Below are 238,746 nucleotides of genomic sequence, written 5' to 3' on the forward strand. Positions count from 1 at the left end.
TCGACGTGCATGTTTTGAGATACTTTTCTGTTCAGCATAGCTGTAAAGAGTGATTATTTGAGAAGCCTTCCTGCCAGTTTAACCCAGCATGGGTTTTCTCCTTTGACCTCGCTAAATCATGGAGATTCTTTTTATTTTTATCGTTTTTGTCGTGGATGGAAAATCCTAGGAGATTATAATTTTTTCCAAGCCACTAAAATCAGGCTCGACCTGCATCCGCTTGATTGAATGCATACACAGTAATCGTCTGATTGGATAATTACATGAATAATTGCATGACGTGTACAGGTGTTCCTTCTTTTGCTAAAACTGCTAACTGGTGTATATTCTTTCTTCTTTTTTCCCCCTCGATCTATGCCTCAACGTCTGCTCAACCCGTTTCCTGTTTTCTGTGCGATGCCAATTCTGCAGCTGCTCTCCTGGGCTTTTTTCAAACTGTGTGAAATTAATCCTGCAGCCCACTGCTTATAGCTCGCAAGCAGCATCGCTCAGCTCTGTCCCTTTTTTTTAAAGGAAAAGAAGAAAAAAAAACTCTTGCTGGCAGCCGACCGAGAGTCCGAAGTGAACGTGATACGTGACGAACAAATGAATGAAAGTGTTCATTAGTGAAGCATGGAGATGAAATGTAACATGAACAGGCAGAGTGTGTGTGTGTGTGTGTGTGTGTGTGTGTGTAGATTTCAGCTGAGTCAGGGCTTTTTCGATAGCTTTGCTTCCATGGAAGAAGAGGCACTGAGAGAAAATAATTAAGTAATAAGATGAGAGGAAAGGATAGAGATGAGAGGCATTAGGAGAGAAGGAGTAGATGAGAACATGCTGTGTTTGATATGAATATTATCGAGGCCTGTATTACGTGGCACTAGCAGCAGCGGGCATTAATACTGAGGTAATAACTCTTGACCTTATAAAGCACTTCAGGGTGAAAGAGAGAGAGAAAGTCAAAGAGATAGAGACAGAGATAGTGATTCGAACACATCTGGGAGGTGCTTTCTCTCTCCATCCCCTCAAACACACACACAGTGACATTCAGTTAAAACACCTGCAGAGTATCAGGAATTCCCAGAGCTTTTCTCCTGTCAGCCACTGTCACTACGACAGATCACACCGCCGACGGGCATTCAGAGATAAAAAGTTCCGAAGGACAAGTTAAACTCTCCATGTCTACACGGCCCCAGGGGCGAGATTTCAAACTGCAAGACATGAAACTGTGTTTTAGGTTTCACAGAGCTTCCGTCTTCCATGTGCACATTATAACCCCTTACATTCACAACTTAATTTTCAGATATTCACACAGAATAAAACTGGTAGAGTGGGAGGTAACGATGCAGCAGTGCTATGGTCATGTAGTCTGCTCATGTCTTTAATTTCCTCATCTGCAATGGTGGGAAAAGTTCACAAAAAAAAGACACCTTAGGAAAAAAAGACACCTTAGGAAAAAGAGACACCTTAGGAAAAATATTCCTTAAGTAAAAGCAAAAGCCCTCCATTTAAGTTTGTACAGTACAAGCCCAAAAAGAGATACCTTTAAATGTACTTCATCATCAACAGTAGTGAGCTTGTATTGGCTTATAGTATTTCTCTCTGTTTCTGTGTTTCTTGTTTTGTCGAAACCATCTCTTATTTTAAATACCTGCTGGATGATTATGCATTTTACAAAGGGAAGGCAAATCATGTACAATAGTCATAGAGGGGGGTATTACATCTTCAACTGCTACTCACCGATGATAAGTAAAGCAATGAGAGACACAAATGTAGTGGAGTAGAAAGTACAGATATTTGTTGTAGGATATAGTGGAGTAGAAATAAAAAATATCCTGTAATAAAACTACTCAAGTAAACACTTACATTAACAAAGTAAATGTACTTATTCACCTTTTACCTCTGCTCTTTTGTACAATTTGTCCAAATCCAAATATATGGATGAGGTTCTCCCAGGTTGACTTTCAAGCTTGTAATTCTGTCAAGACCATAAGCGCATTCTGGAACCTTGAGACTTTGTTGCCTCTGCTGCCTCCACTATGCCGAAATTTCTCATTAATATGATGTTGACTGGAAAACGCAGCCTTTTTGCTTTAAAAAACATAACATTGCTTTCCAGACAATCTACTGTAACCTCTCCATAGTGAAAATACAGCACCAACCAAAAATTTACAGTAGCACAAGAATCAAATAACCAGTGTTGAGGGACGTTACTTTTTAAAGTAACTAATTACATTACAAAATTACTGTCTTTAAAAAGTAATCAGTCACATTCCAGCGTTACTTTCTGATAGACGTAACTAGTTCGAGTACTTTTCCACTGTAGAAAATGAAAACTCCTTTGTGATTCCTCATGCATGTTGTTTAAGTCAAGACCTTTATAATTATTCTACCATCATCACTCAGCGAAGTTTGGCCCATAATCTGTTAACTACTAATACCCCTAATACCGCGTAGGTTTCATGCGGTGGCCGTTAGTATGGTTCATCATGCTTCACAGCAAGTTGGCGCTATGATTAGGTTTTCATCTCACCGCGCGTCAGTCCTTGCATAGTCAAACCGCATAGGTGAGATAGGGGTATAACAGCAGGAGTACCAGAGGGGGGCGTGTTATCGGGGGCGAGGCGAGGCTTATGGGACGACTTTCACACACACACTAACGGATTAGAAATGACAGCTGCCTGGCTCCCTGGTTACATAAATTGCCTGAATAACGGATTAAATTTTTTTTTTAAACAAAATAACTGAGTAATTAAGTGGCGGACCTAACGTGTTAGATTACTCGTTACATCAAAAAAGTAATCCAAGTACTCTACTGTGTTACTTTTTAACCCTTTATAGCCAACACTGCAAATAAAACATCACAAATAGTTCTGTTTTACTGTGTGTGAACTAGACTCTCAAAAACTACCGTACCATAATCCTACACCATCTCTTAGCTATGTGTAGGACCATGTGATGGTGCACAAATCCCATGCCTCATTTCCCTTAGCCTCATTCTTTCATCTCTTCCTAACCTTCTTCACCATGCTCTATTATCTTCATATTAGCACTGAGCCTGCTGATCAGGTTCATACCAAGCACCACGCAGACCAAAGCCCTGGCCTTTCTCTGAGCTAATTTAGGTTGTGCCTGTTCTAATTAAGCTCACACATGTTCTTCCCTGGAGAGCTTGAGCCTCACTGAGGAACACAGGTCAGTCTACCTGATTAGCTGTGTGCCTGTTGTTGTTTGGCGCAGTTATATCTCCTAATGGCTCCCTCAGCGCAGTCATTTTCTCCGTTCACTCCAGACTCTCTACCTCTAACTTGTGTGTGTGTGTGTGTGTGTGTGTGTGTAAGAGAGAGAGAGAGAGAGAGAGAGAAAATGGGCAATATAAAAAATATATATTTTTTAGAAATGCCTGAAAGTTAATTTTCAATAGTGTGAGCACATCTTCTTCACCGTTTGGGTCCAAATTCTGCTTGGACCTTACACAATTGGTTACTTTGGCTTTTTATATCTACACACATACACACATCTTCAGATTGAAATGGTTGTGAAGTGTTTCATGATCCCAGGTCTGATTTTGTTGGTTGGTTGGTTGGTTGGCACTGTATTATTGTTATTCATATGAGAAATTGCAAAAAAAAAAAAAAAAAGGAGCACCTAAATCATAAATTCTAAATCAACAGCAAACAAAGTCTTTACTTTTTTCACAAGTTAGGTTGTATACACAAGTATATGCCATAGATCAATCAACATATAAACATACTGTACTAGCTTAGTTCTGCAACTCTACAGTGACTACACAGTTTTCACTGTTTTATAGTGTTAAGTTCACACCTGGCACTAACATCTGTCCTGAGACTAACATCTGTCCTGTGCCAAATACAGGTGGAAACCAGGTCAAATGCGTCTCAATGTATTGTAATATGATCGCTCAAACCTTTTACGAGGCCCCACATTTGTAATGTGAATGTGAATGTAAATGCGTCTTAATGCATCCTAGACATTGCCGAAGGACGAACTTATTGCCTACATCATTGCTCTAGCTTAAAAATACATAATCATTGTTAGACAGTTTGGAAATCATGCCAAACAATAGAGCTCTTCAGGAAGGTGCCGTAACAGGAGAGAAGACAGCAGATTACTTCTTGTTCAATTCTAATTTTAGTTAGTGAACACACAAATCCTGAACTTGTGGAAAGTAGAGATAAGCCTAAATCACATATTTCTCAAGTAAAGTCCTCCATTCACATGTCAACTTGAGCAAAAGTACTCACTTTCGAACTTACTTAAGTATCAACCTTACTGAACTTGTATTATCTCATAGTTGCCTTTATGTCATAGTAAAAAACTCCTCTTTCTCCTTCCTGGTTGTGGCTGCGCTCTTTTCTTCACTGTCTGTTACCAGCTCCCCTTCTGTTTCCAAACACTTGTAACTTTACTACACACCACTGTGGTTATTTAACATAACCCTATGTAGAAATTCACTGAAGTAAAAGTATAGATATTTCCTGCATGTTGTAGTAGAGTAAAAGAAAAAAGGAAATTTTAATAGAACTACTTAAGTAAGGTACAGAAGTGTGAAATATTTATGAGAAACAAAGTAAATTTACTTTGGAAGGTAATATTTACTTAGTTACCTTCCACTTCTGTTTGTGGGATATTAGTGCATTTAAAAAAAAATAAAAACAGCAGAAGACTGAAGCAATAAATGTGCATGTCAGGTTTCCTGCAGAGTAGGAACAATGTGGGAAATCAGGTGTATAGAGGGCAACAGCTATCTGCCTAGACTGTAGTCAAATGTGGAGTTGCTGTGGGGTTTTCAAAATCTCTTTGTAATTTAAACTAATTGAAGTTGGAAGTGACATAATTCCGATTTCTCAGTTCTGCTGTATGTCAAATGCAGCATAGATCCCACTGCCTCCACTACCTATTAACTGGTAGTTAAATGACATTGTGGGCAATGTAGATGAACATCAATAATGTTTAAATCTAACAGTCAAGTTATAATTAAGATTACTGTTAATTATAAGTATAAATACCCAAGTTGCTCAGGGTGATATTTTCTTTGACTGATTTGAGTTTGAATTTTATCTTAATTTCCCCTATGTCACAGGTTTAAGTGGCTGTAGAAAAGTTATTATTTCACTAATACTTTATATACTTTTTTGTTTCTTAAAACCCTTATTGGAGCTTTAAAGTTAAAAAATACTAAACATCGACCAGCTTGAACAGCATGACACATAATTTAGTTTATTCACTATTGTTTTTCAAAGCCAGTGACAAATTCCTAGGGACCTCATGTGCTGAAACCCTATTAATTCCGCTTACTTCAGCTAATTAGTTTCGAATGCATCACAGGGCGCTCCAGGAAAACAAAATATGACTGTGCTGCTAATGTCCTCATTTCTGCAGCTGCAGCAACTTAAAAGTTTGCTTAAATGTGTCCCTGAAAGTGGTTAAAAATAGACTGTTCTGTTCCCTTCAAACCTTCAAAGCCTTCTAAAAACTGATGACGGCATCCAGGTGGAAACAGCCATGCTGGACCTGAGCTAACTGACCAAAACTATTTAAAGCCGATTAAAACTCTTTTCCCCTGGCTTCTCAGCTGAAATTCAAACCCCGATAGGAAATGCACAGACAAGCAGGAACGCTGTAGTGCTCTTTCACCTGGGGTCCTTAGGTGAAAAACAAGCAGCTGTAATATATCAATACATGTCAGAAATCAATGACAAAGAAATTGGGACTGGAGAAAGTTGGAAAGTGGCTCTTTATAATAATACCAACTCGTAAATCACTGCCAATATAAATAATACAGGTCAGGAAATGTAGCATTCACACAATAATTTTTAATCAATGAATCCTAGAATTGCGTTTATAAAGAAGAGGATAAAGTAGAACGACAAGCTAACACCGAACACTGAGCTGACAAACACTCAAAGCTAACTTAAAACACATCTGAAAATATTGACTACTGTTACTGAACTGGCCTGGGTTTATAAACCTAGACCGCTTGCAATAGAACTGGGTTTATTGATAGCACTAGTTTGCATTAAATGAGGACCATACAAGTTTGTTCTTTACAAAATGGAAAAATACAAAAGCTCATCCCTAAGATAAAATATTATTTTCATAAAACACAAGAAAAGCTAAGAGCCTAAATTAATAAACACAGTAAAAAAAAACAACACTAGAAAACAAAACCAGTATATCCAAATGGTTTAATGGGGATCCTGTAGTGGGTGTGTGTTTGATAAAGACTGATGCTGGGTTTCTGAATTTCTGGTCATCAATATGCGGTAGCTAATAAATGTTACTAGTATGATTTTTATAGACACAAGAGCTAATGGTTTTATTCCCTAGCCTATTTTTTTTAGGACTGGTAGTGCACTAATTACAAATTTCACCATTATAAATGTTTTTTTTTTTTTTTTTTTTTAAGATGGCTAAAAAGGACATTCCTTAAACCTTCTTCTTTGTAAAAAAAAAATAAAATAAAAAGAATGCAACAAGGCTTTCAATTCAGATTAAAGGTTTGGCTTAGCAAATCGTACTAGCTAAATGTTTAGATTTCTGCTGAGCTGGCTATATTTTTTGTTTCCTGTTTCACCAGCTATATGTTTAGCTTTCTGTTAAACCAACTATGCTTAGCTTTCTATTAGGTTAGCTTTATCTTTAGTTTCCTGTTTAGCTAGATATATTTTCAGTTTTGTTTTTATTCAGTTTCAGTTTATGTTTAGTTTTCTTTTAGCCAACTATATGCTTAGCCTTGTGTTGAGCTACATACATGTTTAGCTTTCTTTTTAGCTAGCTACTGTATTTGTTTAGTTTTCTGTTGAGCTAGCTTTATCTTTAACTGGCTTATCTGGCTTTATTGTTAAACCAGTTATATTTTTTGTTTTCCGTATTGTTAGCTATATACATGTTTAGCTTTCTGTTACACCAGCTATATGCTAAAGGTTTAGCTTTTTTTGTTTAGTTCTCCAAACAGACAAATTTTGCAACACTAAGTCCTGGTTTAACGTTAACATCCCTTATACATGAATATATCTCTAAAGTCAAATCAGGACTTTTTTGTGAGCAGAATATGATTATGAATTGATAAGTGGCAAAATACCTAGTGTTAAATTAAACACCCTACAGGTTTTATACAGGTCCAGTTGAAACATTCTGAATCAACACTGGGGATCCAACTGTAAATAAAAATGTAACCATAACTTCAAGTTAACCTGGAAAATTTTAATTTCTCATTAATAAAGGCATAAAACTGATAGACATTTACTCAAGACTTCAAGCACTGTACAGTCATGAGACTCTTAGCTGCAGTAAGACATTTGAATGGTTTAAATGTTTTTTAAAAAGCTGTAGTTCCATGAATGATGTGTACAGCAGAGGTGGCTCGGTACCCACTGCACTCGTTCCTGTGAACACCCAGTAAGTGGAACGCCTGATCCTTGAAAACCAATGGATAACTTTTAACCAACTTGCAGAAGAGACACATTTGTCTGTACGAACTGTACACTAAACCATATTAATTTACCAACACCACTTACACATTACAGGAACTCAGCTGGGAGTTATTGTCACATCCCTGCACAGTCCTGAAACCAAACCATTTGCACATGTTTGGGCCGCAAAAGGAGATCTTGGGAGGCCAGCATTTCAGACGTGGAGCAATCAGTCCGATCATGGCTCTGGCGTACTGGGAAACTTTCTACCTTGATAGTTTCCATGCACTAGTAAAACGCTGGGATAAGTGCAATAGTGTAGCAGGAGATTATTTGAGAAATAAAGGAGTTGTTACTCACAAACAAATACTATTCAAAATTCCCAGTTTGACTTGATTATGACTTACAGTATATATAAAACACTTTGAGTGTGTTGATAACTAACTGAATATCTTGTGTTGTCTTACATTGCTTATTAATTTCTTGGAAAACAACACTTACAGCTACAACACACACGTTGGAGCCTGCTAGTTAGCTACAATAGATATATAGGTATGATTTGGAAATATGGATTTTAAATTGTTGACTTATTAATAACTATCATAATAAAATGTTAGGTAAATAGAAAGTAAGGGTTACTTATCTATTTATTAAAGCCTTTAGTGTGTTTATTGTACACCTATTGTATTATTATTTATACTCAATACTGAAAAACATTGTACGTGATTTAAAGCAAACAGGCTGCTATTAAATTTCAAGCTGCTGGCATGGTATCGATACTGAATTCGACTGCATTGTGGGCTGCAAGATGACTAAATAGGATATAAAGCTTGTGGCGTATTACGTAAATCCACCTACACGCCAACATGTGGAATATAAGATTAAAATGTTATAGCATTAGTAATATAAAAGGACAATGCAAAACGATTATATCACCATAAAACCCAATGTGTTTTATGTGATGTGCAGATATAATTAAGATCCCCTCTGGGCATGAGCATAAAAACAAAGGCGTGTGGGTTAGAACACACACCCAACACACAAGCATTTTTCTTTCAGTTGATATCCTCAGTTCATATCCTGCTTCCTCAAAACAACAGCATTATTAGATAGCATCTATCCAGACAAATGCAGAGCATGTTTAATGCAGAAGGAGCGTGGAGGCTCTGAAGGCTATAAATGCTCAGAAATAGGATTGAGAGTGGAGAAAAATAAGGCATCGATCACATCTCCGCCTTCCACATTATTCATTTATTTATTCATAATTCGCTCTATGCTGAAAAACTTAAGCTGTGACCTAACTCACAGACTTCACTTGTGCACATTCACTCTGTCTGATTTGTTAGGCAGAACGGAAGTACAGAGCAATTTCTCACAAACAGATCACGGATGAAATCTGTCAGCATTTCCCTGTAAAAGGCAGAGCGAGCCTTTCATCTGACACACACAAGTACACAATTCACTGTAGCATCTGCTACACACATTTCACACACACACACACAATTGACTGTACCATCTGCTGTGAAGACAGCAAAAGCTGCACTTGGCGCTCCAGAATGCAGTACAGCTACACGTCACAGTCTCTGCTCTGCTAGTTAACGATGTATGAGATGATGAGCATGATGGAGGTGAGTGAGATAAAGGGCAGACTAAATGAATAAAGTGCTGTCGCATGGCACTCTTTAGGTAAACATGAGGCATTGTGGGTGATGTAGGAATCATGTCATGATAAACACCTTCTCACTCCATACGCATCATCACTTCATGCAAACACCCTGGCTTCATGCACACACATACTGTACTTCTTTCACACATCTGTAATACACACACACTTTATATACGCATCCTCGGTTCATACACACATACATCCTCATGTCATACATACACCATAGCTCCATACACACACCCACAGTTTATAAAAACACCCACACTTCATTCACAGATCTTCAATTTATACAGACATCCTCAATTCATACTCAAATCCTCACTCCATACATTCCTTCTCATCACACACACACATCTTCACTTCATACACACATCCTCGCTTCCTACACACCGTCACATCATACACACATCCATACTTAGCTTAATGATACATACCACGTACATGCATGCTTCATTCACACCCTCATATCAAAGACACATCCTCACATCATGGACACACACATCCTAACTTCATACACACATCCACACTTCTCTCTCACGCACACGCACACACCCTAGCTTCAAACACCCACACATCTTTTACAAATCTTCACTTTATCCATATTTGCTTCATACATATGCTCGCATGTCTCTCCCTCTCCCTTTTACACACACACACACACACACACACACACACTCACTTCATACACACATCCTCATTAGGACTTTGTACAGGCTAAAAGTGTCATTTGATCCACACTCTGTTTTCCGTGAATGGGGTAGAGAAAAGCGCGTGAATGTTTTTTATTTTTTTATTTTCGTGAATGGCGGTTTGGAGGCGCGCGCGGGCGCGTGCACAGATACAGCCAGCCGCCCACGGGATTCCCTCGCGGCCGCGGAGAGAAAGAGAGAGAGAGAGAGAGAGAGAAGAAGAAGACGGGTTTCTCCTGCAATAGTGCTGCATCTTTCCGCCTTTTCTGAACCATTTTCTCAGAGGTTTACGGATGGCATTGTAAATAAATAAATTAATAAATTAATTAATAAATAAATTGCGCTGCGTCAAGCTATCACACCAGAGTAAAAGAGGCTGATTCACAGGTGTGAGTCATTAAGCTAATTGCGTAACCAGGTGCAGCCAATAAATTCCCCGCTTACTGATTGGTTTAAAAAAACAGGAAAAAATAAACAGCAATCAACTATAACGGAGGTCAGATATAATTAATAACAATAATAAAGTAGCTCTATCCAGTAAAGTTATTACAAATCAAGTTACAATTAGTTCATTTTAGAGTGCACTCTAAAACAGGCTAACGCTAGGCAACTATTAATGTTTTTTATTATTATTCTTATTTATTCTTACTTATCTCAAAAACCGATTAACTGATTTACAGCTATCAAAGAGTGCACTAACAAACTTCAGCAGGACAGTGGGAGATTTATGACACACACACACACACACACACACAGAAAGTGAATCGGCGATGCATGCTCACCCCCAACACACAGAAGTGACATCTCTTCCCAGAGTCTGTGTTTTTGCTGTCCTCCGCTGTCCTCTATCAGGACGGGGCAGCCTGGACGTGGCGTGTTTCGGTGATGCCCGGTGTATACACACACACGCACGCATGCACGCACACCCCGTGTTCAGCTCGCGCGCGCACGCGCCCACGCACACACACGCACACACACGCACACCTGTCCCGACGCCCTTAGTGTCCAAAAAAAAATCTGAGTTTTTTCCAACTTCAATTCTTCTCAACCGCGTTCTCCTCTCGGTCGTTCGGATGTTTCCGGGACGTTTTCTTGTGCAGGCTCCGGTGTAATCAGTCCTGCTCCGCTCGCACGCGCACAGCCATCTTGTTTTCAGCACCAGCGCGGCGGGGACAGCTCATGCCGCTGTGACGTCACGGCGCGAGACGATGGGCACCGGGGAGCGGAGCTTTCTCGCGCTCGCTCGCTCACGCTCCCTCTCCCGCCCACAGCCAGGGGCTCCCGGAAGCACGCATGAGCTGAATCACAATGAAGAGACTGAAGTGAAAGGAAATCTCACGCCGATTACATTTAAGGGGAAAACAATAAAACAAACAAACAAATAACTTAATGTATTATTATTATTATTATTATTATTATATTGCACTCTCCATATCATATACTGGCATTTCATTCATTCATCCATTCATTCATTTATTCATCTTCTGAGATTATAAAATATCCCACATACAAGCCTTTCATATATAAATGCATACATGACAATTATATGGTTATCAATTATGGAATCTGGAATTTTCTTCTGGATCAATAAAATATCTATCTATCTATCTATCTATCTATCTATCTATCTATCTATCTATCTATCTATCTATCTGAGTTATTTAGATAAACACTAAATAAATCCAGAAAAGATAATTAAAGGCAATGTATTCTACTGTAGCAGCTCCTGATGAAGTAATTAAATATAATGGGGAAAACTCAGATTTTACCCAGGTTCTAAACATTAAACAAGAAATACAATAAGTGAACTATTATCGAAGAGCATTTCTTTCTGTGCTGTAGCGAACAAAGAGCAGCTGCTGCAGTGTTTGCAGTAAGTGATGCAGTCCGGATGTTTCCCTTTACTCCTGAAGGCGGCAGTAAAACTATCCTAATAAAAAAAAAAAATAAATAAAAAATAACAGCTGAGCCAGAGGGCAGTATTGCCAGGTCCGCGCAAATCCTGTGATTAGGATTATATTGTACTGTATAACGAAATTAAGTGCATCAACAGACATAAGATACTGTAACTGCAGCAAAAGCGGCACTGTAGCATAGTGGTTAGCACTGTGGCCTCGTACCTCCAGGGATGAGGGTTCGATTAAGGTCAGTGTGTGTGAAGTTTGCATGCTCTCCCAGTGCCTGGTGGGTTTCCTCCAGGGCTTATGGTTTTCTCCCAAAGTCCTACATTAACATTAAAACCAGCTGCCAGTCTCTCTTGTTCCACCAAAATTAGTTCTGATCTATCAAGAAATACCTCTGAGTGTGTCCTTGGGTATCTGAGACCAAGACAACAACAGATCAAGACAATCAACCGATCCTTTAAGTCCTGTAATTAGCAACGTTGGTTCCATGTTAAGTGAATGTGTAATTCCTTATCAGATTAAGATCTGGAGAATTTTGTAGGCCATGTCAACACATTGAAAGCCAAGATAGAATGTTTCTAAGCAGAACATTATATCACACACAGAGCAGTACACTGCCTCTGCTGGATTGCCTTCTTCTCTCACTGCCTCTTGGTGCCATCTCTTCCTCAGGTAAGCAATGCATAGCACCTGGCCATATACATTCATCAGACCAGGTCACCTTTTCCCATTTCTCCATGGTCCACTTCTGATAAAGAGAGAGTCAGCATGTGCACTCTGACTGGTCTGCACCTACATGATGATGGACTGTGGGTTCTAACAGCTTTCTATCATAACCGGCCTTAACTTGTTCAGCAATAATTTGTTCTGAAGTAGCTTTTCTGGAAGTTCAAACCAGACAGGCTAGCTTTCCCTCCTCATACGCATCAATAAGCCTTGGGTGCTCAGGGCCCTGATGCTGGTCCATCATTTGTACCACCCTGGATCACTTTTGGTAGGATAGTGCACTGCATACCAGAAATAGGATTGAAGACTTAGTGTTTTATGGTTCCTCTTTTGCAGTTGTCTACCCATAACTACCCATAGCTAGAGATTTTTGCTTGCATTTCCACAGTGCCTACTCATTGAGAGTTACAATGCTATTCTGTATTAAAAACAAAGCAAGATATTCAGGAGCCTACAAAGGGGTATTCACATACATGCTAGGGGGTGCTATCATTATCTTAGGGGTAGCTACAGCACCCCCAAGGCCCTTCCATGTGCCAACCATGATCAGCTTTCAGAATTGACTGTTCATTGGCTGACTAATACATCACACCCACTGATAGATGCCAGTGCACAGAGATGATAAACAGAGTTTAATGTTATTGCTCATCAGTGTTTCTCAGAATTTTATTAAGAAACCTACATCCTGAATTACAAAAATAACCATGAATGTGGCAAGATAGGCCAGGTTCACCTCTCCACATTTATGATGTTTTTTGAGCTGTATATACAACACTGTTTAATAACATTAAAACATTTATTTGGCAGAGACAGTAAATATTATCATATAAATCTGGTTATCTATTAACAATGTATTTTGGGTATCATTGTGTATAAATGTTGTTGTTTGAAAAAATATTATCATTATTATAATTACGCGGCATGGTGGCTTAGTGGTTAGGACTGTGACCTCGCATTTCCAAGGTCTGAGGGTTCGATTTCCGCCTCAGGTCTGTGTGCATGGAGTTTGCATATTTTCCCTGTGCTTGGTGGGTTTCCTCCCGGTACTCTGATTTCCTCCCACAGTCCAAACGGGTGCAGAATAAGCTAATTGGTGTTCCCAAATTGCCTGTAGTTTGTGTGTGTGTGCATGTGTGCCCTGCGGATGGATTGGCACCCTGTCTAGTGCCCAAATATTCCTGGGATAGGCTCCATGCGGCCCTGTCCAGGCTGACCGATACAGAAAATTAATACATTTATTATTATTATTATTATTATTATTATTATATAAAAATATATTATCATGACAATACATTTACCAAGTCAATTTATTAACTGCTAATCTATTTATTGTTTTATGTTAAACCATATTGATAAATAGTGCTTTGTGTGACCTCATACCCTTTCCCCCAGCTGTATTCCGACAAGTCCCGCCTCCTGCGCTAGAATTGGCTCATGCCATTCCGTCTCCTGCTCTGTGATTCGCTAATAATATACCAGCGAACGGTACATTCGGTGACCCTCCTGCCAATAAAATGACTAGCCAATCATCGACTTGTGAGAATACGGGTGGTGTAAAAAAAAACTTGTTTACCTTATCAGACCTAGAAGGGAGAAGTTGAAGTCCAAGATGGCTTCTGGAGACAACGGCGGTCGGGCCCCGTGTTTAAATTTTGCCTCTCCGGGTCCGCTGGGTAACAGTCAACCGAGCAACAGTAGTTACACTTTAGCGGCAAGCAACGGAGGATCCATCGGGGCGAGCGGAAGCTCACAGAGCGCGACGAGACGCTCAAATCCCCAGCCGGGGCCTAACGGCTCCGAAAGCAGCGGTGTCGCCGCCGGGCTTCCGCCGAACATGCGCAACTCTCTCCCGCAGGCCGTGGCGCAGGGCTCGGTCATAGCGGGAGCGGTCGGGGGTTCGATGGCGGCCGCGGTGGCGTCGAACATGACCGGACAAGCGTCAAATTCAGGGCCTGTCCCTACACCCCACTCCTCACTTTCTGCCCCTCCGGCTGCAGCAGCGGTGCTGGTTTACCGAGAGCCCGTGTATAACTGGCAAGCGACGAAAAGTACTGTGAAGGAAAGATTTGCGTTTCTCTTCAATAACGAGGTGCTCAGCGACGTTCACTTTCTGGTGGGTAAAGGGATGGGAGTGCAGCGCATACCTGCTCACAGGTAACTCTTTATTGTCCAGCATTGTTTTTAATGTGAAATTACTTCAAAGTTATTTGTATTTGCTTTTATTTCAATGGAATCTATTGTTCAATATATCGCATGGAGTTTATTATCGACGATCCTTAAGGAATAACCAGTAATGCAATACAAAGGAATGCACCTGTCTCTGCCATGGTGCGATATCTACTATACGATAACAGCTTAATAACAGCACATTTGGCTTTTTTTTTTAATCCTCAGCAGCATGCTTGCCAAAACAAAAGCAAAAAAATCTCCATTTCATAAGGGTTATTGACCTGCATCAAGCAAAGAAAGCAATTATGGAAATCTTTAATTACTGGAACTGTGTTAAGAACCCTTTAACACATGATCAAAACCAGGAAGGATAGTGCTGAACCTCAGCTTTGTTAAAGATATGCGATCAAATCATGACTAGAGATGAGGTAAACATATTAAGTTTAATAATGAAAGAAAAAGCATTTTCATACACACACGGTGTGATAAGAACTCGCAAGGTTCTTAGTGAAACTAATCAGAAAAAAAGGCCTTCAATTTGTTAGCAAGTGTAAAGAAATGGGGGGGAGGGGGATTTCTTGCAGTCTAATGAGTTCAGATTGACCCTATTCCAGAGTCATAGGCACGTCAGGATAAGAAGGAAAGCGCATGGAGTGATGCATCCATCATGCATAGTGGCCACTGTACAAGCTCCCGGAGGTAGTGTTATAATCTGGGGTTGCGTCAGTTGGTCAGGTCTAGACTTAGCAACTTATTTGGCAATAAACCTGAATGTACTTAAAGACCAAATTATCGCACAAATGGAGTGTTCCTTCCCTGATGGCACAGTTGTACATTTGTATTACCATGTCTAAGTTAATAAGAAAATATTTTTGTCAAACCAAAACACAACAGAAGATCTCTGTTTTAAATATAGCTGTGAAAAACACTGATACACTGAAATTCATGGAAAAAAAACACCTTGCAGAAAATGTTTCACATAATTGTCCTTGTGCATGCAGTTACCATAGAAATGATAACATATTCAAGAAAGGAAATAAAAATGCAGAATAGAGAATTCAACAACACTGTGTTGCAATAAGTTATAGCCTATACCTAAAAATTGTCCTAAAAACTTTACAGATAAATATATCTAAATAAACCAAATATCGTGTCGTATATCATGATGTATTGTGTAACTAATATTGTTCATTGAGTCATTATCATGTGTGTTATATTTCAGCTGCATAACCAAGACCTGATATATTAATATATAAACGTGCACAAGTTGTATATAGTTGTGTAATCAGACCATCTTTATGTTTTCAGGTTTGTTTTGGCAGTTGGCAGTGCTGTGTTCGATGCCATGTTTAACGGAGGCATGGCCACCACCTCCACAGAGATCGAGCTGCCGGATGTAGAGCCTGCTGCTTTCCTGGCCCTGCTCAAGTAAGAGTTAGACTATTTGAAATATTTGGTAGTAATCACTGGCATTTCCATCAGCCTTGCTTGAATGTGTCTGGTTATAAAATATGTCCCACTAGGTTTCTGTACTCTGACGAGGTTCAGATCGGACCCGAGACTGTAATGACCACTCTGTACACGGCAAAGAAATACGCAGTCCCGGCGCTGGAGGCTCACTGCGTGGAGTTCCTGAAGAAAAACCTGCGGGCTGACAACGCCTTCATGCTTCTCACACAGGCACGGTTCTGCAAACCTGCAGAAATTGTTATGTTATAAATGTTATAGGCTACCATTTCAAAATGGTCTAGTCAAGTATTCAATTCAATTCAATTTTATTTGTATAGCGCTATTAACAATTGCCATTGTCCCAAAGCAGCTTTACACAATCAAAAGAATTATTTAAGTTTGTATGGAATTTGAATGTGTATGAATCAAAATGGTCAGATAGTTCTTGATGAGCAAGCCGAGGGCGACAGTGGCAAGGAAAAACTCCCTGAGGTGGTAGTAGGAAGAAACCTTGAGAGGAACCAGACTCAACAGGGAACCCATCCTCATCTGGGTGAAACAGAAAGCAGGAATTGATCTGCATTCATACTGTGTGTTAGGTGGCAGGCAGTTCAGCATAACAGTTGATGTTAATTGATGTTAATATGGAGTCCAGTTAGTTATTGAAAACTCAGGTAGACTTGTATAAACTATCGAACTGTCAAGTCCTCAGAGAAACAGCTGCCAACACCAGTCGAAGCCAGAACCGTCTTCTAGGTAGCGAGAACCATCCCCAGACACGAGACGCATCCCAAAGAGACACACGGGGGATCCATGCGACGAGATCTCCAACCAGGAGCGGGGCACCAGGATGGGTCAGACAGGTCGGGAGGGCAAAGGGAGTCTGGATCACTGGCAGCTCAGAAACGACATGTGTAGCTCGACAGAGAGAGGGGGAGAGAGGGAATAGAAGGAACGAGAGAGAGAGCAGAAGATGAGAGAAAACAGTTAGAGATGTGTATGTAAAACGCTTTTTGTCATTTTTAACAACCCTAAAAAAGCTGAACATTGTCCTAAATGAAAAAGGAGGTGGAGTATATAATTTAATTATTGTAAGTAATTGTAATAATAGTTTTGTCACAATCTTGTTCAGTGTCGTTTTTTTTTTTTTCCTTTCCATTTTTTTTTTTTTTAGGCCAGGCTCTTTGATGAACCTCAGCTGGCCAGTCTGTGCCTTGAGAATATTGACAAGAATACAGGAGATGCTCTGGCTGCAGAAGGATTCACAGATATAGATCTGGGTACGTATGTAAGAACCAGTTTCGTTTTTCACTGATGTTTGTAGGGCTGGGCGACATGGCAAAACCAAAAAAATATCTCATCATAAAGTGTTTATTGTGTTCATTCAAAGGAGGTAGTTAGAACGAGGCAGCTGCGGATAAAAAGTTAGTTTTTAACAGCCTGCCAATAATTATCCAATATTATTATTTTAGAGTGGAATTCTTAAGAACGAGCGCTAGAATAATTGTTAGGTCAATTTGGGATTATCATTGCAGTGAGCAGATTAGATTAGATTTTGCAGTTGATCATCCATGTTTGTGGTAATGTCATCATGTATCATATAATTCAGATAAACCAATAAAAATCTGTCTTTGATTTTCTCAGACACCCTCGTGGCTGTGCTGGAGCGGGACACGCTCGGGGTGCGGGAGGTCCGGTTGTTTGGAGCGGCGGTGCGTTGGGCCGAGGCAGAGGCTCACAGGCAGCAGCTGCAGCCCACACCTGAGAATAAGAGACGCGTATTGGGGAAAGCTCTTACCCTGATCCGCTTCCCTCTAATGACCATAGAAGAGTTTGCAGCAGGTATGTCACAGCGTACACTCTTACACCCCGCACTCGTCATGATGGGATTAACGGTTATCTAAGTAGGTGTTAAACACTAAGCTTTGGGGCCTAAGAAAATCTTCCTATCTTTGTGGTGTTTGATAATGTCACTGTGTGCAGGTCCTGCTCAGTCAGGCATTCTGACAGACAGGGAGGTGGTCAGTCTGTTCCTCCACTTCACAGTGAACCCCAAACCGCGAGTGGAGTTCATCGACCGGCCCCGCTGCTGTCTGCGCGGGAAGGAGTGCAGCATCACGCGCTTCGCCCAGGTGGAGAGTCGCTGGGGATACAGTGGGACCAGTGATCGCATCAGGTCAGAGCAAACACACTCGCACACTCTCTCATTTATAAAATTTTATCTAAAGATGTTGGACAGCGCTTATAATACTTTTTGTCTGGCAGTAAAAAAAACACAGTACATATTTTTAATATGACATTAACAATTTACAAACGTAGCAAACTGTTCCACCGCAACGGCTTTACACCGATCATGAAAAGGTTTTAAATGGATACTGCAGTGTTGTCTGGTCTGTGATGAGAGATCATGCACCACTCTGATGAGCTGATGTACAACCCTACCACAGCATCTGAGACCAGCGCAGACACGCTGCTTGTGCATCACACAATGTTTGTCTTTATTGTTCTCCAAATTCTTTAATTTCTCTCTGTCTCTCGTTCTCTTCTACGGCAGGTTCTGTGTAAACCGAAGGATATTTGTTGTGGGTTTTGGACTGTACGGGTCTATACACGGACCCACAGACTATCAGGTCAACATCCAGGTAGAGTTCTTTGAATCATTTTTTTCATTTTTAAGTAATAATGCAAATTGTGGATTAATTTATAATGATGTGTTTTATTGTTTTCGTCGATCTTGTTGCCAGATCATTCACACAGACAGTAACACAGTCCTTGGTCAGAATGACACAGGTTTCAGTTGCGACGGGTCATCGAGCACCTTCAGGGTCATGTTCAAAGAGCCGGTGGAGGTTTTGCCCAATGTAAACTACACAGCCTGCGCCACTCTTAAGGTACGACTTATCACGCACCGTACTCCAACCTTTCCAGGTTTATAAAGCAGACCTCACACATTTTTTCGCCAGTACACAAAAATATACGATCAATAACAAAAACCTCAGATAAAGTTTAGAATGACTGTTATTCAAGTGTTCTGGAAGGTCTGTCTCCTTCCTTCATCTAACTTTAGTAATTTTTGATTACATTGATTTGGTTTCTTTAAAAGATTGGCTAAGTGTAAGTGTTTTGAATTTATTAGTGTGAGATAAAGTCTGCTAATTTATTTTTAGCTATTGTAACATTAGATAAGTATGTACTGTAGATGACTACACTCACCGTCCACTTCATTCGGTATATGGGGAAGAAATTTAAGTGATTTTAAACATGGCATGGGTTTTGGTGCCAGACAGACGGGTGTGTTTTTTACACCCAATCGTCTCTAGGTTTACAAAGAATGGTCTGAGAAAGAGAAAATATCCAGTGAGTATCAGTTCTCTGGGCGAAAAGACCTTGTGACCTTAAAATCTAAACTATCAATAGAAATTAAAATAAATTAAGGAAGGGAAAAAAGAATAATATATAGAAACCTTCTTTCTAAAATATAGAAAAACTGCAGAGAAAAAGAACAGAATATAAAATAAGGGATAAAAAATATATTTTTAAAAACTTAGCTGTACAAAATATACACAATAATGTCTGTACAAATGTGCAAAATATGGAAAATGTGCAAAAGTGTGCAAAATGATATTAATTATAAATGTCTAGAAATGTCTAGAATAAGTGCAAATGTGCATGAATGTACAAATATGTAATGTCCATGAATAGACTATAATTTCAGATGTGAGGAATTTCCATAAAGTGCAGTGTGAAAGGATGTTTTTAGTCCTGTGTGAAGGCAAAACAGGTCCAACCCAGTACTAGCAAGGTGTGCCTAATGAAGTCGCCAGTGAATGTGTATTCATTAGATAAATGAATACAAAAGTTCAAGAATTCAATTCAATTCTATTTTTATTTGTGACTTAAATCATGTTACAGTGAATAAGGATTGAGTGCGTGTTTTTTCTTGCCTTTTCCAGGGTCCAGACTCCCACTACGGCACCAAAGGCATGCGGAAGGTTACCCATGAATCTTCAGGATCTGGCACTAAAACCTGCTTTACCTTCTGCTACGCCGCCGGCAACAACAATGGCACTTCCGTCGAGGACGGGCAGATCCCCGAGGTCATCTTCTACACATAATGACCATTGAGTTCTTCCATGTTAAGGAGTTTTGGGCAGTGTTACAAACCGCTCACTAATTGCCTTCCAGTTTTATTAACAAATCCATAAGTGGAAGAGCTGAACTTGGTGGGTAATGTAGTGGACAGCGGAGATGTTTAGAGTCCTACACTTTCACCTGCACTTTCTAAAAAGCTGCACAGAGTTAATCTGCGTGTTTGCTGATTTGAGAAGGAGTCTACGTTCATGTTGATTATTATAGAACCCATAGGCTGTGAACTATTCACCAGCAGACTGACCTTGATGCTGTCTAACTGGATTGAAGAACTGTTAATGCGTTTCCTGTCTTTAACAGCTCGTTCAGCATCTCTTAATTAGGGAAAACTTGAGGAAAAGGTTTTCTTTAGGTAATCTGGATTAGTCTATTTTATGCCAGCAGGGGGTATGTGAGATCAGGATCTTGAAGCCTTTCTACGAGAATGCAGGGGAATTCTGGGTGCTCATTGGGTCCCTTATATTTTGTGCCAAAACCTTGCACTTAGAGAATACGTCCTTTACAGACAGTTAACTAATGGTCAGTGATGTTTAACAGTAACAGAATCAACATTAAGCCAAGCATACAGCTCTGTAGATCACCTTAGGCTGTTGTGTAAATTGGGTCCTTCAAGGACGGAGCATCGGCCCTCTGCTTTTGTCAGATCTAATGTATTAAATCTTCAACTCTGTGCTTCTCACTCACTTACCATATAATCCAGTGAGTTCTCATAGGCCACTCTCACATAATCAGCTGTTAAAATTTCTGCTCGTGTGGTGAAATTTCGCATATGTGAAAGTAAGAGCAACAAATTTTTTTGTCTGTTGAAAAAAAAAAAGTAAATGATTTGACTTGCCTGGTTCATAATGTAAACGTGAGACTCTATTTATACTGGATCCATGGAGTTTTTGGGCATTCTTTATTCATGTCAGTAGCGAGTGGTTCTTTCATTAATGTTTTAAAAATATTTAAAAACTGGATTTAATTTGTCTCCCCCCCCCCGTCTTTGTTACTGACACGAGTATAGAATGACTAAATTTTGTTTAACCGGTCACCTCCTAGACCAAGCCTCTCTTTACACATCTGTAAGATACTCTGTCCGTCCAATAACCTTTGTGCGATTATTGAAACAAACTGACGGGTACCCGAATACCACACAACACAGATGGCGTGCAAAGGACTGTTGCAAAGCACTTATCGTTAATGTAGCTCGACTGGTTCAGAACTGTTACTTTTTTTTTTTTTTTTTTTTTTTGCCTTGTCTGGTGAGATTAAACCAAGGTTTGTTTTTTTTCTGTTTCTGTGTAACCAGCATCAACCCGTAAAGTACTGACGTCTCACCTCATGTGTGTGTACAATGCTATTAAATAAAAAGGTTGTTCAATGCAAGTGTTTAAATTTTCTTGGACAGTTAACGTCTTGTAGGGTGATCTAGGGACACAATGAACACAAACTGCACAGGAAAAGGTTTTTTTTTTTTTTTTTTCTTTGTAAAAACTTTAATTTCCTGGGTGAAGATAAATGTTTAGTTTGGCTGAAAGCAGCATTATAAATAAAGCTGGTCTGTATTTAAGAAGCGTGTCTGTTTGAGATGTTTGAGCTTCCTGTCTAACTCAGGACACACATGAACTCTTAAAATTAGCTTATTGATATTCATAGACTGTTTTTAGATAAGAACATAAAGACGAGATTAACGGCAGAATGATTTACTCTCCCTTTCACACATTCTCTATGGCGGGGTACGCCGTGGACAGGGTGGTAGTGCGTCACAGGGCAAACACACATACACTGGGCAATTTGGGAAAAACCTGTTAGCTTAATCTGCATGTCTTTGGTCTGTGGGAGGAAACTGAAGTACCTGGAGGAAACCCACCAAGCACAGGAAGAACATGCAAACTTCAGGCGGAAACCTGGGAAGCGAACCCTGACCCTGGAGGTTTGAGGCAAGAACTTATAAGCAATCTTTGTCAAACAAGGTTGGTTTGTAGTTACAAAAATAATATCTAAAAGCAAATCATCTTGACAGTTGCCACACAACATAAGATAATGTTTTAGATTGATCATTTTAATTTCCATCAATGTGGCATCATTTTTGTTCCTAACGCATAACCCAGTCCATATCAGTGTAGAAATCCAGCATGAGCTTTTTTCCCCCATGAGGATGTATTTTCAAAGTGAGTGTTTAAATTTTTATTTTTTTTTGCTGAATAGAAAAACGTTGTGGCTTTGTTGGTCTCAGAGATTGTGGTTGGGTTTATACATCATCTCATCAGAGTGGTGCATGATTTCTCCTCATGGACCTGCCAACGTGACTAAGAAACACTTACGCGGGGTTCGAACCCGCACTGTTGTGTCTTTACTGTGTCGTTCCACCGCTTTAACCTCGTGTACCAGATGAGCGAACATCGACCGTACGAGGATTTCCACATCACATAACGACATTTACTAGCGTCTTAAATTTTGTCACACGAACCAGTTTTTAACATTTGTTAAATTCAAATTCAATTAATTGTTAACTTTTAACACCTGTTTAATTAACTAGTTCTACATTTTGTTTACGCTTGTTCTTACGTTTTGCTGTTATAGTCAGTGTCCACCAGGTGGCGCTGTATAAAACGTGCCCGGCTTTTGTTTTGTTCCAAATGACACAGTATAATTTTAAATAAAAGAAATATTTTGTCAAAATATTTGTGAAAATCATTTATTACTATTTATTAATTATTTATTAATATTACAGTGTTATATTACTTTAATTTGCAATGTTGTTTATTGATTTTGTGGTGTAAATCTTTTTTCTTTGGAAACAAAACCTGAACATCGGAACGCTATATTTCACACGTTCAACCCGAGGCGTATTAACAAACGGACCTTACGCAAGGTTTTTGATTCACAACCGCTTGCGTAAATTTTGTAACTGATTCTTGACTAGCTGTCGCTTCTGTTCTAACGTAGCGCTCTGTTCTTTGTAGCTGGGTGGGATTTTATCGTTGAGCTGCAGCCTGGGTGGTGTGGTGAGTGTCACGATTGTTATCAGTGATGACATTTAACATTTACCTAAATGTTTTAGTTTAAGAAGTAAAAACGAGAGAATTTTTCTTAAAATAGATAAAATATCCAGAGCTTAAAATGTCAAATTTGCTGGTTACATTTAGGCGGAAGGAATTGACACGGCTGTTCATTGTTGCGTCCCTGAATCAGCCGGAGAGATTGCAGTAACCAATAGCAACGTCAGGGTCCCATAGTTCTATTTATTAATATTATTGTTGTTCTTCTTTAGCTGTTAATTACTCTGCAGACATGGCGAAACGCAGAATAACACAGGAGACGTTTGACTCGGCGGTGAGGGAGAACATCGAGGAGTTCGACATGGAGGAGAGTGAAGCTCTGAAGGAAGCAATCGAGCAGTTTGAGTCTCAGGGTAATGTTACCAGCTTGTGTATAAAAACCTCGCTGAGTGATGATTGATGGTTTTAACGCCTCTTTATTGATTTAAAGGTGTGGACCTGAGTAATATTGTCAAAGCAGTACCGAAAGGATCTTCTGAAGAGCCAACAGATGATCAAACTCATGAAGTCCTCCAGGTACAAAGATGATAATGATCTGCTTGATCTTTATAATTTGTGTGTGTGTGTGTATACACAAAACACATTATATATCTAAGTTTTTACTTGTAACTTTTATTTACTTCTAAGTTGTTTTCATGTTGTCAGTTTATTTAAGCATGAAAACACTTTTCTTATTTATTTTGTTTAGGCATGAAAATCAGTTAAAAATAAAAAGATGTATCTATATTGTTTGTACCTATTGAACTTTATGATGTTAAAAGTTAGAGCTCAGGTTAGGTTAATACGCAGCACTATATGCACTATATGCAGTGCCATATCTTTTTCAGTTGCTTGAACGTATTTTGAAATTTTGACACTTGAATTCATGTTGCTTTAACGTTGGAGTTGCTTTGGTGTAAGCAACTGATTGCAGTGAAACAGTGGCATTGTTTTTCACTAGGTTTGATTGTATTTTGTTTCAGTGAATATTAAGTTTAAGAACGCTGATTTAGAGTTACCAGCCTCAAAAGTCACCTATTAACAGCACCTCAGTTTAGAGCTGTTATGAAGTCTTAACATCTCAGTATCAGCTGTTCAAAGGAGATTAGAGCGTGTTTTCTAAGTAGAAAGGAATAATCAGGAAAGACAATGGAATTGGAAGGTGCGTCCAAATTTTTCATTAATGTGTTTCATTAAACATTTTAACCAAAAACTACTATAATGAGAGGATAACGATCAGTGAGAGCAAATGTTTATTGTAATCACAAGAAATTTTCTCCTTAGAGAAAGGGAAAACACTAAGCAGAGGGTACTCCGGGACAAGGGATGGGAATATACCTCTGTATCAACTGTTTGGCTTTTTCCAAGTTCTTATAAACTTTAATTAACTTGTTAATTAACACTAATTTTCATTAATACTTATTTTCTACAATTTAAAATTTCCCTTAAGGATAAATAAAGTTATCTATCTATCTATCTATCTATCTATCTATCTATCTATCTATCTATCTATCTATCTATCAGTTTATAGTCAGGAATATAATAATTAAGGTTAACTTCTTGTTATGTGAATCTATGAAAGAAGGTTACAGGAACACATTCCCAGAATGTTAGTTTGTGTTAAAAACAAAAAACCTAAATGCAATATCATTAAAGCACAATGTCAGTTGGCTCATAACTCATAAAAAGTGTTTCTTTCCAGAACTTTTCCAATAAACAATGCTGCTTTGTATTATTAAAAATGTAATGTTGCAGGATTTAAGTGACTGGGAATCAAGGCCTGGAGTCTTTGCTCAAATTGGCCAAGAGAAAGTACGTTAGAAACTGCCGAAGCAGCATCTTTCCTGTCTTTTTGTCAGTGGCAACGTCTCCCAACTGTACAACATTTCTGGTCTCACTACCGTCCTGTAAACCTTCCCTGTCAGGATTTCTGATACTGTTTTGTCAGAGATCACCCCTTCTCCAACCTCCAAGCTACTCTTCTCCAATCATTCCACTCTGCCTGCAATCTTTTCTTAACTTCTCTACCACAAGTCCCATTGCTTTGGACAGTTGATTCTAAATATTTAAACACCTTATCCTTTCTTACCTCTACACCCTGCAATGTACATGTACTCCATCTTGCTCCTCCTGATTTTCATGCCTCTTCTCACTAGTGCATTCCTCCACCTCTCTAGACTCAGCTCAACCTGCTCCCTACTCTCACTACAGATCACAATATCATCCGCAAACATGATAGTCCATGGGGTCTCTTGTCTAACCTCATCCATCAACCTGTCCAAAACCACTGCAAACAGGAAGGGACTCAGAGCCAATCCCTGGTGCAACCCCACCTCCACGTTAAACCAGTCAGTCGTACCAGTCAGCAGTACCATAGTTCATCTCTGGGCAGCCTGTCATACAGTTTCTCTAGATCTACAAACTTACAATCTAACTCTTTCTGACCTTTCTTTATATTTCTCCATCAGCATTTTCAAAGAAAACATGGCATCTGTGGTGCGCTTTCTTACTATGAAACTGTACCACTGCTCACAGATTGTCACCTCTCTTCTCAACCTGGAATGTCATTTGGACCAAGTACCTTTCCACTCTTCATCCTCTCCTTAGCAGTAACAAATATCAACAGTCAATTATCTTGGACAGGATACACTACATAGACAGACAGTAACCCAAACTCAGTGTCTAACCCTGGAGCTGGGGCTGTTTATCAACGCTTACAACTAATGCAAAATAATAGAACAAATGTAACGCTGATGTTAGTATAATAATTAATTTGCTGATTTAACGTAATAATGCCCACTTATTTTCCCCCAGGCTCTGCAGTCTCTCACAAGTGCATTAGAGTCCTTGTCTTCGCCTACGTCCATGTTAGAGAGTTTAAAGCTCTTTACAGAGCAGTGCTCCCTAGGCTTTGCTCACCGATACCTGGCAGCCCAGAAAGACGCCTATCCAACGCTTCTGTCCTGCTGCCAGGCTGCTGGTGACGACAATGAAGTGCTGTCTGCGGCTCTAACTGCTCTTTCTGCGCTCACTGATGGTCAGCCCGATCTTTTGGACTCTGACGGTCGGCACTTTTTGATGGACACCTTACGCAGCCACCTGGAGGATCCGTCACTGACCTGCGTCGGGGTCCGGACGGTGCGTCACTGCTGCCTGAAGCACGAGCAGAACAGACAGGACCTGGTGAAAGCCGGGGTGCTTAACTTACTCACCAGAGCCATATTGCGTCATGTTGAGCGGCCCGAGGTGGTGAAAGAGGCCTGCGTCGCTCTTAGAGTTATGACCTTCGATGACGACGTGCGGGTTCCTTTTGGCCATGCGCACGAGCACGCCAAGATGATCGTGTTGGAGCACAATGGACTGAAGGTCATCGTAGAAGCTGCTACAGGTGAGGTTTGGATTCGTAATTACTTTAATTCTTACAGTTATTCTACATGAGTATACATGTTGGACAGTAGGTCCACTTGTATTAAAGCATTTTTTTATTCTCAAATATATTGTTATTGCTTCACATCACATCATGACATCTCAATTTTCCTACGACATCATGATGTCTTTTTACTTAATAGTGAAGTGTAAATGTTGATGGTGTTTCCCCAGCGCATCCTAAGAACATTCCGGTCCTTAGCGAGCTGTGTGCCACCCTGTCCCGCCTGGCCGTGAGGAATGAGTTCTGCCAAGACATTGTGGATTTGGGAGGACTAAAGTTTATGATGTCTCTGCTAGCGGACAGCTTGGACTGTCAGGTGAGTGGCCAGTTTGTTGTATCTGTCTAAGCTAAACATCTTAGATGAGAACCTATATAAGATTAATTTTATCTGATATTGTTCAAACTGCTAAATCTGTTATGTTTGCTTCCAGGACCTTGTAAAGCAAGTGTTGAGTGCGCTAAGGGCGATTGCTGGAAACGATGACGTCAAGGACGCCATCGTGAACGCGGGAGGGACGGAGCTTATTGTCATTGCGATAAACCGGCACTTAAGTAATGCACAGGTGATTAACGAACGGAGCTAAAACGAAAGCTGATAAAAGTCACTTTGGTTGTCATAATATGGTTTGAAGCAGATCAGATTTTGATAACATTGATGAGTGTTGTCTCAGGTGTGTGAACAGGGCTGTGCTGCTCTCTGTGTCCTCGCTCTGCGCAAACCCAATAACTGCAAAGTCATCATGGAGAGTGGAGGAGCTCTGGCGGCCCTGCAGGCCATGAAGACACATCCGGAGGAAGTTAACGTCCAGGTAATCACAACACCACACCATGACAAGGTGCCTTCTCGATAGCAAAACCTGACAGGGTAAAAGTATGTGTGTTCCAGGTCAAAAAGTTGAAAAATTTCTGTACTCTGTTGCAGAAACAATCATGCATGCTGCTCAGAAACCTAGTGTCACGAAGCCGCGATTACACCCAGCCCATTTTGGAGATGGGGGCCGAGGAGCTGATCGGTCACGCCCTGACGTCGCACAGGGACTGTGGTGACGTGGCGAAAGCTGCTCTCAGAGACCTGGGCTGTCAGGTGGAGCTGAGAGAACTGTGGACTGGCAAGAAAGGAAGCCTGACTAATTAAAAGACCAAAACCTGTGGAAGAGAGACTGGTCAATAATGATTTTGCTACTGGGTATTAAACACGTGTTCTACTGTGTGTGTGTTGAATCCAAATCTGAAGTCAGATTTCCTCCATAACGTCAAGATTTTAAGTTATACACAAAGCATATTTAAGTTAAATACAAAGCATATGTATTATATTACATTACATAATAACATTCATTGCATTCGTTCGTAAGTCTCTTTCATGCCTACTGCTAAACTGAAAGAAGAAGGAATTTTTATTCCGCCAAAAAAACTCAACCCATTGCTGCTTGGGATGCATTTGTTTTAAATAGTGAATCCTACAAACTTGGCTGTGTAATGTCAGGTTCAAGACCAAACCTGGGCGATATAAGTGATAAACATGGAGAGAAATTCCATCAAGAGAACAATATATCAAGGTCACTTTAACACCAACATGATGGGTGACAATTGCGGGTTACTGCAGGTGGTAGCTATAGCCACTTACAAGCACTAAAGCAAGTGCTTAAAATCACTTTTGACCAGATATACATTTACCTTCAGGTGACTAAAACGATTAAATTTTTTTTCTTATTAATTAAAATACTATCACGCACTTTGGAAGCAGAAAGCAATTTCGCACAATTTAGTTTTACATTTTGCGGGTGCATAACTTAAAATCCTGACATAATAGATAAAATTAAATTTCAGATTTGGATTCCTCCTACCAGAATTGGTGGAAAACACTTGAACTTTGTCCAGTAGCACATTTTTTTATTGTTACTTGTCTGTAATAATAAACGCGTTTCAGAGTGTTTCAGAAATATAGAATTCCGCTTCCATTCTTCATACGTGAATTTATATATATATATATATATATATATATATAAATATTAGACATAATCCTGGATTTGTTTTCCCAAGACAAATATAAAGCTGTTGAATTGTTCATATGCACAGTTTTTTTTTGTCATACCAATTTGCTAAAGCCTGTGAATAAAATAAATGCCATGTTATAGCTACTTTAAAGATTAAACATGATGAGCCTTGCATTTCGTTATGTTAAGGAGACTCAGTAAGCAGACTTAGCAGTCTGTTACAAAGACTAAACTACATCTAGTAGTTTAGTTACATTAGTTATTTATACAGAAATCTAAAGAAAACAAAAATGAAAAAAACGAAGTCAGTCGCACAATGTTGATGAATAATTTCGTTTCATTTTATCTAATCGTTCGATTGTCATTGATAAAGATAGTCTCATAATTTGTCTGTCATAATGTGCATTGCTATCCAGTTCGGGTTTAAAATGATTGTTAAGCGATTAGTAAATCCAAAATCCTAATATGTTCCTCGAAAAGAATGTTTCTCGTTTTTTTTTTTTTGCTAAAGCACTGTTTACTTGAAATGGATTACTTGAAATGTTATGGTGTACATATTTGTTTTTATTGTTGTGTTTTTATTTATCAGGTTTACTAATCTGTATTTGAAGGAATACTCCTTTAATTTTAACCTTTAATTCTCCACTGACTCCACAGTAAGTTCATTTTATTGACTACCAAGGACAATAGCTTTAACATTTCCCTGTACTGAGATTAAAAAGAAAAAACTAAAAACTTTACTTTTAACGTAAGTCTAAATGCAATTCTTTACATTAATCCTGGGCATAAGTGTGCATTGCTAAGAAAGGGCTTTCTTTGTGTGGCAGTGTACAACAGGATCTGAGGTTTGTCACATGATGTGACATAAAAACAACTGTAGTTTTCCACTGTTAATGTATTTAATTAGCATGAGAAAAGGTAAACAATAATATTCCTGACAGTAAGAAGTCGATGTTCATGAGCTGAAATGTAGAATACAAGACTCAACATCATGATCTCAGCTGACAATTAAATAAATATACAGTACCTCTGTGTCAACTGTTTGGTTTTTCCACGTACAGATTTTCTACAATTTACAATTTCGCTTTAGGATTAATAAATCTATCTATCTATCTATCTATCTATCTATCTATCTATCTATCTATCTATCTATCGTCTTATGCAAAAATTTATGCACCCCTTGATAAATAACAGATCTTTGTGATTATTATTATTATTTTTTAAAGATGTTGACAGTCTCTCTTGAAATTGGAAAAAAATGCACAATGTTTTCAGCAAACATTGATGCATAGTTACGTAGTTATGTTATAAATTGAACTTAGTACCACCTCTTCTGGCAAATATCACAGCTTGCAAATGCTTATTATAGCCAGCTAAAAGTCTTTCAATTCTTGTACTTGGGATTTTCTCCCATTCTTTGGTTGTCTTGCATGCACAGCGTTTTAAAGATCTACCCACAAATTTTCAGTGATGTTTCGATCAGGGGCCTGTGATGGCCATTCTGAAATCCCCATGCTTAATAGTTGGCAAGGTGTTCTTTTCATGAAACGCTGCAAGCATCACTCCTGAGTCTGCTAAATCTTCCTGCAGGTTTTTTGCAGTCAAAAGGGGGTTTTGATTTGTCTTCCTGACCAGCATACGAGCAGTTCTCTCTGGGAGTTTTCTTGGTCTTCCAGATCTCGTCTGGACCTCCACAGTTCCCCTGAACTGCCATCTCTTGATTACATTTCTCACTGTGAAAACTGCAAGCTGACAAAGTTTTGCTATCTACTTGTAGCCTTCTCCTGCATTGTGGGCATCAATAACTTTCATTTTCAGAGTCTTCCACAGCTGATTAGAGGAACCCATGGTTGTCGAGTGTCCACGAGTGTGTGCACAACATTTAAAGAGTCAAAGTATTTGTAAAGCTTTGAAACTGGCTTTTACTGATGACAGCTGTTTTCATGCATCAGATCTAACGAGCAATTAAGGTCTGAATCCTTGTAAAAATAATCTGAGACTCTGGAACTCTTAGGGTGCCCAAACTTTTGCTGATTGTCATAATAATGTTTTAATTTTTTTTATTTTTGTTCATTTTTATGGCATAAGAAGTAACTATGTATCAATGTTTGCTGAAACTATTGTGCATTTTTTCCATTTCCATGAGAGACAGTGTTAACATCTTCACCAAAAAAAAATCACCAAATCTTCTGTTATTCATCAAGGGGTGCTTCAACTTTTGCACAAGAATCTATCTATCTATCTATCTATCTATCTATCTATATATATATATATATATATAGTCAGAAATAGAATACATTTTTGTTATGAGTCTATGAAAGAAGGTTACAGGTACACATTCCCAGAATGTTAGTTTGTGTTAAAAACAAACAAGCAAAAACCTAAATGCAATATCATTAAAGCACAATGTCCGTTGTCTCATAACTTACAAAAATTTTATCTTTTTAGGACTTTTTCATCGATTAATGTTGCTTTTTATTTATTAAAAATGTAATGTTGAGGCACGAATATACAGTAATTAATTATATTGGTTCCAAACATACAACAATAACCAAAGATTTGAGTAATGGAGTGTAGTGCTAGGGTATGCTGTGTTTAAGTAGTATCTAACACTAACCATACGTCTACATTTAAACATTGCAGTAATAAAGTGAAACAACAGCTGCATGTTATTGTATTTATTACTGTTGGTACAACTGACATTCACATTAATAATAATAATATTAATAACAATAATAATGTATTGTTATAAGAGCTATTTGCTGACACTGAAGCCTTAAAAAAGGTCAGGTGAGGCCATCTTGGTGGTCATTACTGATTACATCTAAGGCTGTGCTGTTCCTTGTCTTGGTCTTGTTCAGCCCCACTGCAGAAAAGACTCTTTCTGCATCTGCACCTGTAAAGAATGACACAAATACAACAACACACACAGGTTCTAATGTCATTTATTCTGAATTTTGAAGGTGGTCCATTTCGAAAAAAAAATCTTATTCTTATTTTTTTCTGGTAGCCATTTCACCCCAAAAGCTATCCATCTCAACCTCGTCTTGGCCTGGAGGTATTTGCATGGTAACTCCTCACTCAGCAGGTAATGTCGCTGTCACCTACGGTAAGGGAGCAGGTAGGGCAAGCTACTTAAAGAAAGCACAGTTACAAAGTTCATCACATTATCACATTTCAAAAGGGATGTTGCTGTACAGTTAAGCTGAACGACTAATTTATTTTGAGTTTTAGTTTCTTAGTATGTAATTCGTATGTAATTATGCATTACAAGCAAAAACTTATATAAAGAATTATAATGCAAGCCTAACCTTTCAACAAAGGAAAGGGGATCTTCAATACCATCTGTGGTATAATCTGTGGCTCTTGAATGGGGAGATGTTTTTATAGCATACTCCAAAGCTGTGCTCCAAAATGCAACAGCAACTTTATGGAAGTGCAAAAGACAATATTTAACTTTCTTTCTGTTGAAGATACAATAAATATACAGCCTGTGTAGCCTTAACAAACAACCAATCAAACCAAAATATCACATGGTTTTTCCCTTATAATAATAATAATAATAATTGTTATTATTATTATTATTGTTTTTATTATTACTGTTGGTGTTCAGTATATCTCTTTACATTAAATTAATTAGCCAAACACTTACCTCGCAGTTGGTTTGCCTTATTATTTAAGGGGATGCTGTAGGGGTCTTTGTAGAGCTGTAGTGCTGTTGGCACCATATGTGCCAGGATGAATCCAAGCATTGTTAACAGAGAGACCAACGTATTTCTTCCCTGAAACAGTTTTCTCTTCCAAAGTGGCATTCATTTTGGCAAAGATAACTTCTCTTCTCTGCCCTTCTTGTATGTGAAAAAAGTAATTAATATATATGGAAAAGTAACTTCATAGGTCTTCCATATGTTTGGCTATTTAGTCCAGTCTACCTTAGCTTCTTGGTCACTCATTCCCCCAAAAGAGGCCACGTTCGAAAATATGTCTAATTAAACTGGCAGATTTCAGTACCAGTTCTTTGTCCTGGTGGCCCTTGCTTTTATGTGGCATACAACGTCTGCTACACCTTGGTGGATACCCACCCAACATACAGTACAGAACACCAGTAGTATGCGTCAATAGTTCCTTTAGTAATGAGCAAAGAGTTGGCAGCTTTGCTAGATGAATAGGGAAGAATGAGTAATGTGCTGGCAGTAACGCAACATTCTGGAAGCCAACCACCATGAAACAAGAAAAAGATAACTGGTGTTCACTTTATGTGTCTCTATACCATTACATGTTCCATCATAATGTGACATTGATGCAATGAATCTGTGTTAGTAGGGATTGGTTTAGGAAAAGAAAAGTCGTCCAGTAAGTCGGTTTGGAAAAAGAACAGATGGAGAAACAGAGGAAAAACTCTCTATTTAATAAGAATATATTTCTTAATAAAAGGAATATGTGTTGCATTAGCTAACATCAAGTTCCAGCACTGATATTAACACAGTTTAGTTAAGTGAACCTAATGTCTAATGTCAATAAAGCCTCTGGTTGTGTTCAGAGCAGATGCACGACATGTGTTAAAGCATGTTGTTTGTTTTCTTTTGGATTTTATGAATGAATCATGATCCTGTGACTACATGGTGCTTTATTCTGATCATGTTTACTTTTGATTTATCTGGTAACAGAATCTCCAGGCTGTTTTTTACTGTACGGTTGCCATAGTGATTCTGAACATTTAATTCTACTGCCTTTGTTCTTAGTTAGCTAATACACTTAACCCTTCTTTTAGTCGGCCTCTGCCACTGTCTGGCTCTCATTATTATTTATCTCCATACTCATAACACAACCTCATTGTGTTGGAATTAAATACTTGTGCACAATTTGACGATAGGATAGAGTCGCTAATTATTTTGAAGAGAGAATTGACGAGAAAGACGAATATAAATCTTGATAAAAGTTAGCCATTTCTTTTGCTATTAATTGTGTATCTGAACACTCTACCCCATCAATGATTCAGGTTTTAATAGAGTTCCTGCCTTTACAGTTGTTTCTATGTTTCCTACAGAAATAAGCTGAGTGTTTCTCTTCTTATTCCATCCATTTAACTTTTGATCTAATTTATGCCCCTTTGGCATTTCTCATATAGATTTCATTTAATTGTGACTGCAAAAAGAACAACCTTGATTTATCACCTTCTGTTAGAATATTCAGTTATTTCTTTAATAATAGAGGTCTGTTTTATCATATGATTTTTATGTAACTGTTTACTATGAGAAATATAACTGATAAAGTTTATACGGAAAAAAAATCCCATTTACTTGTCCAGGAGACCAAATTATCATCATTGACAATACTTGAGATTGTATCTCTAACCAATTTTGTATACTCATTCTTTCAGAGAAGTTTAGAATTCAATTTCTAATGACTCTTATTACAAAAATGCTTGTTTTTATGATTTAATGTCAACTCAGTTAAACAGTAGTCTGTAAGGCAAGCTGCCGATAAACTGGATATTGTATAAAAAATTATGAAAATTGAAACAAAAATCAATCAAGGTTTGTTCACATGAGGAATCTATTAAACGTATTTATTACAAAAGTGTAGTAGTAATGAATTATGATGTATATCATATTTAGTTGGTGATCTATCTAGCCACTCATCCTACACCACCAATATCACCACCAAGTATAACAAATCATACTCATAGCATATTTTGTTTTAATTTCTCCTAATTACAATGACATTTCTGTAATTAAAAGGTTGATTGAATACATTGTTATAACCATATATGTTACAAACATACACATTAAGATAATGTAACAGTTATCAATTATTTTTTAAATACATACGTCATGGACGTCATTGTAAATGCAGGAGGAACGGAGCTTATTGTCATAGCGATAAACCAGCACATGAGTAATGAAACTAACTTGCGTTGTCATAATATTTAATAGTATTGATGGTGGGGTTTATTTAACTTCTGAATGTGCTGTCTCAGGTGTGTGAACAGGGCTGTGCTGGGCTCTGTGTCCAAACTCAATAACTGCAAAGCCATCACGGAGAGTGGAGGAGCACTAAAGTTAAGTTAACATCCAGGTAATCACAACACAACGATAAGACGGCTTCTCGATAGCAGATCCTGAGGGAAAAAGTATGTGTGTACCAGGTCGATAGGAGTTCAGGGTAACTGTCTGTACTCTGTTGCAGATACAGTCGTCGTGCATGCTGCTCAGAAACCTAGTGTCACAAAGCCGTGATTACACCCAGCCCATTTTGGAGATGGGGGCCGAGGAGCTGATTGGTTACACCCTGACGTCGCACAGGGACTGTAGTGATGTGGCGAAAGCTGCTCTCAGAGACCTGGGCTGTCAGGTGGAGCTGTCTCTAAAGATGTTGGTAGTCACCATCAGAAGGGAGTTGTTACTTAGTTACATATGTGTTATTTCATAGCTTTGGGGAAAAAAAATCAAGTATTATTCGGGAATTTATCAAAATAAATTACTTTATAAAAACATCCTAAAAAAGTTTACATTTTCCCAATCTTTGTTATATTTTTTCCATACTTGGACGTATTTGTTGATGGCATTCTTAAGAATTATTAAGAGATTAAGCTTGGACGATGTAAATTTTCTCCTGTGGAATCTCTGTGCAGGTCCACATGGGTGTATGGGTGTGTGTGTTTGTGTGTGTGAGGGTGTGTAGACAGTGTCAAACAATACATTTATAGAAAATGAGAGCATAAATGTAAAAAAAAAAAAAAACAAAGAACGAAGATTTGAGAAATGAGAACATAAAAAAACCGATTGATTTCTGTCAAGCAAACATATTTTTTAAAACAACCCTAAAAACGTGACGCAGAATATTTTAAAGCAACTTCAGAGAAAAGGAAGCCAAAAGTCGAAAAATAATAAAAACATCCACAGAAACAGTGTTGGTGGCACGGTGGTGTAGTGCTTAGCACCGTCCCCTTGCACCTCCAGGGTTCGATTCCCGGCCAGTAGGTTGTAGGTTAACCCAGTAGTAGGTTTCCTCTGGGTGCCCCGGGGTTCTTCCCACAGTCTAAAGATATGCAGGTTATGCTAATTGGCATTCCCAAATTGTGTGTATGTGTGTGTGCCCTGCGATGGATTGGCACCCTGTCCAGGGCATACCCTGCCTCGTGCCCTCCATCCCCCCGGAGACCCTGAATACAGGATAAAGCGGTATAGAAGATGATTTAGTGATTGAGAAACAGTGTTGACTTCACGTCGCACAGTTTATTATGACACTTGGGATTGCTGTTTTTTAGTATTGACGGAAGACTACGTGCCTCTTGCCACCTACTGTATCCAGTTGTGTAAATGCTCAAATACTGTATGTGATTGGGGGAATGCCCCTAGTGGACATTTATCATTACTACAACGCAGAGGTCGTCCTGTCGGTTTCCTGTTTTCTGATGTGAGTAGTGTGCCATCCAGTGGACATTTATCAATACTACAGCGAAGCGTTTGTGCACTTGGTTTATAAATGTTTTAAAAATAAATCTATCAATATAACCACTGAAAGACTGGAGGAGCACTAAAGATGTTTAGTCTGTTACCAAGTTATTTATTATTTTTTATTTAAAATTGTATTTATTCATTTGACTAAACAGAAGGACACATTAACAAAACCGAACCATCAAGATTGGAAGTGTTGATACTTTATCAATAATTCCAGGCTTAGCTTTCTGAAACTTTCAAGACGCAAAACAGGTCATCTATAAACTGGAACCGAAATAAACCAAGATGCTCGTGTTGTGGAAAGTTGCGTGTTTGCCACACATGGTAGTAGGGGGAACGCTTTGTGCTTCTGGTCCTTTTTTCCTACACCACCAATGACTTCAGGTCATGTTTTATCCTGACTTCCCTGCTCTAAGCGTGCCCCGACCTGACGTCCTGTTACGCCCTTGAAACTAACCTATCCAGACGAGAGTCTCTGTGCGCGCACTTCATTTCCCACAATGCAACATGATTCGCCCGGGTCCTAAAAGGCGTCCTGTTCTCACACAGTTCGGCGCAAAACTCCGGCCGTCCTCATACACTATCTAGCTGACTACACGGCGATTCGGGAGTGGTGCAGGAGCGTCGAGAGCTGCAGACGAAAACAGCATGGACGGTGCACAGTAACGCGACTCCGTTACAGACAGCAAGCCAGAGACTTTAGCGTATTTGGATCCTCACTGCTTCGGCTGGCGTGATCTCAGAATGCGTGGTGCGCGTGACGGGACGTCGGCTGCGTGAAGCGGCGCGCGTGACGCCTGTTGTTAAGGTGTTAATGCTAGCAGGCTAACTTCAAGGGGAGTGTCCGTCCAGTTCCAGTGAATAAAGACTGCTAAAGATTTACTGCATCGTTTTAAGGTATTATATTGCACAGGTGAGTATTTATTTTTTATTTCACAAATGTACAGTGTTATTCTGTAGCCGTGTGAGGTGAGTTTGTTTTTAATATTAGTTTGAAGTCAATGACAGTTAAAACGTGTCATACCAATAGTCAGGGTTTATTTTATTTTATTTATTAGTTATCAAACAGTAGTGGAATATTACCAGCACAGATACACACACTGGTGGTATTTAAAATGGCGAAACACCAGATGTTTGTTTTTTGTGCAACTTTTCAGTTTGATCCAACGTTACGTGTGACGTCATCAGAACCTCTTTAAAAAAAGTAGTGACGACATAGCCGAAGCCGTTTAAAATGATATGATAGTGAGGTTAACAGGTTTCATTTTTGTATGTCGCTATGTAAGCTATTATTTACAAAAAGGACATATGGACAAACAGACGAGCAACTCGTTATTTAAACCGAAAGGTAGGTCAGTATATATTTATTGATAATAAAAAGAATAAGTAAAGTCCCAGCTCTAACGTTAACGTTACTCAGTCCTGATTTTATTTAAGCCAAGCTGAACTTTTCCTCATGTTTAATGGTAATGAACTTGTTCAGGACTGATGCTAGCAAAGCATGCTGTTTGTTTTCTTTTTGGTTTCATAATCAGTGAATCAGGATCCTGTGACTGTGTGGTGCTTTATTCTGGTCAACATTTAACCCTAATGCCTTTGATCCAGGTTAATACTTATAAGGTTAACCCTCCATTCAGTCATACCCTCTCACACTGTCGTGAGTTATTATTTATTTCAAGTTCATGCACCTCACACAACCTTGGTCTGCAAGAATAAAGTAAATGCTGGTTTATTTCTTTCTTTCTTTCTTTGCTTCTTATTCCCTAAAATGAATAGCCGGATAAGTAAACAGTGATAAATAATTTTTTAGTTAAAACTATTTGTCAAATCATCATAAATGAGGTAATTGGGACAAAACAAGATATTTGTTATTATTATTATTATTTTAAACATGCCAGTTTCTTCACAAGTTAAGTATTTAGTGTATCAAAATGAAATCAAATGTATTTTTAAAGCACATTTAACACAACACAATTGACTTAGGTGCTGTACAATCCTAAAATAGCTTTAGACATATAAACTCTCTAAAAGCAGACATTATTTAGAAAAAAAAAAATGAAATAAATTTCAAATACAACAAAATCTAAAACAGTAAATGAAGACAATTACTATCTAGTGCTCATGATACTATTTAATGTTGAACTGTTTGACATAGAGTTGAAAAGAAAGAGACACAAACCTTGCAATCTTCTCTTTATGCACTTTACATGCATTTGCATGAATATGTTTCTAGCCATACAGTACTTAATTCCTGTGGTAACATTTATATGTCTGTGTTTTTGATTTTCTTTATTACATTTACACATACAAAACAATATCTTATTTCATGAATACACTAACAAAGACTAAATAATAACCCGGATAAGTCATTATCTTTAAGTCATAGGTCCAAGAGTACACTTCATTTGACTTTGGTGCCTCATTGCTTCAATGTGTGATGATCAGTAGTTACAAGTTAAGTTAGTGGCTTTCCAGTATTAACTTGCTGACTCAGTGTGTTAAGTGACAGTCACGGTTATTTTAGAATAAGCACCAAGTCACCTCTGTGGCTCTGTATGAAGGCCATTGTCACGTCCCGATTATAGTTTTACCTTAAATTCTTGCACTTGAGGCTGTTCAAATGTCCAAAAGCAGCCAGAATCAGACACCGTAGCTTCAGTAGTTAACTTTCCTGTGCTTGTTTTTTTTTTTACTTACTTAAAATTGACAAACTATAAATAAAGTTTTCTATTAAGAGTAATGTTGTGATATTTATTTACTTCAATTAATCATGGTATTGATTGCTAATTCTTAAACCATGTTTGTTTAATTAACTTATCCTGTGTACCCAACCAGTTCATTTGTAGGTCATTACATCATAAACGGATAAGATTTTGATTTGTTTTGATCACGGACATTGTTACTCTAAAGCCTTAAAGGTGATTCTTTATTATTGTAGAAGGTGATTATTTGTTTTGGAACAGCAGCCGGTTTGTGTTGGAAAGTTGTGTTGTAGAAGAGAGCTTAATCCTGTTTGCAACGAGACCCTTTTCAAAAGCAGACTAAAGTCTGAAAGCTTGGCAGGATAAGTGTAAGTTGATCCACAAGGAAAAATTGTGGACAGGGAGAGCGAGATTGACCTGGGCTAGATGATACGACTGACAGTGTGAGAAATTGTTTGGAGTGTATGTAAGGCAGAGCAAGAAAGCTGTTTGTATTTACAAGCCTGGGGAAATGCATGGAGTATTTAGAATAACAGATGTCCTGGTTAATAGTGACTTAGCGTCCAAGTGACATCTGATACGGCTCATATTTTATAAGCTGCGACTAAGAGTTGACAATTAACAGACCTCCATGTACTTTCCAATTTGTTTTATAAACTACAAAGCAAAGCTGCTCTAAACAGATGATCTTACATTTGCCTTAGTACTCAATGGGTGTGGTTTCTGGATTTCTGGGTTTGCTTATATAGCCATTATTGTTATGCTGTACAGTTAGATTTGGTTCTATTATGATAGACAACCTTTCACCCAGAAAACCCGCTGCACACAAGAGCGCCGGCTGATATACGAACGCGGTGTAGCCGTCGTGTTTGGTGACTGAGAATAGCGCGTGAATGTGGGCCAGCTGGGTGAAGACAGGTTTTCTTAGCAACACCGCGAAGCTGTGTGTTTTTTTTCTGGTGGGGGCGGGTTCTGACACGACCTCCTACAACACACAACACAACACATCGAGTTTGTCTCTCAAAGGGACACTTGTTCTTACTCAAACTCTGATCAGATCGTTCTAATGAGTGAGTGGATCCTATTGTCCATGTCTCTGTTCTCTGTGCACTGATTTCGTCATCCTGGAGTGACATTTTGCACTTAAAGTAAGTTTGTTGAACACTTTAGGGCGTTAAGATTATTAATCGTCACAGTGTATGTCGTATCCTAATCATGTCCAGATCTTGCCCAGATAGAGAGACTATGTAATAACCTTTCCCTCTGTCCTACTAAGTAAATTTTTATTGTTATTGTTCATCAATTTGTGCTGCTTTGTTGTGCTGTTTTTGTCCTTCAGACAGTTCTTCAGCAACTGTATTTATGCAACCAGCAAACCCTGGAATGGGGAATGGAGTACAGGAACATCGGGGGGCGCTCACACAGGGCGAGGTGCTACAACGCTCCTCCTCCAGCCAGTCAGAGGTAATTAAAGGACAGCCGAAACAGCTGAAAGATTTTATTGGCTTACGAATGTGGAGTTGCATGTGGGACATGTGACTCATCAGTTATTATTATTATTATTATTATTTTATTTTTTTACATAACTTTCAAACAAATTTATGATTCTATGAAGAACCCAATGTCCTTCGTTGTTAAATTAAGTAGAGTGTGGTAATCATTTTATTTTGTTAAAACTGAAATCGGTTATTATAAAAAAAAAAAAATGAAGTGAGTCATAAAATTAACAAAATTAGCAATCATGACAAACACACGCCTTACAATGTTTATTTTTTTTAAACGAGTCATGATGCACCTGCATAATTGCCCAATTAACCTGGAAAACCAGCCATACTTGATTTTAAAGATCTTTTATTTCCCCTGTTCCTTGAGAGGATGATAACTTCTAGATCCGTTGATCTGTACGTAGTGTAGCGTTGTAAAAGTACTCTGTGTGTAGACATGCAACAAGAAGTGTGTACATCCAAACACAGCGTAAGGTATCGGTCCTAGCTGTAAGAGCCTTGACAGGGTTAAGTCTTTCTGCGTTTCAAAGATAAAAAGGCGGCACCTTGTTTTTTTTTCTTTCTTGCCATGCATATCAGATCGTTTGCTGTTAACATGCGTTTTAAGGCGGATTGTTTGTGAGTTCTGTGGAACGAAGCGCAACAGCACCACCTGTGGTCATAGAAGGAAATGCACAGAAGTGAGATGGATTATAACCCAGATTGTACTGTACTTTTATACAGACTGTGAGTGACAGTCAAGTTATGTGATTACACAGAATGAAATTGGACTGTGATGCAGTCTTGTTTTACACGTCCATAACATGTTATCAGCAGAGGTGAATTAAGTACTTTTGTCATAATTTCCCCCTCAAAATATGTTTGAATCCCACACTCAAAATAGATAAACGTGCTTTGTGAATGATACAGAGACAGGAACTACTAGGGTGAGTCAAAAAATATCCGCACTCTCTTATGTCCAAGACTCTGTCTTATTTCCGCTTTCTGTTTAAGGCTACTGTCTCCCCAGTCAACATGTTACTTCAGTTTATTTGTAAATGCAATGAAAAATGGACGCCCCATTTGTGATTTGTAGGAAAAAAGAGCAATCTGCAGTGATTTTTTGTTTTGTTTTGTTGTTGTTGTTGCTGTCTGAGGGTGTAGAACAAACGGAAAAGCATAAACAGAAGTGTTTGGATATCTGCAAACAAAATTGGAACAGTACTTTAAGGTAGTCATTTGTGGTGACGAGACATGGATTCATCATTACAGGTGTGAGAATAAACAGCAGAGTATGGAATGGAAACATCCTTAATTGCCGACCGAGAAAAAGTTCAAAAGTCGACCATCACCTGGAAAATTGATGCTTACAGGATCTGTACTGGAAAAGGGGCCAACAATCGACAGTGCTTGTTACAGTGAGATGGCTATTGAAGAGCTGTAGCCGAAACGTCTGATCAAGTGCAAGGACGTTTTGAAATTGCATGACAATGCACGTTTGCACACTTCTGCGCACACTTTGGATACTTTGCAAAAACTTTGTTTTGAGGTGTTCAAGCGTCCTCTCTATAGTCCCAATCTTGCTCCATCTGACTGCAGGTCCCCAGAAAGCAGCTCTATAAAGATTCAGTTCTGAAGAAGTGAAGACAGCGGTGCATTTGTGGCTCGCAGCTTAGCGTAAAACTTTTTTCTTAAGTGAGGGAATAAGGAAGCTGAACATTGTTGACAGATGAACAAAGTTTATTGAAAAGCAAGGAGATTATGTTGAAAATTTATGCATTTGCCTCTTGTAAAAGTTTATTAAAATAAATTCAAACAATTTTAGAGTGTGGATAAGTTTTGACTCACCTCATATATTTAGCCCCTGGTTTCTTTACCAAGCGAGAACAAGGAACACAATGACTCATTTCAGGCATGATGCAGAACTTCTCCTGCGTAGTCTTGTTAGCACTTTGTCCCTCACACAAATGTGTCCTTATTGTCCTGTTACACTGCAGTGTTGGACTTTGTAACCTGGATGATCAAGCAAGGTCATCAGCGTGGGACGCTAACTCAAATAGCTACCAGGATAGTGGAGTGTGTTTAAAAAATTATTTTATTTTGGTCTTGCACCCAGAGTATAAAGAATGGTAAAAACATATTTCTGTAATTATACATGATTGTTATCATCAAAATGTGGGTGTGTCATGATCCCATCTTAAATTAACTGCTCTCTAAATAGTTTAGACTCTCACCCACCACTCCTGAATTCTTGCTTCTTGCATAAGCATGGCTTAATCATTTACAGGATCTCAAACAAGCACAGTACTAGAACTTTAATTTTACACACACATACACAAAAACATACTGGTCAGTGTGTGTCATTACATGCTGGTATTGATACCACATTTTTTCATGTGGTGCACATTTTTTTTATGAAAAAAAAAAAAAAAAAGTGAAGCCAGGCTTAATTTTTTTTTTTTTTTTAAATAAAATTTTATAATACTGCAAGGTCTTAAGTGTCATAGGCATGATCAGACTCATTGATTTCCTGTGTCAGCATATCAGTCATATTTATGGTATGGATAAAAATGTTTGCTTGGGAAAAGTGCCTCCAGTGCCATGGAGGCTTTCGTCCCTGGGGATTTTGCATCACAATTGGTGTTTGTGTGTGTGCAGGGTTTTAAGCAGGGCCGGTCTGTGCTGAACTCGTTGCTCTCTGGGGCCTTCGCAGGAGCTGTGGCTAAAACAGCAGTAGCGCCGCTGGACAGGACCAAGATCATGTTCCAAGGCAAGACATATTCAGATAAACAAACAGCATCTGTATGAGAAGGCAGAAGGAAGCCTTACTAGTTTTTAATTAAATATAAGGAAGATAAAATTTTTTTTATTTTAATTCAATATTTTCTTTTTTGTAATTTATTTTCTACATTTTAGAACTGTACTGGATCTTTTTCAAAAGTATAAAATAACACATACAGTCTTTAAGGAATTAAGTACAACAATCAGCTGTTAGTTTAAACCATGAAGGTCAGCTGTTCTGGAACAGTTCTTAAAAAGAACATATCGTCTAGTGCATCTGCAAAACACATCAAGCACCGTGGAAAGCAAGACCAAAACTTACCTCTGCTGCAGAGGAGAAGTTCATTTAGTTACCAGTCTCAAAAATCACCAATTAACAAACAGCACCTCAGTTTAGAGCAGTTATGAAGGCTTCGCAGATATGTAGCAGACACATTTCAATTTTATCAACAGTTAAAAAAAACATGGAATTAGAAGGGGGTGCCCAAACTTTTAACTGGTACTGTATATAAATGAGAAATTTGGCAGTATGACAGTAAACGTCTATTCTTTCCTCATGCTCTCTGCTCTCAGGATAATATAAATATCCTTATATTTATAAGGTTTATGCACAAGATTATGAAGCTGAGGAGTGTCCATAAAATGTCTGTTTTAACCCCTGTTTTAGATAAAACATGAAGAATATACTGCTTCCATATTGATTTTGTGCTTTCAATCATTGTAGGAGTGTTTGTATTTAAGTGTCCTGTTTAAAAAGGATGAATTTATGAAGGACTTGAATGTAGAAAAAAATAAAGAGACGTCTTTGCCACAGCTCAGTTTGAAATCTGAAATCAAAAATTTTTGGTAAACACACAAGACTAAGATAAATGATAAAAAGAATAATGTGCAAGTTAAATCCGGTTGTTTTTGTCTGATTAATTGTTTACATGATTAAAAAGTATATATTTTGTGGTATTTTTATACATGTTTAAACAAACTAAAAACTTTTCTTTAATTGTTATAAATGGTCATGTGTGTCCCACCTGCAGTACCTTTAGGTCTCATTAAGTGGGGACAGTGAGGACACACTTTGGCATGCACTGATCTAGTAAATTTTTTTTCTGGCCATGTTATGGAAAAAAAAAACAGGATATTGCCCAAATTATTAATCAGTCATTACAATTTTAAATAAATATTGTAACATTTTCTTCTTCTGTTTTTAGTGTCTTCAAACAGATTTTCTGCCAAGGTGAGTATGTATTTCTGGTGCTGGGAATCAGTACTAGGGGTGTGAGTAACTGTTTAGATGTATTGCGGTATAATTTTCTTTATAAATAGATTTTGAGGAGCACATCCTAATATGTTCAAAGTGGCACTCATTCAAAAATAAAGCCAAACCTGTACCGGTGACTCTCTGTGTCTTTGTGGTGAACAGGAGGCTTACCGGTTGATTTATCGCACCTATCTGAAGGAAGGCTTCCTGAGCTTATGGAGGGGCAACTCGGCTACCATGGTGCGGGTCATCCCCTACGCCGCCATCCAGTTCTGTGCCCACGAACAATACAAGAGGCTTCTAGGGGGTTATTATGGCTTTCAGGGAAAGTGAGTACCTTCCATACAGTAGTTTTCTGAACAGCTTGTGCTGTGTTTTAGGATTATTAAGCTAAAATTTGTAAATCTTTATAAATGTTAAATAGTCTGAGAAGATAGTCAATAATATTGCCTTGTATGAACCATGGCATTTAAACAACATGAATCTACACAGCAACTATTTTAAAATACTTAAAAACCTGTAGAAGTTGGGGCTTGAGAGAAAAAAACAGAAGACAAACATCAGTGCCATTAAATCAAATGAAATTGAAAATTGCACTGCCCAATAATCTAATTGAATTGACATTCTACATATGATTTCCTCTTTAGTAACTGCCTGGTAACGGTCACAATGGTGTAAATTAGGATTATTTGGGGGGGAAATCGGGCTGCCTAAAATTAGATAGAAAATGCTACTGGCGGGTAAAAATAAAATTAAGAGTTTTTTGGTCCTGCATACATTTTTATGAACTTGTTACCGAGGTCGCCCACTTTGGGTTTAGATACAGATATGGATCGTAACAGATTAGAAAAAGTGTACAGGTGTGATTGTGTAAATCACCATGAGTGATTGACATTATAATTCATAAGCAATTCATGCTAAATTGCATTCTCAAATGTGCTGTTTTTGATTTAGCAGTCTCAAAAAAGTATATATATTTAAAAAAATATATATATTTTGTTCCTCTTCTGTCTGTTGAAGGGCTCTGCCTCCTGTGCCGAGACTCCTGGCCGGCTCACTGGCTGGCACCACAGCCGCCATGCTCACGTACCCGCTCGACATGGTGCGCGCCCGCATGGCCGTCACGCCGAAAGAAATGTAAGAGACCGTGCTCTTTAAAAGACATCGCCTTCAGAAGGGATTTTAAAGCATTTTTACAGTGTGTATGTCCTTGACGTTTGTTCCCCAGGTACAGCAATATAATGCACGTGTTTGGGCGGATCTCCCGCGAGGAAGGGCTGAAGACGCTCTACAGAGGATTCACTCCAACCATACTGGGTGTGATTCCCTACGCAGGCCTCAGCTTCTTCACCTACGAGACTCTTAAGAAACTCCATGCAGGTATATTTCACTGTGTGAACGTGTAGGAAAGAGCAAGAAAATGTTTAAGTTGGCTACCTTTGCATTTATTATTTAAGTGTTGAGCTATTTTTGCGTGGAAACAATGGGAATGCTTTTTACATTTGAAGGAACAGTAAAAGCTTTGAAATTCCATTGATACCAGCAGCGCTGTAACCGATCCACACATACTGGCTTTTCTAGTTTTTCTTTCTTAAATGTAAATTTCTGTAGAAGAAAGTTTCAAGTGAGAAAACCTTTTGTGAGAAACCTTTTGAGGGTTGATATTTTAAACGTTAAAAAGCCACTCTCAGTAAGCGTATGTGTGTCTTTGGAACATTAGAAACTAGGAAATGAAAGTATTTATTCTTATTTTTTTTAAATAAAAGAGTTTTTGTGTTTGTTTGTTTTTTCTTTTCTCCCCTGTATTTCAGAGAAAACCGGACGAGCTCAGCCTTATTCTTATGAGCGGCTGGCGTTCGGCGCGTGCGCCGGCCTCGTCGGTCAGTCGTCCTCTTATCCACTGGACGTCGTGCGGCGCCGCATGCAGACGGCAGGGGTGACGGGCCATACGTACAGCACCATCCTGGGCACCATGCAGCAGATCGTGTCGGAAGAGGGCGTCATTCGCGGCCTGTACAAAGGACTGAGCATGAACTGGGTCAAAGGGCCTATCGCTGTGGGCATCAGCTTCATGACCTTTGACCTCACACAGATTCTGCTGAGGAAAATGAGCGCATGATGGCGCAGCACGCGGGGAGACGGTATCCCTGACGCCTGCCCGTGTCTCTGTATGGGACGCCTGGAAAGGGTCTTGTGTCAGACTCAGGAAGGAGGAGGAGGAGGATGAGTGGAAACCAGCAGACGTGCTGCCAGAGGAAGTGAAGGTTTATCGACAGACGCACAAGAACAGAGACGGGGAATTTGGGGTTTCTACGTTTTGCAGGAATGTGAAGTGACTTTTTAAGTTTAGTGATTTTTTATTTTTTTTGTTTTCTAAGTTTGAGAATCTCTTGGTACACACTATGTGTGTGTTTGAGCGCGCGAAATAGGACATAGAGTTACAGAGGGAGACAAAGCGAATGTACGTAGTGTATGATCTCTTCCTTTATACTGCTGTCTCACGAGTGTCCACACAGGATCTCCTGTAACAGTGCAATATGTTCTTTCTCGAGCTGGGCGCTTATACGCATTTTTATTTTTTATGTCAGTGTTATGTGTATGACGCACACATACAGTACATGCAAGTTTATGAAAACTTCACATGCGTTTTTCAAACGAAACCCCTTCATTCAGCCGATCAGGAGATTTTTTAGATTGTGGGTAAGATTGGTTAAATATGGCAACCAATAAAAATACAGATGGGGCGGAGTTTAGGGCGTTGGGCTCAAGTGTCAAGTTTTCAAAAATGAATTAAAAAAGCCGACAGGTGCTGCTGATGAATATACAAGCGCATACTTGAACAAAATTATCCCATCGTATATTGTGATCGCTCAGCTCTGCTTTATGAACATAAATCACTCCTTTATTTCTAGAGATACTTCCTGTATATGTCTTTTCTGCCTTGATCACCATACGCACCCAAACGAGCGTTTAATTCCTCTCAGTTGTGTGAATTTAAGACTTCATAACTGAGAAGGTGTTACAGAAAACAGCAGTAAGGATGTAACGGAGCAGAACGAGAGGAAGTTCTGGGAAAGTTTTGAGCATCTCGCTGCTCTCGATCTCCGTTGATGAATGAAGTCCATTGATTCTATCTTTATCCTGTGTGTGTGTGTGTGTGTGTGTGTGTGTGGTTTGTGTGTGTGTGGAGACGTTCGCACCACAGAGGGCTGAGAGCAGGTGTGTGAGAGGGAGAAAGAAAGAGCTGACCAGCTGTGAGCTGGCTTATAGTGTGTGTGTGTGTGTGTGTGTGTGTGTTGGTGGGGGTTGTTGTTTCTCTATTACACATCTGTGCTTTAGTAGGTATGCCACGGTGCATATTAAGGTGTGCGTGTGTGTGTTAATTGTGTATCAGATGTATAGTAGCTGTTGATAAGGAGGATATACTAAGTGCCTACAGAGAAAGAGTAGAATAAAACACATCTTTTGTACCTTTATTATGGATCTTTAGCTTTTTTAAAAATATGGATTTAGTGCAGCTTTCATTTTTAAATTAATTGACATGCACAACTTGCCTGATTCAAAGTAAAGCTTTGAATAAGACTACACGCCTTTATAGATACATAGTGATGGTACAAAGTGTGTATGAGTGAGGATCCCACTTGAGAGACGAGGATCGAGTCTTTTTGACGCAGGTATACATGCGTCTCCTCTGTTTTAATCCTGTGCTGATAACAGTGCAATAGGCAAGAGCTCTTTCTGTGTAACCGTGTGATATATAATTTTAAACATGTTATTTTGTTTTAATTGTCCCGGTTTTGACATTTTTGCCGTTCTGTGGGTGTTTAATTACTTCTGAGGAGACGTAAAGGAATACTCTGGCACTTTGGTGGGGATGTAGGTGTACATGTGATTTACTCTAAACTGGAATTTCAACCACTTTATCTGGAAATGAAAGAACACAACAAAAAAAGGTTATGCAGAAGACTTGAACAAAATCGTGACTGATCTTTAAGTGAACAGTTTGCTCATATTAAAGGCCTAAAACCGACTAACTTTTAAAGCGTTTCACAAGAACAGCTTCTGTCGTGTCTTCCTCGTCTTAGCACCGTTATTGTTAAACTTGTGTTTTGCCGGTTGTGTTCACTTTGCCTTAGATTCGAATTCTGCGTGAGTTTTAACCGAACAGTTTTTCTGTTCTTTTTATTTTGTCAAAGACAAAAAAAAACATTTTACACCGTTTCTGTTCTGTAGTAGCCCTTTTTTCCGCCGAGGTGGTTCTGGAGCTGCTTCAGAGGCCATGAGACGGAGAAAGCCGGTTCCATAGCGGCGACAACACTTTGCTGGGCTTGAACAAAGAACTGTTTATGTCAGGACCTGGTGGCTTTAGTCATGACCAACTAAACGTTTGTGACCCCATCTATAAAATTTTTTTACTCACTATGAATTATTATTTTAATGAATTGCTTGCAAAACCATGTTGAAGTTCGCTTTTGCTGATGATGTGCTTTTTTTTTTTTTTGCTAGCATCGCCGCTAGATTTGCTGGGAAAGTAGAGACGTACACAGATTTGTACAGTGACCTAATTATGTGATTCACTAGCCCATGGAAAGCCATTTCTTAGAAGCTTTGCAATTGAACCAGGTCTGAACTGTCACCAGACATAAACTGGCACCTGGTTCACCTTGGTGGAAAAGGGTAGTGATTATGTTTGTTTAAAAATGCTCTGATGAAAAAAATCCAATGTGACTCGGGTTTAGTGTGTGTTCTTGCTGATTCGTGTATGATGTAACCGGAGCAGTGGTGGTTCAGATAGTTAAGGCTTTGAGTTACTGATCGGAAGGTCAGTGGTTCGAGCCCCAGCACCACCAAACTGCCACTGCTGAGCCCTTGAACAAGGTCCTAAACCCTTTTTGCTCCAGGGGGCGTTGTATTCTGGCGGACCGTGTGCCCTTCCTCGAGCTTCCTAACTGGCATACGTATGTGTGGAAAAAAATCATGTCACAGTTCTGTAACAAATAAATCATAGAATGTTAATAAAGCATATTTAATATGTAGAGAGAGAGAGAGAGAGAGAGAGAGACTCAGGCTTAGAGGCTACGGTTTGCTCTTCACACTCTGTATTAAAGATTCTGTTAAAATTTTATAAATATAAATTCCAGCACGAGGAGCTCGTTGCTAGCGGCAACCATCGCAAATGGAGCACATCAAATCTTCCATAATGTCATAAAGTACAGTAGGTTAGACATGTGGGTGTGTGTTGTACGCCGTCTTGCCTTGGATGAATCTCTGTTCTGTGGTAAAAGCACATTTGCTACAATTTGCAACGAATCTAGACTGACTTTTAAAAGCGGTTAAGTATTCCTTTAATAGTATTGATTATCGTCAAAGCTTTCTGACTGAGTGACGTGTTCAGTGTTAATCCCTGCATTTACTGCCTGAAGTCTGACACTCAGACTGTTGTTCAGTGCTGGTGAGTGTTTTGATGTGTCGTGTGTTGCTGTATGTGCCGTGATCGTTTCCTTATTCACACAAATAACGTCAAGACAAGGTCATATGGAATGTTTTTTTTAATTTTTTTTTTTTAAAGCGAACAACATTAAATAAAAAAAAAATGGTTATGTTCTCTCTCTCTCTCTCTCTCTCTCTCTCTATATATATATACTTCTCTTTTACAAACCTTATCTCTTTAAATTAAGAGTTTACTAACAGACAATCACTTGATGCCAAAGTACAGTTTGTGTGTTAATCTGTTTGCTTTGACATTTTATGATTACTGATTTTTTTTTTTTTAAACTTGCAGTTTAACGAGACCTAGTAACACTTTTAAAAAAAAAAAAACTGTCATTTTTAAAAAAATCCAATCCAATCATCCATGTGCTTTCTTTATCCCTTAACAGCAGGTACTCTGAACTCAAACACGTCTTGTTAACTTTAAACTAACTGGACTTGAGTGTAAACCTTTTATAAGCTGTAAGTGAAATGTAACCTTGTAGAATAAACTCACTCGATGATGTTCATCAGTGTGCTGGAAGGCCTGTGTCCAGCGTCATTAATTTTTATCAGTGTGGAAAGGTTGAATCACATTAAAACGCCTCATTTTGTGGCCTCTAACCTCAAGGACTAAGGGTTTATTTCGACTATTGTGTATGAACATGGATTAATAGTCGGTCTGTGTAGTTTTTGCTCAGTTAATAAAACTAAGGTGCACTGCTTTAGTACTTAACAAAGAACCGTTTGCAACAAGACATTTAGTGTGTCGGATTTTACGTGTTTATTGTCAAAAGTAAATATACTCTACATGGTGAAAAAACGTTTAAACATTAGGATCATGTCTTCCTTTCTGCATCCTTTCTAAACCGATTCAAATAATTGCAATGAGTATCCCTAATCTTCAACATTTACAGTAATTTCACATTTCTGTCATGTCCCAACATGGGCATTAATCTGACAATACTATTAAACCAAAGAATCTTACAGTTGTAACAGAAAAAACACAGAAGTAGGTTTAGGATGTTTTTTTTTCTTCAGATGCCCAAAAGTGACTCTTATACACTGCTGGGGTTTAAACTATCTAATTCCATTCATCGCCCTGAAATAGGGTCAGTCTGAACTCATTGGACCACATGATCTTTTTCCATTGCTCCAAAGTCCAATTTATATGCTTCATGGCAACCTGAAGCTTTTCCTCTTATGAGCCTCAATGCTTCTTGGCACAAAAAGCTCTGGAAATGTTCTCACACACGCGCTATTAAACATAGCTGCGACTTCTACTGGATCTTTTTATGACGCAACTTCAGTTTTTAAGTGATCTTAATATTTTTTTTTCCTGACCGCAATGTTCTCTTTTACAGTTTAACTTTATTTTTCCCTTTGATCAATACAACTGTAACTTCTGTAACTGTCCACTAGATGGCACCATATGATAAGTTCCTTTTGATAATCTTTAAACTGACGTTATCTTATAAGATCTATGTTGGAGTGAATTATGAATTATAATGGATGTAATTATCTAAAATCACGTATTTAAATTTTAAAAAGATGAACTAATTTTGAGCCTTGTGCGTTAAATTGATAAAAAAAAGTATTTTGGAGAAATATTTTTTTTCTGTGTAGGTTTGTTCCTTCCAGTAACTCCAAATCACTATATCTCTGTCCAAACTTCTAAATAATTTATTATAATTATTATTATTATTATTATTATTATTGTTTCTGTTCCTTGGTCTCTAAAATACCATGAATGTTAGCCTTATGTTTCGTTTTTTTCCCCTTTTCCATACTTTAGCATCTTCATATTATTTTGTGCAGTTCCTTCATTTGCCACAAGATGGCAGCAAATAACTAAATCACAGAAAGACCCTCGTTTCTGCCTGTGACCCGAACTTGACCTTCACGTAGCGACACTTTCACTGGGAATTGAATTGTTTTCCATGTTTTGGAACTTGTAGCTCGTAAAATCCGGAAAAAGTGCTGATAATGTCAATAGATTAAAAAAAAACTGTATAAACAATATCTATCCATCCATCCGTCTCTCTATCACTAATACACCTTATTAACATCACTTTAAAATAGACGTGACAGATTTACAGCAGGGTGGCTTCTATCTGTTTCTCTGCTCCTCATTTATTCCACTACTGTGAAGAACACAATGTGCTTCTCACTTTTGACATCACTTGACCTAATATTACTCCAAAAACAATTGTTGTTTTAATAATAATAATAATAATAATAATAATAATAATAATATATAACATCTCCAAAATGTATTTTCTTTCCCTTTTCCCGCCAATGAACTCTGATTGTATTTGTAATTGAACAGGCGTTTTTTTTTATTATTATTATTTATAAATAAAATTCAGAGAATGAACAAAGAAGCTGTAAACACGAGATGATGCTGTTGTGCAGAGGGCGGGGCAATGTGGGCGGGGCTTGGGGATGCGGTTTCCATAGGTACGTGGCACTGTGCCTGATTTATTTGCATGTATTCAAATAGATCATGAATAATTCAAGACTGCATCGCGGCACTGCGGACAGAGGACGCTGTGTCTACACACACACACACACACACACCTCCATCTTGGCCACTCCCAAACGAACCATGCAAGGAATCAAGCCAAATGTATGTCTCTATTATTATTATTATTATTATTATTATACATTTAGTTGATGTACTGTATAATACATAACTATTTTTAACGTCTTTAACATTGCAATTATAGTCTCATTACATTTATTATTTATATGATGAAGAAATTCAAATATGCTGACATTATTAATTATCTGTAGGCTATAGTTACAATAATTGAAAGATATTTTGCAAGCTTTAAAAAGAAAAGCCAGAGTTGGGATTATACCATTAATGGTTCAGGGGGGATTTCGACACTTCCAGACGTGTGAGCTGTAATCTGACACCTGAAATACACCTGAGTCTGGAGGAGCTTCACATGATGCTGTTTACTGACTCCAGTCTTCATCTGGAATAAATAAGAGGCGAATCTGCACTTCATTCATCCTTCAGCAACATCTGAGCTTTCTTTATTCTGGCTCATTCTACTGCACAGGAAGTGATGTCATCGTGAGACAAGCTGAACAATCCTTTCAAGTTATTATTATTATTATTATTATTATTATTATTTGATGCATATTTATATTTTAGTAGCCGTAAAGAAAAATAAATAAGGCAGCAATTTAATGGGTCTAGAAGCCAGATATAATATTACGATAAATATTGATGAAAATAAAGCTATTTTAGTAAATAAATACATTTTACATTTAGATTGTATCGACTCAGAATGACTGAATGCTAAATTTACCAATTTATCATGTTTATAGATTTATTTTCTGTTGTTTGAGAAAGAAAAAGAACGACATATTTCAGGAAAAGAATCACCTCTAGGTTTGTGGAAGTCGTGTAAATACTTGTCTTCCGTAGATTTTTATTTGGTCATTTTGTTCGTCAAATGTCGCGTTCAGGAACTCATACACACACACACACACGCGCGCGCACACACACACACACACACACACACATTTTCCCACAAGCTTTATTCTTTCTTTATTTCTCCGCAAATTACACGAAATGTCTTCACTTCAGAATTAGGAGATTTGTTGTTCATATTTAAATAAATTAAAAATAATACAAGTTATAGTATTATATATGCGCGCGCACACACACACACACACACACACACACACATGCTGTACATAGATTCCTTGTTAAAATGCACAAGAATAAATTCTGTGTTAATTACATTTCCGGTGTCTTACTAAATAAACCGTGTTTTTTTTGTTTTGTTTTTTTAGAATGTTATCACTTATAAATTCTTTAAAGTGTGTGTGTGTGTGTGTGTGTGTGTGTGTGTAATAAGGAAGGTCTACCATCAGTGATCTGTGGTCATTCAGTCTGTAACTAAGGCCATTAGTGTGTAAGGAGATTAACCAGAGAGAGAGAGAGAATGTGTGTGTGTGTGTGTGTGTGTGTGCAGGAGTCCACATGCAGGCTCTCACCCCACTCCACCAGTTCGATGCACTTTAAGGCCACCCAAGAGGAGAACCGTGAGACTGAACTAGTGCTAATCAAAGCATATGCACATCTCTCTCTCTCTCTCTCTCTCTTTCTCTTTCTTTTTCTTCCCCACTCACTTGGGCTGGAATAATCCTAATCATACTGCACTAACCTTTATGATGTTCATCATTTTGTTAAGACTAATTTATTATGAAATAAAGAGACACTGTGACACATGATAGAATAATAATAATAATAATAAAAAACCTTTATTGAAAATGGCATGAGATTAGCATCATGATAGAAAAAAATCTTTGTTCATTTTGGCATGCAAAAAACAAAAACATAGAAGTGTATAGATAGTGTATAGAAGTACACACATCATCATTTATTCATTCAGTGTACTCTTAATCCAAGTGGAGATGTTGTACATGTATAATCTTTAATTTTGACTATGCACACACATTTTATATATAATAATATAATGATGCATATCACTTACCACTTTTAATCCACTTACCTCTTGTAGCCAGCAAAGTCTTCTGAAATAACCCGCAGAACAAAAAACGCAATGATGAAATGTCCATGTTATTAATCAAAAGCAGCCCGAGAGCGAGGGTAAAATCAGCAGAAACTCATTTTGTACTTCACAAAAAAAAATCTCTTGAGTCCTACGGTGATTTTCAGATCTGTGTTTTTCTCTCACTGTGTTCGAGCAGAATGAGAGCAGAAGATCAGAGCTGCCTGTTGGGACAGTCTTCTCCGGTCCTTGTCTCTATCTCTGGGTAAACCATCTGTGTGTAAAGAGCAAAACAATCCAGTGAGAAAGACAACATCAATATCATTATCGTGTATATATGTATGTGTGTGTGTGTTTGTGTGTTTGTGTGTGTGTGTGTAAATTTAGAAATACAGACTGACTAATCATTTAATATAAACACATATATTTTTCTATTTAATTTCTTAAATAATTTACTCCCAATACACTTTGATTGTTAGTGTGTTATTCAAACCTTACAGTACCTCTTCTAACGCCCTGCAATAAGTACTGCAATATTGTCTCATATTTATTTTACATTACCTGCTAAATTTCGAAATGACAAAAAAATAAACTGCTAAAAAAATAAAATGATGAAAGAGAAAAATGCCTCTGTAGCACTCGCTCATTCCTTCTAATTTGAAATAATATACATAAACTATACATATTACAATAATAGCCTGCATACAACCCAGACCTCCATTTTGTAAGTGCCTTTTTTTCCCTTTTAGCGACATAAAAATGCACATAATAAAAGAACAAAAACTCAATTGAATAAGAGAATTCTGACGGTCTTGTGAAAACAGGCCGTCGTTAATTTGCTCCAAAATATAACCGAAATACATTATAATTTCAGTCTATTGCATTTTTGTTTGTTGTGTGATGAATAGTTACACTAAGGTTACATCATGTTAGAAATCATTAAGGATTTAATTAGATAGTGCTTTATTGGGTGTTGAACTGGAGGCATTATTCACGTTTATAAAAACGCTTCAAAGCGCTGCGACTAAATTGCACTGAATCGTAAACACCATCATTAAACTGGTGAATTTGGGTTTCAGAGGAAACGTTAGTGCTTTTACTGAGCGAAACGAGTCTCTCTGGTGTTTCAAACACTGCTGTGTACAGGAGGACTGGAGAGGAAGCGCCCGAGGATATGTCCCAAAAAATATCAAGTCTGAGCTCTTTACACACACACACACACACACACACACATATACACGCAGACGATGGTGACCTTTGAACCTGTCCATAGACACAGGTCACCACCCAGACAGTCTGGTATCATACACACACACACACACACACACACATGCTGTCTGGATCCTGAATGTGATCTCTGGTTTTAGGAAGTGTGTGTGTGTGTGTGTGTGTGTGTGTGTGTGTGTTGGAGATGAAAGGAAGTCCTGTGGGAGTTAAAATAACATGGCCTCTGGGACACCGAGAGCACACACACACACACACACACACACACACACACACACAGAGTTGATTTCCCTTTTTTTATTGTGCTTGTGTTATGTAAAGATGAATGTATATATGACTTAAGCCATGTGATCAGATGAAGACTTTCAAATGTTGACCCTGATGGTCAAACTCTGGAACACACACAATGTTGGCTGGAATAATCACACTATTTACGTTTACATTTGAACATTTTATACTGTGTCTTATTTTTGATGGCTCAGTGGTATTAACCTCGCCCGGGTTCAAGTCCCACCCAATGCCCAAACCCCAAGCTTCATGATCCATGCCAGTCCCGAGCCTGGATATAAAAGGAGGGTCGCCACATTTAGGGCATCTGACATAAAAATCTGTGTCAAGTTGCGTTTGGATCGGGCAGTCCACTGTGGCGACCCCTGGACGGGAGTAGCTGAAGGACCACCAACAACAACAACAGCAACGAACTACAATGTAAGTACCTTTATATAAATTTTTTATCCTTCAAACACATTTTTTGCTGCTTGAGTGCTAACCAATTGCTTCCTGACATTGACAGAAGAAAAACAATATGCTTTTTTGGATTCTGTGAAATGAATGCAAATGACTTGAGTGCCTTCATTTGTCTTAGCATGCAGTGTGTTTACGTGGGTGTTAAATAATGCTGTATTATTACCCCCCCCACTACTCTAACACACACATAAAAGTTGCTTGTGGATTGTGTAATGATGTTCGCGCAATGTCAAACTGTTTCTTGTGAAAATCGTAGGGAGTAAAACCAAACCAGATCAAAGTGAATGCAATCAAAAGTACAAGATCATGTGCATTGTGCGTGTACAGTGTAAAATAATAAACTATTATCCAGCCAGCCATCCATTCATCTATTATCTATACCGCTTATATTCTGTAGGGTCGCAGGAGGCCTGGAGCGAATCCCGGAGAACTCAGGGATGTATGGTACACATTGGATGGGGTGCCAACCTACTGCAGGGCTCAAACGCACACATTCACACTCAATCACACACGCCAATCAGAATACGCTGCCTGTCTTTGAACTTTGGGAGAACACGCAAACTCCACACGCGGCCCTTACGTGAGATTCAAACCCCCAACCCTGGAGGTACGTTACTGTGTTGTCCCTGTTTAATACATAATGAACGTATTTTAAAAACTTTACGTGACAATAGGCTTTGCAATATAAGATTTTCAATAAAGAGGGGTGTGTGTGTGAGTGTGTGTGTGTCTGTCTGCTAGGAGGGGTAAGGGGTGTCTAGTCGAATAAGATAGGAGACAGGGGGGTGTCTGGTTAAGAACCTGTGTGTGTGTGTGTGTGTGCATGTTAAGGGGGGAGACATTGGATGGAGCAGAAATATCAGGGTGTCTCAGTCCAAGTGGGAGAATCAAATTTGAATGAGTGATGGGGGAGGAAGGATGTCTGGGTGCACTGGTTTAATTATGTGTGTGAGGGTTAGACAGACATGTCTGCCAATGGTGGTGTGTGTTTGTGTGTGTGTGTGTGTGTGTGTGTGTGTGTGTGTTTGTGTGAGGTAAAGAGGGGTGTTTTTAGGGTGAAGATTTGGAGATGAATGGCTAGACTGAATTTAGCCTGCGTCTGCACTAAACGCTGTGTGAATGGCGATGCGAACACTAAGCAGCTCTCAACAGCCTGATGAGTGCTCCGTGTTTAACGCTCCACACGATACTGATTGGTTTATAAATACACAAACGTTCAGCAAAAAGAACATTCTCCGTATTTTGTGTTAGCGTGCATGTTCAAAGGCAACTGCAACAAGGCCTAGATTTCTGATGACATTATCATGCTAAGTGAGGGGAAGCACAGAAATACAGAAAGTGGAGAGAATTTGACTGTGGGCTTTTTTTTTTTTTTTCTATTCTGGGATTGTGTGATTTTTTTTCCCTCTAGTTTTCCAGTCACAGCCAACAGATGAAGCCAAGAGAGAAAAAAGTGTTAAAAAAAGGAGGACAAAGTGAGAAAGTTCAGTGTATGTAGGAGGGTGTTAGTCTGCGGTCCCGTTCCTCTCCTGAACCCCCTCCTCCGCCTGGATATTGTGTGTTTCCAACAAAGACGTAGGCTCTCATTAAAAATCCATGTCATTGGATCACGCCTCGGCTGAATCGGGAGATTGTGGGCAGCTTTAAGAGGCCGTGACTGAGCTGTGAATGGGTGCCAGAGGACAGAAATGGCGGCCAGGCCTATGGGAAGCAGGAACCCGTGGAGGGCCGGGGCTAAGGGTCACTGCCTGTCTGTTACACCCCAGAAATCTTTTCTTCCCAAAACTTTACACAAAGAAAGTTAACACTCGCTGGAAAGGATTTGGGACGGTGCTTGAAAAAGCCAGGCTAAGGCATGACGTCAGGATGTAGTCTGACACGTTTGATTAATTTGCTTAGCTATATTTCTGTAGAGATAAATGTGTATCAAGAAACTGGAATAGAAATGAGTCTAGTTTGAGGTTTGTTTAATTATTGTTGTTTTTATTCATAGTATTTGGGGTTAAAGCTACAACCTCTTAAGTGGGAAGGTTTTACAGAGATACATTCCCACTAGCTGGTAATGTTATGCTTTGCTAGCTATGGTACCAAGATGTTTGAAAAATGTTTGTTATGGATAAAAATCGTTTTTCATTTGCATTGAAAAGAATTTTTAAAACGGCCAGGTTTGCTCTCTTGGAGTCTTGGCCACAGACGGTTGTACCAATTGTCAGGACTGAAACTCAGAATCTTGGGACAATTTCCCATTTTATAACTCCTACAGCCTTATAATATTTTTAGTGCATTTGTAAAAATGAAGGTGCTGGAAAGATTCTTTAGAATGACACCGAAGAGGAACCATATTAAGTTCCCGAAAAGAGCTGTTTTGATTTTTATTTATTTTTTGCAGTGTGGCACCAAGAAAACAGTATATTGTTTTTTCAATTAAGCCTATTTTTCTCACACTTACTTTTTTTACACAAATCTTATTCCATTATTTTAACAAAACTGCATATTAATGTAATGCAACAACTGTAAAACACCAACACTTTAGAAATAGTTAAAAAAAATAATAATAAAAGAATTGACAAAATAGCACACTAGCACATTCCTATTCTCCTAATGTATCTCATTTATATCTCCCTACCGCATAAAAAACCTTGCAGTCTGTGTCTGCACTCTGCACCTGGCCGGGAGCTTTTCTAAATTCAGAACTGGACCGTACAGTAGGTGTGAAGTGGGCCGGTGGGATTCTGCTGACGGTGGCCATCTTAGTGAGCCAGCTAGCCGAGCCCCAGCAGGCCGATGTAAAACCCCAGAGATGGAGGAAAGAGGCCACGCTCTCAACTCTTCGCTTCGTCCTCTTTCTCGTACGCCTATAATAAGCCCTCGGTCTGATCTGAAGTGCAGCTTTAATAGAACGTTTTTCTCACGCCTTTTCATTATCTTTTTTCTAAGCCATGAAATGAGACCCACAGGGCAAATATAAGAGATGGCACAATGGTGCAGTGCATAGTGTGTGTGAGTGTGTGTGTGTAAGTGAGAGAGAAAGAGAGAGAGAGAGAGAGAGTAGTGGTGAGAACACACTAGCAGGTGATTCTAAACATCCACTCTATAGATATATGCTTGTGTTCTTGTACTGGTCTAAGCACAGTACAGGAAGTCACTCTGTCTCCTCCCACTCCTGAAATTAGGACCCCTGGGTCGCTTTCCATGGATGGAATCCAGTGTGCATACCTAACAGATAAGACAGGTCGCACAGACGCGCTGTTCCTCACCTGGCTACCCTCTGCTTCCCAAAATAAGTAAATGATGAGGGAGCAAACCTCTGGACCTTATTATTCATCAGATCTTAACCAAGCAGAACTGTACTGGAACTTTCCCGTTAGGAGGCAAATGCTAAATTTGGGCTAAAAATCATAATCACAGTGAAACTACTAACTGCGTGGATTGTGCTTTTTTCATGCTCTATACATCGACACTTGAGCACAAGTACAGCTAGTCGGAGTTATGATTGTTCACACCAAAATAAATGTTAAGCCGCGCAGAGGCTTGGGTTAGCATTGTTTTCCTACCTTATTAACTATGGATTATTTATTTTATGTTAGTGACAAGGAGTTTACTGACAAAATGCCTTACGGTTTTAAATTTTAAACCGAGGTTGACAATAATACAGCAAAAATAAAGTTACACAGTTAAGACTTAATTAACAGCTAAAATAGCCAGTTATTAGGCAAAATATTATTATCATTATCAATAAACTTTGTTGTATAAATAAAACTAAAAGTTATTTGTTTAGGTATATAAAGTTGACACAAACAGTAACAACCCACCAGACTTAGTCCTCCTAGCTCTCTCAATCTCTCTGATGTACTGTAGTAGTTACAGTAGTAGAGGGTTTAACCTAAAACATGAAAGCGTACTCCCAGTGGGACAAACTGAAGAAGGCACAACAGTGCTAGATGCCAGTGGTGTTGCTAGCTTCACCCCTGAGGAGCAGGGCTACATAATGGTAATATTTTATAGACTATTAGCAAAAATATTTGATGTAGCACCCTAAAGGGTCCTTCAGGGTGTCCTGAGTGAGCAAAAAGAAAAGTGTTCACTCTGGCGCCTTCAAATCGCAGGTTTGAATGCTGATGATGGCTAATTAGTGCTGCTTGTTAAATAGGAATTGGAAAAACCTTATAAAGAACCTCAGCAGACAGTTTCCTTTTTCAGAAGTTGAACTACTTTAGAAAGTCTTGAGGTTTGTGCAATTCGGGAAAAAAAGGACGGCTTTAACTTTCAGGTGCTAAAATCCTGCCAGATGACAGTTTTTTTTTTTTGTTTTTTTTAAAGCAAAAGAACATATTAAATTGAGCCCTGGACAAGGGAGTATTTTTACCGTTATGTTATTTTGTCACAGTATAAACTCGCGTTTTATTGCTGTACTCCGGTGACGTTTTGGGAAATGTTTGGAGTAGTGCTAAAGAACATAAAACCTCTGAAGACGGGGAATAGAAAGAAAGCAAGAGATGGAGCGAGCAACTGAGTGACAGGAGGTAGGAGGTTAAACCATGCCTGCTTTTGTGGCACCCCAGCTGAGCGGACATTTTGTTGACATGGGATAAGGTTTTAAGCAGTGGGTGGGAGAAAAGGTGAAGTAGGGGGAGAAGTTTGAGGAGGGGGAGAAAGTGAGAGGCCCACAAAAGTGTCATTACTAAGCTTGATTTCACTGAGCGCTGAGATGATTAAACGTGCAGCGAGAGGGAGAACGACGGGGTGTGTGGTGCTGGTGGTGGAGGGGAGGGATAGGAGAAAGGGGGTTTGATGCAGCGACAGGTCTATTGAAGCGGTGTTGGTGGAGGAGGGATCTTTTTTCTGCTGAGTAAATGAAGCTTAAAGTGGTGGGTATAAAGGAATCTAAGCCAGCAAGTTCAAGCGGACCACTCGCCCCATTCATGCTCATCCTTCCTCAGCCGGCGTTCGGTGAGGTAATGGCCTCTCCTCTTAAAGGGGTAATGGCAGCCATGCTGTTTAATATCAAGTGCAGTTACAGTTAAGGGTCTTCTTATGTTTCAATAGCAGTGAGGATTATTTTTAGACAGCCATTAATTTGGTATCCCACTTGGGCTTGTATTTCTTTGTTGTAAGTGGACTAACCATCTTGTTTAAATTCACTCCAGACAAACTACAGAAATAAGTATTAATATCAATTTTGTTTAAATATTTGCCATCAGTTGATTTATTAATATCTAAGACAACCCCACAGAGACTGAGCTTAACTGAAGTAGAATTTAACATCAGGATCTCAAGGGTGCGCAAAGTAGCTCTGCGCTCGTTTGGAGGGTCCTATCAAAAATGACTGTTACTTTCATATCTGAGCTGAAAGGACTACAGGGACAGTGGGCTGTCAAAAAGTTGCTGAAAGGGACAGTTCAATAGCTAAAGAATAAGCGCTGGAGAATCTCAGCCTGCTTAAAATATCACACCACATGGTGCAGTGAAATCGCTGCTGCGCATCCCATAGTTTGTGAATAAATACCCATTGTTTTTGGTCCATGGAAATTTCGGTCTCAATCATGAGCAATGTTAGTGATTCTGTTTCATGTTTGTGTCCTCGTTCTCCTCGTTATGACATTACAAGACTCTTCACAGAAATAATAGTGGCGCTAAAGCCAGACACAAAAGAGAGCAAGAGTGTCAATCAGACTACCTTTATAAGTAGGCAAAGACAAGAAGACCAGCCAACAAATTATGGAAGCCAGTAATCATGGGAAATGTTTGCACTTTGAGCTGAGCATAGATTAAATGTCGTGTTTTCACAATATTATACCTTTGTGATATTTCTGTGCTCTGTCTGCCTGAGAGCAACATCATAAAAGAAGCGGGAACTTAAGCAAATACTGGCTCAGACTGATTATTAAACAGTCAGGCTCATTTACATTTGCTCCCAGACAGGCAGAGTCTAGGCCAGCCGTGCAGACAAGGAGACTAGCAGACAAGCGCCCCCCCCCCCCCCTCCTTTGACCTTGACCTTTGGGGTCGTTCTTCACCTGCTGCAGAGGCATTCAGGCCAATATAGACTGCCCCTGCACTTTTCATGCGTTCCCACGGCTACAAAGCGCTCGTGAAGAATGAGAATGTGCGTGGACTTAATATTTATGTTTGCTTTGGTCTATGGTCTAGCCCACTTTCATTTTAATCTGAACCAGAATCAGAATCGGAATCGGGTTTTATCCGCCAAGTATGTTGACACAAATAGGGAATTTGATCCCGGTTGTTTGTGGCTCTCAAAGCACAGACCAAAATAAAACACTATATTTGTTATAGACATTTGTTACAGACAAGACAGTTGGAATTCACATTCTCAACACCAGTGAACTTGTTTATGACTGCTTCATGGACCGTTAATGTCTGCAACAAAAAGGACGGCAAGAGATCAGTGCCGGAAACAGTTCCTTAATTTTAAGATGCGTGGAAGAAAACAAGACATGTGTCATCTAGATTTTATCATCATAATACATATCAAAAGTCTAGCTTTTTCAGTCTGATTGAAAGGAGTACTGATATAAACCATCACTAAATATATACTAGGAGTGTTGTTCGATTTCTGGGCTTAAAGAGATTGAAAATACTTGGAGGAAAATCATACAGAGCTGATGTGTGGATATCTGCATCTCTATTGCAGGGCCAGAAGATATTTTTTATGAAGTTTCCAAGTGAATTATTTCAGCATGAAGAAATATATGCGAGAAACCATCTGAGTTTAATAATTTCATAAATCCCATCTTCTGAAATTTGTTTCAGCATTTTTTATTAATAATAATAATAATAATAATCACATTTTTGAGAACTGATGAGTTAAACTCGTAAATTTTTCAGAAAATGCATGTGCTGCTGTATGTTCTTCTCAATGTCCTCAGCATTCAGTAGACAAATAAATCCTGGCACATAAAGGGTCAAGGCTGCCGCTCTATTCCTTGACTTCCTGTTCTTATTCGGAGATGATTGGCTCTGGGCAGATCCTCGCTTCTCTTATTGTGCAACCCCCAGTGGCTTTGTGTCACCTTATTCTCCAACTGAGCGTCTAAGAAACTGATCCCTGTTCGTTTCTAAGATAGAAACCCCTTAGAATTGAAAGGGGCGCCAATATTGGCATGATAGATCAAGTTTATTCAGTAGTGGTATTATTTGAGGTGGGAGGGGAGCCGTGTCAACATGTCTTCGCATCTGTTTAGGCTGGATGACATATGTGCAGTCAGGCTAGGCTGCATATGTAAATCACTTTCTCACACAGACGTATACGCGTAGCCAGACACTATTCATTCGTTTTAACCCCACCCTAAATAAACGCACACCCAGACACGATTCTTTTGGCACTACACACGAAATAATGGGTTCCCTTCTGTCCGAGACAGACAGACCTCTCTGAGCACCCCCATCCCCCAAAAGACGAACCCCAAAATCCCCCATGTTCAAGTGCAAACCCAGCACACATTCACTGTAGACCTCCCCCCCCCACCCCCCCCCCCCCATTCTACTGCCACCAACATGCTCAGAGGAGAGCAGACGAGCAATGCGGGAGCTCCATTTTATCACGGTTGTGTGTCTTTGCTTTGCCCCTGCAACCCAGGCAGACCCTGTCTAGTCTGCTCATTGTCGCCGCCATGTCAACCCGAAACAAAGGTAGTTTGTCTGTCTGTGTGAGTGTACTTAATGACTGGTGCTCATTTGAATAAAAGGAGCTAAAACGCAGTTATATCAACCATCTTCAGTCTAAGCTGTCGGATATCTGCTGTGGCAGACCACACGTAGAAAAAGACAGCAGGCTGACAGGACTGAGGTTTAGAAGAAGTTTGCTTTAATCTTATGTAACGATTGATATCCAAGGGAGGTGCCATCTCCATTTTTCGAATACAGAATTCAGAACTAAAGCTGTATTTTTGGGTAGGCTAAAAACGAGCAGAGATGATGTCCCAGATTTCTGACAGCTCTTGATCTAAAAATAGGGCTTTCATGTCAGAATTAGACACCATTTTCAAAGTGGAGAAAATGAGTTTGCCACCTGGAATAACAGTCTTGACTGTAGTGTTGGTAAAAGAACTCACAACGAATGCATTTACACCTCGGCGCGGGAAGTGTTTTGACGCTGATAGTCATGTTCATACACACACTAGTGTAGACAATACAGAGTGCTACTGACTGGTCAAAGCATAACACAGGTGTGTGTGTGTGTGTGTGTGTGTGTGTGTGTGTGTGTTGTAATCAGAATTAAAAATATATGTTAAGTATGAAGCATTTAGTCATGCATGACAAACCTGATCTGAGTGTGAGATCTTTCCAAAAGACTAAAGCGGCAGATGATCGCTTACTGTATATGAGCTTTACCAATTATGGCAGATGCCAATGCTGGCATCAAAGGCGTTATAAATTATTTATAGTGCCCACATGATGGTACTGATCTGTCCTAACAATAGGAGGTCTGAAGCGAAACAAACCCTTTGCCGCATGGCACATGTTCCCCACAATGGGCACGCCACTCACACAGATGGGTCTGACGACACACTCGCTGAGCAAATCTAGTGAACTGTGTGCATAACGATGAGGTAATTATGGTCTGTCTGCCCTCCTCGGCTCTCCTCTTGTCTTTACAGTGAGTGATTTGCATATGGGGGGGGGGGTAGTTGTCGGTTGTCGGTGGGGACATCCAGTTCCCATTTGGGAGCATTAGTGCAGCACCCTCATAACAATCCTGACAGCTATAAAATATGGCTAATACAGGGTATAAGATTAGAGGAAAGAAAGCAGGAAACATGAGAGATCGACCGATTGATAGAGGGAGGGAGAAAATGTGGGTAATACAGCATTCTTCTTCTCCCCAATGTGTTCCCATCCAGTGATTTTTATGCTTAGCCTTCATGCTCGCAAACGATTAGCTGCGTTTTCAAGCCCCGCCAACTAAATGAAGGATATGCAAATGCAATTAGAACGGATTTGCATATGGCTAACGGTCACACAGATGGCGAACTGTAAAAAAAAAAAGAAGAAGAAAAAAATGCCGCCATCTTTTTGGAGGGAAACAGCCAGTCGGCAGCGGTGGCGGCCATTTTGTCTGTGGCTGTGCCAGCCAGATGCTCCTGGCGCCAGGAGTATGACAGAAGTGGGGCAGATTGGCATCGCCGCCCCATAACGCTCTCTTAAATTAACAAAGGCACTAACGCAAGGTTCAGCAGACAGCAGTACAAAATACCCGAGACTGAGTCAGGCAAGACGAATGAATCAAAGCATTTGTATATGAGCGGTTTCTTTAATTAAATGCTTCATAAGCATATAATGTACTGTACCTGGAATTATATTAAAATTATTACTGAGTTATTAATCTTTCTTTTACAAAACCTATAAAAAATTTTAACTGTGGTTTGTTATTAAAGTGATAGTGACTATTTTTTTAAATCATTTTTAAACACAATTCTGATCTCTAAGTACTAACTAATCTGATATTAATAAAAAAAAACGTGGTGTGTTTTAGCGCATGGCCATGAGAAATGCTTTAATTAAACACGTTAATTCCTTATGTTAAAGAACATTATTCACACTTCCATACCAATCATGTAACCTTGACAATAACATAAATAATGGTTTAAGCTAAACCTAAATAAAAACTAGAAAAATACTTGATGCATGTTGACATCAAAATCTTACTCTATCTAGGCATCCAACACAGATCCTGAATTACCCCCTATCTTGTAAATGTTTGTGTTTGTAATTGGCAAAGTAACAACCCTTTTTGGGTCAAAGTCTGTGTGTTAGAGCTGCAGTATAACTAACATGCTATGCTACCCCTCTACAGTAGTACTGTATGTGAATATGTACAGTATGTACATGATACCCTTTGCCAGAGTGACCCATCCAGAGTCTATTTCCTTCTTGCACCCAGTGATACCTGACCAGGATAAAACACTTACTAAAGATGAATAAATGAATTTAGATAGGTGTCATCTCCAACTTGCGTACAAGAACTTGGTAATAAGAGTCATCACCTAATCAATGGAGCTACTAAAAATAATAAAATACTGCACTGTGTCAGATTGGAAAATGTGTTAAAAATAATATGTTAATGTCAGTAATTTAAGTTTATTGATATTGTTTACAGTGAAGTTATCGAATAGACTCACCTTGGCTGAAGTATGACTTCACTTTTTGAGCAGTCAGCACTGTTCATCTAGACGCTCCTCAGTCTCTTACTTTAAAGTCCATGCCATGTTCGGGACACAGAATGTCTTCGTTTTGCTGACTATCTTGTGAGCTGGTTGTTTGTGAATGCAGTGGCTATTACAGCAGAGGCAGAGTGACTTTCTGGTGCAGAGTTGTTGAGCACAGCAGGAAGTGATCTAGCTGCTTTCCTCTGTCAAGTCTTGCCCCTGAATAGACAATGACTTGCTCGGGGGAGGAAGTCCATCCTTGTAGATGTTTGATATGCTTGAATGTTTTTTTGTCTTGCCACACAGAGGTGGAAGGTGACATAGACGGACACAAGTAAAGTGGGGGAAACACAAAGCGAGGACCTTTGCCATCTTCAGTAAAAAATAATTGAGGCCGGTTTGGATTGTAGAAGTTGCTCCAAAATAACATGGCCTTAAGGAAAACCAGACACACAAACACATGCGTGTGTAGGTGTATGCTAGTCATGAGTGTGCGGAAGATACAGTAGCATAGCTGTATGTCAGTATGTATTTGTATGTGTGTCAGCGCGTATGACCGTGTGTGTGGGGGAGGTCATCTGGCCTGCAGGCTCAGGGCTAGGTTGGGTGATCCAACATCAGTCTCTCTTTCCCTATATTGATTTCTCTCTGAGCTCTGAGCTCTAAGCTCCAGAGGTGCTGTTGACCGAGCGGGGTTCAGGATGCTTCTCAAGCCCATGACGCCTCACCCTGGCTGGCCTCGGTGCACTCCCACCCTTCCTTGCAATGGAGAGATGGACTTGCAGAGGAGGAAGAGAGCCGATGGCGATGTTGGACTTCATCTCTGCCTCCCACTCTCTTTTTTTCTTCTTATCCTCTCTACTGGAAAAAAAAGAAAAACAAAGAAGATAAGAATTAGAAATCAGCATTTTGCCTCAAAAGGCTTCAAAATGTATTCATAGTTAAGTCTATAATCACCTATAATGTACACACTTCAATCTAAACGCTTTTATCATACTTAGGGCTTGCAGGTTGTGTGTAAAAGTGTGACTTTGCGGTCAGACTATGGGACTATGCAGCAGTATGAAGCTGGAGGGGTGGAGGGGTATTGTGGGGTAACCTTGGACTTTCAGACACAGTAACTCTATTCATGGGGCACAGACATGGGTGTTAACTCCCTTTCCCACTCCTTACTTCCTCGCCCCATTGTTAAGCCTCAGTTATTGTATTTAGAGTGGATGGATGAGTAGATGGATGAAGAGATGGAAGCTCTGAAGTAAAAAGACATAGTAGGAGAAAGAGGGGGCATTTATGAGTTACATTTCAGTCAAAAGCATGTAGGTACATAAAAGCAAGAGATAAAAGGTTTTGATTTGATATTTTGGTTTGAGAACTACAGAAGTCTATTTACAGCATGCTTAAAAACAAGAACTTTTAGGTTTCAGGTAAAACACAGTGATGCTAGTTATAATATTAAGCTTAAACAGGTACTAAAGACCACACAACTGGAAAAATTAGTACTTTAGGATGTCAGTGGTTAAACTGACACATCGACTAACAGTGTGTTTCACAACCTGGGCTATGATAATAGGACCTCTGATGTTGTTACGGGGTGCACTATTGAGACATCTGCATGAGCCAATACACAATAAGAAGCACAGAGAAAGAGGTTGAGACTGAAGAAATGACAGGAGAGAGAGAGAGAATGCGAGCAGTTTCAGACACAAGGATGGGGTGTGAATCATAGGAGTCCTGCTGGGCCTTTGGCTTTCTGTTTCATCTGGAACTGAAATGAAATGAGTGACTAGTGCGAGACATCTATCTCTGATAGCATCTAGAGAATACACCGAGAGCTGAGCATGAGCGAGAGACAAAGGTGGGGAGCAGAGGGAGAGGGGGGTGGGGGGGATAGTAACAGGAGATCACAGTATACATGATAACGGAAAAAAAGAAAACCCTAAGGGTTCAAGAGTTTAAGCAAATCAAATGGAAAGCTTCGTGCCACAAAACAGTGCTCCTGACACTGCGAGTACATTAACATTTCAGCATCTTCTTTGACTCAACTGAGATGAACAACACGAGCATCCCAGAGGTTGCCGAATCGGTCCCTGTGCACAGACTCTCTCTCTCTCTCTCTCTCTCTCTCTCTTATTCACACACGAACATGCACACACCACTCTTCGCTCTAACTGCTCTTTATTTGTTTCCCCTATGGTTAACTCTGACAATTTGTCACCATAGCAACCTCCCCTCCTCTTCTCTGCATCCCTCATACCAGGCCCGGGGTAAAACTCACCTCAGGGGGCGAGTGAGCGAGAGAGTGAGGGAGAGAGCAAAGATAAAGAGGAAGACGGAAATGAATGGACAAAGCCAAAGATGGTGAGTGTGTGTGTATGTGTGTGTGTGTGTGTGTGTGTGTGTATGTGTTTGTGCATGTGTGTGTGTGTGTTAAGTGTTTTATCTCAGCATATTTCATAGCGCTTGCTGATGATGCAGGTGTGGAATATACAAAAAATAAATTAGTAAATCAAGTACCTGTAAGCAGAAAGTAAAACCGCACAATTTTTATAATAATTATAAAAAAAAATTAACATGTTCTCCCGGTTCCTAAAAATCCACAGAACTCAATTTGTATAAAAAGAATTATTTTCAAATAAAGAATAATCCATATAGTTATAGGGATGTGATGGTCGGTTGATTGAGCATTTAAACACGGAAATTTAAACAAATCAAGGAAAAATACATCAATTATAACTGGAAATAAATTAAGCAATAATAAAGATAAAGGCAGATAACTTGTGTGTAAATATAATTAATATTTTTTTAACTGCTGGGTAATAACATTATAAGCAGATTTGCCTGTAACTATGATACTTTTAAAGCAGCCCTTTCTACATCATCATCATGCTCATTACTTCTATAGCAGATCGCTGGTATCATCAAATATGTGCAAGCCTAAGATGAACTCCTGGGCATAATAATGCAATATATAGTAACATCCTGATTTACTAATTCTGGTATTAGAGCTTCTATACCTGCGCTGTTAAAACAAGTATCAAGTAGCTGCACTGTTAAGGACAAGTTACTGATTGGAACTTTTCCTCTCACATCAAATTTCACTTATCAAAAATTATACTTTATATATTACATAACAATCTTTGAAATTGGTTATTTGTAACAAAGCTCCATATGTATATTGATGCATCATAAGGAGTTCCACAAAAAAGCTAATTATATTGATGTTATGTATTATCAAGATATCTTCAATTACAGTGTTATGCTGTTTTTTCTATTTTGTTGATTCCAACTCTTTGATCTGTTTATTTACTACAACTTTTTAGCTTTACACTATTTTACTTTTTTTTCTTTACAAAAAAATACAATATTCTCAGAATTAGATATAGTAATAAACTTGATGGAAAAACAGATGACTCAGGGCCAATCAATCCTATGTGTCTCTGTTCTCGACAGCACTGATCTGGCAGACTGAAATGCAGAGCTTCACCACACACACTATTGATCAGAAGAGCTCGTCTACAGCTGAGTGTTTAGAGCCGGCAGCAGCAGCAGCGTTCTCTGCTCGTCCTGGAAACGGGCTGACGCTTCACGCTTGCAACATTACAGCCCGATCAGAGACGCGCAGCTCCTCTGAGAGAACAGGTACCTCGATGTTTTAGAGAGGCCAAGAAGAACCAATAAATCCAAAAAGAACCGAATCGTTTGTTTCAAAAACAAGTTGAATTTAACTGCATGTTATTTTGTGTGATAATTTATGTTGAAAGTCTGAGTTGTGAATTAACAAGTACCACTTTGATGCATTTGATTTCTGGATTTTAAATGTTGGAATTACATGTGAGCTTTTTTTTTTTTTACTGTAGTAACATTTGCTCAAATATCCGCCTTGGTGGTTACAGTGATGGTGTATTAATTTGCACATCATAACACTTTTCACTTACAATCATGAACACCAGAAAATTTTTGGCGTATCTGATCTTTGTAGCTCCTACAGTTAGTTGAGTCCTGTCATAAAATTACTAAACAGACTCATCAAATTACACATTATAGATTAAACCCGATGTCCTGAAACCGTAAATATCAATGTGTTTACAGATTTCAGCTACCAATTTAAATGAAAGGAAGTTGCCACAATAAAATCGAAACAGGTATCCTGTTTGTTGAGCTGCTTCACAATACAGTTTAGAAGCTTGTTCTACGGTGTAGTTCTCTGTAGTTTTCCCAGCACTAGTCTTTGCACTATCCTCAAAAACAAACATGTTAATATATGCTGCTGCTTTGTTTATCTAGCTCTGTATAGACAAAAGCTTCTAGAGCATGGGAATCACCTGCGCCTGTGAAATCGTTACCAGTATCCCCTCTTCGCCTCATTTTCTCTCAAAAGCCTAGAGAGAAGGGCTATTCAACCTGGAGGCTTTAACATTCTATACATTCCCACACAAAACATGCACTGATTCACACTAAGCATCCTCGCATTGAACTAATTAGAGGGAGTCCTCCTGTCCTTCATTTCCATTTGAATTTGGGAAGAAAAGCTTAGAGAGAAGGCGGGGTGAGGCAGACGCAACACGCTGGCTCGTATTAACTCAAAGGACGGGCTTGTGTCTTTGAGTTTTCCAGGAACATAAAGAAGGGTAAACAAGGCATGGGGGAGCTAATTGAGCGTGACACGGCTATGAGCGCATTCTACAGGGCGAACTGTGGAGAAAAGCTCTGAGCGTGAACGCTGCCCGAAGCCTTGCTTTAACGCTAATGACGACTGCATTATGCTAATACGGAAGCGTCAGTGAATCAAAAAGGACAGAGAAGCTTTTTAAGCTTTCAGCAACACGTTTACAAGGCACCCTTGATAGAATGCATCAGTGGATGTACTTCTAATTCAGCAGGTTGACAGTACGAAGCAATAAAAGTGCCAGATAAAGACTGAGAGGAAGTTACTGATGTTTTTTCACAGGTTCCCGATGGACACGGAGGCGAAGATGATCTAGTAATGTTGGGACTCAGCACAAATCTCCTTAGAACCTCGTATAATATTGTGCTTGGAGTTTCACGTTGTGTTGTTCTAGATCGGAATGTTACTTAGGACAAATACTTGGCTTACAGAATGAACTTCATGTTAGCTCGTAACATTTACTTTACACCATATTGTGCTTATTTGACTCAAAGGAAAAACTCTCCACTGACTAGAACCTATGTTTATTTAGTTTTAGCAAAAGTCACACATTATGACGTCATGAAATTACAAACTGAAAAAAAAAACCACTTTTAAATATTGGTGATTTATGTCCCAATTGACTATTTCTAGGAGTAGATGTTTCATTCCCTGCATAACTCTTCATGTTTTGCATAAATAAATGTATTAATAGCAATCCTACCTGCTTCCTAAACATGGGTTTTCAAAAGTAAATGTTTTATTTTAGGCAAGGATATAAAACAAAATCAGCTCCAGTTTCTATGAATTATTGAAATTATTTCTTAATAAATAATGTATAGTATAAAGGCAAATTTTTGAAATGGTTTATAAAGCTCTGCAACAAAGATTTCTTATTAGTCTTATCTACTATATTTATAATATATGTGCAGTACACATCTTCACACCCTGATCTTCTTCCCAACAACTAGTCCTCCTCAGTTTTAACCGATTTTAAATTCCCACGTCGGATTGAAAGAGCTCATTAATCTAAGCGCATGGTCACACTGTCGGTCTTATATCTCATTCACATTAAACGATGGCTACGTTCAAATTTTCAACAAAAAGATTTGTAAACTATGACCCCCATCTCAGTCTTTCACATGTGCACACACCCAACATTGGCCCACAGATTATGGACATAGATAACAGATCTTATTCAGTGTTCCTCAGAAAGACATTCCAGCTAAGTTGCTATGTGCTCCACTAACAGAGCCAGTCCCCTTGTGCTAGTTTTCTGTCTCACTAGATCAGTCTGTCTCAACCCTCCATCCCCCAGGACACACATACAGGCCATGTACAAGGCCAAGTTTAACTGCAGACCTGACCAGTGAGAAGAGCATGCAGTAATTTGTTAACAGATTTTTTTTTCCTCCTGTCAGTAAGCATATATAATATCCAGTATATGAATTATTTCATCACATATAATCAGTTTTATACTTAAGACCTTGTAGCGTCTGACTGAGGCAGGTGTCTGTCACTAACTGTGGTTTCTGTCTCACTCTTCGTACCTCAGACAGCTCGTTAATTTGCACAGCTTCAATATTCTCTTTTGCTCCATGTATATATTAGAATTGTGATGTGACCCTTACAGGCTGTGCGACTGTTTCGCGTCTCGCTGGGCGTGGGAAAAAGGGCTCCACTCTTTTCACAGCTGCTTCTCCCTCTGCACCCCACCAGCAGAGGCCCAAATGCACCCTCGCCCCCCGTCTCCCGTCTTCCCCCATCCTTCACCCCCGTCTTTTCCATTCAGCCTGCAGTCTGCTCCCTTTCAAAAAGCCCCCCTTCCTCCTTCGCTCATCGTCCTTCATAAATACATCTCATTATTCAAGCTCTAGTTTGCATAGAAATGTTAAAGAGGCCAGCCTCCTCCAGCTAAGCCTGCCGCTGCTAAACAACACTGCACGTTAAATAGACTACTTTACTTTTTCTATTTTTTTTTTTTACTTACACTCCAGACACTTTTATTTTGTTTTCAATTTCAGCTTTGTTTTCTACCCGGAATGTCACTTTCAAAACTTCATTTTTACTCTGTGTGCTTTTTCATGCACTTGGAAAAAAAAGTGCGAAATTACTAAGGGATAAACAAAAAATAAATTGTAGCATCTTTTCCCCAGAGGAAAGTGGGTGTGAGGTGAAATTAGCCCTCTTCTGTTCCACAGTAGGCACCCTGCTGTACGTCCTCCCACACCGGCACTTCCCCATTCACCAAATTCATTTCGAGAGATTTATTTCCTCTCACACCTCATAATGTAGAGGGCATAATTTAAATCAACTTATGAGAGCAGAGCTGCAGAGCATCATATGCATACAAAGCTTGGGGGAAGAAAAACCTCTCGACCAGTCAGACAGCTTCCTCTGCCTTTTCAAATTATATACTTCACAGTTGTAAAATATGACCATGCTTTAGAGCCAGATTTGGCGTTTATATTCAGCATATCCAGCTCTAAAATAGACCCACTGTATTTTTATAAGCCATTAATTCAAAACCAGCTAAAACTTTATGGATATTGTGTGGTCTGTTGAATGCCTGTTTGTAAACTGAATTTATTGAGTGCCTTGAAGCTTGTTAAACTCTCTGTTTCACTACAAAATATTTTATTACTGCTAAACTCTGGTACTACAGTAGATCATAAAGGGAGGTAATCATGGGTGTAGTTATAAAAAATGAACAGTTTGCTCCTTCACAGGTTTAACAGCTACAGTGTGTTTATGCTTAACATCATATTGTATTTAAGAGGTGGTTGAATTGTACAGTAATATACAAACATTGACCATATCCATATACTTAGCTTTAACTTTAGTTATCTTCCGTATGTTGGTTTGTATGTTGGCTCATTACATAATCATCCCTAGATCACTATTTCTTGAAGAAAAAATAAACATCTTTTTAATAAGGCAATTTGAAATTGGTTAAAGAACTGTAACTGCTTTGGACTGGTATTTTTTTAGAGAATAGAAATGTTGTGTACTTTTGAGGTTTTGAGTGTGGTTCAAAAACTGAAAAAAAGTATATTTTGCAGTCTGGAATGTAAAAAAGAACACATTGTGGTCTAGAAAATTTCATCAGAGCTTCATCAAAGGTTCATCACATTAATGAAGTGTGCAAGATTTACATGAGATCTTGCAAAATTCATAGGAAGTTACAATGTCACACATTGCTGAAAAAATACAGTTCAGGTCATGTGACTGGGAGAGGGAGAGTTCATTGTGATGCTTATTCCAGCCTATAATAATAATAATCTTGGTGCTGAGATTCCCTTAAAGTTAGTATTAAACATAACCATTGTAGAAATCTGCAAATGTCAGAACTAGTGGAACCAGAGTTCTGAGGCCCAGGGCTTGAAAATGTTTAGACCCTGCAAATTTCAAACAACTTTCAGACAACATTCATGCTGAAGAACTGCTTGATAATGAAAGAGAGAGAGAGAGAGAGAAAAAGAGAGAGAAAGAGAGAAAGAGAGAGAGAGAGAGAGAAATAAAATAAAGTAAATTTTCCCCAAGGCTGTTGGCAGAACAAATAATTCTCTTATCTTTCTAGCTGTTGTGGTTGTAACACCTTTTAAAACCTGGGCTCATACAAAGAATTGAAGCAGTATGAACATGATTTAAGGAATAAACAAAAGGAGTACAAACCATAAGTAAAGCTACTTATCAATTTTGATTGTGCAACCTAAGATAAAAAAAAAGCATGTGATGGATATTCAAGCCTCTACAGTATAAATGGTAAGAGAACATCAAGTTTTTTGCATATTTTATAATTACTTTTGCAAGTAAGTAAAGCACATAATGTGCCATGTTACATTTTTATCACTATTAAGATTTTTTTTCAACTTTGACTAACAAATCTCTTACAAAGTTTCCAAATTTTCCAAATGAGTGATGTCATTCCTAATTACAACTTGTATCTGACTATAATATGGACGTCCTCTGAAACGGTATGCATGTGCACATTGATAAGTCTTTGGTCGTTCCATGTCGGTTAAAACACACTATATTTTTTGGACTGCTTATTCATTTAAAACAATGGATGCGATTTTAACACAAATTAAGCTTGGTATTTCTGAGAATTGGTGACGTAGTGGTAGGTTACTCATTTACCATGCAGAAGGCCTGGATTCGATTCCCAGCCAATGCTTAAGCCTCAGCCATTTGATACAGTGTTGGTCCCAAGCCCTAATAAAATATGAAAGGAACTGTGCCAAGTTGTATGCAGTTCAGATGGTCTGCTGTGGTGACCGCTTGGTGGGAGCAGTCAAAAGACCTGAACAACATGCTTGGGGTTTTGCTCTAGAGAATAGCAAAGAAGTTAGTTGGCTGCATTTTTTAGGTCCAGATGAAGGAAAAAAGCCAAATGCCTGGCTTTAGCTTTTTTTTTAGCCGCTACTGCTAGCACTGCAATGAAAACCCTACACTGCTAGTACTGACTGATGATGTCAGCAAAAAGTCACATGAATTCTGATCTGAGTAACACAACTGCGCATCAGAAATATATGAAAGTGACTCAGATCGGATCTGTGTCAGATTAGGGTAAAAAATCCTTTTTATCAGGCAGGTAATGTGAACATAGCCATAGCGAATGATGTAGACATGGAGATAGTGTGAATTTTATTAACAAAATCATAAACACATTTAAACATGCCAGAATAAAAGGACTAATGACTAAAACATTCCTTTCCCTAATAAAATAAATTTACCACTGGAGGTCGGGTATAGTGCTAATGAAACAGAACAATCATTTTATCCAAAGTTATCCAGTGTTTATGATGTAGATGAGTATTACCTTTTATGTAAGATTAAGCCCAGTTGAGCAGCTGATGAATGATCTTCTTGACTTGGCAACGAAACTAAAATCACAGAAAGAATAAACACATTAATATAGATAGAATGCAATTGGAGTTCATCTGTATGGTTTGAACAATGTTTTTGTAAAACTTTTGCTTTTAAATAGTGAAATATCCTGCATGTTCCTTTTTCAAAAAGTATTTCTAGGTTTTCCTAAATAGTACATAATAATCCATACTTCATCCTATATATAAAATGCCAAAATGGATATTTAATGTATTTTAAGGAAGGCAAAGAGTGCATGAGTTCTGCATTGATTTTACACACACCCACATGCAGTTCATGTTATGCCTTCACGAGAACACACAAAAATACACATACAGTATACTGTAAGTGACCCTCCATAAAAGGTTTCAAAGTGCATGAACAAGTTGGTATTTTTGCATTTCCGGACTACAGTATATGGTTGCATTAAACGCTATGAAATCCATAAACAATTAAACACTATCACACAAAAACCTACACTTAGCATTACATTTATAATTGCAATCATTACAGGTTTCCAATATGCTCTTAATGCCGTTCAAAGAAATTAATTCTGCTATTATAAATCTTACTTAATGTAGTTGGCTGTACACAATCACTGCTTCACAATTTTTTATATTCACATAACAAGCCAACTGTTAAAGATACCTAAAGATACCTAAAAATAGCTAAAGATACCCCATATAATTTACACAGCACTGTGACACTGCTTTTGTGTAGCTTCTTTGATTAACCTATAAGAGACAGGTTACCATGGGCAATGAGGGAGGATGTCTGGACTACTAGAGTGTTGAGTATGAGAGCACTAGCCAGGAAGATGGCCTCGCAAAGAATTTTACATTCATACATGTAATGTATAGACTGTAAACCATGATGCTGGGCTAAATGAGAATGATGTCATGTAGCCCTGAAAATTGACAGACCTCATAAAAAACATGCTATTTTCTCACAACTATGTTGTCTATACATTCTACAAATGAGAACCATTAGATATAATTCATTTGCCAAACTACTTCCTGTATACATTAATTATGTTTGTAGTTATCATGTGCTAATAAAGAGAAACAATGAGGGAAGATTGCAATGTACCCAACAGCAGAGTCCGGGTATTTGCAGGAGGCTACAGAGCTAGGTGTTGTATAGGTGTAGCTGGATAAAATCATGCAGCTGAGTGCATCTTTAAATGTATTCCCAAGTTTTCCCTTTAAGAAATTTCCTTATTTCTTATATCAAATTTAACAACTTTGTTAGAAAAAGCTACGAGTAAGAATTTGATTCTCAATTAAAAATCCTAGGTTTCCCCCTACTGTATATTTTATATTTTCCAATTAGTTAAAAAGATTTATTAACTTGAATAATATGGAGAATTATCTTGATGTCACAGAATGAATATATACTGTTTCTTGTTTGATTCTTTAAAATAATTACTATTCAGGATAATACTGTGCAGAAATAATTACAACCACTAATAAGAACGACCCAAAATGAGTCTCATGGAAGCATTAAAATGTATTAAAAATAATCGGAAATCTAATGGATGTCGCTGTCCATTCAGCACTTCACACCTAATGAGACACCGCCTCGTGGGCATATCCCTTCTCCCTCCGCTCACGGTCAGGTTCATGTCTGATCATCAACAACACGCCGAACAAACGCGCTGCTCTCCGAAACCCACGTGACTCCCAGGAGCGGACCAATCCGGCGACGCCGTGCGCCTCGCGACCATCTCACTACGTAACGGAGTCAACACCAGGCATAAAATAACGACCATTAAAGAAAACGACATAAAATACAGCAGAACAAAACAAACCATGCTTTGTGGTGGGATAATCGACTGTCCTGCATAAGTGCGCGTGATTTAACTGAGCAGCATCAAGCACCATTGCAGACACCGAGGCACCGTTTTCACACACATGCCTTCTTCCTTCCTGCTCAGGTTGTCCATTTTAGCAAAAAACAAAAACGCAGTCACAGATTTAACAACGCAAACCTGCTCACACACATGGCTAACATCAAAATTCACTTCTCCAGCGAGCACCTTAACGAGCACGGACGAAGCTCGCGCAGCATGTCGGCGCCCCGCTCCCCCTTTCCCCCCCGCGCCCCCAGTAAATCTCCACGGTTTGTGCGCGGCCCCTCCATCGGCAGATCTTGAAGTAGGTGGAATTAGTTTCTACATTCGGTTCTCTAGCTTTATGATATTACATAAACTCATACAGCTAGATAACCAAAGAGAAAAACTAATCCGTGCGTCTTAAAGGGGCCGCCGCGCTTCCGAGGCCGCCTGTGCCGTGGTCACATGGTGCCATTGCACTCGACGTGTGTAAGTGTGTGTGTGTGTGTGCGCAAGTATAGGTGAGGAAGGGGTTCTACACACACACTCACACTGAGGAGCTATAATAAGGATCCAGTCTTTTATAATATAATTAAATTTTATAACTGCACACCTGGACTACAAAACTTAATTTTTTTTATTAAGATAGTGCTAGAAGCATGACACACACACCCTCAAGCACACTCCCAGACTTGTATTATAACACATGCAAGTCGAGCTAAGCACAAATTAACATAGTAAATAGTAAATTGTTCAATGGTATTTTTTGTTTTTGTTTAATAAACCCTTACATAAATGTGAACATAAATGAATCATGAACTAATCATGTGAATTGAGTATTTAAAGGCTGCATGAGGCACACACCATAATCTCCTCTCGCACTAGCAAGGGGAGACCTGAGAAGCCTGTGTTCAGACAATTTAACTGAACACTTTCATCATGTCAAACTTGCTCCAGGATCAGGTCTGAATCAATCTAAAATGTTACACGACACCAAAAAAGTCGTGCTCTAATTTAAACATGAAGCCAATCCTACACACACACACACACACACACACACACACACACGCACACAAAGTTGGTAAAGCTGCAGCTACTATCATCCACCAGTATGTACAATCCATATCATACTATAAATAATAAAACAATTCAGGAGGATGAATGAAACCACCTGCACTGCATTCATCCACCAATAAGTCAGACTTTACTAACGCAAATTGTACGATCGCTCCCATTACTTACATCCCGCATTTTTCGTTTGCGCCTCATGCGCAAAATCCGCGTTATCCTCGTCCACAAGCCGGCAAACGCAGCATGCCGCTGTATTCGCTCTTGGCTCACTAACAAATGATGCCGATAGCGTGAGAAAGAAAACACACACACACACACACACACACACACACACACACACACACACACACACAGCAAGAGAGAGAGCGAGCGAGAGAGGAAGAGCCTATCGAGATCGAGTGGAGGAAGCAGAGAGAGTGCTCTTACCACTGCTGTCCTTGGTCCCTGTGTCCCCGCCTCTCTCTCTCTTCCTCTCTCTCTCTCCCTCTCTCTCTCTCTTTCTCTCTCTCTCAAGCTCCCCCCCACACACACACACACTTACATTTAACAAAGCACATAATTTACCCTGACACTAAATTGAAGGTGTACCTCTTTCTACAATACTTGAATCCAGTAGACCTTCACGTAAATACAAGAAAATAAAGACGTACATACGATAGTCACTGATTTTCGGTCTGTAGGCTCACAAAAAAAAAAAAAAAAAAAAATCAACCTGAATTATCATGACAATAAAATGACTACAAGCGAGTCAGGTTTGGATATAACACTGAGCGTGGGTTGAACGTCCTGGACACACAGTAACGCTATAAACTCAAACCATTACTGTTCAAACAGATTCCGTACCGAATCAGTCCAAACGACAATGTAAGAGTCAAATCCTTATTCAAAATTTCCCACTGACTTGCTTTAATTGTTTCCTCACATCTAATATCATGCTATAACCTATAGACAACCTGTCTAGATGTTTTTCCTTGATTGTCACACTGAAAAGTCGAACAATCTAAAGCCCAGTTTCTCTTTAAATCTGTAGCTCTACTTTATCTCCCACGAGCACTTACACAGTACGGATGCTTGTCTATGTATACTGGCATTCTCCATAGCTGCATGCCTATAATTTACAGTATGGAGTGTACCACAGGACACGAAAACCAGGGGTGTTACGCAGCAGCACATATACAAATTCCCCGCGTTGAATTAGCGCGTTCTTCACGTTGTTTGAATACTCCAGGAGGAGATTCAGAAGTGTTAAATGTTTAGGAAACGCGAAATACAGTCCCGAGTCATCCATCAGTCTTGACGGGCTTCAGATAAAAACATTGCTCAGGCCTTGGTTAACATTTCTGGTATAAATAGATTAATATCGTTTAAATATACATTCACATTTTGTATGTTGCGAAGCGTGTTTTTTTTAAGTAAAAAATATTGCTAAAATATTACCGACCTAAAGTAGCGAGTTTTGTACGAAAACGAAATCGATCTTTCTATACAATCTTCTTTCTTTCTTTTTTTTCTTTCTGTACACATATGCTCTACAATCTCAAGGTTAAAAATATTTAAATTGTAAATTTTGTGAGATTTTTCTTGTGACGATATAAACAGGGTATGAACTTGCTTTATATTTAAGTGTGTGTGTGTGTGTGTTTGTAAGTGTGTGCGTGTGTGTGTGTGTATGTGTGTGTAATATACACAATTACACAATGAACCGCTTAATAAACTTGGTGTTTAGATTGGATTTTTAATACACGGTTGCATCTTAAATCAATAAATCTTTTTCCCTTAGTGACATATTTTCACCATTTTTTTTTTGTTTTATCTTCAATTAATTCAAAAGAAGAGACAAGCAGTACACTATTTCTATACACCACTGTATTGTGGGCCTCCACATTTTAAATATTCAGAGAGATTTTTTTTGTAAATGTATATATACATTTTAAATAAATAAATAAATAAATATAAATCTGCAAAAATATCTAAATCCTTAAAATGTGGAATAGGATATACTAAAAAGGTATATATTCCCAATTTAAAAAATATCTAACGTGTTAACCTGTTAAAAATTAGGCAAAAGGCGTTGTCTGCTGTTGAAAAAAAGGAGAGCAGTCTGTCTGTCTATCTGTCCTCCTCTCTCTCTGTCCTCGGTCCTGAAACTCTCTTTTCCTTTCTCAGTGTGTGTGTGCGTGTGTGTGTGTGTGTGTGTATTAAATACTTATAGGCTATGTTAGTTTCTTATGTAAATATTTTTTTACTAGTGCTTTCCATATTCATTTTTACTCATATAAGTAAAATGTAATTTAATACTTAAAATTTAAAGGCAATACATGAAAAAATGTAATAAAGTAAAAATACATGTAAATAAAATAAAAAGACAGTTATTACAGCACTTGTTCAGTTTATACCCTTTAAAAGGTCTAAGCACTTTTTAAAAAGTGGAAATGCAGCATTAATAACCTAATACAGTAGAGGTCAAGTTCAAGTTTTCAACTTAAAAATAATACAAACATCAATTGCCAATTAGATATTCTTTTACATACAACGCATAAGAGTGCATTCAGTAACAAAATGTGGCGAACATCATATAACTAAGAAAAAATGTAATTATTCTAGAACCTTTTAATTTTTTAACATCTTCCTCATTAAGCCATAAAAGAGACTCCTTAAAATCGCTGCACAGTCTGAATTAATTTTCCCCTTTTAAAAAAAACTTTCCCTAAAAAAGGTCTGAGAAAAAAAAATCTTCCCACAAACAAGTGACTGAGAAAAAAAAACATTAACCCCCGCAAAGAAAGAAGTCAACATCAAGTTCAACAGCGCGCGCTGCTCCTCATTAGCATATGAATACTGTCTGCGCGAGAGAGTCTGGCCCCGCCCCATTTTCCCAGGCCCGCGCGCTCCTCAGCGCCTATTAAAGCCTGGAAAGGCTATTTACATTGTGCATCACTCATTTGTCCTATAGAACTGAGACAAATAGGACTGCATGCCAAATGCTTCTCTCCATGCCCCCCCCCCCCGCTTTATCTGTGTATAATAATAATAATAAAAATAATGTTTAAATGTTAAAAAAAAAAACAGACCTTTCGTTTTTTTCCACATCAGAACTTAATAATTCAGCTTTTTTGCTTTCCCCAAATTCCTTCTTCTTAGATGGCTCAAATAATACAAAAAATAAATTCTATTATATGTTTAAAATTTATCAGTATTTCCTGAACAGTGTGGTGTGTACATCTATACACAATATGGAACCATCTGAAGCACACACTTTTTGGATTAACCCGTGTTGTAGATATTCAATAGACCTAGTAACAGGTAAAAACAAACAAACAAACAAACAAAAAAAAACATTTAGCCTTCGAATTACAGCTACTGTAATACAAGACAAAGTATACGGTGTCGAAACAAACACAATAAGATGTTATAGCAGGCCGTAGGTTTTAATTTTTACCAGAAGAACACTGAAGAGCGTTATAAGAATAGCTAAAAACACGACACTGCAGCATTTACCAGGGCAGTAAGATATCATATTAACATTTTTAACGCTGTGAAAGAGAGAAAAATGCTCACCGTGACCTCGAGTGAAAAAAGAGAGAGAGAGAGAGAGAGAGAGAGAGAAGTTAGCTGGGTCCATCCGACGTATTCAGAGTCTACAAACCCTGATAGTTCAAAAAAATCTCACTAGTCTTTTTTTTTTTATACAAATTAGTACAGCCACGTGAGGATACATATCAATGGCGAACCGTTTTCTTTAATACCTTAAAAGAATTTCGTTGTTAATTAGAACGTATCTATTTCTCTTTCTGTTTTTGTTTTCTCCTAAAGGAAAATAAATACAGGAACCGAAGGCAACGAGCAAGAGTTGCGCGTGAGGGTGAGCGCGAGAGAGGAGAGAAGGAGGGAGCGCGAGAGAATGACGTAGGAGCGCGCGAGCTGTGGATGCGCGTGTCTGTGAGAGACAGAGCGAGAGAACGAGAGAGAGAGAGAGAGAGAGAAAGAGAGCGAGCGAGATGTGAGTGAAGTGGGGGTGGGGACAAAATGTTCGTTAAATGTTCAGTTTTCATTCGGGAGGACAAAATAGAGATAATTAATTGAATCTAATTACCAATAACGAAGCTTTTAACGAATCCAACGAGCCTTAATGCACGATAATCTTGACCCAGATTTCATTCGTTTGCATTTTAATTCATTAAATCTATAAAATATATCGACAGTATACCCAATAACCCTACATTTGATATGGCAAATAAACAAGTGAAATGACAATGGGCAAACCAGGCCCCGTCATCAATCCACGTTCCCAAGCACGTGCAAAATCTCGTGCTGTTGTGTCGTAAAACGTGTGGTGGTGAACTAACACCCAAACCATGGAGGATTAGTGTGTATGTGTGTGTTCCTTTAGTCAGTAAATCATATGAAAGCATACTGGATTCTACAGTGTTTCCGTAAGAACAGATGCACTGCAGTAGTCAGTGTTCAAACCCTTTGCATTAGAGGACACAAAGCGCATGCACATTGTAGACTACATTGCATGTTTTTTTAAAGGAATAAAGAACAGTATACTGTAGGATTTCGGACAGTGCAAAGCCACGACCAAATCTAAATGAATAGACAGTATAGGTTTCGGGCGTACTTTTGATTTGGGAGACGAATAAATAATCATGCTTTTTTGACATTTAGTATAGGCTAGCACAGTATACAGTATTCACCAAATTTTGCAAAACCTGATGCTACGTTCAAACATATAGTTTAGTGCAAATTGTACCGCACATAAAAATATTATGTTAATTGGTTTATGTAATTCCCAAACCCATGTTTTTATCTACCATAATTTTTAACATAAGATGGTACATATTCAGGAAAGGACTTTATGCTCACTTTGTTTTTCTCTATTTGCTATACGAGAAATAAATAAATAAATAAATAAATAAATATTTTTTTGTTTAGGTTTAACAACATTTAAGAACATTTAAAGCAAATGAACAAAGTCTATTAGAGTTAACTGCATTTTTCTCATTTTTGATGACATTCTTTTGCTAATTTCCTGTCCAGAATAAATTATGTCATCTGCTATTGTTATTCATACAATAACTACTGTAAAGAAATCTCACTTTTACTGTATAAGGAAATCGCACGTTGCATGTAATATATACATTACAGTCTATAAATGTGCAAACCGATATGAAATAGCTTTTTTTTCTGCCACCGTTTTTGTTTTGTTTCGCAAATTTGACTAGTTTTTATATTTTCACATCAATCGCACATTATAAAATGCGACTGAAATTTTAACATTTTAAATGAGGATCAGTAATCGTTGAGTACGAGTACAGGGAGCCGACGTAGCCATTTACTGCGTAAATGCAATTAGTTAGTTATTTTTAATAAGTACGAATATAATAAAATTCAAATGCACACGGAGAGAGAGAGAGAGAGAGAGAGAGAGAGTCTACAAGAACTAACATTACCATTCCTGAGGATGAACGCATGCTAGCATAGCTTGCAAATATTGTTCAATGTGATGTTTTCTTAAACATTCTACAAAATCATTCTTGATTTGTTCCTCTGGGAGAACTATAAAGGTTATATACAGAACCCTCACATAAGGGAACCCCCTTTTAGGAACCCTTAATTATCCAATGAACAGTTACAAAAAAAAAAAAAAAAAAACTTGTATAAAAGATTTAAAGCTATGAAATATTTACCCTCATTATATTTGAGATTATAATACATTTAACTACTAATCAGTTTTAAAATGCATATATTAAGAGTACACTTTTTGATTATTAGTCTCAATCCAAACTAAATAAGGACAATTTACATAGCTATTGCATTTCTATGCATGACAATTATGTTATGAGTTTCTAAAGGAATTGTACACTTTAAACACTTTTCTTCGACCATTATTAGTTTTGTGAGCTTAAAAAAGTGTTTATACTTTTATTATTTAAGAATTCTGTAAAAAGTAGATTAAGCAACAAAACAAAAATGTTTTAATTGATACTAGAGTTTGTGTGCAGGTAGACTAAAATAAAATAAGTCAGTTCACAAATTCGTCCAATTTTAAAAAGCTGACTTGATTAAATATTATACAAAAGAATGCACGAAAAACATGAAATAAATCTAGAGTTATGTTTTGCTGCACTTTTCTGTGCTACAATGTGGATAAGAAATTAAACCTAAGGCTATTGTGTCTGTTTTTCAATAAGGCACAAGAGAAGGGAGATTACAATAAGTATACTGTAAATTTATTTACATCAAAGACTTTTACTGTATAAAAGGCTAGGTCTGAAACTCTTTATTTTTCTGCATGGCTGTTATCATTTTTAATTTATAACCTTGATCTCTAACCTTGTTCAGTATTCACTCATCTTTTGACAATGACGCACAAGTTAAACCACAAATTAATTTAGGGGAATGTACAAAGTTCTTATTTCATTCAAATTCCATTTATAATAAGCAAATACATGAAGCAATAGTTATGTTCAGCTGATTAGAGTGTGCTCATATTCATCTCACATGAATTTACTAAAATGCACATAAATAAACCATAAACAATAATTATATATGAAATAGTTAAATCAGGGTTAAGCCATACTTAAAAACATGTGCACTTATGTATTGTTTAAACATTCAATGTTATTTCAGTTTAATATCATTTTATTAAAGTTTTTTGCAGTGCGCAAGAAGGCAAATATATATTGAATTTATTACACTGCTACGTATATAATGATAATGGTGTATTTATTTTACGATATTTATATACGAAACATAAATGTATTTATAAATTAATTATTATATTATTACATCAGTATAGTATTATTATAAGTATCAGTGTGAAAAAGATTTTTTTTGCCAGCTGTGTCATTTTTAACATGGATAAATAGTTATATAAATAATATGTAACATGATACAATATAGTATAACAACATAGTATATTGTAGTATATTATAGTATAGACTAAACAGGAACATATACTCTTGCCATTTCTTTTTTATGTAATAACTTAAAAATAACATGGAAAAAAAATAAATAAACGAAATGCATCATTTTACTCTGCTTAAAAAAATGCTTCTCATTAAGTCGTTTAAAACATTTGTCCAAGATCAATTAAATTAACCATAACCTATACAATACAATAATATATTCAACCTGTTTATTTTTATTTTTATATTTTCTCAGCACAAAAAATATTTAATATATATTATTTTTTACATAAATAAAAATGTCTTTAAAGTATTATTATATATATAATTGTATATTTCCTTATTAAAATCTCCATTGATTTAAGAATTTCATTTATGAGTTCATTTGAGTCCAGCTTAACCTATATAAAAATGGTGGTAAGTCAACACTCTGGATGTTGCTCTATGTAGTTTAATTTATGTATAATTTAAAAAAATGACTTAAACACTTGGATGTTTTGTACCATATATACTCTTAGGGGAAAATGTTTACCTTGTTATTGGTCTGGCATCCTTATGTTTGACATTAATACATTACATTTTTGTACTTGTGAGGAGTAGTATTAGTCTTTTACCTGAATGAGTGTGGTGGTTTAAAGCTTTACTCTACAAAATCCATTTATGTAATGCAAATATTTTTTAGGACAATCTGTGTTTTCATGTAAAAGATACTGTTATTATATACTTGAATTGACTACCCTTGCAAAAATGTACATGCTAATACTATCTTTTGGAGATAACCAATTTTATATATAATTTTCCTGTACCTGTGGTGCTGCCCTCTGTGTGATTTCTTTACCACATTGTTTCATGAATACACAAATTAATCATGTAAAAAATAAGCTTACGCCCAACAGAGCACCTGCACACACATGTTGTATTTAGTATACGGTCATAGTGTAGATTTTTCTCTTGTTTAGCTGATGATTCGGGCCTCCATTCTGTATGCTCTGCAGCTGTGTGCATTGCATTTACTAACATTAGGTAATTAGTTAAAAACACCACTAATGCCCCACTGTGCATTGGGCCCTTGCTGAATGTATGCTTGTTCATGAGCTATTACATAGTAATAACTGTGTAATCATAATGCATTGGCTATGCATTGGTTACCATAATGCAACCAAATACCTATGTAATCATAATGTAACTATAATGAATATTGTTTGACTTTAATATATAAATATACTTTCAATTATAAATTGCACAAGATTTAAAGTCTAGTATACGCAATGTAGACGAATTACACACAGATAGTTGTGTTTGTGTTAAAAACATGTTGATGTAAATTGCTGCTGTTAGATAAATCACAGCTTGTATTACATGTAATAAAATTCTGAATTTGTTACATTAGTTTAAGTCAATTTCTGCAACTAGTAATCTAAACAACTCATGAGCAATAAGTATTGTATTATGAGAAACAATTATTTGTCCATCACACCTTGTTATTACAAAATTGTAAACAGTTAAGGATTCATTTGACTTTGTGTGATCTCTTTGTTTTATGTGATCTATAATTATACTAAAACAAAATGAGAGGAAAATAGTTTGAACACAAATTATGTCAATAAATGTCAAGTTGGATTCTTTATCTGGTTAAAGAATACCTAAAGGATATCTTCAGGAATTCCTAGATGGTTAAAAGATATCCTGAATGACTACAAGGTCTTCTATATGACTAAAGCATATCCCAGATAATTAAATCATATCTTAAAATATATAAAATATATCTTAAACTAGTAGAGGACATCCTAGAAGACTAAATTATATTCTAGAGATGACAAAATTATGTTCTAGATAACTAGGATTTTTAAAATGACTAAATTATATTCTAGCCTACTTAAGGACATTCTAGATGACTAAATGGTGTTCTAGATTACTAAAGGATGTCCAAAATGACTAAAGGTTATCCTAGATGAGTAAAGGGTGTCCTAAATTACTAAATGATATTCTAACTGACTCAGGGATGTTGAAGATGGCTAAAGGATATCTCAAATGACTAAAGGACATCCTGAATTAATAAAAGATCTCCAAGATTTATAAAGGATGTCCTAGATGACTAAATGATATTCTTTGGGACCAAATGATTTCCTAGGTGACTAAAGGAGTTGCATGCAAATGTGCATCTACATGATTGCTATACATGGGATCCAATCATGCTATTATACATTTTAAATAATATTACATATCCAAAGTCTTTATATTATCCAAAATTGCTGTATTTTATAGAGTAAACATTATACAAAGAATGAGATTATCTAAAATCATAAGCATTTTGTAAAAGGATAGTTTGCCTGGGCAAGACCAACAGAATTATGAAAGTGAATACCAATTTAACATAAAGATCTCAAAAAGAGCTACTTCTTTGCAAAATATATCTAATTCCACCCTGCACAATTCAGCTAATGAGCTAATGAAAAACCTAATTAGCTGAATCAGCTGTTACATTTCAACTGCAGAAAAGTCTTTTAGGAGGGAAAATGCCTGGGTTATACTCACACTGCCATAAGCAATGTTTGATGGGTTTCTCATATATATTTTGATGAGTTTCTCATATATGTAATGCTTAAAAAACAAACATAACCTTATTAATGTCCACAAGCCAGATTGAGTATAGATAATGCTCTGCCTATTTCATTTCACTTGATATGAAGTGAAAATTTCACTTATATGGCTAAATCGAGGGTTATTTAAATACCACGTGACGTAGTGCTCAGCAAGCCTGTCACATGCACCATCTCTTTCATGCCAAGCATCAAAGCCCACACACTTAACTGCTAATAAGGACTTACTCAAAAAATGTACAGTGTGTTTTCTTTTGCACAAATCTATAGAACAATTAACGGAATAAAGTAAATATATTCGAATTCAAAGTGACATTTAAATAGAATTTGTTAATGTAAAAATCAATTAATTAATCAAACAAACAAACATGCAAATGATTAAAAAACAGATTCACAAAAAATATTCTACAAAACAATTGCAAATTAATTTTAAATTGCTTATACAAAAAGAGAAGAGGTAAATTTTCGGTTCGTATTTGATTTCAGTTTGAATTATTATTTTAAAAAGTTCAATTAATTTGTCCAATTGCAAGTGATTTTCTAGTGAAACTCGGCAGTAATTAAAGTGAGAGTGAAAGACACTTACGCAGCGGAGTTGGCAGTAATCTTCGGGCCTTTGGGGGAAAAAGAGAAAGTTTCCCTCCTCTCCCGCTTTTTAACTGAAGCCAGGCGGGAGTTTATGCAAATAAGTGGCGACCCTAAGTGGCGCGCGTGAATAGCGGCGGGTGGTGGGGGGCGACGCTCGCGCCTCCGTTCCCACGCGCACGCAAAGCCCGACGGTCAAGTTCAAGCTCGCGCCCCGAACACGCCCCAGAGCGGCGGCCCCCATTCAGCGCGAGACTGTGCTGAAGTCTGAAGCTGAAATCACTCACTGTGCTGTAGGATGATTTAATGGCCTCAAGAAAAGAAGAAAAAAAGAAAGAAAACTATTATTGCAACCGTTTGCTATTTAGAGCTAACCCCCCTCCCCCACAAAGTAACATGTGATATGTAGCATTAAATTTGTAAACTATAAACATCACTAATTTCAATTTTAATTTTTTTTATTAAATAATATATTACTTTTGTCCATGCAGAAATATTGTGCATGAAGAACTGGATTTTAATTAAATAGTTTACACTGACAGTAAACACTGTTTAGCATACTTACACTGACTATAATGATAATAATTTAAAAAAATAATAAAAGAATTAATTATTCTAAATAAAATCAGTATTATTGTGCATACTGAAACATATACAAATTCAACACATTTTGCATTAAATATTTTTATTTATTTACAATGCATATTTGCTCATTTATTTACTTGTTTGTTCATTGCTTGCTTATAACCTCAATGGATAAAGCTGTTATTTGTTTACATTACTATTAACTGCTTTACAAATGCAGACACTGGTCCAGTTTCAACATGGGCATAATGCTCTGACAGAAGCTTAATACTCAACTTTAACTTTATTTTTTCTTTTTCATTTATTTATTGTGTTTATATTATGTATAAATAATTTAACTCATATATATTTTCCATTTAAATTTCATACAAACAGGTATTGTATATGTAAATAGTTTTAAAACATTTTGTTGGTCACAGCATATACATACAAGAAACAGCATACACATCCAAGGTACTGTATATGTGTGTAAGCTAAAGGGTGTGTGTACATTTCTACAATGTGTTTGAGTCAGCCATTAATGAACTGTAAACGTATTTTAACTGTAACAACCCTGCTACTGGTGCTAATGATGCAAAATGTAGCTGCGAAAGATCTATAACAATATGTATGGAAATCGTATGGTGGAAATATTTTAAACATTTTCTTAAAAACATGATTTATCAAATTATTTTTGTTTAGATGTTCACATTTATGTCAGATAAACAATTTAAGTCCATTTTAGATGGCAAATTAAATTTGCAATCAATGCAATTAATAGCTTTATACCTCATTTTCTTCCATGCTAATTTCTTCTGTGACGTATAGCATAGTGTTGCTTTCCTTACATTTACTGTATGTTTACAATAGTATTCTTAAGGATAAAGTTACATCCAATCTAACATCTAAAATCCCATCAGCAGAATGATTTTGTATATACATTTTGAAATGTTTTAGTCTTGAGATTCCTAAGCTTAACATGTGGCCTTTTATCCATCATCTAAAAAATTTAACCGAAAGCATGTTTTGTGGAAGTCAGTCACATTATATAGTATTGAACATTCTTTGATATTATTTTGTTTTATAGCTGTGTATAACTAAAGCAGGTTTGAATAAGGTTGCCCATCTGGTACTAATCTCCACACTACCTCACAATTACACCTATGAACGTTAATGGATTTTTGCTAATTAATGTCTAGAATAAGAACCGCACCCACAGTCTCACTTTGCCTGTGAGAACGTCTGGGTTTACGTTTCTCTCTCCAGCCCCTCGTATATATTCCTGTGGTATGTGCTTGATTTGTGTTAGTGTGTCTGAAGGGGGTGAGATTTTTATGCATGTATGTGTGTGTGTGTGCGGGGGGGGGGGGATTCTTTCACACACTCTCAGGCTCATTTGCATATATTAAAATGTGGGATAAAGAATGAACATGCACACGTCAGACAGATGACTGGCCCGCACTGAGGGTGTTTTTCAGACATGTCTGTCCATGAGAGAAGTATGTTTAAGAGAGAGAGAGAGAGAGAGAGAGAGAGAGAGAGAGCAGACTATATAAAATGATTAGTGCTTGTAATTAGTTGATTATTTTAGTGACAATATAAACTCTGATTGATATTTTGCAATTACTGTATTTGATTACAAAATCTTCATGAAGTCACAAATAAAAGTAGGAAATAACTCAAGCACTTGATTCTTATCACAAATATTTTTGTTGTCACACAGCATTAACTGATACCCAGATATCCTGTAATACTTTGGGAAATCCCGGTTTAAATCTGGCTCAGGCGTGGGAGAGAGACATAACACACATATGTCAGAGCTCTTGTCTAGCCAGTCTGTAATTGGCGTGTTCAGACCGCCCCCCCCCCCTTTTCTCTGTCTTCTCCTCCAGCCTGATCCCTCTCCAAATGGTGTCTGGCTCCGTGACCTTACTACCTTTCACTGCATATGTTTAATTAGCTGGACAATATATGGGAACATAAAAAAGAACTTTGTGTTGTTCTCTGAGTTAAAATGGCATCTTAGAGCCTATAGCTAAAATTTGTAAAACTAGTGTCAGGATCTAAAACAATACAGTTAGAATGAACTTTTATATACAGGTCTGGAAAAAATAAGAGACCACTGCAAATAAATCTGAAAGTACAAAATCTATGAATATTAATACTAAAACTAAAACAAATAAAAATTCAGGATTTATATCCAAACCCCGAAAAACAGAGTTGTAAACCTGACAATTTCAAAAAAAAAAAAAAATTTATGCTAGTAAAGTAGTCGGTTCAAATTAAAGATTGATATTTGCCAATTACAAGAAATCTTGCTTTCTAACCTCCTAAATAGTAGGTAGCAAAAAGTGAAGCTTATGTTTCTCCCGTGCACGTCTAAACACATTCTATTCATAACTCTAGAGAGTACCAAACTGTCGACAATCAGATGACATAAATCAAAAAAATCAACTTTAGAGTTTCCAGATTATAGCATCATGCAAAGACAGACCAATCCACCATCTTGATCAAAACAATTTAACATGGGCAGTTTACATGTGCATTGATGATGTCACAAAATAGACACAAAATCGCTGGACTGAAATATTTTAAGTTAGTGGAACTTTAAGAAGACAGTTACAGTGGCTTAAAATATCAAAGTGTTGAAAAGTGTCATTTCTACAAACTTATAAATACCAAAAAGTTCTAAATACTCATCAAGGTCTATTGATTTGAACTAATTGTAATTATTTATTATATAACAGGACTTAATATGTTTAATTACTTTGAGCATTAGGGTTTACAATGTAAATAACAATAGTTATATTTTGGAGAAATATTGTTAGCAATTCACAAAAATAAAACAAAACTGTTCATCTCACCAATAAATGCACCTGTAAGAATTTTTTTTCCCAGAGCTGTATATTCTAAAGAAGTACAACTGCTAACCAAGACTATAAGCATAATAACATTCTTATGAAATGTTCTTTACGTAGGGATAGGGTTCTGGTATGGTCTGCTTCTGCTTTATATGACTTTAGTCATATAATATTTAAATAATTTCATCCACCTCATTTTACTTATTTAAATTTATGAATTTAAATATATTTTTCAGATTTCATTTGTAAGTGTGAGGTTTAAAGAACTTGATAAGGAATTTACAGATTACTGTAGCGTAAGGGGAAAGAAATCACTTATCAAACATTTAGGTTCGTAACACCATCACATCACCCTACTGGTGAGAATTTTTCTGTAACAGCATGCTCTGCCATGTTTTAATGTAGGGTGACTATATTTCAAATGACTAATGGTTGCGCTGTTGCACCAGGTACCGAAGTACTGTACAATCATAGACACCTTTCCTTTTTTTTTCTTTCTATTCAAACTTTGTGGGGTTTGAATCCCATTCAAACCACACAACCACCAAGTTGCCACTGTTGGGCCCTTGAGCTAGGCCCTAACTGCTCAAATGCCTAAATGTAAATGTAAATGTATACTGCTTATCCTATACAGGATCACAGGAGGCTATCCAAGGGGACTCCCTGGACAGGGTGCATCCACTGCAGGGCACAAATACATTATGGGCATTATGGGCCATTTGGAAAACACCTGTTTCTATATACTTTAAATACCATCAGTACTGTAAATGTATATAGTTTAAGTATATATCTACACATCCACTAATAATAACTACATGTAATTACCATTTGCCTATTAAATAATAGACACTTTCTTTACTGAAGTGCTTATAAATTAAGTAATCATCTTTCAAAGTTTAACATTCAATATCAGATTACTTGCTTGATGCAGGTTTACGACTTAGCTTACAAGTGTCTCATTGTCACTGGACCATGCCCCTGCTGTTCGAGCACTTAAAGTTGTAAAGCTGAAAATCTCTGACTTTAAAGCACTTTCACTCTGGGCTGGTTCGAGCCTGTAGAGGCTTAATGAAGTTGTCTTTATAGACTTGGCATGCGGAAAAAGTGCTTAGTCATGTCTCATTAGTGAAGTGACCGAGGGAAGTGTGACCAAAGAAAAGCTTTTCACCAGGAATCACCGGCTCCTTATGGGAGGGTCAGATGAACTTTGAACTCATGGGGTCAGGACCTGTGCTTATTGATGAACTCTTGGCTAAAGTGTAGGACGGTCTTCTATGAGAGGTGAATGCACTTGAGGAATTCAAGATCAGAAAAAGGCCAATATTATTAGATTGCAATGAGGTGTTTTAGAAAAAGGAACCCTTTATAAATGGACTTCTATGTATGTATTTTTTGTTCGATAGATTTAATATATATTTATATTTTAACATTTCGAATATATTTATAAAAAAAAGTTTGTGAAAGATGCATGAAGGTTTTAAGTTTTTGTAAAGGTGTATTTTGCTGTCTGTACTTTGTTAACATGGGCATTTAGACAATTTTTAATCTTGGTTGCTTATTGGTTTCATATTAAAGATAATTGAAGATTTTGGGAAACATCTTTTCTAATGGTTTTAACCAATTAGATGTCTTACAAAAACAAATAAATACAAAATAGCAAAATCTATGAAATTACATAATATATTATTAAAAGTCTGAATTTGAGAAAATAAAAATGGATAAAACAATGGTGCAGCATGAAGCATCCCTGCATCACATTTATCATCTGCATACTCCAATAGTTTTCTTCAGGTTCTCTTGGTTTCCTCCCACCACCCAAAATCATGTATAGATATGATTGATTGGCTACATTAAATTTCCTCTATGAATGTGTGCTAAGGGGACACTTAAATAAAACATAAATGCAAAAAACATACCCAAAAAACCTTTCCATATGCATTTTTAAGTATTTGTTTCTGTCTACTGTATATCCTGTATATGATGAATGTGTGTGTGTGTTTGTGTGTGTGTGTGTGTGTGTGTGTGTGTGAGAGAGAGAGAGAGAGAGAGAGAGAGAGAGATAATAATATAATTATTATGAGGCAGGGTGTTGCAATGGGAATATAAGTGTGTGTGTGTGTGTGTGTGTGTGTGTGTGTGTGTGTGTGTGTGTGTGTGTGTGTGTGTGTCTGTACTTTAGGCACCAGACTTAGGCTCTGTCCCCAGGGAGGTGCCCAGACAGTCATCCCCTCAACCGGCCCATTTTTTTTTTTCTAGTCTGGGGGGCACAAGCGACAGTAGAGGAGCTACAACACAGCCAAGTTGGACGCTGCACCTTGAAAAATTACCAAAAAGATCATTATTAGAGGTTTATACATTATTATAACATTTATACTTTTTGTTTTTAAGGAAATTGAATATACATAATCCAACCAAGATAGGTATGTATCAATATTAAATAAAGATATACTGTATGATATATAGGCAGCACGGTGGTGTAGTGGTTAGCACTGTCGCCTTCAGGGTCCGGCGTTGATTCCCTGCCAGGCTCGATTCCCAACTCTGTGTGCGTGAAGTTTGCATGTTCTTCCCATGCTTGGTGAGTTTCCTCTTTGGACTGTAGGAAGACGTCAGTTTCCTCCTACAGTCCAAAGACTTGCAGATTAGGCTTATTGGTGTTCCCAAACTGCCCGTTGTGTGTGAATGTGAGTGTGTATATGTGTGTGTGCCCTGCGATGGATTGGCACCCTGTCCGGGGTGTACCCTGCCTCGTGCCCTTAGTCTTCTGTGAAGGGCTCCAGTCCCCCGGGACCCAATACAGGATAAAGTGGTACAGACGATGAGCCATGCCATGGTAAAAACAGACATAACAAATTACGTAAACTTATTTTCCCTTAGTCACCCTTTTCACAAATGATTACATATGAAACGACATGATGAGGAAAGTAACATAAAATATACAATTGTGTATAAAAAAAAAAAAAAAACAAGAGAGAAAAGAGTGAACGCCAAACGAATACAAACGCTACCTAGCTTACGGCTAAAGTGATAGCTATTGTGGCACTGCACAGGTAATAGGAAGCTGCACGTGTAGTTCCACGTGTTGCCTATTGTTTTTATCTTTTAATTTCGAACCGTGGCTGGACCAGAGAAACTGGGTAAATGTAGTGAAGCATTAAAGAGCAACTCTAGTGGCCTCTAGTGGTGATAATATGTAACTCCTGTTTTCACGTAGAATGAATTGTTAAAAAAAGAATCTTAATAAACACGTTTTATGCATTATTATATTATTCCTACACAATTATTATATCTCTTAGTCAATAAATATAAAAACGTATTTAGCTTTCATATTTTATTTAGGAATTTACTGAATTAAATAGACCAGTATTAGAATAACTTTTGATTTGACCCATTAATTTACTTCTCTTATAATTAAGTTTACTTATCTATTTTTTAAAAAACAAAATGCATAGTTTTAAATCGATGATGACGATGATTTTGGCAAATTTGTACTTTTTAAACTTATGTGGTCATTTTGCATATTTACAGTGTACTTTATTTTCTGTTTAGTTTAACATCTAATCAAGCTAACAAGTTCATCAAGAAGAATTGCTCCAGTTTCTCAGTAAATTTCTGATGCTACACAATGTAGTTAGTGTAATGGCTATCCATGTGTGTTAGAATATAGATTAGTCCCCAGACTGGTGAAGTATTTGGGAATGAGCATCCCTCGCCCTACCTCGGTGAAAAGATTCAAAATGCTAGGGTAAGCAAACCCTGGTATCAATTTGCATTTAAAGAAGGTATAAACTTCAGCTAATTGGAGGTAAGTTTAGCTAATCACCCATCATTCTTTGACTACATATATACGTAACTCAGTTTTCTTTGCTAATGCAGATTAGACAAGCAATGATTCCAGGAGCTAACAGGAATGGATGTAAATGAAATGTTCTATCTGTATTATTTAAATGATGTTTTAATTTAATAACATTAGTTAAAAGAATTAACTTTTAAAAATTTTTAAACACTTGAGTATATTTAAAAGTGACAACATTTTGACCTTTTACTGCTATTTTTTGTCTTGATGCTTTTAAATGAGTAAGATTTATTGCCTTGTACTACAACATGTCAAGGACATTTTTTCAAATTCAAGGACATTTTCTGCACCTGCGTAACAATTGGTATGAAAAAATGGTGTTCAAGACTGTCCATTTTCCCAAATGATTGGGATTTCCCAACTTCCTTGCTGTTGTATTATGTTCTTAAAATAACTGGTCTCCAGTGCAGCATTAGTATGTTATCCCAAACCTTTTCTTTCTACCAAGAGTTACCAGCTGGCAAGTCATCTACCATTTCAATCAGCTTAGCCTTTAGGCAGCTGCTAGCAAGATTTTTCAGCAGCAATCTTATCTCTATGGAATGGAATGAAATACAACTATATCACTCATGTTTCATAGAGAGGGAGTGATTCATTATTATCCAAAGATTGCAGTTGTGAGAGGACCTCATTCACACACAACGGACAATTTGGGAACACCATGCAAACTCCATGCACACAGAACACGAGGCAGGAATCAAACCTGGACCCTGAGGTGCAAAGCGACAGTGAGACTTTAAAGGTCTCCATAAAAAGGTAAAGAGATACAAGGACACACTTGTATTGTTAATGTTTCATACTTGCAGACTAAATTGTCCAAAATTGCAGTGCAGCTAAATTGTTTATTAAATGTGATTAAAAGTCTGACTTTTCATTATTTGTTACCAGCCATAAAATCATGACAATTCCATTAATATTATTATTATTATTATTATTATTATTATTATTATGTAAAACATGTATAATATTATATTTGTAAAGACCTTGGCTTTCTTGTTGAAACTCAACATTGACTTTGCCTGTTACAGGGAATACTCGTTGTGATGTAATTCTAGCAACCACCTGAAGATGGAGACACATACTCTTTTGTTATACCCATTAATTTATTTCTTTTTTCTTTTTTTTCTTTTCTTTTTCTTCTTTTCCTTTGCATTCTTTTCTTCTCTTCTTGGTCTTTTTTCTTTCTTCCTCTCATCACTTTCCACTTCTTTTCTCTTCTCATCTCTTCCTTTGCATTCATATACCACTTTATCCTGGGTACAGGGTTGTGTGGGCCTGAACCCTATCCCAGGAGACTTAGGTCACAAGGCGGGGTACACCCTGGACAGGGTGCAAATCCATCGCAGGGCACACACACATACATACACTTACATACTCATTCACACACTACAGGCAATTTGGGAACGCCAAATAGTCTAATTTGCATGTCTTTGGATTGTGGAAACCGGAGCATCGAGAGGAAACCCACCATACTGTACATAAGGAGGACATGCAAACTCCATGCACACTGACCCTGACGCAGGAATCAAACCCTAGAGGTGCAAGGAGACAGTGCTAACTACGAGGTCACTGTGTTGCCCCGTTTATAACTTAATATTATTCAAATTTCAAATTAAAATTGTATTACTGTACATATAGCAAAAATAGAATTAAATTGCAATTTAAAAAATGTATACTACAACAAACAATTTAACTTAAGATAAAATAAAAATAAAATAGAATTTAAATAGACATTTAAACTAAACAGAAACAGAATTTACAAAATGAAAGTGCAAAATGTGAGATGCATAAAATGTTAATATAAAAGTCTAAACGTTTACATTAAAATAAAAAGCAAACTAATACAAAGTAGAATGACACCAAAAAGACACATCAAAGAGATGCAGGAAAGCAGAAACACTGTAGAAATATATATATATATATATATATATATTTTAAATGTTAACCATATCTCATCCATCAATCAAAGTCAGAAAACATTGGATGTATTTAGAAAATATTTTTATATACTATATATACTGTATATTTTTATATACTGTATATATACTGTCCAAATTCCCAAATTTACAATCCCAATTGTGATATGTTACGGTTTATCATTCAAACATTTTCAAATTCGAATTTCAGTTTCAAATTAACAAACACTTCTAAACTAACAAACTTTTAAAATTCACAAACATATTTTCCCAGGTCCCAGAACATGCCATCCCAAATTGTCAAACAGGTCATTAAAATGACTTTAAGCATTAGTGAATGCATTTCTTAATGCCTGCTTGATTGCTTCCTAAAGATGTACAGTTTCTTGGCTGCTCCTGCCTTCTTCATCATTGTCCAAAAGTATTGGGTTTAGCTCTGGGGATGACCCATGCCATGGCTCCAAAGCTGAATTCCACTGTCATATAGCCAGCAAGTTTGTTTGTACAACTCTTCAACTAGAATAATTAGTGACATCACCTTTTTTGTGCACAAGGAGAGCTAATTCATGGTATATGTATATTGTCTTAATACTTTTTGCCACCTCTATATATTCTTGTAAGATCCTCATATAGGGACTGTGGGTATTACTCTTTTGTCAAACTTCTATGTATGGAATTTTTAAAATGTTGGATGGTCAATTCTTAATTCACAAATTCCATTTGGGGTTAAAGTGCATGACATGCAAGAGAAAGCACCTGGGTGAGGCAAACAGAAACCAGCACATTCTTATGGTAGAATCCTGCAGATGTCAGCGTTGCTCTGTTGAATGAAGCAGAACTGTCAGTCTAAGCTTTATCAGAACAACAAACAATTGGATACAAATCTAATAATAAGAGAGATACTTTATAATATAATACTTCAATAGAAGGTTAGGTGAATATTTATTTCATGCATTAATATACGTACATATTTAAACATATTTATACATAGAAAAGGAGAAGAAAGTGTAATAAACAAGCAGGAAAACATCATCCTCATTCAAAAAGGATTCTACCTGAGCATCTCAGTAATAAATGGATGGGTAATTTATGCATTCACAGCACTCGGTTTGTGGTAATTTTTTCTTTTTCTGTCTTTGTCTTTAAACAAAGTTTTTTTTTTATCTTGCATGTGCATTCTTTTTTTTTTTTAAGAAAGGGTTTCAATAATCAGGGATGATTTCCTTTCAAGTGAGGCTCTATTTCTGCAAAATCCATCTATACCATTATGTTCAGATTTGTTTTCTTCTTTGCAAATTTTAACGCTGTTACTGGAGCTCAGAGAACACCTGTCCACCTGCACAATGGCTGATGGTAATGCTGAATAGTCAATTTAGTCAGGAACATTATAGCAACTCTGAACAGAAAAACACCTCAGAATGCATTGCTGATTAAAAAAAAACAAATTTTTCCTTTACCTGCTGGGAAAAAAAACTGTGAACTACATTTAAACATGACCTTAAGCAAACATAAAGGAGACTGAGACTATTTCGTTTTCATAAGATATGAATCAGAAGGACCGCAAAGCAAACCACACTGAGACAAGGGCTAGAGGTGATCTGATTGTGGTTTGCTTGTGGGCTTTTGAGTTCTCACCCCACGTCTTATATAACGCATTTGATAATAAAAAAAGTCCCTTTTTTTCCAGTATGAGCAGTTACTTGGCATCTAATTTCATCACATTTCAAGTTAACAGATTTCCATCAAAACAGTTAGCACATTCATCAAAACAAAATGCTCATATCTAAAAACAGACATGTCACGTTTATCAAGGAAAAAATAATCAAGCTGCAAGAAGTTAAGCTCCAAAATATTTATTTATTTGATGAAATTTTTAATTTTCTGTTCTGTCTGATAAATTAGAGGTGATCAGTGGAGATCACTACAGTGCGGCTAATTATTTACACCAAACTGTAGAAGCGTGATTAACAGCACTATGCAACAGCTAAATTACACCACTTAGCTCATTCCTTATGCCTTTTAGACAAAGTAAACAAAAAAAGGCAAAATAAATGTACTGCATGCGTAGAGTTTACCTTCCTATTATGCCTAACGCATTACTTATAATGAACTGTCTCATTAAATATGGCATTGTGGAAATATTTTTTACAGTGTTGTAGCAGTGTTGAAGCTTTGGGCAAGGTGGATGATATTTATTAGGAAACCATTTCATTCAGTGATATTTAAGCCAATTACATGGTTTTGCTTATTTAAAGTTATTCATTTCACAGCAATCCAACAGTCTACTCGGCAGAAGTGTCAGGGATGCTTTTCTATTATAAACGTTGAGGCCAATGATTTAAAAGAAATGAGGCAGAATTAGACAAGCCAAAAAGCCCATAATTAGATAAATGGTCATTAAATGAGTTAGTAACCTTGCTGGCTTTGCTGTTATTTAGTCATGGTTGCTTTGCCATTATTTGTACGTAATGCTGAAGATTTAACTCAGGAAGAAGTGCCAAAATAGTGTGGTTGCAAATGGCATCTGAATCTTTTGTAAATCATAATCATAAAAGGATTTGCAGTGAGTAAAACCTTGATGTAAAATTACAGCAAAAATTCTTTTTGATGCAGTTTTATATTAAATACCAAGAATATGATACAATGCGAACCTTTGGCAGAAGAAAAAAATGGTTAAGACACTCTTTGTGGCTTTTTGCAAAGTTTGGTGCCCTTCATTTTAGCTACACTTAACCTTTTGACTCTAACCCTCCTTAAAGAGCAGTTCACGTATATGGTACTAAAATTGTGTGAAGTATATGGACAATATCTGAAAATATTTTTGGTATTCTTTTGGTTGTGCCTTTTTTTTCATCCTTGGCAATTTTACTTTTATAGTGTTAGAGTGGAACACTGTTTAGCATTTCCATCTCACAACTACAGGGTACCTGTATGAAGTTTCCTGGTTTGTTTAACCAATCAAATTTATTTTAAAAGCTGAACTGTTATGGCCCATGCATAAGGCCAAGGTATACCCCCAAGCCCAGCCAATAAGCCAGGTAAGGCAACTTTAGTGTCAGTCCAACCCCATATAAATATGATAAGAGTTGTGGCCAGAAGGGCACCCAGAATAGAAACTTGTGCCAAATCAACTAGTTTGCTTACAGAAGCAATAGACAAACTACAATGACAGTTATCAACATCAGAACTCTATTTTCATAGTATTTACCTGCGTAAAAGAGAGATAGAAGAAAAAGAGGACGTCACACCTACTGCTTTTCATTTCATAATATTTTTTCGTTTTCTTGCTGGATTAACTGACACCAAACATATTTGCAAAGTGAGCCATCCTTGTTCACTGAAGCATTTATTGAGAATTTGTTGCACAGTTGTTTCACCTGTCATTGGAAAAAAAAAAAATCTGATCTGCACAACAGCAAGTGATTACACACTGTATTAACTTCACAACATTCCTGCATGTGTAAATTACATATTGATGTCCTGGCTTCTACAAGACAGTGCTCTATCATTAACTAGCACCAGGCAACATTTCATTACCATCAGCAAACACAATGCATCTTCTGCTTCAGTTAATTAGAGCATCCCTCAGGTCTCTGCCCTTGGACCTTTTCTTTTCACAGTCTACAAGCTTCCTCTTGGTCATATTTACCAGCATCATGGCCTTACACTTTTTGTTACGAACATGACGCACAACTTAATTAGAACTAGATAGGACTAGCTTTTCCAGTTTGTTTATCAGCTTTCATTATAGAAGTAGTGGTAGCAGTCATCATAATCACAATTATAATAACCATAATAATCATGATTGTCATATAACACTTTGCTACTAATGTTTTTACAGAAAACCCAACTGAGTGGTTTAATCCTAAAATATTATAAACAGGGTGCATAAAAAAAACTGTTTAGCATAACAGCTCTGGGAAGTTCATTGTTTATATCATTTAATTCATATTTTATTTACATAAACTTTCCAGTGACAGTTTAAATCAGCTTACATTTTGAGTAATATAATTTTTTTATTTAAAACATGAAAGCAAGTCAAATGAAAAGAAAAGGAGGAGGTAAAGCAATGTCCACTAAAAACAATGTAAGCTAGTTATCCTGCTACATGATGTGAGTTTACATGGCAAAAAATAACCGAAGTGATAGTTAATCAATTTAGATGTTGGTATTTGGGTGTATTTTGGTCAGTCGGTCAGACAACTAAAATATAAAAAGCATGGTCCCTCACCCAATACCATCAATTTTTTGTTACAACAAACCTTGCTTTTAATGAACACACAGATATGTACTGATCAGCGAAACTGTAAAAATATTAAAAGTGTACTTGTATAACAAAAAATTTAACATGACATCCTCTTTGTTGTGGTTAGTACTATTCAATAATGGAGACCAGCTGTTCGCATCAAGCTCTGTCTGAAAATAGAGCCTTTAGATAGCACTTTGATATACAAACTTTGCTATGGGTAGTCCCGACTTACGAATGAGTTCCATTCCGAGAGCAAGTTTGTACGTCCGATTTGTTCTGAGAAGCCTGAAAAAGTCATATACGCCTTTGACATGAATATACAATGTAAAGCATACCAATCCATTTGGCTAAATTTGTCCCCTTTTCCCACACTGCCATCATTTGGCCAAAAAAACCATAAGGAAATGTACCAGTGTTATTGCTGCGCCTTTAAATCGCGAGGAGAATCCCGGATGCAATTTGGTCTCAGAGCTGTTTTCCACTGTATTGGACTGTGATCTCTGTTTTGTTGGGGCTTTTCTAAAGTTAAGATTATTCAGCATCAGGACAGCTTTATAGAACAGCCATTTTCTATCATCGTGCTTGAGGCCAACTCATTTCCCCAACACACATATACAATGTACCGGCTTTTTTATACATTCAATTACACACAGAAACTATTTATTATTATACAACCATATTTAAGTTTATTAAGCCTATTTATTAAACATATTTTACTTACTCTCTCTTTATAGTGCTTTACACATACAGGGTCACAGGATGTTTCAAGCCTATCCCTGGAAACTCGATGCACAAGGCAGGACACATCCTGGATTTCATGCCAGGCCATCACATGGCATACAAGCACAGTCAAGCACTCAGTCTCACACTATGACCAATTACCCTACCCTGCACATTCTTGGAAAACGTGAGGAAACCCACCATTTATAGACAGAAGATGCAAACAAGCCCAAGGCAGGAATCAAACCCTTGAACCTGGAGGTACAAGGCCAACAGTGATGCTAACCACTACACCATCCACCCACCCACCTCAGATGTTACTACCAGCACTGCCAATGTTACTACCCTAATGTAATTATCTGCCATCAAAACAAGACATTTTTGCTTGAAAAAAAGTAGAACTTGTCTAATAGGTGAGAGAATGTTTTATTTGGTTTATTTTATCGATTTTATCGGATCGATTTGAGATATTTGTACTTGATGTCATTTTTTGCAGCTTCTTCTGGATCTAAATAAACCAAAACTTGTGCATATTTTGTTTTACACTTATTACAATTATTTGATATGAACTTCTTGTTTATACCCTACTGTATGAAACCAAAATCATGTTGACAATCTTGTGCTTCAATATTAGCATGGTTGTGATTCTACATGACACTCAGCCTGCAGCCTGCAACTGACATTTACTATTTTTATTTTTTGAGGGAATTGAATTTTTTCTTCTTCTGGAGATTGAAAAATCTACCTTTGCTCTTTTGAATGCGGAAGGACTGATATGTTCTTAGAGATCATGTTTCTATCCTGGAGATAGCTCCTAGCTTTGTAGTCGATCAGTTTCTAATGCAAGTCCCTATTTTTGTGCTTCCTGATTTGCTTGTTTGGCTGGTGATTATGTATTTGATGGTGTGTTTGTGTTGGAACTCAGCGCTTATGAGCAACCACTTCTGAATCATGACTGTGAATATGAAGAAATGTGTGTTTTTTTTCTTCCCTCCTAAATTTTGTCACTGCCAATCCCACGCATAGCTAACACATGGGCCACATTCATGTGTTTCTCCCAAACACACGATTCCTGCCACTGTGTATTTTTGAACTGTTGCTTGGAGGCCACTCTAACTGCCCTTCTCCATATACATGAGCTTACAGACGCCCACGATTGGCTCTGCCTGCATTGTTTTTAGTTTGTATAGACAGTATAGATTGTATGGACTCAGTGAAAAGAACATTTAGTTGTGCAACCTTTTCCCCTGAATGCTGAATAACCTTCAGAACCTGCAGAAGACACAGTATGCCTGGAAAGGACTGTATGTGTTTGGGTATATTTTAAAGGGACAAGAAGTGCAAAGACGAGTAGCATAATCTTTACATCACCTGCATATTGGCTACATTGGCTAGATATGTTCTTGTAACAGTTGTGCTGTTTTACAGGGGACATGCACACGCAGGTTGGGATTTTTTTTTTTTAACTGATAATAAAATACTAATAAAAGCAAATGCCCTTGAGACTTCTACGTTCTTTTTCTCTTTCACAGACACACGAAGGATAAAGGTGAACAATACTTTCAATAGTTCGTGTATCCCACTGAGCAGTCTGGTAAAGCGTGCACACACACACACACACACACACACACACACACACACACCTGCACGCGCACACACACAGAAATAGGAATGCAATTAACTAATTGTGACTGTTATCTAAGCCTGGAAATACTGATGCAGCTTTTATCCAACCTTCTCTTATAGCCCTTGTAAGTTAATACAGACAAGCAAGTGTATGTGTGAATGTGCATGTGTGTATATGTGTTCGCTGTAATTCAATTGAAATATTGCATGTGAAGGTTTCATATAATTAAATTTCAGGATCCAATCAAAATAAATCCACCAAAGAAAGAATCCTGCCAAAAGTCTACTCTGCAGGGGACAAATGCTCTTATCAGCAGGAAAGGGCAACCTCCGATTCTGGAAAATGAGACCAAGTGCCAAAACGTACAGTTCCTTAACTGTCCACTGGGGGCCTAGCTATTTACTTATAGGCATTTGGCAGATGACCTTATCCAGAGCAACTTACATTTTTATCTCATTATACATCTGTGCAGTTGAGGGTTAAGGGCCTTGCTCAAGGGCCCAACAGGGACAACCTGAGCTGTGTTCCATTTCGAAGTGTACTTCACAGGGTGCTCCGTAGTCTTTGCTCCGTTTGCAGGGAATGATGGCGAAGGGAACTTTCCTTGACAAAACTCCACCATTCGGTACACCCTGCAACGTCACCAGGGCAGACGTCATGTCCTCCATACGTTACCATGGTAACATAAGCACCTCGGATACCTTCGCTGCTGCCTTGAAAAGTTCACACTACGGACATTAAATATTAAATACTTATTGAAACAAATCTGATACCATTATAAAACATACTATTGAAACCTGTTTAACTTGTAAATAAATTATTGATTAATAAAAATTATTGATAAAAAAATGTACGGAGAACTATTTTTATTATTTTTTTTTACAGATTATTCACCAATACTAAGGATTACTTGATTAAATTAAAATGTACATTTTTGTGTCCTTTTAATATGATGTCATCCTCGATATTAGTGATAATAAATAAATAAATCCTTTTACGAGCTCCATTTTTTTTTACGCTCCAGCGAGATGCAATGACTTGCATCATTTTTCATTTCCTTTTCCAGTGAAGTGATGTTGTTGACTCGTTCCCTTTGAACTGAACATTTTCAGTCCCTGCAGTTTGGAATCAACTTAACATGCCTGAACACCAGGCAGGCCAATCAGAACACACCTTTGGTGGTCATGGGATTTGAACCTGGTACAGTTTCTGAACTGTACTCCCATGCCTTAACCACTAAGCTTTCCGTGAACACTTAACAAAAAAATTATAATAAATAAATAAATAAATAAAAAAGCCACATAGACGGCCACAAACAACAACAACAACAACAAAAAAAAACAAGTCAAGCTCCATAGACAGCCATGTCTAAAATGCGAATCCTTAGAACAGAAAAAAAAACATTGTTCACAGCCTGGTACAAAAATGGTTTTGGTCTCAATAGCTAGATTTCCCATTCATGTAAATTTTTAAGTAACTCATCAATTAGAATTATGATAAACCATAGAATTATGCATAAATAGAAACATGGTCAAATAAAGTGACCGTTGCATTGCATCATTTTAGCTAATCAGATCAAGCTAACTGAAACCACTGTTTAACCACAAGTAATGTCAGAGGATGACATGTAGGGTATGGATGAAATAGTTCAATCAAATGCATTAGCCATAACATTATGATGACCTGCCTAATCATTAGTAGGTCCCCCCTTTTTCCACCATAACAGTGATGCATATATAATCACCTCAATATAATCTACAGCAGCTCTTCTACTGGATCGGACTACACGGATCGGACTTCACTCTCCATGTGCACCAGCGAGCCTTGGCCGCCCATGACCCTGTCACCAGGAACATCCCCAGTTTTGGACTTGCTCTGACCCAGTTGTCTAGTCATCACAATTTGCCCCTTGTCAAACTCACTCAAAACTTTTCGCTTGCCCATTTTTTCTGCTTCCTCGACTTAAAAAAAAAAGGTTAACTTGCTGCTTAATATATCTCACCCACTTTTAGACACCATTGTAACGAGACAGTGAAACTGTAGCTACTGTAAGAAGTTTACTATTGGGTCAGAGCAACTCCAAAACTGCAGTTCTTGTGGGATGTTCTCAGGCTGCAATGGTTCGAACATACCAAAAGTGATCCAAAGAAGGAAAATGTATGAACCGGCGACAGGGTGGCCAAGGTTCACTGATGCACATGGGAAGTGAAGGCTGGCCTGTGTAGTCCGATTCAGTAGAAGAGCTTCTGTAGCTCAAGCTGAGGAAAAGGTTAATGTTGGTTCCAGTATGCAGGCGTCCAAAAACACAGAGCTTTACTGTTTTGGTAGCAATCGGCGGACCAACTCAATATTTGATAGGTGGTCATAATGTTATGGCTGATCAGTGTAAATTAATGTGAGCTTCTACTTCTTTGTCTTTCGGATGTTCCCTTTCAGGGGTTGCCACAGCGAGTCATCTGCCTCCATCCAACCCTATCCTCTGCATCCTCACGCCAACTAACTTCATGTTCTCTCTTACTGCATCCATAAATCTTATCTTTGGTCTACCATTGCATTTTAGCAAAGCTTAAGCTAAGTTGGCTAGCTTGTGGGTGGTACCTGAATTAGCTAAGAGGGTTAAAAACAACAGCCAGATGTAGTTTGTTCCACACATTTTCAAGTTTTGGAGGAGTCAGCTCCTGGCAAAATGAGACATCCATATTAATAACAACTCATCGATGCACACAAATCATATGCCATATCGCAGAAATAAAACCTTTAAAAGCAAGAGTGAAAGCAAGAGAGAGTGTTTGTGCCAAGTGAACCAGTTGCTTTTCTTAGTGGACGTACCTTTACATTCAAAATTCCCCAAAGTGTGTGAATGACAATCGGATGTCAAGCTGGCAACCTGACCCATTAAGCAACAGCCACTGAAACAATGGATCTCCAGGGTTGGGAGTGTCTGTCGCCCCCGATGTGCTGGATGGCACACGGATGGGCCAAAATACCAAAACAATTAATAAATTATATATATTACATTCATATTTGCATGAAATTACATAAAAACTGGAATAGTTGTTTTCAATTGTAGACCCAATTATTCATGAAGTCTTTTATCAGATGACTTGTTTAGTTTTACTTGCATAATTTCATTTATTTATTTATATATATTTATAATTATTAGTATTAATTCAGTACTACAGTAGTATTCATATGTCCTGTCAGTGTCTTTTGCAACAACAACAAAAAAATTAATTAATGAAATAGTTAATTATGATAAACAAACATTCCTTTAATCCATCAATAAATTAATTTTATTGCATGCCCTGGCCACCGTAATGTTTATTCTGTGATGATCCGTGTTTTAGTATTCCGTTTGATTCAAATGAATGCACTGTGTCATGTTTTACAAAAGATGGGTGCAGAGTTTGTAATGACTTGGACTTTGAGGGATGCACTTCTAGCTCTTGTAAAGGAAAATATGTTATTTTCTTTCTGAAGAATAGTGTGGAAGTGTGCAATACAAAGCTCTTTATTACAGCTCTTAGCGCTGCAGCTTGGAAATAATTTTCTAATCATGTTTATTTATTTTTTTGTTTGTTCAGCTGTAAGATATTTATGCTGTGTTTTATATCAGCAGAAAAACAGACCACATTTACAGACTATTCTTGCTTCTTTGCTTTCCGTTAGAGCGTCACAATCTGGGCGGTTGCACTCCTCCATAAATCACACCGCTACTGCATACTAATGATGCCACATGTCCCATGAAACATTTGAGTCTACACCATCTGTTTTCCTGGAATATAAAGCTCTGTTTTGTGACTATTCATTGCCTTCATAAACAGGATTGACATAGTGCACTTGTGGTCCTAATGGTTCTTCTATTTTTTCCCCCCAATCTTCCCTTGATGCTTCAGATGTACATCGTAGGCCAGACACTCAAATACGCTTTCACAGAAAAGTTCTTCTTTCTTTTTAAATTTTCCCTTAATGCCAATCTCTTCTTCATATCGTTTCCTTGAAACGGGAGGCATGCTTGCACATTCCAAGGGGCCCTGAGGGGCAGCGCAGACTCTGAATGCTCTGTGATTGGCATTCTTTTGTCAAATCCCGCTTTCAATCTAGCGCTATTGTCCAAATTGCTGTTTGCATAGCTGGCGGGGGGTCGGATGATCTGAAAGGAAGAGGATGACACTTCGAAGCCAACACACATTAATGTTATACATCCTACCTAAGTGTTGCTTGGGCAATAGAAAACCCAAGAGTGATGACTGCTGACATGTGTGAATAGCTTGCTTATGTCATAATTCTGATAAAGAAAATAAAAATCCATTGGGCCAATTTTCAAGATCTCTTTAAACGCATGCTGTACTGTTGGGGTAGGTTTAATTTTGTAGTCCAGTGGAAGACAATAGAGATGTGTGTGGTGTCAATCATTTCTCATTCATGCTGGGTCTCTAGCAGAGATCTGCATATGGCGTTTAACTAAACCAGTCGGAACTTAGAGGTAAAACATATCGCTTAGATTTACTCATCCACACCTACATGCGACGAAAAAGTGGCCAGATGTGACCAGATCAGTTAGGTTCTGCTTTTGTGCTTTTTTTCCCTGCCGTTTGAGCAAAAGCGAAACAATTAGTCGCTGCAAGCCTTTTCCCAACTAAAAGGAGAGCAACTTTCTCTCCTGGTTTTTTATGGCCTATAAACAAAAGCTGTTAAAGGGTTTTCTTTCTTTAATGGTTCAGTACTCTTTGACTTCAGCAGCACTCAAGGGAGTGTATTAGCTCATTTTCCCCCAAAAAACAACATCTATTAATGTAAGCTTCCAGGTACTGTATAGTAATTAGCACAAAGCCTTAGCCTATAGTGACTTTCAGAAGTTGTAAGCATTTTACTGTGAAAGGTTGTGTACGTGACAAATAGAATTTGAATTTAAATCGTTTAAAATTCTTAAATTTCTCACTCACACACCGTTGGGGCCGGCGTAACACACTCGGAGGACAGTGCTATCTGCTTCTTGCGCTTGCGTGAACTCCCTGATTGGCTGTAGAGCCGTGATTAATGTGGGACAACTAAGTACCTCTCATTCCTCACCTCTAAACAAGCTCGGCCAATCTCAATCATCTCTCTCTAGACCTTCGCTGCGGGATGTTACAGCATCACACTGGGAATCGAACTCGCGATCTCCAGATGATAGGGCGAGCACTTTATCACCGCGCCCATCTTCATCTGGGTGACATTAGATATCGTGGTTATAAATACAATCACTCCTGTATACTCATTAGGTACATCTTGCTAGTACTGTGTTGGACACCTTTTGCCTTCAGAACTGTCTTAATTTTTCATCGTGCTGGAAACATTGCTTAGAGATTTTGGTCCATATTGACATGACAGCATCACGCAGTTGGGCCAGGTTTGTTGCTTACGCATCCCTGATGTGAATCTCCCATTCCAACACATCCCAAAGGTGCTACTGGATTGGGATCTGGTGACTGTGGAGGCCATTTGAGTAGAGTGACCTTAGTGTCATGGTCAAGAAACCAGTTTGAGATGATTTTGGTTTTGTGACGTGCGTTGTCCAGTGGTCATAAAGGGATGGACATGGGCAGCAACAATACTCAGGTAGACTGAGCCATTTTTTAAACTACGCTCAACTGCCCAAAGTGTGTCAAGAAAATATTCCCCACACCATTACTGTACATTACCACCACCAGCACCACCCGCAGCCTGAGCTGTTGATACAAGGCAGGATGGATTCATTTTTTCATGGTACTGTATTTACAGCAAATTCTGACCCTAACACTTGAATGTCGCAGCAGTAATTAAGACTCATCAAACTAGGCAAAGCTTTTTCAATCTACTGTTGTCTGATTCTGTTGAGGCCATGTGAATAGTAGCTTCAGATTTCTGTTCTTACTGTAGCTGACAGGAGTGCCACTATTTTCTCTTTTTCAGACCATTTTCTGTAAAACCCCAGAGATGGTTGAGTGTGAAAATCCAGTAGATCAGCAGTTTCAGCATTACTCAGACATCCTCGTCTGGCACCAACAACCATGCTACATTCAAAGTCATTTAAATCAGCAGATCATCTCGACCATGTCTGCATGCCTAAATGCATCGAGTTTCTGTTAAGTGATTGTCTGATTTGAAAGGTTCAGGTTTACCTACAGTACAGTATGAAGTGGCTGTTGAGTGTATGGTGCAATTGTGTAACCAGGAATGTATAAGCTTCTACAGTATAATTCTGCTCTTAAAGTGTTCTCCTATTAACTGTTTTAACTGATATTGTCAAGTGCATTTGCAAAATTCATCAAGTACCATGATGTACTGTAACTGGCTCTTAGGAAGAAAATCCAAATAAAAAAAGCACAACTAAAACTTACCTCTGCTACAGAAGAGAAGTTCATTTAGATTTACCAGCCTTAAACATCACCAATTAACAAACAGCACCTCAGATTAGAGCCGTTATGAAGGCTTTACACATAAGTAGCACACACATCTCAATATCAACTGTGGCATATTTTGGATGCTTCAGCATTGTTTAACAGTGTAGAAAAAAAAAAAAATCAGGACCATGGAATTAGAAGATGTTTGCAAACTTTTGACATGCTTCTAAGTTTGCATTTTATGAACTGAACATTGAATCACTTCATATTCTTCTTAATTGTATTCAGTAGATTGCAGAAAGAAAAGAACTGATCTTGCTGTTCCATTACTTCCGGTGGGGACCGTAAAATAACTATAAATATGCGCTCTAAACTATAAATATTGCATAATTAAAATAATTGTAATTATATAGTAGCATAATTATATAGTCATTTACTGCTGTCATCAGTGAAATGCTGTGTTTTTGTGTGGGATGTAAAACCATCTGATGTGTATAGGACGCAGATGCTAGGCATCTGGAATTTTTCCCTCTTATGTTTTTAATATGACAGATGTACTTTAAAATATGAATGTACACAAGACACCCATGTACACAGCCATATCACTGGAGCAAATTTTATAGCAAAATATTTTCAATGTACTACACAAAGGTTATGAAATGTATTTCCAACAGAAAGTTGAAATAGCGGTGCTTTACCGTGGGTGGTAAATAAAGTTCCTTTGTAATTAAACTTGCACCTGCAGACTGACAGGCGTAGGAACCATACAGCGAGCTCGTTTTGAAACGTTTCTCTACAATATCGTATGCAGATGATGCTGTCACAAGCCAGGAGTGTATTCAAACAGAAGTCATGACATCATGCTTTCGAGAGCGGCCAAGAAACAAAATGTTGTAAAATAGAGAAAATCGAGACCAGGGAGATGAAAGGGATCAAACAAGCATTAATTGGCCTCTTAACCAGTGCGAGGCTGCCTGCTTTTTAGCACATTGTCAAGCTCAACCAAGGTTTTTAATCAAAGGTGTTTTGTTTGTTAGCCTTTGCCATTCTGTCTGCGCTCCTTCAGACATGGAGAAGTGGAGTTTCCCACAGAATGGAGCGATGAGCTCATACTTTCATACTCCTGCTGAAGGAAAGGTGATGCAACACGACAGAAACTTCAGTTATGATGAGCATCACACACATACCTGGGATAATATAAACACAGGCACACATACACACACGCACATACACACACACACACACACACACACACACACACATTGCAGCATATTTGCAGTATTTTTCACAAAGTGGAAATGTATGAAAAAGAATTTGAGGGCAAAAGCGCTTTGCCTCATGAAAAAAAAAGTAGAGAAAAAAACACCCAGACATAGACATACATCAATATGTTATTGAATGTGTAATCTAAATCTCCCAAATGTAAATAAACCGTATTGTCTAAGAAGATAGCAAACTACATTATGGACCGTAGCGATGTCTTCATAGCAACCCCAGCAAAACACTGAAGCTGACAAGCATCAAACTGCTACGATTGAAAAGACATAAACCTATAAAAGTCTGTTATGTTTTTACATATTTGCAAGTCTACACATTTAATCTAAAAGTTTTTTAGCTTACTACTGTATGTATCTAGTACAAATTTAAGACTTTCTTAAATAGAACATTTGTACTGCAAAACATATTTTCCCATAAGAAATTATGTAAGTGCAGATAATCCGTTCCAGCCATCCAAAAATATTACCAATATCACCAATTTCCAGCACTTATAATTATATTTTTGCATATGAAAACAATTATAACATTTAGAAAAGGCATGTTTATAAAGTAAATATGAAATAAATAGACATTAAACCTCACTTAAACTTAATTTATGATTTCTAGTGGCACTGGCTGCTTTAACAACAAAACTGAAAGCTTCTTGCTTCCGTCCTTTCTTAACATTCTTGGCGCACATGTTGCTGTGTTTTCACTAAATCTTGAACAAAATGCAAGAAAAAATCCCACCGAAAAATATCTCCCTTTGCTTGGCTTTTCACTGACACATCAAGTTTTAAAAGTATTCCGGACGTACACGCAACTTTGTTTCCTCATTTCTTGCTAAATTTCATTTCTTAAGGTGAAAATTCTTAAGGTGGGGCGTTCGTATGCCAGGGTACTACTGTAAATTAGCTGGCTAACTAGCTACTGAATTTGGCAAAATTATCTAGCAGGCTAACGTTGCCTTCCTTTAAACAGCGTGGCCCAAAATACCAGGATCTATATTCAAAAATTGTAATTAAAATAAATTTATGAAATAATATGTTATGCTATTTGAAAATACAGTTTAACCTCGGCATACAAACACTCATCCTTACAAATTTTTCAACTTAAGAATAAAAAATTTGCAAGAAATTTGCATCGGCATACGAACACACAAATGAACCGAACTGAATGCCGGCTAAGTTGACCGTAGGTCCGGGAGCCGTTCAAAACTTGGTGGAAAGCCAAGTGAAGCGAGTTTACAAAAGAGTCAACCCACGATACCAACGTTGTATTCAGCATGCATTCAAAAGATTTTTTCACATACTTTTTTTGTGATATTGGTATCGGTTATCTGCATTTACATTATTTCTTATGGGAAAATTTGTATCGCAACTCGTCTCCAGAAAGAGTTAATTTCATATGGTGAGGTTCCACTCTAATCAGTATTGATGTGGTAAGAGTAAGTTAGCGGTGGGGTTTCTATGCCACAGCGCTAAATCTCTTCACCACTGTGTGTGTGTTTTAAATAATAATGAATGGCACAGCATCTTATTGGAGTTAGAGCTAATAGTTGATGAACAACAGTTACGTTCACTGAAATGAGACTTCAGAGGAGACGGTACAGTAATACTGAACCAAAGTAGGATGATGTTTTTTTCTCGTTTTGGCCGCTGTTCATTCAACATTTGACTCAGTTAAAAAATGGAGGCTTAAAAAAAAAAGGCAACTAGGTTGGATCAATCAAGGTTGTTGTGTCTGCTGTGACCTATAGTTACTGTACATCACTGTGGAAGTGCACCTCAGGCTAAGATGTAGGGTATCTACAGTACGCTTGGTGCAGAAACATAAATCAGCCTTAACTCTCTTTTACACTGAGTCACTTGCAACTGCAATTATTTTCCTACAACACCTCAGCCCATGTGCTTTATTTCTTACCTAACACTAGGTATTTTTAGTAACTGCACTGGTTGTCTGCACTACAGTGTTGGCCACAAGTATTAAAACAACACATGTTATGTATTGTAGTTCTCCCTGTGCACAAAACAGGTCATTTCTAACTAATTAGCTAATTAGTTCAAGCCTATCTGGCTTAAGAATCATGCTAATTAAATGAAAAAAAATAATAATATAGTGGTGAAAAGCTGGCTATGTGACAATGCATAGTATTCAGGTTTTGGAGCCAAGGCCTGGGTCATCTTCAGATCTAAACTTAATAGAAAACTGTTGGTTAGACACTGGTGAAGAATGCAGTAGCAGTCAAGAAACCATCTCCTGTACATGATCTTTAGAAAGCAATCACGCAAGCATGGATTGTGCAAGTGACACCGGAGTACTGCAGGCGTCTTTTTGACTCTATGCCCAGCTGGATCTAGCAAGTTCAATACTTTGCCTAGCACTTTATATATATATATATATATATATATATATATATATATATATATATATATATATACACACTATATGGGCAAAATGTATTTGGCCAAACCTGTTATTTATTGAATTCAGGTGTTCCAATCAATCAGACCCCTTATCCCCAGTGAAGGGCAATCTTAATGTATCAGGATACAGTCCCAAAGCACTTGTCCAATGCTGTCCAACTTTTTGGAAACAGTTTAAGGTGTTTTTTTATTCCAACATTACTGTCCTCCAGTGCACAAAGCAATGACTATAAAGACATGGTTTAACGAGTTTGGTGTGGAAGAACTCGACTGGCCCTAACATAGAGCCCTGAACTCGACCCCGTCAAGCACCTTCGGGATGATCTGGAATGGGGATTGCAAGCCAGGACTTCTCGTTCAACATCAGTGCCTGACCTCATGAATGCTTTACAGAATAAATGGGCAAAGATTCCCACACAAACATTTAAATCTTTTGCACAGTCTTCCAAAAAGAGTGGAAGCTATTATAGCTGCAAATTGGGGACCAACTCCATATTAAAGCATATGTTATTGGATACAATGTCATTACAGGTTTGGACAAGTACTTATGTTCACACAGTATCTGCTGTTATAATGTCCTTATATGTTTACAAACAGAAAAGCCTAGTCATTGATCTTTATTAGTAGTCCACAGAATGTCTAATCTAGGATAGGCTAAAATCTTCCTAGATTACAGAAATATTACAAATATGTACTTCCATACAGCAGAAATAAGAAATAAGTATTGCCTTTAGTGTCGCCTCTCTGAGTCACTTTGACTCAGCTGCTTTGAAGAAACTGAGTCCCTCTTCATATTATTCTTTAACTTTAATATTGCTATGGCTTTGAGAATCGCTGTATGGACTTAAGCATTGATTCCTCCTCTATCAATTCCTTAGCCAGTAAAGTCTGGGTTACTACAACGCTCTCCCACACTCATACTTCTCCTCAAACTTGTCAGTTATAGCCCAACAGGAATGTAGACTTCTCCGCCATGCATTAAGCATTTAAGCTCTCAGTATGTCTCTCCATCCGGCATTTTTTCCCACCATGGAGTTCGTGTGCGAACATAAGCAGCCACTTGTGTATCACCACGGCAGAGGCAGTCCCAGATGATGATGGGTATTACAACTGTACAAAGATAGGTCACGCATCAAAGGGCCCAGCTGCCATCGAGGGGTACTTCACACACACGGTGACTCAACTGAAGCGTACTCTCGCAAGGGCTGCTCATGATGTGAATACTAAACACCCCTATACCTCAGAGCCTAATTGGGGGGTTTGGTGCGTGCTGTGTAAAGTGTAAGCATGTGTGTGTGGGGGTGTAATTTCATTACGCCTCTGCCTCTAAAGCACACACAAACACACATACACACCAAAGTCAGTGGTATCAGATCATACAGATTCATCATTTTAAATATATATATACATATCAAAACATACAATAGATGAAAGGATTTTAATATAGAGTTACACATTATAATGCCAAAATATTGCCTTCACATGCATCTGAAACTGAGTAACAATAAATTCTTAATCCATATGTTTTATTATTATTATTGTTATGGATTAAGAATAATATATATATATATATATATATATATATATATATATATACTGTAATATTAATTTATATACATAGTGAGGTCAATAAGTGTTTGATCTCCCAGTGATTTTGCAAGTTCTCTTACTTAGAAATCATGGAGGGGTTTACAATTTTTAGCACAGGTGCATTTCCACTATGAGGGACAGAATCTAAAGAAAAATCTGGAAATCACATTGTATGATTTTTGAACAATTTATTTGTGAATTACTGTGTCAAATAAGTATTTGATCAATTGCTTATCAGATTTCTGACCCTCAAGTACCTGTTATTTTTCTTTTAAATAGTCCAGCTAAACTCTGCTCATGATTCTAAATTAGTAGCACCTGTTTGAGGTCGTTAGCTGTCATAAAGACACCTGTGTACCCCACAATTAGCCAAAGTCTAAGTTGATACATTATATACATTATATATTACATAGATATAAACGCACCATGCATTTTAGGACCACAGTAAAAGATTTATTAAAGGCATATAGCAGATGATTTTAACCATGTTGCATAAAAATAAAACACAAGAAAAAAGTGATTAACAATGTGCTAATTAAGTGATCTTAACCCTAACTCTAACCCCTAATCCTGTATTTGCTAAATCTTAAAAAAAAAACAAAAAACGAAATATTTAACTTATTTATTAGCAAAACGTAGCCTTTATTTTTAGGAATCAACTTTTTAAAAAAATGTCTTGAATGGTTTAATATGATTTATTATATTCTATGCTGAAAACCACTTACAAATAAAAGCTTAATAAACACTAAATGACAGCTGGTTATGAAATCCGCCTAGTTACTACTTTTTTTTTTTTTTATTCAGTCAAAAAATAGATCTCAGTACTACAGTAGCAAACTACTGTACAGCATTACACTTTCCCACATTTGCGAATAGTTGCCTTCAGTTACAGGAGATACACGACTGTGCACTGGCAGTAAAACATAACCTTTTTTGTTGAAATGTGGCTTTTTTTTTCTAACTTTTTGAATAAACAAAAAGATAAGAAAATAAGACACAAGCGTAGCAAGAGTTACATTCGAATATCACAAAAACACCCAGACAAAACAATGCAAATACAATGCACTTACTGTATACAACTCTGGCACATTGATAAGCTTCAAATGGTTTTCAAAACAGCCTTGCTCTTTTCATTCAGTCATTTGAGATCCTTTCTTCTTTTGTAGTTTCTCACAGTAAAGCCATTTTCTCACAGCGAAAGCAGCAGCGCCGGGTTTTTCTTTCCCCTGAGCTATTACTCATGCAGGCCCACAACTCATGCAGATGAAGCTCAAATTAAAATCTAATTAACATTTGCCATTTGTTTAAGCCCCAGCCAGGATTGCATGCTGGAAAGCCCTGGTTCAAAGCCGTTGTCATTCGTCTCCTAAACGTTCTCACTGTTGCTGACAAACGAAGCGAGCGAAGTCGAACGAATCTGAAACGAGGTGGCGTAAACCAGACATTCGTTGTCGCTGTTGCTTTTGAGCTGCAGATGAAAAGACACAATGCGTAAATCCAGAAACTTGCTGGTTCATTCTTCGCAAACCCTTTAGATTTTTGGTTTGCGCGTCAGCTGCTATATCAACCATATTTTATGTTCCTGCTACTGTAGCTCGAAATAGTCCTGATATAGTAATATAGTCAAAGTAAGCTAATGAATGTAAGCTAATGTCGTAGTATGCTAATGAATGAACACTGCGAGGAATTGTAGCACTCATGCGCAAATATAGTTTAATCTGCTGGAAATATAGCAAATAGTAATTTGAGGTTAGGTTTGGCTTTTATTTGAAGTCTTGTTCATGTTCATTGAAGACATAGTTGTAGGTATCTACTAGATAATAATCTAGCGGTTAGACATAGTTGTAGGTATCTACTAGATAATAATCTAGCGGTTAGACATAGTTGTAGGTATCTACTAGATAATAATCTAGCGGTTATTATCAAGTCAACAAATTAAGGTTTAAACCTGAGCATAAACAGTGATGCTGGTAATAACATTACCACAGTTAATGTAATGGAGTAAAGGTACTACCATTTATATCCCCTATATGGATATGACAAGTCCACTAACATTATTTCTCTTGGTTCCCAATCTTTGAATCAAATTATGTTATATACATACTTACAAAAAAGCATATCCTACTAAGGTCGCACAGTGGGTACGTGGTGTTTTCATCCTCTCCGCGTGCTTGGTGGGTTTCCTGCCACAGTCCGAAGACATGCAGAGTAGGCTAACTAGCGTTCCCAGATAGATGGACGGATGGATCTTTATTAAATCTTGCCTGATAAGTAGTGTGCACTACGAACATGAGCATTCCGCACAATTCAAAGTCCTGGTTTGGCTTGAACACCCAAATATAGTTTAATCTGCTGGAAATATAGCAGAAAAACCTTTTCCTCAACTTTGAGGTTAGGTTTGGTTTCTTCTGCATTGATTGGTTACAAGAATTCAGTCTCATCTATGATTGATTAGATGCTTTACTAAGCATGAAATTGCGAGCCAATCAGTGCTCCTTTCTCAGCCAGAGACTCAGTGTGTGAAAAGAAAGACTGATGGGAAAGAGTTGTTCTTATGGAGTTTGCCAATCATGAACAGAAGAAAAATGTTCCTCCTGGAAACTTGTCAAATCCCATATCGTTACCCCACCATGATGCAAACATGCACAGAAAGAATATATTTATTCCAGCAAGAGATAAAAAATCAGATCCAGTGTTTTCATGACTGATATTAACCGGTTAAACAGATTATAAATGGTTTACGCGAACCCTCTCATCCCATTTGAAAAAGTCTTTATGATCAAAGGCGGAACAAGTCAGGGTGTTCTGACAAGTCGCACTGTATTCCAATCGGGCTATTATTCTGATTATTTGTGGAATATGAGGCTCCAGGGAAAACGTACCTAAAGGCTTGCCTACACCTCAGTACTGTATGTGTACTTGAAGCCGCACTTTCTATAGTCTGCCCTTATTGATCCTGTCAGTGCAAACTGGACACAAACTACAGGTTGTTGAATAATTAATGAATAAAACATTGCACGGATGCTCACCCTGGTGCTATTGAGGTATACAGTACAGCTGGGGTATGTATAGCATATTTAATCATTTACTGTGAACTCTGAATTAACGAACAGCCTCCCTCAGGGGTAACAGCTCCATTGTGCATCAGCAATCTGGAAAATTCTACAAGTATGTGATTTAACTAATGTAATACAGTAATTGCGAACTTGTACCGAATAGCTAATGTATAGCCTTGTGCACTATTTAAAAAATAATAATTATTATTTTACATTTACATTATAAACCCTTTTAGTGTTCAATATTTTAAGTGATTCATTCAGAGGCTATTTTCTGGCATTTGAGTTTAAATTCATTTTTCACCAGCTCTTTTCTCACAATCCATTGTTGCTCTTAGGTCAGCTGCGGGTGACCGGCTGCCTTCTCCAACTTATGGGTCCACTTACTATTGTTTCTGCCGTTGGAGATGGAGAGACTTTTTGACATTTTGAAAAGGTTGCGATTCACACAGGAGAATCACTGTGTGATGGACAAAAAAAAAAAAAAGCCAGAAAATGGGCTATTATTGGAACATACATAATATATACTGTAGTGTCTTGCATACATATTTACCCCCTTGAACTTTTCCTCATTTTGAATTGTTCGAATTTGAAACTGAAATGGACTTCACTGGGATTAAATACTAATTAAGTACTATAAACCCATACAAAATCGCCTGTAGTGTTGAACTTCATAAAAAAAATCGACATAGTCCGCAATTCTTTAAATAATAATAATAATAATAATAATAATAATAATAAATACAAATGTTATTATTAAAATATTATTTTTTACATTGTTATATAAAACTTAATTAGACGTGACACAGTGAGTTGACTGGAGTAGACCTGCGTATAATTTACATGACAAGTGACTTTTTTGTGGATGCAGCCTACTGTAGCTGAAGGCAAAACTTACTTGCTGACCCTTACTTACTGGATGGTTAATCTGACAGGATTAGGTCCTGTGGAACGGCCAGTCGTTTACGTCTACCCGATAAATAAACCAAGCATGTAGACTAACTGGGTCTGTACTGTCTTCCCCAAAAACCTATAACTTATCTGTTAAATTGTTGTATTTGAAGTCTTGTTCATGTTCATTTAAGACATAGTTGTAGGCATCTGAAGATTTATATGCCCTCAGTTTCTCTTTAGCCAAATGTTTCTTGTTTGGCTACTTTAGTTAGCAGTTGTTATGAAGATAATAAATTAAGCTACGCAATCTTATTCAACATAAAGGGAGCAAACGTATTACCATACATATCGGCATTTAGGCCCCTACACAGATACAGTATGAGAAAAAACAACTAACATTATTTCTCTTGGTTTCCAATTTTTTAATAAAATTAGGCTATATACATACTTACAAAAGAGCACACTTTATTATGGTTGGTACGGTGGCGTGGTGGTTAACACTGTCGTCTTGCATCGTCCGGGTTTGATTCCTGCCTCGGGGTCCTTGTGCTTGGTGGGTTTCTTCCGTGTACTTAGCTGTCCTCCCACAGTCCAAACACATTTAGATTAGGCTATGTGCGTGTGAATGTTAATCGGAGGTCCTACCATAGTTGTGAAAATGGTCACCGTTTTCCTCCACAGACCCTAATTGGACAACAGAGGTTCCTATACAGTATATAAGAAATATTCACTACAAACATGAGCATTCTGCACAATTAAAAGTTTTGACTTGAACACCTCTTATGCACATTTTTTTGTGTCTGGTAATCACTGTTATGTACTCATGTCTCAGATTTTAAAAAGAGTCAGTATAAATACACCATTAATTATTTATTAATAAACTGGTTAAGGAGAGAATTAATACAAAAATCAAGAAGTGGCCAAAGTTATATTGATGCTACCATCACCATGTTTCACTGTGAATAATGGGGTTCTCAGGATGATGAGCATATGATGGGGTGTTGTGTGTAGATTCATGACCTGTCATATGGGTTAATAAATACAGTACACAACTACTATGTTTAAGTAATAAATTATTATATAATGATGATAATCATAATGTATTAATATCATAGGGTATCTTATTATTGTTGTTGTTTATTAGCCTATTGATTCGTCTTTTGAAAAATAGCTATATTTGATAAATTCTGGCATTGCATTCTTACCCCCTAACCATCAAAAGAATTATTGATTGTACTATAGCAACCTCTCTGGATTATTGCTTCATACCTCGCAGCTAAACAGTTCGAGCCAAAACCCGATACTGACTTTTACTTCCATGCTGGTGAAATATGTAGTGTTGGGAGCAGGTAGCTTAGATAACAATAACAGTCCTCTGGCTGTAGGTGTGAGGAGATGAAATTATATGTGAGCTACAGCACCAATAAAAATCTATAAAATGAACTTTTGGGTCACCGGAGCACCATTTCAGTGGGCTGTCTGATGGAGAAAAACTAACCTCATGAGAAATTCCTGTAAATTCTAAACTAGTGATGGCCATGAGGTTAGATTTGGAATATTGCAATGTTAGGTTAAGATTTTGTGTTCTTTTGAAACGGGTGATTATCTGACTGGTGTGAAGTCATAGCCGCTGAGGGCTACAATTAAGAGAAAGTCAAATGTATTTTTATTTTCATCCAAACCGGAAAATTACAGTTTTTCTTCCTAGAAACATGACCCGTGCTGATCCCCCCTTCAGACGTTGTATGATTACTCCATCTTTCTCTCTGGTTCTTCTAAGCTACATCCAGATGCACTGTACATATTAATAACCAGCTGTTGGGATTCCATGAGAAAGACTAATAACATCAATTAACAGATTAATTAGTACACGGCCCACTTGCCTGAGGGATGATGGTGTGAATCGTACCTCCTCTGGTGTTTCACTGATGTGAAGGCTTCTCCCCATGACTTGTCTTCTGTATTGAATGATTTTCTGGATGGAGTATTATATAAAGGGTGTTCACGTCAAACCGGGACCTTTGATTGTGCAGAATACAGTTATGAGAGTAAAAAATTCATTTATTACTCTACAGTATATAATCCCCAAGCTAGTGCTTGAAGACCATTAAGGTAGAAACTTTTTTCAGTACACTGGATCCATAATTGAACTGCCTGCTTCAAGGTCAAAAACTCCTGGCCTCCCAGGAACTCCTTTAATGGCCCAAGTGCATGTAATGTACAATTGGTGTACAGAATAGGTTCCAAAGACAGATGTGTCTCTTTCATATGTTGAAGACAATTTATCCATCATTTTTCAAGGGTTGGATGCATAACTCGTTGAACGTTCACAGGAACCTGGGCCGGAATCGGCATACACGGACTTACGTCCTTCTTTAAAACGTTTGCGTCTTTTCAAAGTCTTTTGAAAATGTTAATCGATTTTTTTTTATGCCTCTATTCACAAGAAATTTCATTACAAGTTCCGGTTTGACTTGAACGCCCATCATATATCTCTAGCATAGAGTGTATGCAGTGTCATACAGTATATTAAAGTGGATTTTAGTGGCCAGATCTTATTTTACTGCCAACTGAGTCCAGGCTGTTAATGGAAGATGAATTGTTATTATTAAAACATATTGAGCTGTCAGTAAAGCAGCTGTCGCGGAAGCACTGTTTTTTTTTTGGGCTTAAAGCCATATTTAGAGATCAAGTAGGTAATGCGGAAATTGTAGATCATATTTAGAGTTTAGATTTAACTGTAGGTGTAAGCGCTGCTCAGAGATTTATGAAATACTTGGATACTTTAGTATTTTTTAGTAAAAAAAATAAAACATGCAAGAAAAGAAATAAGGATGATGTGTTGAACAAGTTCTCTCAGTGTACTGGATCCATGATCTAGCTTAATGTTTGAAACACTGGCCTTACAAGAACTCTCTTAATGGCCCATATATATATATATATATATATATATATATATATATATATAAAAAATCTCTAAAGCGAATTAGATTTTATGATCCCTGTGGACTATATAAAGCAAGTCAAATAAAAAACAAGATATGACCAAAAAATACGACCAGGTTCACTGTGGGTGGAACCCATGTTAAATCAAGTTTACTTACCTTTGATTGCTGTAATCACAACTAGGACTGTTGAAAAAAAAATGAGCTGCTATTAACTCTTTATTTGAATTATTTAAAACCGTAGATCAGTTTATTACTAGTCTCCCGCTTGCATGCTGCATCATATTGCAGATCATATTGCAGTTGAAAGCGAGAAGTCGGATCGATTGGCATTTTCGATCGGCCAGTTTAAAGAGGTGTTTGCTTTCATTAGTGGTCCATACGCTACTAAAAATCTTCTGCCAAGAAAACACTAAACAATGAATAAGCCGGCACGAACTATAGGCAGGTTATTTCAATAATCTACAAAGAAATTCAACTTACTGGAAATACAGAGAACCTACCTTGTGTAAATATCGATTTGCCGTTTTTTTGTTTTTTTTTTAGATATCCAAAAACCCTCCCTTCCCTCCCTCTCCATCCTTTCTGGGAGTGTGTGGATGTGTGTGTGTGTGCATGCATTGGGCAGCAGTGGGAGGATTGTGTTTTCAGTCTTGGAGCAGTCAGCAGTTCTTTACAGTACTTCAAGTTTTCTTGCAATAACTTCACCGATTTTATGATAAGCCTCAAAACAGGACCCAAGATTTTATTCCACTGTGGTAAAAACAACAACAACAACAACAACAACATAAAACGAACATTTCCTGTGAAAGTATTCAAGGAAAAGGAGTGTATATTTCAGTTAATATCTTCGTAGCTGGACACACACTCCAGGCAGGCTCAGTGTGAGATTATTGTTCCGAGCTACACACTGTGCTGGATATCAGGCTGAGAGAAGGATCGCAGTGGGAGTAAGCCATGGGACATCACTGCATTTCATCTTGAGTAGTTTTTATGGCATGTAATGTTGTTTCCAAAGAATGGCCTCGATGTATTTTATTGGGAGTTATTAAATAAACGCTAATACCACTCCAGACAAAGTGGTATATCTACTAAATTGGATGACACAAATCCAGTCATGCTCTCTACAAAAAAAGATGTATCGTGTTTACTCCTCCATGTACAAGCCGTGAGAAGTATCAGACATTGTCGGTGGGGGTTTTTAGAGTTCATTTAAAATTCCCTTTAAAATGATGTCGGGAAGTGTTAATCAGTCATTATTAATTGGCCTGTTCTAGTGTTTCCTGGTCGTTCTATAAGATTTATCTTGTGGGATTTCGCAACGGTGTAAACCCAAACAGGGCATAACACTCCAACGTGCTATCTGATCCTGCTAATTAATAAAATGAATAATTGAATGTTCTAGGATTGAACTCTTCCAACTCACCTGAATCATGCAGCACTTAGCGCTAAAATAATCAGACACGTAGAGCCGAATTAACGCAGGAACATCCTTCAGGCCACTAGGTTTTGATGCTGTTGCTTGGAGATATGTAGAGTCTTTCGGAAAAAGTTGAAACCATCTGGAGCGCGGAGTGCGAAATGCCTTCTGCAAGACATGAAACGCGTTCGGTTTAAATAACCCTCCTCATGGGTGCTCAGAGAGCTGCAGGCACACACCGGCTTTTAGTAATGCCTCTCCTATCATAAGCCTCATTTCCACTAAATTCGGAGGCCATTACCCCCATTACGCTTCTCATGACTGATGGATATATTCAGGCCCCTGAGATCCAGTTCTCAAGACCGGCTTGAAATATATTACAACATGTGCCAAATTCTTCTTTAATGAAAGCCTACATAAAAGCATCCGAACCATCTCTCCAGCCATTCATAGCAACACAAAAGTGAAATATGTATCAATCTATATCATCTATCTGTCTGTCTGCTGTCTGTCTGTCTGTCTGTCTGTCTGTCTGTCTGTCTTCTGGATTGTATTTTATGTGGAACCCTAATACAAAGTCATTCCCTTTCTAAAAAAAAAAAGCTATCTTTAAGCAAGCAGAATAATGCAGAAGCGACACTGGCCAATTTATTAGGTACACCTTCCTAGTACTGGATTGGTTCTCATTCTTCAAACCAATTTGAGATTATTTTAAGCCCAAATAAAGGGATGAACATGTTCAGCAATGTGTAAAACCATGCTCAGGGTACTAAAGTGTGCTAAGAAAATATCCCCCACACCCATACACCACCACCAGTACCGACCTGAAGCACGGATACAAGGCATGATGGATCCGTGCTTCATGTTGTTTATGCTAAATTCTGACCCCACCATCCGAATGTCTACCACACGACTCGAGACTCAAACCAGGCAGTGTTTTTCCAATCTTCTATTGTCCAATTCTGGTGAAGCCAGGTGAAACGTAACCTCTGTTCTTGACAGGAGCGCCTGCTGCTGTACCCCATCTGCTTCAATGTTTGACATGTTGTGCATTCAGAGATGCTCTGCAGAATACTTTAGCTCAGTTGTAATGAGATGGTTTTTAAGCTACTGTTGCCTTTCTATCAGCTCGAACCAGTCTGGCCATTCTCCTCTGACCTCTGGCATCAACAATGCATGTTTGCCCAGAGACTTGCTGCTCACTGGATATTTTCTCCATTTCAGACCATTCTCTGTAAACCCTGGAGATGGTTGTGTGTAAATCCCAGCGGATCAGTAGTTTCAGACATACTCAACCTGTCTGACACAAACTAACCAAAGTCACTTAAGTCAATTTTTGCCTAAACTCTGATGATTGGGTTAAAATTCAGCAGATCGTCTTGACCATGTCTAAATGCATTAGGCTGCTGGCATGTGATTGGCAGATTAGATATTTGTGTTAACAAGCAGTTAATAAAGTGTCCAGTGAGTGTATATAATAATAATAATAATTATTATTATTATTGTTTTCCTTGGACAACAAACATTCTTTTTCTTTTATGCAATTGCAATTTTCAAAATTGCAAAAATTCTAATTACATTTAAACCCAGTTTAAGCAGCTAATTCCCATCCATAGCATAAATATTACAGAGTGGTTCCTCTAAGCATCATATTACCACCAACCGCACCTTACCAAAGTGCTGTCCAAACTCTTCCACATGTCTAGTGTCGATGTGAGGGACATTGTCAGGATTTCACAGCAAATTTCTTTCTTCACCTTAAGGAAAGCAGCAGGAACTGGAAGGTTCTCCTTTTGAAGACCTTTTGGTCTGTGTGTCTCATTTCAACAACTCATCTTTTTAATATGTTTTTATATTCAATTAGTTTGAACAACCAGCAATCCCTGGATTTATTTTTATTATAGAAAGAAGAATTTATTTTATATTTTACAGAATGCATTTCATTAAACCTGTGATTCATCTTAGCTGCTCTTCTAGATGATGAATCAACACTTTCTGGCCAATTTAAGAATTCAATTTCAGCAGCGGAGTTGAAGAACCCTTAACTCTTCAAATAACCCTTGGAGAATCATTATGGTTGTGTGTGTTGTATAAAACAAAAGATAAGAGCAGAGACAGCATGTAAATTATTAATGTTAAAATAAAAAATAAGGAAAACTACAGAGACAGTAAACTGCCAGTAAAATGTTTTGGTGTAAAGCCTCTTCATGTGTGCATTCATCTCTTTCTGTTTTCAAAGCAAATGGTTGGAATACAAGATGTCAAAGGGCATTTCTTTCATCCTTTCCGTATGGTATTTCATCATTCATCTTTAGTGAGCATGCTTTCATGCAGAGGGTCAAGGTGAATCTGGAACATCTGCAACACTGGCAGTGAGATGCGAGCCTATGGCAGGACACCATGCACATACTGTACTGTACATATTCACACATATGTAATTTCGAGGTAACTAGAGAAATTCATGAAGACATAGGGAGAATGTAAACTTAGAGGGATTCAGGATCCAAAACCTGGACTTGTGAGGCAACATTGCTACAGTAACAACTGCACCACCATGAGGTTTTCCAAATGCAATGGTTTGCCAAGTTCTTTCTAGGTGGCCAGTACTAAATTAGGAACGAAATCTAAAATTGATCATTCAGGGAATCTAGCATTTCCTATACTGTAATGTGACAGCTTTTAACATTTTCATATTTCTTATTTCAAGCGTGAAATATTACTGTTTTGATAACAGATAGTTCTTATAATTGTATTTTTCTTACTTTTTTTTTCTTTTTTTTTTTTTAGAAAGAAGCTAAATTATCTGCCAAAAGGATAGAATCAGTTTATCTACAAACTGGCAGAATCACTTTCATAAATCATTGATTTCACTTAGAAATTATATGTTTTCAATTTCTAATAATCTCTTTATAAGAAATATTAGATACGTTTGCAGCACAGCATTTGTAGTGAAGAAGATTTTCATATCAAACACTTAATTTACAGCATTAAAATAATGGATAAATAAAATTTTAGAAATTGCATCTACTTACAGTAACTCTTTGGCCATCTGAAAAAATAAAGCTTTAATAAAGGCAAGACTTTCTGGATGATTATGATGATAATAATGCTTGTATTCAAGTCCTGTTTATGTGTGATGCATTGCTTTGAATTTAAATAATTCTGTGATGGTTTCGGGATCCTTGTGAAAGTTTTATCATTAGTCCCCTAGTTTAACGGAGGCATTAAGGACGAGGTCATTGTTCTTGCATCAAGTTACATCATCGGCATATTTGAAAAACTTGTCTGAACCTTTTTGACTGGGGAGTCCTTGAATTTCCATCTGTCCGCTATCTGTTTCTCCTTGGAGCATGAAACATGCAAGTTAGTGAGCTTTGTTTAAAAAGAAAACAAAATCAGGATTGATCTGGGAACGTGGGCGCAATACACAAAACGGACATTTGTAATTTTTGGAAATTTTCCCAAAATAAATATTTGATCAGTCGGTGCAATGAAATTCTCATACAGAGTGCAATAAAATTCTGGTGTGACAACATCAGCTGCTCTTCTCAAGCAAAAAGATGAATATATTATATTATATTATATTATATTATATTATATTATATTATATTATATTATATTATATTATATATATACTCACCTAAAGGATTATTAGGAACACCTGTTCAATTTCTCATTAATGCAATTATCTAATCAACCAATCACATGGCAATTGCTTCAATGCATTAAGGGGTGTGGTCCTGGTCAAGACAATCTCCTGAACTCCAAACTGAATGTCAGAATAGGAAAGAAAGGTGATTTAAGCAATTTTAAACATGGCATGGTTGTTGGTGCCAGACGGGGCGGTCTGAGTATTTCACAATCTGCTTAGTTACTGGGATTTTCACGCAGAATTATTTCTAGGGTTTACAAAGAATGGTGTGAAAAGGTAAAAACATCCAGTATGCGGCAGTCCTGTGGGCGAAAATGCCTTGTTGATGCTAGAGGTCAGAGGAGAATGGGCCGACTGATTCAAGCTGATAGAAAAGCAACTTTGACTAAAATAACCACCCGTTACAACCGAGGTATGCAGCAAAGCATTTGTGAAGCCACAACACGCACAACCTTGAGGCGGATGGGCTACAACAGCAGAAGACCTCACCGGGTACCACTCATCTTCACTACAAATAGGAAAAAGAGGCTACAATTTGCACGAGCTCACCAAAATTGGACAGTTGAAGACTGAAAAAATGTTGCCTGGTCCGGTTGTGGGGGTGTAATGGTGTGGAGGATGTTTTCTTGGCACACTTTAGGCCCCTTAGTGCCAATTGGGCATTGTTTAAATGCCACGGGCTACCTGAGCATTGTTTCTGACCAGCTCCATCCCTTTATGACCACCATGTTCCCATCCTCTGATGGCTACTTCCAGCAGGATCATGCACCATGTCACAAAGCTCGAATCATTTCAAATTAGTTTCTAGAACATGACAATGAGTTTACTGTACTAAAATGGCCCCCACAGTCACCAGATCTCAACCCAATAGAGCATCTTTGGGATGTGGTGGAACGGGAGCTTCGTGCCCTGGATCTGCATCCCACAAATCTCCATCAACTGCAAGATGTTATCCTATCAATATGGGCCAACACTTCTAAAGAATGCTTTCAGCACCTTGTTGAATCAATTCCACGTAGAATTAAGGCAGTTCCGAAGGCGAAAGGGGGTCAAATACCGTATTAGTATGGTGTTCCTAATAATCCTTTAGGTGAGTGTATGTGTGTGTGTGTGTGTGTGTGTGTGTGTGTGTGCTTATATGGAAGCCTTTAAATATATTCAAATTTAAATTCAAATTTTATTTGTTACATACACAGTCATACACAGTTCGATACGCAGTGAAATGTTTGTACGACCGCCAGTGACCTTAAAAAGAAAATAAAAACTATATATAAGGAATAAATATTAATAAAAAGAAATACGAACAAAAATAAATTTAACTAGTAAAATAAACAAATTGTACAAATAAGGGCAAAATAAAAATATTACAAAATATAGAAATATAGGAATATAGGGGGAAAGTATATATAAATATTTTAAAGTGGCAATGGCTGTGCAAATATGCTTGGAAAGTGACTTATAAAGGTGTCATGTGCAGTGGTACAGTATATGTGTATAAGGTATACAGTAGGTAAAGATATAATTACTTTCAATAATGTGTATATTTTACTGTTACTGGAAAATGTGAAAAATGTAAAACTCCCGAAATGAGTTAATTATATTTATCATCATGTTTTTTTTTTGTAATGTTTCATAAAAATAACCAAAAATAACAATAAAAAAACATGATCATGTGTAACTGTGCCTATGTGACCCTTTAAAATATTTGACTCAGTCCTGTTTGTATAGTTGGTTAAAATAAAATAAAATTCAGTTAATCATATATATCATATTCATCATATTCAACACTGTACTGAAATTTATGGTAAATTAAGATCCTTTTCTTACGCGAAACATTGCTGATTTGATCGCATTTAACCGAACAACATAACGTTTTAGTGATCACTCCGTCACTGAAAATGATACATGATGTTATAGAATGCAATTAAGGTTTATTACATCACATCTGCTTAGAGGATGTTATTGAATACTGCTAGCTTGGGGGCGTGGTCGTCGCTGTGTGGGCGTGGTTTGTGCGCCTGGGGGCGGGGTTAGAGCCTCCTGTCAGTAGCAGCACCTCTTTGTTTGAGCTCTGCGCCTCTAACGGTGGAGGAGCCCCGGCAATCTGCGCGCGCTCTCTGTCTCGCTCTCTCCCGGGTATCGGGACGGCATCCGAGTGTGTTCAGGCTGTCGGGAGACGTGTGTGTGTGTGTGTGTGTGTTTCGGGTTGTGTATTTTTTTTTAGGTCATTTCTTTAAGCTGAGTTATTTATATTGTGGTGAAGAGAAGCGTCCAGGCATCGCACAGCCTGAGGCAGCGGACCGGCGCACCTGCGCTCTAACGGCTTACCGGCGTTTAACGGCGGCGCATCAGAGACCCACTCGCACCCCGGGAACCTGCCTGTTTCTGCAAAAGGCAAGAAACTTAATTGCTTTAGAACAGAATTGTCGCACCAGCGATGACACACAATATCCAAGTGCGCGCGTGTGCATGGTTCAACTTATTACTGTCTTTACGCACTGACTTTTAACATGATGAACTGGACTGGAACTGGGAGAAAGATCCTTGTCTGTCCTTTCTGTCATATGTGTGATTTAGCAAAATTGTCGGTATTGATGTTTTTATAATAATAATAATAATAATTAAAATAATAATAATAATAATAATAATAATTATTATTATTATTATTATTATGTTCTTTATGAATGATGTCAGAAATAATAACTCACCTGACAGAGGTGGTGTTGAAAACTTGTATTTAAGTGTAATTTCATTTCCTTGATTTATTTGTGCACATTTCATGTGACACCATGTTGTTAAAGGGCTCACTGTGGCTGTTTATGGTTGATGGTAATGTCTGGATACTACTTAGGCTGGTTAACAGCAGGGAACTCCATCTGATGTCTTCCAAAGTCTCTGCCACCTACTTACTGCCGGCTGCGGCATTCACTCCTAATGAAAGAGTGTGTGTGACGGAGATTAGGCTGACCTCGAGGTGTTTAATGAATCGCCTTTCTCGCATTCGAAGTCCTGAAAAGACGCAGCCACTGGTCGAGGAGTTGCACTTTTTATTCTCGGGACCACAAAGCTTTTTTTTTTCTCATTTAATCTTCTCGGTCATCACCCTACTGCACTGCTTGTGTACGTGTGTGTTTATGTGTTAATATAGTGCAATATTGCACCAGATACAGTAAACACCTTTTACGCGATTATCGATCCACTCGTGCATGGCCTCCAACTCCTCAAATCCCCCCCCACCCCGCCTCACACCAGCAGACAGAAGGAAGATGTCTGTGCTGGCAAATCTCAGTAAGTGCCCTCGACAGGCAGCTGTGTCGAGAGCAGGCGCTAGGCTCGGCTCTCTTCTCCAATGGCAGCTGCTGTGAAGTTGAGAGCGATCGAAAAAACTCCCTGGCAGATGCAGTATGCATTATTTATGCCAGCACTTCATCATCGCCTTCCCAGGCATAAGAAGTTTCACCTGTTCTACAACGCATGCGAAATGAGCATCCCGGTGTTATTACATCATATATACTTTATATATTTAAGAGATAGATATGTACGTCCTGAAGGACTTACGCTTATAATATAGTGTTTATGCCGAAGACGTGATGTGCACAAGTAGATGACTAATGAAACATAAATGATTAATAAAAGATGTCTAGCAATATGAACCCAAGGTAGAGTTCTCTTCCTCACCTCCTTCTTAGGATTGTCTCTCGTCGGAATGAGAGATCCAAATGGAATTGGAATTGAGCCAATACCTTAACCTTTCGTCAAAGTACAGTGGATGTCAGTGATGAAGTTCTCAGTGCTTATGTTGACCCTATTTATCTGCCGTGTAAATCTCACAATGCACTTTATGGAGTACCGCATCGGCATAGCGTCGTACTATGAGCGCTGTAGCAAAAGTAATTAAAAAGTAGGCATAACTTTTTAAAAATTTACTTAAGTAGGTCGACTCCCACTGTGTGGTTTGTATTCTTTAAACTTCTTCAGCTTCTTACATCTATGTTGAGTAGTACCTTTGTATGTATGAAGGAAGAGTTACTCTACCAACATGTGCGATTTGAATGAACTGTGTCAGTTAATAAAAAGTTATGCCCTGTTCTGGGTTACTTTCAGTCCACAGCCGGTATATTTTAGTATACTGAGGGCATACTGTATGCAGCTGGTATATGTTGGTATATATGCATGCTTACAAATGAAGTTAACCACGCGAAAGGTTAGTGCCTAAAATTCTAACATAATAACATTGTCTTTGATAACAATATAGTTTTGCCTTCTCATGACTGGCTTGAGAAATTTTTACCTGTAATTTAGGTCTAATGAATTGAAAGTGTACTGTAGTGTTGTTGCTAAAGTCTGTTTTTTTGGCAGAATTAATACCAAATTTCCATTCAAATTATTTTAAATGAAATGTATTCAACCAGGCGGTTGGTGGGTTTCTTCTGGGTAATCTGGTTTCCTCCCACAGTTCAAACACATGCAGGTTAGGCTAATTGGCTAGTCTCCTGTGCTAGGCTTCAGGCCCCTGTATACAGGATAAAGTGCTATAGATGATAAGTGAGTGAGTATTTAACCAAGCACTTAGTTGTTTCCCTAAAGGGATAAAAACAAAAATCTGCTTCAGTGTATTGTGAAGCACACACATGGATCTGACTGCTTTTGTTTCATAATTGATTAAAGTTAATTTACAACGAGGTGTTAAGAGAAAACTGTGGGGTTTGTTCATTGTGTTAAAAGCTTGAGGCTGTACTCAAGGGTAAGTGGACAGGCGTTACAGTCACTCGGGGTTAGCATGTTTTGTTGAATTTTTTTTTTCGGTTCAAATCCATGGGAAAAGATTTAATGAGTAAAGTGTTTTACTGAGATGAAGATTGTGGTAAATGTTGTTAAAAAACAAAAAGGCAAATTTAACATTCAGATCTGTAGCTTTTAGAAAAGTGTGTTGATGCTATGACGATGGGACGATCGTCGATTATAGTCTATGATCAGTTGATTTCCTGTGTATTTCAAGTAAATGATTATGAAAAATGACAGTCGATTTGAATTAGGGCACGATTTGATAAAAAAAAAAAATGTGATTATTTTTACGCACATTGCGATAGTCATTTGAATTTAGTTTTAAAATGTATTTATCTATTCTATCTCTAAATAATTGGACAAATTGGGATATGCGCCAATATATATATATATAGCAATTAAAAAAACTAAACAAAGAAACGTTTAAATTATTGACTCTCATTTAAATTCTTAACTCTACATAATACAATACAATTTTCCTTTTTAATCAATTAAGTTCTCTATCTCTGAATTTATGACTATGTTTATGCCGGTTACCATATTAATGTCATAAGTTGCAGCACTTTGCATTTAAATAATTAAACAGATTCTTATTTTATACTGGCCAAATTTTGGGTGATTAATTGTGCAGCACCAAATTCTAAACTTAATCATTAAAAAATTTCCTACAACATGCCATGTTGCATGTTTTTTTTCTGAAACCCAGTCAACTGCAGTTTAGTGGAAACACGCATTAAGTATAATGCAGGTAACTGTACGTGCATGCAACACAGGTGCAAAATGCCGATTAGTGTACAGTATCTCAAGGCGACCTGTTAGGCAATTTTCCTGAAAAAAAAAAAGGTTCCTTTTGAATGGGGGCGTACTTTGGTTTTAGGAAAAATGGCAAAGTTTGTCAAGATACAAGGAGTATAGGTACTGTACAATGGTAAATACTAGTATTTCTACAGTGACAAGGTACTTCAGCTTTAACAGCTGTGACATGTTTAATATTTTCAGTAATTGATGCGAGTAATCCTATTTCATATATATGTATTGGGGTCAGTGGTGGCTCAGTAGATTAAGACTGTGGGTTCCTGATTGAAAGGTTGGGGGTTCGAGCCTCAGCACTGACAGGCTTCCACTATTGAGCCCTTGAGCAAGGTCCTTAACCTTATCTGTATCCTGGCTGACCTTGTGCTCTGACCTCAGTTTCCTACCTGGGATATGTATAAAAAAACCTTTTCACTGTGCTGTAAGGTTCATGTGACAAATAATTCATGTGTGATGTATTCTGGGTAGTGAATGGGGAATAGTGAATGGTGGTAAGATTGATTTTCCTAAAGGAAGTATGATAAGCTCTCCTTGTACTGTGCATTGCATTGTACCGGATTATTAATAAATCATCAATTGGTTTACTCCAACTAATGATTAATTATGGACTGGTTACAGACTCCCATCACTAGTTTGTACATAAGATTCATAAATAATTCACTATAGTAATTTGCTAACATATCAAAGTTAAGCTGATGGAAATGGAAAATGACGAGTAGGTTTACAATGGAGTTTGTTTAAATCAAACTGAAAGCCCCTCCTTGCGTCCCTCTTCAAATCAAGTGCCAGGCAGGGTGCTTGCCAGGGGTCAGAGGTGAGGGTCAGGTTTAGGAGAGCTTGCTGTTTGTTATAAAGGAGCTTGAACCTCTTTGTTCCTCCTCGGTGCATTGTCCAGCAGCAAACCTGCAGCTGCGAGCTTCTTTGTCCTCCTCAATGGACTCAAGGGTCTACCCAGAATGCATCACCTCACACCGTCTGAGGCTCTCGTCTGCCCGAAAAATCCACTTAACGCCAATCAGTCTTTCACATACGCATGTACAAAAGAGGGCTCGCACCAGTTAATGTCCATTTTCAAGAAAGACAAGAGGCTTCGGTGTGTGGCCGTGATCCAAATTTCCCTCATAAGCGTGTTCAATGTAGCGTCTCTTTGTTTGAAGGATAATACAGTGCAGAAGAAACAGCCCGTGGCTGGTGTGAAGGCTTGTTTTTATTTTATTCGTCCCCATCCAATTCCTGTGCAGCATTTTTTTTTTCTATTTAGGATTTTTTACAAATCGGTGCAGATGTGATTTTTTAATTTAAACTGAATAAACAAGCTGAATGTGTCGTGTTTGTTTTTTGTGATAACTGCGTTGAAAAAAAAGCACATAAATAGGCTCTGCACCATCGATTGTGCGATACTGCTGAGCATCTCAAAGCTTAGCTTTCTGCTGGGTAGTACAGCAGACAGATGGACAGATGGACAGGGGAAAAAAGGTAGACACACAGTGTGCTATGAAGCGGAATTTGTACACAGTTTACAAATCAGCGCCTCTTTTCCCCCTTTCCCACACTTTCAGCAAAGCAATTATCTCCAGACGTGTTCACACACACACACACACACACGAACACGCACCAGGAAGGTGGCCAAGTAGACTGCTCAAGGTTCTTTGGTGGCATGCATGCATATTTAATCGCGTCTAGATGTGTGGAGGTTCACAGGAGGGTCTCTGGCTCCGTGCCAGTCACATGACGGCTCTGTATTAGATCAGAAGCCTTTTTTTCTCTTCGATTCAGTGAAGGAGAAACCGGAGAAAGAGAAAAATAGAGAGAGATAAGCTCCAGACTGACCTTATGGGTGACATTAAAGGTGATGATCCTCTAGAGTCACTGGACTGGAGATAGAAGATGCGAGAAAGGAGATATAAAAGGTAAGCAAGGGCAGGGCTGGAATATATAGTTAATGTTCACTATAAGGCTGCTAGTTAATATTTTATTTTCGGAATGTATCTAGTTATTATTTTGGTGCACAGATAATTGACGAAGCAGATTCTACCTTATCTTTTCCTCACTGCCTCATATATACTGTACTGTATATGCTCCTCCTGTGCTGTTGGGCAAATCCCTTCCCAAACCCACCTTCTCTATTGTCCAGGTTTTCAGACCGGCAGAGTAATTTTAGTTATGGGGTTTGTCCAAGGTCCCAACAATGGCAACCCCGACTTGGGTGAGGCTCGAATCTCCAACCAGCAACCCAGAGCCTGAACTGCCTTCCCCAACATTATTAATATAACAATATGAGTAAACAGCCAGCTAGGATTTTATAACCTTTAAATGACCTTTATTTCATGACCTTTGTAGTTATCAATATGGAGATCTGCATATGTGTACAGACTTTATAAAGAGACTAATTATACCAGAACGTACAGTATACTGCCACTTGATAGTCACAATGATTTACTCTTTACTATCCAAAGAGCCCCAGAGGAACCTTTCTCAGAGGGTAGAGAAGATGGTTTTGTGTATTGTTGTATGAAGAGGTTTTCTTTGCTTTTTTAATACAATATGTTGGGAATTGTGTTGTAAGGTCTACGTTTGTTCGAATCTGCGATAAATTGTTCACTGGTTAAAAAATCATGGATAGAGATCACTTAAACTCTTAGGGAAGTTGCATCACTAAAATAATTGACAGGAGAAATCACAGCTATGTTTGATAGTGACAGTAAGAGCATATGTTACATTAGAGAAAAAAAGGCTTCAGTTTCCTAGGGAACATAAAGATTGGACTTTGAAGCAATGGAAAAAGGTTATGTGGTCTGATGAGTCCAGATTGATGGAGCACCTATTCTAGAGTGATGGGCTTTTTAGGGTAAAAAGGGCCACTGTACAAGGCTTTGGAGACAGTGTTATGATCTGGGGTTGTTTCAGTTGGTCAGGTCTAGGCTCATCAACATTATGTGGCAATAGAATGAAGTCAGCTGACGACCTGAATGTACAGGTTGTCACATCTATGGAGGTTTTATTTTACTTCTCTGATGGAACTGGTATGTTCCAGGACTCAAATTTTGTGAGAAAACCAAGAAATGGTTCTGGGAGCATAAGGAATCATTTTCACTCATCGTGTGCCAGAATGAAAAATGATAGGCAGTCAAATGGCTTTTTTTTTCTTTGGTCAGACTGTGTATTTTTAGTGAATGATATTAGACAAATGTTTCTAGAAAAGTTGTATGTGGTGGATCAAGAGTCCATGCTGGGAACACTGGTTGCAAGACAGGACTACACCCTAAATGGTAGACTAGTTCATCAATCATAGGGCACCATGCATGCACACATTCACTAGAGGCAATATAGCATCTCCAGTCGATCTGCTAGCATGTACTGTATACAGAAACAGTGAGAATGTCCAATTATACTACATGCTGCACAACATGCTCCGTACTGTACATATGGAACTTCCGTTTATTCACATTAATATTGTAAGCTACCTGCCTATTTTTCCTCCCTTAATGTGTTTAGCTGAACAGTGAGCATGTAGTTACAGCAATCAATCCATTTTCAGTGCCTCGCTGCTTGATGACGAAGACAGGATTAGTTTGTTTCTTTAGCCATGAATGTGGTTTAATTTGAATGAGAAGTGGCTTGATTAGGTAATTAAGGAAAAGTGTGTACTTCCTTTTTTTCCTCCCTAAAGCAAGGTGTGCTGATGATTTAGTTCATGTTAACAGGTTTGATTGTGTATAATTTGTTTGATTGTAGTAAAAGTAGGATTTCTTGCTCTTAAACCAGTGATTTTCAACAGCACAAAGCACTTTCGGGGTAATTAGTATTCCAAATATGTCTTATGCCGTGCCACAAATTTTTTTAAAAGGTGTGCAAGGTGTTCTGTAGTGTGGCACAGTTGGTACATCTGGGCTTTTTGTGTAACATTTTAAGATTAAGGAGTTCTGGGAAATTAACAGAAATTAATGGAAATTTATTTAAAATTCTAGGAGTAGATTTTTAAGCATGGTCTGTAAAAGTACTCTACTGTTACACCACCTTTGGGTACTCTGTGTGGCCTTTATGGATCAGACTTGTTTGTTTGGTGAATTCCATTGGTACTCAATGGATCTGGAGGTTTGGAGGCTTGTGGGTCTTTGCCTACTGGGCCCTATGGGTGGCAGGCTGTGGTGCACTGGGTGTTCTGGTGCCTTTCTGTTGTGGCCAGGTGATTTTTTTCGGGACCTTGGATGTTTTCTTTCGTATCTCGGAAACGGCCAATTCCGCTTGAAGAAAAACGACGTTGCCCGGGCATAGGCACTCCCCTCGGCCATTTTCGGCCTCCGTCGGCTGCCCATTGGGAAAAAATCCCAATTCGCCAATTTGTGCTGCATTGGCTTTTCTGTGGGATTAGACAAGATGGGCTGACTTTTGGTCCCCACAGGCATGGGTGAGCCTTGGGTGCCCATAATCCTTTCTCCAGCTTATATGTAAATGGTATATAATTGATAATGTTAATGTTAAGTGGTATAGACGACAATCCAAACCAGGTAGGTAAAAAGAACATACTAAAGACTTAAGCGTGGCTTGATTTTAAAGAGTCAATAAATAGATGATGAACAGAAACAACAAGGACTACTATTATTATGACAGGGCAGAGATATGATGAAAAACCAAAACAAAAGCTTACGTGCTTGTTGGATTGGAAAATGTTCTGTGGCCTAAGAGATCATTCATGGCCCTTTAAACATCCCAGTCCAGATTTGTTGCCTTTTTGCTGTTCTAATATGCTCCATTCTTCTGGAAAGGTTTTTCACTAGATATTAGATTGTAGCTAAGGGGATTTGTGCTACAAGATCATTAGTGAGATCCTGCACTGGTGTCATGCATGGAGGCCTATTGTGCATTTTAGTTTATCCAAAAGGTGTCCAGTGGCGTTGAGGTCAGAGCTCTGTGCAGGACCCTCGAGTTCTTCCATTCCAACCTTTCCAAGCAATGTCTTTATAGAGCTTGGTATGTTCACAGGAACATTATTATGCAGGCTAGAAACACCTGAGCACCATGTGAATAAAAATGTGCAATTTGTGACTATACATTTTGAGTTTTTTGAGTTTCTAAACGTAACCACTTCATCTCTTATAAGGAGGCATTCAGCACTGGACAGCTCCCATGTTCCTGCCATAGCCCTCTCACTTGCTGTTTGCTTCTGTCTGATTATTACGCATATGCATTATAACGTAGATGTGGCGTAATACATCGTGGAATAAAGCTGGTGTCATTTATACAGCTCAGCGTTGATACGAGGGCACAGGCCTTTATTTATCTTCTCTTCTCATGCTAAGGTAATCAGAAGAGCATTATGCCTGACATTGCGAGTACAAATGAGCTCATGGCACCTAATCAATCCTGTGCTTCACGCTGAATCGCGATTAGTGCTTTGGGAATTTATTTTTTATTCCAAAGTAGAGATAATTGAGTGCCAGCAGATCAAAGCTGACTGTTGGTGAGAAGGCCACCTTGTGTGTGTGTGTGTGTGTGTTGTGTATGTATTTGCGCAGCTGGGTATAGGTCACTTGTCCTTAGTCCAGTTGCATATATTTCCAAAAATTACCCAAAATCCTCCTGGGTGCACTTCTCCTTCCTTGATCATTTTGCTCCTCCTGAGATAATTTCCTCATTTTATCCATCGCCTTGCTTAGCTTTTTGCTGGCAGGTTTATGCTCGGAGCCGATCACAAGAGATATCGATAGTGAAATTATAAATGAGTTCCTCCAAAGCACAACTGATCCCTGATGTGTGTATTTACATTGGTGTAACTGGGTATTTGCTCTGCTGGGGACACTGTATATCTTTTAGTTCTTGTTTGCCTTTCCAAGAATTAGTCATGGTCCCCCGGCCTAACCCCCCACGCACATGCACACCACCCCCCGTCTGTTCTGTCTCTGCAGGCGACTCAAAGGAAACCAATATGAAAAAAAAAATAGAGCTCAAACAAAGGCTTGAGTCTGTTCTTTTGTCTTTGGCCAGGCTCCATCATCCATTTTGTTTTGCTGACAGCCTGAGGCTGATGCGGTAACACCTTTTCGGTTCCGTCATAGGAGCATGTGGGTGAGGTCTGGACTGTATTGCACATAAGGAAACATGCATAATTTAATGTTAATGAGAATTTTAATCATGGCAATCTAAGAATTATGAACGAGTTCGGTCTAAAATCATGTCTTGTAATAAAATATTTAAGCGTGATCATATTTGGCGTCTCATATTTAAATGTGAAAGGAAGAATGGAAACATCTGCGAGCAAACAAGTCTGGAATACAACTTAGAAAATGAAGTTTAGTACAGTATCATTATAAGACACTTCAGAAAAAAAAGAACAGTTTTAAAATGGCAACTTTGCAGGAAAAAAAATATGGCAATGCTATGAGCTGTTAATGTATTTTTCAAAACATTTTAAACATCAGATTTTCAAAATGCTAAATCCTGCAGTGGCTCATCAGTGTAAAATAAAGTAATAAACCAAAATTGCAACAGCAGATCAGGGAGATGATAGCAAATTTGGCAGCAAAAAAAAAAACAAAAAAACAGCAAATATGGTAACATAGCAGGAAATTGAGGAATGCAGAGGCATTTTCATTTGGTAATACATCGGCAAATTTAAAAACACAATGAAGTTTACAGGCACAACAGCAAGTTAAGAAGTACAACGGCAATTTTGGAAACCCAACAGTAAATTTTGTAAACAATAGCAAATTTGTAATCACAACAGTAAATTGAGCAACATGTAAACATTTTTAAACACAATTTGAAACAATTTGTAAACACACAAGCGAATTTGTAAACACACAAGCGAATTTGTAAATCACAACAGCAAATTACGAACACAAGCAAATCCGGACCGCAACAGCAAATTTGAGAACAAAAATAGAAAATTCTGAAACACAACAGCTAAGGTGGAAGAACAAAACAGCAAATTGATACACACGACCCGAAATCAAGGAACACAACAGGAAATTTAAAGTGTGTTTGCTTTTGATGCCTTTGTGCGGTTGGTCCATTACTTAAACAAATGTGAACATGGCCATCTGAACTTTGGTGTGCACCAAGCAAGAGAACCGAGGTTGGTCTTGCTTTACTGTACTTCCAAATAACTCTGGTTCTATTCGTTTGAAATGTGAACGCACCACGGACCAAAGAAATGTAAACAAACCAAGCATAGGATGAGTTTTAAAAGCTGGCAAGTTAAAAAAGGGAAAAATGAAATACCTAATATCTGTATAAATTTAAGACTGCCGGCTTAAATATTAAATTTAATGAGCATCCACAAACATTCGCTATCGACGAGTGCACAGAAGGGCTGCGTTCAATAACAGGAACGCTTGCAAAACATTAATGAACGTACAGTATGACAGAGGAACGGTCTGAGTCTATCAAAGGATTAAAGATTACTGCTTTTATTTTATTTTAATTTGTTATATATTTGAAATAAATGCTTTATTCACCACTGGCAACGGTCTGGTTAAAAGCTAATCACAAAATAAAAACATTAAGTGCACTAGTTCACCATCTGAAGCCATGACTGTGTCGTTCTTTGTGTATAATCTCTTCCTGACATTTCAGTTGGAAATGATACCAAATGTACATTCCTTCTGTTGTGTCTTTTGGAAAATGCCATTGTAAACAAACATTCAAAATAAAAAAAGGACTTTGTACTGGCGAACCAATACTCATGTATCATTTCATGCTTCGGTCCAAATCAAGAAAACTGAAGTGTGAAGACAACAGCAAATTCAAAAACACAACGCAAAACTAATCAACATAGTGTATTACTATTGTGTTTTCAATGTTGATTTGCTGTTGCATTTTTGGTTTGTCAAAAATGTCTAAAAGCAAGTGCTTTGATAAAAGTGTAACATTTTCAACCATACCTTAAACAACAGCACTGAACAAAAGTAAAACACAAGGCAGTGAAAGAGCTCGACATCATTCCCTATCAACCATGTCAGGGTATCCATGCTGTGCCGCATCTCGCGTCAACACCGGCTTACGATTCGAAAACGAAAGGAACAATGAGAGAGTCAATGATCTTTGCTATTCCTGTGTGCAAGTAAATGTCACTGTACCTGACTGTAATACAGTAATGGCAGTAGATTGTGTCTTATTGGCAGTGTAGAGATAGAGTTAGACAAGGCAGTTTGTGATGTGTCTTCGGCTCTGTGTTATTGTGTTATTATCTACGTGAGTAGATGTACTGTTTTGGAACAGTCTTTTACAGAAAGCCTAAAAAAAGGCAAGGAAACTTAAAAAGGTATACACTAAAGTAAAGTTCTAAACACAGCAGTGTCTCTGTATAAAGTACATCAGTGTGTGGCTGCTGCTTTGAAAGAGTCATTCAGATGGTTGTGTGTGTGTGTGTGTGTCTGTGTGTGTGTGTATCACTTTGTTGTAAAATTTGTTGTTCCAGAAAAAAGAAAAAGGTATTCTTGGGTTTAGATTGCAGAGTTTGATTTTGGCAAAGAAGTGATGAGTTTGTAAGCCACGGGAAGCTTGAACAGAATTCTAAAACTTTTTTGGTCTTAATACAGTTCTGTGCATGTCTTCACATTAAACGATGTAGGCTAAATTAAAGAAATACAGTATACTATAAAAAATATGGTTGTTTATGTACAACCTCAGCAGCGACCTCATTTCCCCTCTCGTTTGTTTTGTCCAGTTCATGTGTGAAAATGATTCCTCATGCTCAAAGAATCACTCTTTCACAATTAAAGTCCTGGAATATGTCTGTGCCATCAGGGAAGAAAACTCCATAGATGTGATACCTTGGTCATTCAGTACATTCAGGTCGTCACCTGACTGCATTGGACCATGGTTCGGAAGGTCCCAGGTTCAAATCCCACGACCACCAAGTTGTCCCTGGTGGGCCCTTAAGCAAGGCCCTTAACCCTCAACTGCTTCGATGTACATATAATACGATAAAAATGTAAGTCGTTCTGGATAAAGTCGTCTGCCGAATGCCTAATTGTAAATGTAACCCCGCCTCCAGAAGCTTGTACAGTGGACACTATGCATGATGGGTAGATCGCTTCATGTGCTAGCCTTCTTACCCTGACACACCCATCACTCTGAAATAGGGTCTGAACTCATCAGACCACATGGCCTTTTCCATCCAGTCTTTAAGCTCCCTAGCAAACTATAGCCTTTTTTTAATTAGTGTTTATTTAACAAGTGTTTTCTTTTTATGGACAATCCCCCCCCCCCCCAACGGCATTTCTTTCCACAAAGTTGACATTTCAGCGCTATCCTTCCAGGATCTGATTGAAGTTGTTGAAGTGCTCTTAACTCAGTTCCAGTCACTTCAAATCTCCTTAACTGTTTTCTTTGCTTGATGCAGCCCAATAATTTAACCCTTCTCAAAATAGCGACTTTATTTTTTGGCCAGGAAGTGCACAATTCTAGGAAGAAATTCAACCAATTGTTATAATATGTCTTTGTAATAAAGTTTTCCGTTCCACAGACATGAATAGACTGTGGAGCAAAAAAAAAAAAGACATTAAATACAATAAGAGAAACTCAGCGAGAAACGTATTAATTGAAAGGAATTCATTTCCAAGGCCGAGACGGCTCCACATTGCCATGCAGAGCGCAGTCAGATTAATTGGTTATTATTTATTTATGTAATATTCATTCATTTAGAATGATCTGATGTGGTGTTCCAGCAGTGCCGAATTATGCAGAGTCACTCAGCAGCATTGGAGTTCAGACTCAGCTTAAAGGCTTCTTAGGAAGAAAAATCCACCAGAGAACTCCTTTTTTTTATTTGATTTTATTCCAAATCCTGTTCCATATGAAGGATAAAACGATCAAAAACACTTATTTTAACTGCACAGTTCATTTCGCTACACAACCCTCTGTTCAAAAAGATATATAGTGTGTTAATGCCACATTGCAGAGGTGTTAACACACATTGAGGTGTTAGCATACGCTTAGCCTCGTTGTCTAAGGTGAGAAGAGAAACCCCTATCTAGAGAAGGAAAATTCGCTTGGATCGAGTCGCGCTGGCAGCAAAACCAGTGGCTACGGTGATCTACAATATTTGGAATCCTGCTACCTCAACTACATAGTTTCTGGGTGAACTACGGCGCCAATTTATTTATAGAAATAGAAATAGCACGGGTTAAAAATAAAATACAGACCTTGCCATGACCCGTGCATCTCCAGATCTAATTTGAAGAAGGGAGTGTTAGACTACCAGCAGAGTTCCAACAGTCAGGAAGAGAGAGTGAATTATACAACTAAGCTGATAACTTTGTTTTGATTAGATATGTGTATGGATACGGTCCTAAACTTTAGATATGTACAGTAGCTGCGATTGTGGAACTGTCAGAACCAGAACATGCTGACAGTGCTGCCATTTCTACTTCTGTTTTTTTTTTTTTCTCTCTCCAGATTTACCTTGGCGTGAAATAAAAAAAAAAAAAAAAAAACAGATATTTGGAGCACTAAACAGATGGTGTCATTCTGGGACAGTTAGTTTTGATGACAAAAAGAGAATCGGAGGCAATTTAATTAAAGGGGACGAAAGCACCGCTGTCTTCAATTCTACATCAGACATGAATCTTCATCCTCGTAACGTGGCTTTCTGGGACCAAACAGGTGAAAGTCTGATAATGTGAGATCAGGACTATCAGGAGGATGCTTTAGCACCTTAATATGAAGTGTCGACAGTGTGGGCAGAAGCGTTCAGTCCAATCACATTTTGTTTGATGATATCCAAACTCTTCTGTTTATGTTTTTCCACGAGTTGTTAAAAGCATCTGTGAATCTGAACACTCGACTGCATTGTTGCTATAAATTAAAGTCCTTGTCTTTTCAAATTCTGTCCTAAAGGTGCGCGAACGCCCGCATTCAACTGTGGCATCACGCTTCCCGGGGCACTTCACTTCTGTTAAACCTCTCACTCACTCATCCTCCAGGGTACTTATTAATTACTCGCACTCACAGACTGTTCATTCCATCCTTTGAGTGACTGGTATCATTAGATCAGCTTATGCAGGAGACTAGTGTTGGCAAACTGTTTGTGTTAAACGTCAACCTTGTCGTTCAGTGGATCAGTGTAACTTAGGTCTGTGCTTCTCTCCATCTGCACCGAATCGATGCGCATCCTGGTGTGTAATCAGCAAACTGTGTATGTGCAGTATCCACTTAAAATGGCCAATAATTCAATATAATATGGACCAATGGTGTTTCAGGGAGCTGGGCGCGTTATAATTTGGACAGACATGTATAAAAGCCGTGCTTCTTTCACAGATAAGGATAGACACAAGAGCCTCAGGTTGTAGGACAGACTGACGTAGAGAGTATACTTCTGGCAAACAACTGACAGACAGTAGAGCCATGATTCCTTTGTTAGACCTGACAGGCATGCTGCCCACACACAGTACTCCTTCACTTGGACTAGCACTCATAGAGACCTTAGCTGCTTTCACTGGCTAGGCTATATTCACCTTATTAGCCACACCTGACTCAAAACGGATTTTTTTTTTTTTTGAACGCACAAATCTTCAGATTTTTGTATGTGGTCCTATATACACACTACCGTTCAAAAGTTTAGGGTCACTTTCTAACTCCATGATCGTTCCTGATTTTTATTTCTTTCTACATTGTAAAGGAATGCTAAAGGCGTCCAAAAACTGCATTAATCTCCTTTGAACAGTTAATTGTGAGAGGTGTCTGCTACTTCTGCTCTGTAAAGACTTCATAACGCCTCTAATCTGAGCTGCTGTTAATTGGTCATTTTTCAGGCTGATAACTCTAAATGAACTTCTCGTCTGCGGCAGAGGTAGGTTTTGGTCTCGTCCTCCTGGGACGGGCTTTATGAGAGCCAGTTTCATTATGGTGCTTGACGGATTTTGCAAATGCACTTGACAATACTGTTCTTGCAAGAACTATTACAGAAAGGCTGACCTCTGTGTCTTAAAATAACAACTAACTGTTGTTGTCGTTGTTACGTAATTACCTAACTTACTAATTTTATAGTTTTGCAATCCCCAGTATTGTTGTAGAATGTAGAAAATAAATCACTGTGACCCAAACTTTTGAACGGTAGTGTATATATATATATATATATATATATATATATATATATATATATATATATATATATACACACTGGTATATACAGTAACCCAAAAATTTATACACACTTCAGAAATATTAATAGTATGATGTTTATTATATTAATATGAAATTATATACAGTATATATATATAAAACGTCTATCAATAAAAAAAAAAATTTTAATAAATGTTTTGGGCTGATGTGAATAAGAACAGTCAGATCGGAATTCACGCGGAATTCAGCAGCTGATTAAACAACTAAAGCGAGGCGCCTGGCTTCGTTCCTTCTTCTAGAGAGCAACGAATACAGAAGACTGGCTGCTTGCCGTCCAGAGCAAAATCTCAAGCATATTTTTGCTAAGTCCTGAGTGTTCACACAAATATGACTTGTTTTAACCCAGATCGCTCGAGCAAAGCCATATCGGTGTACGCATGCATGCTGTTTCGGAGGACAGACGCGTCCACATTAGAGTCAGAGACAATTATTAACATGTTGCAATTATAACCGTGAGCTGTCAGATCTGATCTGACCAAAAAAATAAAAATAAAAATTGGACAATGTGGCTTGTAATCTGAACAAGAGGTGTAGAGATGGTACCTCCATGATTACAGCTAACAGACATACTGTAGCATCCATGTCTGGCAGACTAAGACTTCATGCCACATCCACATTCGCATCTCACCTCCTCGTCTATACCGTATCTAACATGCAAAGAGGCCACGCCTCCTTCATCAAGACTGTCAAGTATCAAGGCCACACCTGCTTCAAGCATAGAAGCCATGTCTCTCCATCAAGGCCACGGCCAAGACCGTGTCTCCTTCAGTAGATCTGAGAAGCACAGATTCTGCGTCTCCTTCACGATGACTGATCACCAAAGAGTCCACACTTCCTCATATGTCCACACTTCTTTCCACGGCGGCTGCACCTCCTACTCTAGTAGCTCTGACAGATGAGGAGGCCGCACCAACTACATTTCTAAATAATGGAGCAGTAGTAATAATACAAAAAAAGAAAGGCGTGCAATATTGAATTTCACAGAAATACAGAGAAACGCCTGTATCGATTCTGTAATGCTATTTTCTCTCTGCTGGCTGTTGCACTCGTTGTGTGCTTGTTAATATAAATGCGACTTATAAGGCGAATATTGATGCCAAAGGATTCCTAGCACGCTTTTGTTTAAACCCGCAACAGGCGTACTTGGCTCTATATTGTATTTTGATTCAATAACCACGAAAAGCAGGTACAATATTTATAGCAGATTCCTACAATGTCAGCAGATATTGTCTTTAAGTTGATTTATATTTCAACAGAAAGATGAAGCAGAAGAAATAAAAACAACTTTGTAGCCAGCAATATGAAGCCAGGGCAAAAGGCTTAAGTATTTTTAGATGAGAAAGGATGGAAATGCAAATAGACATCCATGTTGGTTGTATAAATAAACATGCCTGGAATAATGAATGCCTGACTTCCGATACTGTCATCTCTTTCTCAAGGTTGCGCTGTGTTTCTGCTCTGATTGGATGCTGGTTAAACACACTGGTAGTGTGTGACCATATATTGGATGGGGGTTAGTGAGGGATGGGGGATACGAGTATCGGATTGGTCTGGCATAAACTGTCATGACTTCATTGTTTGTCCTTTGTGTTTTTTTTTACATTCGCCCTGATCTAACCATCTTTTACTGTATACTATGACTAATTTCAGCCGTCAGGAAATGCACAGGTTTATACTGTATTAATGCACTCAGTTAAATATGTTGGCATTTTAATAGAAATTTTGATTTAGTTATTCTGGCTCACATGGTTATCTATAACAAAACGTTTACTGTAAGAACTGCTACATAACCTTTTTTGGAAGCTTTAAACTTCCTCTTTTTAGGCTAAATGACGCTACGATACGTCATGTAGAACCGATCTCAACCCTTCTTTTTGCAACGAGATTAATGAAGCAACCTGTGAGTGAATTAAATGCATTTAGTAAATTTTTGGAGAATGTTAAAACCAAGAAAATGGATATTTTCAGTTATTGCCATTGCAGTTAGCAAAACAGTCATGAGCCACAGATATGTGTCACTTAATATCCACGATATGTTCATTTACATACTGTAGTACACTATGTGATTTAGATGTTGTGTAAACATCCAACACCTAATTAAACACTCTAACACTTTTTGCTGTGTTTGAAGAATGAAGGACTTGGTGAATTCTAATAATTGTTTATTCTTGCTTTTCACTGAATCAGCGACTATACACGCACTCTATACACGTCTCTCTCTCTCTCTCTCTCTCTTTAAATCGATACTTATTTTGCTGCACACTCCCGTTATCAGTAGGACTGGTTTTGCTGCATTTGGGAACCATGATGCACTTATGGGAACATTTTTGAGAGAAATTCAAGCAGAGGTACAAAAAGATACACTTTTCTCTATTGAGATTTCTGGATTTTACTTAAGTGATATCACACGAGGGGAACCGCAGTTGTGCTGATTATCAGCACGGCGGTGACGCAGTCGTAGGCATCACAGAAGTGCCGATATCCAGACCAACAGCACAACCTTGAGTGTGATATTGCTTTCATCCAAGAGTTCCACAAATATTATTATCAACAAATTATAATTTGTTTGCTTCTATAATTAGTTATTTTACTCCGCCAACACATATCCTTCTGCGCCTGGTGGAACTGACTTACTCCGACTGGTGGAGCCGCTGATCAAGAGTTAGTGTAATTAACGGGTGCAAGTAGATTAAAATATTTAATGATATAAATAAATATAATATAAATAAACCATGGAATAATTTTGTCTCGATAATTCCATTCCTGTATTTCTGCTTCAGATCCGTTAGTTTCCAGGTTCCAGGGTTAAATCCCAAATAGCATTAAAAGGGAAGCTAGTTCAACATCACTTGTTCAACACACCAGTAGTGCCCTTGATCAGAGTTTAGAGATTTGAGATTCAGCCTTGTGTTAGAAGCTATTTATCCTTTTACCTTTGCCTTAGGCATTAATGAAACAACACAGAGGCAATTCGAAACAAATGCTTAAAACCAATTATTAAGTAGACAAAGTGTTGTTTAAAATGGCATAATGTTATCAAATGTGTATTCTTGCTACTGTACAGTAAAAGTGCTTCCATGATGAGTTTTGAATGTGGGTTTTTATATGTAGCTGATCGCTTCTCATATGATACCAGCCTACTTTTTCTCATGCCGGTCACCGACAATTAGTGTAATTAACGACTGTAGAACACCTGGGAGTGATGCATATACTGCACCTAAACATTCCAGTGCTGTTACCATCCATTATCATCACTCATGGAACTCCTCTCGTCCAATCTGATTTCTCAACGGAACTAACTGTTGTGTAATATAACATTATAGAATCAAGGCACACACTCATTCACATGCTACAGACAATTTAGGAACTCCAGTTAGCCTAATCTGCATGTTTCTTCCAGGTACTCCAGAAACCGGGGTACCTGGAAGAAGCTCATCAAGCACTGGGAGAACATGCAAACTCTATGCGCACAGACCCGAGTCGGGATTCAAACCTGGTCCCTTGTGGTGCGAGACTAACCAGTGTAAACCACTAAGTCACTGTACTGCTGGGAAGGAGTCTCCAGTGTCAAAATGTTTTCCACTCAGGAACATGGTAAGAGTGGTAAGAGTAGCTCTACTTGCATTGCTCCACATCACACCAGTGCATCATTGATTTCTCTCTTTCCTATACCAGTGTTCTCTGTTGTGTTTTACACAATGATTGACTTTGCTTTAGACAAAGACACACACGCTGCATCTGAGTCAAGTGCCCAGGACAACATCTTCCATTATAAAAACCATGCAAAACACAGGCCTGGTTTATATTGATTATTATATTGGCTGTATTATATTGACCATATCGGCAATCAATCAGGCAATTAGATTATCTGATCAGTATTGATTCTTGACCTTTCACCTGACTTCACAGGACTTTGTGGAAGATTAATGACCCATTGAACCTAAACAAATGGGTAAAGAGTCAGAGCGCTACCGACACCGAAGCCAGACGCCAAGTCTTTTGTGCTAATCTGCCTCTTTGGGAGTTCTTTTGACTTGAAAATATATAGGTTTTCCTTTAATCTAAAGTCACAAAGCCTCTGAAGCGGGTAGCTGCCCTGAAGTGATACACAAGTGTCTTGGACAAAAGTGGAGAGTTTAAAAGGAATCCGAATGACCAAAGCTTTGTTGCATTAAACACTCGGATAGCGTCGTTGTTGCTCAGGAGTGTGTATTCACGGAGGTTGCTGTGTCTGCGGTAGAGATGTTTTAACTCTCACTGACACTACTGAACACAAAAGCAGCATGCAAAGCACCTCCAAATGCAGGGATTATACTTGAGATGTGCTAGAGTGGAGAGTCTCGGTTTGTCTTGGTTTGACATGTCTGAGCCTGTTTTGGGATAAATACAGTACGGTGGATTATGAAGGTGGACGTATGTGTATGTGTAAAGCTCTTGTTCTGTTTGCTTCATAGGCTTCTATGAAATGGGCTTAATTTGTAAATTGGTCATGATGCTCCGACTGTGGTGGACCTCAATTTCTGGTAATGAAAAGGCCGGTAACGTTAACACTCCGTAATGTGCTTGGGCACGGATCAGCATACTGTAATTGTGTCTGGTTGTAATTTTTTCAGTTCTGTGTGTAAACTATTTTACTGACTTCAGGAACATTATAGTTGGGGGTATGGGGTATGCGTTGACTACCCAGGGCCCCAGTGACCATAGGGCCCTTTCTAGTCAGAAAGAAAAAGTGAGAGATACTGTATGGATCAAGAAAGGAAGGGTTCCCCAATGGGACAGCTTATGTACAAGACAAGAACCCAGAATTCTGTGCCTCACCCCTACTTCCTACACGGAGCTGCTGGAGAGCATGTGGATGGTTTGACTGGTGAATACGGTATGCCCTATTTTATTTAATTTTTCTGGGGAGAGGTAAATATTTTAAATATCAGTTCTACCAACTGAAATAAATTCAGTCGCATGCATCTGTTCCTTTAGTTTAACACCACGGTGCTAAAATATGCAGAACCCGAGCCAAGCAGGGAAAGGTGTATGGTGAGTGTTGCATGGGTATGCGCAATGAGGCGTTGTGTGTGTGTGTGTGTGTGTGTGTGTGTGTGTATGTGTGTGTGTTTTATTCTTATTTTCAGAATCTTCAAGCTTTTCTGAAAAGTTGAAGATCTGAGCTCATCTATGAAAACTTATGTAGCTATAAACGTTAATGTAGCTATATGTTGGTTAACTATAATTATAGGCAGCTTGACCAACATATAGCTACATAAACGTTACACTATAGGGACAAAATATATTTGGCCAATGATATAGTATCCAAATGCATATACTTCATATATGGAGTTGGTCCCCTTTCTGCAGCTATTACAGCTTCCACTCTTGGAAGGCTGTCCACAAGATTTTGCGGTGTTTCTGTGGGAATTTGTACCCATTCATTCTGTAGAGCATTTATGAGGTCAGGCAGTAATATCGGTTTATCCCAAAGGTGCTTGTTGTGGTTGAGAACACAGGGCTCTGTGTTGGGGCCAGTCAAGTTCTTCCACACCGAACTTATCAAACGATGTTATTAGAGTCCTTGCTTTGTGCACTGGGGCACGGTCATGTTGGAATAGATAAGGGTCCTTCCCAAACTGTTGCCACAAAGTTGGAAGCAAAGCATTGTCCAAGATGTCTTGATATGCTGAAGCATTAAGACTGCCATTCACTGGAGTGGAGTGAAACACTTGAATTCAATAATCAACAGGTTTAGCCGAATACTTTTGTTCATATTGTGTATATTTTTACAGAGTATCTTATCTGACTGCATGTTTTTCTAGTTTACACGATAGATTAGATATATTTAGTACAATGTGCATGAGAGATGACAGCAATAATGAAACTGTGTGTGAGTAACTACTGTTATAGCCTATGCTATGATTACTTTACATGCTAGTTGCATCATGCAAAATGGTTAAGGTGGTGTCAAGAAATTTTTTGTATGATTGTATTTTTTAAATCCTGGTGCTGCGTTCTGAACTGACTGAGGTTGAGTGTGTAGCGTGACAGATATAAAACAAGCTAATTTAGTCTTGAGCTCACAGGACCTTGTGGATAAGCGATGTCCCCATGCAAAGTTAATGAAAAGCTTTGAAAGGCTTAAAGTTTGCATGGTGTAAACGTGGTGTTTAACATGCACGCTACAACTTGAGTTTCTTTATATGTCTATGTATCGACCTTTTCTAAAGCACCATCTGCCATGTGTATCTTAAATGGCTTTGAATTCTCTTCCTTGATAGAAGAGGTATCAAGAAATTCTCGTAATTTGATACATGTAAACATGTTGTTGTTGTTGTTGTTTTTTTGTTTTTTTTATACCATAAGTTTTCTGAAAATCTCCACAGTTCCAGTCCTACTAATACCAGCATAGCAGGCTAAACAACATGGTGTTTAACACCTGCTCGACTGTCTGACACCTAAAAAGGTCATTTAGTCTCAGGCCCATCTGTTACTCTTGCAGTGTGGACTCCGTGACATCTCAATATACATAGAGAATCTGTTTTTTTTTTGTTTTTTTTATCCCCTGTGCATTCCCCCAGCTTAGCATCAGACAATTAGTATTCAATACCTTCACACGGGCATGTTGTAGACTTTTCTTCAATAGTTACACTGTACGGAAGACAAGCAGTTCTGATTCACGGCTCCTGTTTGACTATTTGCAGAACACGAAGCAGCGTAATTATTAATACATCTGGGTTAAATTGGCAAATCTTTAAAGATTTGCGAGCGTAACTTTTTTTTTTAATGCTACATTAATTCATTAAAATCCATCCAGCCTAGATGAAATCATTTACTATGACAGCTTCTAATTGCTCTAATGAACACCTGAACAGAAAAGATGATGAGACAGAAAAGATAATTATTCTTCGAACTGCAACTTGTAAATTAGTTGCTTGTAACAACATGGCAATTAAACCTAACAGAACCATGATGCAACCATCCACACAGCCCTCAGGGCTTTTTTTTTCTGCAAGAACTAGCATGACTTATTCTTATAACTTTAGTGTGGTGCTCATTTCATTGTGCAAAATCCTTTTTTTTTACTTTGCAATGTTCAATGGTCAAAATCTATCAGAACAATTGGACTGTTAATGGGATCTGGAAATAAACAAACAAAGCCGGCCTCTTAGCTGTCTTAGCTTAGCAATGGGATACTAATGACTTAATAACCTTTAACAATAATGCTTCTATAAAAAAATATCAGTGACAGTGGTGTTTTTCAGAGTGAACACTTATAAAATCATAAAAAGTTACATTACGTAGCTTGTTATTTCGGTGGAACGGTGGTGTACTGGCTAGCATTGTCGCCTTGCACCTCCAGGGTCCGGGGTAGATTCCTGCTTCTGTGTGCATGAGGTTTGCATGTTTTTTCCGTGCTTGGTGAATTTCCTCCGGGTTCTCCGGTTTCCTCCCACAGTCATGCAAAGTAGGCTCATTGGCGTTCCCAAATTTCCCGTATTGGTATTTCTTTTACTCAAACATCCACGTGACATCTAATCATGTACAGTAAGTCCCCTATATACGAACAAGTTCCATTTTAAGTGCTTGTTCATAAGTCCAATTTGTTCGTAAGTCCAACAAACATTGTCTAGGTGCTAGGATACTAATACAAATTGGCTATTACTATGCAGTGTTCTTTAAAATCGTGCTGATGGTTCAATAATTCATTTAAAAAAAGAAAACGAGCAATGTCTGCCATCTTTACACCTCACTCCCTTCTCTCAATGATTTTCACTTTCTTCTCCATCGCTATTGCTTGGCGCTTCTTAGCAGTACTAGCTTCATCACCGCTGCTTTTATGCTTGCTTTTAGACATCCTGGACTTGCACCATACTTTCAGGGGATGCACGCTGCACGCATGTGACAATGCACAATGTACGCCGGACATAGAATCTTGTAAAGTTATGATACGAAAGTTTGTAACTCGAATGTTTGTATGTAGGGCTCATTGTACTAAATTTACAAAATATGTCAAGAAATGGGAGGAGTCTAATTTGAGGGTTTTCTTATGTGTTCATTCCTTACTATTAACTTCGGTGGTCATAAACGTACCAGTATTATAGTCCTGAATTGTACATACTTGTTCCTGATCTTCCACAAGAAGTCTCTTTCATGAGTCAAGTGCCCTTGGATTACCTTGCTCTGCCAACTTGTGACTGCAAGCTTTTTCATCCCCTCACTCGCACACTATGAGCAGCAGGAAGCTTCTGGATAAAGTGGCCAAATGGCTGCCATTTATGGGAGCCACACTAGCACGGACCAGTGTTGCTCCGACAGCATCAATGTCAAAAGGGTTTTACTTTGATGGCCGTAGAGAACAGGAAGTGGATTGGCACTGTGTTCAGTTACTGGCATTGAGAGACTTGGCATTGCAGGAAACCGTTAAAGAGAGGGAAAGAGGAGGTCTTGCCTCAGAGCCAGGTTAAGCTATTGCCAAGCCAAAATGCCCAGTGGAATTTGGATTTCCCAAACCTTCGTAAATGGCTGGAAAGGCTATTCAAGTCCCGAGTGGTATTCAAAGAGCATTAAGCCTTTTGTTTTGAAGGGGTTTTACAAAGTTGAAGACTTTGATTTTTTAAAAGGAGGATGTCTGGCAGGTTCGGTAGCTAAGGCTTGGACTGACATTTGGTGTGATCCCAGTATGGGTGTATTGCAGTCAGTACTGAAGACATTGCAGGTTTGGAGATGGTACAAGTGGCACAGCAGCCACTGCAGTGCCTCAGGTTCTGTGATCAGGTCTGCTGTGCCAAGGAGAAAAGTAGAAAGCCTGAGAAGATATTAAGCTCAGAACATGGTTATGAAGCTTGCTTGATTCTGGTAAAAGGCTTGTTTGTTTAGTTCAGGCAGGGTCACTCCTGTCGCTTAGAGTTTGTCTTTTGTGAGCATGTGGGCATGACTGCTACTGCTGTTACTTGTGGATATTGCTTTAGTTGTGAAGAAAAATACTGGCACTTATGTACAATATAGGCAACAATATACAGTACCATTCAAAAGTTTGGAGACACCTTCTAATACAACATGTTTTGTTTTGTAATTTATTATCAACACATCCTAGAACTATATCAACATCAGCTGTTTAGAGGACATTATCCGCACTATGGCTGTAGAATTTAAATTAATTAACTTTTAGAAAAGACGAACACCTAATTTTTTCGACATATTCTCCTTGCTTTTCAATACACTTCATCCATCTGTCAATTAGCTTTATTATTACATTATTAAAAAATATTTCATGCTAAGCTGCGAGCCACAAATGCAGCGCTGTCTCCACTTCCTCATCAGATGTTAATCTTCATTCTGAATCGTCTTGCAAGATCTCAACGCACTTGGATAGCAGTCCTCAGTGTTTAATCCAAAGTTTAGACTTCAGCTCATTAATAAGCATCTCACTGTAACGAGCACCGTTGATTGTTAAACCTTTTTCCTGATGATGTTCCAATACTGACCCAAATTTTGTTTTCAAACACTTCTATTTATTCTCTTCCATAAGGCACCAGGTAGACCCACAGACCATAAAAAATACAAAAATTACTGCTTTTGTGCAAATACCCAGTGGGGCGTCCATTTTTGCTCGCACCGCAATTACAAATGTACTGATGTAACACGTTACCGGAAAGCAGTTATGGAAGCCGGATTGCAGATAATTTTTGACTCACCCTTGTAGAAAGAAATAAAAACTAGGAAAGAACATGGAATCAGATGTTGTGTCCAAAATTTTAGACTGGGGTTGTATACAGTATAGTTTTGAATCTAGCTACCGAACCTATCATGGCATCTTGTTTTATTCCACCATGTACTTAAATTTGTTATTTCATTTGTTGCAGCGAAGCAGGAACATCTGATATTTAAGAGCCGTGGTTTTGTCCATAATGCAATTAGTGTAACTGCACTTTCTTCCAAGTGCCTCTATACACATTTAACGGGAAGTTAAATTTGATCAGCTACATTTTGCTTCCTCCAAACAGTAAATAGGTACTAATTGCGGGTTTAAACAAAAGTCCTACAATAAATGAGGTCCTAAAAAAAAAATGTTGGACCAGACCAGTTAGATTAAGCAATCACTTGAGTCTAATGCTTGGATTTGCTTTATTTTTACCGCATTATACATAATTAGCATAAAATAAAGAGGGGGAAAAACGACACATGTTGCTGGTTGCTGATGCGAAAATCATAGCTCTGTATTGCGCTTGTCGTTTGTCACTTTGCCACTTTGCTGGTGTGAACGGACAAACGGTTAATGACGATGCTGTTGAGACACCGACTGATCTAAATGAGCAAGATGGCCTTGGCTGTTTTTTTTTGCTTTATACCTTGGTCATTAGAGAGCTGAATCACCTTATGTAGTCTTATGTTGTCTCGCCCTGACGGTCCAGAGATCTTGATCTTGACCAATTAAACCTGTGTGTGTCTGAGAGAGAAAACGGAGGGAGATACAGAAAAAGAGAAGCCTGTTTCCACATCCGTCCTTCTCTCCCTTTTTCCATTGTTTCCTGTGAAGCCTTTAATGTTCAGCCTGCTAGCTCCCAGTGTGTCTGGGATATTTTTTTAAATGTCATTTTGGTGTTGAGTTTTTTAGCAGTCTTAGGGCTGTTTATTGTGTCGAGGACGTTTTAAAGGTTGCTTTTTGTATTTTGACCGATGTGTGTGATTTCGTTGGAAAGCCTTATGCATAGAAATAGTCTAAAATAGGGATGCATTTAGGATAAGTACTGTCTTGATTTGACATAAAAACCTGGATTTTCTCTATGATTTTATGGTTCTGTGTGCCTTTTCATGTGATACTTATGTGTGCTATTGTATTATATTTTTCCTTTACAGAATTATTCTTTTTTTTTGCTATTTTATGTTGTTTTTGTTTCCCTGTGACAAAGCTTTTTGTCCATGCCAGTGGCAGCTCAGAATCATATTATGTGACCACAACAGAACACCTACTGTAGCATTATGTAGCTAGCAAACATTAGTGTCAGAAAGCTAATGCAGGAAATGTAACAGTAACGGTAGCTAAAATAAACAGTTTAACTAAATTTCCTGGTGTTTATTATGTAAGGCAGCATTTTGGGAAAGTATTGTTAGCTTGCTAGTTGGTGTAAATCAGATAACTGCTTGATAGTTAAACGCCAATGTTTGCTAATCTAAACAGCCCAACTTATACCCATGCTAATGAACACAACAGAATCTACACCCGATGCAAATTTGTTACAACATCTGGAGAGCTCGGTCGAAGTCAGTGATGGCTCCCTACCGCCTCTTTTAGCCTCGGTGTCAATTCTGTTGTGTTCGTTAGCGTGGTTGGTGTCGGGAGGAAAATTGAAGCATCTTCAAAATTTGGCTGGCGCCAACATTAGCATCAACATAGTTTTTGATCCTCAAACGTCGTTACCGGGTCCTTTTCATTTCCTAATGACCGGTATCGAATCGTTATCGATTCTGGAGTGCTGATATCAAGTTGTTAAAGATTTTTAAGTGCTTTATTCACTCGTTACAGATTCTACAGATACAGTGTTTTTTTATTTTTATGTGCCGCTCTCGAGTCATTATCAATTCTTAAGCACCGTTATCGAGTGGTTTTCAATTCTTAAAAAACGTTACCGGTTTCGATTCGTTATCGCTTCTGGAGTGCGATATCGCTTCTCAAGTTGTCATCAATTCTTAAGCGCCATTATTGATTCTTAAGTGTTGCTATCAGGTTGTTAAAGATTTTTAAGTGCTTTATCGAGTCGTTAAAGATTTTCAAGCATCATATCGTATCCTTACCTGTTTAACAGCGTTCGGCAGCCAAAAATGCTCATTCTAAAAATTAACGGAAATAATAACAAAAGTAATAAAGTAGTATTTTAAGGGAAATAGTGACAATTAAACACGATTGAAAGATATATTACATGTTTAAGTCTGATGCACAAAATAACATTTTAAATCTAAAATGACGATAATTTCTGTTGATTTTTATACATTTCTATTCCTAAATCTATGTGGTTTGGTGATTTCATTTTATTCAAACTTTGGAAAAAACATCTCCCCCTAGATATCCTGTAATTGGTCACAAGCTCTTCATCTGTAAGTCTATGTCTACTGTAGGCATGGGCTTGTCATCTTTGGTCAGGGGTTCTGGTGGAGGAAGGTTGATGGTTCCATCCTCTATGTACTCTTTGAGCTCACTGTCATTAAATAGCTAGGCATCTGACATATGTCCCATTCCTCCAGTCTCTATACGTCGGCGTATTTCCATTCACAGGACGGTATGACATTATTATCTCATCGTTAACACCTTGGTAATCGTTTGCAATGGTTGGTAGCGTCGTTGTAAGTAGCGACAGTTTGGTTTTGTTATCAGCTCTTTGGGACTCGGTATAACATCAGTAAACTCCTTAAAGGCTCGGTATTTGATTGTCACCATATCGCTTACACTTTGTTAGTGCCTTGTGTTAAAATTCACTGTAGGGTTGTTTATGTCATTACGAATTTGTTTAAATGTGGGGTCGCTATGCTTGGACTAATTGATGCCAGCCGCAACCGAGACATCGGTAGCAAATTCAGCTGAGCGAAATAGGGGTATTAGCTAAAGCAGCCAGCGCATGATTTTATATAATTAAATCTAGTGTTGTATCAATTATATCCATAAAATGTTCCATGACTTAGTGCTATAGTGTGTAAAATTTAAATATGACAGCATGAATGATAATATCAGGAATTTAAAATGTACTCTGCCTGTACTTCCATTTGTGTGTAAGAGTGAGGCAGAGATATAGAAAGACTGGATAGTTGTTTTGGTAAAATATAATTATAGTATAATAAGGGCTCCTCTATCTGGCAGGTCTGACAGAGGCTGTGAAGAGTTCACACAGGGACTGACAGCTCGTCCAAAATCCTCAGCCACAGGCTGAATCATGAGACACACTCTTCTCCATTTCTCCCACCTCTAATTGAAAGTTGTTCCCTCACTTTCCACCCACCATTACCACTGGGGTAAACCGGCACATCGACTGTGACATGTAGCTCATTCTCTTTCTCATCACTTCCCTGCATCTAATACCGCAAAAATACTAATTAAAAACTACAAGCTCCGTCAGTATCAGGACGGCACGCATGTCGATGGTTCCGCAGCCGTAATCTGCATAAACCGGATTGTGGATCTTCTTTGTGGAAGCTGGCTTCGCTTTGTAACTCAAAGTCTTCATTACTTCTACTCCCAGTCCCTGGTCTATTTTAATTATCTGGAGGGCGTGTGTTTGATTGACTGTGTGTGTGTTTTAATCTCCAGGAATCAGTAATCACCCTGCACCCCTGGAGCAAGACCGAGTTTCCCTACAGCACCGCTGTAAAATGCAAAGCAATTAGTATGGAAGCAAGCCAATCATTTTAAACCTCGGGGACCCTACGGCTGAGATTGCTAAAACAAACTAATGATAAAAATCTATCCTAGAAAGCTTAAGCTACTGTGACAACTCCATCATTATGTAGCTTGAACTATCTCCCTCCTAACCATACCTATGGATGTCGCGGGAGACGGTGGAGGGACGTCATTTGGTGATGAGAAGCAGTGATGAGTCGCTGATTGCTTTCCAATGACAGCACACCATGAAGTGTTTTCAATTCCTTTTCTACCACTACAATAAGTACTACAATTATTATTGTACTACACTTATTAGTACTACATCTTATTATTGCTTAGGTTTGAGCAGCTATAAATGTTGCAACGTCGTCTGTCCTGAAAGATGACATAAAAATTATTGTCACTAAGCACTGACACTGGAGACTCTTTTTATACCTCGAAAACAAACATATAGCTAAAACCGAACTAATACTACAGTAGATCTGCTGTTATAGACAATTAACATCACCCTTTTCACCAAATGGATTTGAGAAAAATCATTAGCCTGCCACTAATAACCACCTTGAAGAGTTCATTCCTTTCACTCTATTAAAGAGCGAAGAGAATGTGCATCAAGGTGAACTTTTTTTACACCAAAGATTGATGCCTTCAGCAGGACTGTCATATGCAATTCCCATCCAATCCTTCTCATCTGGCAGGATTTAAATGTAAGCCACACACCTTTACACAGTGCTTATGCTTCCCAAAAGGTCCACAGTAGAGGAGGCTACTGGATCGATGAGACCAGAGTGACGTTCCCAATACAGTATGGCTGCCTGTGCTATGGGCTCATCTATCACTGCTGCCACAAGAAGTTTGATTAAGCTAAGGGTTCTAACAGGGTCCTGTCCTTGCCCAGGGGATTTATGATCGGGCCCTGAAGGGACATTTCCTCATGCAATGTAATGATACGCAGTCAGGCATGCCAGGGGAACAGGGCCAGGAAGGCGGTGTGTTTTCTTTATGCCCACAAGTGTGATTTAGAGCCAGGGTTGATGGCTTTTTTTTTCTGTAGCTGGAGGGAATGGGTTATATCCCAGTTGGAGACATTATAAACCACTGATGTCTATTGTCATACCACAGTGCTCTTGAATTCTCGAATCTGATTGGTGAGAAGCTGAGGATCTGGTGTACTGACTCTGTGTTGGCATTCTTCTCTGTTGTCGCCATATGTACAGTACAGATGGAGTTAATTAGTAGAGGTTGAAAGTCCCTACTATTATTAGGGAGGGAAGTAGTGTGCTATTACTTTTCAGACCAATTGTTTTCCCCAATTTCAATAGACAGATGTTTCTCCTCCTCTCAGTCTCACATAGTCTGTATAGCTTTATCCTGTATACAGGGTCGCAGGGGGCCTGGAGCCTATCCCAGGAGACTTAGGGCACAAGGCATACATGTAGTACCCTGGACAGGGGGCTAATCCATCGTAGGGCACACACCCTCATTTACACAATACGGACAATTTGGGAAGCCTAATTTGCATGTGGAAGGAAACCAGAGTACCCAGAGGCCCACCAAGCTCTCGAGGTGGGAATCGAACCCGGACCCTGGAGGTGCAAGGGCGAAGGGAAGTGCTAAGCTCTACGCCACCATGGCGCCCTTCCCACGTATCTCAAAACAGAAATACGGGGTTACATGCACCACTTTGGAGTTTGTTTGGGACCTGCACCGAACCCTTTTCCTTCCAAGGCCCTAGCTTATACTTTGCACACCCTACATGTTTTATCTCAATATTAAATGATATTTTAATTTTCAGTTGGGTCGCTTTTAAGAATAATGGAGGCAAATGATCAAACCGTTTGGAAGTTATGAGTGTTTGTTTGCAAACTGCCATGCAAACCACAATTTCTGGAGTATACCCCAAGACTAAAACCAAAATTAAAACGGCAAAGCCCTAGGCTTCCCGAGATATTTTGCTCAGAGTCAGAGCAGTACATTTCCTTATAAGTTGACGGGAAAGTTAAGCTATGATATTAACTGGCTATTTCTCTCTGTGAGAGCGATGCAGGAGCAGCGCTGCCATAGCAACTGAGTTAAACCACGTCCGAGACACAGGCTGCCTGCATGGCCAGATCTTAGGAACCATATAACCGTTTTTGCCCTTGTAGCCCAAACTTCACAATTTCTTCAGGGATCGTCTTCAGTATACAGTATATTAAGTGAAATAAATGCTCCTGCATTCGTTTAACTCCATCCTAAAATAAAATAGAAGGAAGAACTTGGTCTGATATGATCTTTTCTTAGCACTACTCCTTATTTCTGTAAATAAAAAGGACAGAAATATAAGGATTATAGAAGTAGTTACAGTAATCTGAAATGAACAGTGTGAGGAAAAAGTCTCCAAAAAGAGAGAAATTTGTTTGTGTGTGTATGTCTAATTATAGTACATGTTCCAAATCTTCTTGCTGACAAGTATGTGGATTTTTTTTTTCACTCTCTTCCAGCAGACGTGACATATCTAAAGGCCCCTTTTCCTCGGGTGTGTGATTTGCCAATTCGATAATCTCCTTACTTCTAATCCTAGATTCTGGAGCTCAGGAAAAAAAAAAAATGGAAACGAAACCAGAACTCAGGGTTTTGCATAAGCCTTCTTAAGCATATGTCTGACTCACGTTACCATTAATAGTAGTCATCAGGAGACAACGTTTTTGATACGAAATGCAAAAAGATGAAGTTTCGTCTCAGCCGGAATATTAAGAGAAAATGCTTGATTTTGGTTCATTCAGCATATTTTTACACACTTGTATGCTAGGTTCATTCCTATACTGGGTCAGTTCTTATTCTTTAGTACCAAGCACAAACCTTTTGCATTGGACTACAGTTTGGAAAGTCCTTGGTTCAAACCCCACAACCACTAAGTTGGGCCCTTGAGCACGGCCCTTAACCCCTTAACTGCTCAGATGTATATATGATGATGATACAGGAAAAAAAAAGTAAGTTGCTCTGGATAAGGGGTGTCTGCCAAATACCATGTACTGTTCTTGCATTTCTTTAGCCATGCACACCTTCCCCCCGCCATCATAAGACATGAAACTGGAGGTAACGTGAAAAATTGCGACAATCATGTTACTCTTAGAGCTCTGAGAGCGGATAACTTCCACACCTGATGCAGACAGCACCACAATTTGGTGGAACTGAGCCCCAGACCACTCTATTCAATCATTCTCTGGACTCGAAAAATAGCTAACATGCATGGTCCTAAATCCGGTTAAAAAAAAAAAAAAATTCGAACGTGAAAACAAGCCAAGGGAACAAATGTCCAGAAGCGTACATGCCCCCGGTTCCAGAGTGCAATTTCAATAACCTGCTGCCTCTTTGTATAATCCAGGAGCAAAGCTAACCAAAGCAATTTAAATCACTGCCAACTAAAAGCCTTGTAAAGCCTGAAAGGACCGTCTTCTCTAAATGATTGGCTGTCCAGAGCTAAACGATTGTGCCGAGAGAGGAGGGCGGATCTGATGGAGAATTTACAGTAGAGGCAGGAGCCGCGTCATCGTGCGCAGGCATTGAGAATCCCATTCCCTATTTCAATCTCAATAGAAGTCTCTCTCGGGCACTGTTGGTGTCAACGCAGAGAGCGTGCCCTTCCCAGGCCTGTAAATAAGTCTCTCTTTAGCGCTCCCTTTTCTTATGCTCTTGCTTAGTCTTTTATTTATTTCCCTCTCTCTTTCTCTTTTCACCGTCTCCCCTTCAGTCTGTCCTAGCTGGTTGTACATTAGCCATTTAATTTTGGCTGCAGTCCCGAGCCATGATTTGACATTTTCTCACACTCCTCTTAGGTCTTGTCTGTCCGCCTGTCTTTATCTGTCTCCTCTGTATTAAGACTCCACAATATGTAGCGTGTTGTAATTATATTTCTACACATCATATTCACATTATATTAATTTAGGATTCGTTCTATAATTTGGGGTGCTTTTCACAAAAAGTGTAAAAATACTTTTATGTGGCAATGTCGCCACTTTGACTTCAAAATCCAATTAAAAAAAAAAAATGTTTATTTATATGTGCTTGAATTTAAGGTTGCCTGTTCAGGGTGTTCCCTGCCCCATGCCCCAAGTCTTGTGGGATAGGCTCCAGGTCCCTGCGACCCTAAATACAGAATAAAGCGGTATAGAAGATGAGTGAGTGAATTTAAGGTGGTAAAATGTTGCAGTTCCTTCATAATCCTGCAGGTGGCGCACTCTAAAGTATTCACACATTACCAGGCAGCACAGCATCCTGTGTGGTCTGCCCCGCTCTTTTTCTCTAACTTATTAATAAAAAATAATATTAAATAAAAATTGTAAGGTTGAGTACCAAACGCCTTGTTTTACACTAAGTTGTACTTCTTTCATCGTCAGCCAAATAACCACCCTGTGTCGGTAATCAGAGAGTGAATCAAAGACGAGAAATCGAAAAAGAGTATCAGACAAAGATTAAAGGATAAAGATTATTAAATCCAGTACCTAAGTGTTAATATTAGGGCTTTCACATAAGAATTGGATTTTAGCACATAACACTGGGCTTTCAGTTCAGGTATTTTACTCGCCCTCACCTTGAACTACTCTGGATATGTCTGCTCTCATAGCGGCGCTTTACGTTACTGCTTTTTATTAGCCCCATGGGTTTCAGAGTATACGAGACAAACTGGTAAAGTTTGATAAACTGTTTCAACTTCCTGCAGGAAGAATAAACATACATTGATCTGTCCATTCATCTTTGAAGATTCGGTTTTTATTGCCTACTTGCCTTTTTTTGGAGTAAGCTAACTTGTATCCCGCTTTCGATTGTGTTTGTCGAGGATTTGGCCGCTTTATAGGTGCATTTCGATTCATTTCTGTGTTTATACGGTAAACTATCTCGTCGATTGGCTCTGTTGAGTGATGCGTATAGCCACGCCCACCTCAAGGAGAAATCGTAGGTATATTTGTCCAAGAAAAGCGCTAGATGCTGAGATGAAATCTGGCACATAACTTCCCTTCTACTCAACATTTTGAAGGTTAAAGAAGGACAAAATTTCATTACATTCTGTCGAGCCAGTTTTGCGTAAAGTTGTGACAAAATCTGGCTTGGACAGACGGAAAGACAGAAAGAAAACTTTCTGAGACTGGTTTCAGGTCCTCGAATGTATAAAATGTAAAGATATCATTGAAAGAGCAAATTCCGACCAACATACAGACAAATCCTTTTATTTATTTACTGTACAGTATAAAGATTTTGAAAGCATTTTCTCTTTTGCGAAACATTGTCAATTTGGCGACGTCAGGAAAATGTTCTTTTTTTCCTTTTTTTTTTCTAGTCAGGAGGGCCGTAGACCGCCCACGTGTTTCCTCCGATCCAGGTGACGTCACCAACCATTTTTTTCTTACTGCTCGCTCATGCATTGTTGGGGGCGGCGTAACACACTCGGAGGACAGCGCTATCCGCTCCCTCCGCTTGCGCGAGCTCACAGGCGCCCCTGATTGGCTAGTAGAGCCGTCATTAATGTGGGAGCACTAAGTACCTCTTATCCCTCCCCCCTGAGAGAGCTCGGCCAATCAGCTCTTTCTAGGCCTCCGGGTGTGAGAGGTTACAGCATCGCCCGGGGATCGAACCAGCAATCTTCGGATGATAGGGCTAGCGCTTTACCACTGCATCACTCGGAGGCCACGAAGTAAACCACAGGATGCACATAACATTTGTGTAATATTATAACACGCTTTCCTTAAAAGGTGAAATATGATATTGTTAAAGAAAAGTCTTATTATCAGCATGGCATGGAACAGGCGTTCCCCTAATTCAGAATGACTTAATAAATGAATAGATTTTTTTTGCACAATGATCTGACTTCAGCACACACTGGATTTTATCTGCAACTTTGTAAATGCTCACAGTACACGGAACTCTGGCACATACTGTACCGTGTACACACAATCTTCTGCCATAATCGTTTTGAGAAGCCTAATCCCAAGAACTAGATTAACAACCAATATATTGTGCAACTGTTCATGTTTGTTTTCCTGGAAGCAGATTTTTTTCCCCCTCTGGCAGCTCATCTGTGCTCGATGAGGTTCATGTCCCGCTGTCTGGCGTAAGTATTCTCTTCCTCGCTTTTTCTCTCTGGCATCTGGTTACTGTGGCCATACGATGCCCGTGTGATGCCCGTTCAGTGGCATCGGGCTCTCTCCACATGCATAATGGATGGGCTACATAAGCTCTTTTCACACTTGCCTTCTCGCTGCCAAGAGCTGGGCTGGCGGAACGCAAACAGGCAGGCAATGTGTTCGGGAAGGCAGTTTAGAATAACCACACACACACACACACACACACACACACACTAGTGTGTGCTTAACTAATGAGGCACTTATTACACCCATGTACCTTTTTAACAAGCTGTGTCCTTTCTGTCATGTGTCCTGAAGAAGAACTTAAAGAAGCAATGTGTGAGTTTTAGAGCTCACTCCTGCCCCCTATTGAAACCTCGTGAACGGAGCATCCAGGTCTGTTTTGTGGGACTCTGGAGGGCCAGAAGGAACATAAATCATATCTTGATGTTAAGAAACTAGGGAGTTCCATTACACCAGTATTTTGCTGACTTTTTCTAAGGTATCACTAAAATTCCTGTGATTATTACAGGTCTTGGAACAACTTTACACTTTATTAAAGCACCTCTAAAGCTGCAAGATACTGTATGTGTTTTTTAGGGTTGTTTTTTTTTTTGCCTGCAGGGCTTGTGTAATGAGACTAGAAAAAAAAATTATACGTTTAAAAAGAACCTGTAAGTAAGCATGACCACCCACGACGAGAGCGCGAGAAAAAGAACAAGCGAGCGAGAGAGAGAGAGAGAGAGAGAGCAGAGGCGAAGAAGGAGAATGTAGAGAAACTCTGAAAGGGGGGCTGTGATTGCCAGGAAGAAGGGGAAAAAAAGGAAAGACAAAGAGAGAGGGAAGGAATGGGACGCAAAGCTCATTAACATTCAGCGAGCGCATGCACCCGGGCCACCTGATTGCTATTCTATATTTGATTAAAAAAAAAAAAAAAAAAGTGAAACTTTTCATCCTTTCAACACTGTACACCCGACACACATTTACATTCATCTTTCCCTTTCTTCCCGGTCATAAAGGACACGCTGGCACCTTAATAAACTCTGTTGTTTTTCATTTATTTTCATCAAGACGCCAAGCGTGCCTCATCGGTTAAAGCGTGAGCGTGTGCGTACTGTATGTGTGTGTGTGTGTGTGTGTGTGTGTGTGTGGGAAGGCGCTCGCGATTCCGTGATGCCCTTACTACTGACGAATGTCACAGGTCGCCCGTGCTGAAAGAGCCTCTCGCATTTCGGTCTTATCTGCCGGCGCGAGCGTGTGTGTGAGCGTGTAATGATATGCTTGCGGAGATGGCAGCGAAAGGAGGTTGGCTGTGTTCTCACTGATGATGAGAGATTGGCGGAAGGTCAGGGTGCTGGTTTATGAATTATCAACACGGGCGTAGATGGAGAAAGCGAAACGTAGAGAGAGAGAGAGAGAGAGACGGGTGAAAATCTTTTGGTGGGATCTTTTTTTAATGAATGTCTTTGTGTGACCCTCAAACAGCCAATAAAGCTTCATTTCGGATGCAGATCACAGCCGGTGTTTCCTTCGGCTTAGCTTTCCTGACTTCTTATCTTACAGTATTCTCTGTGTTTTCGTTTCCCTCGACAGGATGGGGTGTGTGTCTGATCCCAGTGGCTGGCTGCAGACTCTCTTGGTGCTCCTGTGTCTCTCGACTGGATGCGGTAAGTCTTGTAGTTCATAGGTTAGAAAAACTCATCATCATCATCATCGTCATCATCATCATATAGACTGGACCATGAGGAACTTTTGCAAATCTGCATCCAATGTTGGTTTGGTTCGGTTTGGGTTCATTTATGAAAATTCTCATTTTAACACACACACACACACACACAGCAGAAATAAGATCCATTGTTGGGATGTAAGTGTATGTGTTCACCCACTCTTCCATCACTGGGACCGCTTCATCCTGTATACAGGGTTGCAGGGACCTAGAGCGTATCCCAGGATACTTAGGGTACGAGACGGATAGACCATGGGCACACACACACATTCACACACTACGGGCATTTTGGTAACGCCAATTAGCCTACCCTGCCTGTTTTTGGACTGTGGGAGGAAACCCACCAAGCACTGGGAGGACATGCAAACTCTGAAACAGACCCTGAGCTGGGAATCGAACCCGGACCCTGGAGGTGCAACCTGACCACTACACCACCGTGCCACTCTGTACTGTATGTGCGCACAAATTTACCCACTGTATATTCTGCAATTGTTACCGGACGATTCCAGTAGAGGGCACAATGGAGATTTAAATCAGAAGCTTTTGCATTAGGTTAAACATGATGACACTTTAGGGGTTTAGTCTCCATGAGGTAGCCATAATGCGTACCAGTCTATTGGTAGGTTGGACACACCTTCTAATTCAATGGGACAGGTTTTTTCCTACATTCTACATCATTTTCCTACAAAACATTAGTGATTTTTTTTTCATAATGCACATGGAATTGAATTGGAAGGTCCTGGGTTCAAACCCCAGCACCATCATCTTGCCACTGTTGGGCCCTTGAGCATGGCTCTTAACCCTCAATTGCTCCGATTGTGAAGTATGAAAAAAAAAAAAAGAACTAAGTCATCATAAGGGCTTCTGCCAAATGCTCTAATGTAAATGCCAGTCATGATTTTAGGACACGAAGGTTAGCTGTCCTGGAACAGTTCTTGCATGAAGTGCACTTGCAAAACCCACCAAGCACCATGATGAACCTGGCTCTCATGAAGACCAAGTTCATTTAGAGTCACCAGACTCAGAAATCACCAATTAACAACCAGCACCTCAGATTAGAGCCGTTATGAAGGATCTACAGAGCAGAGGTACAGTAGCAGACATGTCTTGGTATCAACTGTTCAAAGGAGATTATTGCATATTTTGGACACCTTTAGTATTGTAGAATAATAAAAAAAAAAAGTCAGGAAAGACCCCTGGATTAGCCTGGAATGTATGAGTGTGTATGAAACCTGGTGTCGGTCCGTCCATGAGGTGCGTAAATGAGTCTTATCTTCCTGCGCCTCGTTTCGGAGCCGGTCACCGAAGCACATTGTAGTTTGACATTGCTTCTGGGTTTTGGTCTCCTAATCTATCTCGAGTCGGAGCGCTTTCCCTGGCAGCCTCACTCGGCCAGGCGTTTAATTAAATGCCCCAGAGCGGTGGTGGACATCGCAGGGGGCTGATGGGAAAGTGCGTCCCTTTCTAGGCTGCTTCTGTGCTCCTGGACATCCTGCATTAGGATAGAGCTCACAGGTGGACGAGGCCAGGGGTTTATTGTTTTGTGCTGTGAGTGAAAAGTGGCTCTAGGAATAAATGCATGTGTGTGTGTGTGTGTGTGTGTGTGTGGATGAATCTTACTGCAAGCCACTATACAACAAAGAACGTGTTAAAGATCCTTAATGGATTGCCGTGTTTTTGTGGTTGTTTGGTTGATAAAAGCATGCTAAATGATATGAACAATCCATTCATACAGTATTTGTGTGTGTGTGTGTGTGTGTATGTGTGTGTGTGTGTGTGTGTGTGTTCGTCAGTCTGTACATTAGAGCGCCCCATGCCCAACAGAACACCATTTGTGGTTCAGCCACAAAAACTGACACTCTTTGTGATGACTTTTCGCCGTCCGAGCCATTTCTGTAAAGTATTGGCACCCTCGATGGTATTGAGACAGATGCTTGCGTGTATTAAACTGCGTCTTAATGTTTAACGATTCCCTCTGTAGTGACGATTTTGGCGTTAAATTAAGCACATGAATCGTTTTCATCTCTATGACCCGTAGAGAAACTCCTCCTACCTTTCTTTCAAATCTGATCGGGATGGATTCAGATTTGTTACCAAGCCTAGCAGGATTTTTCTGAATGTGTGTGTGTGTGTGTGTGTGTGTGTGTGTGGGTGTGTGTGCAGAAATAGAAGCACAAGGGGAAATAAAGTTGCTTTGTGCTCGGCAGTCATAATCTGACACTCCTGTTCCCACACGTACACACACACACACACACACACACACCTTTGAAGTAGGTTTGAAACGCACCCCAGCCTCAGACCACTGTCTGAAACAGTAGAAGCAGCATTTTAATTATTCACACAGGGATTGACGGCTGGGTGCTGTCTACATGTTTTCTTACCATACAGTATGTCTCCCTCTTACCATCTCCTTCTCTTTCTTTCTGTCTCTCTCTCTTTTCTCCTTCCTTCTACAAGAACCATATTGAGCAGTTTGACCAGTTCCTCTCTCCTACTTACCAAGCAGCTGTTGCCATGGTTTTGCCTGATGATGGCTGAGGTCTTGTGTGTTGTGTGTGTATGTGGTGTGTGTATGTGGTGTGTGTGTGTGTGTGGGTGCAGATGTGCAGTTATGTGTATACGTGTGAAAGAAAGAGCGATCGAGTGAGACAGACGTAGACATATTAAAAGGAAAGGGGCAGGTATGAGGACAAGCTGTGCTTTCAGTGGCTTGGGAGTATTAATGCGTAACCCCACCGAGCGAGTGTGAGAGAGACAGACGTTCAGATCGAAGGAGAGGGAAGAAGACGACGCGGGGTAGATAACATGAAACGCTCTGTTTGTGAGCGTCCTGGAGAAGCGATAATACTGACGAGACATGATGTGGGAAATGACTGATGTGAGAACAGCGTGTGCTCGCACCTGCGTGTCTGTTACATCCTATTTAGAGGGAGTGGGTTTTGGAACAATGGGCTCCGTGAGGGTGGCGCTCTCTGATAGCTGGTCTATCTAAATGCAGATTTTAGATTTTTTTTTTTCTTCTTTTTTACGTCCTAACGCAGCAAAGGTTAACACGACATATATCTATTATTCAGACACTTTTTTTCCGTCCCCTCGTTGTCCTTAAGTCCAGGGAGCCGTTTTCGTTTTTGCGCTCACGGCACAGATGGACAGAAAGGTAGCACGTCCTGATAGTCAGGTCCGCCTATGTGCAGGACGTGCTACCTTTCTGTCCGGGTTCTTATTTTGTATGATTAGAGTTTGCTTTAAAGACAGAAAGTGAGAACGAGAGAGGCGGGAACGGTGTTTTGTCTGAATGTGACTCTTGTGGGGTATTAAAGAGATGCTGTTGTTGCGCTGGCAACTTATTTCTGAATATTCACACAGGAAAAGTTATACATATTCAGTGTTTGGTTTGCACGGAGCCCCTGAAGGCACAGAGAAGGAAGGAAGGAAGGAAGGAACAAAATGTGAAAATAAATTTCAACATCGGACCACGAGACACGACTGAATGCATGTGGATTTTATATATATACAGTATATTATATAAAGATTATAGAAAAATGTAACATTATATATAGGAATAAGATTAGAGGAAGCGTGACTCCAGATGGCGAGTGAAACGGTCGCCGGTGCACCTAATGTTTCTATTCTGCGTCTAGCTTTCATAGCCACCGGAGACCGTCCCCACCAACAAATAAATAACATAAATAAAACAAATAAAAGGCAAGCAGCATCGGTAAAGCAGTCTTTAATCGTTTGATAGACTCTCCCCGCTCCTGCCTGGGACGAGAGCACACAAGTGACATTACAGCAGGGCTGCGTTCAATAACGAGCGCTCGAAAACATATGACATTCCATTAGACCGTACAGACTATGTGCCCAGACTGAATGCTCATTAAATTTATGGTTTAATTAGGCACTGGTAAATTTAATAATGATGGTATTTCGTTTTTTTTTTTTTTTTGTATCTAGGCAGCTTCTAAAACCCGTCCCTGCTGTGCTGACTAACGTGCGTGACGTAGCTAGGATTCTAATTTTCTCACTCTCTGCCGGTCCAAACAAGGCCTTTTCTACATCAGATCTCACAGATACAGAATGGACCAGTGTACAGAAGTTCCCAGGTACAGATATCATCATGATCAGATAACGCTAGCAAACCGAAATCGGTTCGTTTATGCTTCTTTGGTCCGTGGTGCGTTCACATTATCGCACCAGAGTTTGTTTAAAAGCGGACCGAGACTCACCTCTTCAAGGGGTTTGAGTTTGCTTCCTTGTTAAAATGGACCGCACTAACAGAACAACTGCACCTGAGTTCATTTTAGTCTAATCACAAGTCTGTCAAGTCTAAACACACCCTAAGTCCTTTTATTCCAAAGAGTTTGCAAGAACTTTTTTTAAAAAACATGAGCGACTCCTGTACTTCTGGGTCTTTTTTCCACTGCTAGACAAGTAGTTACAGCAGAATAATCCTCATCGTTAGCGGGAATCTTATATATATATATATATATATATATATATATATATATATATATATAGAGAGAGAGAGAGAGAGAGAGAGAGAGATCAGAGGGAAAGATCAGAGGGAGAGATCAGAGGGAGATCATAAAGAGGGATTTTCAGGGGAGGGGCATGTCGTGGTTCAGTCATAGGTTCGATTCCCACCCAAAACCTAAAACTGGACGCAGTGCTGTTCCCAAGCCTGGATGAAATGGGAGGGTTGCGTCAGAAAGGGCATCAGATGTAAGACCTGTGCCAAGTTGTGTGTGGATCGGATGATCCCCTGTGGCGACCCCTCGACAGGGAGCAGCTGAAAGACCAACAACAACATATGCTTGCTACTGTATGATTTAGAATTGCTAAAAGAAATAAACAAAAACTAAGGACTTAAAACTACTTCTGGACAGCAAAAGAGACCATTTCTATCCATCCATCCATTTAGGGACCTCTGGAGGGACCATGGAGGCCAATGGTGAATAATGTATTTCTTCCCATTTCGTACAACCGTGGTAGAACTTCCAGTCAACATTCACATCTAATCTGCACGTCTTTGGCTGGTGGGAGGAAACCGGAGAAAACCCACCAAGCACAGGGAGAACATGCAAACTCCGTGCACCCAAACCTGACGCGGGAATCGAACCCAGGACCTGGACCTGCAAGGCTGCAAGATCTATTTAATTTATACCAATAGATACCGATTCGATTTAGCTCGTGCTATCATGTTACATTCTGTTTTTAGGCTCTAAAATACATCGTAGCCGGGTTACGTCGGGTAACTGTACTGTACCTCCACCGTCCGATGTTGTGATTGACATCACTGCAGTCATGTGACCACGAAATGTCTTTTAGACCAACCCCTCCGAACATAAAAACTTGTCCTTCATTTTTTTTGACATCCTGATTATTCAACCGCTTATAAAATAGCACTTGATCCAGCACATTGTATTATTTTGCGTTTTATCTTGCACTGAAAGTGAATCATGCACGAAATAAAGTAAAAAAAAAAACATAATGTGTATGCAGATAAAGGCTGTTTAATCAGAATTGTAACTAGCTAGTTAGGGTTAACTCCTTAGCGTCGAATCCAACTGCTTTTCCCTCTGGATCGTGAAGGCTGGCTCACAGCGAACATAAAAGTGCCACGGCAGCTCATGCAGTCCTTTGGCCGCTGTCTCCTGTGCAAAGATTAAACGGTGGTGTTCAGTCCACGCGCTTTTGGCATCACCCGGATTGCATGTCACTCTCGCTCCCGAACCCTGGACTAAGCTTCTAACCTCGCTTTTATAGAGCGGAGCAAGCCCGAGAACCATTACCTACAGTATTATCCTTTGCCAGCTGTGCCCGCCCCTTTACACACCTGCAGACGTGGAGGCCACGTAGGTATGGAGCGAGCGAGGGGGGGAAATTGGACGCAAATCCTTCACTGTGCACGCCATGACATCTGGATCATAAGGCAGGTTTTGTTTAGTGTCATTGTATCCTAGTTACCTGGCAACGGTGTCTTTACCCGTTTAAATCCTTATAGCCTTGCCGTTTTAAAGGCATTAATTCATAGGTATTCCTACAATCAGACTGGCTCAGGTTACATTTAGAGCACTAATCATGACCTAGGCACCTTACAGAGAGAGAGAGGTGAACAGAAGTCATACAGTATGATAGTACTGAAGCTCTTTATTAAACGTTCACAAACACACACACACACACACACACACGCACACATGTACAAACACATGCCACAGAAAAACTCTGATTAATGTGACTGTGACCAAAGTGTTGCCCTTTCCACAGACTCCCCTCTCCCTCACCATGATCAGGCCATCGGTCTCCTGCCGAGTGTGTATAATGGTGCTGACATCAATCAGTAACCCCAGTTTCATTACCACATACAATACTCTCTCTTTCTCTCTCTCTCTCTGGCTCTCTCTCTCTTGCTCTTGCTTTCTCTTTCTCTCTCTCTCTCTTTCTGTTATTTGGTTAATTAGAATTCCAGAATGAACACATCACTATAAGGACAGCCATCACACCTGGTTGCCAGTACAGTACAGTACATAATCTCTTCTTCTAGACACTGGTGCAGGCACTAGACATGTACTTTTTTATTTTTACATACCCCATTAACTATTTGTCACAAACAACTTCCCTAGATCAGTCAACCCATCATTTCATCGTGCACAATGAGCCTGCCTATGAGGGGAGTGTGTAACCCGTGCCAACAAAAATGGTGTAATAAACCACGAATGTAATACAAATGTGCAGCTTTTAATGTAATAATCCCACAAATGTAATATATTTCTCATAAATGCGACATATTGGCTTAGTTGTTCACACTGTTGCCTTGCACCTCAAGGGTGCGGGTTCGATTCCCGTCTCGGTGGTGTGTGTGCATGGAGTTCGAGCCTGTGCTTGGTGGGTTTCTACCGGTTTCCTCCCACTGTGCGGAGACATGCAAATTAGGCTAATTGGTGTTCAAATTGCCCACAGTGTGTGAATGCGTGTGTGAATGTTGACCTGAGGTCCTACCATGGTCGGAAAATATGGGAATGAATATAATAATCACCACTGGCCTCCACTGGCCCTAATTAGACTACAAAGGTTCCTAGATGGATGAGTGGATGTAACTTCATATAAATCTAATATAAAATTTCAGGTTCAAGTTACTTGGTTATTGGTACCTACAGGTAGATTGGTTTGTTTTGCAATTTATAAAAGTGAGTTGCATTTATTGTTTTAACATGTAGAAAGGAATACAAATCAGGAAAGACTATAGAATTAGAAAGTGTGTCCAGACTTTTGACTGGAAGAAGGACGAGTAAAGTAACATACATGAATGAATAATGTTTCCTTATGGGGACAAAAAAACAAGAAGTGTCCCATCATCCCTCGCTTCATCATGTCATTTTGTTATAAATTTGTAGAAACTTAAAATCCACCCAACTTTTTACAGTGGAACAGTAGAAGATCAGGTAATGAGAATAAGTATTTTACAAACACGTTCTTCAGTTCAGCCTGAACGTTTCTTAAGATTATGGGTGTAAAACAGCTTATATAAGGATCAAATGTGTGTGTCTCGAATGGATATTTATGGGGTTTTAAGCTTGACTCATGCATACCAGTGAAAAAGGAGAAAAATGGTGCAGATGCATGTGATGGATGTGAACAACTCATTTGATGGAGCTGGTACTGTATGAATTAAAATGTGGGTGGAAATGGAGGCATGACAATAGGGCACTATGAAATAGGCTTAAGATTTCAGTCAAATGGGGTTTAATGGGGTTCTTCTAACTGGTTGAGATGTTGTTTCATAGTAAAAGTAACAATATACCGTACAGTGGTACCTCGGCATATGAATGCCCCGCCTTAAGAATTTTTACCTGAATACTTGCAAAAAATTTACGACCGGACCAACCGAGTTCTAGCTAAGTTGTGTGTACATCTGGGAGTGTACATCCATTTTGTGTAAGATTCAGTAAGGACATACTGTAGCACTATGGGCCCCAAGAATGTTAGCGAGGACGGTAGAAAGAAGAAAAGTTTTCATTTTTAAAGCAGAAGAGCCAAGAGACACCCTAAATTAAGGTTAAGTGAGGTTTAATGTCTATTTATTTCACATTTTAATTCATGCATGAAATATGTCAACAACAACAACAACCAAAAAATGAAAAGACAAGAAGAGGAGGTGAGAAGGGGATAGAAGAAACCAGAAGGAAATATAAGAGAAAAAATAAGGAGAGACAATACAATAAAAGAAAAGGGCAGGCAATCCAAAATAAAAAAAAGAAAAGAAAAGAAGGCACAAAATGAGAGGATAAGAAACAAGAAGAAATCCGACAAGACAAAATAGAAAATAAGGCATTGCATACCTCACCCGAATGGTAGAGATGGCTCAATCAAGTTAAGTTTAAGTAACACATTTTTCAAAACGATAGTGCCTGAAAATGAGCCCTCTCAAAAAGTTGAGCAGAACATTAAAGGCTTTTCTGGAGTAAGATGAGAAATCAAACAAAATTATAGCCATGTTGTTCAGTGAAGCCTGAAATCCTAAATATGGTGACAGCAACATAAAAATCACAAAAAAGAAGTCACATTTCCACTATGTGAATGGTTTTTCCAAGCTGCCACACACACACACACACACACCAACATAGCCACAACCACACACACACACAAACAAACACGCACGTGCATTGGGATGAAATATTGCACATCATAAAGTATCATCCGCCGTAATACTACTTGCACTGCATCAAATATAAAACAATATCGGTGGGCAGATTTGCACTCCCTGACCAGCCGGATTATTCACACCACTTCACCTCACTTCACTTGACTGCAAAATGATGTAGCCCAGAGAACAACAAGAGGGGAAACAGGAGGATGAATCAGACACAAGCATAGTAAAAGGGGGGGAAATGGAAGAGAAGAAAATACATGAGGTTGTAAAATAAAAATAACACTTTAAAACTAGAAAAATGAGTCCACTGTAGTACATTCATTCAGTTCAAATTAGTTTGATTTATATAGCAGTTTTAACAACAGTCACAAAACAGCTTTACAAAATCAAATGAAAATTGGAAATGTGAGAAAATGTGTAAGATGAGCAAGCCGAGGGCGACGGCGATAAGGAAAAACTCCCTGAGATAACACTAGGAAGAAACCCTTAGAGGAACCAGACTCAACGGGTAGCAGGGACCGATCAGCTGGAAGTTCAGTATAACAGTTGATGTCTTTAAGTCAATATGGAGTTCAGTTCGTTATTGGAGGATCAGGTAGACTGTAGGAAATTCCAGTCCTGAACTATCGAGCGACTGCAGCCACAAGTCCTCAGGGAACAGCTGTCTGCTTCAGTCAAGCCAGGACCGTCTCCATGGTAAAGTCGAACCATCCCTGGTCACCACACGCATCGTAAGCAGACCACACGGGGGCCTCCATGCAACAAGAAGTCAGACAGGTCCAGAGGGCAGACGAACGACCCACATCTTGGTATACATCTGAGAGTTGATGGCAATAGGGTGGTGCTGGGGTTTAAACTTGGGACCTTCTGATCAGTAGCCCAACACCTAAACCACTGAGATACTCCTGCCCCAGGTAGTCCAGCGGTAGCTACTGGGTAATAAAGTGCTAATGGGAAATCTGGTGGTGGTGGTTGAGGTAAGGGTGGGGTTGTTGCTAACACTATGTAAAAAAAAAAAAAGGTCTATTGTCCATAACCTGACTCTTCACTCTTGTTATTTTGGAGTTTATTCTCAAATCTGATTGGTCAGAAGGTGATGCTTGCTTTTCTACAACAAATGCCCTGACAGTAGTGTACTCTTTCTAATGAATCATTGTTTCTATAGAAACAACTCATACAATGTCTAAAAATTGGCTAATTATATAAACTAATAACAGACGCTCACAGAAGGTGGGCACCTTTCTCTACGCTCAGTTATAATTTTCGTTCTTCTTTTGTTTTCTGTTCCTTTGTAGCAGGTCTGGGCGGAGCAGGACTTCTCTTTACCGTGCGCAAAGTGACACACGTCGCAGTGCAAGAGCCTCTCGCAGGCTCCGCCCTCCTTCCCTGCGTCCACTCCCTGCCACTCGACTCCTCCGACAAAGGTGGGACTCTGCATGTGCGATGGACCCGGCGACAGGGTGACACAGAGACCACCGTGCTCTCACTTGAGAATAAGGACGTTCGTGTCCATCGGGCGTTCGAAGGTCGGGTCAGTCTGCCCGGGTATCACTCAAACAGCCTGAATGTCTCGCTCTCTCTCTCCGAGCTTCGCACCAACGACTCGGGGACCTTTGTGTGCCACGTGACCATCGGGGGCACTTACGAGAAGGACACCGTCACTCTGGAGGTTACAGGTAAGATTTACAGGCACATTGAATTAGTTTGATAGTTAGCAGTTTTAGCATCTCCCAAACAGCTGTTCTCCTGGATAACAATTGTGCAACCAATAACTATCTTTAGTAAATAACAGATCAAAGTTTAGAAAGCAGCGCTTCTCGGATGCTGTGTCTTGAATTGGCTGCAACAGAGCGTGGTGGAAAGAACAGAACAGATCATCTCCAGGGTTCAGTGGAATTTGTGCAAAATGCTGCCTGGTTCATGAATCCATGTTCCTTCTGCATCCTGATGAAAGGATTTGCAGGTGTACCGTTGGGTGTTATAGTTACAAGTATGACATTACATGGCATGACCAAGCTCATCTCTTCATGGTTATGTAGTTATAGTCGATCTTTAATGTATGAACACTTCCTGGCAAGGGGCTCGGACTGTTTTAGGATGTAAAAAGTCGATTCATGTTGTGTGTGCTGTTTTAAAGCCTAATCATCACCCTACTGCTGAGGCCTTGTGTTCGGAGAAGTCTATAGCCCTTACCTAGTTTTGGCACTCAGCAAGGTTGTACAGCCAGGCATGCTTTGAGAGGGTAGCAGATTTCTCCTAAAAGACCTCCCTATGGATAACAGTAGTCTGCTCATTGGTATTTTTATGTCTGCCTGAAGATCTGAAGAGTCCGAAGAGTCCGTACATATTCAGCGCTTTCCATTCAGTGCTACTGTCTCCCAAGCCACTGCTGCGCTAGTGTGAGCCTGTTCGTTTGTAACTTTGGTGCGAGCAAAAATGGACACTCCACTTGTGATTTGCATGAAAGAAGAGCAGCGTGTAGTGATTCCTTATCAGCGAAAACGTTCAACGATCAACAGTGTTAGTTATAGTGGGACGCTTATTGAAGAGCTGAAGCAGAAACTTGAACGCAAAAGACTGCTATCCAAGAGCGTTGGGATCTTGCATGACGATGCACATGCACACACGTGTACCCACACTGTCGACACTGTGAAAACTTTAATTTGAGCTGTTAAAGCGTCCTCCTTATCGTCCTGATCTTGCTTTATCAGACTTTTACTTGTTTGGTCCCCTTAAAGCAGGCCTACGAGGATGAAGATTCACTTCTGATGAAGAAGTGAAGACAGCGGTGCATTCGTGGCTCAGAGATTAGCATAAAACATATTTTAATAAGAGAATATGGAAGCTTGTTGACAGATGGACAAAGTGTATTGAAAAGCAAGAAGATTATGTCAAACAATTATATATTTGTGTTTTCTTAGTTTATTTAAGTTAATTTAGCTATGTGGTTTGACTTGCGGTGAGATGCGGTGTTAGGCACTGTGAGCCGCCACTATTGCCCGCTGACTTTCTGCGAAGTTCTGCACGGTCCTCAAGCTTCTGCGAGAACCGGCCAAAAAATTAAACATGTTTAATTTTTCACGCGGAAAGATGGAAACGTAATCACAGCGCCAAAACTCGCGGTTATACACAGTTTTTCACACACTCGTCAGTACAGTATACACCACATGGGTACAGCTAACATAGAATAGAAAGAATATTTGTAGTTCACTGGGAAGGAGGAGCAGCTCTATAGTAACGTCTCACCACAGACTGTTCCATTCATCATCAGCAGCCTTTAGACCTACAGTATATTGAATCCAAGGCTAAGTTTATATTAATGGACTTCAGAGGAACTCATGTCCTTTGTCTCCTTAAAAAGAATGTATAATCAAACAATGCTAATGCAACAGACTGAATAAATTACAATCCAATATCATAGCAATTATTATAAACAGCGCCTTTCAATTCAGCCAAGCGATTGTAATGTGATTAAACTTGACTTCTTACTCCAGCCGTCCTTACTTCCGAACTTTGACCGATCTTAACTAGCCATCTGCCAGGAGCTTTGTGCATGGGCCATCAATTACAGGACTCCAGAGAAACAGGAGTCGATAAGCGACCCCAAAGGTCCGTCTTTAATTTAGGATGCTGAAGGATGCCAGGGAGATGCTGCCTCATTAATGAGTCCGCAAACCTGCGGCGAATTAATTACTCACTAATCATGATCGATTTATTCTGTCAATATAATATCATTTTTCCCCCCGCAGTGCCAAGTTCAGTGTTCAATTTTCTTCCAAGCCATCCGAGTCATTAATTGGTTAATTACCCGGTAACAGTTTAATTAATGCTGTGAAATTTATTCATATTTAAGCAAGCTTTAAAAGATGAAGAGTTAATGAGTTTTCTGAAATAATGTACATTGTTGTGGTGGAAATTCAGTCAAACTGTCTCAAAACAAGACACGAGCGGAGCTGGATAAGCAAAAGCAAAAAGGTTTATTTCTGTGCGGGACGTCTCGGTTACACACTCACTCAGCGTCTGTAAGAAAGAGAGCCCCCCCCCACACACACACCCACCCACACACACACACATACATAACCACACAATAATATCTAAGGTATTCACTAGGGCTGCTGTGTGTCCTTGGAAAGGCAGGTGTCTTGGCACTCAATGATTACACACAAATGTGCTTTTGTCTTTGTATCTCTAACGTTAAAAAAGAAAAACAATTTCCACTAAAAAACACCAAGCTCATGCAGTGTTCAAGGCACATAGTATCAAGCAATTTTCCACAGCACTGCCTGTCCAAAAAAAAACATGTCTTGTTAACGGGCTCTTTATCCAATTCCAGTCATTTCAAATATTCTTTATTAATTAGATTCTTCTGAAATGTATTTATTATTTTTTTACTGTGTACAGTATGACAGGATTAAATATTGCATGGTATGTTTCTGTGTTTGCTAAAATAAAAAGGTTCTTATTCATCCTATGACGCTGTGTGTCCGTGTGTATGATGGATGTGCTCAGGGATTGTGTTTCATTACCGCGCATTACCCAAGCCCTACTCTATGACGTTCATGGATGCTGAGCGTGCCTGTGAGCAGAACTCGGCTCAGATCGCATCTCCGGAACAAGTCTGGGCTGCGTTCCACTCAGGCCTGGACGAGTGCTCGGTTGGCTGGCTCAGCGATCAGACCATCAGGTTAGCCCTAATGATTCACATTAAAAGAAATATTCAGCGTTAAAAAAAACACACACACACACATGAAAGTGAGCAAGTTCACAGCTTCTAGCTCTAGGGTGCCAGGGTGAAATAAAGGTAAATTGGACCAGGATTTCATTCATACTTGTGAACCGAAGAGTTCGGAAACTCCAGCCAAATGTCTGGACCACTGAGATTCAAAGGGGAAGTAAATAATAACCTTTAACATTTTTTTAACCGTTTTATCCATTTGTTAGCTCGGGGCTGTTCTTTTGATATCTTTTCAGCACATTTGAATTTAGACTCTCGGCCTAATATTCTGTCTTACAGCATATTATTCAGGAACTGCTATAAATGAAGCTTAAAATAATGGTCCAAGAGTGAGGACCTACAGTAGATCTTTTATTTTAGGAAAACACCCAGCACTGTATTCTTGCACCTCAATGGTCCGGGGTCGGTTTCTGCCTTGGGTCTGTGTGCATGGAGTTTGCATGTTCTCCCACGGGGTTTCCTCCTGGTACTCCGGGTTTCCTCCCACAGTCCAAAGAGACAGGCAGATTAGTGTTCACAAATTGCCCCTAGTGTGTGATGGATTGGCACCCTGTCCACGATGTACCCTGCCTGGATAGGGATAGGCTCTAGACCCCCGCAATCCTGTATAATGGATAGTGAGTACTAACACCATCTTAAAACCTTCCAGCCAATCAGAAACAAGTATTTTTCAATGGTATAGAATAAATAAAACATAAACAATGCACACCCTTGCACCCTTTCTGTTTCTTCATAGCCTATGATTTCTGCATCATCGCCTATGACATTTGAAAAGGAATGCAACTATTATTTGTACTCAAACTGCTCATTAGCAACGGCGCAATCCCCAAGCGTGGCCGCACACGCCACCGCTCTCCTCTCCTGAGCCCAGGCATCCGTACAGGACGGATCAAAGCAATTATTCATTAATGACATCGATGTCGGCCCTGCATCGTTTGCATAATAATACTAGGGAAGGTATCCTGCCGAATGCTGAGAGGATTTCATGCTTAGCTCAGCTCTTTGCTCCACAGGTACGCGATTCAAAAACCAGAGCTGGGCTGCTACGGACACAGCGAAAGCATACGAGGGGTGAGGAATTATGGGAAGCGAGACGCCTCGGAGCTGTTCGATGTTTACTGCTTCGCCGGCACCATGCAAGGTGAAATGACAGACACGGGAAGCTGTATGATGTTGTTTAATCCTCTTATGATATGGTTGTTTATTGTGTTAGCAGTAATCTGGCTTCGGAGACTAAATTTTGTTTAGCTTTAAGGAAGATTCCAGGAATGTACTGTATGACCTCAAATGTAGAAACTGGATCTCTTTCGTCATTCTGCCATGCACAAGAAAAGTAGTGCAGTGTAATGAAGATGATATAATACATAGGACGTTCAAGTCAAACTAGGAATCTTTGCTCGTGAATGAAGGTGTAAAAGCGATTGACATTTACAGAAGACTTCAAGCGCAGGAAAGTGATGAGACACTTAGTTGCAGTAAAACATTTGAATGGTGCAAACGTTTTAAAGAAGTCCGAACGTCTGTGAATGAGGATCCGAATGCGGTGGCTCAGAGCCCACTGCAATCATTCCCAGGAACATTCAGTGAATGGAGCTCTTTATCCTTGAAAATCTTGCGGGATAGCCGCATCTGTCCACATCTGTACACACAATCATTTACCAACACCACTTGCACATTACAGGAACTTAGCTAAGAGTTATTGCCACACCCTCCATACAGTCCTGACCTCACTCAACATGTTTGGGCCATTAATGGAGTTCCTGGGAGGCCAGCGTTTCAGAAATGAAGCAGGCAGTCAGATCTTGGCTCTGGCATACTAAGAAAACGTTCTACCTTGATTGTATCCAAGCACTAGAGAAACACTGGGATAAATGCATTAGTGTAGAAGAGGGTTATATAAAGAAATAAAGATACAGAAGTTCCTACAAACATAACTGTGTTCTGTTATTTGGGACAATCAAAAGTCCTGGTTTGACTTGAACACCCCTCAACTTTACAATAATACTTTATATATGAAAAAGTAAAAATAACACAAATAACATTATGCTTTTTATAATTAGGATGCATGAGTAAGCATTTATACTTCCTCTGCAGGTGAAGTCTTCCCGCTCTCTCCTCCTGGGAATCTCACCCTGGCCGATGCTGTGGTTCAGTGTGATGTTCTGGGCGCTCAGCTGGCCACAGTGGGTCAGCTCCACCTGGCCTGGCGCTCCGGCTTTGAGCACTGTGAACCCGGGTGGCTTGCAGATGGCAGTGTGAGGTACTCTGTGATTAAACCCCGCCCTGAGTGTGGAAGCGGAGAACCGGGGGTGCACACTGATTCATCCACAGAGCTTGCCAATGGGACGGCTATGTTCACTGCCTATTGCTACAGAGGTACGAGTCTATTATCCATAGCTGGTTCTGTCTCCCTCTCTTTCTCAGCATTTAGTGAAAAGACTACAACATTGTTTTAACTTGAATTTTGTGTATGTAGGACAGATTTGGTCTCCTGTATTTGGGAAAGAGCATGCAAACAGTGTGAGCAGTATGTAAACAGCTTCATAATAGGGGATTGAGACCAAGAATTACAGTTGAAGTCCAGAGGAATCACAGGCTGAACCATAATTTAAACAAGGTACAGTGGTACCTTGGCATAGGAACACCCCAAACTTTTTTTGGAAATTGTGCGAAAAAATATTGCCTTGGCATGCAAAGAAATTTTGGGATACAAGTGACCCAAAAATTCAAAGTTGCACGTACGTCTCGGAGTCATGGAAAGCCAAGCGAAACTGGTTTTTAATTGTTATTATTATTATTATTATTATTATTATTATTTTTTGTGCAAGATTTAGTGAAGACATAGCACCATGGGTCACAAGAATGTTAGCAAGAAGAAATGGGCCCTTAAGTGTCAGCCAGTGCCAAGAGGAATCATAAATTAAGGTTAGGGTTTATTATCCATTTATTTCATATTTTACTTCATTTGCATATCTTTTCTAAATGTTTTATATGCAAAAATATGATTATGGTGTTAAAAATTGCTAAGATTTTTTTGGGTGGCTGTAACAGATTTTATGCATTTACATTATTTCCTATGGGAAAATGGGCCTCTGGAACAGATGGAATCGGTATGCCAAGGTTCCACTGTACCATTATTTAGACTTAAACACATAACTTTCCTCTAAGACACATGAGGATCCATCCAAATACTCAAATTAAAAAACATATATAATATTATGGAATAATAATTTTCTTAACACTGAACTACAGTACAAATGTGGAATCCTTAACAGTAACTTGAATCCTCAAACCTGGACCCTGGAGGTATTGGGCGACGGTGCTAACCACTAAGCCTCCGTCCCACCGTGCATTGTAACACATGCTTTTGAATTTAAGGGTGCTTTCATGCTATAGTCTTACACAGATATAGACACAGATTCCAGTTTGATTTAACCCAAAGATTATTATGTTTGCCCAACATGAACACTCCATATCGTTCCTGAGCTCGGATCGGTACACTGTGCTCGAGTCTACTCTGAAAAGTCGTCCACCAAAGCCTATACACAAAACTGGAACACCTTTTAAGACACAACATCAATGCGTCTGTCTCCTTCCGTGTGCACAGCACTGATTTTACAGTATGCTTTGACCTACACATTAATAGCTGATAAAATAGGAAGGCACACGAGGGGGTTACAGCTACATACTGTATCGGAGAACGCATGTGTGCTCAGGTACGGAATGTATAATGTGGAAGGAGAGGAGAGTGCAGTCATACCCGCGTTCGGTACGAATCAATTTTGAAAGCAGATTAAAAGAATAGTGGTCATGGGGTTGTGTTTTATTCAGTCATATTTGTCTTAAGCCTTTCTAAACCGTTATATTTTATTCAACCTATCGTTCATATTGTCCTAAAGTATTATGCTTCCTTATGTAAAATAAATAAGTCTATTTATTTTACTTTATTTTTTATACTTGTACAGTAGCTGTTCTGAGTTGTTAGCATGAGCCAGGCTCCTGTGGAAAAAAAAAAAAAAAAGACTGATAGATGCCCTTTATATGGAGTGCACCGAGGCACTTTGTGTGTGATATTTTAGCGCACATCGCAGCAGGAGTGTGGTCGGTAATGTGAAACACTCTGTCAGAGGAAACAAGAAGGAAATGGACGCTTGGGAATCTGTGAATCCTTTTTTTTTTTTTTAAATGGCTCCATCTGATACATTGCAAGCCAAGAACCCACAGGGGAGTTTCACCAACATTAGGAAGTCCCTCCTGAGACTATTGATGTATTTAATAGAGGATAAACTAAGAGTAGAGCCTGAGAGTTGCCTCCAGCACACAGACTCAGAGTGCTTGTGCCTTACTAAAATAGAGATTTATTTACTCTTCTTTTATAGATATTTTGTAGAAACAGTTTTTATGCAGGGTGGCACGGGGGGCACGGCGGCGTAGGGGTTAGTGCTGTAGGCTTGCACTTCCAGGATAAAGGGTTCGAGTCCCGCCTTGGTTCTGTGCGCATGGAGTTTCTCGTTCTCCCTATGCTTGGTAGGTTTCCTCCGGGTACTCCAGTTTCCCCCCTTACCGTTCCCAAATCGCCACTGTACAGGATAAAGAGTATAGGCAATTAATGAATATTTACACATTTTGTGAGTGATTTTGCCATGAGCACACATTTACAGCTGTGTTGTGTATGTTCTGTCAGTTAATCAGTTAAATTTCCAGTGCTAACAGTGAGCAGCGTATACCACAGACCATGTTTTTCTTTCTTTTTCTTGTCTTTTTGTTCAAAAGTGAATAAAATCTTCTTTTTTTTTCCTGAGGTGCCGTGAGTCACTCTTAAAAACCTGTAATAGCACGTCATAGCAGTCGGCGCTGTCAGATAAATTAGCTAGCAGGAAATTTTAAACGCGCATTTCACATTTGACATATCAGACAGCATCAAACTTGAAAGAAGTACGCCCAGAAACACTCCTTTTCCTTAAAAAAAAGTCGTGTTAGCCAGATAGCTCGCTTGCACTGACCGTCATATCAGCGAGGTATTTCCCTTTAACGATGCCTTGTGATTGCGCTAGCTACAGTAACTAGCATAGTTGTCTGGATCACTGTTTTTGGCTATAAGATGTAGATTTCCACACACTATTAAACACTTTAGCTGAAACATTTGCACTCTATAATTGTGTAATGTAATGAGGCAGTGGTGGCACAAGTGGTTGACGGTCTGGATTGCTGATAAGAGGGTAAGTTTTTGAGCTTCGCCATTGCTGGGTCAACACTGTTGGGTCCATGGGGAAGACTCTTAACCCGACACCCCATACAACCCAGCTTCTACATCCAGTGCCGGTGTTATGCACCCCTGATAAAATGTAAATTTTCCATAAAATTATATGAGAATTTGTAGTAATGATCTTGATGGCTATCACGTGACTAGGGTTCATTATAATATTAATATCATATTTGATAATAATAAACTTTGAACCATGAATTTATGTTGTAATATAACATTTGACAGGGATTATTTGGTATTTGGTAGTGCATAACACCTGTTCCAAACTTGGTTATGACAGGGAGGGAATCCGGTGTAAAACCCATAGATTGTTGACCTGTATGATAATATAGATAAAGCCCAGAATTTTAATCACTTTTCATTGATCTCTTTATCTTAATGCTTTCCAGAAACACAACGTACCTCAACTGAGTCACCTGTCCCCCAGCCGTTAATCTGGTCCGGCCAGGACACTGTGGACATTATGGTCACCGAAACCCTGTCTGATGATTATGTCACGGCACGTCTCTGTGTAGAGGACGGCTCCCTGGACTGGAGTAACCCGTCAGATTTCCCACCGAGTACCTGGCCGGACGTTTCTACCCCAATATCTGACATCACCACTGCAAAGTCGAAAGAGGAAAATGAGAGCGATGAGATTACAACCATGCCCTCACCAACACCAACTACGACTCAGGACCACGACTCTTTCAGGAACATCATGAGCTCCTTGTGGAAACCCTGGAAGTACCTGAGAGGAACAAGTGAGGAGGAGGAGGAGGAGAAGAAGGACACCAGTCCAAGTCCTCTTACCACAGTGCCGGGTGTGATAAGCACTACGGTCCTGGAAGAGTCTTCAAGCATAAAGTCTACCACTTCTCCAGCATCTGGTAAGAGAGATCAAGTGTTCAACACTGTTAAATTGTTCCAGAGGATTTATAAAACTGTATCGTATCTGTCTTTAAGCCAGTGGTCCATATAAGTAAGCATATCAAAAACCTGCTCGCTTTCGCTCGGTGCAGACCCTCTTTTTTTTTTTTTTTTTTTTTTAACCTTTTTCTTCTTAACGCATCCTTTAGACCTGTTTCTAAAGTTGCACCTTTTTCTCTTCTGTCCTTTTCCCCTTTGTTTTTCTTTATAAAAACAGTCTCTCACTTTTTATGGAGACAGTTGGTTGTGAAGATCCTGTCATGAGCAAAAGAACACATGGGTATTCAGGATGCAAGTGAGCATGAATACATTATTCGGAATAAACAACGAATGTGTTCTAAACAGATAAGAACAGAACATGCACTGTTTTTTAATTTTTTTTTGTAGCTTGTTAAGTTTAGAGAGCTCCAGAAGTAGAGATGAAGATCTCATAGACTCTATAAAAATGTGATACACGCCAGAGGTTATTACTTATTAATTTGGGCGAGTGGTGAGATATGAAGCAAGTGGGCAAGAGCGAGAGGTTGCACAATACAAAGAAAGACCATGTTTATTAACGTGAATGATGTATTCACTGATATGCATTAATATTGTTTGTTCATTCTTTCTTCATAACTGCCTGGTTAGGGTCAGCGCGGTTTAACGGTAAATATTGTCAAGTTGTAGTGGTTAGCACTGTTGCCTTGCACCTCCAGGGTTCGGGTTCGATTCCCGGCCAGGCTTGGTTCTGGTCTCTGTGTGCATGGAGTTTGCATGTTCTCCCCGTGCTTGGTGGGTTTCCTCCCACAGTCCAAAGACATGCAGATTAGACTAATTGGCATTCCCAAATTGCCCGTAGTGTGTGAGTCAGTGTATGTGCCCCGTGATGGATTGGTGCCCTACAGTAAGTCGCCTGGGATAGGCTTCAGGCCCCACGCAACTTCAGGATGAAATCTGAATACAGATACTTAAGCAATATTACATGTTGATGATCACCAGATAATGTAATTATCCATCCAGGTTCCATTGGCAGCCTGACACGCTCATGCCATAACACTGCCCCCACCATGTTTAACAGATGATGTGGTATGCTTTAGATCACGAGATGTTTCTTTCTTTCTCTATAGAAATTATTTCTGGCAAAGTCAAATCTAATCTTTCTATTTTTGAGCATTCTTTGAGTTCTTTTGCACTTTGTTATAAAGCATGTCTTTAATTAATAAAGCCGTCTAGCGTGTTCTTGACTTGGCGAGATGTTGTGAAAGGGTTCTTCTTCACCGTGGACAGAATTCTGCAGTCTTCACATCAGTTATCTACTGTTGACTTCCAGGCGTTTTTCATTTGCTTAGCTTGCCAGTTAATTCCTTTTTTATACGAATGTTCCAAACTGTTGTATTGGCAATTCCTAATGGTTTTGCCATCTCTCTGATGGCTTTATTTAGATTTTTTCACCCTGAGGAGAGACACCTCTTTGGACCTCATGCTGAGAATTTGAGTGAAATGCTACTAAATGCAAATATAACACTCAGAACCACGTCCAGGCTTTTTATCTGCTCGACTAGTCATGGTGTAGCGAGGGACCAGGCTACACCTGGCCATGAAACCAGCTGTCAACCATCCGTTCCATTATTTATGAGCTCCCCAAAATTTGTGTAAAAAACATTTGTCAAGCCCCTTGAATTAAGCTGAAACTCTTGAGAATGCTTACATTGTGAGTGTTTCATTTCAAATTCAGTGTATAGAGCTGAAAAACTTTGTTCATTGTTTCAAAATGTATGGACCTGGCTATGGTTAGTCAGTGACGTTATGCTCTATTATCTAAGCTTCTTATCCAATCACATTACTCAGTTTGAAGCATCAAGTGATTCGTATATGCATTGCAATGGCATTATACCATTTAGTTGGATCGTCAAGAGGTGCGGAGTGGAAGCAAGCAGCTAATGTGGTACACAAGCTGACCCTGGAGTTGAGTAATGGCTGTAAGATGTTAATCTGACTCTTGGTCCTAACCTGATCCATTCAGCTACACACTGGTAATTAAATCCTCAGTTTGAGAAATGGTCATTGTGTCAACATCCAAAATACACTGAATATCTCCCTCTTGATTTACAGCCACGTAAGCTGTGGGTCTAGTATCATTGAGGTACAGCTGTAGAGCTTGTTTCAAAATGCAGCATGTGAGTTATCATGATTCACATTACAGAAATGTATCCATTAATATTCATTTATCCATCCATTTAGGAACCTTTCTAGTCCCACTAGGGATCATGGAGGCCAATGGTGACCATTAAAGGCCAATAGTGACCATTGTATTTATTCTCATTTTGACGACCGTGGTAGAACCATCCATTAATATACTGTACATAATGGTAAATATGTGTTGCTTTCCCTAAGTTATCTGTTGGTTTTGCCGTCGTTCCTGTTAACATTCAGCGAGTGGAACACCTGAACTTGTTGCCAACTTGCAGAAGAAATGGAGCTCTCTGTGATAAGTGTACACACAATCATGCACATTACAGGAACTCAGGTGGGAGTCATTGCCACATCCTCCGTATAGTCCTGACCTCGCTCCAAGCCGTTTCCACATGTTTGGCTAATTAAAGGAGTTCCTGGGAGTCCGGCATTTCAGACATGAAGCAGGCAGTCTGGTCATGGCGCTGAAATCATGTACTGAGAAGACATTTAACCTTGATGGTTTCCAAGCACGAGTTACAAATTAAATCTTCAGAAAAACTAATCCTTCTGAGTTCCAGACTTTACACTTATGTTGCTATATTCAGACCATGTTATGAAGCAATAAATCCCAAATAAAGAGCTTAATTTATGTGTTGTAGAGTAATTAAATTTTATGAGACAGCCAAAGATCATAAACTATTTTTTCCTCCACTGGTTAACATTACAAGCCTTGTCGTTTCTGAAGTTTGAAAGCGCACCCATTGAGACGTACTGTAGATACATTACTAATAGCAGCCCTGCATTTCCATATCAGCTCTCTATATGATCATAATAATGACGATCCATGATGTTGGTATCATGTACTGGATTAAAATATTAACTGACAAATTAATACTAGACCAGACAGAGGTTTTAGGTTTTAGTTGTTTTAAAAGTAAAAAGCTTTTTACACAAAAATGTATTTATATCAAGAGGTATAAAAGATTGGAGGTTAGAAAATCCTGAAAAACTGCCGGCCAAATATGGCTAAATATTCGGGCGTAATTGCTGAGATATTTTTTGGAAATGTTCACCAACAGACACACCAGTAGATACTGAATAATTAAAGTTTTGTTTAGTTTTTTAACATAACTGTGCCGTCTGGCATTAATATTTCTATACCCAGATATTGCAATAATTAAAAAGTCGTGGATATTAATCTTGTACCAGTGCATATTCATAATTAAAAGCTATTACAGTCACGCACTCGCTTCTTTTTTGTTTGTTTGTGTTTTTTTGGGATGAAAGGTGAGCTCAATCAGCCTGCATTAAATACAGATTTAAGTTCACTGACATTAAGAGTGGTGGTGTTTGTTTTCTCACTCATCACCGTTTAAACAGTTTCGTCTGAAAGACTGCATGAGATTTTGAGAGAGGATAGAATAGTGTGCTGGATAAATATGAGTTTGTGCCCCAGGGAGAAATAAAAAAAGCGAGAAATGGTGCAGCATGAAGTCTGGGCCAGCCTAGGTTTTTGTAATGGATGTTGCCCTGTCAGTTCTGCTACTTCAAATTAAACCCAGTGCCTGAGCTCTGTTCTCCAGAGCAAACTAAGCAAAGTCAGTGCTCCCTGCAAGCCTGTTCCACTTCCAGACCAGATCCAGGCCAGAAGCCGTAAAAGAAAGACCTTGTATCCTGCAGTTAGATGCTTTTATAGGTTCGCTTTGATTTGTGCCCAAGCTGACTTCTTTAGTGAGTCACAATGGGAGGCGTTCAGAGATAGTGACTTGAAGCCAAAAGTTACGTTAGTGTTTATGTTGGGAGAGTATTCAGAGATCGCTTCCATGACGACTACAGTAATTTAGACTCTTCATTCGAAGAGTGAACAAATGACCTGTGTATAGTTCATGCTCGTTAGGTTTTTTCATTCATTCTTTCATTTCCTCTAACGCTCACCCTGTAAAGGGTCACGGGGGGCCTGGAGTCAATCCCGGCAGAGTATGATGCGGATTACATCCTAAATAAGGGGCCAATCCTTCGCAGGACACAAACACACCCATTCATACCCTACTAGCAATATGGGAAGACCAATTAGCCCAACCTGCATGTCTTTGGACTGTTGGAGGAAACCCACCAAGCACGGGGGAACATGCAAACTCGAACTCTCGACCCTGGAGGTGTGAGGCTACTGTGCTTACAACTACACCACCGTGCTTCAATAAGGTTTTTAAACAGTACGGAAATAAATATCCGCCTTCAAGCATGAAAAGAACAGTGATAGACAATGCCATTTAGGTTTTATTTAATAATATGGCTTTGATTATTATTATTATAATTTTAGAGTGCTAAAAGCAAAAACAAACAAATAAACAAAAAACACTTGATCCATTACAGTATATCCCAGTAAGTTTCTGTAAATCAGTATTGTATATTTTGCCAATGTATTGTTAAAGCATTATACAGTTAAAACCTAAAAACTGCCTTGATTTTCTCAGTGGGTTTAAGTTTGTGAGCGGAGGTCAGGAGATTGGTTTAATGACCTCTACACCAAGTTGACTTCATTACCCAGCCAGACCTTGGTGTTAAACTTGATACTCCGAGCTTTCCAAGTTCTACTCCAGTATGTAGGTTCGGATTTCTTTCCTCTCAGGTAATTAGAGCATGTACCAGACTTGGCTCAAGCTCCAACCATCAATGTTTAACGGGCGATGGAAAGCCAGTCATGTCATGTACATTATTGAAGTCAATTTTAATAATGGATGTGAGCGCTTATTCTCTCGCAGTGCCTCAGCGAGATTCAAAACCGTTGGCTAAGAAACATAAAATACACCCTCCGCTTCTCTCATAAGGAGTTCACAGAAGTTGCTGTTCAGTGGGGTCTGTTTGCTTACAAATAAAAGGCCATCTGTATTAAAAGTTAATATTTCAGTATTTCAAAGGCATTCATTTTACTTAGGCCAACCGATTGAATCCTCAATTAATGCCGTTGTTGAAATATTGACCTGCCTGGTGAATGGATATCAATTAGATTTAATTGCTTCAAATCTGCAGCGCAAGGGAGCTTGCAAACAAATTCCGCTCCGCATGCTGGCAAGGACGTCTCCTTGTGTAATGCGTGTTTAATTTATAAACCCGCTAATTGAAGGCAGGGCGCTGCAATGATTAGTTGCGAATGGGAGTAATAATTGAATGATTTAAGTGCTTGATTTAAAGGCTAGTTGCTAATGTTTTTCAGTCATATGGAACAAGAAGTGGTGCGGTAAAAATAATTTAATGTTCTGACTACTCAGAGTTTTTTTTATATACAGTATATACACTATATATACAGTTTTTTGAAGGGCTGAAACTGGAGGGTAGCGGAAAGGTCAAGATTGATTTACTTTCATCCATTTCATCGACATTGTGGGCGACTATGTTGGCTATTACTGTATATTGAGCAATGTCAATGTTAATGTCATAATTTTAATGTTATACATATAGTACAGAAAATGTGTTTCTGATGTTTATGTAACTTCATCCGTTTTGGAGAGATAGTTTTTATTTTTTTTATATACATTGTGTGCTATCTGGCTTCAAACTCTAATAATTTAAAATGCAAATTATTCATATTTCCTCATGAGTATTAATTACTAAAATTGGTGTAGAAGCTTAAAAAGCAAAAAATCTGTAGTGTCCGTAACCATGTCAAATTGACGTTGCAATATGTTAAAAATTTAGCATTTTAACATAATAAACCTTCTCAGGTTTTTGTTTTCCCATGAGAAATCTCAATCGGCCTCGTTTCAGCTGAATGACAGTTAAGATCATTAAAAGATTTTAATTTTAAAAAGTTACGGACACTACATAAAAGGCCATGAAATTGTATTTAACAAATGTGTTTCTTTTTATCTCATAAAAAATATAACTGTGTATGCATATTTACCAAAAAATTTTCTGGAGATAGGAAGCATTCAGTCTTATGAAAAATGGTGTCATATGATCCTGTCTAAATTATTTTTTTACCTACAGTAGGTGAGACACTTGTACCATGTTTTTCGCGAAATGCTTGAGCACATACTGTAATGTCAAATCATGTTTGCAGTTGAGTTTATTTAGATAAATGTTGTTTTTGAGTTCTCAAACCCTTTTGTTTTAGTGTACTTGTTTATCCTTTAGCGAACATTCAATTGGATTATTAAATATTTTATTGACTTATTCTTATGAAACACAAACACATCTATGCACATAAAGGTATTAGATACATGCGCACCCACAGAGACTAGACTCAAACTGCCCACAGCGCCTGATGTCTCAGCCTGAATAAATAAAGCCATGGGATTTGACAAGCGATTACGAGATGTATCCGTCTGGCGCAGACTTTTCAAGTCGGTCTTCCCTGTGCAACTCTAAAGGAAAAAGACGGTGCAGAAAGACGGTGCATATGCATGCTAATTACAATCGTAGTTGATGGCTTCTTAAAGTGTCCTCTGTTTTAACTGATGTCTTTCCAGCTTTGGACTTGGCGTAGGTGCAAGCATAATGATATTAATAAAAGTTCACGAACAGAATCGTGTTTTAATAGTGGTCGTTCTGGTGCGAGGTATTTGGCCGAGATTAATAGTTGTTTGTTTTTTTGTTTTTTTTTCTCTGCAGGACTGAAATCATGGTTGTCACTTTCATGGCTCAACCAATTTTCCCCCAATTTAGATAAAACGACAGTTTCCTCTCAACTCGAGAACACAGAAGCCACATCAGTTCTCCCAGTCGAGACCACCAGAGAAGATCTGGACCAAAGCATGACCACAGCCGCAGCAGATTGGTCAGTGGTGACCGAGGTTCTCCAGCTTGGAAGCATGACCCCTGACATGGACAAGGAACCTGTGCCCTCTGTACTCTCAATTAAGGAAGATGAAGTCATCAAGGAGAAAAGTATTGCACTACCTCAAGAGGGATTTGGAGAGGACAGAAAGACAGAGGAAGAAGGAAGCTCCTGGGGGGATGTGGACCTTTCAGAAAGTACCACCAAAACCACAACAACAGGGCAAGTCCTAACTAGTACATATCCTAGCATCAAAGGTACCAAAGCTTCGACTACACATCAAGTGGAAGACATAACGGCTGCCGAGGCACGGGGAGAGATCGAGTACGAACCCAGGACCGCAGCAAGCCAACCTGACCCAGAAACAACCACGGTGTTCGTCTCTACGACTTCTGGTGGTTCTGAAAGCGAAAAAAGAACCGAGACAACCGCAATCCCTAATCTTCCCATGTCATCTTCTCAAAGCCTGACAGAAAGAGGAGTCATCTCTCCCACGGCTTCCGATGAGGACCATCTGTCAATCTTTGCTACCCTGTTGCCTGGCAACCCAGAGAGTGGCCGTGAAAACTCTGATGCTGATAGGAACAATGGATCTGAAGGTATGGCTGGCTGTCTTTCTGCCTCTCTTTTTTCCTTTTCATTTCAGCTGGACCTTGATTTGCCCAAAATGGCTGAGTTAATGGGGCGATCTGTGTCTGCCCGAGTGCAAGATCACCACATAATAGACGACTGATCGCCGGAATCCATCTACTGAATAAATTCTTGGGAATGTCATTAAGTTTGACAGCTGAAAAGCAGCGTTTTTATGTTTTCTTCAGAACATCTGCCTGCTTTGGGGAGAAAAAAAGGCATTAAAGCCAGAGGTATTGATGAGCTGGTGGCAACTATTAGCTAAAAAAAAAAGAAAAAAAACCTCAAAGGGATAAATATCTCATTAGGCCTAGAGTAATTACTGTTGATAAGGCAGCTCTTATGAATTACTCCATAGTACAGCTTAAATGCTGAATATTATATTTACAGAACAAGGCAGTGCACTAAATACGCATATGCAGACAAGGAACACTTTCCCGGGCCAAATTAGCAGCAGCTCCCACAGCCCGAGAGCTATTCCGAACTCTTCAACGTCGAGGGAAACTTTCCGAGCACGCAGTACTTTCTCTTCATCACTCCCACCATGACCGTTTGGCGCTAACAGTCATCCTTCAAGCCCAAATTAGAAATCTCGAAGCCTCCCAGACCAGCTTGTATTGCAGCAGCAAGCAACAAGATTTCAACATGAGCTGTTAGAACGATCTAAAGCTGTTAATGCTATCAACATTTAGTCAGCATATAAACTTATTTGAGGCTATTGCATTCGGCAGACGGGCTCTTCTGATTGGAAATCGATCCGTGTTATGTCTAAGAAATATTTTAAAACCATTTTTATTGCATAACGCAGTTCAGCTGTGGCTTGTAGAACAACAAAGCAGACAAGAAATACAGTATGCTTATATTTTTCATCATTAACAAGTTTACTGCATCGAATGTAAGAACTCGACACTGCTGTTGTATAAAGATTTTCCTTGCTTCTGTATGATATAAGATGAGTTCAATTCAAACCAGGACGTTTGATTGTGCAGAATAACAGAACACACTTATGAGATTAAAAAAAAACCCTTACTGTATTTCTCTTGATAATATCCTGCTACACTAATCCACTGATGCCAACGTTTTACTAGTGCTTGGATACCATCAAGGTAGAACGTTTACTGAATGATCAGAAACGCTGGCCTTGGGGCCTCCGAGTGGCGCAGTGGTAAAGTGCTCGCCCCATTATTCGGAGATGACGAGCTTGAATCCCGGGTGATGCTGTAACCTCTCGCAGCCGGAGGCCTAGATTGGCCAAGATTGGATAAGAGGTACTACAGCCATTTAGGGGCGTCTGTGAGCTCACGCAGGCGGAAGCAGTGGATAGCGCTGTCCTCCAAGTATGTTACGCCACCCCTAATGGTGCCTGAGCGAGCAGTTCGAAAAAAAAACCCTGGCCTCTCAGGCCCTCCAAACATGTGGAAACGGCTTGGAGCGAAGTCAGGACTGTACAGGCATTTGGCAGTAACTTCCAGCAAAAGTTCTATAATGTGCAAGTGGTATTCGATTTTCAAGAATGACGCGTTTCACTCGCTGATTGTTCATGGGAACGACTGCAGTGGTCTCTGAGCCGCCTTAGCCGGGATCGCCATTCACTTCGCGGCTAACAGTTTAATCCTTAATGGCAGTCAGTTTTACAACTTCCTGCACAAGAAATTTTATCACAAGTTCTGGTTTGACTTGAACGGCCCTCGTACAAAAAGACGCATATATACCGAGACCCAGTTTAACTTTAAGCTCATTGTGGACACAGTGTGGACACAATCGTTCATAATTTTTTTAACTTTGATTTATACTGCTAGTGTAAAATCATATTATTAACATTGGTTTTGATCATTAATAGTAGCACTTTTCTAAGGCTGTGTAATTATCAGTGAGCAGCTGCAGAGTGAGTTCTGCGAAAAATCTTTTTTTTTTTCTTGCTTTTTTTTAACCACTGATGAATAATTAGTGTTCAAAGATGAGTTTTGCTAGAGCCATTAGCGCAAACCAAATTGGAGATATTGAAGATATATAACATTTTCCTCATGCAGCAGAAAGACAGAGTACAGGCGTGCCACGCAGACACACTCGCGCACCCACCCACCCACACACACACACACACACACACACACACAAACAGATTCTGTCCTCTTTGTCAAAGTCATGAGCCGAATCCAAAATGAGGCTTTGCTAGCAAATCGAGTCACACAAAGGCATCCATTAAGGAAAAATATTCCTCTAAAGACTTCATAGTGATGCCATCCAACTGTATCCTTTCCATTCCAACCCTCATAGCCTCTCTTCCTTTCATATACACACACACGTTCTTCACTTGCCCTAATACAGTCCCTCTCATCTCATCTCATCTTATCTTATCTCTCTAGAGCTCTCCTGTCCATCTCTATGAGCTCTATGCGCCAATGCATAAGCCCTCACACCCATAAACGTCCTCCGAGTGGGAATATTCCTCTCATAAAAATCCTAAAGGTCAGCCTTGACATAACACAATGGCTGGAGGCTACAATAACAAATTCTATATATCATCATCGTTTTCAACCGTCCATGGCAGCTGCTGTCATGATCTGCTTCAGCTACTTTGTGTGGAAACTTATCGTGAGGATATTCTGGCCAGGAACGTGGGCTTGAGCGCTGGTTGATTGATTCACTCAGTCGGTTTGGTTTGGAGAAAGTCAGGCTGAATGAGGTCAGCTCTGTTTATAGGGCCTGCTTTGACTTTGGGTGTTACATCACACTTCAGTCACGGTGCTCCGGTGCCGGGGTTGGCCAACTCATCCTGAAAAGGGGGACGGAGCTTACTCACTCACACACACACACACACACACATAGGCAAACAATCTCACTCACATACTGTACTGCCTATTGTTCTGCTTCAGGTAGGTATCTGCATTGTCTGTAAAAGCTTTGTGAGATCAGCTTTAGAAAAGTGCATAAGTTGTCCACTTCACTTCACAAACATTGTACCAAGATACTAACACAATTGGGGATACACAGTATAGTACTATACACTACACCACAAACACTTGCAGAGAACTTAAGCTGCACGCACAGGACAAAGTGCATCAGACATGAGATCTAACATCTGCAATTGTATTTATAAATATCTCTCTCCAGCCCGAGACCCTAAGCACAGGTTTTCACTTCTAGGATGGCTCTTTACTTTTCAGGGTCCACTTTTTCCTTTTTCCAGCATTTCCATAATGCTGCCACCACCATGTTTCATTGGGCATGGGTTTAATAAGGTGATGTGCAGTACCTAATTACCTGATTCTAGGTGTGTCATCTTTGTGTCATCAGACCTGAAGATTTTGTTTCTCATGGATTGAGAGTCGTTGAGGTTCTTTTTGGTAAATTCCCAGCAGGCTGATTTGTTCATTTTGGTGAGAAATGACTTATGTTTGGGATTATGCATTTACGATAGAGGCTTGGTTGGGGTTGGTGGATTGCTACAGTGGTGGTTGTCCTTCTGTAAGGCTCTCCCACCTCTACAAAGTACCGCTGGATCTCATTTATAGTGACTCTTGGGTACTTGGTTACCTCTCTGACCAAAGTCATTCGTCTCTTACAGTTTGGCTGAGCAGACAGCTCTCTCTTTTTTTTCTCTCATCTATACAAAGATAACACTATCTGGAATCAGGAAATCAAGCACTGCGCATTACCTTATTAGTGTTCACTCACCTAAAGGATTATTAGGAACACCATACTAATATAGTGTTTGACCCCCTTTCGCCTTCAGAACTGCCATAATTCTACGTGGAATTGATTTAACAAGGTGCTGAAAGCATTCCTTAGAAATGTTGGCCCATATTGATAGGATAGCAACTTACAGTTAATGGGATTTGTGGGATGCACATCCAGGGCACGAAGCTCCCATTCCACCACATCCCAAAGATGCTCTATTGGGATGAGATCTGGTGACTGTGGGGGCCATTTTAGTACAGTGAACCTCATTGTCATGTTCAAGAAACCAATTTGAAATGATCCGAGCTTTGTGACATGGTGCATTATCCTGCTGAAAGTAGCCATCAGAGGATGGGTACATGGTGGTCATAAAGGGATGGACATGATCAGAAACAATCCTCAGGTAGCCCGTGGCATTTAAACGATGCCCAGTTGGCACTAAGGGGCCTAAAGTGTGCCAAGAAAACATCCCCCACACCATTACACCCCCACAACCAGCCTGCACAGTGGTAACAAGGCATGATGGATCCATGTTCTCATTCTGTTTACGCCAAATTCTAACTCTACCATTTGAACGTCTCAACAGAAATCGACCAGCCAACATTTTCCGGTCTTCAACTGTCCAATTTTGGTGAGCTCGTGCAAATTGTAGCCTCTTTTTCCTATTTGTAGTGGACATGAGTGGTACCCGGGGGGGGGGCTTCTGCTGTTGTAGCTCATCCGCCTCAAGGTTGTGTGTGTTGTGGCTTCACAAATGCTTTGCTGCATACCTCGGTTGTAACGAGTGGTTATTTCAGTCAAAGTTGCTCTTGAGCAGCTTAAATAAGTTGGCCAATTCTCCTCTGACCTCTAGCATCAACAAGGCATTTTTCGCCCACAGGACTGCCGCATACTGGATGTTTTTCCCTTTTCACACCATTCTTTGTAAACCCTAGAACACTAGGTTGTGCGTAAAAATCCCAGTAACTGAGCAGATTGTGAAATACTCAGACCGGCCCGTCTGGCACCAACAACCATGCCACGCTCAAAATTGCTTAAATCACCTTTCTTTCCCATTCTAACATTCAGTTTGGAGTTCAGGAGATTGTCTTGACCAGGACCACACCCCTAAATGCATTGAAGCAACTGCCATGTGATTGGTTGATTAGATAATTGCATTAATGAGAAATTGAACAGGTGTTCCTAATAATCCTTTAGGTGAGTGTATATTATCCTTACAGTTAAACCAAATACCCAAGGATCCCTATAAATGAGATCCAGCGTACCCTTTTAGAACTGGGAGAGCCTTAAAGAAGTACAACCTTCACTGTAGCACTCCAGGAACCCCAACCAGGCATCTATGGTAAAGCGGCCAAACAGGTACTGCACCTCACCTTAATAAACCCATTCCTACAGTGAAACACAGTGGTGGCAGCATCGTGATGTGGGGATGATGATGTGGTGATTTTCTGCAACTGGGACTGGAAGGAAAAGTGGTTCAAGATCAACCTGTTCACGACGAATGAATTTGTTATTTTAAACATTTACAGTACTGTATAGCTCTGACAGATCTACCCATCTCAAACCATCTTCCCCTATGAATAACACTGCCATCAAACACATTTCATGAACTCAGGGTTATTAAAATAACATGCTATCAGTATCCGAGAATTGTGATATTTTGTCTTAAAATACCAGATCTGCACCTCTTTTTCTGTATATAACCTCAATATTCCGGAGATCAAACCAAGCAGCTAGCTGGCGCTCAGTCAGGAAATCATAAATTGCATGATTTCATTTGGGTAATCATGTTTCTCACCATAGCAGCTGGTAGCCAATGAAGTGTGATTAAACAAAACTACAGGATGCATTCATTTGGTATTTAGGGCGGTGAAATGTAGATGACTTTGAGGACTTTTTAGGAATATTATTAAAGTACAATTACTGCACAAAATGGTGTTCTACATACTGTATATAATCAACGACACTGTAATAGTATAAGTGTTTTAATGATTTCCGGTGGCTTCAAGTCATAGGTTTTTTTTTATTATTGATCTTTGTTTAAACTCAAATGACTTAAAAGGTTCCTTTTTAAATGTTAAAGGGCACCTTTTATGCAAAATTCACTTTTTAGTCATTTTAGCAGGTGTGTGTACACAAACAAAAAACATGACTTTTTTTTTTTTCTTCCATTTTTGTATTTGCCAGGTCTTAATAAACAAGCCAATTAGATTTTCCCCATAATGTGACCCCATATACAGTAAGCGAAATCCTTTTCTGGTAGGCGTGGGTCAGCAGTAGCTCATTATTTCCACAGACAGTGAAGCTAAAAATGAAAAATGAGGGAAAACAGGGAGTGAGAAAAAAAAAAACATTATCCGAGATACAGTGCTGTAAAAAAGTATATGCCACCTTTCCTTTTTATGGATATTTAGCTCAACCTTACATTACACATGAACAACTAATAATACTAATGCGAGATTTCAATGATTTAAGCAGAATCCAAATTAGGTTCATTTTTATTACGTATACCAAGTAGAATATCATTTTGGATTTGGTCAGACAAACGCTAGAGTCTGTTGGACCTGTTGATCCCTGCTCCGTTCTTTATGTAATTAGAAAATGTGTATATTTGTCTAACTGAATATTAGCGCTGTTAAAGAACATTAGCTGAGTTATTCAAATATGCAAACAATACTTTAATTCTGTCAACTCCTAGACTGTTTTATTCTCAACACACTCAGTTTGAAATCTTTAATGTGATCATGACAGTAACGTTTTTCAGGTTCTAGTCTTACATTAGTGTAAGAAGGAGACATTCATTAGAATTTATTATTATTCATAAGTATTCATGCACGATTATTTCTCCTTTTAAGTGTTTGGATGATGAGTGCTGTTGCATCATACAGTATGACACCTCGAATCTATTTACTGTCTTACCCACAGTGCCTAAACCTTTAGACTGAGAGGATTTATAACCGCATTGCCCCCCACCACCCCCTACCTCCAACCCCGACCAATCTTTTGGAATCTTTTTGAAATACTTACATATCAGAAGGCTTTTTCTCTCATAACACTTTTTCAGTTACCACTCTCAAACTACATCTTGTCCAACATTTTGACCCAGCTAGCCACAAGCTTCAAAAGTGTCAAATGTCAAAACTATTCCTCTGCTGGGTCATGGTGCACATGTGGGTTACTTGTTAACTGGATCAATCATCACCCACAAACAAGACTATAAAGTCATGGAGAGAAAATATGACAAATCGCAAAAAATGTGTTTTTTTGCATTGGCTGAGGATAGGCCAATGATCTCTGTAAGTTATGCATTAGGCTGGCCTTGAGATCATTGTCCTCAAGATCATTGTGTTGCCTGTGTGCAGATCATAGGTGACATATAGGGATTGCTATACAAAATCTTGTGTCATCAGCTGTCATCTGTTATTGTGACACTTTTCTTCTATCTGCTTCTATCTCCTAATGAAAAACATTAATGGGAATTTGACCAGATCTTCAAAGAACTTTTAGTAGAAAGCATAGCTGCACACTAGCTTTTTTTTTTTTTTTTTTAAAAGGGTGGGGTCATATGTACAATTCACAACTCCTCTTTAAACATTTATGGGAACCACTCAATCAAATTTGCCACAATAAAGCAAATGTCGTTGTGACCAAAGGCACCACTATGTTGCAAATGTCAAAAAAGACGATGAGCTTGCACTTGGTCGAGATGATGGACTCTTCCACTGTAAAGACTATTGCTTTGTCTCAAAAGTCTTACCCATACACCCAAACATGCTGACTTCAACACGATGTTCCTTCTGCTCAAGGGTCAACACAGCCACATGTTCCAAATCACACATGAGGATTGCCTGGACAGTTCCATATAACACAACGACAGTGGCAGCAATGTTGTGGACTGTTCTCTGACGATCATCATGTACAAGTTGCCAAATAGTTTAAACATTTTGAGTGGCTAAACGTGTTGAAGGTCTTCCTGATCTCTCATCATCATGCTCTCAACATCATCTTGAAGTGTGCGTGCCACTCGAAACACCTTGAACGACTCATTTCAGCATCGTCGTAAACTTGTTGACTAATATCCAACATCTCTGTGGCAGATTTGTCCAGTTTCATGCAGAAATTCACGTTTGTTCTTTGTTCGACTTGCTGTCCATGATGAAATAGCAGATGTTCTAATGCACATGATCTGAATAGCACTAGTTGCACAGCATTCAATGTAGACAGATCGATGTCTTTTGAGACACTGACTTATAAAGATCAGTGCTCTCTGGGACTGTGCATGCAGCCATGTGCTGCCATTTGTTGGCCTGTTACAAAACTAGTCTTGAAACTTTTTGATACCATCTCGTAAAATATCTGAATGTGCTCTGGGTTTAGATATTGAAATTGGAAATAGTATGCAACATATCAATACCAGGATCATCCTTTCAATTATACCAGGAACATTGATATAGTCATTGGTGACATCATAAAATGAAATAATTATTGTGACTCTATGCTACCTTTGACTTTGATAAGTGATATTTATTTTTTGGAAAAGTTTGTGTAAAATCAATTTTTCTCTTGTACTGCATAAAACAATTGTAGCACGTTCAGTGGGCGGGAGACACATGTCATCCTTGGAAGACTCGCATGTGTTTTTGGAGTGAGGAAACCTTTTTTTACACATGCAGTGCTAAATCCAGTCAGTCTGCCTAAAACTGATCCCACTAGCAGTATTCTTACTTAGTGCATGCCATGTTTTCATCAGAATATACGGCATTAGCGTAAACCTAATCAGTTCAGTTTGCAACCAGATGCTGACTGTCAAAATTAAATGTCTGATGTTCCTCACCATTTCTGCATTTCCGAACTGTATATAGAGGAAAATAACATCATTTTATCGTGTGAAGGGTTCTCCCAGGCTACTACACATCTTGTTTTTGTATTGACTGCGAAACAACACCTGCACGACACTCTATTAAACATGTTGATGAAAAAACACACCTGTAATCCCCACCGGATTTAATTGATTTCTAGCATCGCGTGTGTCTGGTATTACTGAAACCTCCTGTCTCTCTCATGCGCCGAAAGAAAAACAAAGTCAATCGGTGGGATTGTGTAAATCCTTTAGCGGGTGAATAATTACGTCCAGTGCCAGTGATGTGAGAACGTGCGCGTATCGAGTCCGCCTAGCTCATTAGGGGATGTGGCGAGAGCACCTAACGAGCCAGTTAGGGCTCAGGGTGCCGCTTGCCACTTAAAGTGACGGGGGGCTCCTAATTAACGCCGGGAGGTGACTGGCCGAGAAAAAAAAAAAAAAACGTGTGAGGAATAGAGGGATGGAGGGGGGGGGGGGAGAGGGACAGTGGAGTCAAGGCTCTTACGCAGCCACTTTTAGCGCGGTTTCTATGGCGATGGAGCCGCAGAGCATCGAACGTGGTGTGAAGAGTTTGTAAAGCACAGCAAGAGAATGAGAAACAGACAAGGGGATAGCCAAAGGAAAGAGGGAGGGAGATAAAGAAAGAGAAACAGACACAGTTCCAAGTGAGTTTCATTAAAAAAAAAAATTGTCCTGCCAGACAAAATGTATGATGAATGTTATGACTATCATGTAAAAATTCTACATTTCCAAGCAGATCGGTTTAAAATCATATTGATAAAACGCTAAGGAAATGCATTTTCATGAATAAATAATGTGTCTGCGGATAGCCTCGAGTCATTTGACTGATTATGTTTCCGGTGGATCAGTGACTGAACTGACAAAAAGCCTGCGTTTCAAAAGTGTCTTTTCAGCTAAAAGCTCTCTATAAAACATCCCTCTCCATCACGCCCCAGACTTTTAATGCCCGCTGTCGCTTTAAACGGCCGTTTCCAGTGCCAATATATCTGTGTGTGCAATTTGCCTTTACAGAAATGTGACCATTAGCTTAAACAAATCTCCGATCGGAACTATTTATTTATTTTTTTGGTCAAGCTCAGTAAAGCCTGCTAACGTGGCTAAGCTAATTAGCATTACGTCATTTGCCAAATGCTGATTTTTTTTTTTTTTCTCTTTCCCCGTCATTAACAACGTTAGCTTTTTAAAGCTGAATTTTTTTTTCATGAATGTAATTCGGTATTTGGAGGGAAGCTGCGGGTAGGAGAAGAAAAAACAGACTAACTCAGAGAAATAGATGAACAGATAGAAAGAGAAAGGCAATTAAGGGTTAGGCTATTCATCTTTAATAGAGTCTCTGAGGAGGACAGGGGTCGAGTTGTTCATTAAAGCGAGTCGTCGGGACACAGCTGAGCTCAGCGTGAGGCATTACATCACTACGTTCGCAGCACTTAGCACTTCCGCATCATCTTTTCAAACCACTGAGGTTTTACCTGAGGGATCAATTACTGTACAGAGCGCGATGCGAAGAAGCTACTAATATAGGGGATCGATATGACTAGAAACTAGTGATGCACCAACCGACGAGAAGCCATTAGTAAATTTGCCATTTATTCTAAGTAAATTCTGTTTGCGAATGTCAGTATTAATAACGTCTTGTAAACATCCACATTAGTGTACATCTTTAAAGGTTAAAAACTTTGGTTGCTACTATAACAGCCTCCATTCTGGAGCATGCCTGTGGAGATTGGTGGACTTTCAGCCCCACAGCATTAGTGAGCCAGGCACTAAAGTCAGATGAGAAGTTCTTCGCCATTACAATTCCTCCCAAATGTGTTCAGTGGAATGGAGGTCAGGGATCAGGGCCAGCCACTGAACTGTGTCTTAATGGACCTTGCTTTGTGGACATTGTCATGCTGGAACAGGGTTGTGCTTGAGATTTAACTCTAGGTACAGGACTAGTCAAAGGGCACACGTTCTAATTCAGTGTTTTTCTTTTTGTGATTTATTTTCTAAACTATGAAATGTTTAGAATGTAGAAAATTATGTGAAATATGAAGTGTTTCTGTGTAGAGCAGAGAGAAAGAGTGTGTGTCTGTAAAGGCGAAAGTAGGAGAGGTCTGTGTGTGTGTGTGTGTGTGTGTGTGTGCGGGGGGGGGGGTCCAATGACACACAGACACAAAGAGCAGGATGAGCCTTGAGCAGAGAGAGAAAATGGATCTTTAGCCTCTCTAATGAGACCTGCTTTTGCTCTACATGCGCACTGTACACACATGCTACAGACAAAAAATAAAAAAAATTCGCACACACAAGGTCACAGTGTTATAGTAAACAGTACACCCGTGCACGGATGTTGATTATACCAGTGAGAGATGCGCACTAAGACCCAGCCGGGGAGACGATTACCTACAATTCCGCAGCACAAGAGAGAGAAAAACTATTGGTTCAATTGAACAAGAAGCGCATGCATGATACATGATACTCAGCACTTGTAAACCAAGACTTGCTCGTTTTCCAAGTCAAAATGTATTAAAAACCTTTGCTTGTCTTGCAGAACACTCACAAACCGCATTACTCGCAATCTGAGGTTTCACTGTAATACATTATGCCATGTCGCCTTGCACCTCCAGGGTCCGGGTTCAATTCCCGCCTCAGAGTCTGTGTGCATGGTGTTTGCATGTTTTCCCCATGCCTGGTGGGTTTACTCTTTATTTGTGTGTGTGTATGTGTGTGTGCCCACGATGGATTGCCACCCCATCCAGGGTTTTCCCTGCCTTGTGCCAAACCCATCAAGCACCATGATGAAACTTCTTATGAAGACCACCCTAGCACAGCAAGACCAAAACTTACCTCTGTTGCAGAGAAGAAGTTCATTTAGGGTTTTTAGTCTCAAAGATCAACCATTTACAGCACCTCAGATTAAAGCCATTATAGGGGCTCTACAGTAGCAGAAACATCTTATTGTTTAAAGGGGATAAGTGTATATTTTGGATACCTTCAGCATTGTTTTACAGTGTAAAAATTATGAAAGATCATGGTGTGTCCAAACTTTTGAATGGATTTGTTCATATTGTTCTAGTATACGAGGACAATTGCTTGCTTTCAGATTGGTGGCAACAGCTTGGGAAAGATTGGGAATAAAATATTTATTTTATATATAAAATAATTCTAAGTAGAAAAATAATTGCCATGGTTGCTATAGTTATGAAACTAAGATATGAACTAATCAGATAAAAACGTTACTGGGTAGGAACTGGCTCTAAGAACTCGACTCACACAAATGGTGAAATAATAAAAAAAATCAAAATTCAATTTCAAATTCATTTACGTACACACCGTAGTATAATTGTATACTGAGAAGTATATAAAAAATAAAACACTTTAGAAGGGTGAAGAGTTGGTGTGTAGGTATGACAGTAGTAGCATGAGTAAATCATGAGGTATGGAATTAAATGATGTGTGTGTCAGCGGCAGTGTTATTGTCCATGCACTAGTGCATATTATTTGTAACACAAAAACCAGAAATGTTCAACATATGAGCAGTGTGCAGACGTGCAATGTGGCAAGTAATGTGTTCCGCCACACAAGTGTGAAGCAAACAAAAGCAAGACTGATCGGTTTAGTTTAGTGGTGTTCCGGTCGAGGGTATGCTGAATAGCCTGCGGGAAGACTCTCCTCCTTGATCTCTCTGTGTTGACCTCTCTGAGAGTGTGGAAGCACTGTCCTGACCGCAACTGTCCTGACCGCAACTGAGAGAACAGTCCGTTGGCTGGGTCCGGGTGGCTGAGGTCTTTCAATATCTACCTGGCCTTGGTCCACCACCGTTTGCTGAAGATTAAATGCAGAGATGATGCTCTTAGCTGATAGCCCCACCCTCTATAGAGCTTGTCTGTCCTGCATGCTCCCAAACCTGGTTGTAATGTGTCCCATCAGGATGCTCTCTATGGTGCAGGACTAAAAGTTTTTAAGCACCTTGGACAGCAGTCTGAAGGGTTAGGGTTAGAGTTAGGGTTTTGATGTGACAGGACTGTGACAGGTCCTGTGTGATGTGAACACCATGGTACTGGAAGCAGTTGACTCTCTCCACTAGGGACTCCAAATGAGGACTCCACTGAAGTCATTTTGAGTATAAGTTGACTTGTGGTTGTGTTTTGTGATATCAGCAATCAAAATACAGACAGGCTGTAGAATTCTAAACATGTTTTATTCCAACACAATGTCACAAGTACAACCTCAAAACAATGAAATTTTGGAACATTTATGCCTAGTAACATTCATCCGCGCAACGTCCGACCTATTGTACGGCCCCTTAGGTTTCCAACAGTTTCCGCAGCTTCCCGCATATCTTAGGGTTGTTATCTTTCTGTTGAATTTTCCTTCAGAAATATTACTGAGGTACATCTCAGCTTTCAAATTACACTGCTGTAATTGTGGTGCTTGTTGTGTACGCACATTCACTGGCATCAACTGCGTGTTCCCTGGTGGTCCACTAGTTACCACACAAATTCTCTCACCGCAGTGACTGGTGTTTAAATCCCACTCAGGCTTTTAGGTTGGTATTAATACTGCTTTGAAGTCATTTTTGCGGCATTGTGTTAGGGGCAATTGTTTAACGTTATCCTATCGGCATGTACTTAACATTGTTCCAGCGTCATTTCATCAAAGGTTTCATATAAGGTTGTTTTACTTTTTTTTAAAAACAACTCAATACCAAAATTGTTCCAAAAACGATTCTTTTGCGAAATTAACATCATAAAACAATAATGTCAGACAACAGTTCCTGGGGACATGCAGGATCCGCTGAATCCGAAGAGAAGTTCCGATCCTGTAGGAAATAATCCAGACTTCTCCTCCTCTGTGAGGGAATGAATTGCACTTTTGAGGACTGTACTTTGGTAGAGCATTACTGCGCAATTTTCTGTCCACAAACACATTTGATGATATTGAGTGATGGAGAGAGAAGTGAGCGCCAGACTCTAAAGTGCATCGTGTGTCAAAAACCCTGGTCATTGGTGTTAGCAGGAAAAATGGACAATTATTATTATTATTTTTTTTGTAGTCATAAAAATCTGAAAATGTGTTTTCAGCACAATTTAGCCAAAATACACAGCTGCCTTTGAGTGCATCTCTAAATACCATTTATCTACCAAACAGCATTGCTAGGGGAAAGGCTGGCTCATTTATTCCAACTTGTGTGCGGGAGCACATGTGTACTGTATGTACATGACGTGTATATCTGTGGTCTTCCACAATAACCCTTTCAGAGATCCATTCAGTGGTTAATAGACTAAAGCAGCGTATTAAAACAAGCTCCCACTCTCATCGTACACTTTTCGCCCTATTTCTCTTTCTATCTCTCTCTCTCTCACACACAGCACCGCAGAGCATCTGAGTAACTCCATAGTTGCACTTCAAGTTATTTAGACAGGTTTGTCACAACGCAGGTCAAAGGCAGAGCAGATCCAGCATGCGGAGGTACATTAAAGTGTGCAGAGCGCTGAACCTCTGGAAAGCCATTACAAGCCCCAGTAAGCACCGCTGCAAGAGCTGGCTCTTATGTGTGTTTGTTTTGTGCGTGTGTGTGTGTGTGTGTAGGTGTGGGTCTGTGTGTGTTTGCAAGAGAGAGATGCTGAAGCAAAGAACATTAATGCTCTTACTGACAGAAAGTGTTTTGGTTTTCTCTAGAACTCAGCTCATTTTGACTTTAGAGTACTTTCAGGTTTGTTTGTTTTTTAGTTGTTGTTTTTCATGCTGGCCGCTGGAATAACGGCTCCATATTCAGCTCCATATTCAGCTCCATATTATTTCTTTAGGAAAAAAAGAATGTCCTCTCTCCAAACACAGACAGACAGTCAAACACTGTCTGATGCAATTATCCTTTATCCTAGCGCGGCGGTGAGAGTTAGCTCTGAAAATTCACAATTACTGCTTATGCCTTTGGGCTGAGGAATGAAAATTGTATTCTAAAAATGAGCATATATTAACAATGACAAGACCTTTGAAACAAAAGATGAAAACTCAGGGACTAGCCGTAATTAGAAAAAAAAAAAACAATGACAGCTCCCTATGTCATTATGTCCCTTAAACAGTACACGCGTGCACAGATGATGATTATACCACTGAAAGACACGCACTAAGACCCAGCAAGGCAGATGTTTACCCACAATTCCGCAGCGCAAGAAAGAGAAAAATCGTTGGCTCAGTTGTGATCACGTGACACTTGGCCTCAAAACAAGAAGCGCATGCATGATGCATGATACTTGGTACTTGTAAACCAAGACTTGCTCGTTTTTCAAGTCAAAATTTATTACAAATCTTTGCTCGTCTTGCGAAACACTCGCAAACCGCGTTACTCGCATTTAGAGGTTTCACTGTATATTGTATGATTAAAAACAGTACAGTAGCTGTATGTCTAAGCTAGCTAACATTATGCAAATTTTTAGAGCACTGTAGCCAAGTTTGCTAGTAGGCTTATTATTATTGGACTACTATTATACCGTTATGTTGTGTAGAATAATTCTTTAGAATAATGAAAACCAGTAGCCTAATCTTATGAAATGATGGTTTATTGTGGTGGCATGGTGACTGATTGGTTAGTGCTGTCGCCTTGCACCTCCAGTGTCCGGGTTAGATTCCCGGTCAGGTTCAAATTCTCGTCTCTGTGTGCATAGAGTTTGCATGTTCTCCCCGTGCTTAGTGGGTTTCCTTTATGTACTCCAGTTTCCTCATGCAGTCCAAAGACATACAGATTAGGAAAACTGGTGTTCCCAAATTGCCCGTAGTGTGTGTGAATGAATGTGTGAATGTGTGCTCTGAGATAGATTGGCACCTTGTCAGTGTTGCTAATAAGCTAGCTTTTCCTCTGTTCTTCGCAGCAATATTATCGCCGCCATCCCCAGTGCTTGCGCCATCTGATATCTTACATGCAGTTTTTCTGCACAAATAAAAGCTCGATTTCATTATAAATGTGTTTATGAGCTGAAAGCAGTGAAAAATCGGAGATGTGAAAGCATCATTTGTTTTAATAGTGACCCATTTTTTCTTTATTGATAGGAGATGGCTCAGTAGCACAGGGTCATGTCAGGGTTTCTAGTATTGTCTGGTAGACACTAATGACTAGTGTGTGTGTGTGTGTCAACTTTACAGCCTTGGACAGATGCAGTTGCTTGCATGGAGGTACGTGCCTCCCACATGACGAGGGCTTTCAATGTTTCTGCCCACAGGGATACACAGGAGAGAGCTGTGAAATCGGTGAGTAGCAACACACACATACACACACACATATGCACACACACACACGCACACGCACATTACAGCCGGTACATTGCTCAAGGTCCACATCAGCTCCAGGCAGCATGGGTAATCTCCTCAGGCCTCTGCATTGCCCACTGCTTCATCATGGCTTCCCACAGACTGGAAGTGTATTAATATTCTAAGAGGATAAGTGACACGGTTGTCATTGGTAATAAATCTGATGTTCCGGATTCAAGGTGAGCACCGCTCCTTCCTAATATACTAAGAAATCGAACAGGCTTATATTAAGTAATCCTGCATTTAAATTATGATGGAAGATGGAAGACAGCAAACTGGATGTTCGGTGATTTTCAGCAGAGCAACTCAATTTCCCCAGCTTTCCAGTCATGCAGTTTAGAGAAAAAATTATTTGTGGTTTATAATAATAATAATAGAATTTTATTAATGTCAAAGCCGGGGTATAGATACAAATAGAACACATAAAAAGCATCACCAGCACAGCAATTTCCCACAAAAAATGACAATGCTTTCATTTTTTTCAAAAGTCTTTTATTTTAATGCTGTGTAAAGTAACCCGGACTTCCATGTTTGCTTGTAAGCTAACCAACATTAAATTAGTATTAATTAACATTAGTTTTTAAAATAAAACAAGTAGCCAGGTTTTTCCATCTAGATATAGTGTATTTTGATCTATGAGTAGCGATTAAATCAAATCATCATTAATCATTTTGATTCTGCCGATTAACAGAACACAACTATAAGAGTAAAACTTCCCTTTATTTCACACTAATGCACTTATCCCAGTGTTTCAGTAGTGCTTGGACACCATCAAGATATAAAGTTTTCTCAGTACACCTGCACCATGATTGGACTGCCCTCTTCATGTCTAAAACGCTGGCCTCCCAGGAACTCCTTTAACGGCCCAAACATGTGGAAATGGCTTGAAGTGAGGACAAGACTGTATAGTACTGACAATAACTCCCAGCCGAGTTTCCGTCATGTGCAAGTGGTGTTGGTGAATAATTGTGTGTACAGTTCTCACAGACAGATGTGCCTCTTTTGCAAGTTAGTGACAAGTTATCATTGATTTTCAATAATCAGGCATTCCACACGCTGAATGTTGATAGGAAGGACTGCGGTGGGCACTAAGCCGCCACAGCTGGGATCATCATTTAAGGATGTACAGCGTTTGCACCATTGTTCATATTTTTTTTTTTTTTGTGACTAAGAATCTCCTTGCTGTACTGTGCTTGAAGGTTTCATTCATGAGAAATTTTTTCATAATACCCCTATCTCACCTATGCAGTTTGACTCACGGTGAGATGCGGTGTTAGGCATCGTGAGCTAGAGCTGAAGATCTTTGCCCGATCAATACCATCAGTCGGGTTTGGGCTTAATTATTATAATTTTACACGGGCTCGGGCCAGGCTCGGGCTTGGGCGGTAAATAAGCGGTCATGTGATGTGTTTTGATTAGCGCGACAGAAATGCGAAAATGGATGCTGTGAGGTGAAAAATAGGCTTGCCACTGGTGATTATGTTTTGGTTGAACCAGCAACTAAAGCAAAGTCTGCAGGATGGGAAAGTTTTGACCATGTACTGTACATAATGAAAATAATGCGCCAGTAGGTTATGTGAAATGCAAAAAGTGCGGCATTCTGTTAAACTACGACAGCAAAACGGGTATTGAATAATGAATGTCTGGTTGTAAACGGGTTCATGCTTGTTAAAGGCTGTCAATCAAAATGTACTTGTTGGGCTCGGGCCGAAATCTGTTGGGCCCGATTACAGCTCTACCGTGAGCTGCCGCGATTGCCCGCCTACGTTCCGCTGACGTTCCGCGAAGTTTTGCAATGTCCGCAAGCTTCCGCGAGGACCGGCAAAAATATTAAACATGTTTATATTAAATATTAAATCATGATAAACCGTACTTACGGCCACGGCGCAAAACCGCGTAGGTGAGATAGGTGGGGTATAAGTCTTGAGTTGACTTGAACGCCACTTGTAGCGCGTATTATTTAGCGAAAACCAACAGCTGTCTTTGCTAGCAAGCAAACAAACAGGCCACATTTTAACGGTTAGTAACGGTATCTTTGATGATAAGCAACCTATCACCATGCTATCTAACTATATTAATGAAATCAGCAATCGGGTTTTAAAGCTAGTAGCCAGTAGCCATGTTAAATAGCCTTTTCACAGCCCTCCACCGCAATATAATCACCTCAACTTGAGATTTTCTGCCTCTTTTACCTCTTGCAGTTTTAGCCTAGCGGGGATGCCGATGTAGGAACCGTCAGCCGTTTGCGCGCTGCTGGAGCTTATTTACGGCTCAGTCTGGGCTCCGGAAGCAGCAGGAATAAATCAGCCCCGGATCCTGAACACTTAAAGCCTTCACTAAAGCCGCAATTGAAATGAAGAGCTTTGCAATGCGCGCTGCACGACACCACGACATACGGCATCTGTTTGAGAAATCTGCGCACGCCCGGCCCTCGCCACGTCCCCCGTATTCGCTGCAGAAATGTGGAGAATGAGTCAGTGTGTGCTGAGAGAGATGGAAAGCGTTTCAATCAGAGCAGTCAGTGAGACGTGACCCCGGTGACGTTGTTGAAACATCGGTATAGAAAGCGAGCGGAACAGAAACAGATCTGTTCGCAGTCAATCAGAGAGGTCAGAGGTCAAGTAGTTCATCACGAGAGAGACATGAAGATGGACGTCGAGGGGTCAGGGTTGAGGATTGCAGAAGCAGGCGGCCCGTGATTTATTGCTGTTGGTCCAGGTAATCTGATTGCTCGCCGTGTCACAAGCAGTAGGATGTTTGACTCTGGAAGTCTGCTTATCTTCTTAATGAGATACAGTGCCGTGCAAAAGTCTTGAGCCCCCTCATTGTTTTTCATAGTTTGCTTCCAAATAGTCAGACTTTCTTGTATTTTAATGCAATTTTGAGGAATATCTTTAGGCACTTCTCAGCTTGTCTCAGGAAAATATTTGTTTGCATTTCTTTAATTTAATCTACTTAATCACATTTTATTTAATAAGAAGAAATGTAGCTTAAGACTTTTGCACAGTATTGTATATGTTTTCATGTACTTATGAAAAAACACAGTTTCAGTCGTAATTTAGATTGGTAAGAGTGGCATTGATAGGTGTGGTTGGTAAGATGGCAGCTTGAGCAATAATAATTCACAAGGACTGGTCTCTAAAATAATTCACTAATCTGGTCTCTTTGATCTTCTTTTCATTTGTTAATCCTTATTTCTAGTTTTGGTTCATAAAAAAATAATTCAAGATGTATTTTTTTTTTTACAGAAAATATATAGAACTAATAGTAGGGCACTGGTGGCTCAGTGGTGGGTGTTCTGCCTGCCATGCGAAAGGCCAGGGTTCGATTCCCAGCCAGTGCCTGAACAGTCAACACGAAAACTGCTAATTTATATTTACTCCCACTGGATAGCACAAGAATGGAGGACGTTGTTTTTATGTGCTGTGAGGGAAACAAAAACATAAGTAATTTTGGTGTACTTCAGGCCACAATACACCACCCAGTCACTGATTACTTTTATCAGCATGGATAAAAAGACAGTTAACGATATCATTACAACACAAAACATTATACACAATATTGTATAGGTTCCACTTGTTGTGCTGGGGCTTTGTGCAGTTCTGGCCCCTCAGGACATGAGTCCACAAGACATCCGGGGGTGTGGCGTGGTGTCTGTCCTTGGGGTGCTGTGGACTACGGGTCAAAACTCCAAGGATCAGACTTAGGTGATCAATTGGATTGGCATCTGGGGAGTTTGGAGACCAGGTCAGCAGTTCTTTTCACACTGGACCACATGGGCTTTTCACGCTGGGCTGTGGTGCACTGGGTGTTCTGGTGCCTTTCTATCATCACAAAGACTTTTTACAGCAATTTGTGCTTTTTTTGTTTTTTGTGGGATCAGACCAGACCTTTATTCCCACAGGCCTAAATGAGACTTAAATGCCCATGATCCTGTCATCGGTTTCCTGGTATATAATTAATAATTAATGTTAACGATTTAATGTTATGTGGTGTTATTGTTATGGCTGATTGTTTAAATCATCGTCATGTCTTTTTTTATTATCAATTATTCCAAGCCACATGCAGACCGTAATCAGATCACTGTCATAGATCGTAGCAAATCTGAATTAATCGGATTTTAACGCTTTGTCCCGACGTGTCATATGAAGTCTGTAAGAAACAGAGAACGTGAAACAGAGACCGAGCCGGAGCTTATGGCTCCTGTCAAAGTGTTGCAGCTGTGCAGTCTCACTGAGTCCAACCTGTTTGCATAATGCATAAGCGGATCAATATTCATGAAGAGCAAAAGTACGCTGAGACTCGTTGAGGCTGGAGGAATGGAAAATGACCTTGGCTCTCTCGGCATCAGCGTCTCGAATGACCGACTCCTACGCTTCTGTCTCTTTTTAAAAAACTGGAACGAAGTACAGCATATGCAGCTTGTTAGGGAACACAGAAACATCATGCCATGAAGTGCTGCACAAAGTTCTCTAGAACACTATGTGTTAACTTTCGTAACAAGTTCATCAGGTTACCATGTCTGGATGTGGGGTTAGTGTACTGTATATACTGAAACTGGATAATTACAGAAAATACCAAGGGTCAAAGGTAATGTTATTAAATGATAAATTATTGAATTAGTGTTCAGCACAATGGTGTAGAGGTTCGCACTGTGGTCATGCACCTGCAGGGTCGGGGTTCGAGCTCAGTCTCTGTTTCAGGTTCCTCACTGGTTCCTCTTGGAGATTGCATGTTCTTCCTGTGCTTGATGGGTGCTCTGGTTTCGTCCCACAGTGCAAAGACATGCAGAGAGTGTACAGTAAGTCTGTGTCTGCGTGAGTGCCCTGCAATGAATTGGCACTCTGTCCAGGATGTACCCTGCCTTGTGCCCAAAGTCTGTGACCCTGTACAGGAAAGTATAGAGAATTAATAAATAAGTGGATAATTGAATTAATTAGGACCCTATCTACTTATGCCTAGTATGATTATCAGTAACATCAACCCAAGGTGTGAAAATAACCACTCCTCCGGAAATATTTTCTAATATTTCATCAATCACTCTATTTTTAACTCATCACCATGGCAACAATCCAGACAGATTATGCATGACAGGCAGGTCTGCTGAGCCATGATGCTTCCTGTTTCCATGGATTTGGTGAATTCTTGATACATAAGGTCATGTTTAAAAGTCAGTATCCCTCTTTTAATTATATGAGTTTTTATAAAAAAAGCATTCAAAAGTGTGCTAACAAAATGTCAAGAAGGAACAACATAAGGAATGGTCTTAGAGAACAATTGCTTCACATAAATCTGGAAAGGGTTATAAAACTATTTCCAAAGAATTCGGATGTGTGTTCAATGTTCTACACTGAGAAAGATTATTCAGTGGAAAGCATTCAAGCTTCCCAGGAGCGTACGTCCCAGCACATTTACCCAAAGGTCAGACCATGCAATGCTCAAAGAAATAAAAAAATAAATGTGATACATCTCAGATCTTACAGGCCTCACTGAGCATGTTAAATGTTAAAATTCATAACAGCACAATTAGAAGAAGACTGAACAAGTATGATTTGTTGGAAATATGGGTTGCTCATGCCCAGTGTCAAGCACAACGGTGGATAGGTGAAGAGTCAAGCTTGTTTTTCAGCCACAAGACCTGGGCACGTTGCAGTCATTGAGTCCATCATAAACTCCTCTGTATACCAGAATATTTTAGAGGCAAATGTGACGCCGTCTTACAGACGGCTAAAGCTTGGTTGAAATTAGGTCATGCAACAGAACAATGATCCAAAGCACACCAGTGAATCTATATCAGAATGGTTAAAAAATAAAAGAATCAAGGTTTTGGAGCGGCCTAGTTAAAGTCCAGACCTTAACCCAATTGAAATACTGTGGCAGGGCAGACTGTGCATTACTGAATGCCCCAAAACCTCAATGAACAGAAGTAATGTTGTAAACAAATATGGACCAAAATCCAATCAGGAATCAGGAATGCTCATAAAAGTGACAAATGCGAATCCCATGTGATGCACAGAAAGAACATATTTTTTAATATATTAAACTATTGTCCAGATTATCAAAGGTTTATACCACCCCTCTCATTGTGAAAATTCATTGAAAACCATAATTAAAATTAATTATGATTCCAAATCATTCAAAATTCATTACGATCAGGCCTGATTGGGTCAGACTGTTCTGACTGAGGGGTTTATGTGATGCATTTTATTCCAGATGGCTATTATTACAGAATTATTATAATTATATACATCAGCAATTTGTCAGCTGCTAATATTTGTATTTATAAGCTAAAAAAACAAAATGTGCAGCTCACACAAAACACTTCATGTCAATGATTTGACATCATGCTTTTGTTAAATAACTGCGTGGTTTAGAAACAGTGAATATGTTGTTGCTAGAGAAACACTACCATATAAAACTGAGCATTAAACCAGTGTATATGAGCAAAAAACCTTGTTGTTTGGATTTAAGTAAACAAATACTTAAGAGGATTATTTCTGCAGTGATTAACGTATTCCACGGGTGTCAATCATTACCACTCTAACTGATGCAGCGAATAAGGAACATTGATGATGACATATCCCCTGGTCATGAAAAACTTTTTGAGAAGGATTAAATTTATTGGCCCGCATCAGGCAAAGGAAAAGAACTAAGGAGATTGCTGAAGTAACTGGAATTGGCTTAAGAACTGTCCGATATTGAAGATAGTGCTAAACCATTAACTTTGTGGACGTCGATGGCTCTCTATTAGGAAATGTGGTCAGGAAAAAGAAAATCATAAATCAGAGATCACTTAAACGCTTGATGAAGTTGCATGGAACTGTCACAACTGCCACTTTTTTTCCGATTGCTAAAGAACATAACATTTGGACTTTGGAGCAATAGAAAAAGGTCATGTGGTCTGATGAATCCAGAGAGATAGTGCGTCAAGGTAAGAAAGGAACGTATGAAGCGATGCCCCATCATACAGTACATAGTGTCCACTGTACAAGCCTCTGGAGGCAGTGTTATGATCTGGGGTTAATTCAGTTCAGGTCTAGAACAACATTATGTGGCAATATACTGATATACTGTATTCCAGGAAAAGAATGAAAGTTTGGTTCTGGAAGCATGAGGAATCATATTCACACATGAACTAGCCACCACATTGAGTCCTGAACTCAATCCCATTGAAAACCTTTGGAATGTTCTCGAGTCGTCTTTAGTAAGAAGTGGTTTGTATCTTACATCATTAGTATAAGATATAAAATGCAAATGCTTCAATCAAAGCCGAAGGTTCCGAAAAGAAATGTTAGTGTGTGTAAGAGTGAGTGACTTTTTTTTTTCTTGGCCAGTGTACGTGTGTGATTTGACATTACTGTTGTATAAAAAAGTAAACACCTTCTGATGAGCCAGACTTAGGAATTCATGAGAATTCTGGTATATAGAAGTGAAACTGAAGGAGTGTGATTTTTTTTAAAAAGGAAAAAAAAAATAGACTCGCCCACTCATGCGTGTAAATAAAAATGTATTTGAACTGACAAAAATCCGAGTGTAAACATAAGCCAATAAAAGGCCTGGGTTCTTGTACCTTGTAGCCTGGCGTGCTGAGCTCTGTTGCCTCAGGCTGTTTGTTCTGCGCCTGAAAACACTTTAGCTTTAATGTTTCGGCAAGTGCACTCATCTATTAGTAAAAAAAAATAGGCAGAGGGATCATGCCGTGGTGTCAGGTTAGGTCCAATTCACCACACTACAGCTTTTGTAGTGTCCGTCCTGCTGTCATTATAGCCGTATTAGGTCTTCATTGTAAAACTATTCATGAAGATTTCATTTTATGGAGCCGTATACACAAAGGCCACCTTGCTCAGACCTCGTAAAATTTTCTCTCTTCTAGTCTCGCTGTCGCGCGGTGACAGGTTGTGTGTGTCGTCGATGCTCCTGGCGGGGGTCCGGCACATTCAGACACTGGGCTACATGTACCACCTGGTGCTCGGGCACCCCATGTTTGACAGATTGACGGAAGGAAGACGGACCCCGGCGATGGCCTTCAGCACGGACATGTTGTTTAGAGCCTGGCACATGAAAGTGAGTGGAAGCACAGCGCTGTACTTGACAGCTTGCTAGAGAAAGGAGAGAGGTGAAGATAGAGAGGGGTAAAGCCAGCGAAGTGTTTTGACAAGCCTCACCATTCGTTTTTTCTTTTCTTTTTTTTTTAAATGTCAGTGTCATTTGTAACAGCGGCGTGTGAAGGAGAAGCAGCTTCATCAGGTCTCATGGGAAACTAGCTGACCTCAACTCTGGCCTTCTCATCAGACTCTGTTTCACTTACAGGAAGCTTAATCAAAGAGCTGGTGTGCAGTGAGCAAAAACATGTGCCCTCTCTACTAATCTTTTATTACAGTGAAACCTTGGATAGTGAGTAACTTGGTCTGTGAGTGTTTTATAAGACGAGTAAAAAATTTTAACATACTTTAACTTGATAAACGAGTGATGTCTTGAAATTTTGTAGTGCAGGTTAATTTGTTGTATTTTTACTTTAGATTTTGCTTTAATTATTTTTGGTTCATATGGATCATATGGATGTTTTTGGGTTGTTTAACAAATCATTGTTTTTTTTTCTTATGGGGAAATCAGCTTTGATATACGAGTGTTTGGGGTTACCAGCACATTTTAGGAACGCATTATGCATTATCCAAGGTTCCACTGTATAACATTTTATTATTTACAAAAATTACACATATTTCTAACATAACTCAGAATAAAAAATTCCCTATAATATGGTTTCATATCCGTCATTTGATTTCGCACTGTATCATGACATTTTTTATCTTTTTAAACTAGAAATGACATCAAGTTGAACTTCATGACTGATAGCACACCAACCAATAATCTTCCAGATTCGCCACACACAAGCTTACTGATAACTAGCTTAACATAGATCTTTTGCGGTCATGTGACTTAGGATGTCAATCACAACCATGTAGTGACATCTACACTTATTGTCTTTGGGGGTGTTTACAGATGTAGTTAAAGAACAAAGTTTCATACCATACGTGATTAATAACAATTACATGGTAAACTGTGTTTCTTCATACACAGAAAGTGATCTTGATGTCTACCATTATTGTGTTGCAGGGAACACAACTACACGATCAACAAATACCTTATCATGGCAAAGGTTACCTCTTCTTGCCTAACATTATGTTTGATTTATCATCATAACGTGTACACATAATGTGTACAAATTTGCGATTCCCCCAGGAATTGGTAGCATTTGCTAAATAATGAAGATTATCTCATTTGGGCTTCTGTTGCAAAAAAGGGAATATGATGTGCTTTATTCTCCATAAAATGATAATAACTCATACTGACTTTACAAGATTCCCAATAGATAGCTAAATATCTGTTCTGAGATTCAATCCCAAATAGTGTTAGATGAGAAGGTAGTAGACTATCTAGGATGTAGAATCCAGTGTTTCACACACAAAGTAATGATCAGAGGTTAGAGAGGGATAGTGGGACAGTGGTAAAGTGCTCGCCCTATCAGTTGGGGGCCTAGAGAAAGCTGATTGGGCGAGCTCTCTCACATCAATCACGGGGATCGGTAAGCTTACACAAGGGGAAGAAGCGGATAGTGCTGTTCACTGAGTTTGTTACGCAGCCCCTAACAGTGCATGAAAAGATGTGGTTGGCTGGCATCAAGTGGTTTAGTCCCTGGGAGTCACCTAGTGATGGATGGGAATTGGATACGACTAAAATAGGGGGAAAATGGGGCAAAATACAATAAAATAAAAATATAAAAATAAGTTGACAAAGTTATCCAATGTGTTTTCTTGCTGAAAGTGCTTCTGTGAGTTCGGTTCCTCCTTTCGTGGTCCGGGTTTTAAAAGTGGGCTTTGGCACTGGCGTCCTTTCGGCGTCCTGAAGTAGGCGGGATCACGGTGGCCAGACGTATTGACGTCATGTGCAGAGGGTCTCAAGAGAACAGTGAAGGGATTAATGAGAGCCTTTACTTCGTCCCACACGAAGGACATCAGAGAAAAGGCATCTTAATCAGAGAACTATTAATGGCTAAGGGAAGGAATTAACTTCATATAAGTTGAAGTGTAGCAATTAGGCACTTGGTCACATGGTCACGATTTCTTTATAGAAGAGGACATTACATTAGGGTTATATAATTAATTCCACAAATCTAAATAGACCTAAAATCATATCATAGAGCATTACTTACATGCCCCTGATGAAGCCTTATTTACTCGTGCACGTAGTTGACTGTTGCTGGCAGACCTGGTTGAGTCTGATCGCTTCAAAAAGAGCCAAAGTTATTCCAGAAATGCTTTTCTTCCTCACTCTTCTACCTTTGATTAATGGCACCGGGTCTCTGTAGCGGAGATATCCGCTTTAAACAGCGTCAGTCGTGACAGGAGCAGGTGGTAAATAAATAAATAAAAAAAGCTGTTTACTACTGCAAGGCTCCCTGTGTCGTAGTAATCCTAACACACACGCACACACACACACACACACACACACACAGGAGCAGATGTGACAAAACCCGTCAATCACACTTCTAAAAAATTCCGATGCTTACAGCTTCGACACAGGGAGCTTAAATGTGAATTAGCTAGGAACGGACTCGGTTGCGAATTCCGCTCATGAAATCCATCTTTCTCTTTACAGAGGGCTTCTCAGGAGGGATCCTGCGTACCGTTTCGGCATCTCAAATCAGATCGTTTTGAATATTTTCAACTGTTTTCAGGCTAACTCTTTTGCCCTTTCAGTATACTAGTACATTAGACAAAACTAGCAGAATTTCTGGACCAAAATGGACCAAATATTTTGCTGCAAAGATACATTTTAAAAATGAGTTTTTTATGTAACAACCTCAGCAGTGACCTCATTTCCCCTCTCGTCTGTTCCAACCCCTCAGCATTCAGCATCAGCAGTATATTAATCACCGGCCTGATCATCTCCCATCATCTGCACCTTTTTCTTACTGGTCCATGCCTTAAGTTAGATGTTTTTGTTGTTGTTTTTTTATACTTGAATGATTCATAGGTCACTGTGTGGCTTAACAAACAAAAGACAAAAACTTGCCAAAAATGCGAGGCTGCAGAACTACATTAAAAATAAACAAGAAAGTCTGGCTGTTCGGAAGCAAAATATAAAGAAATAACGGGTTGCTCATTCGCAGTTTTAAACTGTATTGAATGTAGTATTTATTTGGTAACATTCAGCACTAGATTATTATAGTGTCCAGTGTCCAGGAGTCATTATTCCTATACTGTACACTGAGTAAAGTGTGAATATAAATTGGCTTTATACAATATTTGTAACTAAAAATGCACAGTCTTGTTTGTTTTTTTGTTTTAGCTTTGATTACAGCACACAATGTGGTGTCCAGTTCATGTGTTAAAGTGATTCCTAAAAAAGCATTTATTATGGGTGCATCGATCATGAGCTTCCCTCCATACCCTGACACGCCCATCTCTCTGGAATAGGGTTAATCTGGATGTATCAGACCTTAGGGCGCTTGATTTCAAATCTCCATGATTTATATCTCCCTAGTTGCTTCATCTGTCTGAAATGCTGACCTCTTTATTTAGTATGCACTTCTGATGCATTTCTTCCTTTTTTTTAATTTTACTTTTACTGTTTACTTTTATTGTGCAAACAATACGGCAATACTGGTGAGTGTTCATATTTTTCTCTGAGTTTATAGAGGACTTATTGAAACAAAAAGCCGTAAAATGGGTGTTTTGTAGCTTATTGCTATCCAGTGTTCGAGAAATAATTTATTGTTAGTAATTTTATCTATTAAAAATTCCTCGGCCTCTCAGTGTAGACTCTAAACGGTAAGCTTCGGTAAAAGTGGAATTTTATAGGGTTTTATTGGTTTGTAACCTGCCGCATTAATTCGGAACTCATTTATTGGGATTGGCTCACAGATGTGCGTTTATTGAGGATTTCACAGCTTCACAGCTTCAAATGAGATTTTAGAACTAAAACTTTTTTTTTTTTAGATTATACAGATACAGTATGTTATGAGATGATAATTTTCATGCCCATTCCACCTGGAAATCATAGAATTATTCAATGTAAAACTAATCCTGTCCAAATAGAGGTTTGGTTAATCCCACATCTGGCCAGGGTTTGACCTGAATCAACAATATCACCTTGTTATCGAAGACATTACGTTAAATGATGTTGAAAATGCTTTTTTCTCTATTTTTGCGCTCTGGAAGATTCCAAGTTCCCTCTGTGTCAAGGTTCTAATATAATATGACAGCGTCGCGTGCTCCAGTAAACATTTCACCATGCTGCTCACACACCCTGACAGTCTAATTCCAGCAACGAGAGCGCGTATTAGGAAAATCGTACCTGCTGCTCTAATCTCTTCGCTCATAGCAGGGAACGTTCCAGAGGGCCATCATATTTAGAGAGTTAATCTATAGTGGCGCTCTGGGACACACAAATAATAGGTACTAATCAAGAGTGTGGTCTAGCTGACGTGAAATCGCTTGCTCAGTAGACTGAGAAGGGCACTGAAGACCTCTTTGCTTAATCTAACCCTCTTTTAGAGCTGCGCTTCAGCATATTTGCAGAAACAGTGATGAGGCACAGCGTGAGAGATCATCGGCGCGCTATTAAAAAGACGGCTGTTTGCGCTGGGAGTCGTTTTTGGGTTAGAACGCACTCGAGTGCAAAGAAAAAAATTGCATTCGCTGTGAATTTAGAATGAAAAAAGGGGGAAATGTGTTTCTAACTTATAATTTATTTATATTAAAAAAAATGTTAAAAATCACTTTAAAATGGGTCTCACAGGTCCAGAGGTGATCTCGAACAAGAATACATCCTGAGGCAAAACAGCTTCATACACACAGTGTTTAATCAAATCAAATCAACATCTATTTATATAGCACTTTACAGCGACCTAAGTTGAACCAAAGTGCTTCACAGCACTAAAAATGACAATAAAGTGGCAATAAAAATAGAAATAAAAAATACAAAAACTAAATAAAACATAAATATAAATAAAAAAATGAAAACATAATAATAATAATAATAATAATAATAATAATGAATAAAACAAAATGATAAAAAAACAAAAAGAGTCTCTGTTTGCACATTTACACTAAAAACAATGTTTCTTTGTACCGTAGACTGTATACAGTACATGGTCATGACCCTCCCATATTTGTCCAGGTGAGTTTTTTGACCTGTGTTTTGTGAAACTTTTATTTTGAAGCTTGTTCTCCAGCACATGCTACATTAGTCACATGGTTTAACGACACTCACCTGAACTTCGTTTAGTTAATTAGCTTGTTTGTATCTAGTGCTTGTTTGAGTTGGTTCTTTTGTCTTGTTGTTGAAATCGCCAACATACTTAAATATGCACACTTTTATAAGGAGGATGTAATTTTATCTTATGAGCAATAGAAAAAAATCACATACACATACCTTCATACAGTTGTCATGAATGGAAAATTCAGCTATGGAGCCCAAAAAATATATATTTATGTTGTACCCTGCTATAAACCTTTATTTCTCGGAATTTGGGGCTGCACTTTGATTTTTACATTTATAATGTAATGTTATTCATGGCACCTTTCACCTCTGCCCCTGCAGAGTGCCTAATTTTTTTTCAATTTAGAATAGAAAAAAAAATAGCTTGAACCAAACCGAGGTTATCACCGTGGCCTCATGTTCTCCCAATGCTTGGTGGGTTTCCTCCTGGTACTCCAGTTTCCTCCCGAAGACATGCAGATTTGGCTAATTGGCATGCCCGTAGTGTGTACGCCCTGCGATGCCTGCACCACCATGCCAGGATGTTCCCTGCCTTGTACCCAAAGTCTCCTGGGATAGACTCCAGGCCCTTGTGACCCTATACAGGATAAGTGGTATTAAAGTTTTGCCGTGACCCTGTCAGGCTCCAGACGTGATCAGTGAATGAGTTCTGATAGATATTTAAAAAGTTATCCATGACAGCAAGACAGCATTGGTCAGTGATCAATTAAAAAAATGCTTATATGAAAGTCCTGCTGCTGCCACACAGGCAGACTAATACTTCCTGGATTCTACTTTCTTTTATTTCCCCGTTTTTTAAGCAATTTTGTAAGGACTTTCCAGTGTCAGTGCTTTGTATTAAAGTTTTCAGCTTTGCATTATGGTATAGAGGTCTATGTGCTTGTTATTGGCGGGAAAAGTACACATAACAAGCTTCTTTTTTTTTGTAAAAAAGCAAAAATTTCCTAATTTAAGAAAAGAAATTTGTGCTTGGAAACGAACCAAGTTGATGTGTAGGCATTCTGTTACACAACATGTTATGGTGAACTGATTTTTTATTACATTTTTTTAAGGAAATGTAGTTCTTTAATTAATAAATTATTTTTAATTGTTTGCAAATTGTCAGGGTATTTAACGACTAAAAATGTTTAAGATGAACACACACCACTCATAATCCCTTCTCCCATAATCACTTCTCATTGGATGGATAAATTAAAACATGGCTGGAGTTCTAAAGAATGAACTCTTACGAAGCCGTCGCCAAGGCTGAATCAGGACCGTAAGCCGCCAAGACGGAAAGACTACACGAGCGAAAAACAGCTGACGTTCAGTTGAGGAAGCTTTTTAATGTTAACTTCTACATCAGTACAATTCAGTGATACGTCTTGTTCAAAAGTTTTAAAAGATCAGTGCAAGACTGGGAATATCGCTGCTTTGGGAGGATTTGAAGATGTTATTCCTAACCAAGAGCTTCTTTTAAAGCTGATATTCTTTAAGAATTTGGAATACATGGACAGAAATGTGACGTTTTCCTGCATTTTTTTTCTATGCTTCAGCATTAAAAAAAATCTTTTTAGCATCTCGGTGTTTTTCAGGCACAGTGGCAAGAGGATGAGAGATGTTTTTCTTTTAAATCAACACTGCTAATTTCTCAAAGGTGTGTTAATGTTTGCCTCGAGATGAACTGGAGTTTGATCCAGAGTGGATGGGTTTGGGATCTACAACTGCCATGACTGAAAAAGAAATGACTGACCATACTGTGGATGGATGAATGATTGAATATAAGTAGACTAGTCAGTACCTAAAGTACTAATTATGTACCAATCAGCCATAACATTACAACACAAAACTGCATTCACGATATTATGAATGCTGTCCCTTGTGCCACTGGGGCAGCTCTGGACAATCGGGGCATGACTTCCTGGGGAGTGATGTGGTGTCTAACACCAGGTTGTTGGCGAAGTATCCTTTAGGTGCTACAGATTATATCTTGGGGATTTCATGGGTCTGACTTGTTCATCCTGTGGGTGTTTGATAAAATTATGATCTGGAGCGTTTGCAGGCTGGGTCTGCAGCCTTAGGCTCTTTGCCTGCTTGTTCCCTGTGTGGTGAGCTGTGGTGCACTGGGTGTTTCTGTGCCTCTTTCTTTCTATATAACTGATAATTATGTAATTAAATTAATGTTATGTTGTGGTAATATTATGGCTGATCGTTGTACAGTATAGTGTTGTGGCGGCATGGAGGCTTAATGGTTAGAATTGTCGCCTTGCACCTCCAGGGTCTGGGTTCGATTCCCAGCCAGGATCTGATTGACGTTCCCAAATTGCCCGTAGTGAGTGTGTGAGTGTGTGTATGTGTGTGCCCCATGATGGATTGGCACCCTGTCCATGGTGTAACCCGCCTCATGCTCTAAGTCTCCTGGGATAGGCTCCAGGCCCCCCGCAACCCTGAATACACAATAAAGTGGTATAGACGATGAGTAAGTGAGTTATGTTGTGTTAATAGTATGGCTGATTGTTGTAGTGTTGTGGCGGCATGGAGGCTTAGTGGTTAGTCTTCTTGCACACCTAGGTCTTGGGTTTGATTCCTGCGTCGGGTCTGTTTGCATGGAGTTTGCGAGTACTCCCTGTGCTTGGTGGGTTTCCTCCGGGTACTCTGCTTTCCTCTCACAGTCCAAAGAAATGCGGTTTTCTGGAGATCCTAACCTAGGTCGTACAAATGGGAATAAATACAATGGTGACCATTGGCCTCCACGATCTATTGTTGTACTACAGAGATTCCTAGATGGATGGATGGATGGATAGTGTTACATGTAGTGTTGCACTGAGGACTCTTATCTCAATTTCCTATGACTAATTATTTCAGTAATATCCAGCTCTTGTTGTTGTTGTTGTTGTTTTATAGCTCCATTTAACAGAGTTTTAACCTCTCTCATCGTGATTGGCAGTAGACCAATAAATGCTATAAATCTGTCCTTCTGCTCCGAGCTTCTGGGAAGTCACTGTATACACTTTGCTAACGGCCGGCAGTCTGTTAAAGCGATGGATGCAAGAAGCTCATAAATTCCGTAGTGGGGTGAGTTGTTTTGCTAGAGCCTGTAGCATTAGTGCAATGAAGCTCTATCCTAGTCATTCTCATACCCGCCAATAATGTGATAAATTATCTGCCCCCTGCAGGAATTGCCATCGTCTTAAACAACAGCAGATTCGTCTTAGTAGAAGGTCCTCACAAGGATGCAAACATGCCTGTGTGTGGTTTTTTTTTTGTGTGTGTGGTTGCGATTCTGTTTTTTTTTTTTTTTACTACTTTTTTGCCCTAAACAACTAATAAATGATTGTTTTGAATGTAATAAGGCATTACTAGCATTATTATACCCTTTCAACACCAGTGATTAAGACGTGAAGCGTAACTAAAGGAGCGTTTGTGCATTATGGGCTTCACAAAGGCTCACTGTCTGTGTTGGCATTCACTTCGACTTGCTTTGTAATTAAAGTGTCTTCAGGCGAAACACTACGACAGTTTAAACACGCTCGCAGAAGGCTATTATGCGACATATCCATGCAGCAGAAAGCACCATCGCCAACATAATTGCCTTGGAACTGTACTGGGGAATTAATTAATGCACTGATTCAATCTGGGTACAGGTGTAAATTCTGGCTATAAGTTTAATTAAAATGCTTCTTTAGGCTAAAATGTCAATTAGGACAAAGCATCCTGGTTTTGTGACTTTTTCTTCTTCTTTTTTGGCTTTTTTACATTATTTCTTGGGTGGGTTTTTTTCCCTCTCCTTGAAAAGCAGTATAGTTCCTCCAGGTGTATGGGGTATATTATTATTATTATTATTATTATTATTATTATTGTTTACATGAGTATATAGGGTTTAATAACTCTGCAGCATGTTAATTATAATGATACCGTACATTTGCAATTACGAGGGGGATTCAAGAGTATCTGGATGAAAGGTTGTCTTAATTAACTAAAAAAAACATAAAAAACGATGTAATGAAATTAATATTCAGTTTCCGGAGGTCGTCTCCTATCCTCTAAACCGCTACATAAAAATGCTGGATGGATGAAAGAATGGTGATGAAGGCAGTAATAGTCAAGAAGTCTTCATCTGTATAAGAAGCCAGAGAAAATCTAAAAGTTGTGGTTCTGTTTCTGATCCAGTTAAAACATCCTGTATATGCAGCTTGGTTTTATTGTTTGTTTCTTGCTTGGTCTCACAGGATCCGAGCATCGCTTCTGTCCTCTCATTATGCCCCACACTAACACTAACACTTCTGGTTCCTTGTAGATGTAGACGACTGTTTGTCAAACCCATGTGAGAACGGAGGAACCTGCATCGATAAAGTGGACTCCTTCATCTGCCTGTGTTTGCCCAGCTACAGTGGAGACATGTGTGAGAAAGGTAAACGAAGCAGAATAACTCCTCTTTAAACACACTCACACAAACTGGTGTAGTCATAGGCACAAGCAAGCACCGCGGAGATCCCATTATGTGTATGCAAATGACAAAATGTGCGTCTTTTCTTGGTTAAGAAGCTCCCTGAATGGAATCTGTTGTATGATTCATTCGCTTGCTATACCGTGTATACTGTACTGGGTCCCCGGAGGCCTGGAGCCTATCCCAGAACACTTTGGGTGGGGGGCGGGGCGGGGGGGGATGGGGGGGGGACTCCCTGGACCTTTCGCAGGGCCAATTTGGAAACGCTGATTAGCCTACTCTGCATGTCTTTGGACTATGAAAGAAAACCTACCAAGCACAGGGGAACATGCAAACACCACACACAGACTGAGCAGGACTCGAACCCTCCACCTTGTCCAGTGTGAGACAACGGTGCTAACAACATCCCAGGTGCCACCCTGGTGTATGACGTACGTATGATATGTGGAAGGAAATGAGAGAACTGAACTGGCTGGTGGCTGAATAAAAATGTGGAATAATAATAATAATAATAATAATAATAATAATAATAATATAAGCAAAAGGGATTTTGTCTGGATGACTGCGAAAAAATCTTTCTCCTGACCAAACATTCATTTTTTAAATCGTTACCTGCTTTTCACTATTAAATGATATTATTTACTTTAAAATTATTTGAGTTTTATTTTATTATGGACTTATTTTTCAGATCTTTTGTTGTTTAATTTAATTAATGGAAATGACAGGTCAGTATTTAATTCATCATTGATTCAAGCATTTAAAATTATTAAGCCCTTTGTTTATTTATTTATTAATTGATTAATTGATTTTTGCATCTTCTGCAGCAGTGTATTAGAGACTAGACTAGATTAGAGACATGGCGACAGTGTTGTATTAGAGATAGGGCAAGATTAGAGACACGATGACAGCGTTGATTTAGAGGCTAGACTAGCTTAGAGGCACGACGATAGCATTGTATTAGAGACTAGACCAGATTAGAGACACCACACTAGCATTGTATTAGAGACTAAACAAGATTAGAGACACCACGACAGCGTTGAATTTGAGATTAGACAAGATTAGAGACATGACGACAGCATTGTTATTAGAGACTAGACTAGATTAGAAACATGATGATAGTGTTGTTTCAGAGACAAGGCAAGATTAGAGACATGACGACAAGGTTGTATTAGAGACTAGACTAGATTAGAGACACCACGACAGCATTGTTATAGAGACATGATGAGAGCATTGTATTTGAGACATGCCGACAGCGTTGTATTAGAGACATGACGACAGCGTTGTTATAGAGACATGACGACAGTGTTGTATTAGAGACATGATTACAGCATTGTATTAGAGACATGACAGCGTTGTATTAGAGACATGATGACAGTGTTGTATTAGAGACTAGACTAGATTAGAGACATGACAGCATTGTATTAGAGACATGATGACAGTGTTGTAGTAGAGACTAGACTAGATTAGAGACACCACGACGGCATTGTATTAGAAACTAGACAAGATTAGAGACATAACAACAGCGTTGTATTAGAGACTAGACAAGATTAGAGACACCACGACAGCATTGTATTAGAGACATGACGACAGCGTTGTATTAGAGACATGACGACAGCGTTGTATTAGAGACATGATGACAGTGTTGTATTAGAGACTAGACAAGATTAGAGACACCACGACAGCATTGTATTAGAAACTAGACAAGATTAGAGACATAACGACAGCGTTGTATTAGAGACTAGACAAGATTAGAGACACCACGACAGCATTGTATTAGAGACATGACGACAGCGTTGTATTAGAGACATGACGACAGCGTTGTATTAGAGACATGACGACAGCGTTGTATTAGAGACATGACGACAGCGTTGTATTAGAGACTAGACTAGAATAGAGACACCACGACAGCATTGTATTAGAGACATGACGACAGCGTTGTATTAGAGACATGACGACAGCGTTGTATTAGAGACATGACGACAGCGTTGTATTAGAGACTAGACTAGAATAGAGACACCACGACAGCATTGTATTAGAGACATGACGACACCGTTGTATTAGAGACATGATGACAGCGTTGTATTAGAGACTAGACTAGATTAGAGACACCACGACAGCATTGTATTTGAGACTAGACGAGATTAGAGACATGACGACAGCGTTGTATTAGGGACTCGACTAGAGACATGACATAGAGGCAGCATTTAAATTTTTATTAGGTACTTTTAGTAGTTTTTTATACATCCAAGCTACAGTGTTCAGAACAGACTAGTAGAAAACCAACATTATAAGATTAACAAACCGAAAAAAAATTGCTGCATAAAATACAAAAGAAAAAAAAACAGCACCGATTTCCCTCCACTGCCCCTAGTGGTCTGGATTGCTTTTCTTACCAAAAAACTTTTGCTGCCTTTTGTTTCGATTTACATTCTGACTTAATTGCATAGCTCGAAGCGTTTGATTGTTTTCTCAAATGCAGCACACTCAGAACTCTTTCATTTTGCCTAATGCTGTTTTGTGCACCTCTGGGCCACCGCACTTAACAGCACCTCGCATAGGAGTCAATAGGGTTGACGCACAGCAATGCATTATCTGGAATTTTAATGCTCGTTCTCTGCATTATGAAAACATTTCTGGGATAGTATTAGAGCGTTCGCTAGGGTCGTGGCTGTCGTGGAGCTGGCTGACTCTGTAGCCTGCGTGACATTCATCTCCACTCCCCGCAGTCCACACCGCCATTAATCTCAACAGCTTTACACTCTCGCAACAATTCACCCCGTTCGCCCTCGAGTCCTCAGGCGCAATACATACACACATATACATACTGTACTGTATATATATTTATGCACAAGCCTACACACACACAAACAGACTAATGATGATTTATGAATTCTAATAATGCAGACGCTGGAGGACAGAATAAAGATGATGTAATGATGATAGCAGGGGAGAGTCGCCACGGCTGTTTGACGGAGATCACACACAAGGACGCTGTCTTATGATATTAAGTTTTACAACTTATCTCTATAAACTGCTCTTTGTAGCAATAAAGAGGACTATAATGCATTACAACCCACATCTCAAAGCAGTGTTTATTAATTCTCTATGACAGCAGGTTATAATAATGCTAACATTGTAATGTTATGATTTCTGTGGATGGTTCCGTCTACATGCCGTCTGGCACATCGGGCGACGCATATACTGTACGTCTGACAGTTATCATTCACATGGTCGAGTTGTCAGCTTTTTTTTGTAAGGAGTCTCCAGTGTCAGTTCCTTAAGGTGATTTAAAAAACGAAACACACTGCTAATCCAACGTTAGGGCTTCACACCGGGTGCCATCACACCGCCGCCTCACACTTTATTCCTTCGCTAATTCCATTCGCATTTTAGATTTTTACTCTTAAACTAATGAGACTCAAATAGTGACCAGGGAGTTCACTGAAGTAAATTAGCGTGAACTGCATCAGGGTGGTGAAGCGGAATTATGCAGAGCTTCATTAGAATTCGCAGCGTGCCGTCGTACTGATGGGGTCTTAATTAGCACTCTGTGCTCTTCTAATCGCAGGTCCCTCATTGCACTCATATGGTGTGTGCCAGAAAGCAGCTAGCCGAGTGTTATCGTTTGACGCGCGTACAGTATTCCACTCTGTCACATATACACACACACACACACACTCACACGGAATTTGACATGTAAAAACATTCCGTCCTGTTGTAACTCTTTTTAAGGTGTCATGCTGTAACTGGGTTAACGTGATGGATTACAAAAGCGCAGCAAAGTAAGCGGAATATGATGGAACTGCATTTTTGTCAATGGCAATCCTATTAGCCCCGTTGCGTGACTGATCGATGTCAGCACATTTACAAGTAGATTTATTGCTTGGACAGTGCAGAACACGGATATTAAAAACGGCGCTAGAACTTCGCTCGGATGTTTTAAAAAGTTCCTGACTTGACAGAAATATTTTATAATGCCCCTAGGTCAGTGACATTTGGAAATGGTCTATGTCTTTGGAAGCGGGATCTATAGGTACCGTGTCCTGGAACTTTCGCAATAGAAAACGGAAACTTTTATTATTTGGCACAAATCCAATATTCAGTAAAACATACAGTAGCAGTGGTTAGGAGTTGAAATGAGAAAGGAACTTGGAGAGGAACTGGGTGCAATAAGGAACCCTTCTGGATGACAACAGATTATGGGGGTATAAATCATAACCGTAAACAGGTGAAGAGGAGTAAAGGCAAATGATACTATTGATACGAGTGAAAGATTGAGTATGCTGTGAAAAGTATTTCATAAAATGGAGGAAGCCACCGAGTGGTGCAGCGGTAAAGAGCTCACCCTATCCTCCGGAGATTGCAAGTTTAAATCACGAGATGATGTAACGTCTGGTAGCCGGAAGTTTAGAGGGAGCTCATTGGGATGGGAGGCACTCTAGGGAGGCACTCGCATCAATCACGGCTCTGGCTCTCGCAAGTGGAAGGAGCGGATAGCGCTATCCTCTGCGTGTGTTATGCCGCTCCAAATAGTGTATTAGCAAGCAGTTCGAAAAGTTAGGGTTGGCTGGCATCACGTTCCTCAGAGGAAGAACTTGATGAGGAAGTGCCCTAATAACGGATGGGAATTGGTCGCAACTAAATTAGGGATAAGATGAGATAAAAAATAAATAAAGAAAATGGATAAAGATAAGGGAAATCAATACGAAAAGGTGGCGGTAACACAACATAATGGATGCCAAAACACGAAAAAGAAGACAAGACTATTGGTACAAAGTAGGGACAGAAATCACCCGATACAATATCATCATGATACCTACTGTAGGTACAGAATCCTAGTTTAGAACAACGGCACCATTGTACCACCTCAAATGCACTCTTGTCACTGACACTGGTCTAGATTGTTCTAATGAATCTTAAAATCTCTCTTTGTCTCTCCACAGACACTGAAGGCTGTGACCACGGCTGGAAGAAGTTCCACGGTCACTGCTACAAACTTTTCACCCGCCGTCACACCTGGGAGGACGCCGAGAAGGACTGCAGGGAGCTCAGCGGCCATCTGACCAGCATCACCTCCGGCATGGAGCAGGACTTCCTCAACGGTGAGTCGGTCCAGAAAGCACTCAACTCCTGCTTTGAGTTTTTTTTGCAATGCTGATTTAACAAATTGAATGTCATGTCTCTGAAGCTAGCATGTCTTTGGGTACAGACTGCAGATTTTGCCAGCAAGTGTCATAAGTGATTCTGTTCTTCATGGTGATTAACATGTGGTTCTCCATCTGGCAGGCCTGGGCCATGATAATGTGTGGATTGGGCTGAATGACAGAACAGTGGAGGACGATTTCCAGTGGACTGACAACATGGACCTGGTGAGTGCTGCCTGAACGATGATAACATGTCAGATTTTACCATTTGTTGTGTTTTTTTTATGCACATTCAAACTAATCAGAATAGATTTTTTTTAAATAAATGTTCTAACCAATCAAACTCTGACTTGTCCATGCACATTCTAAGTATCAAATCAGATTTGTCCATGCATGGTCCAACTAATCAGAATCAGATTTTTTACATGCATATTCGAACTAATCAGAATTGATTTTCTCCACACATATCCTACCAACCAGATTCACATTTTTTGCATATTCTAACCAGAATCAGATTGTGCATTCTAATCAATCTGAATCAGATTTTTCCATGCACACTTCGAATCATTTGGAATTCATTTTGTTCTACATGTAAGAATCAGATTTTTTTTGGCACATAAAAAACATTCAGAATCCAGTTTTTCTGCATACATTGAACCAATGAATCAATTCAGACTAATCAGTCAGAATCTGATTTTTTCATGCATATTGTAATCAGGAAGAATCTGATTTTTTTTCATGCGCACCCTAAACAATCAGAATCTGCTTTTCCCATGCACATTTAAAACTTATCTGAATTGTTTTTATGCACGTTCTAACCAACGAAACCAATGACTTATCCATGCACATTTTAAGTAATCAAATCAGATTTTCTCATGCACTTTCTAACTACCAAGGATTGAGGTTTTTTTTTTCACATACAAATTCTAGCCAGATTATCAAAATCAGATCATTCGATTGACATTGGAACCAGAATCAGTTTTTTCCATGCACATTCAGATTTGTCCACATACATTCTAACTGATCAGAATCAGATTATTCTGCACACATTCTAACTAACAAGAACTGTTTTTCCCCCACATACATTCCACACTCCCTCTACTTTTCCATGCACACTCAAACCAATCAGGATTTGATCTTTTCATGCTCACTGTGACTGAAGTAAAATCTTTTCATTCAGAGCAAACAAATTCTAATTTTTTTTCTCGCTCTTTATTCCTCATGGCGAAGACTGACAACTGCCTTTGTTTGCATTGGTTTATGGTCTAGTCCTGTCTATAATCCGGTCCTATTATTAGTTTGTTTCCTGCTTGTGTTCATCTGCGCTGTGTTCAAGTTCAAGCTTGAGTTTCCTAGTTTTGACACTAAATACAGACTATCCTTAACATCACCTGCCATGAATTCTTAGATTCCCCCGAATACCTTATGAGCTTTAACTGTATTTATTCACTTACAGCTTATCTCTCACTGCCTGTTACTCTGACCAATCACAGTCTGATTTTATTTTTTTAACTCTGTCCAGTCACGGTGCATTCCGTCTGTGTCTCTGTGTTCTAACAGGTATACGAGAACTGGCGCGAGAACCAGCCGGATAATTTCTTTGCAGGTGGGGAAGATTGTGTAGTGATGATCTCTCGAGAGGACGGCAAGTGGAACGATGTGCCTTGTAACTACAACCTGCCCTACATCTGCAAGAAGGGCACAGGTGAGACAGAGTCTGATCATGCTGAACTAGTTTCTTCTTAAAAGTTCCACTGGGACGGTACTATGTATACAGTATTTGGAACAAACAGTAAACCTCAACTTTCCCTGTGTGCTTACTGTACAATACTTTTGTCAAATACTAGTTTGTTTGTTTTTTTCCTTGAACCCGACGTTTAATAGAATACGAGCTCAACTGCTGTTTCATCAAAGCAGAGGATGAAGTTGTTTTACGGAACATATTGCGAGGTTTAAAGGATCATGCACAGGAAGCTTTAAGCGCAGTCGATTTGTGAAACTGCTGCCAAAAATATGTTGCTTATAAATCGATTTAAATGTCTCATATACTCTTCAGTTAAAGTTATACTTAAGTTAAACAATAAAGGTGCACTAACACAGGCAGAAATGCATCATGCAAAAAAATCATGTTCATTTTCGAGTTTAAGAAAAAACATCTTTGTACGATATATAATAATTTTTTGTTTTGTTTTTCATTTTTACAACCTTATATCTTTGCATTATTTTTTAAATTAGAATGAAAAAGAGTTTTGGGAGTTTTAAAAGATTTGTAAGAAAGCCTAGCAAACTGACTCCTGTTCTGTTCTTTCATTTGAATGTTTGATAAAACATATTCATAAACATACATACACATATTAAATATAAATATACACATCTAAATATAATACACACATTCTTATATTGTAATCTGCAAATTTCTAACCTTAATTATTGTGCAACTCTAATTACAGATAAATTCGATTAAAGGGAATTAAATGTGTCTATCTGTGTGTTGATGTCTTTATCCTCAGTGATGTGTGGGACTCCTCCTTCTGTGAGAAACACGTATCTCGTGGGTCGGAGACGGGCGCACTACGACATCCACTCGGTGGTGCGCTACCAGTGTGCCGACGGCTTCTTCCAGAGACACGTCCCGACGGTGCGCTGCCGACCCAACGGCACCTGGGAGAGGCCTAAGATCGTCTGCACCAAGTGTGAGTACCACCGAGGAGATATGGTGTAAACGTGGGTGTTTTTATGCTGGCACGGGCACGATCAAATCTGACATAGGAGGCAAATGGAACACCTAACCCTTCAAAATCACCTGACTTTCAGAAGCTGCCTCGCAAAAGAGACGCACCTGTCTGTAGGAACTGTATACACAATCGTTCACAAACACGGCTTGCACATTCCAGGAGCTGAGCCATGAGTTAATTACCTCGCTCCGAACCATTTCAAAATGTTTGTGCCTTTAAAGGAATTCCTGGGAGGCCAGGGTTCCAAACAGTCCATTATGGCTCCGCTGTACTGAAAAAAACTTTCTACCTCGATGATAAGTGTGTAAGTGTAGCAGGAGGTTATATAGAAAAATAAAGGGAGTTTTTACCTTAATTACTGTTCTGTTATTCCGCACGATCAAAAGCATCTGGACAAAGGATTAGGCTTATTTCATTTATATTATTGTTGGTCAGTGAAAATAATCTGGAAAATAAGGAGAGTGAGAGCATGTTGTGATTAAAAGATTAATATTAGATTAATAAAGATTTGTTCGGCTTCGAACTAAAATGTCTTGCCGTAATCTAACAGTACTGTGAGAAGGCATTTACAGAAGATCGTGTTCGGAACCTGACAGCCGTATTATTCAGTAATAAATATGTACTTGTCAATTCGTCGTGTAATATTTCTTGAGCAAGAACTTTTATTGGTAACATGTTCTATAAAATGTCACGAGCACTTAGACAGGTAATGGTCCCCTCCTGAAACTCTATTCAGTTTCTTTACTCTACTGCACACTGTTACTTGTCGAAACGATTTATCTTATAAAACTCATCATATTTTCTCCCTCTCTCTCTCTCTCTCTCTCTCTCTCTCTCTCGCTCTCTTTCTCGCCCACCCCAGCACGGAGGTCTCACCGTTACCGTCGGCAACATCACAGATATCACCACGAGCACCGGCGACACCGCAGACACGGTTCCGGCCACAGGGGGCGGGACTAGAGCTGTCACTCATCGCCCACAGGTCCCTATGTGACATCACTTCCTTTGATGGAAGCGAGAGGGCCTTCAAGGACAGAAATGGTCATGCCTTTTATTTCCCCCAGCTTTCACACTTTCTCTTTTGTCCTGCAGTCGTTCTCTTCCTTCAAAGAATGTCTCTCGATGCATCCTTTCCTCTGTACGTGATTTAGTTTTCACGGTGTTCATTTCCGTCTCGTTTGAAAAAAAAAAAAAAAAAAAAAAGCAACGCGAGTCTTCTAGCATCGCCGTTAATATACAACCTAGTCATGGGCGTGTACTAAGGTTCCTGTTCGCAGGTCACGTTCTCCTAAGTAAGTCGTTAACCTGGGTGTGTGAGGCAGGGTGATGCATCTGTATTAATTATTGTATTGTAGGGGCAGAAAGTTTGATCAGCGTTCTCGATATCAACCTTGTAGTACCATAAAAGAGTTCTGTAATGAAATGTCATCCAAACATCCCAAAAATTACTGTAATACATCAACATCAATAATCAGTTCATGTTATGGCACAATAAAGGATTTTTGTCTTTATTCATAATTTTTAATAATAACAAAAAAAAAATGTTTCAAATGTGTAAGGTTGAAAAGGAAGAAGAAAAGCGAAAAGAAAAAATCCTGGAAAACTCTGAGCATCATGATGTTTCAAAAAGTTTACTTTTATCACTTTCTTTTTTTAATAACAGCCCCAAAACAGATGGAGAAGTGTAAATTCAATAAATTACAAAGAAAAATAAATAAATAGACAGAAAGGAACCGCTATTAATAAACAACTTCAGGTTTCTCATTTGCACTCACAGTATTTAGCACTTCTTCTTTCACCTGCAAAGTTAAATAAAAAGTTGTTTGGATAAAAACTAAGAATTCCGTGAACACATCGTATCTCTGCACTTATTTTACGGCTTTCATCTTTATTTTATGGTTAAAAGTGTTGAAATGATTAGCAATGTTTGTTTATTTGCTATAAGGTGCTGGAACCGACTGCTTACCAGGAATTAGCGAATGATCGTATTACTGTAGATGGCGATTAAAACGTACGAAATGCACAAAAAATACACATTAAAATCCTGAACTCTGAGAGCACTCAGACGTTTGGACTAGAAACTAGTCGAGGTTAACTTTCCTGTTAACATATAGAGAGGAAATAAGACTCAAACATTAGCTGTTTGCTTCCCGAGTGTTCATGCTAGCTAGCTAACCAGCTTGCCATTCCTTAATACAGTCTAATATTTTGAATTGGCTACTATAGGCTAGCTAGTGGATTCATGATTTGTCCATCACCTGTACAATGGGGAAACTGTACTGTATATATTTATCTCAAATAGTCTTGACAAGGAAAATCTTTTTCCGTTTGACTCTGGAGCTGTGCGGATAATTTAGTGAATTGACTTCAGTAGTCAATGCTTATAGTCAACATTTGCATGTGACACCAACATCATGGGACTAGCGATAGTCCCGGGGAGTGGACAACAGTAGGTTCGTGCCCATCTCAGGTGTTGGCATGTGTACTGGTATCATTAGGACTAATATAATTTCAGCCATTTTAAACCCAGAATCATTGTGTCATTGTATTGAGTTGGGTGGAGATAGGGGGTTGAGTCATTTTGCTGTTATCTGTGATGGTATTTCTTATCTGTACACCTTTCAGTGGTCATACACTATTAAATTAGAGGGCTTGGTGGAGTGTATACATCTGAGGTAAGGCAAGGTAAATTTTGTCTACCTACTATACACCAATCAGCCATAATATTAACCCGACATAACATTAACAGGTTACCCTTGATGATCAGTTATATCCCAGTAAACTTGTGGCAGGATCGTGGGCACTCAAGGCTTACCCGTGCCCGTGGGGCGCAAAGGCCAGCCGTCTGGTCTGATCCGACAGAAAACCCATTGTAGAACAAATCTGTGGGAAAAGTCAATGTTGGCCATGATAGAAAGGCACCGGTGC

General features: G+C 39.0%; 4 protein-coding genes and 1 long non-coding RNA gene across 12 annotated transcripts; 4 read left to right on the plus strand and 1 right to left on the minus strand.

The window, feature by feature from the left end:
- The first annotated feature begins 13,982 nt into the window (after positions 1–13,982).
- On the plus strand, positions 13,983–21,635 carry LOC128513174 (BTB/POZ domain-containing protein 2). The gene is made up of 9 exons (XM_053486844.1): positions 13,983–14,554; positions 15,878–15,997; positions 16,093–16,254; positions 17,198–17,298; positions 17,663–17,860; positions 18,002–18,194; positions 18,573–18,660; positions 18,763–18,909; positions 19,972–21,635. The coding sequence occupies exons 1-9, from the start codon at positions 14,010–14,012 to the stop codon at positions 20,131–20,133; spliced, it is 1,716 nt and encodes a 571-aa protein (XP_053342819.1). The 5' UTR covers positions 13,983–14,009; the 3' UTR covers positions 20,134–21,635.
- A 1,392-nt stretch (positions 21,636–23,027) lies between these two features.
- On the plus strand, positions 23,028–29,626 carry armc6 (armadillo repeat containing 6). The gene is made up of 8 exons (XM_053487260.1): positions 23,028–23,157; positions 23,424–23,564; positions 23,642–23,727; positions 26,005–26,578; positions 26,791–26,936; positions 27,052–27,183; positions 27,292–27,429; positions 27,543–29,626. The coding sequence occupies exons 2-8, from the start codon at positions 23,444–23,446 to the stop codon at positions 27,753–27,755; spliced, it is 1,410 nt and encodes a 469-aa protein (XP_053343235.1). The 5' UTR covers positions 23,028–23,157; positions 23,424–23,443; the 3' UTR covers positions 27,756–29,626.
- Positions 29,627–36,644: 7,018 nt separating this feature from the next.
- Positions 36,645–50,312, plus strand: slc25a42 (solute carrier family 25 member 42). Of its 5 annotated transcripts, none has more exons than XM_053486920.1 (8): positions 36,645–36,990; positions 40,119–40,243; positions 42,922–43,033; positions 44,250–44,275; positions 44,462–44,628; positions 45,320–45,436; positions 45,528–45,679; positions 46,111–50,312. In XM_053486920.1, exons 2-8 carry the CDS (start codon positions 40,142–40,144, stop codon positions 46,416–46,418), a joined length of 984 nt encoding a protein of 327 aa, XP_053342895.1. In that variant the 5' UTR covers positions 36,645–36,990; positions 40,119–40,141; the 3' UTR covers positions 46,419–50,312. The 5 variants fall into 5 exon arrangements, with proteins under 5 accessions (XP_053342895.1, XP_053342896.1, XP_053342892.1 ...); XM_053486921.1 differs by having other exon boundaries at positions 36,645–36,974; XM_053486917.1 differs by lacking the exon at positions 36,645–36,990 and adding an exon at positions 37,352–37,425.
- A 3,759-nt stretch (positions 50,313–54,071) lies between these two features.
- LOC128513232 (uncharacterized) lies at positions 54,072–82,686 on the minus strand. Of its 2 annotated transcripts, none has more exons than XR_008356361.1 (4): positions 82,418–82,686; positions 75,908–75,971; positions 66,414–67,301; positions 54,072–54,577 (listed from the first exon to the last, which is right to left on the minus strand). It is a non-coding gene; the product is annotated as an uncharacterized LOC128513232 (long non-coding RNA). The 2 variants fall into 2 exon arrangements; XR_008356360.1 differs by lacking the exon at positions 82,418–82,686 and adding an exon at positions 79,031–79,165.
- Positions 82,687–130,453: 47,767 nt separating this feature from the next.
- On the plus strand, positions 130,454–237,467 carry ncana (neurocan a). 3 transcript variants are annotated; one of them, XM_053486980.1, is made up of 15 exons: positions 130,454–130,747; positions 167,129–167,202; positions 177,207–177,587; positions 180,421–180,595; positions 181,660–181,787; positions 182,741–183,022; positions 186,302–186,781; positions 193,587–194,351; positions 210,065–210,169; positions 227,790–227,903; positions 232,883–233,041; positions 233,226–233,308; positions 234,644–234,788; positions 235,594–235,776; positions 236,681–237,467. In XM_053486980.1, exons 2-15 carry the CDS (start codon positions 167,130–167,132, stop codon positions 236,776–236,778), a joined length of 3,171 nt encoding a protein of 1,056 aa, XP_053342955.1. In that variant the 5' UTR covers positions 130,454–130,747; position 167,129; the 3' UTR covers positions 236,779–237,467. The 3 variants fall into 3 exon arrangements, with proteins under 3 accessions (XP_053342955.1, XP_053342956.1, XP_053342958.1); XM_053486981.1 differs by having other exon boundaries at positions 177,210–177,587; XM_053486983.1 differs by lacking the exon at positions 210,065–210,169.
- Positions 237,468–238,746: the final 1,279 nt, after the last annotated feature.

This window comes from Clarias gariepinus, chromosome 25 (genome assembly GCF_024256425.1).
Source record: "Clarias gariepinus isolate MV-2021 ecotype Netherlands chromosome 25, CGAR_prim_01v2, whole genome shotgun sequence".
In the NCBI taxonomy this organism is placed as follows: domain Eukaryota; kingdom Metazoa; phylum Chordata; class Actinopteri; order Siluriformes; family Clariidae; genus Clarias; species Clarias gariepinus.

Coding starts and splice junctions, on each gene's coding strand:
- armc6 (XM_053487260.1), top strand. CDS start 23,444: ATGGCGAAACGCAGAATAACACAGGAGACGTTTGACTCGGCGGTGAGG. Junction 23,728..26,004: donor AAACTCATGAAGTCCTCCAG/GTACAAAGATGA, acceptor ATTTTCCCCCAG/GCTCTGCAGTCTCTCACAAG. Junction 26,579..26,790: donor CATCGTAGAAGCTGCTACAG/GTGAGGTTTGGA, acceptor GTGTTTCCCCAG/CGCATCCTAAGAACATTCCG.
- slc25a42 (XM_053486917.1), top strand. CDS start 37,386: ATGGACAAACAGACGAGCAACTCGTTATTTAAACCGAAAG. Junction 44,629..45,319: donor TATTATGGCTTTCAGGGAAA/GTGAGTACCTTC, acceptor TGTCTGTTGAAG/GGCTCTGCCTCCTGTGCCGA. Junction 45,437..45,527: donor GCCGTCACGCCGAAAGAAAT/GTAAGAGACCGT, acceptor TTTGTTCCCCAG/GTACAGCAATATAATGCACG.
- LOC128513174 (XM_053486844.1), top strand. CDS start 14,010: ATGGCTTCTGGAGACAACGGCGGTCGGGCCCCGTGTTTAAATTTTGCC. Junction 18,661..18,762: donor ACTATCAGGTCAACATCCAG/GTAGAGTTCTTT, acceptor TCTTGTTGCCAG/ATCATTCACACAGACAGTAA. Junction 18,910..19,971: donor CAGCCTGCGCCACTCTTAAG/GTACGACTTATC, acceptor TGCCTTTTCCAG/GGTCCAGACTCCCACTACGG.
- ncana (XM_053486980.1), top strand. CDS start 167,130: ATGGGGTGTGTGTCTGATCCCAGTGGCTGGCTGCAGACTCTCTTGGTG. Junction 186,782..193,586: donor TACCACTTCTCCAGCATCTG/GTAAGAGAGATC, acceptor TTTTCTCTGCAG/GACTGAAATCATGGTTGTCA. Junction 233,309..234,643: donor GGACTGACAACATGGACCTG/GTGAGTGCTGCC, acceptor GTGTTCTAACAG/GTATACGAGAACTGGCGCGA.